General features: G+C 41.6%; 13 protein-coding genes across 21 annotated transcripts; 9 read left to right on the plus strand and 4 right to left on the minus strand.

Moving 5' to 3' along the window:
* Positions 1-16,217: 16,217 nt before the first annotated feature.
* On the plus strand, positions 16,218-17,661 carry LOC117150465 (fork head domain transcription factor slp1). The gene has a single exon (XM_033317360.1). It carries the CDS (start codon positions 16,335-16,337, stop codon positions 17,301-17,303), a length of 969 nt encoding a protein of 322 aa, XP_033173251.1. The 5' UTR covers positions 16,218-16,334; the 3' UTR covers positions 17,304-17,661.
* A 9,673-nt stretch (positions 17,662-27,334) lies between these two features.
* LOC117150344 (fork head domain transcription factor slp2) lies at positions 27,335-29,654 on the plus strand. Its single transcript, XM_033317191.1, has one exon. The coding sequence runs from the start codon at positions 27,668-27,670 to the stop codon at positions 29,021-29,023; it is 1,356 nt and encodes a 451-aa protein (XP_033173082.1). The 5' UTR covers positions 27,335-27,667; the 3' UTR covers positions 29,024-29,654.
* Positions 29,655-52,742: 23,088 nt separating this feature from the next.
* On the plus strand, positions 52,743-57,526 carry LOC117135444 (tubulin polyglutamylase TTLL4). Of its 2 annotated transcripts, none has more exons than XM_033295634.1 (8): positions 52,743-52,871; positions 53,574-54,214; positions 54,569-55,016; positions 55,076-55,447; positions 55,510-55,696; positions 55,759-55,929; positions 55,992-57,000; positions 57,083-57,526. In XM_033295634.1, exons 2-8 carry the CDS (start codon positions 53,600-53,602, stop codon positions 57,236-57,238), a joined length of 2,958 nt encoding a protein of 985 aa, XP_033151525.1. In that variant the 5' UTR covers positions 52,743-52,871; positions 53,574-53,599; the 3' UTR covers positions 57,239-57,526. The 2 variants fall into 2 exon arrangements, with proteins under 2 accessions (XP_033151525.1, XP_033151516.1); XM_033295625.1 differs by having other exon boundaries at positions 52,744-52,871; positions 54,557-55,016.
* A 175-nt stretch (positions 57,527-57,701) lies between these two features.
* On the plus strand, positions 57,702-61,398 carry LOC117135457 (centrosomal protein of 97 kDa). Of its 2 annotated transcripts, none has more exons than XM_033295647.1 (8): positions 57,702-57,991; positions 58,349-58,524; positions 58,576-59,033; positions 59,090-59,448; positions 59,515-59,775; positions 59,844-60,020; positions 60,092-60,521; positions 60,589-61,398. In XM_033295647.1, the coding sequence occupies exons 1-8, from the start codon at positions 57,985-57,987 to the stop codon at positions 61,154-61,156; spliced, it is 2,436 nt and encodes an 811-aa protein (XP_033151538.1). In that variant the 5' UTR covers positions 57,702-57,984; the 3' UTR covers positions 61,157-61,398. The 2 variants fall into 2 exon arrangements, with proteins under 2 accessions (XP_033151538.1, XP_033151547.1); XM_033295656.1 differs by having other exon boundaries at positions 58,364-58,524.
* A 43-nt stretch (positions 61,399-61,441) lies between these two features.
* LOC117135469 (probable RNA-binding protein EIF1AD) lies at positions 61,442-63,275 on the minus strand. 2 transcript variants are annotated; one of them, XM_033295669.1, is made up of 3 exons: positions 63,241-63,275; positions 63,000-63,180; positions 61,442-61,832 (listed from the first exon to the last, which is right to left on the minus strand). In XM_033295669.1, the coding sequence occupies exons 2-3, from the start codon at positions 63,160-63,162 to the stop codon at positions 61,516-61,518; spliced, it is 480 nt and encodes a 159-aa protein (XP_033151560.1). In that variant the 5' UTR covers positions 63,163-63,180; positions 63,241-63,275; the 3' UTR covers positions 61,442-61,515. The 2 variants fall into 2 exon arrangements, with proteins under 2 accessions (XP_033151560.1, XP_033151571.1); XM_033295680.1 differs by lacking the exons at positions 63,000-63,180; positions 63,241-63,275 and adding an exon at positions 62,894-62,992.
* A 198-nt stretch (positions 63,276-63,473) lies between these two features.
* Positions 63,474-93,620, minus strand: LOC117139028 (protein cappuccino). Of its 5 annotated transcripts, XM_033301162.1 has the most exons (10): positions 93,422-93,620; positions 83,940-84,282; positions 80,176-80,532; positions 77,721-78,293; positions 74,765-75,247; positions 69,764-69,936; positions 65,271-66,117; positions 64,206-65,216; positions 63,844-64,147; positions 63,474-63,781 (listed from the first exon to the last, which is right to left on the minus strand). In XM_033301162.1, the coding sequence occupies exons 1-10, from the start codon at positions 93,599-93,601 to the stop codon at positions 63,664-63,666; spliced, it is 4,389 nt and encodes a 1,462-aa protein (XP_033157053.1). In that variant the 5' UTR covers positions 93,602-93,620; the 3' UTR covers positions 63,474-63,663. The 5 variants fall into 5 exon arrangements, with proteins under 5 accessions (XP_033157053.1, XP_033157022.1, XP_033157036.1 ...); XM_033301131.1 differs by lacking the exon at positions 80,176-80,532 and having other exon boundaries at positions 77,721-78,536; positions 93,422-93,618; XM_033301145.1 differs by lacking the exon at positions 80,176-80,532 and having other exon boundaries at positions 93,422-93,614.
* A 2,394-nt stretch (positions 93,621-96,014) lies between these two features.
* LOC117150209 (hemicentin-2) lies at positions 96,015-182,703 on the minus strand. 2 transcript variants are annotated; one of them, XM_033317005.1, is made up of 10 exons: positions 182,536-182,703; positions 180,408-180,816; positions 137,301-137,502; positions 120,629-120,889; positions 120,191-120,387; positions 108,487-110,718; positions 107,699-108,373; positions 105,624-106,004; positions 101,844-102,191; positions 96,015-96,461 (listed from the first exon to the last, which is right to left on the minus strand). In XM_033317005.1, exons 2-10 carry the CDS (start codon positions 180,433-180,435, stop codon positions 96,433-96,435), a joined length of 4,353 nt encoding a protein of 1,450 aa, XP_033172896.1. In that variant the 5' UTR covers positions 180,436-180,816; positions 182,536-182,703; the 3' UTR covers positions 96,015-96,432. The 2 variants fall into 2 exon arrangements, with proteins under 2 accessions (XP_033172896.1, XP_033172895.1); XM_033317004.1 differs by lacking the exons at positions 96,015-96,461; positions 101,844-102,191 and having other exon boundaries at positions 105,921-106,001.
* On the minus strand, positions 102,678-105,191 carry LOC117150210 (folylpolyglutamate synthase, mitochondrial). The gene has a single exon (XM_033317006.1). It carries the CDS (start codon positions 105,050-105,052, stop codon positions 102,776-102,778), a length of 2,277 nt encoding a protein of 758 aa, XP_033172897.1. The 5' UTR covers positions 105,053-105,191; the 3' UTR covers positions 102,678-102,775.
* An 11,981-nt stretch (positions 182,704-194,684) lies between the features above and the next one.
* On the plus strand, positions 194,685-195,101 carry LOC117150094 (leucine-rich repeat extensin-like protein 3). Its single transcript, XM_033316936.1, has one exon. It carries the CDS (start codon positions 194,759-194,761, stop codon positions 195,005-195,007), a length of 249 nt encoding a protein of 82 aa, XP_033172827.1. The 5' UTR covers positions 194,685-194,758; the 3' UTR covers positions 195,008-195,101.
* Positions 195,102-195,579: 478 nt separating this feature from the next.
* On the plus strand, positions 195,580-196,274 carry LOC117148084. The gene has a single exon (XM_033315296.1). It carries the CDS (start codon positions 195,662-195,664, stop codon positions 195,971-195,973), a length of 312 nt encoding a protein of 103 aa, XP_033171187.1. The 5' UTR covers positions 195,580-195,661; the 3' UTR covers positions 195,974-196,274.
* Positions 196,275-196,622: 348 nt separating this feature from the next.
* On the plus strand, positions 196,623-197,141 carry LOC117148407 (leucine-rich repeat extensin-like protein 3). Its single transcript, XM_033315778.1, has one exon. The coding sequence runs from the start codon at positions 196,688-196,690 to the stop codon at positions 197,009-197,011; it is 324 nt and encodes a 107-aa protein (XP_033171669.1). The 5' UTR covers positions 196,623-196,687; the 3' UTR covers positions 197,012-197,141.
* A 2,239-nt stretch (positions 197,142-199,380) lies between these two features.
* On the plus strand, positions 199,381-199,655 carry LOC117150829. The gene has a single exon (XM_033317896.1). It carries the CDS (start codon positions 199,387-199,389, stop codon positions 199,609-199,611), a length of 225 nt encoding a protein of 74 aa, XP_033173787.1. The 5' UTR covers positions 199,381-199,386; the 3' UTR covers positions 199,612-199,655.
* A 732-nt stretch (positions 199,656-200,387) lies between these two features.
* Positions 200,388-200,776, plus strand: LOC117150828. The gene has a single exon (XM_033317895.1). The coding sequence runs from the start codon at positions 200,388-200,390 to the stop codon at positions 200,673-200,675; it is 288 nt and encodes a 95-aa protein (XP_033173786.1). The 3' UTR covers positions 200,676-200,776.
* The last annotated feature ends 8,995 nt before the right edge of the window (positions 200,777-209,771 follow it).

Raw genomic sequence — 209,771 nt, forward strand, 5'->3', positions numbered from 1 at the left:
ACAATACATAATGCCATTATTATCATAAGCGTGCTTTTTTGTGGATACAACAAAAGCAGCGGCAAGTAAGTTTGTGGACAAAAAAAAAACACGGCACAAGCGTAAGGACCTCCACCATCCTGCGCGACTAGAGGCAGGAAACATGCAAGTGCCCAAGTGCCTTCTTTTGTTCTTCGTCACGTACTGCGGTGCCATGGACCCTCCTCGCCGTCCGCCCATCGGAAATAACCGAAGCCCCATCCTCGGAAACAAGCAAACAAGTGTAGTAGTAGCACAACCACCTTGCAACAACCACACGGATCCGGCGCGGAGGACCACGGACCAAGAGGAGGACCAAACCTACCGCAGACTCGAGTTTGCGCTGCTGCTAAAAGGAAGCGGAAAGGAGCCTCATCAAGAGCGGTTCGATCACTGAAGGGAGCTTCAGACACCCTGGAACATGAAGGGTATATAGGGTTCACCAAAATCTCACCCCATTAACTAAACTTTAAAGAAGTTTCCTTTTGATTTAACATAATAATTTTTTTAAATAAATTACGTAATTATTACGTAAATTACGTAATAATTTTAAATAAAATACGTAGATTTAATTTAATCATAAATGGTTTGAGATCACAGTACTTTTGGTCAAAAATTATTTTAAAGAAGATATTTCCTAGTCCAAACAAATTATTTTATTTATTTTTTACGCTCGTTGTTTTTTTGTTGCCCCCTCTAGTTTGTTGCCTTGCGGCTGCAAATTATAAAACAAAAGCTGTAAAATGTAGCAAAATGCAAAAACAAACAGAGGAATGACAAGCACCACAATTTTGCCCTTGGGGTCTGGAAATCCCCCACAATATTCAGCAAACCACCCACTTTCTGCCCCGCTTTTCCATATTGCTGTTGGTGCTGCTGCTGCATAAATATTGTCAATAGCAACAACTACAGACGACAACAACAACAGCAGGGTTTTGGTATTTTGTCTGGTCGGGGGTTGGGAAATCCAACCCCTCTGCAGCCCCTGGCTCCACCGCCCCTGTTTCCTGTCGCATTCCCATTCTTAGCTCACGTTTTTTGTTGCTAACAATTTTGTGCTCATCTCAGCGAAAAATCTGTTGACGCAATTGTCACGTGCTGTTCTCTGGCAGTTTTTTACTTGCATCTCCGTTCGTGTCCTGCCAAAAGGAGGTTTTCCCTGTAGTTTTCCAGCACATGTTAGCGGGGCATGGGGGCTTTCTTGTCTCGTGCTATTTTTTTACCCCGAATCCGAGTTTTTAGCTCCTCGTTAAGTGCGATGCGGCGACGTACAAGTGGCGATAGCAATCTGATTTCCGTAACCCCTCGTAAAAAGGACATTTTGTACAGGATAATGAGGCATAATGATAAAAATAATTATAGATTATTGATTAGTGATACTAAGAGAAGCACAAATATTATTATTCCTGGGGCCTCTAGTGTTCTGGATTAATATCTAATTCATTTTAGATCCTTAAAAGGTATGCTTAGGTTTTTAGAAAAGCACAGGTGCACAGAAAACAATATCACACTCCAACCACCGAACTAATTACTGAATTCTCCCGCTTTATTGGGGTTTGCAAATATATTTCCCCTTCTTGCAAATACTTTTTATTCAGGGTATCGACTCATGTGCTACCCGCTAGGCTTGCACACGCCCTACTCTACCTTTTTGCCAAACTCGATATTCCGACATTTGTGCGCCACGAAATTTCGAATTCAAAATCGAAAGGAAATATATATACATATATTTACTTGAAGCGAAATGCTTCCCCGCCTCGCCAAAATGCATTTGAATCGAGTGGTGAGCGATAGTTTTCACATGTTTTGTTCGAGCATTAATTCCGTTTAAATGATTTCCGCAACAGATTTGAGCTTTGCACGTAATCAAGTGGAAATGAATTTGACCAACACAAGAGGTTTATACACACATCAGTTTTCCTGCCTTTATGTTTGCGGTGTCCCATTAGTTTGATTGTTTCGAAGGCCACTGAGCCGTGAAAAATATCAGACAAATAAAAATCGAAATACCGAAATGAGCTGGTTTTTTTGTTAGCGAAAGTGCAGATTTTTGATAGCCGTTTTCAGGACTCGCAAAGGATGTCATTGACCCAGTTACTTTTCAACTATATTCAATTCATATATTTATGTATTTACCATACAAGGCCATGCTCAAAATCAACTCCCAAACCAAAATCCCACTTTAATCGAGGACAATCCCTCAGTTCGACCTTGTAGTGGCAACCAAAAAACCAAAGATTACAAACACCAAACTTGAGATTTGCTAACATATCGTGACTGTGACTGTGACCAAATATCGCGACAGGATCTTCGAAGGACTCCAGTCGAAGGTCAATGTATGGCCACAGTTTTGCGTTAGATCCCAAAGTTTCAAGCAATACTGCGTACGGTTAACCAGGAGAGGCCAAAATATGCCATTTACTTTGGCCACATATCGTTCTACGGCTCAAGGACGAATCTCGGCCGGTCCAAGGACGTTTCTCGGGCAACTGAAGGAAACACGAGATACGAGGACCAGCAGCAGCAGCTGAGTTTGGCCTGCTTGCTGTCGTCGGGATGTCAATGTCAGCGGGTGCCGTTCGAGTCCTTTATTCCGGCATCCTTACTCGAGGCTCATCATCACGCAGGCAGGCGCATCCTGCCGCGTGGATGCCCCCTGGCTCTGGATTCCCGTTCCCATTCCCATTCCTATTCCCGATTTCCAATTCCGATTCCTGGTGCCTCCTCCGGTGCACCGCTGGTGCAAATCGCCGGCATTTAACACTAACCTTCCGATCTCTGCTGCCGTCCAAGGAATTTGCCAGCGGGCTAAGAGGACAAAAGACGGAACTGCAAGACGCTTTCCAAAACCAAAACAGCACCTGAGTTTTGGGCTGCTCCTTTAGGCAAAAAACACCTTTGACTTGTGTCAATTGTAAAATCCTAACACTGCGACGAAGTCTAAAGGATGCACGTGGAAATATACTTTAAAATGTTGTAAAGATAAAATTTTGAAATAAAATAAGAATTTTTCCAAGTGCAAGGACCAATTATACCCTGTATTTACTCTAGCGTGTTCCCAAGTTCCTCCTTCTGGACGCACTGCATTCTATTTCTAACCGTTCTCCTTGTTGCTCCTCACATATTTACCCAATGATAACCAAATATTTTCGATGCGAAGACATTTTCCAATTTGAAGCAATGAAAACATACAAGTCGCTGGCGGCCTTTGATGTTGCACGTTCATCTGCGACTTGCCTCGCTCGACTCCTTGCCGCATGAAATTTGAGTGAGTCAGTCAGGCTCAAGTGCGTGTCTGCCCTTCCATTTTGAATGCGTGTGGATGTTTCGATTCTTTTTTTGTAATTAACCGACTTTCGAACACATCGGCGGCACTGCCTACTTTTTGTTTCCTTTTCCGTACGCGATGTTGCCACGTCCACGCCTAAACACTTCACGTGCCGCATGTGTTTCTTGTCCCCAATCTTCAATGCACTGAAAGAAATCTATATATATGTAATGGAATTAGATAATCATTAGATATTTTTATGTTATGCAAAACCCACTTTATTGACTGATTATAACTAGTACTTGAGTCAGTTAGCCATGTGATTTGAACTTATTAACTCGCCAATTTTTTTCTAGTGTACTCTGCATATTTTCCACTGCTGTATCGGATTTCCCCGATTCAAAAGACATTAGCTCGAAGTTAGGCAGGCGCCTCGAAACGTCAGCGAATTTTGACCGCCTGCGCCTGTTTGTGTTAATGAGAAAGTGTCATCGAATTGACGTGGCGGCAAAAGACCAAACGCATTTCCCCATCTTGTCATTATGTCAACGAGGTGTGATCTGACTCGTTTTTGTGGCCATAACTTGGGCAAGTTGTTCCGCAGTTGGAGATGTGGGCCATGAATGGAGCTGACACACTTTTACGTGGCCACGGAAGGAAGTCGTTTAATTGGAAGTGGGAAATTCGATCTGGTAAATAGCCAATTGTTAAATAAATTACATCTTGTGTTTGTCCAGCTATAGAAAAGCTGATGAAGTAAAACGAAATTTTATTAATAATCCAGAAATAATACTGTTCATAAATAAAACCGCCAGTGTTACTGTTTAGTTTGATTTATTGGTTACTTCAGACACTTAATAGTAATTAATTCGACACCGATGCGTACGTTTTCTCGACGATCAAAAATGTGACTAACTTAAGCTTTGGCTGTACTCACGCCATACGATTAAACTAGCATAAGACGTAAACAAGTTACAGTTAGAAGAGAGTTAGAAGTTTGGAAAAGTACTGGGCAAGCTCGCGGACAATTACAGCAGTGCGATGCTTACATTGATTCCGCTGATAAGCTCCGCTGAAGCTGCAGACAAATGTAAACAAAGATAAAGGGTGACTTGTTCGCGTAGACAGGCTGTCTCGTTCCCAAACATACCGGCCCCCCTGAACGGTTGTTCAGCAGAGAGGCAGTACAGCGATTTTGGCAATTGGGCGTTTGTATAATCCGTGAGCAGTCTTCACTGTAACGACTCGGACCTTGTTGTCGATTCCTGCGTGCACTGCGGTGATGCGGCCAAGAATCCATTTAGAGGGCGGTAGATTGGGCTCCTTGAGTACTACCAGTGTGTCGATCTTCAGATTCTCGGTTTCCAGATGCCACTTTGTCCGCTCATGAAGAGAGGTCAGATATTCCATATGCCACCTTTTCCAAAAGCCTTGAACCATGGCTTGCAGCTGATTCCACCTCTCCAATCGATTGACTTGCATATCCAGACGACAGGGTTCAGGCAATGCAGTATACGGAGATCCAGTCAAAAAGTGAGCAGGCGTCAGTGGATCCAAAGAATTATCCCCAGTTGGGCACAGCGGGCGTGAATTCAGGATGGCTTCAATTTGGGTCAGGACAGTAGAGAGCTCCTCAAACGTTAAAGCCTTTGATCCAAGTATCCGTTTCATATGGAGTTTAATTGAGCGAATTCCAGCTTCCCACATCCCTCCAAAATGGGGAGCAGACGGGGGTATAAAGTGCCAAGAAATCCCTTCATTGGCAAAGAATCCTGCTAGTTCCTCATCTTTGGCTTGTTGAATGGCCAGACGTCTCATGTCATCCAAAGTTTGCTTGCCTCCATGAAATGTAGTTCCATTGTCCGAATACAGGTCAGTAGGCTTCGCTCGGCGGGCAATGAATCGTTGAAAGGCTGCGATGAAAGCCTGTGTAGTTAGATCACTAACAACCTCGATGTGAAGTGCCTTTGTAGTGAGGCACACGAAAATCGAAAACCATGCCTTTCCGATGCGTGGAGTTCTTCCCTTTGATTCCTTGATTGCGATCGGTCCAGCGTAGTCCAGCCCTGTGTGTTGAAAGCAGCGGCTAGCTTGAACTCGAGGAATTGGTAGCTCTCCCATGATCTGGTTGCTTGTGCCCTTTCGTTGAAGAAAACAGGATTTGCATTGGAAGACTGCCTTTCTGACGAGATTGCGGGCTCCCAGAATCCAGTACTGCTGACGAAGATTGGTGAACGTTGCATCAACTCCAGTGTGCAGATAGGAGACATGAAAATGTCGAACCAGCAGTCCAGCTAGTGGTGTATCTTTAGGTATCAGAATCGGGTGCTTGGCGTTGTAGTTGAGTGTAGATTGCTCGATTCTCCCACCGACTCGCATTACTCCATAATCATCCAGAAACGGAGAAAACCGGATAAGATGCGATTTAGCGTTAAGCTGGCGTCGATTCTCTAGCTGCGCATATTCTCTGGCAAAGGATTTTTGTTGCACATGTCGAAGAAGTCGGCGCTGTGCGTCCAGCAACTCTTCAGACGTAAGGAATGGTGCCGAATTCCTATGATGGGATCGAAGAGTGTGAATAAAGCGATGACAGTAGCTAGATACCCTTATAAGACGCGTCCAGGTTGAGAATTTGTGGATGAGTAACTCGTGTATACTTTCATCAGGAAAGTTATGTAGAGTCGTGGGCTTTATGGCTCGTTCTTCGGTGTTGACATCGAAACTTGAAGATACGCTGAACTTGCTTGTAGAAGGTGGCCACTCAGAGGTGGGTGTGGCCAGCCAGGTCGGACCTTTCCACCACAGTCGATGCTCCAGAAGCTTTGACGGATGAAGTCCTCGGGAAGCACAATCTGCAGGATTGTCTTCCGTGCGAACATGGTTCCAGCAGCTACGGGGAAAGTCGCTCAATATCTCAGAAGTTCGGTTGCAGACGTAGGTGTTCCACCGTCGAGGGGGAGCTGAAAGCCAATGTAGCACAATTTCTGAATCTGTCCAGCAGCTCGTGCTGAAAAGAGGAATTGTTAATGATGTTTTGACAATAGAAAGCAATCGAGATAGAAGTAACGCAGCGTTTAGCTCCAAACGTGGAATTGATACGGGCTTGATCGGGGCCACTCGTGTTTTGGCGGCAACCAGAGTTACTTGAAAGCTGCATCCAACTGCAACTCGAGCGTAAACTACCGCACCGTAGGCGTGCGAGGATGCGTCGGCGAATCCGTGTAGTTGAACATCTTGAAATGGTGACGCAATATACCGTGGTACTTGGCATTGCGTAAGTGCTGGCAAATCCTCTACTAAGGCTCTCCAGCGCGTACGTAGACTTTCAGGAATGGGGTCGTCCCACTGCAGGACACTTGTCCAGCTTTCTTGGAAGATTAGCTTGAGTAGAACTGTGACCGGCGCTACCAGTCCAAGCGGATCATAAATTCTTGATAGCTGAGACAAGAGTTCTCTTTTCGTCGGAGAAATGGTCGCATCGCATCCCTTTAGGTTGAGATACAGAACGTCCTTCCCAGGGTTCCATTGGATACCAAGAACTTTGACAGGTGAATCCGCAGCTGATTTGTTGAGGAGCTGGATAGGTTCAAAACATCTATCTTCATCTGGTAATGATTTCAGAAGACGCCAACTATTAGAACTCCATTTGCGTAGCTTGAATTTTCCCTTATCCAAGAGGGCTATAAGCTCGTCCTTGAGAATCATAAGCTCCTCGAATGTGTTGGCGCCTGTAGGGATATCGTCCACATAGGCATCGTGCAGAAGAGCGTGAGCTGCTGCAGGGTATTCATGGCCATGATCGTCGGCAAGTTGCTTTAGAACTCGAACAGCCAGAAATGGTGACGGTGCCAATCCGTAGGTAACCGTCAGCAGGCGAAAATGAAGCAGAGGTTCATTCTCAGTCGTGCGCCAAACAATGCGCTGAAAATTGGCGTGTGGCTTAAAGATTTTAATGCCTCTAAACATCTTTTCGACATCTGCGCATAAAACATATTGGTGCTGCCGGAAGCGTAGACAAACGCCAAAAAGATCGCGTTGAATCGGTGGACCAATATGTAGTCTGTCATTGAGCGATACTCCAGAGCTGTCCTTTCCTGATCCATCAAAAACTACACGACATTTGGTAGTCAGACTGTCCAGTTTGATGACAGCGTGGTGCGGCAAATAGAAGCAGGTGTCTGGGGACTCCTCAACCTGAGCCGAGGTCAGTTGTTCCATATGTCCACGTTGCAAGTAGTCGTCCAGGAAAGCTTCGTACTGCTGCTTCAATTCTGGATACCGACGAAATTTGCGTTCCAGCGAGAAGAAGCGATTGATGGCCTGTGGCAAGGTTGAATCAATAGGCGGTGCCTTCTCCTTGAAGGGATACTCGACGACGTACACCCCGTCCGTCGAGCGCTTGTGTGTGGCAGCAAAATGACGCTCTGTGGGATCGCTGGCGTCCAGGAGAGCCTGGTTAGGCTGAATGCTGTCCATCTCCATGAATGAACGAACCATCGTGTCTAGGTCCGCGTGATGAGTAACCGCAGAAGGAGGGTGATCATCGAATGCAGAGTAAGAGCCTGCAAGAATCCAACCAAATACAGTATTGAGAGCGATAGGAAAGTCGTTACCAAAGTGTTTCCGATCTCCTGTGTATAGAGACCAAAGCTGATCCGATCCAACAATGACATCGATTGCTCCAGGTGTGCAGAACGTTGGGTCTGCCAAAGGAAGCTCGCAGATTTGCCTCCACGTAGAGGATGAGGTGTCAATAACTTGGGCAGGAAGTGATGACGTCAGCGAGTTGAGAATGAACGAGACCAATTCGACAGTTTGGCCCGAATGTCGAGAGCGCAGCTTGATATGTGCGCGTCCTCGGGTAACGCCCGCGCTGTTGGCGGCGAGACCGAGAATAGAAATCCGTGCGTGCGTTCGACGCACGCCTATTCGCTGAACAAATGATTCCGATGCCAAGGTTATTGTAGATCCAGTGTCCAGGAGCAGCCTGCAGGTTGTAGTGTTTCCCCAGGCGTCGATGACGTCAGCAAGGATGGTTGGCAACAGAGTCTGAGAACCAGCCGCCGGAATATTCTCCAGAGTATGATGCGTAAAGTTGTTTTCCGCGGGAGGCTCGCTTCCCAAGCGATGACCTTCTCGAGCTAGCGGTTGATTGTGGCCAATTGTAGATCCCGCATGTGAGACTGCTGGTCGATCGCGGCTGTCAACACTTGCGGTGTCAATGTTGTTGCCATTTTGAATTGGCTGCGACGAGCCATGAACCAAAGTATGATGCTTGCGGCGGCAGATCCGACAAGTATGCCTCGATGTACAGTTGGCCATCATATGAGCCGGGCTGAGGCAATTGAAACAGAGCTTTCTTGATTTGAGGAAGTCTCGGCGAGATGCAATGTCGAGTGCGATGAATTGAGGACACTTAAACAGATGGTGATTCTGCTGGCACGATGTGCACTTCGGCTCTTCCCGTCTTGGATGCGTGTCTGCGTGGTGCGTGGTAGCTGCGCGTCGAGCTTGGGTTGATCGAGTTAATTCAAAAGCCTCCAACGTATCGCAGCGTGATGTGAGAAATTTCAAGAATCGGTTGATGGTCACACCTTTTTCCTCGGATTCTGCGCACTGAGCCCAGGCTTGGCGGGTATCGCTATCTAATTTTGAAAGTAAAATGAAAATTAGCCAGGGATCCCTCTCTTCGCAATTAAGAGCTCGTAGACCACGAATAACTTCGTCTGCACCATCGGCAATTTTCCGCACTGTGCCGATATTTGAATTTATAGCACTCGGAAGGCTCATGAAACTGTTTAAGAACGATCGAATAATTAGCGATTGTTTGTTATATCGCTGTTCCAGCCGATCCCATGCTTCCCGATAGTTGTCATTAGTAACTGGAATATGTTTAACTAATGCAAGCGCGTCTCCGGCAAGGTACGATTTTAAATAATGAAATCGTTGGCAATCCGTCAGGCTCGAATTGGAAGCAATCGATCCAATAAACATGTCCGAAAAATGTTTCCAGTCCTCATAATTTCCAGAAAAAGTCGGAAGTTTAATTCGCTCGAACTGAAAATCGACATGACTTCTCTGGGATGTGTCTGCGGCTTGAACTGTGGCATCAATACTGTTTGAGGTGACATCCCGTCTCAACTCCTCCAAAGTATTGCTGAGAATAGCGTGTGTAGCATAATGTTTGTCCTCATATGCGTCAAAATCCTCGTCAGGGTTCTCCCAATCGGCTTCCGATTTAAATGCATACAGCTCTTCCGAGAGCCGTACGAACCGCAAATAATTTTCCTGTAGTTGCGCCAGGCGGACAACTATTGTTTGCACTGAATGAATGTCATCAACAAATTTTAAGGCATTATTATGCGCACGAGTAATTTGGCTTTTGCAGAAGCCCCGTTGTTGAATCACACTCCGCATGATGGTCGAAAGAAGGGAACGATTCTATACGATGTAGGAATCTATAGATTATCGTTTGCCAAAAGGCCAATAATCAAAATCAAATGCCCGAAAGAAACGCAGTTCCGGTAATCCGGCTCGAAGGACCAATTTTTATGTTCATAAATAAAACCGCCAGTGTTACTGTTTAGTTTGATTTATTGGTTACTTCAGACACTTAATAGTAATTAATTCGACACCGATGCGTACGTTTTCTCGACGATCAAAAATGTGACTAACTTAAGCTTTGGCTGTACTCACGCCATACGATTAAACTAGCATAAGACGTAAACAAGTTACAGTTAGAAGAGAGTTAGAAGTTTGGAAAAGTACTGGGCAAGCTCGCGGACAATTACAGCAGTGCGATGCTTACATTGATTCCGCTGATAAGCTCCGCTGAAGCTGCAGACAAATGTAAACAAAGATAAAGGGTGACTTGTTCGCGTAGACAGGCTGTCTCGTTCCCAAACAAATACATTAATCATATCTTTAATGTGGTATTCTTATTTCTCAAGGTGTTTTTTTCTTAACCTGGAGAGCCCCACTCCATCCACCAACTGCCATTTTGATCTTCACACCTGAATTCGAGGCACATTCCGAACTGTCCATAAACCGATCATCTCCAGATCCTTCTCAGCCATTGGTCATCAAATTTGCCAGCTGTTAGATCTTGTTTTTCGTCCTTTCATATCCTGTTGCTGCATAAATCGAACATAAATTCCTGCTCCTTAGCAGCCCTTGTAAAAGTTAATTGCTATGTTAACACGTCCAGGCCAAAACACAAAGAGCCGTCTGCTGCTCATTTCAATAAGGCTCAGAAAGGAATCGATTTTTAAGACTATTAAACTCCGAATCCGCTTAGCGGAGCGTCTCCTTTGCTGACTTTTTAATTGTGTTTTTGGTTTGCTGGATTTTTCGTAGGGGTTGGGGCGGTACTAACGATTCCTCAAACATTCTGCACGCGCTGCGATCATTTGTGGTGATTATATATTGTTTGAATTTCTCCTTTGATTGCGTCCACAGTCCGCAGGATCGAGGATCAAGGATCGCCGAGGCATAAATCAAGGACTCCCGCTGCGGGGCATTCCCAGTCCAGGGTATATTTTCCAAAAGGCGTGGCCCAAAGTCGGTCGAACAGAATTAAAGTCAAAGCCAAAGGCCGAAAACAAGAAATAATTGAGACATTTGCTGGCAGCGGCGGCGGCTGTTTCTTTTTGGTATACTTTTGGTCTACCCGCAATGACAATGTGATAAAATGTACCTAAAACAATGACATCAAAGTCGGTTTCCGAATTTCTTTTATTTCGTCCATGGGCGACAGCTCCTTGCATTTTTCAGGTGACATCTTATTTCCACCTTTCGGCACGTTTCGAACAATGAGTGTCCTTTTGGTCCTGCTGCTCCCCCCGCTCATTAAAGGATATATGCAGCCACTCTGATCTCTGCCGATCTCGCCTTGATTATGTTGTCACACAAGAATCACAAGATTAGACGAAAATCACGGCGACGATGATAAGGCGATATAGATCAAAGGATCATCGAGGTCGGCTCCTTTTGGCTACTTTATGTGGATTATGTTGTCACATTTGGCACAATCGGTTCAATGCGTTTTCGGGGAACTTGCTAAGCGCAAAAGGATATTGTAATCGATATGGGAAGATCAGTGCCGAGATCAGCGGGATAATATTTTATTATCGTGGAGGTGAGAAATTCCTCAAAGGTGTCAACCGAACTGTGAATAAACAATGCAATTGGATCATATAAAATTGTATAAGCTGGTAATGAGGTCCTAAAATAGGTAATAAGATTTATACTTGATTGAAGAAGAAAGAAAGGAGCTAGCTGGGAGATTGATCTACAAATTCGCAACAGAAGTAGATACCAGATAAATACAAAAGTATTTGTTCATTGGGAGCATATAGATGTAATCAATATAGATATATTTTAAGCTTTATATTTATTTATGTAAAACATATCCGTGCCAAATATTTGGCATAATCAATTTCCCCAAAATCCAACGATCGCTTTGTACAGTCATCCCCAGATCCTGACAACCTAATCCAAACGGATTGAAAGCCGACGTGGACATGGTGCAGCTACTAACGAGCAATTATCGCCAGCTCCCAGGCGTTGTTTCCCGATTTCACACGCCCAGAAAGGCAGAGATATGGTGAAGGTATGGAGGGCCTAACCCCTGAGATATCCTCTATAGGGCATCCTCATCACGCATTTGCTACGCTTTGGGGGGGAGTCCGATTGGTGTGGAAACCTGCAAAGGATATCTCTCGGATACTGATGTATCATGTGTGGTGTATACCAAGGCATCCAGCGCACACACACAGCCGCATCGTATGCTAGTTGTTAGGACACAATGGATGAAAATATTTTCGTCCTGTTGTCAAATGATTGCATTTAATGTATCGAAATCTGCGTGACGAATCAATTCGGTTCTGGCTGGCAAGCTGCAATGGGAAAAATGAAGGCAAATGGTGGTTGGCAACCAGTTGCCCTTTATAATTCGATCAACTCCAGCGGACGAGATCCTTCCAGGTTTTTTGTGCATCCTGTCTGGCAATCCCGATGCCAACCGCATGGACAACTTAATCAATAAGTCGCAGTCGCGCCCGAAGGATGCGAAATATTTTTTTATGTGCCTCGGTGTGGAACTGATCAATTATAGTGGGTGTTGACTGTACGCTTGGAGATCCTTTCGGCTCGTTAGGCTATAAAGTTGTCAAAGGCGGTTGCTTACGACCTCCAGCTGTTTCCATATGGGGGAGGCGACTCTACTTAAGTGGAACTTTGACACACATATGGTTAGGAAATAAAATCAAATTTAGATGCCTTTGAAGAGGAGAACATTGGAGGTGGTGGCTCTTGAGAGCGGGGATCTTAATCGCTGGAAATATTAGTTCTGACAACCATATTTATGTTTGAAGTCTTTCAGGGGAATCGCTTTCGAGATGCTCAAAGAGTTCTCATTCAATGTTTTGCATATAGAGATTTTCAAATTTCTCGTACCTGGAGGCCAATAAAGATTTCCCCCACTACCTGAAGTGCAGATTTGGCTGCAGTAAAAGTGAAACCAGATCGTAAAGGCAATATAAACTTAAGTCCGGTTTTGTACCTAAGCCAAGTAGCTGGATTCATTCAAAATCTGGGATTGACACCGGACTTATCAATAAACTGAGCCTTATGCAGAAATACCCGAGTGAAAGGACCTGATTAGTGACAGAACTCAGCGTTTCGGATGCATAAAAAATCACTGCACATTTTTTCCTCGGGTGTGCAACGATAGATCGATCATGGCCATTGTTGGGACCATAAAATCCAGTACATGCTGAATATCCTGTCGACAGGACAATGACTGAAAGGCAAAGTGCGAGGATGAGGATGAGGGCGAAAAGACGACTCGCTGAGCGCGACAAATGCCGAAGACATCCTGCTGATGTCGCAGCCATGTGACAGTCTCCGAGGATAGGATCGAAGAGGATGGGTTCGCAGCGAGTCCTGTTGACAGCGAGGTTCCTCAAAAGGAATATCGCACATTACGATCAATTATGAGACTCAATGCTCACCCACAGTGGAACGAAAATGGGCGAAAGTCCTGAAGGAGGGAAATCTTGTGGCGTTAATTGAAAATTACATGCACATTGTCTGTGGCCACGGTGTCTACTTGGAATTCGCTTATGCATCTCCTTAGTTTTCCATAGTTTTCCATAGTTTTCTATAGTTTCCCTACGTTTTTGTGAGCTAATGAGGCAGGCGTAGCGTTGCCTCGAAGCGTGAAGCTCGCCAAGGAAACGCCTAAGTGTGGTTTTGGCAATGAAACCATAATGTCAAACAGCGTGGTCCTGATCGTGTCCTGATCACCCAATCAGCGACCACATGCTCTCGGTCTGCTCCACGCTCGATTATGCCCAAGGTGTGCCCTCAAGGATCTCGAATCGCTAATCAATTCGTTTTACCACGATATCCTCCCGGCAGAGACACATTAAAGTCAAACGAAAAGTCAGGCAAGGGGATCTATAATTTGCAAAGGTCTTACGACCAGAAACTTTAACAAAGATGAAATATGTTGAGCTGTTTTTTTATAATTCTCTTCATCTTTTCATTTTTTATGCCTAAAAAACTCCATAGCGTGCTATATTTAGAACCCCTAAAATACTAGACACACCTTGCAGCTGATAATCTAATACATTTTCCGCAATGTGTGTGTCCAGGATCTGTGGACTTTTTGGAGGGATTAGGGATTTCACAAATCAATTAGTTTTGTCGCGGCTGTCAAAATTATGCACTCACCAGGGAAAAGTCGGAGTCAAAGTCGGCGAAATGCCTTTCATCTGTACGTCCGACTTGCAAAAAAACTACACAAATTTCCAACTCAATTAGTGGCCCAGAGCAAAAGAATAAAAATAGAGAAAAAAAGGGAAGCCGCAAAGGAAAATCGAGGCGTTCAAATCTTCATTTATCCCTCGCTTAGAAAAGAAAGAAACGCTCTGCAGAAGAAAGAATAGTAACTGAACCTGCCGCCTCGGCAATTGTTAACCGCCTACTTTTTTCGACCGCTATACCTTTCTTTCTCTATCGCCGCAGTGCCGTCTCTTTCGGGCACTTTTAACTTTGCCGACTTCTCTGAGTGCATCATTATCATCGGCAATTGGACTACTGCGTTAAAAGTGCGCTGCCTACTTTTTTCCCAACTCCTCCATTGTTTTGTTCACTTATTTTTTTTTTGGTTTTGGGCAAAAAATAAAATATGAGAAGGGAGCAAATTAATAGACAGTCATTTGGAACATGTGTTGTTGCTGCTTTGATTGTTTTGTCAAGTTGTCTAAGATATCAAACGCACAGTGCCGCCGACAAGTATTCGCCCCCATCCATTCATCCAGCCATCCATCTGTAATAACCCACAGCGCTGACGTCTTCATTGTGTCTACTTGACTTTCGCCCGATTTATCTGCCTGTATATTTGTTCAATTGTTCTAACAAAACATGCCATAAAAACATAAAACACTATGGACACAAAAACCACTTGTACTTCCATGTTTTTGTAGCCGGGGTCCAGTCTCGGTCCGTTGCCAACCCACTCGCAAACGAAAAGTCCGGACTTCAAAGTCCATTTCGGTAGCAAAGTAGAGTCGGCGACACTTCGTTTGATCCCAAAGGATGTTTGTCCATGTGAGTTGCATGTGTCCTTGAGATCCTCGGCACTGCAATCATCTCATAATTTCCTCAAAGTGTCTCCAAGTATAGAAACCTTAGCCTACAAGTATTATCGCATTCGTTATCATAGAACAAATTGATTTCCATTCAAATTTAAGCTATCTTAAAATCTTGAACTCATTCTTAAACTCCCGAACAAATCACCCAAATATGACTTAACTTTCGTGCAACCAATTTTAAACTCCACTGCCAGCTAACACTGAGCACAAATATATGCCAGAGTCCATGCTTATAATTTTCCAAACCTATTAATCTCCAAAAGGATTGACAGAGATCCACATTGATTCTGGCGAAGCGCGCCCAGAACTAATTCGCAAATCTGTCGCGAAACTAGAACAAATCCCGGTGCTCGAAGGTTTAACCCCTTCGGATTACCTGAGTCCTGAGTCCTGCGTCCTGAGCTCCATTGAGCTGTTGAAAATCGTGCCGTAAGCCAAGGCAGGATCTGCCTCAGATAATCCCCGGACCACAGAAGCGACCCTTGAACTAGTTTGGGCGGGATTAGGAGCAACTCAAGGAGTCTGGTCTGTGTCGCAGATTGCTAGTGAACTGATTCGCAGAATTCAATGTCAAATGATAAGTGGATCAAAGCACCAATCCAATATTCTAGAACATTGTAAATATCTTTACTTCTATCTATATGATAAATGCATATTTAATATCTCTGAGATAATAATGACTGAATGTAGGTCATTGGCAGAACACTCTGGCCATTTCAGGAATATCTGGCAAAGTGTAAACGTCATTCCCATTGAAGTGATTAGAAATGGCCCACTTCGTCAATTACTCTCGGATCCCAATCAAAAATCATTATCGAATTATAAACATCCTGATTAAATTGCGACTCCCCGAAACTGGTGTTTTTGTTTTTATTGCCGCTTGTTAGTGCAATTAATAGTCAAAACAGCGAGCGGAAGCGAGACGCACTGAGAGCAACCCCAAAATACCGACCCTGTTTGGATTGGATGTAATGGATATTTTGACGCCGAAGCAGCAAAAGACTGCAAATAAACATCCACAAGTTCCCAAACAACGTCTACAAACGTATAGCCAACATAAGTTTCGTGTGGAAGGCGAGTGGAACAAAATGGTCACAAAATGGAGGGCGGAGTCTTGTGAAGAGGGTTTAACTGCCCAACTACCTGCTGCCCATCTCTTTCGCACACCCTGTGCGCACAAGCTACCCATCTCTTTCGGCCTGTGGGCTCTCTTCGTGTAGACTTCGTTCGAGCGACCGGGGGTTGGACTATAAATAGCCCGATCCGGGGCTGTAGAGAATCAGTTCAGAGCTAGCATCTCAAGCGCAAACATCTCAAGCGATCCCAAGTCGTGTGTGAGAATCAGAAACCAAAGAAAACAAAAAGATAAATATATCAGAATCAGAAAAATGGTGAAAAGTGAAATGGAATTCAAAAGCAACTTCTCCATCGATGCCATCTTGGCCAAGAAACCCATCAACCCCGCAACCCCACCCATCAAAACCGAACCGGTGCATCATCATCATCAGTACGTTCATCCGTACTCCAATTCCGATGGCGAGCTCTCGGCTTCGGAGGATTTCGACAGCCCCAGCAGGACCAGCACACCCATGAGCAGTGCCGCCGAAAGTCTATCGTCGCAAAACAATGACAAGCTCGACGTAGAGTTCGACGATGAGCTGGAGGATCAGCTGGACGAGGACCAGGAGAGCGAGGATGGCAATCCCAGCAAGAAACAGAAAATGACCGCCGGCAGCGACACCAAGAAACCGCCCTACAGCTACAACGCCCTCATCATGATGGCCATCCAGGATAGTCCCGAGCAGCGGCTGACTTTGAATGGCATCTATCAGTATCTGATCAATAGATTCCCCTACTTCAAGGCCAACAAGCGCGGCTGGCAGAACTCCATTCGCCACAATCTGAGCCTGAACAAGTGCTTCACCAAGATTCCCCGCAGCTACGATGATCCCGGCAAGGGCAACTACTGGATCCTGGACCCCTCGGCCGAGGAGGTATTCATTGGCGAGACCACCGGCAAGTTGAGGCGCAAGAATCCCGGCGCCAGTCGCACTCGCCTGGCCGCCTATCGCCAGGCCATATTCTCGCCCATGATGGCTGCTTCCCCCTACGGAGCTCCAGCGCCCAGCTACGGATACTCGGCTGTTCCATTCGCCGCCGCTGCTGCCGCCGCCCTGTACCAGCGCATGAATCCCGCCGCCTATCAGGCTGCCTATCAGCAGATGCAGTACCAGCAGGCACCCCAGACCCATCATCATCAGGCGCCCCATCCCGCCCAGATGCAGGGCTATCCGCCGCAATTGAACGCCGAGCTGTTCCAGCGCATGCAGTTCTTTGGCAAGTTCCCATCCAGCTAAATCTTGGCAGTCGGCGCAGAACCAAGCCCAGCGCTTTGGATCGACAAAAACCCAGGGACAAAAGGGTCGCTTGGGGACGAGCCAGGACTAGTAGGACTTCCTGCTCGCTTGCCCCGTGGAAAAACCCGTGACGTCTAAATGCTGCATTTAGCAAATTCCTTTGGTCATCATCGCATTGACCGCTTCGCTTCTTCAGCGGCTCCTTCGAATCGACTTGGAAAGTCGATGGTTACGGCAAAGGAAGGCGCAGCCAAATCTTCAGGACTGCTGATCTCGAAATTGAGAAGAATTCCTGCCAGCCGAGGACCCTTGTAGTTTGCTCACCAACTTTTGTACATATGTAATTAGGAAATATAAAGAAAAATTAAAAAAAAAATAAACAACTTTAAAAAGAAACATTTCAAGCGTCTTTCTTATTTTTAAAACTTTTTCAAAATATTACAATTTTTTGGATCGAGTTATTCCAAATATAATTCACTTAATTCCAGTTTTTCGTTATTATTTAACTGCCTTTCTCTGAGAACCGAGCAGCTTCTTTTCCGTTGACCATCAGCTGCTGTCCAGCTCACAGTCACATCCCGTAAATATTTACCCAGCTTCCTCCAGCGACTTGCTTTCATCCTGATGACTTAATTAGTTGTTTGCTAGCTAGAGCGGCAAACATGAAAATGATTCCCGAAAAAGGCAGAAAAATGCCAGAGGATGAGGTTCAAAATGAGCCATCACCCATTGACTCGATTTTGTTTGGCTCTTTACATGCCCAGTGACAACTCCAGCTGTGCGAGATGTGCTGGGCACCGCAGGTACGATCCGGTCCGATCCGATCCGATATGATATCCCATGTACCCCGGCTCGGTTCCTGGTCCCCTGAATCCATGAACCCCAGCCAGGCCATTGTCTAGATCTCTCTGTCCAGCGGGCACACTTTGCTCCCCTGCCTTTTCGCCCAGTCGCAGGCTATTTTTCTTAACTTTTGTTATACAATTTCTTAACTAATATGTGCGCTACACTGGGAAAAAACCTGTAGAATTATAACAAGCATATATATATAAACATAAACTAAATTGGTTATACAAGTTTTATTTGTGTTTATCAATGAAAGGCGGGCTATAAAGCTCGGAAAATTTAAAATTTGTTTGAAAAAAATCATCTTTAAAAACGAACTAAACACTTATTTTTCACAGCGTAAGCCAGGGACTTTCCTAGTCCTCAATTTGAAAGATGAGAACGTTAAGGAAATTGTGGAGAGAAATAGTAAAAAGGGCACCGACTTGGGCGTTGTTTCTGAAATTTCTCAAACAGTGTGTTTTCGGGTTCTCAGTGGACTTCTTCATTTTCGAAAATTTCACTTGGTGCGGCGGCTTCTGGTTCTTTGATCACTTGACATGTGTTTGTGTGTGCGTGGCTTAAGTGCGCGTTGGAGTAAAAGATGTGAGAAAAAGGGAGCATCATCAGCATCAACAAGTTTTCCCCTCAGTTTTCCCTCCAAACCGATTGACAGGGAAAAATTCGAATAACAAGCCCAGTCGATATCATAAATACGGCGCTTTTCACTCTTTTTCCCCCTATTCCCTCCTGCTCTTTCACCATCGATTTGTAAACGAAATGATAATTAATATCATCGTTACTAGATTAATCTCCCCACTCCCCATTCATATCGCCCCTTTTTATCTCCGGCGAGAAGCGATCGGTAGCAATTATCATATTTTGTGTGCCCATTTTTCTTCGATTCAATAATAATTGTAAATTATTGTGTGTGTGTTGGTAAATCATGTTATCGAAGCGATTAGCTGGCAGTTTTATAAGGTGTCAGTTAGAAATTGGGGATGCTTAAGCGGCGGAAAAGGGTTGGGGATCGCTTGGGTTATTAGTTGTGCAATAACTCAGTAACAGGTTGGGGTTACCTCATCTGTTTGTAATGAAATGCTTAGCTATTCAGATCATGAGGTTATGATTATTCATATGTTTTACATAAGGTGAAAATTCAGATTGTTTGGTTCATTGTTTAGAAAATCTGAGTACACATATTTCTGCTCATTTTAGCAGCTCCTAGAGAAAAGCACTTTTCTTATAGAAAACCTCCACCCATTCCACAGGGTGTATGTACATATTTGGGGCTTATGCTCGGCTTAGGCCAGTGCAAGAGTTAAATCGGTTTTGGCCCACGCCTTAAGCCATCGATTCAAATATTTTGCATATCCATATATACTTATGCCCATATACATATCTGCCGAACTGAACTGTTTTGCTGAATCCGCAGATCAGGCGAATAGAACAATTTGCTGGCCGCATTGTTTTATTGGGCAGCCCGGCTTAAGTTGGCCTGGTTTGTTATTGAAATAGATCGGATGAGCGCATTATATACTTAACACATCTCATGTGCCCTGGATTCGGATTGAATTCAGAAATCCACTTACCTAAGCCCGGACTAGCTCTAAGCTCTAAGTCGCTAAATCAGTCCGAGGGTCTCGGGGTTTCTTAAACTACATATCACTTTAGAATAGAATTGGGTATACCGAATAGCCGAATGGTAATAGTGAGTAGCACGCGCTCGACCAAAAGGGAAATGGATGGGAAATTGAAAATGAAAATGTCTTAGCCAAGTCTGCTTTCTATTGGCTTAAGTGCTCGACATGCAATTTACAAAGATAACAAGCAGAAGCAAAGCGAAACCTCGGATCTGCCTTACTTATCTTATTACCCGGGTTAAGTGCAGGGATTACGATGTCGAAAGAGCAACCTTGTGGGTCCTTGTGGTCCTCTGAAAATATAGTATACAGTGTGCGGAAGGGCTCAACCAGCAGATGCCGAGCACTGATTACCCAGCATGCGTGCTCGCATCCTTCGGATCCTGGCATATAGACCATGCATAGTGGCCAGGATGCGTGTGCCGTTTGTTACACTTTTTGTCCATTTAGACTGCTCCTGGGTGCTCCTTCCCAGCTCTAATGATTCAAACCCATCGGCTTAATTCCTGGCCGGGTCTATTTCATAAATATTTTATACATAATCGGCTAGTTTCTCAGCCGCTTTGTTTGCGCAAAGGCTTAAGATCAGCAGTGGTTTTTTCGATCGGGTTTAGGGCTACAAGGATTGTGTACTTTTGAAGTTCAATAGAGCAGATACTATGGATAGGAGTTGTCTGGAAAATATTTCTTTGTGAGGTGTCTAACTGATTGCAAAGGTGTGGAAAATGGTTTCAGGATCAGGTATCTGATATTTTGTTTAATTTTACCATATTATAGTTATTATATATAGAAAGGTATACAATTTGTTCACCCAAATTGCGTAATTGGATCAGCTGAAACTAGCGATGAGAACCTCAACATCTGCTAACCCAGTTTGTTGACAGTAAGCATTTTAGACCAGCAGCCAAGTTGCCAAGCAGAAATATTGACATTATCGATTGGTTTTAAAATCCAACCCGATGAGCCACCACATGGGTGCACCACTAGTCTTGTATACTAATGCCCACATCAGCAGAAACGGAATCAAAGAGCCACATACAGAAGCCCCTCAAGAATTGGGTGTGTCATCTAGGAGTAATGCAAACTGAACTGTGTAGAACCCGAGCTTAAGTCGAGCCCAACCCATGGAGAACCCAAGTGGCGACCACACAGTGACCACAAAATGTGTTTTTAATTGAAAGTGATGTGGCTCTGGCCAGTAGGCAGTATAAAAGGCTGATGGGTTCAGATGAGGGCAGGGCATTCAAATATTTATTAATACAATAATTGTTAACCCATGGGTCGCGAGTGCTCGCTCAATAATCAAATAATGGCAATACAAATACGGCGAGTGGGAAAATATTTGAAAATATTTGAGCGACAAATGCGCAAAGTAACGAACACACATGTGGGCAGTTCGGTGGTGCTCCTTAATTAGTTTCTTTCATTATCTTGGCCTCTCTGTTGACCCGAATTTCAATTAAGTTAATTTACGCCGTCAGTTCTCTGCCCCTCACCCCTTGGGAGGAACCAATAAACAAATAAATGTATGAATGAACCTAGTACGATGCGTAGTTCTTTTCCTTCAATTGGGAATGGGGCATACACTCACAATTAAGCAGAAATTATGAATGAGTAATTACGAATTGCACTTGAACGATCATTCGACCCGTCCAGTTAACACTACTTGATATCAAGAAATCCCCCACTCGCATCCAACGGAAGTGAGTTCATTCCGGGTTGGGGTTAAGTTAGCTCCTCATGTTTTGCTCGATCTGGATGTTGGGTCCATCTGTGCCAAAGAGGCAGAGATATTGGGGAAGACGACAGCTTGCATGATCAGTTGGCATCTGAACTTTTCAATCCTGCAGTTGAAAAGCGGAATTGCCCTTTAAATTGCGAGTGCAGATGTCTTGGGGAGCACAGATGCGCTAGAGGAAGTGACCCCACATCCGGACCAGTGCTGGAAAAGATCTTTCAAAGTATACAAGTTAACTTCTTACTACACAACTGATTTGGATTTCCCAGAACTGGCAGATCTATATTTATCAAAAATAAATCTGACTTCTTCAGCAGTTTCTTTGAAATAATTAACTCATAATCCTGGCTGGAAATTTCAAGCTTTTAACTGCCATTTTTGCGATCTATATTTTAAAAATCCTGCTGATTTTGATTTCTAGCCCTTCTCCACTGAGCCTAACTAATTGCTGACTGCTCTAAAGATCTGGCTGATGGAATCCCCACTCACTCTGCCTCAGATTTCACACTGATACACACTGTTAATGGTTTCAACACAACACAACTCGGCAGACAATCAACAAATTAAGCCAGGCCAAGGGCCACCACTTGGACCTCAATTAAATTGATTTAGATCGGGAGGGGGGATGGTAGCTCTAGTTCCCCAGAAGTTTGCCCGATCGAATGAATGAACTATTCCGAACTGACCGATGTTCTGAAGGAAGTTGAGGAAGCACCAGCATAATCAGGCCATCAAACAACTTCTAAGCACTCTGACCGATCATGTGTAGCAATCCGCAAAAGTACCCGCAAGTTTTCGACCATAATGTTCGAGTCTTACGCGTGACCGCTGACTTTCTATACCCTTGCATGGGGGTATATTGAATAGCAGAAAGTGTATTTGAAAAAGGTATTAATTCACCAACAAAAGGTTCAATAAGTTTATTGATTAAATAAAGGTGGAACTCTATCTGAAAAACAAGTTTGAAGTTAATGATCACAAAATTGCTCAAAGCATGCCTTTTAAATGAGAATAAGTCTTTTCCGTTTTCAATATTGTAAGCATCAAATATTATCAAGAGTAATCCCAGTTTCGGTTTAAAAAATAGTTTTATTTATGTGATCTGCGGTTGCTTGTTGACGCTTGTTGTTGCTGCCGTTAATTGTTACGCAGTTCATTAACACACATCACAGGGCAGCACAGCGCAACACGCCATATAACACCATACCACAAACGGTCCGGGTTCGGCTCCCCTCGATATGAAACGTATTCATGTGTGTGTGAGTGAGTGTGCCACCCTCGCGTGGCACACGCGACATTTCCCCCCTCCCGCACACACCGCCCACGGCCACACCACCCCCACCCACTGACCTTTCCACCAGCGCTAACGATGACATCTAAGCGGTGGCTGCTGTGCCTCGTAGTGTTGCTACACTGAGGGAAAAAAATCGATGAAATTGTAGTTTAAATTTATACTTTATATTTTTAAACAATGTAATAATGGTGTTTACCTTATCTTGTGAGTACTAATCTGATTTGGTCACTCTGCGCAGTTAGGAGAAAATATGTGATGCGTTCACACTGTTCGCACTGTCTGATTTTGTGCTTCATATACAATATTTTTCTCAGTGTACTGCTGCTGGTTGCTTGGTTGCCCTTAACGATGACGCTGACGAGTGTTGCGTTGCCGCCGCCTCAATTTAGTCAGCGTTTGTGGGCTGTTAATGTTAGTTATTGGTGTTGGCTCTGCGTGAGTTTTGGCAGTGTTTCTCTTTTTTTTTTCGTTAAATGCGTGTAAATCAGTTTATAACACATTGTCAACAATTATCAAGTGTTAGCCACTGGGAAGGGGTGAGCTTTGGTCTTTTTTTGGATTTTTTTTTGCGGGTTTGTTCGACCGACTTGCTGCGCTACGTTTTTAAGGTTTGCTGATTTTCAAGAAAACTATTTTAACTTGGAATTCCTGAGAGAAACAGGAAACTCATATGAGAATTTTAAAACTTCGTTCTAAACCCGTTCGGTTAATCATTCACTTTACCATATGGTCACACTCTGGCCTTAGATGATCGCACATAGATAACCTTCATCAGATATTCCTTTAAATCATTTTCCCTGCTCTAGCGCACTTATCAACCATCGTGGCTGATAGTATCCTTTTTGTAAGTCCTGGTTTCCGGCTCATCACCCCGATGTTTGGGCAAGCCATATGCTCTGGCAGCATGGACCAGTGTGTCCACGGTTCATGGAGCAACCCCCAAAAAAGGACACCCCTTGCCCAATTTCACCCTTCGCCGTACTCAAGGCAACCTCTAGGACACTCATTTGGCTGTTTATTTGCAAAACGAGGCACACGATAACAGCAACAGCAACAAAAGTAACAAGTGTGTCCGAATCCCGGAGCTGTCCAAAGACCCGTAAACGTGATTTCAACAAAATTTGGCCAATTTGTCCGTGCCCGTTCCCCGTCGGGAAAATCCCCTTGAAAACGCGTCAGAGCGAAAATCGAGAAGAAAACTCTTTTTAAACGCCGTGAACTATTTTCTAAAATGTGTAACATATTTTGGATAGTAAGTCAATGAAAGTAGTGCACACTAAAATGAAAGATAGGGTAAATACAAATCAATATTCTGAAAGTAGATATATATTTTTAGCAGTGCAGCCTATTTTGTCAACTGTCTAGGAAGCTTCAAGCGAAATCAGATGTCACCATGCCGGTTTAACCCTTTCCCTTTAATCGAGCCAAGGGCCGAACTGAAAATATTTGCATGGCTAAGCGACGGCGATTAGGGCAAGGCGAGCAAGGACATCGAGGAGGACACAGCTTGAGGTCCACGAAATGAGATTAATACGCGCTAAGCTAAGTCCTCGTTCCGAGCGAGGATCGATCTAATCCTTGCTTAACTCTTTCGAAACGGTAGCTGGCATGGGTGTTTGGGCGTAGGTAGGACATTGTAGGATTCCCATTGCCGACTGCGACCATGTAAACAGACCATATAAACAGCGGAAGCGACGGGCTGTCCTCTAAAACCCCGCTATCCCATCCTTAACCCCTTCAGAAACACCAATCTCGCAGGTAGCCATAGCCTTGTTTGCATGGACCGCGCTGATCCGTTGGACAAACAAGCTAATCCTGCGGTTAAACTGCCATTGAGTCTATCAAAATAAGGCATATACTCGTACATATACCCGGAAGGACTTGCGCGTAGGCGTTTCTCCACGGGGCGTGGCAACTTTACGGCCGAGAACGGGTTGGGCACCGCCGAATTCCCTAAAGGGTTAAGCGTCGCGGATTTATTTCTGCCAAAATATCAAAAACTTCGTTCTGGAACAAAACTAAATGCCTGCTATAAATCTGGCTGATTAGTAAAGTACTCTCGCCCCCAAAAATTTGGAATGGGTGTATATGCATAGATCCGATCCCAAATCCTGAAATATAAATCCCCTTTGATGCCGCCATATGAATCTGTCTCCTTTTCGGCGTTTTGATCAATGACAAGTTGGTTTTTTTCGTGGGTCGTTTTTCATGGGTTTTTGTTTGTCCGGGGTAATTACACTCCGTAGTTTCCGGACTACCGATTGTCGGGAAGTTCTAAGTCGGTTCTATGGTCGGTTTGTTTGTTTTGAGTTGTTGATATTTTGAATATTTTCGAAAAGGATTTGGCTGCTATTTAGCTTCTGAGTTCTTAAACGGCATTTCGGAAAGATAAATCGGCGATAAATAAACATTTTTTATTTATTTGTTTAATCAAAGGGAATGGGATGATTGATCGTCTGTGTCAAATGAAGCGCTATAAATGCCAATGTCTAGTCTTCTTATATTGATATATACTCCCTTTTAATATAATGCTCATTATTATTTTGTGTGGGATCAATTGAATTTGTGTACAAATATTCAGTTCATTTCCATAACAGAGTAAAAAGTGCCTTGATATTAAATAATTAATACTGAATACCACCCTAATGTCGCTTAAACATGTTTAACAGAACACGCTTGGTTTTTATTTGTGCGTATATCATAATATAATAACATAATTAATAAAATATTGGAAAGTCTCTTCCTTTTTTCCTAATATCTCTATTACGTCTTTATAGCAAACATACAATTTCAAAAAGAAACCCACAATTACCATTCTATGGTATCCCCTATTATTAAGTTGCCCATCCATTTAGATTTGAAACGCTGTCAATGAAGTATGCAAAGCAGCCAAAACAATTACCCAACGCAGAAAATACAATGATAAATACTTTAATTGAAATACTGAGAAAACAATGGGGCTACGAAAAATCAATTGAAGACTGTCGGGCGCCATTTTGTATTGAATGGGGGGCTATTTGCTCGAGGGGGGCATCCCATTCTCCAACTAAGAGAGCGCATGTCTCCACTCGGCTATCCAATAAGTTGTGGCCACACTCACACAACCGCAAGCTCGTGTGGAGACCACACACACGGAGATACAAAGATACAGATACACCCAAAATGAGATACCGATGCAAACATGGCGTCGTCGCCGTGGTCTTCGGCTTTTTTTATGGTTTTCGCTCAGGTAAAACATGTTTTCCCCTCACCTCATACAGAGAGAGATACAGTCGTGGTCGTGTGTGTCTTTTGGGATCCAATCGCACGACCGACGAGTGCACGCCCCCAATTTGTGAAAACAATTATTATGATTACAGCAATGATTTCGATTTTGAGTTCGGTTCGCTTCGGTTAGGGAGGGGTCACCATATAGGTATATGGATACAGCCATGGGGTCTTTGTGGCATGTGTTTCGTGGCTCATGCGAATGCCAGCAGCTGCTATTCCACTTTTGCAGGCGTTCTGGAAAATTCCTTCGTGGAAATTGATTGCACCAAATTACATTTAATTGTCAGATTGTTTTTGATTTGCTAGGCTGTAGAACAGCATTTTATTGGGTCGAAAGTTTTCAAATCTGTGCCAGATGGACTAAACTATAATTGGAATAGATATTAAGCCTAAAATATGTCGGGAAACTTGGGAGTAAAAATAATAAGCATATGTGTATTATATTTTGCAACCCTTTCTATGTAACTGTGTTTCTTTTTAATTGTTATACCGTCTGTATTACTATCATTTCGCCAGATAAAAAACCCATTATAAGTAGTCTTAATAGACTGCAGCTGGCAAAAAGTAATACCTTTAACTGAAAAGATCATAAAACTACCTCCAACTCATTGCGGATTTGTAACAAATGATCTTAATGTTTGCTATATCGGAAAATAAATCCAAAGTCTGAACACACAAATCTCTGTCCATATCTAACGGAATCGCAACCCCCTTTTGCTATCCATAAGTTTGCAAACTCGCCGAAAAATTAACGGGGGCAAATGGCAACTGAAACGATAACAACAACAACGGTCCGGGACACAATTAATAATGGCAACTGTGTGTAAAAACAAGAAACACATTAACAGCTGCCGATTCAAAAGAGCAAGGGGAAAAAAACCATAATAATAAGTATACGAAAGACCTAGCGTATCAAAATGCAACCCACAATCCGGAAAAGGGTGACCCACTCCATGAGAAATGGGGTGTACCATATAGCTCTATATATATGTGTGAGTTTATGTTTATTTGTGTGCGTGGCGTCGGCGTTTTTCGTGTTTCATGTCGGCGGCAATTAGTAAAACGAATGGGAAAATAAATCTGAGCGGGAGAGAGTGCGCCGAGTGAGAGGGAGACGACTTTTCATTCGTTCCACAGCGCTGATTGGTCGGCGCGAGAACCACCCCCGACAACACCGCTGAAGAGCCTGCTCGAAAAAGAAGAAAGAAAACCGGACCGACTGCGATTGGGAATTATTGGGAATTCTCGTTTTTAGTCTACACTGAAAGCCCCTGAGCAACGGACGTGAAATCGTGTATTTTTGTGGGCTGTGTATTATCGTCGAGCGTCGGTAAAACTGAACGTAAAGCGAGAGAACTGAACGAATGAGCCAATTTGAATAGCTAGTGAATTTGAAGCGGCCAAATAAATCAGTTAGAAGTTAATCAAATAAAGCCTTTTTGCAAAGCCTTTTAAAAAAATGAACTTAAGGTTTTGGCTGTATAAAGAATAAAGAATTTTATGAAAGCACATTGCTAAATCAAGCTAAAATCAAAACTAATTAAGCGAACTTCCAAGGCAATGTGGAGTTATTAAACCATCTGACCTAAGAATCATGGTGAAGATCGAGGAAGGTCTGCCGTCCAGCGAGATTAGCGCTCACAGTCACCACTTTCAGCACCACCACCACCCACTGCCGCCCACCACCCACCATTCCGCGCTCCAAAGTCCCCATCCCGTCGGGCTGAATCTCACCAATCTAATGAAAATGGCCAGGACACCCCATTTGAAGTCCAGCTTTTCCATTAATTCCATTCTACCCGAGACTGTGGAGCATCACGACGAGGATGAGGAAGAGGATGTGGAGAAGAAGGCCCCAGCGAAATTTCCGCCCAACCATAATAATAACAATCTGAATCCCACGAACTGGGGATCGCCGGAGGATCATGAGGCGGAAAGCGATCCCGAATCGGATCTCGATGTGACCTCCATGTCACCGGCTCCCGTTGCGAATCCCAACGAAAGCGATCCGGATGAAGTCGACGAGGAGTTCGTGGAGGAAGACATCGAATGTGATGGGGAGACAACCGATGGGGATGCGGAAAATAAATCGAACGATGGCAAGCCGGTGAAGGATAAGAAAGGCAACGAAAAGCCGCCTTACAGCTACAATGCCCTGATCATGATGGCCATTCGTCAGAGTTCCGAGAAGCGTCTAACCCTGAATGGCATCTACGAGTACATAATGACCAATCATCCATACTACCGGGACAACAAACAGGGCTGGCAGAACTCCATAAGACACAACTTGAGCCTGAATAAGTGCTTCGTCAAGGTGCCAAGGCATTATGATGATCCTGGCAAGGGCAACTACTGGATGTTGGATCCCTCGGCGGAAGACGTATTCATTGGCGGATCAACGGGGAAGTTGAGGAGAAGAACCACAGCCGCCTCTCGCTCCCGACTGGCCGCCTTCAAGAGATCCCTGATAGGACCCATGTTCCCGGGACTGGCTGCCTATCCGCAGTTTGGCCAATTTCTTACCTATCCCCCGACGGCGCCCAGCTTGCTGGCCAGCATGTATCAGCGTTACAATCCCTTTGCCCCGAAAGGCGGGCCAGGACATCCGGGCTTGCCACCGGGCTTGCCGGGACTACCCGGACCACCGGGACCTCAAGGACCGCCAGGACCGCCACCTCCGCCCTTCGTTGCACCACCCACGAGCAGTGAACTCTACCAGCGATTGCAGTACCAACAGCTGTTGCATCAACATGCGGCAGCCGCCGCTCTGGCGGCTCATCAAAGGCAACTCTCGGTGGCGGCAGCATCGGCGGCGTCCCAACCACCGCCCACCCATCACCACCCACACCTGGCGGTGGGTCAGGCGCCCCTTTCGCCCGGCGGCGATTCCCCGGGACCCTCGCCACAGCCCCTCATCAAACCCGTCACCGTAGTCTCCCGCAATAGCTGAAGATTCTGGCGAGAAGAATCGGAGGATTCATTGGCTTGAGGAGCAGCATATGTAGCTCATAAGTATTCACTGTACATAGATATAGCCGCGACTGAGGCGCTAGACGCTTGTAAATAGTTGAGAACTGGGTTAAATATACGAAAACTAAAGAAAGAACTTAAACTAACAGCATATTCGGTTGACCGGATTTAATAAAAGCCTTTGCAGAGTTTGTTAAAATTTTGCGGCCATTAAAATAAGAAAATGCCATCCCTACTCTTTCGTCTAAATGAGCATATAATTTATAATGAAACTTTCTATTTATACAACTAACTTTAAATAACAATTTGTTATGTTATAATCTTATAATCATATAACCCCGTCCAATATTGATATATAACACCTTGATAATCTTATAAAAATCCCCTTGAAAACCAGATTTCAAATAACTTTGCAAAGGCTTTTCCCAGCGAGTGTTTCAGAGTTGGTAACTTGTTGTCACATATCCGCGATATATGTAATATGATTAACGATACTTAAGCGCTGCAGCAAAGAACTAAGCACCATTTAATTTATATATTATTGTATATTTAGACACCGAACGGAGCGATGAAAACAGAAACCAATTAAAATTATACTGAAATAAAAATTCAAAAACAAAAAGGCAAAAACTAATGAGATCTGCGGGGGGCTTGGGAATTGTTTGTGTCGGCGGGTGTTAAATTGAACTGCAGCCACCGCTAAATGAATCTGTTGTCGCGACAAACTTGTCGGCAATCCGACAACAGGAAGTCCTTAATAACCGAGTGGCACAATCATAAATTTATGGTAGATGTATAAGAATTTCTATGGGTTCGTTGTAAAAGTAGCATATAACATCAAATTTGGAAGGCAGCCGCACAGACGTCAGCAAATTAATAGATGACTAAATGCCTTTAAAATATAGTATAATTGAAAGGAATTCGATGGAAGAATAAACAAATTCGTTTAGTACACATTTTAAGATTATGGCGCCATTCGAGGCTAGAAAGCCCACTTGTATTTATTAGATGAAATTAAAAGCACGTTCTTTGGCTGGCCGTTAATAACCACTCATTTTTCTTAGTCGCTGTCTGGCGCACCTTGACTGCAGTTCGATCTTTGGTGCCGATTCACTTGCTCACTCCCATGATCTCAAGGTGGTGGTGATTCATCGCTTAGGACTGGGGGTTAACAAACTGCGGTTGTGCAACTGCAGATTACGGGGCGTATGCGTGATATTCGCATCCATCTAGACGACAATTGGCGGCTGACATTTCTCAGTTGCACATTTCAATTGAGGCGAAAATCTTAGACATCAGTTGTTGAGTGAATGGGATTGGGAATGCGAATGCGAATGAGATTATCCAATTCACTTAGTTAATATACTCGTACTCGTATTCCTGCCAACTGCATTTGTTGTTACAGTTTTCAATTGCGTTTTGCCTGCTACTCAATTCCATTCAAGTTGCCAATTATGCGACCATTATTCAATCAAAGTAAATTTATTTGTTTGTCTCTTTTCCACGTAAATCTCTCATTCGCAGGAGGCCTCTAGAATTTCCCCATTTCTTTCAATTTATTCGCCTTGCGCGACGGATTATTGTCTGTATAAACATCTTGAGCGAATTATCCCCACATATATACATATATATTCAGCCGATTCTCGCTCACATTCACATGATGTCACAGGCGGTTGACTCAATTAACTTGGGTTTGTGTGTCTGAGGCCTAAGTTCAAGAAACTTTATGTCGCTAAGTGCGCCGAGAATCGCGCTAACTCTGATTTAGATTGAATGTGGCGCCAGTTTGTTGTGGGTTTTGTAATACTCTTGATTAGCCCATTAGAGACGAGTAGGAGTGTTGCAATGTATAGAGGCTGCAACTCAGTCAGAGTTTCTGCGCTTTTAGATATATTAGAAAAGTCTGCCATACTTTTATTTTAATCCCTTGTTAGAGAAAAGGTCCGTTGGCAACCCACTTATTAACACCTCGGGTCCTCGGGCAACCACCGCGAGCTACCCACTCAACCCCAAAATTTTGGGTAACTTTTAAAAAGCGGCAAGAGGAAGAGAACATCTGACGGAACCGTGACAGGCCTGGGATCTTTTGTTTGACTTGTGGCATGGCTAAACTGTAATAATTGGATGAGGCGCGACCGATGATCATCAGCATAATGACGAAGGCGATGGCGTTGGGCTCTGCGGCATGAATGTTGATTATGATGTGTGTGTGTGACTGGCATGAAGAAATCATTTTATTATTTTCAAAATTATAGCATGCAACATCGATACACAACAAGCCGCAACTAAAGCGGCAAACGTCAGAGGAACAATGCTGGATCAAAGGAGGCGAGCACTGGGGGACTAATGACGATAATTGCACACCTCATATATTGGAGTCGGCTCTATTCACCTGGGCCATAAACACAGGCATTAACACCTGACCAAGGCAGCGACAAAAGTTTTTCTTCACTGCAAATGCACAGCAAGAAAAAGTAGTGCTGATTCCAATTGAAAATTATTATAAAATATGACTACTACATTTAATAGCACAAAGTTAAGGCTAGAGTGTATATAATTTTTGTATATATATTAATTCCTTTTTCCCGCGCATGCTTTCACCCATTTTTCCCAGTGTACTCAAAGGTGTTTTCCCTGCAGCCAGCTCATTGTTATGGTAAACAGTTGCCCATTCCCTCCCGTTTTCCACTCCTTTGCTGACCCGTTCCGCTCTTAATTATAGTCGCAGCTTAATCTGGAGCGGGACAGCTGAAGCTGAGCCCTAACAATTGGACAATGGCATTGGAAATGGCTTTATAGGGGGGGAGTACAGTACTTTGTAATGCCGCCAGGTGTTGGCCATAATGGGGCATACGTTGTTGGCCAAAAAGCGCACAAGAGTTGCCAAACAAATTCTTTTGTTATTTAATTGTAACCAAATTATTTCCACACGCTCTTTCTTCGCCCGCCTCTATTTTTACCATCGGCATTGTTCGCGTTAGCCATGTCTGACTGTCGCTGCTTTCGAGCAGATCTTTATCGCCTTAAGTTTACAAATTTTAGTTCCTAATGAGCGATTTTAAGCATTGTAATTCATGACTTTGGCGGCTGCCGCTTTTTATGTGGTTTTATCTTGGCATTTTCTGCACTTCGTATTTTTTGTTGTACATTTTTTCCATGCTCATGATGTTAAGTTGAGTTTTTTTTGGGGGTGTGGTCGCTTTGAGGGCGTGACTTGATGTTTAAGCTCAGTCTGGAAATTGGAATGGCATTAATACTCCTCCATTTTGTGCATTTAAGTTGTGAAGTGGGTGAAAAAAATACCTCATTATATTAATTACAGGTCGTAAATGGTATGATGATATTCAATAAATTCAGACCGAGTTATGGGATTAAATATAAAAAAAATAATATAATAATAATGTGACATAATATTTTCTTATTCAATATATGTATATAATGATAATATTTTAAAAAGTAGCTTTTGTTTATTTCTCTATTGAATTTTACCCTTGGAATCGCATAGTACCATAATAGCCACTTCAGCGTTATTAACCCAGATGTAACATGTAATGCCATCTATTCATTGCAGGAATTTAACCCAACACTTGAAGATCTTGTAGATCTTATGATCTACTTTTCTATTGAAGGGCAGACATATTAGACAACAATTGGATCGCTTGATAATCTGCTTTTTGCAACCACAGCAATTTTACCCGCAAAATATCACTGACTGAATAGCCTCTTCCATTCGAAGGATAACTCACTCCTCGAGGATTAGGCCAAAAAATTGCAACCAGTATCTGAGGCAGTTGCTCAATGTTTCCCAACATTTATCTAGGACATCTGCAGCAGAAAAGGTCAAGGTATCTGAAAGCCTACACCTCGCATTTTCAATGGTCTTTTACGTTAATCTGGGCAGCTGGCCATAAGTTGGCCAATAAGTCCTTGGGTAATACGAGGAGAACAAAAACAAGTAAGGATAATATTTTCATAGGCAAAACAATTGTGGTTGTGCAAGGAAGTGACTTTTCGGAACGGGAGGCACTTGCAGCTGCCCAAGTATATCCACAATCCCATATCCTTTTTCCGAGTCCCTAATTTCCTGGGAAAGCTTTCGGTGCAATTCGCCAGCCAAAACACTTGAGCACTTAAAAAGGCGCATTAACTCGACTCTGGTTTCCGATTCCGATTTCGATTCCTCCTGCCAACCTATTTCTATATCTTCTCCCTTTGTGCCGTGTGTGTGAAACAAAAACGTTTGTTTCAATACGCTGGCTCCGTGCATTTTACGGTGTTGGGAAACAGACGAAATGGACTCATTGATTCCAATTGACTGATTTCAATTGAAGTTAAGTGTCTGCCACAGTCGCAGCCGCAAATTCAGTGGCACAACGCCGTCCCAGCCAAATGCCGTTTGCTTTTCACATCCAGGTCGAACGGCGTTGCCTTGTTGACTTTGTTTTTGCTACTCATTGCCGCGATTTGGGTTAGGCATGGGGTATGTGCGCACTGTGGGAACTTTGGCTTACTCAGATGAAACAACATTTGCAGTAAGTTGATAACTAGTTGCAGCATGTATCAATTATTATTTGTCCTCAAAGATAAATAAATTTTTAGACCCACTACTCATTTAAAGCATTATTAAAAACTTCAAGCTACACAACCAAAAACTAATGGGTATTTTATAGTCCTATTTAACCCCTTAAACGAATGCATCCTTGTACCTTTTTTTGGTCACGGCAGCTGAACTCTGGCCTTTCGTTGGGGGTGACTCCTCCCTCCCCTACTCCCTCCCTCCCCATCCGCGCCACAGTCGACCTTGTCAAGTACCTTGTTAGCTGTTGGGCAAATGTGCCACACAAGTGGCTCACATCAGCGGGATCGAAAATAAGAAGCGAAACGCATCGAGAGCTTCCCAAGAAAACGGCGAGTCAAAGTTGAGAAAACGCTGCTTCCGTTTAATTGACAATTGAACCCGAACCCGGACCGAACTCCTGGAGAATATGTGTGCGCTGCTATCCGGCAAAGTCGAGTCATCCCAAGTCATGCGCTTAATTTCCCGTTTAAAACGCCATTCATTCAATTAAGCGAATGAATTTGTGGCACGGCAGACGACAGCAGAAGTTTTGCCTGCAAGAAGACTATCATCATTGAGGCCCCGAGATCTCTCGGCTGGAGCTCCAGATCCGATGCGATCCGATCGGATGAGTTGAGATCAGATGAGATGAGATCGCATGGGATAGGATGGAGCATGCGGGTCTCTGGGGTCTCTGGTCTTCCGATCTTTTGTCTGCCCCCGGGGGCTTTCTTCAGTAATCAGACGCGGGTCAAAATATTTACCACTTGACCCTATTGATTTAATTAAATAGTTGCAAGACATTCAACTGTTTGTTGGCCGCGCAAAACGAATTTCGTGTGCGAGAGAACTCAGATACAGTAGCTGCAGTAGCTGATCAACTATCTTTCAGATATGCGCACATTTCTCTCGTTTTGTCTCCGAGCTGTCAACACAGATTCCAAACTGCAGACGTGTTAATTAACGACAGAGTTAACTAATTGTTGTTAGCAAAATATTTTCGTAATTCGATACTAAATTCGAGTTCCGCTCAACTTGCTTGCTTGTGGGCTTTTGTGTTGAACAGCACAAGACCTCAAGGCGTGGAACAGTGCTGCAAAGCGGGAAAAACATCTTATAATCTAGTTTATTTTTAAATTTAATAAAGTCTTGAATGAAATAATACGATTAAAAGAGGCAACTTCGTATTATTACTATGGAAAGATACAAAGGTTTTACATTATTTAAAATAGTTAGAATATTTAAAACCAATGCCGATCGATACATCTTCAAATTTGTATCTAATTCATTACTAGCCTTTTAGTTTATATTTAGGTCTTGAACCACTGTTCGTGCTGTTTTCGCTGTTGACTGCCCATGTCGAAACGCTTAACTGCGAGTGGCAATTGGATACCTGGCTGAATCCAAATACAAATCTTAATCTGAATCTGCGAGTCTTTGTGGCCAATGAACACGGCAGCGGCACAACACAAAAACTTAGCAGATACTCATGTTTTATTTGTGCATTTCGCGCGCGCGTTCCAGTTTTAAATGCTCTTTGGTAACCTTTAAAAAAAAATAAAAAAAGAAGCCACTGATGTCCAAAATCAAAATGGTTTCAGTTCGCCTGGGCAACGCCTAAAATGTTTCTTTGTTTTTGTGTTTGCTGTTGGCAAGCGGCGCTTCAACAGATACAGATAGATGTGAAATTTGTTGCCCAAAAAAGTAAGTCCATAAATCAAATGCCATAACGTTTAAATATTCATGATTCAGGACAATGTGTGAACAAGGGAAAGGAGCTGCGGGTTTGAAAAGGAGGAGGAATGCAATGCGTAATGTATTAATTTCATTTATGGCCATATTTATTCTCATGACAAGGATGCGACGGGACGGGATGCAGTGAAAAAAATTAAATCTAGCTCACACAATTTTTATATTTTATGACATGCAAATCAATACAACTGGTATATGAAGTTATGATACAAGTTCAAATATATTTTGTTATTAATAATCAAAGAATCATACTACAGCTATAAAATTATGAAGTAAGCATATACATACTATTTTTAAATGATTTTTTCCGGTGCACAAAGCGCAGAATCTGGAGCGGGCGACATTGCGACATATAAATGACAAGGACACTCCCATATTTAGCACGTCTTAACATATGGGTGAACAATGGCAACTGTGGCCAGGGTGGTGCAAAGGTGGTGCAAAGGTGGTGGTTTCCAATGGATCCGATGGCCGAGCACCCTGAAAATCACAATTGCGCGGGTTAAATGAAATGGAGAATGCCATTCCTAATTACGCGTCTGTGTGAGGGTATCCTGCGCGTCCTGTGCATCCCGGGCACCCTTTAAATATATTTCCGAGCCCGGCATTTAGGCTGGGCTGTCATCGCAGCCATTGTTGGAAGCCAGCCGCCGCAGCCGCAGGATGAAGGATGAAGGACGATTTCGTGTTTCTGCCTCGTTTGCCTCATTCGCGATCGCACATCCTGCCCAACAGCCGTCGCGTCCTTTATTTATTTGTGTTTATAATACAACAAAATCAGCTACGCTTTCGTTACCCCCGGAATATGTATTTATACGCATATTCCTCCCCGTTCCGAAAACTGGTCTTCTGGGCTTTCGATTATGACTGTGACTGCCATGTCGACGTGATGTTTACATTTATGCATTATTGTTTCCGTATGTCCTGGGCCCTTTCACTCATAAGTTCCGCACAATCACGTTCATCAGCATTTTGTATATATTTTTAGATTTTTCAGTTCCTATTTTATATTGGAATATTGGGATTTGCGAAAGGGTCAAGTGGGTCATGCATATAAGTTAGGATAAGTATTCAGTTACCTACCATTTGACATCTGAAATAAGTGACTTTGGGTTATAAGCTTCAGGCTTAATAAATATGAAACAATTTCTAGGAAAATTACTATAATATTATTATAGTATAGTTAGTTAGTAGTAATATTAATTAGTTCTGCCCCACTGTCCAATATCCGATTGCCCACAATCGAATACGCGAACTTGCGAGCTTATCAACTCAAGTGAATGCCCTACCTTTTGGCTTTGCGTTTTCCACTTGAGTTGCATTCGAGTCGGTAGCTCGTTCTCTTTCACACCTGTTCTACCTCTCTCTTTCCGTTGGCTTTAAAGTTTTCTTTGATTTCACACAATTGGGAATTACTACGACGGGCCCAGTGTTTTTGTTTCAGTTGCTGCGAAGCATTGAGATTCGAATAAATAAAATAATATTTGGAATTTCGCACCCCAAGCAAAGGGAAATGGATTCAAAAGGAGGGTTCGTGGCATTAGTTCGGCTTTATAACTGTTAAGGAGATGCTTTTTTTATATTTTTTATGACTGTTGTTGCTGTTGTGATTCGCTACGACATTGCAGGGGTACAAAAACAGCCGGGCAGAGAAGTACAAATTGAAATGGAAACCAGACGCCTCGGGCCTCCAGTTGAGGTCTTAATCTAACCGAAAAGGCAACCCCGAGGGACCAAATCCGAATCGGAATCGGAATCCCGGGCAAATGCAAGTCCCTGTCCATATGTCCTGCTGCAAAATTCATCCCCTGCTCTTTGGAGTATTACACGGATTTGTATTACGCTCTATTGACTTCTGTTGCAGCCAAGTGGCCTTATATATTCGCCCAATGGAAGTGGGCTTTTCGTTCCCGCTCAGGGTGTTTACTGTAGTTCCGGGGTGTTTGCCGTAAACGCAGATTAAGACATTAATTTAATTGCCCATCCCGGGTGCAAAGATAAAAAGAAAAAACAGAGCGAAAGTTGGGCGGAAAATGTTTGCCGCCCATTTAAGCATTTGATTTGAGCTGGTAGCCCGGGTAGCTTGTCTTTGATTTATTCACTGCCACTTCGTGTGGATTTTCCCATGGAAAAGCGAAGGCCAAAGGAGTGGCACTTGATTGGCTTACGCTGCTGTTGACTGGGCTTTTCAAACAGGTTCCCAAGGAGTTCTACAACAAGTTGACAGAAAAGAACTTTTGGCGAAAAGAACTTTTCAACTGTGAGTGGATGAGTGCAAGTCCGGCTTGAATGGATCATAAGCTTATAATGAGAATGCATATTATAGCTACATATTGTATCCTATTAACAAACTTAACAATCTTCCGTTTTCCAGTGACAATCAAAGCTGAGCTCTGTTCAAATTATGTTTTTCCCTGTCGCTCTGCATATATCAACAACGATTTTCCACTATTTTTCAAGAAACCACGGCAATGGTCTTGATTTTGCTCGCGCAAAAAGTCACAAACAAATGCGGGAAAAAACCTTTGAAAAAAAAAACGACTTGGCTAAAAAGCGGCTTAAAACCGCTTCTCGTAAATCGCAAGCGTGGAAAAGGGGTGTAGGGGAGTGGCTGGGTTGCAGTCGCCGAGCTTTTGGCTGGGCAAAAATGTTAATTAACTTTTCAATCCTTAAATAATGAATGATCAACGCATCCGCGGCGACACGCTGGGTTCCTTTTTATCACTGGCAAAACTGCCGGGAACTCTGGGCCCCTCGAAAGTGGAAAGGAGCTGCTCTCGGCTGATATTGGCTCGCATATAATTTATATTCGATTCGATAAATTTATGCGCTGTGTGAGCATGCGCATGCGCCCGCGATCGCGATCCCGATCGCCACTTGGACTACCGACGGTGGAAACGGCAGTCTAGTTTACCTGTCCAGGCCGCGCTGGATTGCTCCCAGCTCCAGCTCCCAGCTCCACAGCTCCTTGGTTCCTCTATCGAGTGTCAGCGGGTGACCCGAGTGTTTACACGCAAATTTACACTCTCATTTGTTGCGCGGAAAATTGTGCTCTGGCCAAATGAAGATACAAGTAAGGATACACTGCAAAGAAAGCGGCTTAAGTTTACAAGCTTACAAAATTAGCATCTCTGAACTTATACAGTAGTACGCTCCCAAAACATCTAAAAGTTGCTGCTTTCAAACTCAAGAAAATCCTTTACAACAAGTAAAAGTATCTTTATCTTGCATTCGACTGTGATTTTTGCAGTGCACTGAGCTACAGATACAGGCAGCTTGTTGCCTGCCACTGCGTTGCCATAAATAAAGTTTGGATTATGCGGCACCAGCATTTGGCAGTGCATCCCACAACAGTCGGGGGCAAAATCGGTGGAATCCGCTCGTAGTTGCTTGCAATTATCGCGCACTGTGCTGAGAAATTGGTTTTTGCCACTTCGCACTTTCATCATTTTCAATCACGTTCAATTTTAATTGAAAATTTTCAAATGCATCCAGCGTACACAAAAACACGCTTCGCACATGCAACATTGTATGAGGTATTTGTTTGGATTGGCAAAGGGTCTCTATGGGGTTTTTTGAAGCTACTGTTGGGGCAGGGGAGAAATACTACAGGTAGATCGATCATAAATCATATAACATTGTATGGACTAACTAGGGGAACTAGGTGAAACGATTATTTCTGGGCACATGTTGAAAGCATAATTTCAAGCAGTGAATATATTGCATTTATATAGTTAAGAAATCAAACAGTTAAATAGCTTACCATTAGCCGATTTTGTACCCTAACAATTCAATTGCAACAATTCGTGTTCAACTCACAAATATTTACTCGTCGATCAAGCCAAAAAGGATCTGCCTGTGTTTACTTTTCGGATTGCACAATTCAACATAAATCACTTTCCATTCTCGCAAAACTATTTGCTTTCAAAGAACTCAATATATCTTGTCATATCGCAGCACAAGATCTCTTGATATACCTTCCATATCCATAGCCCTTGGTAATTTGCATAGTTGTGCCTACAAAAATTAAGCTCGCTGACCGCATTTTTCGCAATGGCCACAGTTCGCTCCCCTCAAAAGTTGCAAGTTGGGAACGGGTATAGGGTATATGAATCAGGCGGATTATAAAACATAATACCCCAGGGAGTAGGGTGTTGTTTTCCAACCTAACGACATGGCTAGCTCTTGTTTTCCTGCCGTTTGCCGCCATCCTTGGGTAATATGTAAAAATGTATCGAGTTACGATCGGAGATAAGCTGATGGGCAAATACGTATATAATATTTATACGCAAACTTGTTCAAACAAGCCCAGCAGGAAAACAGCAGCAGACAAATGTGCAAAATAACAATAAAAGAAAATCACACACACAGTCGGAAATTTGTAACGATTTTCTAATTTCGAGGCGAACAACCCTCTGATCTCGGATTCGCATTCGGCACAGAACTCCGGATTCAGATACAGATTTCGATTCTGATGGCCTGATTATGTTTTTTCATTCAAGGATATCTGTTGAAAATCGCTACAACAAACAGAGCGACAGAGACGGACACACACCATTAGAAAGAGAGAGAGAGGGGCTGAGGCCGTAAATTGTAACAAAATGCGGATTACTAGTTCCAATCGATGATGATTCCCGCCCCTTTGCCGTGTTCGCATTAATGAGAATATTGTTAAATTAGTAGGCTTTGAAATGTGATATATTTGTATGCCCAACCACAGTGAGCGGGATGGCGATATGCGACGGTGGTGCGCGTGGAAGCGAGAAGGATCTAGTGGTCAGAACCCTCTGCTTGACTTTGCTCAAAAATCGAGCAGCTGTGTCACCCGATCAAAAGGGGTTCACAGATGCACTGCAAGAAAATAAGCAAAGTTTCTGCATTTAACAGGTTCGCTTTGGTATCATATATTTATTAGTAATTCCAAAAATATAGATACGTTATTTGTTTATATGTCGTATGTTTTTTCCAGTGTTGCAAGTGCCATTCTGGCATTTGTGACTGTAAATGTCATAAAAACATGTGAAAACTTCGATTTCTGTTACTTTTTATAGCTTCTTTGGAAACGGGAAGATGGCTTAGCATACGCCAGCATAATAAAGAGGCCAGAAAGCTGCTGTAATAGGCTTATGATAAACATGACACTTGACTTTTGAGCCAGCTCTTCGGGGGCGAAATCCAGTGTGTCGTGCGGTGCCCAAATTGCCAGTTGACACTCAATTTGACACATGAGCCCGCAAAGCGCTCGCTACTCGTTCTTCAGGCCTTCTTCAGCCATCAGCCTTCGACCTCAAGTGCGCTCCATGGTTACTAACTTGGCTAATGATGTGCTCCTTTTGGCCCCTTGGGCGATATCCTTACGTTACACGACTCGCTGCGGGAAATCTGGATGGGCAGACATATGAATGGCTGGGCATTCGTCATTATGGCAATTCAGAGGCAGTTACATTTACATGGTTACACTTCCAGCTAAGGTTACACTCACAATTGCCATTGGTGACCTCAAGGGGGTGGTGGTGACCTCAGCGCCCGAAGGAGTAAGCTCAACTGTCTGTGGCCAAAGTTTTAGTTGAAGATTAGTTAAGGAATCGCAAGGATGTGAGTAATTAGTGTGGGATGTCTCAGGTAGTTTATGAACTTGAAGGCAGCTAATAAACTTCAAGCCGCATTTAATCAAATAACTATAAAGGACATGAGTGCGCATCCTAATAATGTTATTGATATACCAAGCAAATAAAAAATTAGCGCTTGATTTTGAACTTAATGTGCAACCAAAATCCGTTCATAAACTCTTTATGGCCAGCAGTTTTAAGCCCTTCTTGGATCTGTCAACGGGCAAAACCACGCTCCACATTACTTATGCTGGAGATCGAAGACCAAACGGCACCTCATCAACACATCAGCATTATCATTATGATTCGGTTCAGGGCAATATAATTTGGGCAGAATGCACATGGAGCCCTAATACCAATAATAACAATAAAAATCTCAAACCTTTGGGACATAAAAAGGAGTTGGTCAAACGACCAAACAAAAGTGAGGCACTGACTCCGTATGGAAAAGAGACGATCTTATGGTTCCATCTGTTAGGGGGCACAAAAATATTTATGATTATGAGAAATACACGGCTGGCTTATTATAAAATACAGCAACTTTTCCGAAATCAAAAGAAAAATCAAGCCAATGCCGCGCTGCCCGGGACACGTTTATTTAAATGCGACTGTGCCATGATGATGATGATGATGTCGATGACTATTGGGGCCTGGCTTGGGGCCACATACCCCGGCTAGAGGGGATCTCTTAAGTAGCCTCTGCAGCGGAGTTCGATCGGGCCATATCGACAGGTAGCCCAAATATTTATAGTGTTCCATAATTGAGATACACATTAATGAGTTGCCGCGCTGGAGTTGAGGTTGACTCAGAATAGTAGTAGCTCCCATTATTTCATATTGAATAGAGTATACTGTAGCTGAAAGGAAGATGGCAAGCACTTCTGAATACCCTTTAAAATGTTATTACTTTGATTTAAAACCTTTCTCCTTGCTCTAAAGTATCTTCTTAAGTAGATACTGTGTAAGTCGTTCATGCAATGTGAGTGTATCATATATAATATTTTTTAGTTAAAGGGAACTTACCCATTCGTTGTGTTTCCCGATCCAAACCCCCTTTCTGTATTATTTTCTTATCGATTCCCGGTTGTCACTGCCAGTTGTTGTCGCTGTAAATTTAAATAATAATTTCCGATATTTTACAGGCTTTTTCCCCGCGCACGTTTGTTGTATCTTTTTGGCTGCTTTTCTCACTTGGCCCAAACGTGGGATGCAGTCGCTCGGTGGATCGGTTGGTCGGCAGCCTTTTGTCGGCATTGATCAGCTTTGATTGCTATGCAACTTATTAGTTGTTGTTATTTGTTTGACTAGACGCAGTCATATATATGTGCATATATATATATATACATACACAAGGAGCTGGGGCATTGAAAAGCAGTTGGAAGCCGCTGCTGTCCGTGGTGATAATGGGACAAATGTCGGTGGAGAAATAACCCGGCTTAATCCCCCAGCCGGCGATCTCCCAACTCCGGTGTGTAATCATTTGTGCCCTTTTCTTCGGCCGTTGTCAACATATCTGGCTTATGTGAGTCAGAATTATGTGACGATCGCTGCGGCGGCGAACGGCAAAAGGTTTTCGAGCCTGAGGTTCCAGAACTGCGGCATCTGCATCTCTTTTTTAGCCACATGTTGTTGCAGCTTTAATAAAGACATCAGCCGCGCATAATTATGGATTTGTACTACACTGACAAAGAAAATTTAAAGCGATCTTATGGTAATATTTCTAGAGCAAAGAGACACTTAATACCATTTCATGGGAGAATATAATCAGGGCTGATATTATTAGATACTATTGGTCAATATGGGTCACATGCATTTCTCTCTCTGTAGTTTCCGACTCCTTTTTCTTTGGCCTCACAAATGCCATTCGTTCTGCTTCGTTTTTCAACTCGGAGCTGTCTTTCTGGCCGTAAGTCGTAGATTGGCATTATTGTCATGGCCAACAACGCGGCAATCTTCTCTCGGCCATATCTTAATTCTATTGGCCCGGCTGGGCTTACTCTTTATTTTTTTCCAGCACATGCAAATGAGCTCAATTAAATTGATATCAAAATGTTTTCCATTTATTTTTGTTTAGTTTTTATATTGGGCTTAGTTCGTTTTTGGCTACTGCGTGACTCTGTCTGGGCGTGAGTTGCAGTTAGTGAAAAGCTTTTAAAAACGTATTAAAACGTATGGCTGTTTGCTGTTACAGTTAGGGAAAATAAAGCATTTGGATAAGCGCTGCAGAGATTTTTCAGCTGGGTTATTATGCTTGATTTTATGGGTTCCAGATGATTTTCTAAGGAATCTCCAATCAGTGGGATTAATGCACTGAATTTGATGTCAATAAATTGGATTTCTTTCTCATAACTTCACAATTTAATTTAATATTTCATATACCAGCTACATTTTGTTTACTGTGCACCCACAATAATCCTTTCGGAACCGTTGACAATCCCCAAAACGACATAGCTGTCACAAATGGCAAGCCAATCAAGCTCTAATCCCACATCTAATGGCAACGTAAACAGCAACACCTCCTCAGATAAAGATCGTCCGATCGAGGGTGTATATACGGATATATGTGGACACACATACCTTTAAATTGCCCGTGGGGCAGGGACACAATTTGTGCAACGATGTTGAAACCTATTCAAATTAACAAATGTGTTTTAATCTCCGACAACAAATTTGAATTGTATTTTGGTGGAATTTCGTCTTCACCTCCGTCAGTTTGATCACCCGCTGCTAGGGGACAGGTAGTGTGTACTGTACAGGGATCCCTCCTGCGAGTGCGACTGCCACTGCCGTTGTTTTTGCTGGCATTGTTGGAACAGGTCGATCGATCTATGACAGATGAGATCATGTTGACTTGCCACAAAAAGGCGCACAGTCAGTCGTCGCAGTTGGACTGAAAGTGCTCTGGCTCTCGAGTCCTGTTGCTTTCGATGATGTATCGTTTTCGGTACCGGCTGCCACACAACTCAAGCTCCAAGCCGTGATCGTTGGTACACTGAGCGAAAGTGGCATCTCTCCCAAAAAACTTAATTATAATTAACTCCAAAGATATAAATATACATGCAAAATGATTAGTAAGATGATGGATTATTGGGGAATCTGAACTAAAAATTGGTGAGCTAGCAACTAGAATTTTTCACTGTGCATTTGTGGACCCCGGTTCGTTTGTTGGCATTACCATTACCATCACCATTACCATTTGGCTTCACGCTACGCCGTCGTCATCTCGTGGGCAAATTCATATGCGAAGTGACATTTATGCCATGCTCTACACATTCCAGGCGATATGATTTGACTGCCTTCATGCGAAAACCTTTTCGTGGCTCTTTTTCTGGGTTTCCTCGTTTTCTTTTTTTCTGTTTTTTTTTTTTTGGTTTTTGTGTGAGAGTTAAGTTGAGTGGACTCCCTTCCTGATGAGGATGATCGCCACTCCCCCCGCCCCTTGGCCAAACGCCTAAGCCTCTTCATTTCTGGCTGACAATGGACGTTTATTATTGGCGATTTGTGTTTTATTTGTTGACAGTTTAGTTTTTGGCCTACGAATTGTTTGACATAATCCTACTGTTTGTGTAGCAAATGTGCACTGAAAGAAATAATAAGATCTAAAATGGAAAATATGGCTACAAGATGATGAAATATATATGCATTGGTTTATTGCTTGATTTTTTTATAGATCTAAAAATTGAAAAGTGTGTTTTCCTCAGTGTACATGTAATTTGCATGTGTGCAAATTCTCTGGCCAGGATTATCACACACACACACACTCGCCAACAAATGCAAGGATACTAACAGAAATACAGATGTACAAATTGGGTGCAAAGTGTGGGCATTTCTTGTGCCATTTAGTAGGACAAGCCCTCTCCATTGTTGCTTCCGCAGTAGCTGCAATTTTTACAACAGCACCCAGGACGTCTCCAGCTGACAGAGGTTCCTTTTGAGATATCCTACCTATTCTACCCTCGCTGCCAACTCCATTTGACTCTACGTTTTGGCTGCAATTGTGGGCCAGTTTGCAGTCGTGTCTTCTTGTTTTGGCCAAACCGTGTTGACAGCCTGGAGGCCTGGTGATCAGATCCTGCAATCAATCATCGGTCAGCAGGATTCCTTGTAACTGGAATGACTTTGTATGGTACCCATGGGGAATTTGGCATCCAGCTATTGCTGATACTCCGCCAGGCGGGGGGCTCGTGGCTAAATGGATAAAGTCATCCGGTAAACGCATTCGGCGCAATCAATTGTTTGGGCTACCGGCCACTCACTCATCCAATTCCACAGAGATCGGCACGCTTTCCCAAACAAAGGATACAAGATCCTAACGGTCAGCAGCTGTCGATGACGATGCTTGCAACTCGTGGCACATTCCTTTGAAATGGAAGCAGCTCCATCTAAAGATACATTTTAAATGCAATCGCATCTTGGCAGAAAAAGATCAAATTGATTTTTCAATATTATTCAAATAATCTGTTTTTTGATTTAGATAAACGATGGGTTTTTTCTACCGAATTTCCCTCGCAGCCCGTGAGTAATTACAATTCAATGTGGAAAAACAACTGACTTCCCCCAGAACTCCCGCTTTTGTGAAATAAAATGAACAACTCATATGTGAGACGCGAGAAGCCGCTTTGATCACAACAACAATGCTTGCCACAACAAAACAACTTCTTTGGCTTTGTTGCTGGCCCAAAAGAAAAATATGTTTGTGGAGAGAAGAAACCCCAAGAAAGAAAGAAAGAAATCCATCTTCATGGCTGCTTTGACGCTGATCACAGATACAAAACGCGCACCACTACCACTTCAATGCATATGTACATATATCTCGCGGATCCACAATGGAAACCCAGAGTTCCATGGAGAATCATTTCGTATTGACGCTACTACTTGAATCTGAATCACGATTTGTAAACAAATACAACCAACCAAGATCGGGAAAAACAACGCAAGTGCGCGTAATGGTAATGGTATGCAGTACGGTGGGAGAAATTAGGATAAAAACCTTTGGATTGTATCTAAATTTGGCATAAAATCAAAGATACCATAATCGTATCTGAAACGAAAGGAGGTAACCATTTTGACATCTTAACATTAAGTCATTTATTTAGTATCTTAGCTATGTTTTCTTTTAATTCTATAAATGCATCTTTATACACCAAAAAATGTATCTTTACATACTAAATAAATATATCTTTATATACCAAATGTATCTTTACATACCAAACAAATGTATCTTTATACACCAAATGCCATTCTTAGGATTCCCCAAACATTTTCTTCAACTCCAAGCCCACTGTAACCATGGCTATGTGGCTCCCAAGTGCTCTGGCCCAAACAATTCAATAATACAATAACAACAATCATAATAATAACACAAAAACACACGGCAACACTCGCGCATTACAACAACCAAAAGCGCAACAACCCGCACACCCTCTGCACCCCCGCCAAGTGCCCAACCAGCCCATCATACCCCATCTTATAAACATACATCATAACGCGCCGACCGATTTCGAAGAGCACTGACGACTGACGAACGACCTTATTCCACTCACAATCAGTCAAAATTGAAAATTTATTGAATAACCGGCGAGGGAAAAAGTTTAAATATCACGAGTCCGTGTATGTTTGTGGCTGTGTTAAGATCAACAAAGGATTTCTTACCAAAATAGCTCGTGTCAAAAGACTTTGATCCATTAATCAATATGCCGCTGCCTCAGCGACGCAGCCACCGAAGGTTTTATTTTCTCTTTGGCTGCCTGGAACTTCATCTTGTGCTGTTTGTTGTAAGGTGCACTGTAAGAAATAAGGATAAGTTGTTATTAACTAAAAGAAAAAGAGACTTTGCTCTCACTTGTTCTTGATTGAGATCGTTTTCTTCTCGAAATCAAGCAAGCTTCTTTTCATGAAAAGGATTGATCTTCTTCTCGTTCTCAATTTTTCTGGTTGCAGCTTGCTGTGAAGTATTTTTTCCAGTGAGCGATGAGATGATGATGATGATGGGAGGACGTCCCCCGGCTCCCAGGTTCCATAATATCGGAGTTCTCCATCTCGAAGATCTGAGATTCCAGCACCGTACAAAAGAGGCAACCACAGCTGGACCGCGTTTTGTGCCCAGTCAAGATCATGATGAGGCTTTTATTTGGGTCCGCAGATGATGTGGCACAGTGAAAAGGGGGAGGCCCACCGCCCCCCGTGTTCGTTTTCAGTTTTCAGTTTTTATTGTCTTCCGTAATGCCCCGACGAGCATGTGACATGTGTAAGTGATAGCGTTAATGCCGCTTTTAAGTAGTAATTATGTCTTCAATTGGGCATTGAACACGGCGTACCGAGCTTTGTTATGGCCCAAAACGAAAGAGTTGGTCATCTAGTGGTGGGAAGGGGGTTCAGTTAGCGCGTGTTTCCCAGGTGGGGGGTACAACCAGCAACCAAATAATGGAAAGCGTTAAGCGTTTGTAATTTCGGCAGGGAGTTAATGGCTTGTAGGTAAGTCAGCTATTTCCAAATAATAGCAGTTGGCCTAAGTTGCTGGCTGTTTCATTTACTAATCACTCTACCAATCGATGATCCTCGCCACGTGGTTAACCCAATACCCATAGCTCGTCGGAAACTTTTCCTACTCAAATCCAATTCCACGTAGAGACACTCTATACCGGCGCTTAGTGGAGCTCGACCAATTTCCGACCCGGTCGCTTTTGTCAAAACATCTCCGGCTTCAGTCGGTCGTGTGAAGCAGTAATTGCCCCCTAATCTCCAGCTTGGCAGAATCCCCCAAGTTCCACTCGCAGTTGGCTATTGCGGAATGGCGGCTTTGTTTTAGCTTTGCAGCGGGAGTAAATTAAAGAGGTCTGCTCGCCTTTATTGTTGTCATAATTATTGTTTAGTGGCGCATCCTTGTTGTCCTTGCAGCCGGATGGGTATACCGATGCCCCCACCACGTCGCTGTGCCCCAAAGCCAAGGTACAAATGTACTACATAAATCGCGCGCACAAACGAATGGCTGGGGATTAAGCAGCAAAGATATCGAATTACACACCTGACGACGGACCAGAAAATCTCAAAAGAACAAAATCAAAAAATAAAACTTTGAAAAAAGCGAAAAATAAGGGGGAGCCAGACAAAAGCTAAGCCAGCGTATTTTATGTGAACTTTCTTCTTCGGGAGTTCCTCCGAGTTCGATTCCCATTCTGGAACTGGCTGCAGTGCATCCTCGTCCTCTGCAGCCTCCACTGCATACTTTATGGGCATTAAAAATTCAAGTGGCAGCAATTTTTCGTTGCCAACTTCAAATGGAAGCCGCAGAAATCAGGCTCGCTCTTGGCATCTCGGCGGACTTGGCTCCTTCGCATCCATAATCCCCCGCGCTGCCGCCGATCCTCCTACTGCCAATTTAATGTGTCGGCGTGTTTATCGGCTAATGAAGTTGACAACACGCGGATTAGCGCATTTAGTTGGCCAACTGTTGGCAACTGCCAGGCGAACTGCTGGCCAGCAGAGTGCTGCTGCAAAGGAAGCAAAATGGGAGAGGAACCCGTCTGGGCAGCACACTGAAAACATTCAGGAGTGACTTCTTCAGTTCCAACTAAATGCTGAATGTTTCTTTATCATCATATCACACAAGTAACCAAATATAAATTACCATTATTTATATTCTAAGTTTTTATAAACAATAAATTCATTTACATCCCTTTTTTTTGCTGTGTAAAATTGCTATTTCAACTTTATAACGATAACGATGAATATTATTTTTATGCACAAATTGCAAACCGAATCCACAGACTTCGGCTCAGTTTTCCCACTTTTCAGTTAGCGGTAGATTCAGGATTCTGGCCATCCAAGCCACCTGGTAATTTGTTGCTATTGGCCAGGTTGTGACATTGCGAGTTATACGATGTGATAAGAAAATGAATATTTTAGCCATCTACAGTTCAATTAGGCATTCGCAAGTCCGTCCTTATCGGCCACTTCAATTTGGCCAAGTTAAGAACTCGCTTTCGCATCACCATCAACTCCTGGTTGTGACTATTCCATGGTCAACTAATTATGTTTCTGATAACTTTTGAATGAGTAGTGATCTGTGGTGTGTTAAGTTCTCTGACATAGATTTTATAAGTGGCGGAAAATCGTAAAACTTGGCAGAGCTTTCTAGAAAAGTGAACTAATAAAAAAACAGTAGTTAAGTTATAAAAATCATAAAATGAGGATGAAGCGAATTAGTTAAAATAAATTAACAAAAATTCCTTCTGTCACACTGCTTTTTACTCTAACAAAATTTTCAAGAAAACTGCAAACTTTTTGTCTATTTGGCGGTAAATATTTATGATAATTATAGACATTCGCTGCAGGAAAATAAAATCATTTCATGGCATTTAAATGCTGGCTTTGCTTTAGACGAGCGGAAATCGAATCGAAACTTGTGTACAAACATGCGACAATGAAAGCCAACATTGTGGAAAACAAATCGAATGCATATGGATGGCCTATAATTACAGCTTTCCCGCTTCCTGTTTGCCCCACCGCCAGGATGAGTGTCCATGCGTTGAAGAAGCTACCCCACTTTATAATTCATGGTTTCCCAACCTCAAATTAAACACAAATTGCGCGGGAACCGAACAAACGGCTGGTGGAAACATGGGGTTGGGTCCTGGAGCAACTGGCAGGTCCTTTTTTTTGTGGGGGGATGTGTGCGGGCGTGCAGGACTATGTAATTTGAGCAAAGTTTTCAAAATTGTTAAGTGCCCAATTGTGCGTGTGAATGTGTGTGTAATAGAGCGTCACCAAGTCGCGAAGGACGAGCCAGAACACAGGCACACCTGTTCCAGTTCGCATTGTCCTGGACAAGAAGGATGGGTCGTGGGAGTGAGGGTGTCCTCGTCTCAGGTGCTTTGGCTTGTTGAATAATTTGTGCAACGAAGCGTTTAAATCACAGCCAGGATTACAAGGGTCGTCCTGGCAGCCACTTCCTTTGGTCATACAAACATTTAAATGTCACATTTTTGGCTTTGATTATAAATATATATTATACAATACCACAGAATATTCTATCTCAAACCGGCTGAGTGGCAAATTAATTCTGTTCTATAACTCAACACACAACGCTGTCAAAATATTGAAGTTTTTCGGTTCCCTTTTGCTAAATTATCAGCCTCAAACGAGAAATCCAAGTGGAAAAAAAGAGAAGAATCCGCAGAAGACGGCAAAATGTCAGAGAAGCGTCGGCAAAATTCTCATCTTCTTCAACGGGGGGCTTTCTGACTTTTTTTTTTTGCAGAAGCCAAAGGTTGTCGCTGATGGGCAAACTGAAATGAAATGCCATATAGACAATAAATTTTCCACTTTATTTTCGCCGCTGAGCGGGCTTTATGGCATTTTTACTGCGAATGGGTGAAAACAAAATAAGCAGTAAAATTAATCGTCGACTTAGCTGGCGATTAACAGAAATATCAAAGACGGCATCCATTTTGGCTGCCCACAGTTGAAAACTAAAAATCGAAATGACAGCGGAAACTTTTCAGAGTACGAGAAATGGTTTTCAAACTAGGATGATGACTGGGTTGAAATGGGCAGGTCCAATTAGTTGAAACCAAAGTGGTTCGATAAAGAGAGCGCCATAAAAATTGGTTAACAATTATGCTAATTGGGAAAATTAAATAGATTTTAACAAATATATGCTGAAACATGGAACCAAAAGCAAAAAAGAGAGTGTGAATGAAGATTTACACTGGCGAACTTTAATTGTAATGGATTTTTACACATCTTTTCAAATCAAATCAGCTGGGATTAAACTCCATTATCTGAGGGCTACTCCCCACTTTTCCCCGTGGAAAAGTGATCTGGGAAACCCTTTTGGCAGGATCATTTTTGGCAGGATTAGATGGCGTAACCATATGTGCATCGTCTCGATTTCTTCGATTTCATCTCGGCACACACACCTTTTCGGGCTGGGCGTGTGTGTAAATTGAGCTCTAATCACGGCGAGCCGATCGCAAATCCTTTTCAAGCCATCTCATGTTTACCAAAAGGTGCCGAAAGCAAACATCTAGTGAAAGGATTAGGGTCCCCAAAGCACACACATGCCTCGCCGTTCCCAAATTAGTTGGATTGGAATCCTGCGGATCCTCTATTCGCGCATTGTGTGCATTGTGCAGCGGCAAATTAATTGCATTTACTTCGGAAACCCGAGACTTTTTCTTTCGCCAGCGAGCGGGGGCGATGATGTAACCCAAAACTTGAGCAGCCGGCACCGCCTTGATTAAATAATTAATAATATTTTATAAACAAGCGGCGTACTTATCGCACAACAGAAATATGTGGGCAAACTTTGATGATTTACGAGCTGAAGTTAGAAACACAAATTAGCACACATCATATTTTTGCTTAAATAGATAATCTTACCTAATCTCCCGATTTGCACAAAGTATTTATTTTCTTTCCGTGTAAGCTACTTTGGAAATGGCCCACACAAGTGCATTTGGGCCATATCTGCGATCTGATCGGGCCATCGAAAGTGCCACTGTATCGAGTCCTGGCAACGAAGACCGACCAATGACAAAACACAGGCCCAAAACAACAAACACGTTAATGTCCCGAGATGTAGATAAGTTCATCAGCGGCGCAGTGCAGACATTCTTCTCGAGTCTCACAACCCATTGTGTAGGTACACTGGGAGAAAAGAAACATTCTCTTACCACAATAATATAAAGAAAATAAATTGTGATTCTCTGTTTAATTTTAAGCCAATCTTATGAACAGAGCCCACAAATACCTATAATTGTAGTAAGTATTTAATATCATTCTGCCTTATTTTCCTCCCACCATTTTTTCGCAGTGCAGTCTCCGTTTCCTTCGCTTGTCTGCTGACCACTGGGTGTTGACGTCTTGTAGGCGGTAACGATGATGGCGATGAAGTCGCCTCGAGGGCCGTTTAAAGGCCGCCACAACTTATCGACGGTTTCGTATCTTGTGGATGCGCTCCTCGCTGTGTGTGAGTTTCTTCCCCATTTGCCGCAGGATCTGCGATAAATCACTTTGTACTGCTGCGCAGCCATCAAAATCAATAAGGGCCGCTCGCTCACCGGAAAAGGAGGTGTATATAAACTGAAACGTTGATGGCTTCATCATTGGCCAACTGCGGCATTTGATCACAGCATTCGTTCCGCTCATGTAGGTCTCCTTCTTTGTTCGACTTTAGTTCGTTCGTAATTTAGGTAGATCGACCGCCGCCACCAGATGCCTGATTTATGTCAAACTGTTTGATGGCCAGTTAATCGCCATGAACTTCTTAACTTGATTTTATCGCCTACTAATTAATCACTACCAATTATTCAATTTTAGGCAGCTTTATTTATGTTCTGGAATACTAAACTCATGGGTTTATGTTATGTAATTACCTTAATAGCTGACTATTATTATTGAGATTATCCTGTGGAATTTTATAATGTTATTTATTGCATCCATATTATAACAAACTTTAAAACTGTTATTCTAAAAAATATATATTTTGTTTTATTTTATAAGATAGAAAATTTCTAGTATAATATATGGAATTCCTGGATATTAACAGTTTTTAAAGGGAAACAGAATTTACTAGCCAAATCCCATTGTTGTAATGATTATATTCAAATTGCGCGCCATAAAAAGCGTTGCCACCAGATAAGATATATCGATATTTACAAACTGCGACCTGTGACTTGTCACGTTGCAAATATTCTTTCAAATATTATCGATTGGTATCGAGACCTGGCTCGTAAATTTTTCCCATCCCTGCTTGAAACACAAACAAAAATTCCGAGTGGAACATGTATATATGGATTACTTTTCAAATCGACTACTCGAGTCGATAGCTGTCTTATAGTTCTCGGTTTGTTTGTGTAATTAAACTAAATTTGTTGTGCGTATGTAAATAATAAATAAATATTACGGTAAGTCTGCACACGCACACGCGCGCAAGGCCGCTCTTGCACACACACACACTCACCAACACAAGTGCAGCAAAAGCCGGCTGTCGGAAACAACAACAAGAACGATAACGATATCGCGTTGTTCGCGCCAACTGAAGTTTTTGAATATTGCAGTGCGTGTTGCATTGAAGGCGAAAGTCTTGTTTATTTTTGTCTGCTCCTCTTTTTTTGGCACGCATCTCGTTGCTATTGATCGATTTGCAATCGATGAACGAAGTGTGCCCCGCATTCTGTATTTTTTTCGCTCTTTTTTTGTTTTTCTATTTTCCTTGGATGATCTTGGCTGTGCCATGAGTTTTCGAAAATAGCCATCCATTGACACGCAGCCGCGCACACAAACACCGCCCGAGTGGTGAAGTAATAACCTGAACCACCATCAATTAAATAAAGACAAAATCAGCCACCTTGAACCCATTCGAAAACCCACTTTTCAAATTCGACCAGCACGAGACCGAAATAGTTCTCCCTATTTTTGGGAATTCGGAGCAGGTGCAGTCAACAGCATTGCAGGTGTTCAACAACTTGAAGCTAAAGAAAAAGCAATGTTTAAAAAATGGCAGTACCTAAAAAAGTGAAAATTGAAACATTTCGAATTATTAATTCCAACCGACAAATATTCAAAAAAATAAATCCCGTTTTTAAACCTGTTTTAATCACTTGCAGTTATCCAAATTACCTGTGAACTCAATATGGCTCAGATGACCGAGAAGAGGACAACGTCGACCCGATCTGGTACTGCCGCCAAGGAGAACCACAGCCTGTCGGGACGGCAGAACCAGCAGAACCACCACAATCAGGGACACCAGCGCAGCGGCAAGGGCATCGAGATACTCGACTTCCACGAGTCGTGGCTGGAGGAGGTGGAGCTGTACAAGGACAAGATGGTCATGAGCAAGAAGCTGGCCCACCACAATCACGTGCCCGCCTCATCGCACCACCTGCAGCCGCACCTGGCCGCCCCGAATCGAAATCAGGGCAGGATCGTCCAGTCCAGCACCCCGCAGCACCGCAGCTCAGCCGGCGGAGGATCCGCGGCTGGAGCCACAGCATCCGATTCCGTCTCGGCTCGCTTCTCGCCGCCTGGTCAAAAGCAAAGATCACCGCCCTCGCCGCGCAAACGGCTGACGCCGGAGAAGGTGGCCAACCTTGGAGGAGGAGGCGGTGGCTCCAAGGCGGGTGCGCAGCGCATCATCATCCGTGGATCCCCGGCCAACAGCTTCACACCCAAGGTAGCCACCACGCCCTCAAATGCTCCCGTCGTGGCCAACAGTGTGCTCCAATCGGAGCCGTACAAGAAAGTCCAGGTGAGCGCGACTCCTAACTATTTGTTTGTATCTTTGTAACCATCGGGGGAAATCACTTTCTGTGTCTTTATTTATTTTTTTAGTGTTGCCTCTTTGAAACTAATAGAATTGTTATTCCCACGTTTGCCATCTTATTAATTTAACATCTCTATGCTTAATAATACGATTTGCATTGTCATAAATTAAAATTTAGTCCTTATATTTATCAACCACATAATTTGACATCTCTCCGTTTATAAAACCCCACTAACGAGCATGTCTGAAAATCACCTATGTCGCTTCCGTCCCTTCCTTTCCATGTTGTGTGTTTCCGTTTCCGCATCCGCTCCACTAACCGATCAGATGCTATTGAAGCGCGCAAGGGAGGAGGCGTTCGCCAAGCACACGGCGGGCAACTCAGCCGGGAATGGCAACGGACCCAAGCGCTCCCCCCACAGTCCGCCCATCCAGGCCAAGGTACCGCCGTCGAACATGTCCTGCCCAAGCACCCAGACGCTAAAGCCGTCGCCGCCCAACAAGATCGTGGTGAACTCGTTCCACGGCAGCAGCATGCTGAGCACGCAGCAGCAGGAGGAGAAGAGCAGACTCCTCACCCAAAACGGGCTGACCAAGTCGGCGGCCACCGCTTTGGAAACGAGTCTGTACGCCTCGCTGTACGCCAATGCGCCGCAGAACAGCCAGCCGCAGTTCCATAGCCCGCGGATATCCGGAGGCGATCACGTCGCGTCCTATGTGGGCGTCTCCCTGAACAAGGGAGCCGGACACGATAACGACCGGAAGCACGAAGACGATCCGTGCGCAGGCAAGAAAATATAATCGATTTATTCAATAGGAGTATTCTTATGTTCATTACATTTGCAGCCATCGACGACATCAACTACTACGACGATTCGGACTCGGAGGAGGAGTATGTGGGCACGCCTTTCTTTCTGGAGGAGGACAACACGGAAACGCGCCAGAGCAAGCACACTCGCCTGCTGCCGCAAAAGACCCCATCGAAGGAATCTGTGCGCACCACGGACTCGGAGGCGTCTGTCTATTTCCGTCCGGAGGCCATACTCTCGCCCAGTCTCTTCCCGCACGTTCCGCCGTACCTGAACTTCACGTCCCACGCGGACAAGGGTCCTCCAATGCCGGCAGCATTGCATCGCGTGCTCAAATGGAAACTCAGTCCCGTGATGCCCAAGATAGTCAAGCGGGTGGTGCTCAATTCGGGCTTCCGCATCATCAAGAGTGGGTTACGAATGCTTACTGTGGTATAAACCCAATTTAATTGTTTCAAATCTTTGTTGCAGACACCACCGACTGGATGGCCGTGTGGGAGAAGCACATGAAGAGCCCCGGCTTCAGGACCATTCGATCGCACCAGAAGTACAACCACATACCCGGATCGTTCCGCATCGGTAGAAAAGACACCATGTGGCGCAGCATCTACAACAATATGAAGAAGTTCGGCAAGAAGGAGTTTGGCTTTATGCAAAAGTGAGCACTGTGAAAATGTATCTTTGACATTATTTTATCTTTTTTACTATTTTCTTTAACAGATCCTACATTATGCCAGACGATCTGGAGAGCCTGCGCCAGGTGTGGCCCAAAAACGCCTCGAAGCTGACGAAGTGGATTGTTAAGCCGCCGGCGAGTGCCCGAGGAACGGGTATACGCATTGTGAACAAGTGGAGCCAATTTCCCAAAGATCGTCCCCTGGTGGTTCAGAAGTGGGTGCACAAAACTTCTTCTTCGTTAAGAATCTTTCCTAACCCACTTCCATCCATTTCAGATACATTGAACGTCCGCTGTTGATCAACGACAATAAGTTCGATATGCGTCTGTATGTGGTACTGACCTCGATCAACCCACTCCGCATCTATATGTACAAGGATGGACTGGCGCGTTTCGCGTCCGTTAAGTACAGCTCGGAGCTGAGCAATCTGGACGAGCGCTGCATGCACCTGACCAACTACAGCATCAACAAGTTCTCGCAGAATTACGCGAAGAACGAGGACTTCAATGCCTGCCAGGGCCACAAGTGGACCCTTCAATCGCTGTGGTCCTGCCTGGAGAACCGTGGCGTGAACACTAAGCGCCTGTGGGCCACGCTGCGGAATCTGGTCATCAAGGGCATCGTGAGCGGGGAATCGGGATTGAATCGCATGTACCGCCAGAATGTGAACTTTCGCTACAATTGCTTCGAGTTGTTTGGCTTCGATGTGCTCCTGGATGAGAATCTAGTGCCCTGGCTGCTGGAGATCAATATATCGCCGTCTTTGCATTCGGAATTGCCACTGGATCTGCACGTGAAGGGTCCGCTCATTCAGGCCGTGCTGAATACGGCTCTATATCAGGTGCCGCCTAAGCTGAACGAACGCCAGCAGGCGGACATCCTGGAGGAGCTTAATCTGACCGGTCCGTTGTGCCATGACAAACGCATCTTCACCACCTGCCTGACTGCAGAGGAGGTCCGCAAGCACAACCAGTACACCAACCGGAGCATCGAATTCCGGGAGGAGTACGTCGATACCATACTGGACAATCTACTGCCGGACGATGTGCGTTGCCTGATCGTCGCCGAGGACGAGCTGGCCAGGTGTCAGCCGCTGGAACGGATCTTCCCCACCTCCGGCACTCATGTATATCTGCGCTATGTCGAGAATGCCCGGTACTACAATCGCCTGCTGGACGCCTGGGAGACGAAGTACGCCAAGAACAGGGAAATGGGCATTGCCTTGCTGTCGCGCTATTGCCGGGACAAATACCATTTGCAGGTGTCGGACGCCGCTATGGAAAAGGTGAACGATCAATTCAATTCAATTGAATTCCCCCTTCCGTACCGCTTCTGTAGTCCGTTTTCAAGTCATATTTCTTATCTAGGAACCAAATGTTGCACTTACCGAGATCGATATGCTACACGTGCGCAAGGATGAGGTCTTGGACGGTGCCACCACGCTGGCCATACTAAAGCCCGTCGTCCAGGAGGGCTGCGAGGTGGCGCCGATTCCGGATGCCTGCATCGAGATCAAGTCCTGAAATCGAACCGAACTATCAGCACTATCACCATTGCTTCTTCCATTGCCATTGCCATTTCCATTCCCGTTTCCGTTCCCAGCTCACAGCTGCGAAAGCATCCCGTGCAGATGTGCTCCGGAATTGTCTCCACTCAGTAAATTCACTTAACTTCGATCGTCTTTATGCTCACTTGGTGGCAATAGCCTGTTTTGGCATCCAGCTATAAATTGGATCACACGTCATTTCAGTAAAGAACAAACACCACGGGGTGTTCAAAAAATATGAAAATATATATTTTAATTAAATTTAGTTCCTATTTTTTATTGCTTATGCGAACAGTATCGGTTTTCTTATTGGGTAAGTGCTGAGCATAGTACTAAACTTTTTGAACTACGCGGGCTTTGCCACTTGCGATAAGCATAACGAAGTGCAATCGATAATTAGCGGCGCAGTCTTGAGTTTTCAAGCTGCCGATAACGGCATCACGCCTCCAATTATCGATAGACGTAGTATAATAACAATAAACAAAATTTCACTGCATTGCTCGGCGCTAAAATAAAAACTAAATTTGCAAACCATGACGTGGACTGAACTATAAGCCCTGCTTGCAACCAAAGGATTGCAAGCGGAACAGCTGAACTGCACAATTCGGAAATTGCCAATCTGAAACGGCGTCGAAAAAAGTGGCCCATTGATTTTTCGCTAAGTATCTGCTGATTACAAAAAATTGGCCGCAGCGTTGAAATTTTGGCCTGCCAATCAGCAAAATGAGTGGTAAGCAGCCAGTTCTATGCAAGAATGGCCACTATATATTGGTAACTATTAATATGATTTGGGGGGAATGTGATTTGCGTGCTGATGACTATGGGAATTTGCAGTCTGCTTTTGGGGAGTTGGGGTTAATGTTCAGCGGGCCGGGGGCTTCGAGGTCCTGGCTGAAAAGGACGCACCTGCGCCCTGACCTCCTCTCCAACTTCTTGAAAAGTGCGGACCCCCGATGAAGTCATCAATTTTGTAACATGTACACGTATACAGTGAAGCTTTTTGTATGTGTTTCCCTTTGGGCTTTTTGTTTTACATAATTCTGATATTTTGTTTAAAATATAAAAAGTATGGAGTCGTAAACTTTAGTTTCTATCCAAACAGGCGACGAAAGTGGCGAGGAGAAGCACGTCCTGAACTTGTCCAAGCAGAAGCTGAAGAAGGTGCCCAAGCAGGACGATGCGCACAGCATACGGCAGCTCATCCTGGACGAGAACGAGCTGCAGAAGATCGACAACATAGACTCGTACCTAAAAATTGAAACGGTGAGTTGCAACGCTCTGCGAAAAGAAGTTCTTAATTAACAGAAATCTTAGCTCTCCTTGGCCAGGAATCAATTGCTGCGCATGTATGGCGTCTGTCGGCTGCATTGCCTCCGTGAACTGAACCTGTCCTTCAATGGCATACTCTCTATCGAGGCCCTGAAGGAGTGCATCCACCTGCGCGTGCTGAATCTGGAGGGGAATAACATCAAAACCATAGAGCATCTGAACACGAATGTCAATCTGGAGTGCCTGAATCTGGCGGATAATAGCATTGGCAGCATTTCGGACATGTCCTATTTGCGCAATCTCAAGGAGCTGTATTTGCACGGAAATCGCTTGACGCATCTGAGGCAGTGCGACAAGAATCTGCCCACCTCCCTGGAAACCCTAACGTTGGCCAAGAATAGCATCAACGATCTCAACGAGATTTGTACGCTGTCGCATCTGAGCAACTTGCTGAGCATTTCCATTGCTGATAATCCTTGTGTGACCATGACCAACAGTTTGGAGTGAGTTAGCTTTGTGGATCATATGGATTGACCCTAAAATGTATCATCTTTTGCAGTGGCTTTGATTACCGACCTTTTGTTTTGAACTGGTGCATGAGCCTCAAGTACATCGATGGCTTTGTGGTCGATCCTATTGAGAGTCTTAAGGCGGAATGGCTGTATAGCCAGGGTCGTGGTCGCCAGTTTCGTGTGGGCGAGCAGCAGGGATTGGCAAAATACCTGAGTTCTGTGTGTCCGCTGGTGGGCAAGGCGCTGGAAAATGAAAACGATAGGAAACTCCGGCTGATCCTCAGCAAGGCGCAACACCATCAGCGTCAGCTGCAGGAAGAGATCATGGATAACGCAAATAGTTCTGCCAGCACTTCGCCCTCATCCCATCGCAAGAAGCCCACGAGTCGCATTCAGTCGCCCAGATGTAAGTTATTAATATTTAATCTACCATTTTTCATATAACTAATGTTTTTCTCTCTTCGATTTAAAGTCTCCCGCTTGAGTGGCCGCCAGGGATCACCGGAGTCCATGGTGAATAGCTATCACGGGAACAGCAGCAACAATAGCATTGTTAGCGACAATGGATCTACGAATCATTCGCTGCAAATGAGCATTTCGCTTATTGAGAACATTAAAAACGATGGCGAAGGCTTTAGTTTGGCCGGCAGCGGAATGTCCAGCAGCGTGACCACCAAGACCTACAATTCCACGGAGTCCACGCCACGGAATATAACACCCAATCCGTACAATGGTATGACAATTAAAAAATATGCCATGCAAGAGTGGAAAATAATATTAAAAGTAACCAATAATTCACAGATCAAACGTTCATCAGTCAAACTCCATCTGGAGGTCCATTGGCGGCTGCCTCGAAAATGGTTCCAGTTCCGGAGACTCTGATGAGTCCGGATGTCTGTCCCGCCGCTGTGGCACAAAGAGTTACGGTTACGGCTCTGAATCCTCAGCTGCACAAGACCAAGGTCAACAAAAATAAAGGTAGCCAGCAGTTGTTACTCTAGACTTTTAAAACGACACAGATTTCTAAAACATACACATTTACACTACAGACAACAAACTGAACTTGCCAAGAGTGCGAAGTCCACAACTGAAGAGGAACCAAAGCCCCACGAGCAGTCCACGGAGGATGGCCAACAAGTGCAGCGGGGACAACATGCAGGCACAGGAGAAACTCCAGCAATCGGTAGTTTTGGCCGATAGCGGTGGCTTCAGCACAGACGACGACGGCGAGCAGATCAACATAGAGAAACTGAGAGCAATCCGGAAGATGGCCGCTCAGAAGCAGCAGCAGATGCATCAGGAGCAGCTAAAGCAGCAGGTGGACAACAACCTGAACTGCCAGGATCGACTGATCGAGCACGTGACAGAGTCCTCGGCCGTTACCATTCAAAAGATGTGGCGAGGCTATCACACACGCAAGAAGACCAACAAGGACATAGCCGAGCGATTGCAGCGACGACGCACACAGGAGTATATCGAGTAGGTGGTCTCTTTTTAGGTTACATAGATCGCCATTTTCTGATGCTCTATCTATCGCATTCCTCAGACAACTCGGCAAGGATATGCTGCTTACGAAGGCCCAGCTCGAGAACGAGCGAAAGATTCAGCAGCTGCAGATGCAGGCCATCAATGCGCTGTGGAAGAAGGTGTCCACCATGGAGGTGGATCCCAAGGGTATACCTGCTGCTGCGGAACAGGGCGAGGACTCCAATGGCGGAGGGTCTGGCCACCTGAGTCTCGATCAAAATTCAGCCGCCGTGGTGAATGATTTGGCGAAAAGATGCACCATGCTCACCGATCAGGTTCAAATGCTGCAAAGCTCGATTGGAACCATCGTCAACTGCCTCACAATGGTGTGCAATCTGCCGCAGGACGCTATTAGGAAGCAGGCCGAGATCATTGATTGCAGCTCCACTCAGACGGACCTCATTGCCGTACACACGCCGCAGATCGAGGATCTCACCAACTTTCCCTTCACCAAAACAAGGCCCTCAACCTTGGCCCTGGAATCCAAGCACGAAGCTGCTCTGGCTTGTCCCAAAATCGATGAATTGACTGATGTCGACCTGAAGGAGACCGAAGGAGACTCGGCTAATCTCGACAAAGATCCATGAATAAATCCCAGTTAATAAATGAGGAGTATAAACGCTTTAAGGGTCGATCTCAGCGCTTATTAATTCTTTTCGTAGGCTTTTGTGTAGGTTTTTCAACAATATTAGATCGGTTACGAGAACTTAGAAGTAGCACCAGCATTCACAAACCCACTACTTTGTTACATTCCTGAGATGCAGAGATTGTGGAAGACTTAACAATAGTATGAACAAATCGTAAATACAAATTTTTGTAAAGCACAAAAGGTGTTCTGGATTGCGGGCAGATTGTTCAAAAACAACACTTGCATTAACCAACAGTTTTTGTTTAATTAAGTTTGACAAATTTGTAAATAACCTAACTATGTGTGTTTGTACGTCGTTCAGTCCTCTTCGCTGGATGTTTCCTCATCTTTCTCTTCGTCGGAGGAATCCCGATTTACAGGACGATTTGTATTGGGCAGGAGATCATCCTCGAAATCGGAGTCGTCTTTGTTTTGGCTGGTGGCTTCCTGCTCCGCAGGTTTCTTAGTGAATTTATCCGGCCAAATTGCAGCTTTTGTGTATTCCTTTATATGTTCGGGTGTGAGTATTTTGCAGATCTCAGCTTTGACCTTATCGCCCTCTTCAATCGGTTCGACCAGCAGAAAGTCGCCACGTTTCACCCACATGCTCTTGCGGAATTTGTTGGGCATCGAAACTAAAAAGGTCAGAAGGATACAAATGCATTATTAACTATCAACATGAAATGCGTTGTGAAGGTATATCTTAATATTAACACCAAAGATGCCCACTGTTTAGTGAGAACGCACAACATTTTCTGGTAAATATAATATTACTTTTCTAATGAAACTATTACCAAGCGGAATATTAATTTTAATGTTTAAAGATTAAGTGTCTTTCTTCCACACGTTTCATAAATTCCAACTAAAAGTCAGTTGATAAGACGCCTACAAAAGATAGCGTCTTCTCCTTGAGGCTTCAGTACCATCTCAAAGCTATTGGCTATCGCAATCGCCTCTTAAAACTACAGCAAATATGTACAAGCTGGCAGTATTTTTGTTCTTCGTTCTGATTGTTGGCGATCGTATTGGATCTCTGGCAGGAGATCCGATTCCTGTGGGCACTGCAGAGAGCACTCGACCTACTGTGCAGGATTCCTTGGAAACTATCTTGCTGGACATCAAGGAGCGACTGGTCAGGATAGAAAATCGTCAGGCAGCCGGGGAAAACCAATTGGTCGCCATCAAGGAAAGTGTTGACAGCATTAAGAGCTCTCTGGCACCGAAGACCCACACCATGAAGCCCTTTAAAATGCCCGACTTTTCCCCAAATGGACCTTTTGCTAATGAAAATATAGGTGCCTTTTATGAATGGAAAAAGAAGCTTTTTGAAGACAATTAATAAAAAACAAGAGGGTAAGCTATAGTCGAGTTACTCGACTATCACATACCCGTTGTTACACAGCTAGTAAAAGTGTGAACGAGAAATTTAAATTTTTTCTGGCATACTGGTACAAATTGGGAAACGAATAATTATAAAATGAAACGGAACTTTGTTCAATAGTGTGGGCGGGACAGTAATGAGTGGTTTGTGGGCGTGGCACTGCGTCTATGTCTGTGGAATCGAAAGCATAATTTCAATATTGTTGCTTTTCGTTTATACGGACGGACATGTCCAGTTAGATTCGGATATTGATCCTGATCAGGATAATATATATTCTCGGTATGGTTCCATCGCTTCCTTCTGCCTGTGACATACTTTACAAGGAATCTAGTAAAAATCGGGTTTAGCTCCAAAAGTTCCAAAATAAATCAAACTTTGCCTGACAACCATGATGTTTTCCTCCACTTTATTCTCCACTCACCAAGGAATGTTTCGTCCACGGTCTCCACCTCGTGGAGATTGTTGCCCCGGCTGCTGATGACCCGCGCAATCTGCTGAGTTTCCGTGGGCAGCGCGTAGTCGTCCTCCATCATCTCCTTCATGAGGTGCTTGCGACGACTGATACTCGGGTGGGATCGGTGCATTGTGTAGCTTTCAATAATCTGTGCAAATTGCAAATTGAATTAAACTTGTTTAACTTTTGACTTGTTTTGTGTACAAACAGCTGTTTGTTGGGCTAGTGATGTGAGGCAGCACAAGTCGTGTCACTATCGATAGCACTCAAATCAAAATGTTTAGCGATAGGTCTACAAGGGATGCCACACGCAGCACTAGCGAGCAGTGTTGTACAATCCCGAGGCAAAGTGATAAATCTTATTTTGAATAAAGTGCCAAAAGTTTGTGAATTATTAACCGTCGCGACACGATTTGAAATAATAAAAAACAGACGCCCAAGTAAACGCACAATGCTAAGAGCAAGAGCACATTTTATTTGTAGAGCCACAGCGCCTGCATTCAAAGAGTTTATACAATTTGGTAACTTAACAATTAGTGGAGACTACATCCATGTAACGAGAAGTTTGCTGAGCAATGGTGTAATAAAAAGCAACTATAAATACAAAATATATTCAATCGAGGCTAGTGAACTAGTTCTTGCTGCGCCTCATCAGCATGCGCTCCTTCAGCGAAATCCGTCCGGACTTCTCCACCTTGGTGGACACGTTGCGACGTGATTCGATTTGGGCCTGCTTCGATTTCTTCATTCTGAAAATGTGGAAGGAAAGCTGATCAATCCCGCTGGTAAGTAGACTGCTGCGGTTGCTTACAATTCATTCAGGAGACTGGTGATCTCCTTCTTCCAAATGTCCTTGAAATCATTGGTGAAATTCGTCCAGTACTCGAAGAACTGGTCGGGCGTGCACTGGGCCAACGTTAGGGTGCAGGCTTTGGGTGAGAAGTGGTAGAAGCGCATGGTCTCCAGGAAGAGATCGCGACACTCGTCGAGGGACTGATGCAACTTGGCCATCGACTTGTCCGCCCCCTCCACGAACTCCTCCATTTTGGACTTGAAGGGCTCCATGATCTCGGGTCGCGAGGCGGCCAGAACTTTGGCCGTCGTCCTCTTGCAACCTAAAGGAGAATACCATTGATTAAGTGTTTGCAAAGAAAATGAGCGCTCTAGACTGACCCAAGAACTTCTTGTTGAGATCGAAGATCTGCTGCTGCACCTCCTCGAAGTCCATTTGTGCGGCTCTCTCCACGTCGGCTGGCTCTGGGATGGGCAAGCGGATCTCCAGGGGGTGCACTCCCTCCTTTCGCCGCTGCGCAATGTAGGTGCGCACAATGAAATGGAGCAAGGTGGTGTGCGATTCCTTGGACTTGACGTCCTTCAGCTTGCCCAGAATATCCAGATTAAAGCCATCCGCTTGTCCGCGCTGCCGGTTGCCTCCGTTCATATAGTTGCCCAGCGTAAGGATGATGGAGAAGACCAGCTTCAAATCCTCGCTCTCGATCAATTGCTGCGATAGCTGGGACACCGTTTCCAGCTTTCGAACCAACAGCGTTACGGACTCCTCGAATTCCGCCTGGAAGACAATGCAGGAAATCCTCTCGCTGGCCATGGAAATCAGGGATATGTCCAGCAGGAACTGTTCGGGATGATCGAGCGGAATGTCGCCGCCCGCTGCCTCCTTGATCCTCTGCAGCTCATCCTCTGTCGCCTGAATGTTGCTCATGTGCTGCAGGGCCTCCAAACTGACCACCGATGTGTCTATGTGGTAGATAGCATGCTCGATTTCGCTGGACGGCACATGCAAACTCCGCCAGATAATGCCCACATTTCGCGATCTCTCGGGATCGAGTACCTTGATAGACTTGGCTCGCTTGACCTTCAGCTCCTTGGGCTTGCTAACGGGCGCAATGGCTTGGCGGGAAAAGAGCTCCGTGAACTCATCGATATTATCCAGTGGCGTTTCCTCGATCTCCGTCCAGATCTCCTTGGTGGCCGGTGGCGCTGTGGGCGGAGCATCTGTACCATTCGCAGACGGAGGCTCATCGGGTGAGCTCCCGCTGTTCTCCGTGCTGTCCGTGGAATTGGCCACCGATGGGGGGCGTGGCGCAGGCGGCGCACTCGTCACTATCCGTGTCCAATATAAAGGACGCATTGGCTTCGGCGGGTTAACTGCACTCTTGCGCATGGCTGGAAAAATAATAGTTATTATTTGATTGTAGTTATATTTGGGGGCTCACTCACTATTTGTGCGATGGAACCAATTGCCCTCGGCGGGATCGGGCAGTGGAGCGGGTGAGATCGTCGTCTTGGAGGGGGATGCACCCAGGGGTGGTGGTGGAGGCGGTATGCCGCCGCCTCCTTGAATGGGTGCGGGTGGAGGCGGTGGCGGGGCACTACCACTGCCCGGAGGCGGTGGTGGCGGTGGTGGTGGTGCTCCATAGTTGGCCAGTGGCGGAGGAGGTGGTGGTGGTGGAGGAGGAGGAGGCGCATCAAAGGCAGGCGGCGGCGGAGGAGGTGGCGGAGGCGGCGGGGCTACGGCATGTGGCTTATCCCCATCTTCCTTTGAACTTTCGTTATCGGACACTTTCGCCGAGAATTGGGCGCACTTGCAGGTGCCCTCGCAATCTTCGCTTTCCGTTTGAGTTTCCACATCCGTGAAGCTCTTCACACCGCCCTCCGCTCCGGTCTTGTTGTACTCATAAACTGTCGCCTCACTGGCATTCAGCAGCTCCGTGAGATTCACACATCTCTTCGATGGACGACGCGGTGGTTCATCCACGCTGCTCAGCAGCTCGTTTACCACCGCATGAACTTCGGCCAACGTCGAGCAGTTGAGGAGACGCTTCTTGAGGATCTGCTGCAGGGTTTTCTGATTGTCCGAGGAGGCTGTGGATGAGGTGGCAATGGTTGCCAAAGAACCTGCCAACCCACCTGCTCCCACGGACGCCAGGGATGCGGACTCCAGCGCTCGAATGCCGGATGGTGTGCTGGAAAATGGCCAGGCCGCCACCTTGTCCAGCTTGCCGGGGGTCAGGGGCAACGAGGTGGTCGGCTGCTCCGTGTGCGTCCATTGGTACATTTCATAGGGCTGAAGATTGAAGAAGAAAACACTTTATTAATACTAAGCAACCCAAATGAGACCCTTTTGATTTAGACAATATCAATTTGATATTGTACTTCCACAGTCCACCTATTCCCCACATATACAGAGGTGGTCAAAAGTATTTACACAACGAGCTTTTTTTTCAATTAGTTGACAATTGAAAAAAAAGCTCGTTGTGTAAATACTTTTGACCACCTCTGTACATCCAATAATTCCTAATTGCCAGTCAAGGGGGGCAGCAAGTAAGGCGAAAGAGACAGCTGGTAGCGCGGAGAAAGAGACGGCAAGTGGTCTCGAGTGTGCGACAAGCGAGTAAACTTAAAAGCACCTAAGTTGGCCTAAGTTCGCTTTATTTTCTGCCATCTTCCTGTACTTTCTGTGCATGGAAAACTCCTTTGATTTTGATGGCGACTTTTCAGTCCCACAGTGGGAATTGTCTTTTCTTGTTGTCAAGTTTTGATGGAAAATGGTGTCAACATTAGTATAGCAACTCGTAATACATTGCACAACGGGTAAAATATATATGGAAAGTGCATTTTGAAATTATCTTTTAATAATCTCAGAATGGCTCCCAACTCCATTGGAAATGAGTAAAATGAAAAAAGCAATTTAATTATGCTTAATCAAACTCATAGATACGCACTTACACTTTCAGGCAGTCACGTTGTGCTAATCAATCAGAGATCTGAGAACTTGACAAATGCAAATGATGTGCAACATCCTGTCCCGACACCATATCCAATATACCCAGCAAGGAGTTTATCCTTAAGTAGTGGGTGGGCCAGAGTCAAGTTTATCGCACTTTACACCATTTGTGCCCAAGTGTTTGCCAGCGATTTGCATGTTGTTTGCACATTTTAAAGAACCGAGTTGCCCAAGGAACCCACAAGCAGCTGGAGGAGTGCAACCCAACATTTCCAAAAACTAAAAAATGAAAAATAAAACAAAACCTAACCATAAGAACCCACATGAAGGTGCGGAAAAGTACGCAAAGTGCTGAGTGCAAGGATATTTTTTTGTATTTTATATTAGCAGTTGGTCGAGAACTAAAAAAGTGTGCCCATGTGACCCAATAGCTAAAGGTTTTGCTCTGTTGGCCACATGAAATAAGCAACAAAAGCATGCTACAGTTTGAAGAGGATTACGTCGAATAATAATAGGAAATTATTTATTTTGTTTTACCACTTAATAAGAGATTAAAACACAATTTCGGCCTGCGCTACAGTTTGGTTGTTTCCCAATTCCCACTTAATTACCAGCAACATCATCATCGATTCCATTCACTCTAATCCCAAACAGCCACTCCATACATCTGGCATATATACACATGTTCTATATAGATATATCTATTTTATATGTATAAACAATCCCACACGCGTACGCACACACGCAAACTAGCAAAGCAATAGACACAAACTCTTAGTAGTTACATTGCACATTCAAATCCAGTTTGCTCATTTCTGCATCAAAGTTTGGTTTGTTCCGGCTGAACCTAAAGAATAATACCAGTCGATTGGAATGGGAAAAACTTTCGACTGCCAGTAATAAAAACGCACAAACTTTCAATGAGCTGCAGCAACAATAATACGGAAAAACAGAAGGGACTGTGGTAAAAAAATTGTATCTAAGGGTACAGTAATCACAGGGAAAAGATCCAATCCACTGGGTTTAGGAAAATGTTGAAAAATGGGTAAAGGATTAGGAAACTATTTAAAAATGTATCTAAAAGTATGCAGCAGCAGTCGATTCTCTGAGTTACGAACGTTCTAATTCTTTTTAAGCCCACATAGCGACTAAGTACTGTACAAGTGAGACCCCAGCCAAAGTTAAAGTCGAACACCGAAGCTTTGACATAGCCTTTCCCCCACTTTTGCTCCCTGGTGAGCTGGCCTATTGCCCAAAAAGTTCGAACAAATTCCAGAGACGTCTCCGATGTCGTTGGACATACAAATATACTAAAGATATATAAATATATCTACTTGGCAGCCAGTTGAAGAAAATTCGTGATATCATAATCTTGAGCTCAAGTATCATCACATAGAAAATCACTTAACGGTGTCGTCTGCCGCCCCCATCTCCGATTTTCCCGCCCACATTTTTGGCTATATGTGTTTGTGTGCCATCTCTGTGTGTTTGGGCCTCTCTGGGATTTGAGGTTAAGCTGCTGTGGCTAAAACTTTTGGCCTAAACTAATTTGAGGGCTATATCTAGTGCTTCATTATTTGCGGTGGCTTTTGGTTGTTGTACGTTCCTGGTTGTTGCTTGCTTGTTCGCCGGTTGTTGTCGTTGTTTCTGTCGCTTGTGTTGTTCCTGCTGTCGCCTGTCTAATAACACTTAACTGGGTCTCGGTTTACAGCCCTCGAAATGGAAATGGGGCCAGCTTCTTGGGCCTCTTTCTGCTGGGCAATTAAAGCCTTCCGCCTTTTTCCCAAACTGCTTGTTTATTTAGCTTTCTGGTCAAGAGCAGTGCTAAATGCTAAATGCTAAATGGTAAATGGCCGGCTAAACTGTGCCCGATGATATAGCCAACTATTATGGAGTCCATTAGGCCCGGCAGATGAAGATGACCATCGCCAGATGGTTGCCAAAGAGTTGGACAAAGAAGGAGTGGATAAAAAGGAAGCTGGTATTCCAGCAGCGTGATATTATTGGGCTCGCATTTCACAATGCACTGCGAAAAATGTCGCGAATATTTTAAACTTTATACTAAACTATTTCCATTCTACTACGCAGCTTTCTCTCGCAGTGTCCCGTTTTGGTTTCATAATTTCGCATGCAGCAAAACAACAAAATCAACAGCGAAAGCGTAAAATTGTTAATGCTGGCAAAGAGAACTTGGCTTTTGATAGTTGACGGCTGCCGACTGTAAAGTTTTAACAAGTTCTGACACTTGCAGGCGGGGGCGCATTGGGGGCGTGGCCGGCCAGGGTTAGATGGACAACCGCTGTAGCTCGGTTAAATGAAAGTGCACCGAAGGCCTGCTCTTGCCTTTTATTTTATTTCTTTCCCCCCTTTTTTTTTTTTTGCAATGGAATTGCTAATTTCCGGGCACAACTTTGCGGTTCAGTTTAGCACAACTTTTCGCAGTAACTTCGACGAGCCAACGACGAGTTGGACAACGCTGCGTATGAGTAACATTATGCAGAAAGGCCATAAGTTGAAGGGCTCCAGCGCTCAACAGGCCTCGGGCCAAATCCGGACCAGCAGAGCACTGAATTCTGCCAGTTCAGCCACTGTTAGATTGCAAAAAAAAACTTTAAATTCGTGTTGAAGTATACTGTCCAAATAAACCATTTATCAAGCATAAATGGGATGGAGCATTCTAGCATTTTAACTATCTGTTTTGGCTGCTTTTTCTTACAGTGTCGCAGCGACAGTCATTATCAATAGTTTTTCCTGAAACGCTAATGACTTGAAAGTTAGTTTAGCCGCCCCCTTGATCTGCAAACCCTTCAACCAGATTATCCATCCCTTTGGCCCCGTTCAAACCCGCCGTCCAACGCGCAGTCATCATTTCCGGCCAAGCCGTGGCAACTTCCGCCCTGTTAGCACCCTTTAGTTAGGAACTAGGTGCCCCCCCTTCCCGGGAGAGATGACCAATTTCCGGGGAATGAAAGTGCATTGAACTCACGCTAAATCCGCAATCCAAGTGCTCATTGGAGATCTGCTTAAGGACGCCGACATATTTGAGATTATTGCAGAACTGCAGCGCCAGAGTATTAAATAATTCCTGATTAGCATCACCGCTCGAACTCTTCGGGTTGCTCTGCATCGTTGAGATTAGCCATTTTATTAGCATTTGACCTGAAAAGTAGAGAAAAAACAGTTGTAACTGAATGAAATAACTTTGAACACAGCTGGTCCACTTACTCACTCGTTTTCTCTTATAAAAGAAAACTCGGAGCCCCTAACCGATGAGATTTATGGGTAGGCGACGCTTTGGGGTAAAGTAACTCCCAAGCGGAGAAACCCAAAAAATGTGGAATAAATAATTTTCTGGCGAAAAGGCCAGACAGCCAACTGGCCGGAAAATAATCCCTATCGACGTGGACAAACAAACAGATACTCTACGAATTTGCTTGCCAAAAAATATATTATTTTGTAACTTTGATATCTCAAAAATCAATTTAATCATCTGTCTTTCTTGACCGAAAGTCATAAAGTCGTGTGACTAACGCCGCGATAAGATAAGAGTTGCCTTTCAAATGATGCATTTGTTTATTGCTTAATAACAGCTAGTTACCAATTGTTCGTTCAGCTGTTAAGAACATAAGATGTGTAAAATATTTAAGTGCCTTATAGATTTTGGCATAACAAAGGGACCCCGACCCCTTCCTCTCAACCAAACAAACTTTCTGAGGCCAAACAACAAAATAAAACTTACGCTGGCTGTCAGCGTGTGAGTGGGTAACGGTTTGCAGGAGCAGCAGGAGCAGATGTTTTGGGTCAGAGGTCGGGATCTCGAGCAGGTCAACGCGCATCCGTTGGATGCGTAGGCTAATTCCTGCGACATCAGGTGCGACATCCTCGCACTCCGCTTTGCCCCGGGAAAATCGAGTTTTCTGCGCCCGCCGGGCGGCCAACGACATTAGCTGAAGATAATACGGCGGTAGATTGGCAACATCCTCCTGGGAATGCCATATTGTTTCCGAGGCAAATTCACACTCTTCCGATGGCTGCCTGGCCAGCAGGGAACACCAAACGTTGCTCAAAGCACTGGACATATATGCACATGTATATTATCTTCCAGAACAAAATAGCTAGCACAACTTTCTTCGTCTAAAATCAAACCTAAACTGCCTGCGCGAATTCAACGCTGTGCTTTGTGTGATTAGCGCAAAAAATTGAAAGGTTGTTAAAACTTATCAACATTATCAACGCCTTGAACATGACAACTGCGGCACTCTCAGCAATCAGCACACTGAACACAAGCTATAAATATACATTGCAGATCAAACTAAAAATAGCAATTACCAGTGATATCAACATTAATTTTTTTTTTATAAATTTTACTATAATTTTGAGGTAAATAAATAAGTGAAGCTATTGATTATTATATACATATTTTTGGCAAAAGTAAATTGACTTCTTAAGTCTACTTCAATACTTTCAGTGTATCGATAAGAATGCAGACAAATAAAGTGAGACTATTTGGCCTTGAGAAGGTCGCTGCTTTAATCAGTCATGGTTAATTTTTTGATAGGGTGTCTTTCTTTACAAAGTTAGTACGATTTCGATTGAATCATTGTGTCTAAATTTACGCATTTTGCAAACTGAGAAGCACCTCACTTTGCAGCAATTCAACGCAGTCATTATTTTGGTTAATCATCGGGTTCAATTTCCACAAAAACTAACCTGATTCAAACAAGTACTTCACATTTCTATAAATGTTTTGGTTTTTCAAGGGCTTTATCTTTTAATAGCTCTTACCGCTTGTTCAAGTGCTGCTTTAGTCGAGCCAGCAGATAACAAATAAAAGGCGACTGATAAGGTCTGCGAACCTGATGGAACAGTTAAAAATTAAATCGATTTGACGCATTGATAGAATTGTGTGACGCACAAATGCACTGTGTTTACTTGGACAATTAGATCCATATGAATTAAAATGGTCATAGGACCTTATTTACAAGTTAAGATACACCACATGCCAAGTTGATGCAGGGGATTGTCATTTAGATGCCGATGATGGGATGTCATCGTCCTGTGGGGCAAAGCAGGAGGAAGTGCCAGATCACCGGAGCTGGATCTGCTCCACCACATCCTCATCCTCATCCTCATCAGCAGGAGGTATCTCTGTGTGTGGTGGCCGTTTTTGTTGCTCCTGCTCTAAATGTCGTTGTTTTCTATTGTTGTTGAGCTTGGCCTTTATTGCTGGCACCATGGTGGCGTTGTGGCAAACGGGTTTCGAGTTTTGATGAAAACTGCGCCACCGACGATGCACAACAAATTTGCATAACTGCTTGCCAGGCGAATGCAACAAACGTACACCGAAAAAAAAGAACTTAGTTGCTACTTTTTAAACCATTTTTGCGAAAAATACTGCTTAGTTGCACGAGAACTACTACTTTGTTTTAGAAGCATAATTGCTTAATTATGTATTCCTTGTTCGTTTTCTGAAATAGACTTGCATTTCTTTCGGTGTAAGGTGGTGGTGGTAGCTTGGGGGCGGGTTAGAAGTGGGTGGCACGTTGGGTAGCAGCGGTTTTTGGCGCCTCACGCATGCATGCGTTGCATTCATCAACGGCAGAGTGGCGCTCGCTTCTTCATTCCGACAAACAAAACGGATGAGAACGTAACGATGCCAGGAAACCAAAGGGCAGAACGCGAAATGAAGCATTGAGGATGCCGCATGGAGTGGGTTAAAGCGACTCCAAAGATACCCAGGTATAGCATTAGTTAGGGCATGGTTAAAAATTCAAATTAATAGTTAGAACTAAAGCAGAGGTTAACCATCAAAGCAACGTCTGTCTTAAGTTCCGTCCTTCAGCTAGTAAATTCTCAAGTTCAAAAGTAGTAGCTGCCTTGAACTATTTGTGGAAATTAAAGCTAGTACAAAAGTAAAGTTAATATTAATAGTTTTTAAAATGCTCACTACAATATTCCGGTTATTACAAGGTTTTTAGCGTAAAGGAAGTGAGCTATGATATGGGCGAAAACTTTGTTGTCCATACTAGGTGGCAAGAAAGCTCCTTAAAGTCGCCCCTTTTGCCATCCTAGTGATGGCCCCCATCCCGGCCAGAATCACTTCATCCGAGCGAAGCTGGCGAACGTGATGTTGTCGGGCATATAAATCAGATTTTTCGACCAAGAGCGGCGACGGACGTTGCCTGATGAAAAGTCGCGACAAACAGCTTCTGCAGTTATCTCCCGTCCATCCCGAATTTTCCCAGTCCATCCCATCTTCCCGAAAAGCCACGAAGAATTGATGGCCACTTCAGAGACAATGACGTCGACGCTGAAAACGCGAAAAAGCAAGAGGTGCACAGAGAAAAATTTGTGAAGCTTGCAAAGGGATAAAGTCAGCTTTAAAAGAAACAAGTGTCTGCATTCAAAGAAAAGATTTAGTTTAGGCATACAGTCGTGGGAAATATGAATCAAGCTAAGTATTTTGAGATGAAGTATTTTCTCTCTGTGCAGCAAATTGCGTGACCAGCCCCACTCGTTTTTTCCTAGCCCCCTGATGCTGCAGCTTCACTTCTTCTTCGCTTGTTTGCCCAGCGAGGCGTTAAAATGTTTGTTTGCATTAATTTGCAGCAGACGACAACGGGCGTTGTGGATGTGGATGAGGATGATGATGATGGCGGAGGATCAGGATCCCCGGGTGCCGAAAAGCGGGAGGCTGACAACGATGAGCTTACCAATTAGCGCCTCTTGTGCCGCAAAACACCCAGCGACGCCCCGCGCGCACATCGATGGGCGTGGCATGTGTCAAAAACTGCGCCTCCAAAATGCCCGCGATGTGTTTGAAGCGAAAGTTTGCAGGCTTTTCACTTTGCCATGTTTGGGTGTGCGGATGATTTTTGGAAATAGTTTCGACTGAAAATTTGCAGTCGGAATTCTCAAACTCGCAACAATGTGCGCCAGGAGGAATATTATTCACAGTAAATATACGAAATTAGGAACTTTTCGACTAGAGTTAATTACAGTATGCATTCGATGGGAATGACTTATATTTTGCACAGTCCACATAACAATATCTAGATAATAGTTTAATAACTGAGCGACTACTGTATAGACACATTTCCTTACATGAGCTAAAATTCCACAGATTTTCAGTCTTGGGAGACCAATTTAAAGCCATTCCCCGAAAATATGCCACACATTTTCGGGTGAAACTAGAATGGAATATAGAATCTATATGCGTAGGCACTTCAAACACTTGCGAAAATGTTAACCTGGCAAGTTTCGCCCTCTCCTCTATTTACATACAAAATTTCCCAATTATGCAATCATTCAACTTGATTTGGCTTGCTTTTCTTGACTGATTTTCAGAGGGAAAATTGCAAGCGGTGCGGGCGGAAAAGTCTGCTGGAGCTGAAGCAGGCAAATTAATTGTTAACTTTAAGCAAACAACAAACGCAATCAAACGTGGAGCACCGGCAGAAAAAAAATTTGCTGAAAGGAAAGAAAAACGGAAAGGGAAATAAAATTAAATGTTTCCCGAGAAACGACACAAAAGGCAAACAGTAAATGCGCAGAAATCGCTGGGGTTACCTTTATATTTCCCCCGCCGAAATCCGTTTCCCACCCTTTATTTTTAGTTTTCCTCGATATTCCTGCCTTTGGCATCGCTTCACTGAAGTCGCAGATTGAAGCATAAAGCTCAGCTCAAAAATCGAGAGTACTGGGTTAATACTCTTAAAGATTTTCCGCGAACTAAATGAAAAGCAGCATCAACTAAAATTGAATTGCGAAAATTGAAGGAGGTTCTGGCTATGAAAAAAAACTTATATTTCTGCCATGGAGCCGACTATTTCAAGCATTTATATTAATATCTTCAGTTATATCTGATTGTAGGCATGGTTTTCACTCTCACAAAATTACAGTATATGTTTAAAAATCTTTGGAACTTCTGATCTTAACCAACTTTCAACTTCAGCGTATTTAAGCACGAATATTTTGGCAAACTTACCTTCGAACTTTTCATATGCAGCGAAGCTTAACTTTTCCGGTACATAAGATGAGCCGCGTCGCGAACCAGCTCCCCCGGCCACGCCCCCCGCCGCACCGCCCACGGCGATTTCGGGCGGCAGGGTTGCCAACGTCAGCGATGAAGAACATGGAGTGGCCAAGAGGGTGGTCTCGTCACTGGTGGGGCACAAATTCGGGGGATTCGAGCTATTATTGCCCGCCGAAGACTTCTCGACCGTGAAGCTGGCGACCTTCTTTAGCACATTGCTTGACAAAAGGGGCGTGGTGGGCGTGCCGAAGCCGGGCGGCGGCGGTGGGAGCGGCAGGGGCGCTGTGTCATCCTCAACATTTTCGGAGGCTGCAGAATTCGTTTGAGACTGCACAGGTGTTTGAGATGATTTAAACGAAATTATAACAGTTGATTGCGTTTCCAGCGACGGCGAGGATGTTGTAGCCCCCAAAGGTCCTGCAGGTCCTGTGACTCCTGCCAAACGAAAGAACGAACGAATGAATGAATGAATGAATGACGAGGCAACGGCATTAGCTGGATAAATTTGTATAGAAATTCCCGTGCTGCTTAAATCAGTGAAAAATTGAGGATAAATGTATTCCTGCCAGCGCATAAGTCACTTCCCATAATTACTGGTTAAATTATAGAATGTTCGGCAAACATTTGCCAAACATTTATCATTCTCGCTGGCGGTGCGGGTAAATCGATGAAAACGCGGAATGATTTGGAAGAATGCAAAGCTTAAAGAGTGAATGTATTCATTTTAAATTTAAGTGCTCTCAACACTTATTGTAATGAAATTTATGTAAGCTGTGCTAGGCGAACTCAACCCATTGGAAATTAAATTTAATCTGGGACACTTAATACCTAATTACTAATTAAGCCTTTTCTAATGAGTTATGTATATAAGGGTTTTCTGTTTCTTGCTCATTAACAATCCTCCAGCTCTGAAATATGCTCAACATCATGCCAATCTACAAATGATTTACATTCATTAAATCGAAATTCATGTTTGTAGCTTCATAAAAAATTGCGTTCACCCCCGAAAAGTAAACATATAATTTTTCTAGTGCATTAAATCTTCGCCGGTATCCTTGATTTTGTGTAGCAATTTTTATGGTCCCTCCACTCCGATTGAGTAGACCCTGTGGAGCCTTTATCACGGCCCATCATCATTGACTGTGCACCCAAGTGGGTTGGGCCGTCCGCCTCCATTTGCCGTCCGCTCTTCGATTTGGCGGATAAGTCCCGCGTGCATCATTCTATATAACATGATTTAATTAAAATTTAAACTTTCTTTTTTTTTGGGATTTTCGGTGCCTCCCTGCGGAGCCACAATGGGGAATCAAAAAAAATAAAAAAAAAAGTAAAGAAGTAGGGGAAAAGGAAACTGAAGCTGAGCCTGAAGCGCCAGCTTCCGGCCAACATTTTGTAAACAATGAAGACGTGTTTGAAATTTTTAAGTTTTTACAAATGTTTTTTTCGTGTTGGTACGTAGTGTTTTTTTCCGGGCTATATGGAGTATATGGGTACGATGTGGCAGAGGGCCGGAAAAAGCAGCGAACCATGCGCGCTTTTGTTTATTTTTTGTTTATCGAGCTGAGCGAGTTGGGCCAACGCAATTAGGTGAATTTGGTGGGCAGGGGCGGTGAGTTCTGGGAGTTTCGGGGGCAATTATGTATTTAAAATATCATGTGGGGGGGCAGAGGAAAACGAGTCCTTGCATAAATGTGCCAATAATTACTTTCGGGTCCCTGCTTGTTTTTATTCAATCTTTTTTCTACAAGCATTCTCTCGCGCTTTTTTTTTGTGTTTTCAAAAGCGTCGCTGATCGGATCAGTTCGGAAAACAAAGAGTTGGTTGCGGAAAAGGGGAAAATGGACTGGCTGCTACATGAGTTAATTAAAAAACTTTGCATTCATGTCCAAGGGCAACACCTTTTCTTCCTGCGGTTGTCTTTGCTCAAAGGAGCTTTCTGAAGAAGTAAGAGTCGCATTTCACACAATTACTTTATATTTTATTTAGTTGTGCAAATCAAACAATTTATTTAAATTTGAAAATTTTTTTTTTTATTCTAAAGAAGTATTTAGGTGTAGGCTCTTTTTCATTTGCTATCACCTCCCAAGGGGCAAAGGGTACTTCAATTTCGAGAGGAGCAACAAACACTCTAAACTACAGTTTGACAAGCACTTATGTGCGACTCGTGTTTACCTTTGAAATTGGCGCAGAGCCGGAATAAGCAACAATCTGCACAAAAAAAGGGACAAGCTTTTAGACAGGTCTCCCTCTTCCTTTTTTTCTCTTCTTTTTTTGGGGCTGAAGGACCACTTTCTGGAGCACACATATGGCTACAAGTGGTGGCCAACAAAACGGGTAGATTGGCAATTTTAAAGGGCACAAGTGTAGGACTTTATTTAAACTTAATTTTGAATTCCTATTCCCTTTGCAGCGCGATTATTGCATTTAGTTAATTAATGCGTAAGTGCTTTATGCCAACTCGTTGCACTATTGTTTTATCAGATTTTACAAAACAATGGTCATTATCCGCAATCTTTAAATGGCTTTAAACACTTTGCATATTCTATCAATAGTTTAAATTGACATCTTTTGTCTGAAATAGTTTTTATTTGCCTGCTGCGAGATCGTTAAAATTTAATTATCTGATATCCTCGGGCCAAAAAACACATGACAAACAAGAAGCTTTAATAAGAGCTTAATTTAAAGTAATTAGTTTAACTTGTTATTTACTCATCGTCACTGTTTTGTTTCAATAGGAATATTAAATTAGAATAATTTCATTTTCGGTTTTTTTTTCGTTTACTAATCAAAAATGAACACCTAGTACGCATTGTATTATACCAGCTTCCTGCTATTTGAATAGATTAAAAGCGCTATGAAAATTATCCATAGTTTCCCTTGAGCATAGGTTGACTTGACCAATCCTTACCTGATTCATTGGGAGTGGATGATGTGACACCTGGCGGTGTTTGGCTGACAGCGGCTGTGAATCGAGACGAAAGGTTCTGTAGCTCTACCTTCTTGGCCTTGGACACATTGAAGAGCTCTCCATTTCCCAGCGGTGAGCCCGAACCCGCTGCACAAGGCTCCATTGTGCCAGGGGTCAAGGGTGAGCCCGCTCCACTGCCCAAAACCTGGGCCAACTTCTTGCCCAGCTGCAAGGCCATGAGCTCCTCGTCCGGCGAACTTTCCGCCGGGCTATTGGGTGCTACCAAAAGTTTCGTATCGTGCAATATGGTGGCCCGATCCGCCTCCTCGACTTCCTGCAGATCATTGGCTATGCTGAGGTAGGTGACGCGAGTAAGGCTCAGGCAGGCCAACTTATCAGCTCGGCAGCGTTTCTGCAGCTCGAGCACGGCTTTTGCGGTATTCGGTGATAGGGTGTCCACCGACGTCACACTGATTTCGCTCAGTGGACGATCGCGTTTGGCTTTCGGATTACGATGCTCCTTCGCCGCTGTATTTAGATAGTGCTTCGATATGATCAGTTCGTCCACGGGATCTGTGAATAGGGAATCATTGCTTGAACAACTCGTGCACAAGGATCTCCGATCGTAGGGATAATGGCGATGGCTTTCGTGGGCATTGTGAATATGATGGTGATGATAATGATGTTGCCTTTGACGCTGCTGCAACTCCCGATTTTGGCGCTGGGTTAGGGTATCATTCGAGGCATAACAGCACTCGTCGCTGCTGCAGTTGTGGTATTCTAGCGAGTCGGTGCAATCCAAACTGACCACGTCGTCTTTACGTTCGTGTTCGGTTAGCAATTAAAAGTGTTATGGCAAAGTAGAGAAATAGACAATCGAGATAGAGAAACAGACAGTTGTAGGGAAATAGATATGGTCTGCAGGAAAATCAACTGAAGTTAAAAACTTAAGATAAACAAATTATTTACTTCTTTAATTGGTTATTAAAATGTCTTTCGATGACTTGCGATGAGCTCGCTGCATAAATATTTGCAATTAAATAAAACAGACCGCCAACTGCGGCGCCAAATGATTTATGTGCCATTAATCCGCGACGGCGATGGCTCATTCACAAAAATGCGACATGTGTAAGAAATAATAATTAAACAAAAGTAAATAAACACAAGGCGCCACTGGAAGCCGAAAGAGAGCGTTTGGAACAGAAGAGAGAAAAAACTGGAAAGCCGCAAAATTATGAAAATCTATATGGGAAATGGTCAAATACAAAAAGAAAGAAATAAACAAAAAAATAGGGGGAAAAGGTGTGTGTCTGCTGCGGGGCAAATGAAAATGAAAATGAGAAAGGTTCGAGAAAATACCCCAAAAGGTAAACAAAGAAAATTGTACACAGCAGAACCCAAAAACTGGTTTCTCGCTCGCGGAGAGATGGGGGTTTCACAAACAAAAAAGTAAAATAAAAAGCGTTGGCGTCAGTTGCCGTCTCCCTTTCAAAAGTAAATTGTTTAATTTGTTGTCCATGAGCAATTGAGGCAAATTGAAAACAAAACAAAAGCCGAACTGCCAAGATGAGCCCCGATAACAAAGGAAAAGGTACTCCCCTTTGCCCAGATAATAAAAGAGCAGGAAAGAACACCATGTAAACACCTGTAGATTGCTAATCCGGTCATTGGCAGGGCACTTTTCCTCAAAAACAGGCACTTTTCCACACTTTTCCACACTGCACTCGCAATTGCCCTTCTGTTCTGTGTGTTTTACATTCAACTTTTCTATTTTCCAGAGCGTTTTTCGATTTCAACATGGACCGATCTGCGCGGAAGCGAGTTCAAAGCGTTACTAACAACCAACTGGTTTGGAATTAAAACCCACTGGAAAGTCAAAAGCCGCACACCAAGCGGAGAAAGAGAGTGAGCATATAGAGAGAGAGAACCGACAGAGAAATATATATATATGTATATGCATTTATGTATGCTTTTTGTTGGCGGTCTTAAGCTCGAGTTACATGAAACGAAAGCAGAGCAGAAACGTGAAAAAGATCACACGAGCTATGATCGACGACTTAAATACCTTCGATAATAAAACAAATAACAATTAACTTGGAAATCAACTAACTTGGAAATCAACTATTTAAGGTATGTATTTTAAATACTTTCCCTACTATAATTATTCAATGCGAATTGAGATCAGTAGCATTCTTCTACATTGAGAAAATTTATTTGATCTTCAAATAAATTACCTAAATTCTTCGATTTATAGTAATATTATTTATTTTTATCTAAAATGCATTTACGCAAATGAAGAACTCATTTTATTATTTGCCCATTCAGAATAGGGTTTCCCCTTTTCGTACCCTCCATAAACCCAGCATACCCAGTATTTAAAATATTGAGGGTATTAATTAGCAAAGCAGCGACGTCGAGGGCAAAAATCGCGTGTTTTTTCCGGCACTGAGCTTACCCGCAACCACTGTAGCCGATGGATTTGCCTCAGTTGTTTCGGAAAAGAGCTGCTCAATGAACGCACAGTGGTCATCGTTGGTGGTTTTTTCAGTACGAATTTTTCTCGGTTTCGGTGGGGGTATCGGTGGAGGTTGTGGGGCTATTCGTCTCTTTCGCGGCTGCTTGGTTAGTGGGGGAGGCGTGTTCTGAACCCTTTCCTTCTCTCGCGTTAATATCCTTTGGGATTCCTCCTCATTGCGCTTATTATCGCACTGAAGCTGTAGCTGACAAAGTTGGCCCAAACTCAAGCTGCAGCGATCCTCACTTTCGACTGCAGTTTGGAGCTGCCTTCTTAGCCTCGGTGGTTTCGCAGGCGCTTTACAAAAAACAATGTCAGTTTGCATACTTTTGGTCTGCATTGTTGAATTCTAGTATGATTCGTTGACATACATATGTGGCTGCTAAACTCTCTTCAAATGAATTATATCATTTTCTAACTCTATGTTTAATGCCTAAAGTTAATGAGTTCTAAAATCATTTTACATCACATTCATGGCTCTAATGGAGATATAGAAATTTCGAAGAATTTTGAATGGTTTTACACAAATTTTCAAACAGCCTGACAAATCTGATAAATGCTACTAGGGTTGGGCTACGTTTTAGCTTTAGTCAGACGTTTAATTAAAGGCACAGAAATGTACTTATTAATCCAATGGCATATTGACTAATTTTACCAAACTAATTGACCCTACACATTCGACATGCAGCTCAACAAAATGTCATTTGGAGCTCCCAAAAGTATGCAAACGATTTTCGCTTTGAATGCTGGGTACTTAAAACGCTCAATTATTGCAACATTATAAACAAATTGTAAACAACATTAAGCAGTTGTTAAAACTACACACATAGACAGGCAGGCAGGAAGGCATGGTGGATGAGTTAGTTTACAACTTTACATGGAAATGTACAAGCGAAACTAATAAAACTAATTGCCATAAATATTAGCGGCCAGCCACGTGCCATGCCATACCAAACTTTTCCACCATAATGCGAACGGCCATACATGTGTGTGGGTGTGTGTGTGTGTTGGTATTATTGTTGTGTTTGTGTTGGTGGGTGTGGCAGTTTAATTGAGCACGTTGCCAAAACTCCGCCAAAGGCTGCACTTTTCCCCACCCAAAAAAAAAAGAGTACTAAGCTAAAATTCAGCGAATAGATGGCATACCCGCCCACATCCCCAAAATTTTCATGGCTTTTCACATCTGCTCTGGGGTATTTGATTTCGTTTGTAGAGTTTTTGGATTTGATTTCTTTAAACGGGGAAAAATCGTACTTATGTCACAAGCAAATTAATTTCATACATTACATTAGTTTAGCTAAGCTAAACATATGTTTTTGTTGCTAAAAAGATTCGCCAGTCTCTGAGAAACCATTAAAAATGATTCGTTTTGAACTTAGAACCACTTGGAATCATCTTGGTAGGTGTGTTACAGGGTACACATTGTGGTCGAAAGGGAAGCTTTGGCAGCACTTTATTTCTTGAGCCTTATGCGATTTTCGAGGGGCTTCCTGCCCCAATCTGCACCACCTTCGGGCGCTCTTTCTTGGCCCCATGAATTATGAATTTATGCATTGAAAAAGGCCCCAAAAACAGATGGGTGCGTGGGTGCGAGTGAATGAAAGGGAGAATCACCAGAGCTATAGCTGTATCGTGGCTCCTCGCTGAAAGGGAATTTTTGATATAGAGAGCTCCTCCGCGGATCCTGATCCCCCCCTCACTTCACCCGCGGCGCGGCACGTTTAGGATTTTTCGTTGATTTGATTTTAGGCTTTGCCCCGCTGCAATGCCAAAAAGCTTCTTGCATTCGGGTGGGCTGAAGGAGGTGGTTTCGTTGGAGGAGCATCTTTTTTCCACTCTGAATTGCTTTTTGATATGCGCCTCAGCCTTGAACGCGATTTTCGCATTTTTGTAAATGCGCTCGAAAAACACAAGGAAACAAAATAGTCCATCAAAAACGGTAGCCTCAAATTTGAATGCATTTTAAAAACAAATGGTTTTCAAGATACGACAAAAGTTGTAAGACTACTTAAGGATTATCTAGGAAGAGGTAACTATCTCTTGCTACTAACTTCCAAACCGCTCTATTCAGCTTAACAATAATTTCATAAATATATTCCATAATTTGATAAGCCAATATATCATTTAATATAATTTATATCAAGTTATTGGCGTCCTGCCATTCGAAACTATTGTCTTCGCTAACAAGAGCATTAGGAGTTCAGCTTTTCCCAACCCTTTTCCACCCATCGAAATATTTTCCCAGCTTTGAGTGATTTTATTTGGCGTTTGTTTTTCCTCCGTTTTTTTTCCATTTTTTTACGAGACGCCTGCAGCTTTTGAACTCGACGCGTTTTTCTTATGGCTGTTAATAGACAGCAGTGAGTTTTTGAAGTGGGTCTCTGTTTCTTCGTCCTGTTTTTGGGTTCTGTTTTGTGTTTCCCGATGCTTTTTTCGGTTTATTTTCTCGCTTTTCCAGCTTTCCCAGTTGCTGAGTTATGATGGCAAACGTGCTTCTGAGCTTCTGTTTATGTTTTTGTGAGTGTGTGTTGCTTGGCCTAATATTTTTAAAGGGGGCTTCTTAAAGATTTCACATGAATAACTAAAATCTATAAATTTTTGATTTCACTTTGGCAAAGAAACAAAAAAAGGAGCCAGAAAACAAGAGCGCACTAAGTAAAAAATATTATTTTGCCAAGGCGAAATGCCAATAAGTTACAAGCTGCCCAAAAACTTGAGAGTTTTCGGCTTCGATGAGGGATGATAAACGTATACAAGGGCGGGAAAATCGGGGGGAAGGCGGCGGAGTTGAGCAACATACAAAGGTGCCACAGCAACAACAAAAACATCTGAGGAAAGCTGGAAAATTCGGAGGAGTCAAGTGGAGAGGGGGGAGAAAAATGTAGGAAGTGCAGGGTGTAGAAAATTTCATAAAAAACTTCTATGAAAAGTTTATTTTTTGTTCGCTATTTTGTTGTTGTAAAAGTTTTTCGGAAAATTCTTATTTAAACTCCGCTTCAAGTGCAATAAAGTCGAGTTGAAACGAGTTTGATATACAGTCTGTTTTAATAATTTAATACCCACTGATAGAGGTACGAAATATTGTCTAAAACCGAAATTTAATTGGGATCAAAATAGAGAATTAAGTATTTTTTACAGTCAACTATTTTCTTTTGACATTTGTAACGAATGTTGTGGTCCGATTTTGTACTCAAAAGGTGTCAAAATCGCGATGGGCCAGTTTTGCTTTGGCGTCAGTTGGCAATTGACCTATGGATCCGAGACAGACTGTACCCTGAAGCTGTGGAGTTTCATTTTAAAACAAAAGTCCCCCAACAAAAAGTTGAAAATAAAAGAAGAGAACATTCGTAGCAACAATGGTGAAAAATAAAGTTGGCTTATTGAAAAATGCTAGGAGGAAATAAGGGGGAATAACAGTTTTTTTTACAAATAGAAAAAAACTATCAAACTTGATGCACACCGACAATGACATCCAGAATTACAACAACAAATAAAGTTGGGTTATACACCGGGGGAGTCAACTATATAAATAACAACAAAGAAAAATGGCTGCACAGAGAAAAAATTATGTTTGTTAATTTGTTATATGCATAGTCATAAAGTTATTTAAGTAGTGTTTTATATATTTGTTAGAATATAGTCTCGCCAAATTTAGGTGATTTTTTCTCTGTGCATTGCTAGGGGATATTTCTGAATTAACTTACGAAAATCTGCTGGCTCGGCGCTGCAATCCAGTTGTCCATGCTCCACTTCCGTTTCCGCTGCGATCCAATCGCTACTTCCGTTGCCAGCGCCCTCCAAATTGACCTCGAGACTCGATCCCATTTTCGGCGAGTGTAGGAATGCCTCGCGAATGCGCTTCTGACCCATCAAACGGCTGAGCACGCGAACTCGACTGCTCCGCCTTTCCGCGAGGGCCACGCCCACTCCGCCAGCGCCACCGCCCCCTGCGATTCCCATTCGCACTAGACTGGCGCCACCTGGCGGTGACTTCTCATCGGCGTTCGCAGCCCGATTTTGCGAATTCCCCATGTTGATGCGGTCGTGCTGCGAAGGGAGTTTAAAAATCAATTAAAAAACTTTTCAATCAGTCGCATTGTTTGCTCCGGGCTTCCAACAATTTTTTCCATTCATTTTGATCAGAAATACTCCATGAACTTTTGAAGGATTGCAAAGTGCAAATTTAAGAGAAGGAAAAAATCGCGATTTAAAATAAGTTTATGAAATAAATTAAAGGCAAATATAGGTTATATTTGAAATCTCTTGGAAATAATTACGCAAATAAAGAAAAAATAAAATTTAATTCCAAAAACTTATATAAATGAATTGTTTTAAAGTATTTAATATTCGCCTAGTCAAACAGCTAAAATTCGTACTTTTTGTCTACTTTCGAGCGGTAGAAACTTTTTGTTGCGAAAATGTTGCAGAAATATGAAATGAATTAGTTGCACAGGTAGCTGAAGGGGTCTGTGACGGTTGACAAAAAGTTCCTACTTTATTTGTTTGATTTCTAAAGCCAAGTTTATTTCCCGGGAATGGGGAAAAGTGGCGGTGAGATGCTTTTGCGGCCGATTTCTGTTGCTGTGTGTCAATAGTCGAAAGGCACCCGAGGCCATCGAAATTGCAGGTGCATCTGAATGGGAAATCGTTGTTCTGCTCCTCATTTTCCTGCTCAACTGAAAATTGAACTTTTACTTTTTGGCAAGTTTGGACAGCAGTTGGAGAAATTTCGCACCGATAATGATCATTAAAGACAGATTTGGGCTTCTTTCACAAAAGGTAGGGGTAAAACCTTTGTTGGTCACCTTTCAGGCGATCGATTTGGTGAGATGTTCTGGCTGAATTTCATTTGTATGTTGCAAAAGTTTTCAGTTTCAAGGTTTTCAAAAATGACAAATTTCATTTAATTACAATATAACTTATATATAATGAATTAGTTGACCTTTTTGTTTTGTAAAAAAGAAAATATTCCAACAATAACTGCTCCATATAATTTCAATTGTTTGCCTCACGCCCCACTTGTTATCAATATATAGGCTTTCTTATCTCTCATTGAATATATATGTAGGTAAATTTGCAGGTTTGTCCACGGTTAACACCCGATAAAGTCGCCTTGATCTTGGTAGCTATCATAAAATTCAAGTTCAATGACATAATATTTCGCACTTCTATTAAAATATTCGTCTTTTATGAATCGCATAGAGTGAGAAACATAATATCAAGAGCAAAACGGAGGTAGTAAAATCTTGGTGCTCACGGATCTCTCATAAATCACAATAAAAGCAAATTAGGAAATTTTTTATCGGATGGGCCAAGAGAAGCCACCTTGGTTTTATTAGGCCTCGAAAAATGGTCGACTAATTGAAATACTCCAAGGGAAAAAAGGGAGAGGTGTTAAAAATTGTTCGCTAAAATTAATTGGCTGCAATAAATTGCTGCCTGTTGTCCGCCCACGTGACTCATTTTCAGCACCTTGTTCCTTACTTGTTGTTCTTTCTTCCTCTAAGGATAATATCTACCGGCAGGACCTGAATTTAAATACCCTTTTTGTTAGGGATAATTGTGGAATGCAGAATTTTTGAAATATCTGTTATACTTAGCTGGTCTGTACTTTTTTATTAAAATGTAATAAATTTATTCAACATTCTATTTCAAATAATTGTATATTTAATTAATGTAATAATGATAAGCTAAGCCGTTTAATCATCATATTAATCATCAAATTCAATTCTGATATGAAATCCAAAATTCTAAGATTTCTAACACCCGAAACTAATTCGTTTTCTAGGGTGTTTAGGATGTTTTTTTTTCTTTCACAGCTTTTCAATGCTTGTTGTCCTTCACAAAAATCAGGATTCAATTATAAGGAAAATAAAAGCATAAAGTGTAATGAGGGGATAAGCTGAGGGGGAAGTGAAACGAGGCTTCTACAAAGGAAAAGCACGTGAAACACATTTTCTTAATTGTGTCAAAAGCGCAATTTTGTGCAATTTGTGGGAAATGAAAACGAAAGTAAGGCGCACAAAAGTCCATATATACATATACATATATATATGAAGGCAAGGCACTAGCTTACGCATCTAAAACTCACACCCACCAGTTGAAAAGGGAGGGCTACAGCAGCGATTCTCGCTCTCTTTCTTCCGGTGCAATTTGTTGGACAAATCTGGTTTCCTTCTATTTTTTCACGGGCGCGGCAAACTTAAATTTCTCTCTTTCACTCGTTTTTTCCCTATTTTTATTTTGATTGTGTTGCGGGGGTTTTGCGCCCCTCTGTTTCTGCTAATGCGTCAGGTTCGTGAGGTTTTCTATTTCCGGTTGTTTTCACTGGGGTTTCACTCGAAATACGGTTGATTAGTTCTACAATCCAACAATATCCGTTTCCGCAGCGCGTTTATGGCTTTTCTTTGGCGCATTATACCGCGTTATTCACTATTTAATTGCAAAGCGCAGGAAAAGCTGAAAATGCAACTGCAGCTGTCAGATGAAGTGTCACAACAAATCGGCAGCCGAAGGGAAAACCGAGTGCCAACCAGCTGACTCACGGTCCTAGGACAACAAATACACGCTGTGGCAACACGAGGCTCCAGCGGGAAAAATCGATGGCACACTGACTGAAGACCCCGCGAAATACGAGAGCCTGTCTCACCGAGAGAGAAAACTCGGAGAACCCATTGAGTTTTCGGTTTTTCGGAGAGAGAAATAGAGAACTCGGCCTGATAACAGCTGAGCGACGGTGTTATGGTTTCGTTTATTACTGGGCTATGATTGTCAGCTTACCAGACTTGTCAATACCCTGCTTTAAGTGAGGATATAGAGGATTTATATATATTATTTAAAAAGAAAGGTATTACAGAATATGAAGCAATATAATAAATATAAATATTAGGAGAAATATTCAAAAGCTACGTGTCATGAAATCTAAACCATGATATTGAAATGTTTCTTTATGCAAAGAAACATATAAAAAAGCCGCACCCAAAGACACTGAATAATTTTCATTACATCACATAGTGATATTGTATTTATATATATGGGAGCGTCACTCACTCCCTCAATTAGTCACTGGTTATATCGGTTTTGGGGGAATACCGGTGTAGATCGTCTTTAAAGTAGACCAATCAAATCCATCGGCTCATTAGCATTGCAGGGAATTGGGGATTTTATTTTGGGGTTACGATATCAGCCTGCCATGAGTCATTGTCTGGCACAATCAACGGACACTGAAATCGCACACGGATATAAAACAGTGGAGCTCCACAAACACAAATGCGACTGGTCCCCGAGCAATTGCAATTGTGATTTTATGAGACTTTCCGGGCAGGCTACTGTGGGGAATTTGAGCATCGACTACACGGAGAAAAACTGCTGCGTCATTATTTTATAACAATTTAAAAAATATTGACAACTCTTTTTTAACAGATATAATTCTCATTATATTTTTTTACTTATTACTTATTTTTTTATCATTACTTATTAAAAATAATAAGTTATAATTAGATTGAAATACATAAATGTCTTGCAGTGTAGCCCTGCTTATCGAGCCCACCTCTCCCATTTTCGGTTCGTTTTCTCTTTTCAACCTTTGGGCAGTGCGAATAAACGGACTTTGCGTACATAAAAATACAATTCTATTAATGCGACAATAAAATGTTTCAACTTGAATGAATGATTAAGGAGGGGATTTAACGATTAAGAGTTTATTTTTCTCTGACGATGATGTAACATTTCGAACGATATTTCCCTGTATCTTTAGAGCTTAAAAAATGTATCTAAAGCGATACAAAACATGTTATACCAACTATAGGTATAATAAACAAAGCTAACTTTGTTTAGCGCATTTAAGTAGTTTTTTTTCTTGGAACGTTATTTTTGCGACTTTTCGCAAATTTTTGTTGGTTTCTTTTTTTTTTGGGTCATGAGCATGTGTGCGAATTGAATTGATTGATGATGCACGAGTAGCTGCACTAGAAAAAATGCTATAGTTAAAACTATACATACATATAGCAAAATTTTGTTTATTATTTGAAAAAAGTAATTGAACAAAAAAAAAATTTTTTTTTTTTGAAGGACAAATATAAAACCTTTAAAATATCTTTATTGGTATCTAGGGTTTTGTTTTGTGCCATCCAATTCCTTTGTACGTTTCACATAGCTGATAAGCCGTTTATTGCTCTGATAAGAAGCCGACTTTCGGATGGACAAACGGACAAATGGACAGAATGACAACTGGACACTCTTTGTAGGGGTCACGTTCTCGCAATCGGATTAGATTTATGCATTTCGTAACTCATTAGCCGACTCAGATGCGATTTGCTCCACTAACGTAGAGAATCGCAGCTATGGAACAGCCTTTTTAATTAGCTCCTGAAAGATTTCCCAATTTAATTGGACCTAATGCATGTTGGGGAATGGGAAATGTGCCGCGCAAAGTTCGCTCCTCGCAATGTTGCAACTTGGATCTGGGGTTTTGGGACTGGCTTGGATTTTAATTAATTTTACACGACATCTTCGCTGTGCGGAGGCCCTGGGAATGCATTTTGACACATTGTTTGACAAATTGCCAGACGCCGGGGACACACAGATACACTCGCACACGCCGACAACAAAAGATACACCCTGAAGGATCCGGAAAAAGTCGGCAAAGACAGGAGTTGCAGGTAGGAGAATCATCAAAGCTAAACTTGACGGCAACTTGTGCCACTGACGCACAAGTTTAATGCCAAAGGGCAACGTAAAGCTTCTGGCGAAGCAGCCCACAAATTCAAAAGACAAAAGGGCGGCGGTTAAAAGGGGTTCGATAGGGAAACATACAAATTGCCTTAGCCTGCATAAATATGTTTTCATTTAAGAAGAAAATGCATTTCGGAGCCCAAGATAGATTGTATGTTCGAAAGCCTGGATTTTCTAATCTAGACTTCTTATAAGACTCGATTAGTACTATATGTTCTTCTTTTGAAGAACCCCCTTTCGTGCGCCACTGGCACCCATTCGCAGGTGCAGTGAACACAACTATGTTGCACTAACTGCGCTTTCTGGCAGTGCGCAAAATGTCGCCGCAACAGGGCGTATGAACAACGTCTGATCCAAGCACAAATAGATTCAATGGCAGCAACAACCATCAGCTGGCCGGAGCATGCAGCACGCTAGAGGGGCACCTAAAACGCCCCCCGCTTGCCCAGTCTTAACCCAGATGCTACGACAAAGTCAGTTATGGTCAATAAAAAGCAATGCGACTATGAGAAAGCGCCAGCAATAGGGATCCGGCTGCTGTGATGAGGGTACACCGGAAAAAATAGGTGGCATTTTAGATTGCTACAACATATCAACTTCATTCGTACCATTGACATGTTTTAAGATTTCCGATATAATCATCAATTGTTAAAGTGAATAAGGTATTTTACTTTATTCTAGGATTAAATATCGTTTTTGATTTGCATTCAAGAATCTTAATTGTATACACTTTTTGCGTTATATCTATTTTCGGGATTGGCAAGTGGGGGATACGATTGGTGCCTCGGCCTACGGACAGCAGATGGCGCTCGTGTGCATCAGCGGCTGTTGCCCCAAAGATGACAGCGGTTAGCAACGTTGGTTGTTAACCAGAACAGGCGTTGTTTTCAGGATGGATAGGAAATTTGAACAATGCATATTCAGTACTAAAAGAACAAGATGAATATTTATGAATAAATAACCATTCATTGAAGAATAAGTTGCTACAACCTAGGTCAAAAATGTACACTGAAACTCTAAGCGCAGGAATGCCAAATGGAGCAGATACCCTCGGCACTTCAAAATTGACTTCCAAACATAATTTGTATGTATCTCGAAAAGTGAGCAATGCAACCTCAATTTTGCACAAACCACTTTTGGGTCGCTCGAAAAATTATTTTTGACCAAAAAAATGTGCGTGCTGCGACGAAATGAAAATTATTTTAAATTATAGCCATGCCACCCAATCCAGCAGCCACCACAACCACATATTACCCCAAAAATGCCAGAGACAGGTACCCCAAATGAATTCTGGTTGCAGCGACAACACATTTTGCACGTTTTTTAGATACAAATGGGTATAATTTTTATTTGCCTCCAGTTAATTTCAACTGTGAAAACCATTTTCAAAACGGTGAGAGTGGTGTGGGTTAAAAATCAGAATAAGTTTCAAAAAACATTTCTAAAAGTACTTATTTCCAAAACAATCTTAACTTACTGGTTCTGTTAAAGCGCATAATGGTCAAAAGTGTGATATTTTCTGGATTGCTATGGCGATTCCTTTAGCAGTGACACCTCACCGACACAGGGACTCACCCACACCGATACCTCCGCGCACACACAAACACACACACACACACACGTGCGCCGGGGGAAAGACAGAGACAGACAGACAGTTGGGGAACATTCGCATCGGACACCGTTTGCAGAGCTGCAACTTTAATTGCTTTGGTGGTTTGTGCCAAATTAGATTCTGCGGTTTTGTCGCGTCGCCATTCCGGTAATCGAGGGTGTACTGTACGAGGGGGTCAGAGTGTGCTGGGCAAAGAGGTGTGCGGCGGGGTGGTGTCTTGGCCATGGCCTTTTCCCCAAACTCCGACGAACTGAAGCCAAAAGCTGACGCTGACGCCCATCAATTAAACTTGTCAATGAGAATGCGATGCAACAGCAGGAACAGCAGAAATAGCGACAAGAACCCGGGGAATAAGAACTAATCGTAAGGGTGTGGGGCCTTGGAGCTTAGAACAAGGGTTATTGAAGGGAGCTTGAAACCAAACTAAATCGACTGAAAGTTAACTACATTTCACCCGCTTCGCTGGCATTCAAATTAGGTTTCTGTTCGAGACGTGTATATGGGTAATTTGATTGGAGTTTTAGAAATTGAATTCTTGCATGTTTCAAGAAATAATTATCGGGGCTGTCACGGAAACTTTAAAATCTGTATAGGAGTTGTGCTAAACTTATTTTTGCACATCTAATTCTTAATAATATGGCCAGGGTTACCATGATGAAATTACCCAAGAAGAAATGTTTAAATTGTTTTTGTTTATAAGAACTTTTTCCTAATATTTAGATTTGCCACAGGCACCTGAGAATACTTCTTAATGCAATCAGCATGGTCCCAGGTATAAGTGGCTTCACATACGCAAGTCGTGCAAATATTATTCCACTCTCCGTTGAATTTTGAATATTTGCAAAAGAATCTAAGGAAAAATGCCAGCCGTCTACCGAAATTTCCATTTCTCGAAAGCCGCCGGCCATTGACATGACTCTGCGGACTTATCCTGTTGTTCGGTCCTGTCGTTATGGACTCTGTCCTATCTACTATCTTAACAATTGTGCGCACCAAGAAATTGATTTATTTTTGTTTACGCCAAAACAGCAAAAAGTTTACCACATTTTCCGCTCCTTCTCCACAACTTGCCGTTGGCCAAGTTTTAGTTGGCTTATTGCGTCTGCACTGAAAATCAGATGTATGTGTCTCTTGATTTTCCAATATTTTTTTTAACAACTACTTGGCATTTCCTTTTGACTTTTCCATGATATAACTAAAATATTTCTTTAATGCACTTAAAGAAGCATATTTAATATTATAAATTAGACCTAATTATCTTCTCGCTGTGTAGAGCTTTGTTATCCGCTCCTTGGGAACAGTCGGTCTAATCCTAATGCTCCCTAATTACATTGGCCAGCAAGTCAACACAGTCTAGGCCAAGTTCCCCCTCTGCCTATTTGAGTTGGTCATGTCGCTATCTGCTTTCCAGCCCTCTTATCATTTTTTAGCCCCATCTTAAGGACACTCCTAATTATTGGCCCTCTGGCGCACAATTCGGCCAGTGAACTGTGTGTTCTGGATTTCTTCTTTTTTTTTTTTGCCGTTGAGCCGTGTTTATGTGGTGCGACAACACCTGGCGACATCAATTAGGGAATCTGGAATGAGTTTACCGAACTAGTAAATGGGGGGGAAAGTGGCGCCACTCATACTGACCCACAAATGACAAGATGGGTGCAAATCTCATTTGCTCTAAAAATCTCTGGTGTTAACAGTGGTGCGATTAAAAAGTTTGATAATTTTATCAATGATACTATTTAAAATTAAAAAGGTTTTCTTGTTATATATATTTAGAAAGCAATTTTTCCCAATTCTTTTTATTTAGTTTTTAATCTCTTACAGTGCCTGCATAATTTTTCTGCTTTTCATGCGCAAACATACAGCGCCGCAGCTTAACAAGCATTTTTATTTATTTCCCTCATATAAAGAATAATTTTTTCCTTCTTCCGCACTGTGGAAATTTATGAAGGGCCCTCGAAATGGCCTACGACCTCTATTCTGCACCCCAAATCCCCCCCGGGTGGCAGGCTGCTGGGGGGTAAAAAAAAAAGTGGAAAACATCAGACGAGCAAAATGGCGAGCAATAAAAATAATTGCAAATTTCGAAATTTAAGTGGGGGCATGCGGCACGCTTAAAGTGGCACCTCAGCACCTCCCTTAGCCACGCCCCCAAGTCGCCAAAACCCCTCGCCCCTATTCGACACTTGGTGAACAATGGTGAACAGAGAAACAAAATGTTCATTGCAGTGTAAAATCTGCGAATCGCGGTTTTCTTTTTTCACTTTACCCTCGGTTTGTGTGTGTGTTTTCGCGTTTTACAATCTGTTTCGCAACTCACGTAAAATATAAGGTAATTTGTGGAAATTTGATGTTTATCGTAAATTGTTTTTTATTTGCACAATGTCACCATTTTGCGGTTTGCCAGCAGCGCAAACCCACACACACGCAGACTGACAAGCAACACACACACACAGGCACGCATTGGTGGTCAGAGTTGCCAAGCAGTCAAAAAATTAAATTGCACAAAAATTGAGTTTAAAGGTTGTGAAATAATTTAATACACTTCTTAAAATCATAACAAAAATCTATTAAGTGGAAGGTTTCTTGAAATTACCGTTTTGGTGTTAAATAAAAAAAATATATATTAATAATATAAAATATATATTATACATATATACTGGTCTTTTAAGTTGATATTGCTTTTCATATATGGTACATTGTTGTTTAATGCTCAGATAGGCAAAATATATTCTCTGTAAGAACATCTGACAGTCGATCTGAGTTTTTTCCACCTTAATTGTGCGCGCCGAAAAAAGAGCATAGATAGATGGTAAAAACAATTGCAAACATTTTTCAATTTACCTGCATGGCGGACAGGCCTTTCCTCCTTTTGTTGTTTACTCCATTTTTTATTGCGTTTTTCTGTGGGCCCGCTATTTTGGGCTTAATTGTAGCACGAATACCCCATTGCAGAATGGCTAACAATGTGATGGCTATGACCATCATAGCCGGATTGAGCTCTTCCATTGGGTACATAATCATCTTACCAAAACGATATATAACAAAAAATAAAACGAAAAATTACACAAATGTTGACAGAATTTTGTATGCCTACCCCAGTTGAACGGTGTAGACGAACTGCTTGTTTTAAATTTCATTTTATTTACTTTATAATTATCGTATATTCTGATTTACATTGTATAATATCGTATATCATTACTGTCTAGGTTTACAATTAAAATTAGTTTAAACTTTTGGTTTCGCACTAAAAAGGTCAGTAAAATGTTTCAATCGCCTGGCGTGAACATTTCTGTTCTCTCGACTTTTTTTTTTTTTTTTGAGAGCAGATTTAATAGTTTACATTTAGTTTGAGGGGAAATTATAGAACGAACTTTGAAAAAATGGACAGTTTAACATAGTCGCAGACTTAGACTACAGTTATTGGCTATTTTGATCATATTTGGTTTTGGATTACAAGTACATCTTTGTTTATATCTAGGTGGATATTTGAAAAATGCGTGGGTGGTCTGAGTTTGTTTGGGGACTAAAGTAAAATTCTTAACTATTTTAAAAACTAATTTTTTTTTATACATAGTTAAAAGTAAGATCATTAATTAAACAAGCAATACCATTTATAGATATATCTTACTCAACGCCACACAAATCCATTCATAAAAATCCAGATATAATTCACTATTCTAATAAATATTTTAGATTATGCTTTAAACACATTTATTTCAAATTAAATATCTAAACTCTTTGGTTTACTCTGTTTATCTATTTACAATGTCCTTAAGTCTTAAATATCCATTAAGTAGTTTTTATTGCTAAGAGAATTTTATGTAACTTTCATTCAAAATCTAAATTATTTTATTTTACTAAATTCCGTGCTTCCGCTTTCAAATCTTTACACAAAATACTGATACATTTTTCGTTTTCAATGTTCACATATTACGTTTTTATTTTGTTTGTTAAATGTATCAATTATGTGGATTTATTACTGAAATATTTCATAACGGAGCTAAACAAGTATTGGATTAAAGATATTTCCCCCATCTTTTATATTTTGCTGTGCAATTGAATATTTTGTGTTTTTTTTACTATATCACTGAGTGCTCAAGGGTTTTACTAACAATTGAAAGCAAGCAAAGAATCTGTACAACTGATTGGTTTTACAACCCATTTCGATTTTTTAATTTTAGAGCGAAAAAAGAAAGGAAAACGAACCAATATCTGTATTATTTTTGTTTCATTCGCAAGTCTGGTGAAAGTTTTGCTATAGTTGGCTGATGATTTTTCGGTAATCACCTTCCCCAAATGAAGGTGAAAAGAAAACAAAAGTATCTGTAATAAACTTTTCAGCCAGTTGTAGTTTACAAAATCAGTTTTAAGCTTCCCGCAGTTTAAAATTTAATTCAAATTCGTTTTGTTGTCTGTTGATTATTCCATTTGCCGGCTATTATGATTTTATTTTAAAGATTTTCTCTTTTTCTCTAAAAGATACTGTTTCTATTTGAATTTCCATATTTTTGCGGTCTTGTATGGTGCTGTGTAGATATTTTTTTTAGCCTATTTATATGTAAATGCAACTCACTTGGACTTTTGACTGGCAGTATTAAATTTTAAAGTTTTTTGCAGTTGCAATTTAATGACTCCATGTCTACTATTTACAGATTGCACAGTAAATAAATTGATATTGTGTGCTCTGATTTTGCCGAGCTGAATTGCACGGAGCTCTTTGTGCAATGGCAAATTAATTTGCAAATTTACACAATCTAATTTTAGGTCACCGGGGGACCCAGACGACCAATTGTTAATTTGTAATTACAATTTTTGCATTATTATTGCTTGCCGACAATGCGAACAATTGAAATTAGCAGCGCAATTAGTCGAACCGAGCAAACAAATATTCGTTCCAATTTAATGCCCCAATGGAGACAAAAGCTAATGAGGAGTCGAAAACTTTTGCCAACCTTTCCCCTTTTTCGCATTGTGTCGAAGTTTGATTTTTATTGGTCATGTTTATTTTGCATTTTGGGCTGACTGGGCGGAAAAGCAATTAAATGGACATTTTGTCTCTTTTATTTGATTTAAACGAGAACAATTTCCATATTTAAAAAAAAAAGGCATAGAAACCTCAAAGGTGGCTTTTGTGTTTGGCTGTCGGTTTAACAATGATTTGACCAGAATATTATGGCGGTAGTTTTGCAGTTTGTCGCCACGAACCTCAATATTTTGGCCACAGTTTTGAAAAAGTATGTATGACATTATTATTTTAAAATAAATAGAATAAGCGGTGAGCAAAATAGGGTGGGCTTAATCAGAAAACTGCATTCGATTTTCGCTTGAACACTATCTATTACAAATGCACCCATCTATTAACATAAAAAGATTGAATTCTCTAAATTTGTAAAAATCAATACTCATATTTGATAATAATCATAATTATGCTCACTTGAAATTAAGAAAGGAAGAAATTAATTTTTACGATAACTTGTCTTCCTAAACAACTTAAATTTCCTTCGGGAATTATTAGGTTTGTGAATTTCTTTTTTAATTCTTATCTTACTTGGAGTTGTAGTTACTATTCTTTTTTGTATTTCTGTCGGTTCTTCACATTTACAGAACTCTTTCTTGATTTTTGGTCGAAATAGGCAAGGATTTTTTATTTTGCATGTTATTTTTGCATTGCAAGCAATTTTCACGCCACTTAAACAGCTAAAAATTTCATTTTATTTTATGATTATTTGCTTGTGTTTTTATCTATATATTTTTTGTTATGTTTACTTACTCAAATGCTTATGTCGAAATGTATTTGGTTGCCTTTTTTTTTGTTTTCTCTTGTTCTTGTTGTCTCTCAACTGGCAATTAGTTTAATTTGCCAAATCCTGTATTATATCCGCTGCAACGAGAGAGGCAAAAATCGATTTGCGTTTAGTGCGATTTAAGCTCATTAATAAATAATGGTGAAATATGCAATTTAAATTAATTAATGCGTGTGTGAGCGGGGGCTGTTCCACTAAGCTATTAATTTGCGCAAAAAATAAGAGAGATGGGCTTAGTTTTTATGCAGCTATTTCATTTGGATTTTTAGATTGGGGTCAAACGAATGCTTGCATTATATTTTTATTTATATGTATATTTATAGAAATTCGCTGCAATTGCATTTGCATTCAATCAGCATAATGCGCTGCTGAATGGACCGAATGCAGTTGTATTTATTTTATTTCTATGTATCCTCCATCATATTTCAACCGCATTCTATTCTATGCATTTATATCCCATCCATCCATATTATGTGTGACTTGAGGCGTGTTGAACGTTGCCATCTCGAAAACTTGGCTCAAATGCCAAAACACTTCACATCCGCCGAGGTGCGAGACTTTTGGGAAAATATTTCCCCCTGTTCGCCGATTCGAGGCGACACTTTATGCACTTTGACTTGCCTCTGACAATTGCGACTTTTGCATAAATACATTTTCTGAATTTTCCGAGTCAAGTGGTTGTGGAAAATCTCGTTGGCGCGTCTCGCACACAATAAAATACTTTCGAATGCGTTTCTGATGCATTCTGAATGCGTGGCGTTGCGCGGAGCGAAAATATATCTGATCGCAAAAGCCGCAATGCATTTTCCGCACAGATTTTCCCGGCTTTCAGTGTGTCTCGCTGCAGCCCCCACAAAACTCAATTAACGCTTCACGGTTTCCTTTCACAGAATGTGACACAGTCGTTTGAGCTTTATGTTTGACCGCTTGTTGTTATGTTTGATTACCTAATAAACATTTTATGAGCCAGGCCAGTTGGTCACACGGCAAATTGGTAAATTGTTTGAAAAGATGCATTACACGCGGTGAGTCCTGCCCTTTTTTTCCCTTTTATGTCTGCTCCTCCTCGCGATTTAACAACCCCTATCCACCGTTTGGCCCGCCTTTCAGCCAACCATTTTGGCCAGGCCATAATTAACAAGCTGCAAAGCGGCTCCAATGGGCTGGCAATGAGTTTCCTGTTTTAATATCTTACTTTTTCGAGAGAAAATGTGAAGCTACGTGCTTGTTAAAACGCATGTAAGCCGTTAAATATTTAAATAAAATTTGATAAAGCCGTCGTTCTATAGCAAATTAATAATTTTTACCTATAATCTCGTATTTTCATTTGTCTTGCGTTTTTATTTGTTTATGTCTTGTTAATTGAATACCGGTTGACTTATAGCAGCTAGGGTATTCTGCGATCGTTGTAATTGAATTGCGAGTCCGCCCACCATAAAGTCGGTTAATGTTGACCCCATTACAGCCCAGAAACTGTGTTCTCCGTACTCCTCCTGCCCATCTGCAGGACCACCATGATGATAGTCCAATGGCTTTTGTTGGCCCATAAAACATGTTTGCCGGCTATAAGATGCGTTCAGTTGGTGGGATGCTGTAGTCCGTGGTGCTACCTGAACTTTCCTTGACTCCCTTTCCCAACCAGACCCGAATGCTTTTGGACTGCTCTTGTATTTATGCCTATGAATATTTCATTTAATTGAAGAGCATTCATTACCAACCACACAGAGCAAACAACAACCGCCCTTGCGCCCCTTGCGACGGCACACTTTTGGCGTTGTAATTAAAATAAATTTATTACGTAAAATGTTTTGCCAAAAAATTTGTCGAAAGTTGTGGCTTTCGCCCCGTGGCGTAATAAATAATGTGGAAGGTGTGTGCGTGGTAGTATCTGTGTGAATGTATGTTTAATGATCTGTGTACTCGCTGGTTTTTGCCACCGTCGCCGTACGGAAATTGATGCGGTTAATATGCTTCCAATTGTTAATTTTTGCATTTCGTTTTGTATTTCCGAAAGCCACAAAATCATACAAATAAAGATACGCACAGGGAAAATCTAATCAACAACAACAACAATCTAATCAACAGGAATAACAAACCGACCGAGCGAGCAACCAACAAATTTAATGGATAACCCAAAATTTATGATTTTCCCCGCTCTGATTTGTCTGACCGGATTTTTCAATATTCATGTAATTAATTTGTTCGAAAATGTGCTCGTGTTGAATGAATTTTCGAAAGGGAAAAGAGACTATTGATTTTTCGGTACTAAATAAATAAATTACAGCTTAAATGGTATTTATTTTGTTTTTTACCTAAAGTTTAGTTACTAATACGGTTAATTGACGGTGGGCATATGTTCCTAAATGTAGTGCTCTTCCATTTCACAATCCAATCGAATCAACTTCAGCTCCGTAGAAATTCAATCACTCAAACGCCAACTGAAATTCACGGAATTTCGAACCGGATATCAACACCTTAACTAAGAGAAAATGATATCAGGAACAGCACTAATTGAAATTCACGCTAAAAGCCAATCCGAAAACAACCTGAATTGAATCAAACGCACTGTACTGCAACTCGATATGGCGAATAGAGTAAAGCACTTGAAATAAAAATGTTTGGCATTGCGTAACGCTCTGCGTCATTTGTATTGTTTGGAACGGAGTCTCATGGTTTCCGCACTTTCAACTACACAGAAAGAAGATATAATGTTAAATTATATAATAATGAGTTTAAATAACAAGGTGCTTGGAAATGGGACGAGACATTTGTGAATATGCTTAATACATGTTATTATTTAACTAAGATTGTTACATCACCGATACCGTTTTCTTCTTAATCTTATTTTTTTCTATCTGTATATGGGCTTCTAGTAGATCCCGCAAATCGCCAATTGGATTGTGCAAATCGAGAAAACTCGCCAGCTCGAAAGCATTGCATACTTTGCAGCGCAATTTCGGGCATAGAAACAACAGCGAAATACTTGGCTTTTTCGCTGTTTTGTTTGATTCTTTTGTTGTTTCCAGCTGCACGCTCATCAAAGTCGGCAACGAGAAGGCATTATAGAGTGGTCGGAAGGATGGAGAGCGGGTTAACAAAAGTCTGCAGGAACCAGAGCTTTTATTGCTTTAAACTGGCACTCCAGCTCCACTTGCAATTCAACTTGAGTCCTGCCAACAAAAAAGGTGCAGGGACAAAAGAAAAGTGAAGCAACTGTCGGGCTCCCGAGCTCGTCTTCATCTGAAATCCGTTGCTGACACTGCGACAACCCTTTTTGGGTCCCAACTGCACCGATTTTGGTTGCGTTTGTAGGGCATACAAGGGGTACTTACTTTTGATTTCACATTTGCTAGCCCCTGCTTAATAGAAATGCATCTACAATTTGGCACTTAATCCTTGGGCTTAAATATCTTAATTATAGTAAGAGGAAAGCAATATATTTTGACCGTCAATTTAGAAATATATTTAAAATAGTTAATAGTTATCTTAAAAACATAAAGTTAGAAAAGCGACCTCAATGCCAAAAATGACTAGCCGAATCAAGAAACATTTTACTTGTATTGTGCTCAACCAAAATGCTGTAAAGGCTGCAAAGTTTCTTTATCAATGATCATTAAGGGTATTTGTGGCTTCGTTTGGACCGCAGCTGTTCATCCTAGCCACTTTTTCTTTTCGCCCATCTTGAGTTGGCATATTTTCGTTTTTTTCGGCTCTGCTTTTGTTGCTTTGTGGCCAAAAATGCGGCAAAAAGGGGATCTGGCCGAGAGTGGGGGGAAGTCGAGTCTTCGGCCATGGCTTTTGTTTTAATTGAAATGTTTTTGCTTCTCCGCTGGCTGCTGTGCGGCAGTAAACTGCAGCTGCTTCTCTCTTCTAAGCCGATTAGAAGCAGTTCATAATGTATGGGGCTAAATATGAATGCTGGCCAGGAAGTTTTCCCCTCACGTTTTCCTCTATCAGAGGTTGAAAAACAATTGTTTTGGTCCATCCTGTGGAGTGGACCGCAATCGCAGTCTCTCCCCTTCTCTCTTTCAGCCTTTGTCTGTCTGTCTAATTGAAGCAGCATTTACTAGATCCCACGACGTATGCGGAATATGCGCTGGCATACGGGGCGTATGCGGAACGGATATCTTATGCATAACAACACAAAAGTCACGCATACGCCGTGTGTTCTTTGGTGTGTATGTGTGCGCAAGAGAGAACGTACTAAAAACCGCAGCCATTGCTGAGCGTAAATGCATAGACCATCTAGAGAACTCGCAATTGCAATCGCAATCCTTTTTATGCATTCCATGTGGCATTGCGGCCGACAATGGTGAAAATCAATCGGTTTCTGGTTCGTCGGCGTCGTGCTGGAAAATATTCTATTAGGGGTCGATTTTTGATTAGGATACATGGAAATTGTTTTAAAACTGATATTTTAAATTCAGTTAGGAAAACTAAAGCTGCTGTGCTTTTACGCCTTTTAAATGTTTCAGTAGATTTTAGCTTTTAATGCTCTGTTACTCCCACCAGTGCTGTGTTTTTTTCTCAGTGTACGCCAGCTTCTGATGTTATTTATTTCACTTTGCTTACAGCTTGCAGCGTTGTTTGATTTTGATTTTGTGAAATATTTTCAGCTCAGCATTTTACATTTTAAATAGCACTCTCCCTTTCTACCCAGTAAGTCCTTTTCCTTCGCCTTCATCGCAGTTTGTTTTTGGAATATTTTCAGTATTTTTAACCCACCCCTCGAACATTTTCCAACATCATTTTTTCAAAAAAGAAGCGGCGATAGTTGTCGCTGCAAGCGATTTGTTGTTCTTGATAGAAGGCGGAGCACTTTCCAGGCGTTTTCGCAAGGAGGGGCGAACCATGTATTTTATGTGCATTTATCTGTGTGAGCTGCTGTATCCTTCTTCTCTGGCTGCTGCTGCATAAAAGGATGTACAAATGCAAATGCTGTACAGAAATTTAGATGGGTTTCGGTGAAAGCATGCTGCACTGTGTTTGAAGAGGGGTAAATGTTCGTGTGTGTGTGTGTGCTGTCCCTGCCTTCCATTGTGAAAACTCTATTTTGTTTATCCGAACAGCTTCAGCTCGAAGCATCAGCAAAACTCTTGGCCAAACATTTCCCAACACTTAAGTGCATAATCAATCAAACTGATTTCTTAGTCGCCTCAACCGATTTCGGATTTTCAGGCATTGGATTTGTGTCCGGATTGGGTTTGTGGATGGATTATTTTCCCAATGAGATTTTATTGTTGCTCGTCGAGCAGCTTGTGCGGCAATAATCTAGTTTTGGGTACGAGATTTTGGAAACCCCATCTCGCATAAATCTCGTATTCTCTGCTCAAAATCAGTGCCAGCATCTATTATAAAATGCAACACGTGTCCTAGATACATGTTATACTGCTATTTGCTTATTACTACCTTGCTAGCGGCAGCCCATTTTGATTTCCAATAAATAATAATAAACTCACCCATTTGCTGAGGTGGCTTCGCCTGCTGCTGCATATCCTTTCGCTGCGGGGGGAGAGGCGGTTGTTTTCCGGATTTCCTCAAAGTTCCGTAACGCTGGGCGGCCTGCAGCATTTCGTGTGGCGCTAGTTGCTGCGTGGGACTGAAACTCTGCTGGCTGAGCGAACTGGTCACCGTGGGGATGTGCGGCGAATAGCCACTGTAGTCGACCAGGCCACTGAATGCCGACGGTGGTCGCTCCACGTAAATCTGCTGCGACTGGGCGGTGGCCATTTGGAGGCGCCACAATGCCTCCTGCGACAGATCCCTGGCGTTACTGTAGTTATTCTCGTTCGAATTGCTGCTTGACCCTGCAAATTACCACATTTCCTTGGATTATTACGGGTCATTTTAGTTGGCGACTACAGCTAGTATATAGCTATATATAGTTGTGCAGATGTACCAAAAAAAAGGTGTCGAAAGTGGGTGCAAAGTGCTTCAGGTGCTTTGCGGTAAGTGGGAAAACTTGAGAGTCACAGTGGCTAATTGGAAAAACACGCACTAACATAAACACATCTATATATATGGCAATAATGCCGGGTCATTCTCATCAGACAGCTGTCCAAAGGATTATTATAACACGGGTTGAATAGCAAAGTGTAATGTTAAATTAGTTTCAGCCAGGCTTAATCATACACGAGCTAATATAATGCCAAATAAAAAGGTTTCAACTTCCTCTGACAATTAAGAACATATTAGTTCTTAATTATAAAGATTGTCAGTTAATGCAAATGTTTTTGGGGTGCGTCAATTAAAATTCTTAGTAAAACTGCATCAAAAAACATTTTACATACGTGACAATTGTATTTATATACAAAAAAAAAGACAAGTAAACTTAAACCACGACGAAATTTAAGGCGAATAAAACGTAGGAAAATTCTCTAAGCCTATATTTTCATTGCCAAGGATTCGATGACTTCATTTTCCGTAGACACGATATGGTGGCGGCCACCAATTGCCGGGAGCCGGTGACCAGGATATCCAGTTCGTTCTTCATTCCGTACTTCTGTTTGCCGTACTTGTTGGTCAGGTACTCGAAGAAGGCATTGATGGATATGGAAAGCTGCGAGTTGTCCCTTTTGCCGTTCTCCTCACAGAGAGCTCTCCAATTTCCGGCATTCCTCTTGGCCCTTTGCAGCTCCTCCATGCCGTGCCACACCATGGCCTTTCCATCCTCCTCGGCCAGAAATTCGCCCTCGAAGTAGTTGGGACTGGGCACAAAGCAGGCCTCTTCGAAGCGCAAATTACTGCTTATGATAGTCAGAAGATCCTTGGCATTGAACTCGTTGACCTTGTTAAACAGCAGGATTTTTGGCTGTCGATTCGCGCGTGTTCTGGTGTAAAACCAATCCCGGCAGGCCATCATCGACTCAAAGGTATCGGCGCTATCCAGATAGACGTTAAACATGTCGTGTCGCATGAAGTCAAAGTGTCCGGGCTGTTCAAAGATCTCGATTCCGCGACTTGCTCCCGGTGTTAACAGAGTAGAATTATGTTCCAATCCCACCACATATTCCGGCTTGTGTCGCTTCAAGAAATCGTAGGCCAATTGTACGGCCAGGGATCCATTCAATCTCATAGAGTAGTTTGCCTTATTCATCAACAGCTTGTTGTTCATGTCACCCTCGATATAGTCGTTAAATGTTGGCACTCGGCGGAGTTCGACGCCAATTTGTTTGGCCTTTTGGGCTAGGACCTCACAGCATTCGGTTTGGGTGACATTCGTATAAATATTGGCCTCCGGCTTCATGATGGACGCCTTGGCCCAGGCTATATCCCTTAAAGAATTTCCCAAATTCGAGCTCTGCTCCCATCCCAGGGTCGTTATCCCTATGGTCTGGGCATGCGATGCTATGTTGGTGGCATCACTGGCGCCCGCATTTCCCACCTCTAAAATGGCCACCTCAACGCCGGCTTGATGGAAAGCGTGGAAGGCCATGACCGTCATGATTTTGTTATAGGAAGGTGTGGGTTGCATATTCGCTAGATCAGTGTTGATTTTCCAAAAGAGCTCCGTAAACTGAACATCGCTTAGGGGTTCACCGTCGATCCTTATCCTTTCGCTGGTTACAAACAGGTGGGGCGAGGAGAGAACACCAGTTTTCACCCCATGACAACGAAGGACACTCTCCACTATGGCACACGTTGAGCCCCGGCCCTTGGAACCGGCTACCTGTATCACGGGTATGGCCTTTAGATCCTTTTTCGTAAGTCCCGACTTTTCCAGACACTCCAACGTTTGCTCGATAACCGGATCCTGCTCCTTTCTACTGCTCTTGGTGGTGGCTCTGCCGGAAGTGGGTTCCAAAACCTGATAGCTATTCAGTTGCCTAATCGCATCTAAGTATGCCAAATGTTCCGGACTCTTTTCTTCGGGCTTTTCTGCCGGTTGTGGAGTAGATGAAGACGCTTCTTTAAGTGGTGCAGCTGGACTCGTCGTGGTCTTTTGAGACTCCATTTTCTGCATCTTCTGAGCCTGAATATCCTTGCCAGCCTGCTGTTTGGCCTGCATCTCTTTCAGCCACTGATTCTGTTTCCTTTGTTGCGATCCCTGCATGCGGTTCATCCAGTTTTTTCGTTGGGACTCAGAAGAGGCACCCTTGAATGCACCAGAATCTTCATTTTCCGCAGATTTTTCCACCTTTTGCTGCCAAGAGCCTTGAGCTTTAGGTGCAGCACCAAAGTTTGCAGGCGAACTTTGACCGGGCATCGCGAAACTGGGATTATTTGCTTGGCTGAACTGGTTCTTTGGAGGACCGGAAGGCGGAGAACCTCCTGCAGCTGCCAATTTGGCTTTTCTCTGCGATTCCGGTGAGACCTTGGCCATCCACTTGGCCCGCTGATCTGGGATTTTTGGTTGAACTGAGGGTTTTGGGCTAATGGGAGTGGGTGGTGCGGGGCTTATGGCGCCCATCGTCAAAGGATTCTTCTTGATTTCCGCTGGCTGAGGCGGTTTAGTTGGTTGTGTTGCCGAAGACTGCGATTGCGAGGGCTGGGACTGGGGTTGCGTTGGCTTATTGGCCAATTCCTTAATGGCGGCAGCCTTAGGCAGTTTTATCGATGGCGCCTTGAAGCTCATCTTGAAGAAGTTCTGGCTCGACTGGATCGTCCATTGGAGGGCCTTCAGATGGGAACTCCTTCTACGATACATCAACGGCAACACTGAATGCATTTTTGCAAAGAAGTTTAAATAAAATGCCAACGAAATGTGTGAATTTTGATCATGGAAATTTGTTGACGGAATTTCCGGTATATGTATCTGTATCTGAGAATTTTTATTATTTTGTTGGCTGTTAAAATAATGTAGTGTCTATCGATTGGACACATAGGGGAAAGGTAGGCATATTTATGTTATTCTCTTAATATTATATAAGTTTAATAATATTATGGACCGGTTCTTTGTTTAAATTTCTTCTGCTTAAATTTTCCAGTTAAATTTAGTTTCACCAATACCGCCCTTTCCAACAAACTTCCACTGTCAGAACTTATAGTATAGTTTAGTGCATTTCTAGAAAAAGTCTTACACCAAGAGAAACGATTTGGAAACATTAAAAACCATTTAAGTGTGCAACAACAGTTAGTAACATAACATCAGCTACAATATTGTGTGAGGTGCTCTTCTATACTGATTTTTTAAAGTGCATTTTGTGCAGACGACGGTTGCGTTTTTATTTATTTGCTCGTATGGTGCGATAGTTGCTCCTGTTTCGCTGTTTCAATTTGTCGCCCATAGCTGGAGTTACCTGTAATGGCTAGTGTTGTTGTTGTAGTTGCTGCCTTGGCATTGCGAGATGTTGTTGTTATGGTGGTTGCCAGTGCCGTTGTTGTTGCCGCCGTGGCTGCGGTTACCTGGCATCTTTCCCGCTCTCTCTCCCTATTTCCCAAGTGGCCGCGTTTCAGGGTGGTGCAGTTGTTGGTGTTGTTGGTGGTGTGGGGGGTGTTGGTGTTGTTCAAGTGGTTGTTGTTGTTGTAGTTGTTGGTGGAGCTGGCAGTGGCGATGGTGGGTTGGTTCGTTAGATTGGCGCGTGCTGAATGTTGCTGCTGCATTGGGTTAATGCCGCTGCTGCTGCTGCTGCCGCCGCCGCTGATGTTGCATGTTGGTGGTGTCGCCTCAAGTGGTCCTGCTTCGGTTGCATCCGCACACCAACGACGATGAGTATGTGTGTGTGGGTGAGTGTGTGGCGGTTTGCAAGTGTGGGAAGGGGGGCAGAGAAATAGTAATTAAGTTGACGCTTGCCAAAAGGGGAACGCAAAGAAGGAGCAACAAAAGCCCGCGACCGGTCGCAACCCCCACAATTAAAATGCATTCCTGAGGGCAACACTCAGAGAAAATGCGAATCTATACAGAAACTAGCAAAAATACTAAATAGTTTACAGATTCGTACTCACATTTTGAACCTATGTTTTTAAACATACATATGTGCTACAATATATAGCTTATTTTGCAACTTTTTACTTTATTGCATTTCTTTCCTTTAGTTCAACTAATTTGCTCAGTGCTGCTTACCCATCTACTCGTTTTCAAACTTGTAGCTTCCATTTAGGTGTGAATAGAGTTCTTTTCTTTATTGTTCAACGCCCCTTTTGCCGAGAAGCTCAAGTGGGCAGGGGTAAAAAATAAAGCGCAGAAGTTCTTTTGGGGTTGGGTTAAGTTTTCCGGCCTAATAGGATTAAAGACTAAGAGGCGACCTCTTTAATGGGATTACTCGAGGGGAGAATTCGAGAATTCAAGTTGTCTAATTGCGTTAAATTTGTTTATTACACTTTTGGACTACTCATCGCAGCCATCTTTTCGCCTTCTTTGCGGCTCATTGAATTTTTTTATCAGCGTATTTCGACGTGGAAAAAAAAAACACTAAATATCATATCATATCAGTTCGTTTCATTCAATTAAACGGAATATTAAACTAAGGCAAGCTATTAAGTAACCAAATCAATTAAGTGAGCAAATGAACAATGCTTAGTCAATCCCATTTGATTTCTCAAATCCCTTAAGCTGCCTTGTAACCAATTAAAAACAGGGCAATAATACCGAACTTGAACCGTACAGTGGACATTCGATTGGGGGAACAAAGCCAGCTGAAGGATAACGCCTTAATTCTCACATAATTGGAATTACGATGGCAGCTCCACATTTTCAGCCGCTCCCGTTTCCGTTTCCGGCGGCGCTTTGCGTTGCCGATTGGTGTCATTTCGGTTGCCAAGGGGAGCTGCTTATGCCCGACACCAAACACCATGGAAAATGTGTGGGCAAGCTCGGGGGAAAAGCGTGGGAAATCCGTGGAAAGGGCCAACGCTGTCCACGTTGCATTTGCATGAGTAGCTCGGTAAGTGGAGGAGGAGCTGCTCTAGATTGACATGAAATGCAATTACGGCCAAAAACTCAGGCCAGGGAACAGGGACACCCATCGAAATGGCCGCCATAAATCTGCGCCGAAAAATGTGTCGCTTAATCAAGACACACACGCCCACCAAAAAACCCCCTTAATCCTCCAGAGCCCCCGAAAACGCAATCCTCCGCAACCCACTTTTCTCGCCACAGAGTCACGTCTCTTTATAAGTTGTCGCCGGGCTGAAGCGAAATTTGTCCGGCCCTGCACAGTCAACGCAAAAATTAGTGTCAACTGTGTGAACTTATGGGGAAAAGTAAACAAAACTCGCAGTTCAATAGATGGAACATCAATGGATACACCAACGAATCAGTGTGTAGTAAAAATGTAGTTTTTTTCTGAGGGTTTCTAGTATCCTACGGACCCTTTCGCCATCACTTCTGTATAATTTTAAACTATTGCACAACATTTTCTCTGCCTGTACTCACACTCTACGGCTCCTAGTCCGTGTCCGTGTCCACTGCCATGTCCGTGGGATCCGGCTGCTGAGTTGGCAACGGAGGGCAGCACTTGATAGCTGTCGCTGTCCACGCCGATGGCACTTGTCACATGATAGCCGTAGCCGTTCGAATGTGGATGCTGTCCGCCGGAATTGTTGCCCCCAGAGCCAGCCACTCCGCCGTAGATACCCAGTATGGCTTTGGGCTGTTGGTACTGGCCGTGGTTGCTGTGGTGCTGCTGCTGTTGCATATTCAGCTGCTCATCAGGATCGTGTAGGGCGGTGAGGGTGAGCTCCATACCGCCGTTCCCATTGCCGATGTCCTTGGAGTCCAGAGTTCCAGTGGGGTAGTAGGGAGGTGGTGGCGGTGGCTGCTGCTGCGATTGCTGTGGATCCTGACTTAGCGACGGTCTTCGGCTGGCGTCCAAGTCGAGGTCGTACTCTTTGGCTCCCGTAGATCCTGGATTAGTCGTGGCATTAGCGTTGCCTCCTCCAACTCCTCCTCCTACTGAGCTACTCTCCTTTTTGGCGGCGTGTTTCCTACGGCAGTGACAAAAAGCGTAGAGAAGACCAAGGAAGACGACGAAAGAAAGCGAGGCGATGATGATGGCCACTAATGCAGATGTCGTCATGGAGGATTTGTGCGGCATGTAGGACTTGCCAACTAAGAGGGGAATCAATCGATTAGTTTTGGTATTATGGGAACTCTTAATAGTTAGTTTCAGATTCATAATTGAATTTGCATAGTTAGTTATTTTTGCAAACACTAATACTCACTTTCTGCATTGGCATATGCGCCGCAGTGCTCGTGGTTAGATCTCAGACAGAGTTTGACCCGCACCACTGGACCGGGTCCCGCGGTCTCGGCCAAGGCCATGGTGCGATCCTCGCCCAGGTGGGACCCACCGCCCACTCCAAGGCTCCTTCCGGATGTGGTGGCGGTGGTGTAGTGGGCTGGACGCGACACATGATTGATGATGGCCTCCTTGAAGGTTGTTTCGCTGCCCGACGGTAGCAATGTCAGGGTTTCCACAATCTCCCACATGGGCACCGTGGCATCCCTGGTTACCAGTGATTCCACCACCGCAATGAGGGACAGGCAAGTAGCGGCCACGTTGATGCCCAGAACATGTGAATTGGGATCATAGCTCACATGCAATGGCGGAGGAATTTTACTAACTTTGGTGGTGGCCAATATCTCATTCGAATAACCAGAGGTGCCCTTCGAATTCAGGGCATAAACCTTAAACATGTAACTCTGATGCTGATCCAAGGGCGCGAGTTTACAGGGGTTCTCCTTAAAGCAATTGAATTCGATCCATTCGTGGTTGGAATTACTGGACGAACTGCTGATCTGGTAGCTGGGTATATAGCCATTACCCGAACAATCGGATAGGGTTTGTTCCCTGGGTGTTGTCACTCTCCTGTAGCTCACCAGATATTTGGTGCTCATAAAGCCGCCATTGAATCCCGGTATCCAGTTCAGGACGGCATAGTTGTGACCAACTTCGAGGATCTTTAAATTGGTGGGCTTCTCTGGCGATCCTTTGGGTTGCAGTCTTATTGGTGCTCTTATGCTGTCCAAAGGATTTACAGCTCTACAAATATATTCTCCGTAATCAGAGTGCTGCAAGTGTGCTATCCTCAAAATGGAGGTGTACACGTCATTATTCTCCATTCTCGTACTGATTTCATAGTGACCATCCGAAGACATGGTCAATGGCGAGGGATTGTTGCCGTACTGCCATTGAAATTCCGGTTTCGGATAGGCCTGAACCCTGCAGACAACCTCAGCGGATTCCCGAAGATCGTAGGCCACTTTGTTGTACTGATGAATAACTATCGGTTCATGCTCGATCCTCAGATGCATTGAAGAATTGGCCGAATTCACGTCGTTTTCGTAAAGGCAAGTATACAGACCTCTATCGTTCGGAAGTAGTTGGTTTCCATTGGGTCTGGCCTTACCCCTGAATCTCAGGATACTTTGCACCGCCACCACTCCGCCGCCGGCATCCGTGGGTGTAGTTCTTATATCAAACATCTTGCGAGTGGGCAGAATCTCGGTACCATCTTTGATCCATCGAATTTGCGGTGTGGGCTTTCCCTTGGCACTGCAGGTGACTGCATAGTCCACATCGCCCACCCGACGAGTCATATGCTGCTGTAGTTTGGCCAGAAACTGGGGTGGCTGATGTACCTCTAAGATTATGGTGGCTATTTTACCAATTCCCAACTCGTTGACCGCATGACAGTGGTACTTGCCCTCGCTTCCCAAATGAGCTTTCGGTATAGAGTACTGGGGACCTTGAGCTAGAATTTTCTGGGTATTACCGATCTCACCATCCATATCTCGGAACCATCGGTACTGGGGAACAGGCCATCCTGGCGGATTCGCCGAACAGGTCAGAGTCACACCATTGCCCACATGAACGACTGGCTTATTCGGGGTTATATAAGCCTGTCCCGGCCGATGTCGAACCAATAGAGCTACCGTGGAATTGCCCACACCCTCTACTCGTTTCGAACTGAACGGTTGCATTATGTTCACCGATCTGCAGATATAGTTTCCGGCATGCTCAGCCCTCACTGAACCGAGGGTTAAGAGCTCGCCAGTGTATCGGAAATCCGGAGCTCCCTCTTTTAGCCATTCGACATTGATGGGCGCTGGATTTGCGGTGACATTGCAACGAATCAAAACCGTTTCACCTTCCTCCGCCTCGTGGGTTTTCGATTCGATAAACACAATCGGCGGATATAGAACATCCAAGACTATATCTTTTTCGCCCGTTTTGCCCAAGCCGTTATCCGCACTGCAGGTGTATTTCCCGGCATGATGGCGGTTTACTCTATATATGGTGTGGGTGGGCGTGGCACTCACATATTGACCATTTCGGGACCATCGCACGTTGCTAACCATCGGTTTGGCATCCACTCTGCAGTCCAGTTTCGCCACATGATCCCGTTCTACTTTCAAAGGATTCTGTGGTCCGACCTCCACTCGGGGATAGTCTATAAAAAATGGAGGAAATAAGAGTAGTTTTAATAAAAAGTTAAATATTATTCTAATAAACCAAATATGAGAGGTATATCAATTTGAATTTAATATTCATTGGTCTTTTTATGCATGCACTAGAGGATTGGTTTCATCATTAAATAATGTCAAATTGATATGAAAAACTAGTATCGTATTCATTTTAATTAAATCAGTATCAACTCATCAATAAAAAGGCAAATATTTTTGAAATTGTGCGCAGTCCAGTTTATAATTTATTCACTCTATTTTTTCGGTTCATTTGGGTTAGCATACAAATAGGCAATTACAGTAGTTAGCTTAGATCCTCTTCTTTGTTGGCTGGTTGTTCGGGCCATTAACTTGTCAATAACCGTTTTCAATTACACGAGGACGGCAACATTTTTCCTGGGAGCCCAAAAAAAAAAAAAAGCTTATACCTCTGAAGGACGTTGACGAGTTCAGCGTGACCCATCGACATTTTTAAATAATGCCATTTTGCGAAACAAAAAAGCAATATGTTTTTACTAGGATGTATATTGGGGAAATGGCCCTAGAAATTGCCGCAAGTACTTCAGTGGGCATTTTACAGTGGTAGCAGTTGAGTTTTTGTGTAGTTTATTTTTTATGAAAATTATTATAAAAATGAATTGTATGAGTATTTAAATATATCTTTGAACTGATTTTATTAGATTTTTGTTTCTGATATACATACAATTTTGATGATTATTGACTCACCAATTTAGATCAGTTATTTCATTGTACCAAAACAATCAAGACGCTTAATTTGAGGTCATTGAAATGTCTACAATAACACCTTATTCGAGCACCACTTATAGCTGACTTTATCTGTCATTTATCTGCCAACCTTTCCCATTTCCAAATGTCAATTCGGGAAATCCTTCACCTTACCCTGATCTCCTCGGTGCTCGAACATTTCACTGACTTTTAGTCGTTTAGCTCACCATTGTGCGCGCTGGTCATTTGGTTTAAGTGCCGTTAGTTTCATTCCGTATCGAATCGTTGGCATTACCCTCCATTTTCCCGTTTTCGCACTTTCCCACCCACTTATCAGCGCTCCGCGGAAAGCGCGTTCAGTCAAGCGTGAGGCATAATAGTGGCTAAGTATAATTGTAGCTGTTGCTGCTGTTGTTGTTGCGCCAATTAACTTTCGAACACTTTAGTTTAATCACCGTCTGCCCAAACTGAACTGAGTCTGACCTCCCAGTCCGGACCTTCACGCCCCCTTTTCAACCATTTCCCAGCGATAATAGCTGATATGGCCCATTGTTGTTGTCGGCCCAGCATTTTGGCCAATTGTTTTTGTTGGCTCTAATTCGTGAAGCGATGTAAATGTGCCTGCGTCATGCTCTAAGCTACCAGGACTATTTAAATGGTCACACAAAAATCAAGGAATATATTTAAGGTGCCAAATATTAAGAAAAGAAAAAATTTATATTTTTTGAAAAGAATAAACTGAATTGGGGTAATGTAAAAAAAGGGCATAAATATTAAATATATTAAATTTAAAATAAAATAATATAATAACCATTTCAATTGCGTGTGCCAGGCCCGCTTTTCCAGAAGATTTATCTTGCATGAAATTTTAAGTCAAGTGTTGATATTTTCCTTAGCCCAAAAACACACTTTCCCCTACACAAATACCCTGCACAAAAAAATCGTAGAAAAATGCTGCGTTATCCGGAACCCAATTACGCGTCGCCCGAAAACATTAAAGCCTAACTCCTAAATGAGGGGCACACTGTGTGTGTGTGTGTGAGTGTGCGTGTACGTACGCCGGTAGTTGTGTGTGTTTGCTGGTGTGTGTAATTATAAAATAAAATTTAATGAGCAGAGCTCCCGACCAGAAAAACAGAAGCCACCGCGGAGGAGGATGGAAAAAATCAAGTTTGCATTTCAACACATGCTGTTGCCACCATTCCTCCCCTGGAAAAAAAACCCCATTTGCGGAGGAAGAGGAACCCTGGGGGCATTTTCATGCCCAGCCATCCATGTAGTTTCACGCTGATGTCGGGGTGTTGCTGCCACGCCCATTTCTCCCATTCCCGCCCCAATAGTAGTAGCCTAGTCCAGGACTCTCGCTGTCCTGACATTTGCTATAGTCGCTCTTTTTTGCACAGTCTTATAACAGCAAAAATATATAAGAAAGGAGAAAAAATTAATTATATTCCTTGAGACGGAAGTAATGATTGGGGAATGGTCTCTGCTGAGTTCATCCCAAATAACATGAAATATTTCGGTTTTTCTAGCACAATAATTCGAGAGACATAAAAACTTTATGTTTATTGAGGGAGAAATAAATTTTAAATATATAATTTGCTGTCAGAAAAACTAATTCCCATGGAAATGCAAGTACTATATCTTAAATTTAAAGAAATTTGTAGTGAGAAAGTATTTGAAAATCCGTATTTCCGTAAATAAAGCTTTTTAAACAACATTTTTTTAAATGAGTTGCCTGGGTTGGACCTTGTTCACATGTATGCTGGCACGCCTACCGCTACGCCTAGAATCCACACCCTTCCCGTGCCCCTTCCATATTTCGACACTCCTTCGCCTTGCACATTGTGATTTTATGACCGGCTACATTAGTGCCATGAAATATGCTCCTCCTGCACCTGCAGCTCCACCTGCGCAGCCAAACCGCCCCGAACATAACCTGCCCATCGCAAAACGCAAGCCAACGCAATCCCAATCCACAACCAAAACCCAAGCCGCCTCGACGAGATCCCGGCTTCCGGCAAGGCAGCGTTAAATAAAAATGAAACGTTGCGCATACGCCGCGTTGGCCGTGGCGTAACTTATGCCCGCTGGCCATTTTTGCAGCGAAATTTAATTATTTAACCCGGAACTGGGCCGAACTCGGGTTTTTTTGTTTACAGCTGGTTGCTGGTTGCTGGTTTCGCGTTTGCTGTTTCAGGATGTATCACACACACCTGCTCGGAGTGATTTTAATGAGTCGAGTTTGCAGTTTGGCTTTAAGCTTTTCTCTGGTTATTACTCGACTGCATGACACCGAAAAAAAATATAACACAATACAAGGAAGCGCGACAAGTGCTGTACTTTACTTTTAAATAACGTTTTAAGGAACAGTTCAATTAATGAGCAACCTTCTTCCATTATAAGAAATCAAACATTCAATACATATACAAAAATTAGTTTGTTTTTATCACTGTATTTCAAAAGGACAGTTATAATTACATATTAACGCTTATTAAAAGTTATGTAAACATGTATATTATGCGTAAAGAAAAGCTTGGATTGCTAATGGAACTGATATGGCTTAGACTTTTTGGCAGTGCCTTTATGACTCCACCTGCAGTTTCTCCCTTTGTTGAACTGACATTTTCCGACCCCCTGCTTTCCATCTTGTTCAAATTGAAAAGTTACTCCCGTCAAAGGCGGCAAACCCAAGGAGTCGTCGTTTGGGGGGATGTTGAATTAAAGGTAGGGATGCAGCTGCCTCCGATCCTTCTGCTCCTTCGTCCTTTGCCTGCTGTCGCGTACGTGTCACAGTGAACACATCACGTGACTTCCGGCGCGCGTGCTTGCAACACCTAACCACCACCCGATTTCCCAATTTTCGCCGCACATTTTCAGCACATTTCTCCGGCCTTTCAGAGGCCAAAAAAAATAAATATCGAAATGCCAGGGGAAAATGCGTTCAAATTAAGAAACCAGGCGTGAGCAGACATTTTTCCTGACTAATACTGGGTGGAGAACTATTTGCAGTCAGGCATCAGATTCGTTAATTGCGTTTTGAACATCAAATATGTGTTCGTGCCATAAATAAATTTCACATAAATAGGTACGCTTTTATCCTCGGATTGCCCGTTAATACATTTCAAATACGTCTGATTTTAGATTTATCTGTGCATTTTTTATTCATTGATAGACATAAAATGCCGGCCACTCATTCGATATTCAACGAAAGGCCACTAAAAATGCCACATCATTGAAATGACCAATATATACAAACGGATTTAAAATAAATCAAGCGATGCTCGCACAAGAGGGTAATCATTATGCTGCGAATATATCGCAACCACTCTTTTGGCCCACTTTTGTGGGCCCACAATCGATGGCTTATAAAAACTATAGCGCACTTTTTTGGCCTGCAAAAATGGGGGTCAGTCCTGCAAAATGGGGTGGCCACTTCATTGTGCACTTGATTGCGCTTTGTGCACTGGTCCATAGGTGTCATATGGCTGCTGGAAATTAATTGAATTGGCTTTGTAGCCGGTGTAGCGGGTGCAGCGGGTACAGTGAGTACTGCGAAAACAAAAACAAGTGGCCAAGTCCTTTGGAGCACTTGCGGTTGAGTCGATGATGAAGTTGCCGTGCCGGGCGAACCAAAAAGTGTAGTGCAGTTAATTGAAATTGGGCAAAGCAATTAATTTGCTTTTGTCACAAAAGCTGTTAAGCTGAAGCACAGGACACCCGAAAAACACTCGACCAGAAGAATCCTTTGACGCAACATTTGTTTCTATAATTTGTGCTTAAAGCGGCTTAAAGTTTTTTATTTCCAGCTACATACCTTTGCCCGACCCACTCGAGAAGTCTCAAGTAGAGAGTTCTTCCGCCGGAGTGGAGCACTCGAAAGTCCGAAGTCTAGCTGGGTCCACTACAACAATGCCGCATTCATTAAAATGCTGTTAAAAGCCAGAAATTTTAAACTTGCCCAAAAGAAGTCGGCTAAACTTGAAATCGGCTTAGGAAAGCTGAGGAGGAGTCTCTAAAAAAAAAACGCCAGCAAGCAGAAATCTTCAAGCGTACACAGAAAACACAGTTTTCAAGCTAGCTTGTATTTTTCTAACCTTCAAATTATTTTGTTGGAAATATGTTTGATTTCATTGAAAATATATAACATCTCGAAGAGCGCAGAAAACAAACGAGGAGTGATAATGTACTTCAAAATATTTAAATCTATACTTAATATTTCGTGAGTGTAACAGAATTGCTAGGCACAATTTTCGGCTCGTATTCGTCGCCAGAGCCGCATTCCTTTTGTGGTTATGCAAATGGCCAAGGAGCAGGCCAATAACCAAGGCCCAGACCAAAAACAGTTGGCTGACATTGCCCGGCAATGACACTAATTGCAATTGTGTGCAGCATTAGCCCGACTTTCTGCTCCTGTCCTGAAGTAAAAAGGTTTTCGTGTAGCCAAGTCAGCAGACGTCGCTTACTTGATTTTTCTAGCCCCCCCCCCCCCCCCCCCCTACGAGTTTTCCTCCTTTCCTTCCTATATTTTTTTTTTTTGTTCCTGGCACTTTTGTGGCTCGGCAGTGGCATAATCAAAAAGGACAAGGCACCAGTCTCCTGCTATTCCAATGATATTGGCAAGACTCGAATCTCGAGACGTGCTGACTTTACCGGGATGTGATTGTGATTGGGATTTGGGAATCGGATTGGTATTGGTACTGGTACTGGTACTGGTCTGTTCTCGTGGCTCGCTTCCAGCGAATGTTTGGCTGTGTCAAGGTGTCGACGGTGGTGCGATGTGGTTTGCTGCAGCTGCACCACAATTACCGATGGATGGGGAATTCGGTGTCGTGCAAGGTGCTAATGTCTTTCCTCAAACACGATTCGATAGCGATTCATTTTAAATTGTTTATAAAAGCAGATACCACAAATTTAACACAAATATTTGCCAATAAAGAAACAATTTGCAGGCGTTTCCGACTGCCATTGCTGGTTCTGTTTGTTCGGGCAATCTTCTGGCTAATGCGCATTATTGTCATTCGGCATTTGCATGCCGCACACCTGAGCCCTACTGCACCACCCAAAATCGCCGTGCACCACCGTGGTCCACCCGCACTCACACACACACATGGCGAGAGCATCTTTTTATTCAAATTGAAATGTCTTTTCAACGGGTTTGCTTTCCACTTCAGCGGCCCGCGACACATGAGTGCTGTTTGTCTTCGTCGCCGGCGACTTTTTCGCCAAGGATCCCGCAAGAAAGCACAAAAGGAATGCACGTACATAAAGGCATAGGCAGCTGGAAACACTAGGAGAATTTTTAACACCCTTACTCAATAAAAATTTGATCTATACAATCAAGTATAAATATACCAAATAATAATTATCTTTAGGATAATACATGATTTTTATCATTTATTAGACAATATATATTCTTTAAAAACGTATATTTCTGTAAGTTTTGAATACCCTGAACAAAATTACACTCTTGGCGCGCATGAAAAGTGAGGTGGGATTTATTTGGGTGGTGGAGGCTTGGCAGGGCTTTATTACGTGCGGCGTATGCAACTGAACAAAAGTCACGTGCAGGACGACACACCTGTGCGGTGGGGGCTGGGGGTTTGGCTTCTCAGGTGGGAGATTGCATTTGCCGAGGACGAGGGGACAACAAGATGGAACGTGCCTCTCACGTGTGCACCAAACTGTGCCAAGTTGACAAGGCGGTGCTGGTGGCGCCCTCCTAGTTTGTCTATGCGTGGCCACGTTGCGTATGCGCAATTTGATGGCCTTGCCGCTCACTCGACGAGCACCCTGCTGCACCCACACACTTTGAAACCATATTTTTCCGAGCCCGAATCCCATCTAGGAAAAACGCAAAAAGTGCGAGCTAGAGACATATTCAATAATTTCATTTTGGGGATTTTCGCACGTTATAAAACACTCAACGGCCAAAGAGAAGTCATCGCCTCGCTGACAACATGAAGCATTGGGAGTTTATTTTTCCAAAAAATATACGTATATATTTTTTCAATTTTTTCTGTATCAAATTTTTTGGTGTCTCTCGCTTCCTTTTTTCGAATTTTTTCCTTTGTAGCTGCTGGCATAAATCAATCAAATGCAGGCACAACACGCAATGCACGCACACAAACAGCTGGAACAGTGAAATAAACAAATGGAGTCGGCAAACTGAGATATATGTTGCTATAAATACAGCAGCAATCAAAATAATAGCACTTTTTATCTTTTCAACAATTGCGGGAGGTTAAATTATGAAATTTTCATTATTGGTAAAAAATGCTAAAAATTGACATTTAATTTAAAATTTATTATCCTTTATCACACACTACATCATTACACTTTAAGCCCAAAAACTTTAAACTTTTAAGTTAAGAACTAATTTGCGTTGCACAAGTGTATAAACGAAGAAAGTGATGGCAATGGGACTCGCATGAATCGAATGACATTGGCAGCGCTTTCAAGAATCCTTGCAAACATTTTCAATTAAAAAGCTACTGTGCCATTTGTCAGCTGCTGCTTCCCTGCTGTTCGTTTTCCTCTTTTTTTTATTATCTACGTTCCACTTCATCCATTCTTCGGTTGGTGCTATCAATTGCTTATCAATCACAATCAAGGGACAACGCCGTCTCCGCCTCGCATTCATATCTGTCTCAATGCAGCTGTCGCCCAGTGAATGTCAAACTGGGGTTTTGGTACAAAAAAATAGCGGGCAAATTAGTTTGTTGTTTCTGATTTTTCACTGACGAAATTTTTAGGTTCATAGAGAATCGAAAAATTGTTAAAATTTAAGAGGTATTTCTAATAGTTAGAGGATACAAATTTAATCACCAGCTAACGTTTTCTAGTTTTATAACAAACCAAAATTAATGAAAAATTATTATACTTAAGAATATGCCTTAATATACCCTGAACTGAACACAGCTCTCAAAATTATCCAGCGAATACGAAACACACATTCGAAGGACTGAAATTACCGTTGGTCCCCAGGCACTCATTCCACAATGACTTTCAAACTGTATTCGATTGGCTGTCTGCCATCGAACTTGGACTTTGGATTTTGGTCTTTATGGATCGCCTGCAGGCGCTTCAGAAGCCATGGAAAAGCCAAAATGCCGCTGCAAATTCAATTGTTCTTGTCGAACGTTTCGCAAATCGCAGGCCAAAGTTTGTTGATGTGGCTGCTGCTGTTGGAACTAGCAAAACCCGGAGGCTCCTTCGGCATAAATGCACCTTGGAGGCCCACTTTTGACCCGGGACAGAGGACTCGGGGGCGCTGTGTGTGTTGGGCAAACAAAGGGGCCGACTGGCTGCTAATGGATTTTAAATGAGCCCCATAAATAGCAGCAAGTCGTCCTGGCACACGCCGAAAAATTGCATTTGCCACGCCTGCCGCAACCATAAAAGGAGTTCCACTGGCCGGATTCCCCCTATTGCCCTTTTCTTAACCACTTGGCTGTTGTCATTTATTCTTGTTCTGTTTGGTGTCTGTTTTGGCCCGGTTAGTGCTCCTTTGGCTATGTGTTACCTTTTGTTTGCAGGTTCAAGTTATACATTTCTTGAATCGGGTGTTAGCTGTCTTATAAAAATACTTTTATTTGCAAGATTTACTTATGTTTTTTAAAAATTAATGAATTAATTTTACAGAAATCTTATGGCTCTGAAATCTCTTAAAAACTGTTTTAATGAGTATCTGTTAGGCAATCATTCCCGTTTCTTCGGCTCTTTCTTTTCCTCCAAACAGAAAGACTATAAATATTTGTTACGCTGACGACGCTGGGGGAGAATCACACACAGAGAACACATATTTATAGGAGACATTTATATATATAAACATATATGAGTTCTTCTTGTTGTCTACTTTTGCGGCTCCAAATCCGGCGTGTATAAAAATGGCTGCAATTTATGTTTTCCTATGAATATATTTGTGGCAAACTCGGCTCTACTCCAGTTTGCACAATCCAACCCAAACCACGCACTGTACATATATACGTATGTATTTTTTCTCTGCCTTTTATTGCTAGTTTGTTACTTTATTTGATTGCATAAATTTTATGCAGATTCCGTAACATGTCATTTCTAGTGATTTTTATTAAATGCAGCGCGCGGTGACAAGTATATTGCGCATACGCCGCGTTGTCCCCGAAAATTTAATATCCGCCCCAAATGTGTTATGATGTTTTGGGGGCTAAAGTTGCCAACTAATATGACAAGTTGATGCCCCGGTCATTCTGCAGCAGATTTCAGTTGTTGTGGTCCAATAACTAACAATCAAGTGGTCATGTGTGGGGGATTTTTGGGGGAGTAGTTTTGGGTGGCAGACACTTTATGTGTCTCGTGTCATCTGCTTGGGTTTTTGGTCACGTTGATCATGCGACAACAGCATGTGTTCCCATAACGCAGTTGCCAAACTTTAATTACAAAAGAAATGGCCAAAATGAAGAATGAGAATCGGAAAACAAGTTTGTCGGGTTTTCTATGAAAAATACTCGGTTTACCTCTGGCCAAGTTTTTGAGGTAAAGAAATTTATTTGCTTTAAATGAAGTGAAGTATAATTTGGTTGAGAATTTTCTTCTATTTTATGAAGAGCTTTCTTTTCTAGCCAGAAAGTACGCTGAGCTACAATTTATCTATGATGCAATAAACTAAGACTGTAATAATTTAAAAAGCATGTTCTATATCGATAATAGTTCATTCTGTTTCTTGGAGTGCAACTCCGAAACCCAACTACTCACAGTTGACATTCAGCGTGACGCTGGTCTCCAGCATATGACCCTCGGGCATGGCACGATTCCAGACGACGCATTTGTACTTGGCGCCATCGTCGGCCCGTCGGGGAACAATTTGGAGTGTGGCGTTGGTATAGTGGTTCTTCGATCCGCCCTTCAGAGCATACGACTGCAGTGGCACGGTGCTGCCCTCTCGGTACCAGCTGCAAAAAATACACGAGTGATAGCCACGATTTAGTGCCAAAAAATAAGAGAAGCAAGGCGGGATGTGCAACCATGTGCCCTAGAAGGATTATTAATGAAGGCGACCGCCCGTTAAGTGATTTACTTTGCCACATAGCCAAAAGGGAGATGGGAAGGGAAAATATGACTTTAAAATCACTTCCTTATACGTGATATTAAAACGAAGTTAAATGGGATATTTAAACTTTGGAATTCCCTTACGTTATCATTGGATCTGGTGAGCCACCAATACTGCTGCAGGTCAACTCCAATGGCTTCTCCTCGGTGGCCACTGCCAAGTTGCCGGGAGTGACCATCGGCGGATGTGGAGCCGTCAGCACGGTCAGATTGTAGAACTCCTGATGGACATCCGCGCCCGTTCCCTTCGCCTTGATGCGGCACTCAAAGCGTCCATTATCCCGATTATAAGATGTGTTTTTGATTTGCAAATCGTAAATACCGCGACTCGGTCGGAAGTCCAAGCTGAAAGCAAAAGGAATCAGAAAGAAAATAAGCAATGAGTTCCGAATAAACCTGAAAGCGATTTATTAACTATGGGTATGGCCGGGGAAAACTTTTTCCTTATGTAAATTAACTACGCTTTTTGTTGAATTTCGGCAACAGCACACATTTCTTAAATTTATTTATTTCTATATTTGTTTATCTTTTTATAAACCACTGTACGCTTATATTTAGGTTTTCTTTCAAATTAAGTTAATGCGCTGCTGGCCAATTTGTTAATACAGAAAATTAGAAATATTTCTAAAAATTATGAAAGTTTTTGTTTCTATAATATAATAATTGAGTACTGAATGAAAGTCCTTGATTAATGAAAAAATATGAATGTCTTATCCTTACTAAATACTTCTCAAAAACATGTCCCATATAAAGTAGAGCATCCTGCAGTCCTTGCTCTTGAGATCCTGGAAAATAAATTTCTCCTCACTTGTTTTCGTTAAGTAGCTTCCCCCTCCGCTGCCCCAACCTACATTTTCCTCCACTCACTTCAGCTTGTTGTTCATTTTCATTTTCGTTCGCCTTCTGTTTTCCATGTTTTCACCGCTCTGCGTGTGTGTGTGTGCATGTCGTTGAGGTTTCCCTCGCTTTTCCCTCGATTTCATTTTGGTGGGGCTTAAAAGCCATGTTCCGAGGCCGGTGCGAAATAAAATGAAAAATGCTCATGGCAAATTAAGCGTCGAACTCATTTTTGTAAATTTATTAGCCCAATTCTTGTGCCGGACTCTCAGATGCCCGCAGGTCCTGTCTTGGGCATTACATTTTTATTAATTTAACATGGCTGGCGTTACCTAGCTGATGGGATAAGAAGGCAAAAAGCCGGATTGACTGGCCAAAACCAAATGGAAAAACTCAATCAAGCGTAATAGCCATGGAGTTGCTGAATACATTCGCGATACATTTCGTTTTCTATTCCCTAAATGTTCCCAAAAAATTACCAAAAATTATGTTAGTAAGCCTTAAATTATATAATTTTTATAAAGTTTCTGTTTTTTAATGTTGAAGCTTAACTCTTTTCATCATCTTCCTGTGCGAAACGTGTCAAATTTTTCATCTATCGTAATGCTCTTCGTTCCGCTAAATAATATATGTATGACAAAAAGCTCATTGCAGAAAATTGCTTTCTAGACGTGGATTTTTTGTTTTAGTTTTAATTTCTTATGATGAAAACGGGGGCGTGTGCTGGGGCTGAGCCGTGCCAGAAATCGAGCACTCGACATTATTAAAGTGGATCTTATAAACTTCTTCAGGGGCAGCGCAACGGGATGCAAATTTTACTCGTTGCTCAAAAAAAGAAATATATAAAAAAAATTTTCAATTTTGATAACTCTTCAAGAGGAACGTGTATATGTGTGCGGTGAAAAAAAATGGGAAACTCGAGAAGAAATGGTTGCATTTTGTAGTTCGGGCTGAGATTTCTTTTCGGGGTTTCCTCCTATTTTAGCCGCAGCTTTTGCCATTGCATTTCCGGCAGCGACTTTTACGAGGCAGCAGGCTGTCTTGAAAGTATCCTTAAAGCGGGTGGAAGCTGCGAGGAAAGTGGATGGCTGTGGAGTGTGGGTGTGTGGAGCTGGGAAAGGAGTCGTCGTCGTCGTCGTGCATGTGAAGCACATAATTGCCTCTGCCAGGAGGCCTCTGATGTCCTTGCAGGCTCGAAAAGAAGGAATTTCTAATGTGTACGTAAGTGCTGTACTTCTGCGCTGCCTCAGCATCCACATCCTTTGCCCCCCTGCCATTGGTTATTATGTTGCAACGTCGCAGGACTTATGCAAAACAGTCGCTGAATTGTTATGCAAATTGTTGCCAATTACATGGCAATGCCTCTGTTCGCCTCGATAAGCACAACAAGAAGGACCACCCACATGCACGTACCACTTCACGGAAAGTATTGAACAATTACACTGACCTACATGTCTTTTGCAATTGGATATGCGACGACGCCTGTCGTTGATTCGAAATCTAAGAAAATACGTATCTAAAACAAATGTATTTTTCTTACTTTTTCCAAGTAATAACTTTTTTAAGTTTAAAGAATAATATTAATAAGCCAGACTAGCATTTTTTATAGTAGAGGCTCTTTCCGCAATATTGCATAACAGTGTAGTTTCTTCTGCAGGACTAAAGACACCGGAAAAGTCGGCTGGCCAGCTTAACTCACAAAGTTTTCCCCACTATCAATCGAGCGAAAGAGATGGAGTGCAAGAGTGATGAAGCGGAGGAAATTGGGGCGAAAACCTGAGGCAAGCCACTTGGCTTGTTAACGGTAACTAAAGCTCACTTTATAGTTGGTCATGGGCGGCGGCAAATCGGGCAGGCAACGGGGGCGTGGGCTGATTATGTTATTATCGGTTTAGTATCGAAGTCTTATGGCTCGTTTTCTTCGTTACCCGTCTCATGTCTCATGTAATTCAATTTACCAGGACATCCTCCGCCGCCCTGGCTCCATTTTCTCTCCGACAATTTCGCATGCCAAGGAGTCATCTCCGGAAAGTAATAAACTTTTTTCCTCGCTTTCTCTCAATAAGAAAGTTTGCGCACTTGGAAAAAAATTTAACTCTGGACTAGGGAAATTTTCGATTATAACGAAATTTTGCATTGAGATTACCAAAATTTATAAAATGATATAGACTTAACAGACCAAAGATTACTTAATCATACTAAAGTATGTCGAACAGCAAATATTTTGTTTATATTAAACAAAATGCATTTTAAAAACTATCAGAAACTTTTAAATAAACAATCCTTTTTCCAAATTAGTGTACGTTTTTTTTTAAGTGCAAAGCGAAAGGGAGCCGATGAGGGCAAAAAATGTAAACGCGCCAAATTTGACGCGTGGCAAGGACGATGGCCCGCCACACCCGCGATCGTCCTTTCACGCCCCCTCAACGATGTGCGTTATGTGCGGATAATTGACTTTTAAAATGTGTGTGCGATATCGCCACAACAGCAACAGAAACCAAAGATGTGGGCCAGAGAAGAAGGGTCCTGGCGTATAATTAAACGGCATATTGTCACGCTTCCCTGAAACGCTGAAGTGTGAGAAAGTGAAGAAAGGATGTGCCAGGATCTCCAGTGAAAGGGACACGGAGAGCGAATAAAAGGCAGGATATTTCTCTGCTTTTGTTTGCTTTTGTGTGGACTTAAACTTTGTTGTTGTCCCCACGGAGAGTAAATAATATGGTTGTAAGTAGCTGGAATTGTAGTAAGCAGCATTTTGTTCAAATGTGAACCTAAGGGGACAGCATGGAACACAAAATAATCTGAAGATTAATTAACTGCGTTTCAGTGTACGCCTAATCACTTTCTAAGCTCTACTGCAAAGTCAAAGAAGATGCAGAAAAGTAGTAATTAAGGATAATACGATATTTATGATGAAGTGCTTACGCTTACTTTTAAACCAATCCATTGCCTTTGCTCCGAGTTTTTTTCAACAACTTTTTTATTAATATTCGTGGTGTGCCAACTTCTGTTTCCTGTACCACTTAAATAATCTGATAGTCCCTTAAGAGCACTATAACTTTCGAAATTTGTCAACTTTTTAGCAAGTAGCAGTAAAAAGCAGGACGAATAAATGCAAACAGCCCAACAAATCAGCGAACAACAGAATTCACTCCTCCGGCGTAGCGTTCATCAAGTTATTCACACAATCTCCGTCCACTGACGAACCTTATCCCCCTCAGCCTCTCCGCCCACCGAATCCCTACAACCCCCTTCCATGCCCCTTTGTCACCCTGTCCATCCAAAACCGGTCCCAACTGGCAGTGCCAGTGACTTATTTATGCAAATGGCCATAACAAATGAGGCGCATACACTCGACGCTCCAAGGGGGGCCAAACGTTGGTAGGTGGGAGGGTGGCATGGGCTGTTTTTGGGGGACAATGGGTGAGGCGACATTCTAACCGCACAGTGGAAACGATTAATTTGGTTCCCAGCTCAGATCCCAAACTCAAACGCTGTCCAAGCATTCCGAAAGCGAGAGCCCGAGGTCGGTTTGGGAAATTCAGTGGCCTGGGGTGCGGTAATGGAGGGGGGTCTAACTGGTCTGCAATGCATGTCTCAATCGCGCAACATGGCAGCTCATCAGTGGCTGCCAGGGGGGGATTACTGTACAGTGGGACGGCCTCATTATTGAAACATGTTGCTAGCATTTGTTATGCAAAGGCAACATTCATGCTAAATGTGACTGGGTGGGTGGTTGCCCGAGGGGGGGAGGTTGCAGAGACGCATCTCTGTATCTATCATGCTTATTGGCCCAATCTCATGTGAACCCAGCCTGTTCTGCATGGGAAAAACTATTATATGGTTGCTCCTCCATAAGAGCCACAATAGTTAAATATACTTATAGTAGCCTGTTTACTGTACTCATCGTACCGCAAAAAATAAAAACTATTTTAGAGCTCGTTAACTTACATTACTTAGTACCTCAAAGTAGTTACTCGACTTTATAGTGCACTTTTTTGTGCAATGTGGCTGGGTATTTTTCTATAAATGCTAACCTCTCAATGTTTTTAGTCGCGCCTTTAACGAGACTACGATGTAATGTCCTTAAAACTCCGTTCCTGCTCCTTTTTTCAATCGTATCTGTGCTGACTTTGCTTGCTGTCCAGGCGACGGAAGTCGGATTGGTAAAACGACGTAGATGCTACACTTGGAAAAATTTATATTTGGTGCAGCTTGACTTGATCCTAGCTTGGCTAATGTCTAACTGCGCAGAACTTTATAAATAATAAATATTTTTCTGCGTGTAGAACAGGTGGCTTAGGGTTGCTTCTTTGTGCCTTTTGAGTTCAATGCAATCTTCCGACATCCCGAAATGGCGAGGGTCTGAGTATTGCCAGTGTGGCACTGCCAGCTAAACTATTTACCTCATGTGATGTTTGTTGTCGCCTTGGCTACACTTGTCCCCGCCCCACCCCCACCCCCCTTCACAACGTGCCACCCCACGTCATTTGATGTCGCTGCTCGCTGTGAATCGCACTTTGTGCATGTGTGTGTTAGCGTTCGCTCTTTAACGTTAACGGTAAATGTGTGCAAATGACAGCGATATGACAGGTCAAGGCAGTCAGGCGGACACACACACGTTCACAAAGAAGAGAGACATTCCAGTGCTACACTGAGCGAAATTCAAGTCATTCAATGAATACTTAATATAATGAACATTCAATGACGATTTTTGAATTTATACAATAATAGCATGAAGTACAAATAGAAGATTCAATGTAGATTTTTTTTACAATGAAAACATTATTAGTATTTTTTTATTTACGGTGCACTCCGAACCGTTTCCGTAGTAGCTGTGATCTGGCAACAGCAGGGCTTCCAGTCACACATATTATCCTTGGCAAAGGTTTTAGTGTCATTGTCACCAGGTGTTGATAAGGGCTACGTGAAAAAGGCTCCCACCGAAGGTCAAATTTATGGCTTATATATCTGTCAGTTCTCAGACAATTTTTTGAAATTAAAGTTGGGTGTTGTTAGGCTTGATAAGGGATCTCAAAGAATCTTTCGTGAACGCATAAAATATTGATAATTTCAAATTTTTCCACCTAACCATTAAAAAGTAAGGATTATGTATTTATAATGATTTTGCTATATTTTCAAACCCTTTTAAGGTAGAGATCATTATCGTCTTTAAGGCCTTTATGCCGATAATAGCCGTTAATGGCTGGGAACTTGCACATTTTCCCTCATGCCATCGGAGCAGAAATCGGAATCAAAGTCAATTACACGACAAATGTGCCCTGAATTGTGTGTTGAGAATGTCAAAGAAAAGTGTCTATGGGAAACATTCCCATTGCACTCCGTGGGCATAATCCTGTTGAGTGGCTAAGTGAGATTGCATTTGTTTTGTTCTCCTTTTTCAAGGGACCATCTCTGGTTATTTGTTTGTTTGCATTTGCTTGTGGCTTCGATGTTTATTCATGGCAAAAAGCTGAAAAAACAGAGAAAGACACTCTTAAAAGCCGCAATGACTCTTCATACTGACGGCATTAAGTGCGAACGGTAGAGAGATGGGCAGTGAGGGAGATCGCTATATATATGGCCATATATGTAGCTATGCATCATCGTGTCCAGAACCCAGAACCCAGAATCCAGAATCCCCACAAGCAGCTGCCATCTGCTGTCCAGCTTCGCATATTTCTCCACTGTCACTGATTTCTCAATAGATTTCACAGAGCAATGTGCATAAATCATAACTCGGTTGAGGATGTTCCTAACCCTGCACTCTTGAAAGGGGGCGGAACAGGGGGCGGAACAGGGGGCGGAACAGGGGGCATGGTGTGTTAAGCAAAAGTCAGACCACTGAAATGTGGGTGGGGATTTGTCCGAAGGGGCTGTGGATTTTTTCGGTGGTTTCAAAACTGAAACTGCAGCTGTGCTTGCGGCTTCGTTTGTTTTTTGAGATATGTCCGTATACGCTTTATTCCACTTTTTATGGTCAACAACCAACGGTAAGAAGTTTTCTATTTTTAAAACAGAGTCATCAAAACTAGATTTAATAACAAGACTTTTTGAGATTAGTAAAATTAAAAGACTCACTTTAGATCTATAAGTAGTGCTACAAATCCTTATCATAAATTATCTTTAATTATATAAAAAATGCTTTCACTTGGTGGCACTGCAGTTTTTTATGTTGGTTGTTAAAGCCACGTTCCTTCTTCTATTGCTGCGTTTTCATTCGGCTCGTACCCACAGATTTTATTTATCTGGCATCCGGGAAAAATGCAATAACAACACCAGCAGCGATGGCAGTAAAAATTACTGCTGCGTTGTCGCCTTGCTCGAAATGGGTGTGAAAAATAAATGTTAATATGACAGAGGTTTTTGGTCAGCAATGCGGATTTGCCCTTATTGAAAGGGAACCAGTACCAGTCTTATGTTAACTTCGAATCTAGGCGAAAATTGCAGAGCAGAATTTATGAGTCTTTCGGGCTGCTTTCTCCGCCCTATCTGCTGCTTTCTCCATTTCTCTTCAGCCTTGAACTCGGTTAATATATTTCTTATTTACGACCCTCGAGGATATAAGGAACATGCTGCTAAAACACATCTTGTGTGCGTCTCCTGCGACACTTTGCGTTGCTTTGCATAATTTGTGTGTTGCTACATGTTCAAAGGATTCTATTAGTGTTGCAAGTGACTTAAAAATCCTACAATTTAAATTATTTTAACAGAAATTAGAGAGAAGCTTTCTAATGAAGGTTAACTGGTTTTTAGAAATAAAAAAAATATTTTTTAATTTATAGTACCAAAGGTATAGCTCATAAAATATCAATTAAAAGTTGTGCTGTTCCTTCTTTAACTTTTAAGTCTAACCGATCCCAAAAGTATTTAAATTTCACGATCTCATTTATGTTCTCTTGTTTATGCGCTTTCCCATTTTTCCTCTTTTCGCCTCTCCCTTTTATTTTCCTTGGTCGCATTTTATTTTGCATATTTCGCTTTTTGCAGCAGCAATTTTTGGCTTTTGTCTGTCTGACAGTCCGATGTTTTGTTGCCCGCTTTATATGCATAAATATGATGTTGATTTTTATGATTTCTATAATGTTTCATTATGCTGCGTTTTACGACACAAGCGGGAGTGTGTGCCCCCTTTTTTCGTGGTTTTAGGGGGTGGGGTACATACCAGCGTACACACACACACACACACACATATGTATGTGGTACATATAGGCGGGGCTATATTCCCGAATACGAGTATATCTCGGTTCGTTTCTGCCTTAATTTATGGGCCTTTTGTTTACCGTTGTGTGTATATTGTTTGAACAATTCGCCTATCTGGTCTCCCGGTTCTGCTATTTTGCTCCACAGTGTAAAACACTCGCCACCGCTCGCCCCGCATTTCACATTTTATGTGCGCTCAAAAGCCAATTTCGTAGAGATTTGGCCGGGTCCAAAAACTTGCGGACCCATTATAAGCGCATAATCTTTTCCTAACACACATATTCGCCCGCACAACAGGCCAAAAATGAAATGGCTAAGCTTCCCCAAGTCAACTTCTCCCTTCCTTTCCCTGTTGTTAGATAATTTTTGACTTTGGCAGACCAGAAAAATACTGAACCACTCACACACACACACACACACACACACTCTCTTCAGTTGGCCATTGAAACCCCCAATTTTCCCCAGTTTGTTCTGCAAATTTTAAAGCTCACTTCTAGGCGCAGTCTTAAATGACAGTTGAAGAAGTTCGCAGGCTAATGGCAAACATTCAGGATAACTCAGAGAAAATTATTCGAAATATGCCAGGAAATCAACAAGGTCTGTATTTTATTAGACAGAACTCGGGCATGAATTCGTTGGAAATTTAGGAAACCTAATAAATCATATAGGAATTTTAAAATGAAGAATTACGAACACGTATTTCGTAAATATTTATGAATATTTATTTGTAACAGTATTCTCTTTAAATAGAAATAGAGTTGACATGATATCAAAAAATGTATTTTATTAAAAACAAGAGAAATCATAATTTAATCATTGTTAAAAAGTCGAAGAGCCAACTACTTCATTAATATTTCTCCGTGTAAAAGCGCACCCTCTGTCTAATTTCTTTAGACCGATTTTTTGTTCGCCTTCTGCTTTTTATGAGCAACGCCTTACAAATGAGTTTTAGCCAACTGACAAGGCCAACTGGGAGGCGGTTTTGCCTCTTTTTTTTGCTATTTCGTGGGGGCGTGGCAAGTTGGAGAGCAGAGACCCCACGCCGGTCGTTCGGTTCTATTGCCTGCTTTATGACAGTTTCATAGACTTTTTATGTTTATGCCAGAGCGTTTAGTGAGCGCAGCTGTTGCGTCCGCCCGGCAAGGCCAACTGCCACTTTGAGTTGTGCCACCCATTTAACGCCTACTTTCCCCTCCCCCGCCGAGCAACGCAGAACCCCGCAACTTTCTCGTTTCGAAGGGCGTACAGTGAAGGGTGAATTTGAAGAAACTTAAAGTAAATTGGCAACTGAGATCTTTTGTTGTTTAATGAAATATAAATTAGATTAATGTTGCTTATTTCATTTTAGCTAAGGGCGTTTCTCTATTTGCTAACATTTGATAAATCAGTGCGCCGAGTGACCACTGTACCTGTGAGGCGGTGCTATATTTATATTTGCGTTTCTTATCTCCACGTAATTAAGGCAATGGCCACAGGACCCAACTGCGTGCGGAATCCTCGGAGGCCGTTCGTTCTAATCATCATCGCCATAGTCATCATCGACAAGCGCTGTCATCCAGGGGGTGGGTCCTTAACCCTTGGCAGCCAGCCTTAACCCCCGCTTACAGTTTCTGGGGCCCGTCACGAAACTATGTATTTTTCCTTGCCTCGCGGGAGCAATAACGTCTGGAATGAGGGTTACTGGGCAACAGCTGCTGGTGCTGCTGGGAAAGTCCCCCATGAATTCACCGCCCTTTGTTTTATTTTCGGACAGCTCTTGGTGGGGAAAACTTCTTGGATACACCTGCTCATCTCGGAATCCTGATTGGTAACAGGTTACGGGATAGCAGTTAACAGATTTCTCCTGTTGATTTTTGAACGTTGAATTTTTAATTACCGCGCCACGCGAAAAGCTCAAGTACTCGCATCGAAAATTATGCTACGACTTAAGATGTCTGCGAAAAGTTGAGCGCCTTCTTACACTTCCATTAAAGTTTGATTTTTATGCGCCAGCGAAGAAGAGCTCAAATTGGTATAATCGCAAAAGAAAGCTGCATTTATTATTGATAGTCGTTTGCCAAGTGGAAGTTTTAACTGATTTGATTTTGGGTTTTCTGTGGTGTTCGTCTTAATTGAATCTTGCCAAGTAACTGTGAGTAAATACGTGCATCTTTAATTTTCCCGAAGAGCAGCGTGAAACATGCCCCGCCGGATACATATATATATTTTTAAGCTCCGTAATTTGTTACTTGCAGCCCTTTGATAGCACGAAATCCGTGCCGAGCTTCAGAGCCTTAGATTTTAATGAGCACCCGGACTGCAGCTCTATATAGATGTTAGTACCCGATATTCGCACTTAATGAGCTTCACCCCTCATAAAGTTCGGCCATAAACTATACGCTGCGTGGACTTTAAGTTGCCGTGGATGGGGCATTAAAACGCCGGAACGGATCCCCGCCTCGGGTCAGGCCCATTAAATTATAGGGGAGCGGGAAGAGGACAGGACACACATCCTTAAGCCAATTTTCGATAAGCTTTTCAAAGACCCTCTTCATTGTCTGTCAATGCTCGAGCATGGGTGAAAAATATTTCTACATTAAAGGTGACGGCGACAGACGTTGCCACTGACTCCTCATCGGGAACCTGAATGCTGGCGCAGGTCCTTGGTCCTGGGAGCCGAGTCCTGGTTCCTGGTTCCTGGATCCTGGTTGCCGGTGCCTGTGACAGCGCCAGCAGGAAACAAACAAACAACGCAGCAATGCAAACACCGGGCAGATGGGATACTGGGATCCAGGGGTTTTTTGGGCGTTGGGGGGTAGAATTCCAGGACAGTGCGTGTGTTTATTTTGTCGTAAATTGATTTTAACGGCGAATGACAAACAGCAGTAGCGAAAGCATCAAAAGCAGCAGAGTGACGGCACGAACGCCATTTTGCGGCGTTTAAAAATGTATTTAAAAATTGTGAGATTGCACTTGATGAGCTGCTAAAAGCTGAGGTACTAGGTTGTTACATTGTTGAGTCCTTAGATTAAAAATTAAATTATCTTTTAAACTGAACAGTACAAGAAACTACAAAAGAGCAAGAAACCCTTCTTCACCTCTAAAAATATTTATAATTTTATTTTGCTTAAAGATATTTTTCCTGAATTTTAAAATTTAAGTTACAACACCTTGCCGTGGCGTCGCACGTTCACTTTCTGATTAGAAAAATTATTACATCAAATTTATGTTAGTTGACAAAGTTTATGGGTTTATGCAGCGGCTGCCGAGGAAGCAAAGCGAGGTGTTCGGGAAGATGGAGACAAGACATGGCAAGGATGTTAATGGCTTCCCTTCTGGGTTGTCGCTCACCATCTAAACTGTATTATGGCAGCCACAAAACAACCTTAATAAATGTCGACACAAAAGTGGGTGGCTGGAACTGCTGGGGGAAGGTGTAGTCGTCTACCTGGCAACATGTAAAGCAGGTGTTTCCAAATCACTTACGTCGAAACATCGCCGAAACAACAGCGCCACAGACAGGGCCATCCAAAGGATGCTCGCTACTGGTTCTGATTCAGATTCTGATTCTGCCTCCGGCGACATTGTCGACGAGTTGGCAACAATAACAGCGAGCAAATAATAAACAACAAATTTAGCAACATCAACTTTACCCACTGTCTTTTCCCACGCCATCACCCAGTGGAATACGCGGCGTATGCGTAATGCGACGCACAAGGCTTTTTACTACGTATTCTGTCACACTATTTGGCAATTGTAGGTAAATATTTACAATATTAATTGCTCTGACTTAAGGTCTATTTAGATGTTTGTACGATAAATCGGAATTTAAATAGGAAACTAGGCACAACAATGCTTTCTCTAACTCAACAAATTTTAAGTTTTCTGCATACACTTGAGAGTTACCAATGTAGCAAATTCCACAATTTAATTAAATAAGTGGCACTTGTGAGTCTTTAAACTCGATCCGGCCAAGTGTGAGCTAGCGAATGACAACAATGCTGGCAATAAAAAAAGGCCTTTTAATTGAATTATTCATAAAGTTTGGCGACTCAGACGGAAGCGAAGAGCGGGCCAACTGCTTCCTGTGTGTCATGGCCACGGCTCCTGCGTTTCTGCCCCCAGCGCCTCATCCACCCCATCCCATCACCCTACATTTGTGCGGTTATTGCGGCGAAGAATGGCGGCCGGAAGTACACGTTGACAAGTCGCACTTCGTACGGCGGACAACTTCCGGCGGCGGCTCTCTCGCCCCGGTTTCTCTTTTCGGTTTTCGGTTTGCCCCGTAGCTTTATGAACTTCACATGGCCGGCGGGCGGTCGGACACCTTCTGTTCCGCCGTCCAGACCACCCTTCACATTTTCCCCCCGCTTTCCACGGTTTTCCTTTGGCCTTGTCCTGCCCGGCCATTCCTTTCCTTTTCCAGGTTTCCCAGAACTTCTCCCTTTTGGCCGGGCGGCCACAGCATGTGCGTATTTGCATGGGGCGGCGACGAGTTTAAGACCGTTTGCTGTGAGTCTTGTTTATGCTGCGAACGTGTGTGCGTACACTGTGAAAAATTTCAAGCAAGGAGTGCTAATATTTCTATCGTCGAAGGCACCTATGCACAATAAGTGTTGGTTATGGATTCTTCTATTAAACTAACTTACCTACAAACAATTTTTTAGAATTAAACATAAAGTTTCTCTGCGTGTACAAGTGTGTGTGGTATGTATATGTCTGCCGGCTTAAGCTAACTTTAAATTACGCTTAGCGACTGAAATTAATTTACGCAACGCCACGAGCACCGAAACAACAAAACATTGCTGGCAAATGTGCAAATGTGTCGGGTGAACGGGGGGCCAAAACCGCTTCTGGATCAACGGGGGCATGGCAAAATGGAGCGGACTAAGCCCCTTTTGGGGTTTGCGCATTCCATAGGGCAAATGTGCGAAATCTGTGTCCTAGGTCGTAAAGTCATTTAATGCGCCGCGCAAAGTGGAAATCATTAAATGGCCTCGTTGAAAGGGGGCTTTTGATATATCGAAATCAAGTTGGTCGAAGTTTGGTCAGTTTTTGGACAGCTCTTGACGGCTGCGAACCGCACTTGGGTCGCAGATTAATTGGGGATTGTTTGGGAACTGATATGTTGGCGTTTCGAAAGAGATTGCTATCAGCCTATATTTATTTTGACAAGGAAGTAGAATATGAACGTAAAATACGTAAAATCCTGTTTCAAGAACTTTCTTCCTTGTGCCAGACTAAATTCTCATCAATAATGTATTGACAAATGAGGCTGTTAGTCTTGCAGTGAAACATATAAACGTATATTGAAAAGTCAAGTCAGCCTCTTCTTAGCCAACTAACCGCTTGACCAGCTAATTTCCAATAAGTTTGGCGTATCAATCAAATTTAACAATTGCCCTGCTCCATCAGAGAGACTCGGTGATGGATTGTTTGAATCGGAATCGGGCTTGTGTTTGGGATTGTTTCGTTTTCCGACGCTTTGACCATCGTCCGATACATCGCTCTTATCTTTTGCGGTTCCCCCCACCGAAAATTGTCATTTTGATGACCTTAACAACCTCGGATGTTGCCCAAACCCGCATTTTATTTGCCCAGATGCCTGTTTGTTGAATGATATTGGAATTTTGCGTGATGGCCGCCCCTTGTTGTTCAAGTGCCGCAAACATTTCGCTGGTGGAGCGTGCAAAACAATCAAAAAATTTGCTTTTCACTGAGCAGATAGCAAAATACACAGCACAGAACAAAATACAAAATACGGAATAAAAATAAAAAAATAAAAGCGGTGAACATGAAGAATGAAAAAAGAATGGAAACATCCGGAACATCAGTAGGAGGCATTTTTCAATTGTGCTAAAAGAAATTTAATATGAAACTCATGCTGTCTATCGATTTTTAATTTTGATTTGCCACAGCACCATGAGTCTTTGTTGTGGTCCCTGTGCCGTTGCAAAAATTTTGATACTCCCACGGGTTAAAAGGAGTCGAGGGTCTGAAATGGCTTAAAATGTTTTTGGTATTGTGGTATTGATTTAAAAAGCTTATAGGCTTTTGCCCCTTGCACTCAGTAGTTGTATTATATTTTCGAGCTACGCAGAAGTAAATTTACTTGGCTAATGAAAGCAAGGGGGTATATAAACACCAGCATGAATTTAAATACATAATCATTAGTAAAAATAATTGAAGAAATTATATAGCATATCTGGAAATATTTCATACATTCGGATATTCCCAGCCAACTTGTGCCATTATTTGTTTGTATATGTATATCTTGTATTTATTAATGTGGGCTGCGACTCAGCTGACACATTTCGCATTTTGGGTGATGGATGTGGGGCAATAATTTCTGCTATTTATGCAAACGTAGCTTGTTGTTATCAATGGATGGTCCTAGGCTACCCAGTTTTCCCGGGATGTTTGCCTTTTTATGCGGGTCAACGTTTAACCTTTACCTTGGCAGCAGACATACATCAAAATGCGCAGATCAAATGCTGACTTTTGGGCTCTGGAAACGGCAACACGTGTGTTGTTTCCAGCCCATTGCGACATATATCGGAGATATGGAAATATATATATTTCTATACATATATGTATGGGTATGTTGGAGCTCTCTCCACTTATGCAAATTGAAATGCAAATAAGCCATGCCGACTGTATAGGCGTTTTATGTTCAAATCTCCCGAAAGTCGACAGCCTTTTGTGTTTCGTATTTCGTATTTGGTATTTTGTTATGGCACGCTTTATTGAATTCATTTAAAAAACAATTTATCTTTTTGGCTGCCACTGCTGCTGTTGTGTTCGGAAAGGCATTTTTTTCTTCTTTTATTTTTGAGAGAAGGGAAAACCTTGGAAAAAATCGGCCAGAGTTGCAGCGCCTTTTGTCTAACATCCCAATTAGCCTTTTGTTTCGATGTCAATGAAAAACAGGCAAACCTTCTTTTTCACTACTTTTTACCCATTCATCTCCAGTGCAAGCTGTGGGCATAAAAAATTGTAAGGATTTCTGCTCCTGCCGGTCACGCCTTTTAAGGATCACAATTGCCTTTTGTGCACCGCCTCCTGTCAATGACTAAATGTATGGCTGTACAAAAAAAAAGCAGCAGGGAAGAAAGAAATCTGATGGCCTTTTAACAACTAGAACTTGAGTTGAAAACCCGAGAATTTTCCTTTGCTTTTGAGTGAGGATATAGTATAATGGGCAGTTTTGGAAGGATTTCCCTTAAATCGGCGGCACTTTACTGAAGAATACTGCTTTAAAACTTGCAAAATATTGTGAATTTTTGTATACAATGTTTTACTTACAATTTATTTAATAATTAATGCTTTATGGGACTTTGCAGATTTCTAGGTAATGTACCCATTCTTTGATTTCTCTGAAAGATATAGCCACTTTTCAAATTCACCCCCACCTTTATTTAAGATATTTGTCTGCTACATCCTGTTTTGCGCCATTAGTCGAAATCCCAGGGCCACATAAATCAAGCAAATGGTTTAACGGGCGATTAGCAAAATTGTGTTATAATAATTCTTATTTCATTTTCGGCTCTTCTGCTCTGTTCTGTTTCATTTTGCTGCTTACACGTTTTTGGCATTTGCATGTTTCTGTGGCTGCTGCTACTTAGCGGAAACATGCAGTACATGTATCTGCTGGATCATTTATTTATTATGCTTGTCGTCTGGTGGTCTCCGCCCCTCGGCCCCGCCTACTACCACGCCCCTGCCTCTGGCCCGCCCCGCTGCTCTTAACCTTGTGATGGGCTCTTTGTCTGGCATGTATTTTGAATGGCCTGTTGAAATTTTCCAAACGATTTGCAGCATACGCCGCATTGAATGTTCTTTTCCCACTCCCTTCATCTTTTATTATTATTTTTGTTGTGTTTTTGCCTCTGTTTTGTTGTTGTTTATTCACGCTCAAAATGCTATGGAAAATGATTATTATGATTAATAAATAAATATGCCTGCAGGTCCCTGAGAAATATTCAACTTATTTTATATGAACGGTTCGAAAAGTTTCTGACGCTCTTTCTGCTTTTCAGATTTGTATTTATATTTCATAGATTGCGTATACGCAATGTGTTACCAGTACCCAACATATTTTATGCGTATTTTCTTTCAAAACACAATATAATATTTATAATCAGTATAAGTATTTGTGTTATTATTTTGAAAATAAAACAGAATTGTTCACAGTACTTCAGTAAACGTTTAATGATTTTCCATGTTGCCCATTAGCAAAGTTACCAACTTTCGTAATCAGCTTTCATCTTCTGACTCCGATATCCTGCCATTGTATAGCAACAATTTTCCCAACCAGCCTAGATCATGGGTCAACAGATGCGCCAGATGGCTTAAAGGCACGAAAAGGATACACGAAGGGGGCCAAAAGGGAAGCCATCAACTTGTTGGCAATGAATTATCGCCAGCCAGATGAACATTTAATGATGTACAATGGCATCGATGACGTTGTCGCTGGCAATTTTAATAAATTTAACAGTCGAAGGCCCGAGACTTGGGTGGCGCATCCTTCATCTTTTATCGCGAGGGAAAACAATCCTGCCCTGGACGGCAATTAAATAAATGTCCTTAGCCCTCGACGTCCCCGGCTGCCTCATTGACAGCCATCAGCCATCGGGCATCAGGCATCAGGCAGCAGCAATCAGCCATCAGCCATCAGCGCGGAATTTATGAGGCCAGGCCTGTGTCCGTGATTTATCGGCCCATTGCACAAACTTACCGATAATTCGAGTTGAGCTGCACATCGCCAATGGCCACGTTCTCGAACAATGTGGGGCAGCAGGTCCATCGCGCCCAGTAGAAGGTGAAGTCGGTCGAGTCGTAATGCTCGGTGAAGCGGCACTTGAGCACCAGATCGACGCCCTCACGCGTGTCCAGCGAATCGTCCCCGGAGATCAGGCCAATCGAGAGCCATAGTTGACCTGCAACGACACAGAATGACACACAAGCTTGAATACACCACGCAAAATAGCTAAATAAAAATTCAAAAGTGTGCAACAATATATGCTAAGACCTTAAGTCGAATGATTTCACGGTACTTTTATACTGTTAAAATATGCTTGGTTATTAAGTATTAAATGGCACATCTGAATATTTAAAAACTTCAAATCCTAAATGTTTTCGAAACATTACGAATATTTTTGACACTGGTTTCTCCCAGTCTAGACATACAACATTTATTTCCGGATAACTGGCAGCGGCAATTCAATTACCTTGTGCAAATTTCAGCCTGCGTACATTTAATTACGAGCGAACCCGTCGAAAACCAACACACATTCATATAACAACATTGATATATCCTTGCTGCTAAACTGATTTGATTTATTTTGTTTCACTATTATTAACGCAGCAGAGCAAAAACGAAAATCAATACCGTCAGAGAGCAGAAGCATTGCTATATGCACCAAAAATAAAAGAATCAACAATGCCAGAAAAAAATAAAAACAAAGAAAATAGAATGGTATTGTAGGAGCTCGTAGAAATTGTAAATCTATACCACAAAAATGAATAATTCACATGCCACGCCAACCATAACACAATGGACAGGCGGTGGAAGAACTGCATCCAAATTGGTTTGTGTTCCCGAAAAGAATTTCCACACAAATTGGGGGATTATTTACCCATAAAGTCCGCTTAGGAATTCTATTTTATTCATTTGATAGCAGAAAAAGTTATTTTTAACTTTAACTTCATCAATCGGAAATTAAATTATTTTAATAGTTCCAAATATTGCATATTTTAATCTTATATTTCATTCATAAAAATGTGCCATTAATGTACAAATATTTAATTCGCATCCATGGCATATTATTCCAAAAATTTGTATCGCTGGCTGAAAGTAAGGAAAAACTTTCAGAGAACCAAATTAACCGGAAATAATCGAGATAAAATTTATTGCAGGCATATAGTACCCAAAAAATAATTTATATTGCATACGAAGACTTTTTGTGGGCGTTCAATAAAATTTCAACATGAGAATTTCCGCGTTTTTCATAAGCTCGAAAGTATTTTCACATAATTGATGGTGCAAAATTTCCAAAATAAGTTTTCTGAAAACAATTCCAATCAAATTTCGCCGGCTGCAATTCGTTGTTCGTTTCTTTATTTTTTTACACATTTTTGTTACGCGGGAAGTGAAACTTTGGAGCTTTTACTTGTGGTCGCTTTACAGTTTTAGCAGCACCGGTCAAATAAAACTAAGCACGCAGTTTAGTTTGGGCAGTTTTCCCTCTTTTTTTCGAGTGTGTATTCAGCTAAATGGAGCAAATGGTCGAGTGGACGCCATTGGGTCGAGTGCTGGTCGGAAAATGGGGTTGGGAAAAATGCTGGGTTTGTGGGGCGGTTGTTTGCACATGCAGCGCTTAGTTTTAATTTGTCTGCCTGAATTTTAGTTTTTTGTGTGCTCCTGCTTTTTATATTCTCCGCTTTCCTTGTTTTTCCACTCCGCTCAATTTTCATGTATTTTGTTGAAGCAAATCTGTTTTTTGTGCATCTGCCCATCCATACATTGTTGCACTGGGTTTCTACTATAAAGCTATATATTTAAGCGAAGCAACAGCTTTATTGTGTTCAGATTTTTGGTGTATAAAACGCATAGTACAAAATGCAAACAACTCAATGCACTGCGGCTGCATTTTCGATTGCCCCGAACGCTCAAATGTATGCTACGTTTTTTTTCGCCAGCTGCTGCTTCGCTTTCCTCCTCTTTTCTTTTTTAGCTCGATCATGTAGAAACTTTTGCTCCCTTCCTGCTATTGTAATTAACAGTTGGCAACACAAAAAGTTTGCAATATTCAGGAAAACAGGGATGTCGGCATTTGTTTGCTTTAAGTTGGAATTTTTCACAAAATTCCTATCTGATATGTGATGGGGTATATTTAACTCGTGTTATTTATGACGCAGATTATGTAATTGAGTTGCACATTCCCTTGCATTAAAGGTTTAACTTAAGCTTTTCTCACTTTTTGGTTATGAAAACAGTGCATCTACCAACTAAAAATGTGAGTAGAGTGATTTTCATCAATTTGGCCTTGGGGACATTTTAATCCAGTGAACAACGGAAATGCAGCATTTATAGTATATCAATTTTCTAATCAGTGTTAGTTGCAAGCGATATCAAATTAAACTGAGTGAAAAAAACGTGTTGGATCAACGCAGGTAATTTGAAAGCTCAGCAAAATAAACAGAATATCGAGGAGTGGACTGAAAAGCTGACTGGGTATCGTGTTTAACATTTGTTTTGGCTACCGATTTACATATTTCCCAGCAAATAATTATGAATGAGCGCAGAGCTTTTCCCTCGAGGGCGTTCAATTAGCATGACCACGCCCACTCCGCCCCCTTGAACATACAAAAGCATGAAATGCATATGCATATAGATTCCATTTACTGCATATAAGTTGATTTCGGATCTGGAAGCGGGGGAGGTGGTTAAATTACCATGAGTGAGTCGAAAGAAAAATACAATTTTTTTGGCCAGAGCTCGAGGAAAAACTCTCTATAAAATGTGTTGAAGTTTTTTCAAGCTTTTCCTTCAGCTGGCTTTTTTTTTTTTGCTTTAAGGCTGGAATGTATTTTGCAATTATTTAAACAAGCTTTTGCAATCTGATGGATTTTAAAATGTAAATTAACTTTGTTTGCATACGAAAGTTTTCACTCGCAACGGAAAAACTTATGTGTGTGTGTGTGTATTTTGTAATAATTAGCCATCATTAGAGTTTCGGTAAAGTTTTCCATCGTCTCACTTTTCCTACTCGCTTTATGAATTTTTCAATTGTTCGCTGGAGAACTGAGGACCGAAAACTTTATCTCCATTCAGTTCAAATGGGTTCAGTCGGACTCAAAATGCTTAAACATTCATAAATGCAAGTGCACTTAGAAACAATGCATTTAAAATGATTTTCTTATGCTTGATTAATTACTTAGTAGATTAAGTACATTTTTGTTAAGGTTTAATTGGTTTCTGTTAAATGCTTCAAGGAATTTAACTCAATTTCCATGATTATTTTTTGTTTTGAAAAGTGCTTTTTGCGGCGCATGTAAAGGCCGAGTTCGTTTGGGCCAAAACGATGCCAGAGCAGAAGTCAAGTCTGGCCAAATGCAACCCAAACAAACGCAAAGCAAACAACAAAAACTTTTCACATACTCGTAAAAAAATGAAACTTTTTCACTTTACACTATAGTTTTTTTTGTTTAGTTGTTTAGTTTTTGTGGCTGTGGTTTTCCCTCCGTTTTGCTTACGTCTAGTTGGACTTTGTTTGGGGTCGACGACGCGTCATCTTTATAAACACAAATGGCATCAGAGGGCCAAAGAAGTGTCTATTGGAAACGAAGCTGAAATGCTCTAAAGTTAGCAATTATATGATATATACTTTAAGACCAGTTCTTATTTCCTATCACATAGCAAAGTATTTTATTTCATATCGCGGAATGAGGCATCATGGTTCTATTTAATGCACTTATGGCTTTCAGTGGGTGGCATAATCAACCGAAGTGTTGCACTTTGGCTACAACTTCCCCAGCAGCAATTTGAGTATCCTGCACATACATACCCTTCCCTCAACATTTTCCCCCGCGTCCCCTTTTTTAAGCCATGAAACCTCTAACACTTGTACATCATTTTCTGGCGGTGTCTGCTTGACTTGTTTGTAATTATTTATTTCGCACAAAGTGAGGCAGACTGTTGTGCGTAGACAAGAATTATGGCATTTCGGGCACTGTGTGTGATGTCTGGAGTTTTTAAAACAGATGTCATGCTACAACGCCGACAAAATGAAAAGCGTTGGGATGAGGTGGAGCAACGTTTTTCCCCAGCAAAGTGCAACTAATGTGGGAGCGTGTGTTACACTTAAAACAAGCTGTTTTCTTCTTGGCTCGTTTACTTGTGGCTTTGCCATGGTTGCTGTTGAGACAACGCTAGGATTTTCCTATTCCCAACCCTCTCTTCAATTTTCCCTGACCAGTTGTTGCTTTTCTTTAAGCTTAATGTGAATTTCTGCTCTTAACATCAGCCATTGTTGTTTTTCTTATGTGTTTTGTGAGTCTGTGTGTGGCATATAAATATAATATGTAGTCTCGCCTCCTGCCATTGTTGTTGTAAAATATATTACTTTTTAACCTAGGAGTTGCTGAACAGCCCCATATCCCCCACCCTGCCCCTTATTCTTACTCATAACAATTACAACAATAGCAATTGCTGGCTGAAAATCAACTGCACGTATATGTGAGAGATTCCTGGGTCAGTGGCGTAGCTTTGGACTTGAAGGGGGATTAACTTTGGCCTAACTTATTTGGAAGCTGGGCAACTTTGGACTTACAATTGCAGGGCCAAGACACTTAAAGGGTTTCCTTAGATTTAAGGTGCACTTTTCTAATGCATTTGGGAAAAATCATGTCTTACACTTACTAAAAAACCAATTACTCTAGTAACCTAGTAAGCTGTGGTTTCTATCTAAAAAATTGAAACATAAATGATTTTCCAATATTTTTCATTTTTAATATTTCCAAATAGTCGTTGCTTTCTTGGACAAACGCAACTGATACAGTTTGAGGTGCCCTTTGAATTGTTATAGACGTACTTTGCGTTATCCCCCCTTGCAAAGCAACTTGCTTCCTCCAACTCTGGCCATAAACTCAAGTTTATGGCTCTGTGTTCCGTGTAATGTGTTGCTGACATGCGCTAAGTTGTTGCGGTTGCTTTTGCTACTGTGCTCTAATGCCATAAGTCTTTAGTGGTGCTCTCAAAGCAACTGGGAGGATCCTTTGTCGGCTGGGATAAGAACTCGCATAAGGGATATGCCATCCCATATCCAGAGTGTTTGCCTTTGCTGCACCATATGTGGCAGTTCATACGCTTAACAAGACATTGCAGCTGCAAGTGCAACACGAACTGCCTGCAAAGCGCATACACTTGAAAAAATGAGTTAGTAAGCTGCATTATCTTAGCTTTTGCAAGGTAAAATCACTTAGAACTTGAGTGCAATGAAAACTAACTATTTTACGATTGAAAAATAAAAGGTATTAATTTCAAATTCTTGTTTTCTTCAGTGCTCTCGCAACAAGGCGGCATTCTTTTGTGACAAATATTTGCCGCACATAATGCATAACAAGCGATTGCAATCCGTTCGTTCGATGAACAATCGTCAGTCAATCGGAAGGCAAACAAGCAACTGAAGATCCGTAATGAATTCTTTTACCCCTTCGGCCTCGTTTGCGAGCCATTTGATGGCCACAGCCGGTGAGACAACTCATTAAGAAGTCGGCATGTGAAACATTTGCAAATTAACTGCAAACGTTGCGTATGCGTAATGTAGCCAGTGCCAAGTATTTGCTTAGCCGTCGCCGAGTCTGGGGGAAATTGTTGGAAACTGGAACTACTCGGGAGTGGGAAATGCGGGAAATCTGGCTGATGACTAAGCGATGGACGACGTTGAGTGGAAAACCGGAAATGGGCGGTGGAAGAGTGGAGGCTGAGTAGAGGCAATTACATCAACCGCCGGGGATCTGGAATTATAAAACCAGCGATGCTTTTAGCGGGATTATGTGCAGGGATTACGGTCGGAGGATCTATACTGAAAATTCTCAGGGCTACTTATACATATATAGGTAGGTCTCGAAAGCTTCCCAAAATTCTTTGTAAAAAAATTATTATATCCTTATTATCCAATATTTTTATTACTTAAATGTCGATTATATAGTAATGTACGCAGAAATAGTATTCACTGTGCCACTTGAATATTTTTGCGCAGCTAATGTGCCCGAAATGGAAATATGGTTTCCTCATCTTCATGGCTTATGGCTGGTGGGCATGGGAAAAGTTTTACGCTGCGTATGCGTAACATCTGGCTAAATCGCTGCCAGTTGGGATTGCAGCGGATTTGTTTGGAAAATGGGGACGGGGGCGGAAAAAGGGTAGCCTGGAAAACGGCAAGCTGAGAGGTGAAGCGGGGCAGGGAAGGAAAGATGTAAGGACTTGTGTGCCACTCAGAATACCCAATTTCACTTTAATTAAAACATTTGCAGCTAGTAATGTTGGCAAAAGTTGCCTATCCACTTAAAATGAGACGCATGGGGAGTGGGTAAAAAGCCGCGGCAGCCAGGGCACGTATATTACATAATATGCCATTAATAAAAGTGTTTAAAGTTCACTTAAGTGCCGCACGGAGCTTTAGACAAACGGAAACCGTATCAACAACAGTTAAAGCCAACCGAGCAAACTAAAACCCACACATATACATATATATAAAGAGCAGGAGGGGTCTTTGCGATGACATATCCCCATACCAATACTAAAACACTCGGATCCCATGACTGACTGTCAAGCAGTCGGGTCCCCGTTTTATATGCGACCAGTGCAAAGTAAACATTTTCAGAATGGGGATGACAATGAACGGGGGGGTCGAAAATGGGGGACTGGGAAAATAGGAAGGAGGAGCGGTCGTGGAGAACTCGAATGGCAAGAAAATTGAAATGAAAAATCAACGTCACATTGCGACTAGAACTTCATTTATGCTGCAAGCTATGAGGAGGCCTACGCCCCTGACTTGCACTGCAAAAATATCTGAACTCACTTATTTATTTGAGATGATAGTATAGTATACTAATAATTAAAATAAAGGCTCAAGTTGAATTGATAACTAAATCTTAAACAGCCTTAGAATTAATTCAAAAGTTTTCACCAAGCTACAAACTTATTAAAAAACTAATTTCTAAATTTCTAAATAATTTTTGCAAGTGTACAAGTCCCCGTTTTGTGTCTCCTTGTCCATCTTCATATCCGCTGGCTAAGAGACTGTGGATTCATTCACAGAATTGACTTTGCGGCTCAGTTGCGTTGAAAGCCAAGCCGAGTCAATAAGGCACGCACAGATGGACCGAACTGTGTGTCCGAGTGTTATGCGGACTCAGGGGGTTAACGGGCCCAACAGAAACCAAGAATCTGCTCGAGAATATGCCTGTGGTGACCACACATCCTTCTCGTGTGAGTGTCTGTGGACCAAAGTGGTCCGCTTGGGTAGCTCAGAATGCAAATGCAGTTTGCTGGGCAAAGATATCGGAGTACAGATACGGAACACGGAATTCCGAGGTGTCGCAAATTAATGAGGTCGGTGAGCAGAGATGCAATGGGCTTAGATAGACAGGCGACCTTATCGGGATTATTTTCCTGGAGATACCGATCGATAGCTTATTTGAAAGTTAACTTAAAGATATTATATGAATACATTCAAGAGTATATATTGATTGACTGAAAATAATGTATCACTTAAATGTGGGCTTATATATTTTTGTATTTTTTGATATTTATTTATTTAAAAAGTATCTAAGCATCTCCGACGACTATCTACTTGCTTTTGCCGACTCTTGACCTCAATTCCCTGCATAATGCAATTTCGAGAGTCCATTTCAATTGTCCTTTGCCTCTGCCAGCACTTACTTCTCTGCACTTTCTACAACATTTTCAGCATTTTCCCGGGCATTTAATTTGGCATAATTTGTTCGACAATTGTCAAAGGCTGCCGTGATTGAGTGGGGCGAACTGCATAAATCATGCGGTTAAGTTGTAAAACGTTAAACTTAATTTGCTGTAAATTAAATAATGCTAAATATTCGGCATGCTGCATGCAGAGGCACTCATGCCGAATGTTTGTCATGTTTTGTGCAGCGCAATATTCGAACATGAACCTGCAGCTGTAGCTGCACTTGCCGCAAAATTTATGATTGCATTTACACGCGGGCGAAAGAGAAAGGACGATGCGCAAAGAAAGAGAGGGTCATACAATGGCGTCAGGCAAAATAGCACATTTTAAATAGTTTAGGCTGGTTATATATAACAAATTCATAGAATTTTTATGTTTAAATTCCTTCATCTTGCTTGCTATTTTCTTGACCTCTGCTGTGCGGATTTTGAGTCCTTGTTTTGTGGCATTTGGCAGAAGTTTTGGCCTGCACTCGGCGCCGCTTTCTGTTTTTGTCAAGCACCAGCAAACTCGGCCAGCTGACGCCTCTTAATTAAATTATGCTTTTTAATTAGGCCATTTTGCATGTGTATGTGTGTGTGCTGTGCATTTCCGTAGCTGGAAAATTCTTATTTTGGTGGAGAGAGCGCGACTAATTGAGCATTTTCTTTGTTGCATTTTGTTTGACAACCTCGAGTGCCCTAAAAATCAAAGCAGCACTTTTACGTTGCTAAATTAGTTGGTTTCAAATATGTTAAGTTAATTAAAATCGCAATAAAATGACAAACTATCAACCAGAAATATTGTGCTTAAATACTTAAGTCTGAGTATAATTCGCGGGGAATTTAAAATAAAACCATATTATTTTCTTTTTCCATTATCACCTAGTTTGAAAATAATTATTTTAAGCAATAATCCTATATTCTTTAAATGCTTTGTAAGCCCTTACCGAATTCCACTTTTAATTAGCTTGCCCTTCTTCAATTTCATTTACCTATTCAAGTGAATATTTTTCTTTTAATTTGCACTTTATTGCTTTTGAAAACATTCAACCATTTAGCATTTAACTCCGTTGCATTTAATCCCAAAGAAATCTCCACTTCTCATCCCCATTTGGCTCACTCCCCCGGTATTTATTATGAGTTTTCCATTAGAATAATCTCTTAACAGATTCACTTTACAAGCGAGCATTTCAGTTAGCTCCCTCGACCCTTGTCTTTATTTTCATATTTTCCGTTTTCTGCATAATTTGCCCTGTTCCATATTTTTGAGCGACCCGGACAGACAAGGACTCTTATCTGGGCAAAGATAGAAACGCATATTCACACAAATTTGTTGTCATGTTTTTGTTGGTCAGAGGATAATTTAAAAACAGAAGCACCTTTGACACTTGCAACTGACACTTGGGCCGAGGACACCCAGAAAAAAAGGGACAACGACCAGACGCTTTAATTTAATATGCCGTTGACCAGAAAAAAGGATGGGAAAACACAAGGGCAGCCCAGGCGGGCAAAAACCAAATCCCGAAAGTGTACCCAAATCACTTTTGAAACTATCTTGCGCCTTGACACAGCCCCAGAGGGATAGAAAACGAGACCGAGAGACTGGGTTAGCACAAGTTTAAATGTGGCTAAACATTTTTGACCACACGAAAAGGGCTCGAATTTTATTCACACATCTGTGCACAGAGCGTAACAATGCCATTCAGAATTATTTGTATTTTTGTTTTTCATATTTTATATTTGAAATAAAAATATTCCAATGTTTAGTAGTACAGTTTTTGCTTGTATACAAAACATTCAGGTCAATTATCCTGCTATTTAAAATCGGTTTTAGAATCAAGGCTGGTTTCTCACTGTGTAAATATTTATGAGGTCCTTAAGGATTTTCATTCAGATAAGCGTTGAGCATTTAGAACCCGAAACCTTTTCTTGTACTCGCATTTTTTCGCTGGCTCCAGCAAATTTAATTTGAATGCATGCATTATAATGAACCCCATTGAAGGAAAAAACAAAAGGTACGCCCCAGTTTGAGAGTCATTGCCAGCGGGGATTTAGTGATATTAGCCTCGGGGGCAGTGGGGCAATCAATGTAGAACACAAATCAATTGCCCGATGCCAGCCAAGCGTGAATTACGTGACACGTCACGATGCGTATACGTAATGAGATCCATTTTTTCCTCTGCAGCAGCAAGAGCAAAAAATCCAATAGAAAGCGCAGACTAACAGAACAGATAAATACAAGAAAACCCACACATGACGAGGGGAAAACTAACGAACTGCGAGGGGTAAGATTTCCGTGAAGGAAAAACTGACAACAGCATGAAAAATTGTCACTGGCTGAGAGTGGCCCACTCTACGCTTCCAGCCCCCACTTTCCTCCGCCAGCTCCTTCGAGGCTACAGTGCAGCCAAAACGCTCCAGAGAAACCGGAAATGTTGCTTAATAAAAACGGATATACCAATTTAGTTGTGTGCAGAAGTAAACAACAACGGGGAAAATAGGGAAAAAGCAAGAAATACAGCCAAGCTGAGCAATGAGTGCCAGAATAAAACAGCTGCAGACGAGGCTAAGAACAGGAATCCCGAGTTGCAGAGGAAAAATGTGGGGGAAAACCGAGTAAATCTCGAAACAGGGAGTGCCAGCAACTACAAAGCTCAAATAAACACAAAAATAATAGAAATTCATTTAAAGTCAAACCGAAGACAAAAAAAGGCCAGCAAAGAGGCGAACAAGGTCGACAAGGGGCTTTTAAAATGACGGTACTAAGTAATATACTTAATAGGTGACTTTATATATATTTCAGAAGGGACATTTAATATACATGCTATTTTATAAACCTCTAGCTTTAATACTCATTTCTTTAAGGTATTGCAACCACTAGATTTCTGTATTTAACTCCGTTTAGAAACAGTAACCATATCTTTCCCAACTTTATTTTCATTCAAAGTTTCTTCGAACTCCCCCAAAATCCACCATGAATAAACAGGAATTAATTCCTCTGCCCCCAACTGTCGCAAGCCCATTCAAATTCCCGCATACCCCGACCAAAAAAAAAAGAGGAGCAAAGCCGCAAAAAAGCGAAGCCAGCGTTAAAATGCACAGCGCAGTGATCAGGATCAGAAACACAATGGGGCAGCACCAAGCTCTGGCATGTTGAACATATTTGTTGACTGAATGGACGGTGGGGAGGGAGTCTAACAGGGGGCTAGAAAGCGACTGGAAAGGGGGGTTTTTTGGGCGGAGTGTTGCTAAAGTTTAGCACACAGCTTGAGTGGAGTTTTGGGTTCGGTTTGCTGCACGGGGGAAAATAATATAAGAATGTCAGTTGCACGCTAATCGCAGGAATAGATTATATCAAAATTTAATACTATCTTTAAGGCAAAATTTCGACTTTTCCAGTTTAAAAAAGTTGAAAAAACACATAAAGTAATGCACAAATAATTAATATAAATAACAAGGCCACAGCTTTTTTCCTTTTTTTTCTCACAAGATAAATAATTATGTGTGACAAAACAAACCAATTATTTTTTTCGGTATACTTTTTTTGCCGCTTTTTCTCCGGCCGCAATTTTAGTGTTTTAGGTTTTAAAGCCTTTTAGTTTTTTTTTTTTTTTGGCTAGAAACTCTGCCGTTCTCCCCCATATTTTTTTGGTTGTTGCCCGCTTTGTTTTGCGGCCAATGCAGCCCGTTTACGTCTGAATGCACTTCACTGCAGATGGTAGTCAGGGGGAAGGGGGCGGGGAAGGGTTATTCGGCTGGGAGCTTGTCTAAAACAAATGACCAAAATGACACATGACCACACGGCCGTTTCGAAAAAATATATAGGCCAAAAGACTTAATACAAACGGGGCGCAGAAAAAAGTGCAACTGGGAATGCTGCAGCGTAATGAAATTGCTGGGTAGAGAAACAAAAAATCCATCAATATTTCTTACAAAATCCGTATAAATACAATTTTATCTTAATATAATATTTGTACATGGTATCAAATTCAACTGGTTCCCTTTCATAATTAGAAATGTTAATGGTTGGCAGCCATAACGACTTGAAATCGTGCGGAAAATCTTCTCGGCCTAAGTTCAAGAACCCGAACCCTGTAGCCTCTTGGAAGCAGGAAGTGCGTTGTCCCCCGGAAAATGCTCAAGAACAAGAACCGAAAGCCCACACAAAACCCAAACTAATGGTAGGGAAGGAAAATGTTGTTTCAAGCTGTGTGCACGAGCGGACTCAAACGGTATTTTCTCATTTTTTTGTCTAGATTTTTTCAACAATTTCTTCCATACTTGTTTTCATTTTTTTTTTTTTTTGTGCTGGGGTGCTCAACTGTTTTTCGCGTAGCTGTCATAAAAACTCGCCATAGGAAGCGGAAAGGAAATTTGTGCCAAAAATATACACAACAACTGTGGGGATCTGGAAAAAATAAAAAAAATACGAAAGCAACATGCCGAGTTGAAAGTGGGAAGTGGGTAAAACGCAGAGGCTTCCTCAAAAGGAGTAAAGATAAATAATGGCCAACATGATGCGTGTGTACATCTATATATGGTATATATACCTTGGATGAGTGTGTGTGTGGCATAGGCTCATTTCCCGGGACATGATTGAAGGCATGGCCATAACCCGCAGTTCCAGCAGCGATATTACTCAAACGATATTCAGCGGAAGGCGCTGGCCAAATTGCCCACACAAATAAGATGATAGATAAGCCACTGCCAGATGACTCAATTAGCGAAAGATAATGAATGACGGTGGTCGGGGGCAGATTGTCAAACAGATGCTGCCATAAATGATGATTTTGGCTTGTCGAGCGCGCAATTGCAACTATTTATTCGGTGGGGTTTCAATTGGAAAGGGGTACGGTAATTAGTGTGAACATGCCTAATTTAATGTGCAGATAGTTTCGCTTCAAGATAACAAGTAAGTTTTAAATATGGAACAAGTTAGTTGGTGAAACATATATTCATAATCCTTTCGCTTGCATAACTTTTGCTAAATCGAAAAAACACTTTTGATCAGTTTTATTGCATTTGTTCGTTCAATTACCCAACTCCCTTTTCAACAAGTCAAATATTTGTTAGATTGATTGCTTGATTACTTGTGGCTATTTGGCCAGCAAGGGAATTTTTTGCGCTCAATCAGCTAAAGTTTGGCAATCAGAGAGTTCGCCCCCAAAAAACCACAAAACTGCCTGCAAAACTCCAGCTCCTTTTGTTCCCTGTTTACTCTCCCTGAACTGATTAAGGTGCTTCTTTTGGCCATTTTTGTGCTGTTTTTTTGTTCTTGTTAACCGTTAACGGCGTTCAACTGTGACAAATGCTTTTGTCGGTTCACCCCACACGGGCACACACAAACATTCAGATATATGACCGTTCCATAGATACTCCGCAGCACGAGAAACACGGCCAAAACTCATAACATATGTTGCTGTGCATGTTGGGGCGGCTTAGAAAAATTATTTATGAACAAGGCGCTCAGACAATGCCCAGGATCTTACGACATAGCCATAGTATCCGCATTTTATACACGTGGAAAAAAACCAATACAAATTAAGCCATGTATCGATATAATCCAAAATGTTGCAGAGATCCATTTGCTATATAAATTGTTTCAGGCTTTTTAATATTTAAAAGATTTAATACTTCATCAGTTTATTTTTACCTTTTCATTTGCCCTTTTTTAACAGTGTATCCCTTCGTGGCACTTGTAATTTCTGCTGAGGTTTTTTTCGCCTTGTTGCACGTTTAGTAAATAAATCACGCGTTACGTGGCTTGGCCATTTTTTATATAAATAATTCGAGCCAAGTTTGCTGTTTTAGTTTTCCAAGTGGGTGGGGTGTTGGGTGTGTAGCATTGATATACTGATACAGTGACCTGTGAACCGCTGACCATCGCACCGCCGCCCCCTTTCAGGTTCCTTTAATGATTTATGGCGTGTGGCCTATTAACGTGTGTGTTGCGTGTTCAGCCACGCCCCCTTTTTTAGGCAGAACTTGTGTATCATAAATAAACGCAAATCTATAAACTAAACAAAACTAACAAGTGGCAAGAGGGGCAGTGCGGCGGTGCGATGTGGGGCAAATCGGGAAACAAACTAAAACATGACGCGCTGGTTGTTTATGTCTTGGCTAATGAGCACGAACTTGTCAATGTGTCAATTTAATTAGACAAGCAAACTCACACTTACCAATTGACATCGAATATTGAATTATGCGACAGCAACACCATCCGTTGCAGGAGCCTCTATTTGACCATGTCGCATGTTTACTTACATTTTGCTACGAGATGTTAACATTACAACAATCGAAACACGCACACACACTCATGAATACAGCCCCTTCTCATTCGACGACACACTATTCGAAGTGAGGTGCAAAAGTATTACGCATACGCCATGTGTGCTTGTCAGGAAAGCAATAAGCAACCAACAGAAATCCTTGCATAAGTTAAGTTATGATAATTAATTGGTGACTATTGAGCTTCCATTTATTTATTATTAAGTTTTAGTTACCTAATAATGCTATTATATCTGGAATCAGCTTAGAAATCAAACATATACAAGAGTGCCTTCTACAAGGACATTTTTAAAAAATTCTTTTTGTAGCCAAATTAAAAGCTTTAAAGGGCTAGCTATGTAGTACGTTAGTTAAATAGAATTAAATGTTAATCTATTCCTTTTTCTTTAAATGTCATAGAAAACTGCTTTGAAAACGAAAGTATTGGTACTAAATCAATTTGTTTCAATGCAGCAGCAGCTGGATTGACAGCCCCAGCCAGAGTCCAAATCAAATCATTTATGCCCGACTTGTCCTGTCCTCGGCCCCATCAATAATGTTCCTCTGACAGGAGTCCTCCTCGGTGGCCATCCCTCTCCTTCCCCGTCCCCATGGATTACCTTTCGATTCTCGGGCCCGGACTTTGGTCAAACAATTAACGCCACAGCCGCCCTAATGATTTATGTGTGTCCCCAGAAGGTGGGCGATTGATTGGGAAATGGGAAGGGTAAGCTGAAAATGGCTGTCTCAGCTTTGAGGGCTTTGCATACGGGAGTTGGTCAGACAATTTGTGCTTAGAAGGAATCAGGAAATCATTGGGAGGGAAGAGGCGATGATTATACCCACAATTATAAGTGCACTGTTAGGTTAGTTATAATTATTGAGCTTTTTTTTTGATATTTTTCTTAATCTTTTTAAATATTTGTTTAAAAAATTATATTCCGCTTCATTGTCAGCTCGTTAAAGTCTTTGAGGGCTATTTAGTTTATTTCTTCCATCTTTTTTTGCTTTTGAAGAAGCTCCTTGGAAAACTTGCTCAAGAGAATCTTCGCAAGTTATTAAATTCTCTTGTCGGGCAAGATTTCGTTATATAATCCACTTCAAACTGAAGCTCCTACTTCCTGAAATGCTGCATCTCTTTCTTCTAAGCTGCTGCCGTCTCTTTCGCTTGCTTAGCATGCAAATTTGATGGCGCTGGCCATAAAATGCAACTCTCTTTTGTATTTCGTCCCTTTCTGCCGGCTACATTTTCGGTTTTCAAATTTCACTTGGAAAAATTTTAACTACTTTGCAGGCGAAAATCCTTCCCGTCTCAATCCTCTTCGCCATTGTTTGTCTATTTACACGAGCTCATTAACATTTGAAATGACTTTTTCCCTCGCTTGTCGGAATGGTGAAAGGGGGGTTGTAAATGACTGCGGAGGGGGTCGAGTTATTTTAATGTTTTGCTTTTCGGCTCGGCAAACACTTGGCACTCCCTTGCAACTTACTTCGACGCCAGTTTTAATTTCTTTTTTTGCATCGAATAAAATTTGCAAAAATAATTTATAACCAAGGAATAAAAAAGTCTTTTAGGCATTTCCTCAGTCAGCAGGTCCCTAAAAATGCACTGCAATTGGTAAGCTGTTAATCACTTAAACAAATTGTTTTGAAAAATTAAAATAAAATATATATATTTTTTATATTTATTGTTTGGCTTCTACTGCCTAATATATTTTTTAACTTTTATGCTAAAGAAGAAACAATATCAGGTCTTAGAAACATCATATTTTCTAATTTTTTTTCTTACAAATTATCAATTTCAGTCGAGATGTGGCAAGTGGATGGAAGTTGTACAAGGAGTTTCTTTGGCACTCATTTATGCTAATTTGCGTAATTATGCGCTCCATGAAATCACTTGGCAAATGCAAGCTAAAGTTGAAAAATGTTCTCCAACTTTAGGCATTCTTTCACTTCCACTCCTGTTGATGATTCTTGTTTTTGTTGCCACAATTAACAAACAAGCCCAAAGGCAATACAAATAACACATCAAAACATTGAATAAGTTTTTAACCCCTTTCATTTGCTCAGATGGAAATGATGAAAATTTATAAATGAGCTGAGAAGTGAAAGGCCCTCTAACATTCATCTCTTCTAATCGAATACTTCTATTATGGGGCTTTCCATTTCGCAACTAGTGATGCTGAGTTCCGAATGAAAAAAGTGGACAAAAAACGTGAATTAATTATTGTGCGATTTTACAAAAAAATACAAATTTCATTAACGCTATTTGTATTAATTTGTACGTATCATTGGACACAAATTTATGATCCTTTTTTGCCGCTTTTGCGTGCAAATGATTTACAATGTTTAAGATCGTAATTTATTTTGTGTTCTGAAATTATTTAATACCTATAAATAATGGTTTCATTGTTGACTGGAACACGTTATCTCTTGCAAAAGTTTAACTCATTTCTAAATAAGGATTCACATCTTCGCGCCTTCTACTTTCCTCTTTCTGCCACACCGCTTCATTAAGCCTTAACCCCCTAATGCCCGCGAAACACTCAGCAAGCCGAGCTGTTGAATGAATAATTGAAGAGAGATTTGTAAGCGTGTTTTGGGGGCTTAATTATTTATCAACCACTCGTCCAGTGGCTGCCAAACTGCGCATAAATTATGCGACCAGCAACCGGAAAAAAGTCGAATAAAATCCAGTTTGCGCCTCTATTGTGTAATTTTCCATTTAGTCTAACGAGTTTACCCCTTATCTTCATTGCTCCCCTCAATTTAAAATTGCCCATCTGACCGTTTTGATACATATAAACATATACTGCCACGAGTGTGGCAAATCCATTGACAAATAAAGTGTTTTTCCCAAAAGTTTAATGCATAAAAAATGCATTGTTCGTTCAATTCGCATCTATCAATAATCGAATTCGAGTACTGTGTTCTGTTCTATTTACATATTTTATTTGAAGTGCGGCCTAAATGCTGATCAGTTTAACTTTATGGGCATGTATTTTCGATTTCAATAAACGCTTTTGTTCTGCTTTATTTTAAATGGAGAAAAACTTTAACTACTGAGATGAGAGAACACACACTTTTCCTTAAAGTAAGGGCTAAATTGCAGAAGGTTTTCTCATAAAATCAAGACTATGAAAGTACATTTATATTGAAATATTGCACACGCTTCATGGATTCCTTTCGCATTAATTTACTCAGACAACTCAGTAAAAATGTCATTTAAATTTGGCTTGTCAAAAGGAAATTCGTTTTATTTTTTTTTATGTCTTGCATTGCATCACTTATGTTCAATTTAAATGCTTTCACATTCTTTTGCCTGCAATTTTTGTAGTGTTAAATAAATTTCGCTTGCAACAAAAGCTCCACTTTTCGCCCATTTTCCGCCTCGCCCGTTCCAATTGGCCACGCCCACTTTGGTGGATGAGGCTCGACTTGCCAGGCACATTTTGCCATTGAAATGCAAATGAAATTGAATTGTTAATTTCAAATAGAAAATCCACGCGGGCCATTCGTTCAATATTGAATGTGCTCGCAATAAATGTAATGACTGGCACAGTTTTTCTCCGCATTCCCGCGATTTTTGCAATTTTCCCCCAGATTGTTCTTTTTGCTTTTCTTTGGCTCTGGCAACTTGCAGCCAAAAATTGGCACGCAAACAAATTTGGTAGGAAACGTGGTCCATTATTTTTGGTCATGACAGTACGCGAAAGTGCAGGAATAAATATGAAAAGCACATATACTTTTTATATATTCCCTATATGCAGATAGAATGTGACATTTCCGCTTCCGCTTGTCGGAAAATGTTCGCAAATCAATTTTTGTGGTGAATAATAATCACTTGCTGCATTCGAAGAATATTTCTAAATTCTGCCAGCACTTCAAAACTTATTTAAGTAGTAAAATAATTGGTTAAGAAGTTCTGGTAAATATTTTTTAATCTAATTATTTGCCCTTACCCTTACCCTTTTTTTTTATTTACTCGTAGAGTAAAAGGGTATACTCGATTTGTTAAAAAGTATGTAACAGGCAAAAGTAAGCTGACCAAAACTGAGTAACGGGTATCTGATAGTCGGGAAATCGACTGATGCGTACTCTCTTCTTTCATTTATAGTTCTTCGCGTCGCCTCTGAATGACACATTTATGGAAATTATTTCCCATTTTCAATTGCTTTTACGCGCAAATATAAAAATACTCTTGAGTTGACCCAAAAACCCTTAACCCTATTAACCCCGTGTCCGCGCCCCATTGCAACCCCTTAACCCGTCGGCCATCTCAACACACAACTAAACTCCGTCTGAGCGTCGTTGAACACGTTGACAAAGGTCGAGAAGGTGTCCTCACTCTTTCTGCCATATCCCCCAACTTCCCCAACCCCCAGGCCAGCCAAGGGTTAAAACAGTCTCTGCCAAAAGGCAGGTGACACCTCTGCCACATATATGAGTTTATGTTTCTGCTCTTGTGTGTGTGCGGTCAGAATGCTGGAACCCAAAAAGGTGTTGTGGCAAAATATTGTGTAGCTGATTTTTCCTGGCTTTCCATAGCTTTCCCTTTTTATATATATATTTACACATAGAAACTGAATTGCCTGAAAAAACAATAATTTTATTCTTGTTTATTTTAGAGCCAATACTTGAAGTTCAACGCGCACGGTGAGTACTTTTCTTGAATTACTTTTATTTTATATGTACTATTTAATTTGAACCTTTTTGAAATGTTGTGAAGTGGTTTTAATTTAAAACATTACATATTACCATACTCTCTAAAGTGCCCAGACTTTTCTGCAAGTGCATGTTTATTTATATGCGTGGGGATATTTTTTTTGGGGAGAACCCTTTTAGCACATGTCAAAGCTTTTTGAACTTGTTGGCATTTCGTAACACTCTTCGTGCACTTTTCTATGACTTCCCAATAGGTGACGAAGGGTGTTGGGGGGGGGCGAAGGTGAAAGGGCAGCCTTCGGCCCTCCATTTGTTTGTTTGTTTTTCCTCGATTTTCTTCTGCCCGCTGTTGTTTGGCTGCTTTCAAAATGCCATTTAGTAGAAAATTCAATAGGGCTTTGATTTTGTTTCGTTGATTTTCACAAAGTGCTACCCCAAACTGGTAACCCCTGCCAAAACAGAGCCCCATCTTAACCCACCGTTGCCCGATTTTCCTCGTTGCCTCTGAAATCGATTTGGCCGGCGCTGGTTGTGTTGATTTTTCGCTGCGTTTTTGTTTAGCGCGGGAGGATGATGGTGAAAATCAAACTGTTAATTTGCGCTTTTGTCTGACTCTCCCACGAGTTTCCCGCTTTTCCTCACCTGCTGAATAGCACTTTCCCACGCCCCTCGCCCCACTCGCTTGTTTGCTTGTTTTCGGGGTTAGCTTGGCGCTTTTTGTTTCTGTGGCTGGAAATTAATGTTTGCCTAAAGGATTTAATAAGTAAATGATTTTCATTTTCCATTTGCGCCTAACGTTTTCCTCTAAAGTGCGTATGTGTGTGTGTGGAGTGGAGTGGAGCCAGCATCAACATCAACATCATCAATTTAAATTGGAAATCCGAAAAAGGAAATGGACCAAGCTTAGTTTAGATTCCGAATATATTCTTGCACACACGAATAGAATGTAAATGTTTTACTCGAATTTTTAAGCGGCCAAAACGGAATTAAAATTTTTTAATCAATGCTGAAAATCTTATGATTGATATTAAATTATCCAAGCCTCGAAACCAGATCATATAAATTACCTTTATCATCAATCTTCCGTTGGAAAATTTGTTTTCTTTTGATTGGCTTAGTTTCAGGCGAAAAAAATGCTTCGTTCAACTATTAAAACATCTTATTAGATTTCTTTGATGGCAAAGTTTCAGATGGAGTCCCTGATTTTAACCCTCCAACGCCCCCAATTCGCCGGCAGACAACACACGAGGCCAGTTCCTTTACTTTTTAATTACTTTTGTGCAAAATTCATTTATCACTTTTATCCCAGCTCAAACTCAGACTCTCAGACTTTCCACTAGAAGATCTATGCGAAGGACCATTTTTCACCAGCAAACTTTTCACCCATATAGAAGGAAAAGGGGGCAAAGAAAGAGGCATTTCCCACTTTCCAAGGATATAAAATTGAACTCCCTTTGGCCAGTCATCGTCCAGTTTGGCAGCTACAAAATAAAATCCAAAAAATATATGTGTGTGAGGTGGGCGGGATTTTGAGGGGCAAAAAGAAAAAGTCAAGTGGAAATTCAATGATGCCATTAATTGGCCAAAGTTTTCACTTATGTTCTGATTTTTCGCCAGCCACCCCACTCAATTTTCCATTCCCTAGAAAACTGGAAAAACTGTGCCAGGAAGTACGAATGTTGGTAGCGAACAATTTACGATTGCCAGTTGCAACTTTTGGCCAACGCTGCGAGCCAAATTGCATGAAATCAGTTTAGTCAGTAGTGCTATACCCCCTACCCTTTTTCCACTCCTCTGCTTTTCATTCCCGCTTACCACCTAACACGTGCCACGCCCCCTTCATCCAGCTGGCTGGGTAATTTATCTTGCAACTAAACGTTTCCTGCCCCATCCATATGTGAGTGCAAGTGTTAGGATGGTTCAAACTTGGAGTTCCGAAAGAGCAGAGCTGCGGAAAAGGGGGCGGAATGATAGCTGACCCATCTAGGCCTTTTTCAAAAAATTGTGCATGAAAAATAGCGGCGTCATTAGGCGTTGACATGCCATAAACAAAAATAGTTTGAGGATAAAAATGGCACAAAAATGCAGTGGTAAAAAATCTTGATAAATTCCAATGAACTTCCTTCAAAAACGTCTCACGTTGGCATAGCAACTATCATTGCATTATCATTTATTATAAAGTATAAAACTATGGCACACTACTTTATGAGTTCTATAAAACGCAACCTTTGGAGATTAATTGCAATTATTTTATCACAACATTTCCCCAGTGCAGCTGTGAAGAAAACAGACACAAACTGAGTCAAACTTTTGGCCCCCAGATTGATGACAGACACTCAGCAAAAGGGGGCGAAAAAGAAGTAAGAAAAAAGAGTTGCAACATTCACTGCAATGTCAATCGATGCTGCTTTTGTTTCCCCCCAGTTTTCCCGCATTTTTCCAGGTTCTACTACATTTTTCCTTTCTTTTTGCGCTACTTTTACTGTTGAAACTTTGGCCAACTTGAAACTATTTTCAGGCGGCAGCCTCCATTTGCTTCCGCCCTCCAGTTGCCCCGCCTAATAGCCAAAACTTTAAATTGTTCCTACCGCGGCCATATGAAAAGTCAACGGCAGCACCTCCCCCATTTCCCTGCCACCCAATTTTCCCGCCCGGCAGACACGGAAAAAGAAAAATTTGCCAGAGAGTCGTTTATCTTCGAGCCCATAATGACAGTTTGGCAAAAGAGGTGGCTGCTGTGACAGCTTGGGGCGTTAAGGGGCTGGAAAATCGGGGGGAGCGTTGGAAAAATAGGGGGCGGCGGTGGGAGTGAGCTGGCTTAGACCAGGAATAGTTGGACATCAGAGCTAATGTTGATTGCGGCTTGACAGTTACCTGTGAAACAGTTTTGAGCGGTAGTTTTGCTGGCAGTAGGAAATGGAGATAACTGTTGCAGTTGATGGTACAATCTAAATACATTAGACCTGAAGGAACCTTAGAGTTTTTAAAAAGTTCAAAAACACCAGTTTGAGTTTTTCATTTTAATATATATCACAGTTTAAGTGCAAAGCAATTAAAATAGGTAAATCCATCTGAAATCCAGTGATTGAAATTCAATCAGCTTTTACGGCAATTCTGCGGAACACGAATAAAATTTGTGCTTCTCTGTGCAATTTCAAATTATAAACCCAATTGCAATGATTGATTTACGACTTTTTTAGCCCCTCAGTCCAAATCGTTGATCGCCAGTTAGCCCCATCAAACTTTTATCTGTGTTTCCTTAGACTTATGTGGCTATTTGCTCTGGACCCCCATGGCCATTAAACTTTTTATAGGCATTACTCTGATTCCACGGAGCGAGAAACACTTGACCTACAGTTTTATGGCCACTGGCAATGGTTTGACATGCAGTTTCGGGCAATCAAATTGTCCAAGGCTGGCGCTCATAAATAACATGCAACACTTCAAAAGGCCAACACACCACCCACACATCGCATTTCACACATCACAGTGTATCCGACAGGCTGTTCCTAATTCGGAGTCCTCTTTCTTGCCGTACACTGGGGGAAATTGGGTGCAGAAGATTGCTGTTAAAAAATTAAAACAAATATTTATTGTTACATAACGTAATGTTCTTAAAACTATCCGTATTTAGTCATTTATATTTTCCCAGAGTGGCTTGTACTTTCCTGTCTAACCTTCTCATCGGCAACAAAGTTTCAGTTCTTGTCATAAATTATACGACAAATGCGTTTGTCCTGAGTGGGGACCGTTTCCTTCCTACTTCACCCGCCTTCCCCCACAAAATATCCTTTCTGCTCCTGCCAACTGCAATCATATTGCTCTGGCGTGTTGCATACTTTTGGGCAAAAGGGGCGGAGGTCATATAGACTATGCAGCTAATATTATTTTATTGCTTGCGACTTAAGAAGCCGCAAAATTTATGCGACAACAACATGGAAGGCGTCATGAGGGCGTTCTACAGCACAAACTCGTGTGTTACATATTATTAAATTACTTATAAGAATAATAATAATATTAAAATATAGTAATATAATTCAACTTTTAAAAATGTATGTTAATTTGTTTGGCAACTCCGTAATATTTTTCAATCATTGCAAAATTTCAATCCAAGTAAATTTTGAATGAATGCAGGGGCATGCAGGATTAAATTAGATAATATTTGATTTTGGACAGATCCTCCTTCCGAGTGTTACCTGTACCTGTAATAATAAAAGCCCAGCCAGCAGGTTGCCGTTTGCCATTTTCGCTGCCAATGCCGCATTGTTCTTGTTCGGGTTCTGGTTCTTCCCGGGCGAATGCAAACAAATTTGCATGCCGTCAGTTACTATTTTACTGCCAGCTGGGCGAACTTCTCGGGTGACGAGGGGTGTGGTGACCATGGGGAATATGTTGGGAGAAGTGCCGTAGAAGTAGTAAATCTTTTTGGGTGTGTGTGGGTGGGTTTTCCACCTTCTACACGCCGCCATTGCGGTTATTTCGCTTCGCTTCGCAGCAGGTGGAATTGGAATGAAAGGCCTGGCGAACTTCTTGCGAGCGTTGCCACATGGTGTGAAATATGCACCAAGAAGAACTAGAAGCGAAAGAAGCCCAAGAGCTACGGAAAACAGTGAGAAAACGATATCGGTGCTACTTTGAAATTATATATCAGATATCAAATATATCATATCATAATACTGAACCAACCTATGTATTTGTAAGGGCACAAATATAATTCATACCAGTTGTAATTTTCAAAAAATTGGTAAAAGGACTTTTTCCAGGTGCATCGAGAACCTAAAGATTCCAAAACGGCGAAGTTGGCAGGTGGAAACAAAAGCAGCGCCGGTTACGAGTGCCACATAAACGTCTGCAGGTGATACCCCTTTTCCACCGCATTTCCTCATTTCCACCAGCCCAGCCCCGCAACCCGGATTTTCCCCACTCGATTCATTTCGCTGCACTTCGCACACGTTGCACACACGTGACTTGTTTATGTAGTTGAACTTTTCGGCTGCGTCAGTGGCTCTCAAACCCTCATAACCCATTCAACATCCCAGATCCTTTGCTGCATTTTCTGTTTCGTTAACTGCACACAGATACTCCATATACATGCACACGCAAACACAATGCGGCACACAGATACACCAGCGCACGAACACAATGAAGCAGGTGCACCTGAGTTTCGAGTTTGCAACTTTCTGTACTACTTTTTATTGATATTTAAACATTTTTTATTGTGCCCGCATAAATTTTGTGCTCATTTGTTAAGGAAGATTTTTGGATGGCAAGAAAATTGCGCGAAACACTGCGATTGGCAGTGGATACGAAATGCAAGACGTCTTCCTAATTTCATGTTTTTTAAAAGTATTCTTTTGTGTGAGCATTAAAATGCAATTGTTACAACTTCATTATTAAATAAAAAAATTTGTTTAAAAGCATGAACTCATGGACTTAAAATCAAACTCTCACTGTTTTCTTTTACCTTCGGAGAAAAGATACTGCAGAACTTTTCCACTCATTATGCGCGGAAAAACTTATCGTCATTTCAGCAGTTGCAGCTGCTCTGCTTAAAAAGATTTCCCTTAAAGTTTGCCCAACAAGTTCGAGTCAATCTTTAAGCCAACAAACTAATCTTGGGCCAAAACAAATACCCTCCACACAAAATGACGGCTAATTTGGCATTTAAACGTCAAATGTCAATCACAACAACAACAGAAAAACTACAAGCCATAAGGGAACTGAAACGGAAAAATGAAATAAAAATAGAAGACTTGAAGCAGAGGAAAAAAAGCAGAGAAAGAAAAGCAGAAAAACATAATTGGCCACAAAACCCACTGGGAGAGGGAAAAACGGCAGCAGATGAGGAAAAAAAGCAGAAACCAAAGAAAATTTGCTTAATGCAAACGAAGAAAAATACAACTAAAAGAGAAAACCCAATGCAATGTGATAGTTAAACAAAAAAAAGAACACAGCTGAAACTTCTGAAAAAAGCGGGATTGAAATAGCAGAGCATAAGTAAAGTTGTAAACGCAGCGCAGCCAAAAAATCTACATTCCCTTTTTTGTGCAAATAAAAAACCATATATGTCCGCTACAAGGGAATCGCATTTTCAGAAGTGGAAAATAGTGGCGAAAATCCGCAAAGTATGAGAAAAATCACATGCAGCACATTGCGTTGAAAAGCAGGGACAGATAAACCGAAATCAGACTTTGAGTTATGGCGATTTAAAGGGAGTTTTGAGGTGTGTTTTCCTTACTAAAACTTAAATAAACACCACCGTCCAAAACTTGTGAATCGTTCTGGTCCCCCAAACAAAAAATGCAGCTATCCTTTGCTGTCGTTAAGTTGAGAGAGCGAACAAAAGCTCAAGTCCTAGATACTTTTGTATGCATCCTTCTACCCCACTAGTTCAATATACTGCTAAAAAAAAGGTGGTCGGGATACTTATCGCAGAAATGTAAGAAGAAATTTGTCAAAAAATAAACAAATCGAATAGATAACTAATTGAATAATAAATAGAAATTTTTATGACAGCATTGGTCAATTTTTACAAGATATTATTTAAGAGATATCATAATTTTCTTGCTGCTATATTTTTTAAGATTTTTTCGCTTGCCTGACAAATTTATCATTTCATTTTAACTACATGGTGAAAAAAGGATTTCGTTTTAGAGTGCATTCTACTTGCACTCCTCTTAAAACAGCTTTATCAATTCTTTTTTTTGTACTTGGCGATACTGGCAGCATTTGGGCTCTGTATTTCTGACTTTTTGTTGGTATCCAAGTATCTATGCACAGAAACAAAAAATATGATATTATACAAGTATCATCTAAAATTTATATCTCAAAATGTGCAAAGAAAGATTTAAAAGATATAGAAAATCTTACAAAAGTGGATCAAGAGCAATCAATACCAGGATTGGGAACGTGGAACTTTGGGATTCGTTTGGTCAGCATATCAAGCAGTTTTTTTTATTTGTGTATCTGCATCCCTATCCAGAAGCTGGGGCATGCATAAAACATGCAAGCCGTGGCACACCGTAAAAAAATGAGTGCTGCAGATAATGCCGCCAGTAGCCGAAGGACCAAAAGGACCAAAGAGCCAAAGGACCAAGAGCAGCAGGATCGGCCGCGTCAAAATTCAATTGAGGCTGTCGGAGGCGCTGGGAAATGCAGAAATGCAAATTAGAATGCCAAGGCAGCGGGTAGCCGTAGAGCAGAAACACAAAGGATACAAATTCAGAAGAAGGAGTTCGGTGTGCTGTTAATTGTATGCAGTTTCCTAGGTGTTGCTGTCCGTTTCCACCTGACAGCCGAGTGTTCAGCCTCAGACAGACAGGTGAGGGACATGAAAAACAAAAATGGAAAAAAAATGCCCAGGCATTCTCCATCGTTCCTCTCTCGCAAAACGAATCCCCGGCGGAGATTCATTTTACTGAGGTAATTTTTGTGTGAAATTCTAGGGGGTGCAGATACAGCAGATGTATTCATACATTAATCGGATTGCTTCCACTGAAGTGGGTCAAAAATTAAACGGATTAAGGTGATATTTCTGTAGAGATTCCTTGATATGTTTGACGTCTAGGCTCTATTCGAAATATGCGTTTTATTGCAGGATTCGTGTAGCTAGGTGTAGAAGACATTAGTTAATAGAGCTCATTTAATTGTTGAATACGTATTCATCTATATTCTGTCATATTTAATGTTGACCCTATGCAGGCCAGTCATTTTCCCATTTTTTGTTTAATTTATTAGTATGGCTTCGTAGAAATGCAAAATTTGATTTTGTTGATATTTTATACCTATTGTGTATCTCCGATTTCTACGAAATTGTTTTGGCACAGTTCCCGTAGCTTTGTTGTGTACCCTCATAAATTCAGCACCTGAGTTGAATGAAACCGTTTAATAATACACTTAATAATATTTACTAATTAAAAACAGAATGTAAAATATTAAATAGTTCTCTTTTTTATATGCATTACTTGGTAAATTACTAATATTTAAAAATCTTATGCTGGCATTTCCATAATTCTAGTTCGTAGGGCATTGAAAGTTCGTGAATAGCTGCATTTCAAGTGGCTCTCATTTCTGCAGAACTCACGTAATTTGCTTGTTTATCTGTGCGAGTTTTGTGTGGCTCGTGTGTCTGATTTAATTATTTCTGACACAGACAGATACTTTAGCCACATGCCAACAGTCAGGGGATGCAAAAGCAAGAACGGAAGGCACACACATGGCTGACAAATATTTGGCAAGGATCACTTTCAATTTTTACCGATGAAGACGGAGAATTCCGGCCGTGACTGGAAGTGGAAAAAAGTGCTTAACTTTTTGTGAAATTCAAGCAGGCAATATTAAATTTTCAGCACCGAGTCGTTCGGTTGTAACTTTAAAGTCAATTAAACTGCCATTTCCCCTGATACGAAAACGTTTTGGGCTTAGTCAAAAATTATAAGGAAATTGAACACAAACAAAAGGCAGCCAAATCCGATCCGATTTGATTTTTCGCAGTGCCTGAGGCATAAAAATAATTAACAATTGATATAGTAGAGAGTGTAAGAGCCAATTTGTCTGCCTGCCGGATATGAGGAAAGGCCTTAAGTCCCCGAAAGCCATAATTTATGTGATCCACACATGCGAATAAAATTCCGGAAATTCAAAGAAAACAAGCCATATTTTCCAGCCGAAAATTGCAAATAAATGAGAATGGGAATGACACTCGACCAAAACCCCATCCACTTATTGTTGTTGTCTAGACTTCCGTCGAGACGCTTGTCCTCGCAATTAAAAAGGAATGGGTAGTCGGCGCAGTTACAGATACTTAAAAGCATCCGGCAGATGCAGGGCAATATGGAGAACGGTAAGTCGGAAAAGCCGCTTATTGCGACCAACATTCAAGCCAAATGTTAATAAACATTAATTGCACTACATTTGCAACGATGGCGACTGGGAAATACTTTGCACTGATTTTCATTTCGGCCATTTAATTCCGAACAATGTGAATTCCAAACAATGCCCTTTCAAAAGGTTCACAACTACTATTAACACATATTGGCTTATTCATAATATAGGATGCTACAAAATTGCTACATGCTTAAAATTTCATTTATTGTGGCATATCAAATGAATCTAGCAATTTATCCCAATTAGTCATCTTCGAATTCTTAACAAATTCCTTGTTTGGTTATTTTGAACTTAGGAAACGCAGTTAAAGACGTCTGAATTGCCATTTTTCATAACCTTTCTAGCTATGCAATTTCATCCATTAATTTCATAGTTCGTTCCCATGCCATTCAATGTTTCGAGAGCATTCAAACTTCGATCCTTGCAGGAGCTACCTTAAAAAAATATGCGGAAACACGAGAAAAATCCTTCAATTTTTATTTCTTTCCCCTTACCTCATTCACTTTTTTTTCTGTTCTTTTGTCTTTTCGTTTTACAGTTGAGCGAATTTTCTTTTAATTAATTTTAAATGAATGTCGTCCGTTTTGGCGCGCTGCAAACTTTCGCAGGACTTATAGTCAAGGGGTCAAGGGTGTGGTGAGCGGAACTTCGGTGGACAGCGTTGACTTTTAGCTTAATTAGCTTTTGGACGAGCAGCGTTTTTCGGAGTTCGCAGCTCAGTCAGGCTAGCTGTCGATTCTCGAGGAGCAGGTCCTTTGGACCACCGCCACCCTCCCACTCCTTCGACAGCAGTGCGCGGCAATTAAATGCTGCATTCTGTGGCAAGAAGGCAAGAGTAGCCCAACAATACCGCCACTGATGATTTCAGAGTGCATTTTTTTTCGGAATGAGGAACTGCACAGATAAAAAGCATTTTCATATTAAAATACTTCCTTTGAGGAATGGTCATTGATACTCCCAACTTTCAAGCATTTTCACAATTTGTTTTCGATTTGTTTTAATACTCTTACAACTGTCCTTTGGAAATATTCAATTGACACTCAAAGAACATCTTACACATAATTTTCTCTCTGTGTGGTTGCTGCACAGACAGACAGACGGAGGCTGAGACAAACAGATGATGATGTCCTGTTTTTGTGCACTGCCTGTTGTCCTTTTGTGTGCGTTGCCTTTGCGCTTTTATGCAACTTTGTTGTTGCCCCTCAGTTATTGTTGCTATTGTTGCCGGTTGATGTGCCGTTGTTGTTGTTGGTGTGTGTGTTTGCTGTTGCAGCAATTGTTATTGCTGCTTGTTGCTGGCGTCGCAGCATGTGGCAAGGCTTTTGTTGCCGCTGTCGCTGCTGGCAAAAATGTTTACTTGTTCTGCTTGTTTTTACATTTTTATGTGAGGTATGCATAAGGAATGGGGCATATTGTCTGTGCAGACACCAAAACAATAGGGAATGTATGATTCTTGAGATGGGGCAAAACAAATGATGCTTTCTAAGTTCATCTAAATATTTAGGAGTGTTAGAACTAATCAATTATAAAGATAAAATGGAAATAAACTAGGAGTAATACAGTATAATTGCGTATAGTTTGCTCTCTCATTTTCCAGTTGTATTACTAATTAAACCAATAATATGGGGTATCCCCAATTCGAGTTATATCTTCACCGACTAATTTCTTTTTGCTGTCTGCTCCTGTTGTTGCTTCCGCTGTTTTTGTTATGTTTGTCGACGCCGCTCGTTTGTTTCTGTTTTGAGGCCCCAGTGCCCCCGACGAATCCCCCCCTCGACAAGTACGAGACCCCCCGCCCGCCAGTGGTATTTAACATTCATTTGAAATTGTCATGGCCCGCCGTTGTTGGTGGACGGGTCTTTCCTGCTCGACGATTATGTTGATTGCAGCCGAGTTCCTGCCCAGTCCCCCGCATCCTGGCTCCTTATTGTTTGGCTAACTGAATGATGAAACGCTCACCACTCCGAGATTCTAACTTCATCCTCCCCCGGGCATTTTATCCACTCATTTAGCTATTGTGCATTGACTTTTGGGGGGGAGCGTAATGTTCATTATATCCTGTTGATCTGCTCCGAAAAGGAAGTGGACCTAGAGTTTTAAAAGCAGACAGCCTGTCAATTGCATGCTTATGTCGGCTATAAACCGGCAGATTCAGATTCAAAATCAGTTTTCCGTTGCAGCCATAAATTGCTAAACTTTTGGCAGCCTTTCGAGTGCATCTCTGTCCCGTCAACGTATTTCGCTCGTTTTTTCAGGGATTTCCCAACCCAACCAATAACTGGACCCCAATTCGAGCCTGCCTCGGGCGAAAAATTTGCATTTTGGGCATAGAGTCGTAATTTGATTTTTGACAAAACGCCAAAAACTTGTTTAGTTGTTGTCCTCACAGAACTTTTGGGTATATGTATTTTTTGGACAGGTGCAAGTGGAGTGGAATGGAGTGTGTTAATTGTGGATGCGAAAAATATTACAAATAAATAAAATAAATTAAGAGAAAACAAACCTGTTTCGATTTCATAACAAAATTGTTTGGCAAAAAAAAAAAGGAATTAAATGCTAGAAAACGAATTATTTTTGGATATAAAAATGGGATATGCTTTTAGAATACTTTGAGTGGGTTTTATTTCAAATTTGAATATTTTTTTAACTTTAAATTATTTTAGTGTTGCATATTTCAAAGCATCACTGCTTACACATAGGTTCCTCGACAGGATATATATTTGTATATATGGCAACAGTCACAAGTTCATCCGCTCGTCCGCTGCTCTTTCGCTTTTCAGGCTTTCTCTTTTTGATGGCCCAAAATTTATATTGCGAATTTTTGGCTCGCTTTTGGAAAACTCGCCAGCGTTTTGCGCGCTGAATTTTCCCCCTTTTCGGCTGCGCAAAATGGTGCTTCATTTATATTTCAATTTTGACTCGTTTCTTGTCAATCAGATAGACAAGCGCATACCCCGCTCCGCTAAAATGTAGCTGTCTGTGGCTTTTCGGGAAAGCTGAGATGTTTCAACGTTAATTGAAAATTTATTGAGACAAATTGTGTTTTATTTACGCCGTATTGACGTTTTTCCCCTCTCCGAAAGAATTGTTTTTTTTTTGCGATGATGATGAGGGAAATAAAAATGAAAACGAAATGGAATTCGAGCTGGTTCAATTTTTACTTAATAAAGCTTTAATGTGATTGAAGGGGGGCGTTCGGCTCAGTTTTTCACCTTTGTTTTCCATAAATTGCATGGTAAACATGCCAAAGTCATTACCGCAAATACAGTTCGTCAACATCAACTGTAGTCTTTACGCGGTGCTTTTAATTAATGCAAACAGATTTAACTCATAAAGCCCCGTGTGCGCTTAATCATGCGCGTTACACGTTACATAAGTGAAATGCTTCATGGAAATTGATATAAATCAGTTGTCGCACAAACAAAAGTGACGAACGAATCGCAATCGGAATTGGCTAGGTGGGTGGACAAATAAAAGTGAAATGGTACCGAATCCATACAAAAAATGGAGCTTATGTCACTTCATACGAGGCCCTATTCCCATGACAACTTCATGAATAAATCCCAGCATCGATGGAAAAACGGGAATTAATTTATATGAGATGTAAATTAATATGGAATATAAAATTTGTGCAATTAGCCGCCTGAATTGATTGACACGAGATGCCACTTTTTGCACGCTCCGAAAATGATCAACAAATTATTTGGTTGAACTTGATTACGTTATAATTTAATCAATTCATGTTTGCGTTCCGGCAATATAAATGAATATTTGCATTTAATGTCATTTCGAGTAAAATACATCTTTACGAATTACATTTTTGTGCAACTATATTAAAAGATTATATAAACTTAAGTCTCAGTAAATATGAGACATATTTGAATGTTGTTGTTCTGCTATAATCTCCAAAAATCCTAAGCTCCTTGTAAATATTCTCGAGGTCCCTGCAGATAAATACCCATACACTTAACTGATCCCACGAGCTGGTTGGTTATGCTTTGTAATCAATCAATTCCCACTGCGAACTGGATATTTCATTTGAATTTCAGCTGCTCAGTCAGTCGAGGGGGCTGTTTCCACTTGATTGCGCACCACAATCAATTTGTTGGGGATACGCACCCACCCACACGCACGCACCGCCACTCACACAAGTTATTTAATTATTTATGCAAATAAATAACTTTATATTGCACTTAATTTTATTTTTTGCTTTGCGACCACGTGCGACGTGCCAAAGTGAAGGAAAAAAGATTTTCATGCCAACAAAAGGTGTCAAATGGACTTAATTCATATTATCATTTTTGCTGCTATGCTTTTTTCTCTGTCTGTGGCATTCATTATTTATTAGTTGCACTTTAATATTTTATGCACACATTCTGTTAGTTTTTTCATAATTTATAAATTGGCCAATTGTGCGTGAGGGCTTAAAAGGCGTTCATTTTGCCGTAATTGTCGAGCTGGAGAAAAATTGGGTAGCTATGTACACATGAATGTGTATGTACGTTTTATGTATGTATATGTATGTGAATGTTCACTGGATCCGACAATCAATGAGCGTCGAGAGGCATAATGAAGCTGATGCGCCATTGTTCCACACTCCTGTCAATAAAGTGTCAATAATTTATAAAGCAAACAGAAGTTGTCCCTGGCATAATACCATAAACAGTGTTGGATAGCGGCGATGAGGGGTGATGGGCTGGCATAGAGACCCAACTCAAAGTGAAAAAGTATCGCATCTAATGCAAATATTTACCTTCTGTTCGCGACTCGCTGTTTATTTAAAATTTATTAAAAAAAATGTTTACATCACTTCGATTGCAATTCATGTTGACACACTTATAGCTCATCAATGTCTGTCTGATGGGATTGATTCAATTCAGCTCGAGTGTTTGCGTCGGGTAAAGACTGGCATTTTAAATAATTAATCCATAAATATTGTATTTATTTAAGCGAGTGAATTCATTATGAAGAAGACAAGACACACAAGCTGCTGCTCAGGTATTTGAATAATTCAATTCCATTGTAATTATAATATTTGAGTTATTAAGCAATGGACACTAGGCATTCAATTCAGGCGTTATTAAATGAGTGTTGGGAACAACAATTTGCAAATTAAAATCTATTGCAATTTCGTTTCAATTGCTCGATTGTGGTTTCAAACGTACGAAATCAAATTGATTTGAATCGAAAGAAATGTTTGTGCTAAAGTGATTAGAAGAATTTTCAAGTGCTTAGCTATGAAATCAATAAATTTTCGTGAGTATATTACATAAGTAATTTTGTAATTATTCTAAGAAATAATCTCCAAAAGCTTCGTTATTTCCTCTCCAGCAGCAAGAAAATAGCTCTTTTGCCTTACTTTCCATTATACTAGTTTCCCAGCTCCTCTTCAAAGCGAACTTTATCTCAAATATTCAATAACGAACCGCAAATCGCACACATTTCGCTGTGGAATGCCCTCTGAGCTCCGGCAAACCACCCGTTGAACCCTAAAATCTTGAAACTGAACGCTGAACATTGAACGCCACAAAGTGGAAAGCTGGGAAAAGGGGTCGTAAAGTGTTGTAAAGCGCAGCGAGGCGCAACTCATGCGACTGATTAAAAACGCGCGCCTTCTAAAACTGTCAAAGGGCCTTTGGCGCGGTATGGTATTTTATGATGAGAAAAACTTTTGAAGCGAAAGTGCGAAGGCTGCCGTTGTCATCGGCGCAGGATATCCTGCGTCCTGAGAAATTAAAAGGGGAAGTCCCTGAAAGGAAGTAGTATAAAAGCCAGGTGCAAGTGCACGAGACGCCCTGTAACCGCTGCATTCAGTTCGTTTATAATCAAAGTTAGCTGAAGATTACGAGACTGCAAAGGAGACTCAGCTGAGGTGCCAGGCAGACAGTCCCACATCTTGGACCACAAGCTGGTAAACAACAGGCAAACAAACAATGCAGGTGTCAGGAAAAGCCTTTCTTTAATTTCCAGCTTATGGCAGAACAATAAATGCTGAATAAAATAAAAAAACGCGACGACTCTATGAATATACTATATTAATGTAAAGTATCATATGAAATTATTTCCATAACATGCCTCCATAACATAACCATAAGTCACACAAATTAAAAATATTTAAAGCAAGTTTAAAGATTAACCTCATACTGCATGTTTTCTGAATTTAATGCCTTTTGATGTTATATGTTACTGTATGACTAAGAATTGAAACAAGTAATTGGAAAAAGCAGAAAAACGGTGATATACCCTCTAAAAGAGCATAACAATTAGAGACTCAAAAGATCCATATATCAGTGTGTACAATGCCAAAAGTGCCACTCGAGTGGCGGTGGGAAAACAACAATAGAGGCGGGAATTCAAAATGGAACGGCGAGTGCAAAAGGCGGAGTGCACGGTGAAAAATGCTGGAAAACGTGAAGAAAAACCTGCAGGAAAGAGCAGCAGCGCCGAGTGTCTTATTTTAGTTATGGCAGGGAGCATCCGTCTGGGCCTTGGGGCCAAAAACTGTAGAGTGTCGTGGCTCAGCGACTCGAAACAAAAGTGCAGCTGGGCCTGGGTTTTCCCTTGGTTTTCTCCGAGTTTTCCCCATACCCAATCTTTGCGCACACCTTTCCTTGCATAAAATGCGAAGAAGTTGCCGCAGATTTAGCATCCCACTTACAACAGAAAGACAATTGCCGGCGGCTTTGAGATGAAAAAGGTTGAGGACAAACTGTTGCCTCGCTCATTCTAATTGAAAGCAGAACAACAACTGGAACGCTGAAAAAGCGAGGGAAATAAGAAAACTAAGCTCCGCAATTTGCACAACAAGAAATTATGCACACAGCTCCGTCCGTTGGGTAACAATTCTCTGCAGGTGGCAGTGAAACACTGGGAAAATGTCCCAGGAGAGATGGGCACTCAGAGATACCCTGGAAATTAGAAAGTGCTAAAGGAAGCAATTAACTGTAGGGAAAACAATGAGAAAGGTGCGAAGAGTATCATCATCCGTCCTTTGAATTCAATACGAGTTGTCATATTAATGTTATAAAGTAACTAGAAATCATTTTAATAAGACAATGACAAACGTATTATATTATAATTAATTTAAAAACTTTTTTTCTGTGAAATTTACCCTTCGCACAGCTTTGCTTGAAATAAATTACAAGTAGCCAAAATATTATTTCGAGTGAAGGGGAATAAGGCATCACAAAAAGTGCAACCAGCACCTGCAAAGGGCCAAATTCCCCTCCTTAACCCGCACTCCACACAAATGTTAACCCCTGACAGCCCCCACAAGAAAAGAGCTGCAGAAGTGCGAAATTGTAATAAAAAATGCAACGCCACGTGGCAAGAGGGCGAATTTCCAGTTAGGAAGGAGAAGGGGAAGAAAAAGGAGGCATCCTTGGGGCGACTTCTGCTGAGCTAAGGTTACGGGGATTCCCCTGATCCACACTTCAATGGAGTTGCTTAAATCTAATTTGGGTTGGCTCCATCTTTCTGCCTTTTGTGGCATTAGCTTGCCCGGCACGTGCTTAAGAAATTATCCTTCGCCGCCAAAAAAAGAGAAATATATAATTTCAATTGCTGGAAGTTTCTTTGGCAACTCGCGCTGCCTTTGGTCCTTTTTATTTAATTTTTAGCTGCTACTGCTGTTGCTCCTGCTCCTGCTTCTGCTCCTGCCGCTGCTGTGCTCCTCCGTTTATGAAAAATTCATAAAGGATAATGAGCGACAAGAGCGTGTCAACGAAAGGAAAGCAGATAAACGGGGGCCAAAACGTTTTGCCGAACCAGCGAGCAGCTAAAACGGTGTGAAGCAAGGACATGCAGGAAACTCTGCACTGGACATCCCCCGCTTTTGTGGGGCGCCAGAGCAGCCGGAGGAGAAGCTCCTGTTGCATCTCCAGTGCTAATTAAAATCCCGACAAGCCAAGCTCGGGATGGGTTGCCATGACAGGTAAGCCTGCTGCCGCAGGAAGCGACGTAATGGAGTCAAAGGTGTTAGATAAGTAGCTGGCAAAAATATAGTAAAAGGCGGAGAACGTGGCTTCCCTGTGCAGCAGTAGCACCTGCTGCAGTTGACAAGTGGAGCGTACACACACAAAACAAAAGACAAGGCACCCGCATTCCACTCATTTGGACCCTGGCTTTTTGCCTACGGCTGACGCGCGCGTAAAAAGAGAATGGAATGAGGCGCTTAAAAGGGGCACTCGCCATTTAGTTATTGGGTTAATAAAACAACAGAGCGAGGGCGAAAGCAAAGGCAAAACAAAGCTCACCTAGTTGTGAACGAAATGCACTCGGATAACGAAATGTTGGAATTCCCAGCAAGTCCTACCCAACACTATGCGCAAAAAGGGAAAACTCTTTCTCTGACCAAAATGACTGACTAACTGGAAAAAGAGGACAGATCTACGATCTACCGACACAAATTTATATTACGCTTCAGTGAGTTTTGCAGGTAAATAGTTAGCTTAACAATTCTATAAATCTTTATTTGCCAAGCAGATGTCAGCTTATGCAGGAGTTTAATCTAGTGGAAAGAAAATGCATAGCATATACAAATTTCCAACGAATTATTTTTTAGCAATATTTCTTTTAAATATTTCTCTGCTATTTCTCTGAGTGTGTAGTTTAGTTTTTGCTTTCAGCTTCACGGGGCGTATGCGCAATATTTGTATGTGGATTAACAACCTGCCGCCGCCAAAGAGGAGCATGCAAGGCGGAAAATAGGGGCGGACCAGTGGCGAATGCGTAGCGAAGACATGCCCAAGTGTACAGTTGACAGTTGTGAGAGTGGGAAGGGGGTAAATGTGGGGAAAATACCTGACACAAAATGAGAACGGACAAAGAACGGATAAAGAGTGGACAAAGGTAACCAAGGTGCTGCAAGTCGGTTCCGCTGAAAGTCCGAATTCTTCGCTTTTCGTTTTTGTCCGGTGCTTTCCTTTTCGCTTTGGCAATAGTTTACCACATAATTTATGTTCTCTGTTCAGCAAAAGTTGTGCGATATGTGTGTTATCTAGCAGAATATTTATAGTTGGCTTTCGTTTGTGCACATATGTTTGGTTTAGTCCTTTCATGAAAGAAAAACTGAATTAAAAGCCACAACCAGCATTCAGTTTCTATGGCAAGCTGCTTTTCGCTGGAAATCTGATAGATATGGTTTAACATCATTAATACAACCAGATGCAACATTTTATCATAATTAGAATTCTTTTATATTGAAATCCTATATTTTTAACTAAAATCAATTGCATTGTTGATGGTCTAAACATAACATACCCTAAATCCATCTCCACACTTTGAACACCATGCATCGTTTTACTTCTTGGCTTGGCATAGCACTTTAATCAACCGCCCGAGGCTTTCCATATACATATATCACTGGTTTTCACCAGATTCATGTATCTAATTGATTTGCCTTTCAAGGGGAGAACGCCCAGGGCGCGGAATGGAATGCCACGAGCAGTCGTAATAACTCGAGTGCTTCGGGGGCACATCCTTCATCAGCATCCTTGGGCAACGTTGCAATCAAAGCGAGATGGAGATGCTGATGGCTGCGACATCTTAAATGATTCAACACCTTGAGCTTGAGCGGATAAGATCCTTCGAGCAGGACGACGGACATATCAATCAGGAAAAAAGCAGTCATTGTCGGAACTCTCGCGTGAGAAAAATTGCGTTGCATTATTTACATGTGCGCGAAGAGCGCCTGAAAGCTCGCTTTAATTTATTTTAATTCATTCTCCAGCCCCGCCCTTCTCCGCGCTCCTCATCGAGTTGATGTCCTTGTCGCCGAGTGATATGTAAATATGCAGTTACGCGCTTACTTTGTCGTGCAATTACAGTAAACCAAGCATGTACACCAAACAGGAGACCGCCCACTCCATCACCCTTCATCATCGTGTCTGTCTTCCCAGGATTCCCCTGCTCCACATCCAGCTCCCTGCCAGCTCTGTCGTCGCGGCAAACACGAGGGAAATTCTTTTGCTAATGCCAAACACATCCGTTCCTTATTTGATACCCTTATTAAGGGAGCGTAACAAGTTGTAGTGAAAATATGCGAAGGCAATATATGCTACATATATCTTGCAAATGAAGTAAGGAATGCAAAGTTAAGTTCTATTACATTAAAGTGTGGGAATTGCCCACAAAATCATAAAGTATCAAGCCCGTGCTCGGTATCTTGTAGTCGTTATGCTAACAACTAAATCTTTATCCATTCCCCAAGTATTAATGTCGCCGGCACAAAGACCGAGATGGGATCTTCGAGATGTCGATGGCTTATTAGCCAGGCACTTTCGCATGCCTTCACACACCTGTAATGCCGAGCATGTGTAATTCCCTGATGTCTGGGGAGCAGTGATATTTCCCAGCCCGCTGATTGACTTCCGTTCTTCCGCACTTGTCGCCCATCCCCAAGAAGCCTTAATCGATTTTACACCCAAAGGACATTTTCTGGTGATTGTGTCTGCGGTTTATTCGCTGCCTTTGATTTCCAGCGACTTCCCACTCCAGCTTCTATATATTCTTTTTCCTCTTTTTTTTTTGCAGACTGGTGTAAGCGTCTGTGTAAAATGTGGTTCACATTTCTGGGTTGGAGGTATGGGTGTTATGGAACGGCTTCAATTAGATATGCGTATGCTGTTTGTTTTTAGGACTTCTGCCACGTTTTTATTGCCCAGCAAAGCAGACGTGTTCTGTGTGTCAGGTGGAAAAATCTTATAAATTTTGGAATAACTTTCATAACTTATGGTGGCTATACCATATACCGTATACCATACAGAAGGCAGCCGAGCTCGGTGCAACTAATGCCATTGTCTTGTCACACATGTCGGATGCTGACTGCGTTCGCTATTTGAGTTCCTCTGGCGCTTAAAACGATGCCGGGGCATAAAGATCCATCCCAACCCGGCCACATTCTCTATATTTTCAGGGCGGAAAGTGGGCTATATCTGCGCTCCTCTTAATGTGGTTTAGTGCTCGGTTGACATGTTTGTACGGCGTGGACTTATGGCTGAAGGTACACAAGGAACTTGTGTCTCCGGTCTTTTTTGCGGCAATGTGTGTGGGTTGATTCCACGGTTGGTTTCTCTCATACTGAGCAAACAGGAATTTGTCTAAATTGGTTGTATAAGCTTTACGTCGAAGGGGAAGGCTTTCAGGCGGTGGCAGAAATTGATTGGGGTAAACTAAGTTACGCGGAATTTAATAAAATTGTAGAAAAGCCAAGAAGCCTCACTTTAATTTCATCTCATTGCCCGAGAATGTACGTTACTAATTAATGTGTTAGTATTCATTGGTTGGTATCTTCTTAGTTTTCTGGCCAGCAGTACCATATAGAGAACCAGCTTATAAAATTCCATAACTATTCGCTTGAAATACCAAAACTTTGTCGAGCAACTTCCTAAATACGACCAAAAATCGCACAAGCAGGAAAGGAGCTTGAAATGTTCCAAAGTTTCTTTAAAGCGATATTTTGGCATGCTGTCAGAAGCAGCTCCAAGTCGTTGACACTCACCTTTGTCCGGGAAAATGTGGTGAATTTTGAGCCAGCCTTACTTGGAAACACATTTTTAAACCCGATTCCTTTGGCTTGTTTTGCTTTATTTTTTAATGATTTGTGTGCTTGCCACGGGCGGTTTGTTTGTCTGTTTGTCTTGTTTGCTGCAGTGTGTTTGAGCAAATTTGCTCGCCAAACTCACTTTCATGTTTAATTAAAAGATAACACACAGAGAGACCGCACACACACACACACACACGTGTGTGGCAATGATATGACAAGTCTTTAAGCATTTGCAGCAGCGTTTATCGGGCCAACTGTGGCCACGCCCACCTCCCCGCTAGCTCTTGCGAAATTTATGCAATTCGAGTTTGTTCGTTGGTTTGGGCGTGTGTTTTTGAGCTTTGCAGTGGATTGTGCAATGTGCCGGAAAATATATTTCCCAAACTCCGGCGAAACTTATCTCTGCGGAGGTGGAGAGGTGCCATTGCTACGTGACGCTTATCGTCATTATAATTGAAAGCTTTAAAAATTTATAGCCGACTTTTCGGCTATTTAGCATATCAAATCGTAAAATGGAAAACTCGCCAAGCACGCAAATAATTATTTCCCGACTCTTGCAAAAAAAAAAACAGCAATTTCAATTGGCTTTTACGATCCGTATTTCAGTTAAATATGCACTCGGAAAAAAACAGGAATACTAAATTCGAAAAATAAATCGAGCGGAATATTTATTAATTGCGAATGATTTCATTGGTGTTAAACACAGTTCATTTTTTTGCTCTTTCTTGGAATAGATTAGCAATAAACTTTTGTAATTAGACTGGACTTGAGCTTAGGCTTAGGCTAATTACCAGTTTACAAACTTATAGCTTTCTTTATTTTCCGAGTGCCAGCATTTTGTAACACCAGTACGGCTGGCTATCAATTAATGTCGTGCCATAAAAAGTTGTACAAAGTGATTGACTGTCCAGTTCGCCGATTGGAGTTGAGTGACCCTTGACACCGGGCCCCTTCCATTTCCATTTGCGGGCTCGATTGGCAAGTTGGCATGTTGAAATATTTAAAGCCGCTTAAACAAATTGTGGTCTGGTCGTGCGGTGACTTGTCAGACAGTAAAACATTGCCAACGCAGACGGAGCGATTTCAATGCGAGGAAAATCAATAAGTGTGGGGAAGGCGGGCAGGCGTCTACGCCTTCGTAATCTCCTCATAAAACTCCCTCGTTAGGCGCATTAAATTACAAATTCCATTAAACTGATTATTAAAGCAAGTATTTGCTAATTAATTTACTTGCTACGCACAATGCCAGGACGCAATTAATAAATCCAAATGAGTAGCTACATTACAATCTAGACACTAGCCAACGGGCCTGAACGCACCCCACACCCTGTAAACGTCGTTTCGAGCGGATTAGGCATTGAAATGCTTTTTATCGACGGCTGTGAGTGTCTCCCTCTAGGGGTCATTAAGCTGGTGGGATGTTGGGCTGACGCCCCCTGCCGGCAACAAAGTTAATTACACTTGGTTTTAAGGAATTATCCAGATTCTAGGGACTTACCAAATTTTATGGCGAGGTGAGTGAAAAAATCTCTAGCTAGTTAGTTAATTGGAATATTTCTAAGATATTTATTTTAATTTCCAAGCAATATTATAATTAAATATTACATAAATTCAACTGATTTCAAATTTTACTTTCCAAAACGAACGACTATGGACTATGCACTTTGTTCAGAAGTTAAACAAAAAAATGAAGTTCATTTCTATTAACGTAAATTGCTCTAAAGAAAGCGCAGCTCCTTTTTATTCGTCTAACCAGAAGCACTCATCCATTTCAATTCCACTGCAATTGCAATTCCATTTCGGCACAACTGAACTCTCATTGTGATGGAATCGTAACAATCTACCCTTTGTTACCCCCTGAAACACAATGAATTACAGCAGTGCCTCATGACCCCCAGCTCGCTGTAGTTCTTATGAATAATAAAGCAAATAATCTGTCAGCGTCGCAGCCGCCTAACCAAAAACCAAAAGCCAGAGGCCACCCGAAGCCAAACCCAATCCCAAAGCCCGGAGAAATGGAAAGAGATGGCGGCATGCGGTGCGAAAGAGATGGCCAAACAACCGGGAAATGTCAGTGAGAAGTCCACAGCGGCAAACGACTCAATTCGTGGGCGAAATTCGAGAACTCTCAGTCGACATTTGCTCTGTCTCACAAATAAAAAAAAAAAGGAGGTATACAGAGGAAAAATAACTCTAATTTGGCCACCTCCAAGGATACAACGTTCCGCACTCGCATTAAATATAAAAAGTGTACAGTTTGATTAAAGTTTTATAAAGAAAAGATGCTGTTTTATATGCCAACAACACGTATTTAATGAATATTTTCCTCTGTGCATGGAAATTCGTATAGGAAAACGCGGAAAAGCGTGTGGGAAATGGGAAATGGGGAGCGGTGAGTCCAGTGCTAATAACACGAAATCCGATTTGAACGTCGGACCTGCGTGTGATAAAAGCAACAACATCACGCAGTCTGCGGTTGCCTTTTTCCGTTTCGTTTGGCTTGGACTCGTGCCACACGGCGTATGCGTAACGTGCGTTTTAATGAAATATTGAATTTTATTGCCTGCGTGCCCAGGACGCGCTGTCAACAACTTGGTCCAAACCAAAAGCTGACCCTGACTGGGCCGCTTCACAACTTGTCACTGCCTCGAGGGCTGGTTTACACTGAAAACAATAATGATTTTTCTCGCTTTGTCAGGCTTGCGAATAAACATAAATATATTATGCACAACTTTTGTGTTTCAAATATTGTTGCCTTTGCATTCGTTTATACACCAAATTTAACAATGCAAATTTTAAAGTTTATGTACGTTTATTTCTTTAAACTTTGCCTTTGGGTAATATCAAATTATACAAAAATATGCGAAATTCATCGTCCCTATAAAAACCTACGTTCATAAACAGCCAACATTAATGCAAATTCATTGTGCGACATATATCATCATATATGCTTTTATAATTTATTCATATCGCCCATTCATCGCTAGAAATTTGCCGGTTTTGTTTGATTATTGGTTATTGCCATTTATTAATTTTTTATATATATGTATTATACCAATTTTTTCCGTGCACGAGAACCATTACACCCGCGCTCCTGCATAACCTCTTAATTTGTTTCGTTTTATTTGTTATGCAAAAACTTGAAGTATATTATTATTACCCATATATACGAACTCCGCACTTTTCGTTGCGCCTGCCTAATAAAAGCAATTTATGGAGCCCAAAGCGCGGAAATGAATTGTTAACCGAATTTTTTTTTCGGAATTGGGCTTGGAAGAAGGATGATGTCCATAATGTTGTTGATGAGTGGGTGGTGGTGTCTTTTGTTTATGGTCACTCGGCCCACTTCGCCCCTTCACGTAAACGCCTTTTGCGGCATTGTGAAATTTCCCAGAGCGCACATAAAAATGAAAACCGCCAGAAGGGCCAGATAACAAGTGGCAGGGAAAACGGGGGCGTGACATGGTGGAACAAAAAATGGAGACTGAAAATGCAGGAGGGGCCAAAGTGGAAGTCAGTCAGGCAGGGAAAATGCAATTGACTGGGTTGCAAAAGAGGTGCATATGGCGATGGCTTCTAACAGCACGGTTTGTGCATCTCTTAAAAGAATTTCTTAATAAAACCGAGAAAAGCTGCTTTCCATAAGGAAGTAATAGTATTTTGTAGAAAGGTTATATGGCACTATATGAAATTACTATTATTTAACTATATTCTTGTATTTCAATTTTGATATGCTAGTGCTTGGATTATTCCAAATAGTACTATAATTAAAAAGCTTTCAGATGCATTTTATTTAAATATAAACAAACAGTTTTAACTACTTTGAATGGCCTAATTTTGTTTCCTTTCAACCACTTTAAAGCTCGTGATGAGGGGTCATGGAAATGAAATTGAAACAGAAAAATAAAATAAACCACAGCAGCCGCTGCTTCGGTCAGATTTCGAGTTCGTGCCTCCATTAATGGTTTTTCCCTTTTGTTTCTGTTTAATTGTGAGATAAAACTTACCGATAATGAGCAGCTTTATGGTCGACATGTTTGACTGTGCTGTTGCTGATGAATTTTCCGTTTTTCCGCCTGTTTTTCTTGTGCGTTTTTTTTTTATTTCGTTATTTCGTTCAGCTCTTTGGGTGGTATTTACAGAAATATTAATCCGCTAAAGAGGCAACAGTTTGACAATAACTGGAGTCGGCGACCCGCCCAAATTGCATTTTAATGTCGCAATGGAAATGCAATTTGGCTGACGATTATCCCGAGACACATTTCGGTTTTTGTTACTGCGGCTTTGCGTTTTTTCTCTCTATTTCGGTTTCAATTTGCTGTTTTTAAAGGCTCACCCGAGAATTGATTTTGCAGCGATGCTGAAATGCTCGTTCAAATATTCACGCACTCGAGATGCCGATACTACGGCTGGACACTGTAATTAAATGTTTCAATTAAATTAAATGCGACACACACACACTCGTGCTCATGTTAAATGCATGTGGAAGGCGCCTAGAAGTAGGCAATGAATATTTAAAGGCTCAGACATTTCAATTTGGGCTTGCAAAACGTACCGAGGCCGAAAGGTCCAATTGAAGCCATGCCCAGGCATTAAATTAACATATTTCCCAAATAATAATAATTTGCAGGAGCACCGACTAGAGATGGATCCCCCAAATGGAATTGTGCCCACTCAGTTGGCCTACCCGCACATGTAAACTGTGCTGCTAATGTCTTATTCATGTTTACAATGCCCGGCAAAAAGCGACTTATGAGCGGACAGCATGTCAGTCAAATAGCTTGAAAATGGCCCATCGCTTGCGTGCTCCAAACTTATTAGGTTTCATCCTAACGAAAATCCCACACCCTCCACATCCGCATCCACATCCCAGCCCCAGGTGAGTTGGTTCCGCCGGAATGGTTGATGGGCCTCCTTTTGACCAAGCCTCGGCAATTGCCGGGCTATTTATTTAAACCGGAGCCGAGGGGACACACAGCCGGAACGTTTTACTGCCCAATTGTTAATGGAAATCTCCTGCGTTACTCGGCACTAATCACTAAGTAATTATGAGTTATTAATGGCGACTGCTTTTTTTTTATTTTAAGCCAGAGCTTTGGAAAGATAATCCGTACTTAGAATAAAACACCTTTAATTTTATGCATTTACACTGCTTGAGTTTATAGCAAGTTTTTTTAGTCACTAACTTACAATTTAATCATCTATTTTTTCACAAAATCTAATTTTTGAATATTAAAAAGTTTTTATTAGGTCACTTGCATATTTTCCCAAACTTTCCTCGTTTATTTAACTTGACGCTAGCCTGAATATTTATTGTTAGTTTTTCTTCAGCAGATTTATGTGTTTTAAGCAATAAATACATGTATTGTCACAAAACGCTTTAGCTTACACTTATATGTATTGTCTTTGCTGTATTTTCAGAATCGAATATTAATGAGAACATATATCTTTTACAATTTGTCATCCAAGTCAACATTTTATTGAAGAAACTCTCGGCAACTCACAACGCAGCGAACTAAACATAGCTCCTAATTCACTTATGCACTGCCAGGAACTTTAAGCTAAACCACTTTCAACGACATCAAAATAACCAGCCGTCATAACAATGGGCAAAAAAGCAAGAGAAATCCTAAAGAAAGCTCCCAAATCAGCTGTCACAGTGGAATAATAAAAATAATTTATTTGCATTTTATTTGCCCAGCCTGGGAGTCTGGGTCGGACTTGTTCTCTAGGACCAAAGACCAAGGACCAAGGACAACAAGTTGCTGACACACAAACGGAAAGGACGCACAAAAAAAGGCGGAAATTATACGGATTTGACAGATGAGCGAAGGTAAGTGGATCACAACTTTCGCAGCGGCTTTAAATTGAGCATAAATTGTTTGTCACTGTGTTGCTGGCCCCTTTTGGGCTTTGCTCGTATTTTATTTCATTTCATTTCTTTTTCCCGTTTTCTATTTCTGTTGCACTAGTTTTGGCCCAGTTTCTGTTTCTGGCTTTTTGGCGGCATAAATATGCATGGCGGGGGGCAGCTGGAGCGGGGGGCAAGGTCACGGGGAAAAGCGGGGCAACAGTTGCACTTGAGTGCCATTTGTCGAAAGAGTTGCCCGGCAATTTGCATAATTACAAACGCACATGTAAGCGAAACGCGGTTTCCGCCTGTCCGCAATTTCCACTGCAACGCTTTTCCGCACTCGCGTTTCTTCGGTTTCTACATATACTTGGGGTCCTGCTCTTGGGGACTTTTCCACTCGGCCCTTCCAGTTCTTCCCGAATTTTCCGCTTTGCCGCCCGTGGCCGCAGAATGCTTCTTACCAACTAAGTGCAATTTCGGTTTTGTTCCAGCTTAAGAACGAAGTTCGATATGACGAGCGGCGATACACGAGTACAGTGAACTTCGGCTGTCGCGTACGAGTGTACGAAATCCATAGACGAAGTCGCCAATTTCGGTTGTTGAATATTATTCGAAGCGACTGCGCTGAGAGAAAGGCTTGGCAACATGTTGCCAAGGGAGAGAAAGTTTTCTGCTAAAAAAAGAGAGAGCGGCTAAGGACTTTTGTGGTAGGTTAGGAACTCTAGTGAAAGGACTCAAAACAACGAACCGCAAATTGTCCTAGGCCCGTAATTGTTCCATAGATTAACGGAAATTTTGTTAAATATAACTCTTAGTCTTATAAAATAGTTAATCAATTATTATTTCAAGTCAAACATCACATACTTTGGATAATGTCTTAGTTCCCATTCATGTTGATACTAAAAAGACCATTTCAGTTCGTATATTTTATCATTATTCGAATTAAATTACCATAAATGGCTTTATAGTTGTCTTGTTAACTTTTTAACATTATTTTACAATTCAATGCCACATTTATTAGTTTTATTTGCTGTGGCCCTTTTCCTGCTCTTTGGTTTATTTATGTTTTGGGGTCAGACGAAGTTTGTTGTTTATGGCCATAAACACACACGAAGCTTAGTCCACGAAATTTTGTTTTGGACCATAATCGTTGGGACTCGGTTTTAGACAAGTTTTTTGCCCCAATCCTGGCTAACTTTTCCAGAGAGCAACTGTTTCCTGTCTCACTCGTTCCCATCTCTCTTTTCCGTGCGCCTTGCTCTCTCATTTTCTTGCCGAAACTTTCTCTTTTGGCAACATGTTGATTTGTTGCACTTGCAAGTGCATTCGTTTTTATTAATCAAGGCAATCAACAGTTGGTCCTGACTAGTGCAGACAGAATGTCGGGAAGCTCTGCATTTTGTTTTATATTTTCACATGAATTATATGTTCCTGAAATCTTTTTATTTTACGGAAACTTACATATTTGGAAGGTCCTTCTGAATATTTTGAGCAATCAACAAAAGTGTCTGCCATTTTACATCAGCTATGTTTCTGGATAAACCTTTTCGGGCCCTTAGGCTGTTGTTTTGCATCCCTAACTCCCCTTTTGAGCATGTCGTGGCACATAAAAAATATTTGCAAACTAAATGTGGCAAGTTTGGGGAGAAAAAAAATAAAAAGAGGAGACCGCCACAAAGGTTGAGCCAACACCTTGGCACTCAAATACACACAGATATGTACAAAAGTTGTTAAAAAGTCCGAATAAATAAATTTTCTCTTTCAGCGAGAGAGAAATTTGTAGTGGGAGTAAGTGAGAGGTCGGAAGTGGAGGCGCCTCACAAATGTTTGACATAAATTTATGCGTTTTGTGTGTTGCCCACGAAAACTCCTCAACTTTGCTTGTAGATCAGGTTAGATGGTACAATTTCATTTTGGGGCGGAGGGCTTGGAAACTTTAGGGAAGGGGCTGGAAAATCAGGGGGTGGATGAGTTCGGTCATGGTTGAGGATGCCAAACTAAAGTGTGTTCCGAAATTGAGTTGTCATAAAAGCATTTGACAGGAGTCGCATTGAAGGGTTGAGGTAGCAACAGTGAAAGTCCTTTAAAAATTAAAAATGTATATACCAAAGGAAATAAATAAAAGAAGTACAAAATTTTTTGTAATATTTGTTGAAACTTATATTAAATCTTAGCGACAAGCTTAATTTGAAAGAAATAAGATAATGGAATAATTAAAATAGCAAAAAATATAAAAATATTTTGACAAACACTAATTAGGATACCATTTGTATAAAAATCTAACAACTAAACGACAAAAAAAAATTTGTAAATTCACTATTTTTATTTTTTACTGTATCTTACTTGTTACAGTAAAGCTTGTAGACATTCTTTTATTTGCATGTGAATGCCAAACATTTCGACCTCCCCAAGAGGGGAGTTTGCAACTTGTCTACAACTTCAGACTTAACCCCAACTACCCCAATACTTTCACTATACTACACAAACCCATTCGCAGTGTAAACTTTTTTCGATTTAAATAAAGAGCCAGCAATGCGACACACTTTGAACTTTGATAGAGGACTATAAAAAATTCTAGGAAAATACTTTTGGAACCGGTCTTTACAATAGTCAAAGGTAGACAACAGCTTCTTAGCAGCATATATTTTTACAACAATTTTATGATCTCAAATTTATGTATATAACCAAAAAAGCTAGAATTTTAGCTTTGGAAATAAATTTACAAATTTTATGGCGGAATCTCTGGCGGGGCCTGATGGGCTCTAGCGGGATCTGGTTGCATCTGGCGGGATTTGGCAAGCTCTGGGATCTGTGCGTCTGTCCGTCTAAGCTCGACGTTGAGATCTTAGGAAAAGCTGCCACACCTATGGTCGGGTAAAGGGTATCTGATAGTCGGGGAACTCGACTATAGCATTCTCTCTTGTTTTTTTACTTCACTCCTGAAAATGTTGCAGGAAAAGCAGCTGCCAAACCGGCGGCGGTTTAAACATTTTTAATTAATTTACATGACAGCAGCTGCTTGGCATGTGATGCACGTAAGATGCGTGGGCGCATTTCCCAGCCGGAAAAGCGGTGGAGGGCGGGCGTGGCAGCCGGGGAAATTAAGCGATGGGGAAACTGATGAGAGGTGCAGATTGAATTAAAATTGTAGCGAAATACTTTTGGTTGCAGCTGCAACAGCAACTACAGTTAATCAAATGTGAAATGACATGAGCACTACGCTGGGAAATGGGGCCCAAAAGGGGGTGTGGCACATAAATCAGAGCAGACGCGCCCACTTTCACCCCCGGATACCAATTCGCACTTAATTGCTTAAACAAAAGCGACGCCTTTTCCTTTTGCCAACGCACTATTGAGCAATTATGCAGTCGGAAAAACGGAAACGGTGTGCTATTCAGGAAAAAAGAAGCAACGATTCACGCAATCACTTTAAGAACTATACATAGGTCTTTGAAATAAAGTTTAAAAATAATTGTTGTTCTGTATACTTTTCTAACCATTTTCAATTTGAAATAACAATGGCCGCTTGCTGCCAAGATTATCCAAATTCGTTCTCTGTAAGCCGAATTAACCGAACTTTTAAGACAGCTTCTCAGAAAAGGCAGAAATAAGATTGGAAATCCAAACGAAACGTGGCAAATGCGTTAATATATTCAGGGAGGCCTCATCATCGACGTCGTCAACGTTTTGTGTTAGCCATATAATTTATGCGCGTTTTAATTTCATTTGGTGCCTAACAAGTGCCACGCCCACCTCAGCAGCTCAGACGGCAAAGGGCGGTGGGAATTGAGTAATGAAATCGGTAAAAGGGGCGAATATGTTATTTTGACACCTTCAAGGTTGCGCCCATCTCAGCCAACTTCCGACAATTGGCCTGGTGTTGAAGTTTCGGGGCGTGGAGGAAAATGTCAAGGAATCAGCGAATGAAATTGACTCACCAACATGGAGACTTAAAGAGAGTTGAAAATATAAATGATAAAATATAAAATATAAATATAAAAAAATAACAATTGAATTAGGAATAAAATACACTAGGTATACAGCTTGAAGGGTTTTTTATACTTTTGAGAAGTAGTATAAATTATTTAATTTTAATGACTGACCAAACCAAAGAAAAACTTATATAGTTTATAAAATGCTCTTCCTTCTCATGGGGTAATTTATATATTTTTTTTTATAAAGAGTATTTCCTTTTCGCTCCTTGAGTCGGCTATGACCTCGATTTGTTATTCCTGACACCAAATCCTTTTTGCATATTGTTTTGTTATTCTTGCACCCCTGTTTCCATTATTTAACACATTTCAAAATTCACAATTCAAAACGTGTTAATTAGCAGGCGGCGAAAAGGGGCGGAAGTTTGGGTTGGAATTTCTTTCTCCGCAAATGTGTTAATGACTGCGTGGGCGGGGCCACGCCTCCACGTCCTCAACCCGACGAGACTTTAATTTCCGCGCCGCCTTCTTGAGTTTTGGATGTCAATAAAATTAGCATTCGCCTTTGTTTTTGTTTTGCTGCCGCACAAATTAAACTGTTTCGAGGGCGTGGCCACATTACGCAACTAAATATTCATGCGAACGAATTTCCAGAGGCCCCGTTTCCTGAGTTTTCCTTTCAGGCCTTTCCTCAATTGACAGCTTGAGCAAAAGGAAACCCCATTTTCCCCCGTGGGAGCACTCATAACTATCACATTACCCAAGGATATGCGTTTTCGCGGAGCAGTCATAAAAGCTTCAGTTCGTGAAGAAGTATAGTATTGTAGTATAAGTATAGTCCTCCTCTGAGTCTAGGTTTTAAATATTTTATTCGTAATTATGCCGCGAAATTTCTCCCCAAGCGAACTGTGTGAAATTAAGCGGCAGATGGTTAGGCAGAAAATATTAAGGGAGCAAAAAATCAATAAAAAAAACCTATTAAATTACAAATAAATACTTCTATTAAGAGTTTTTAGACAATAACAGAAAAATTAATTAAATTTTATTAGATTAAATAAAATTATTATATCACAGTCTACAACCTTTTTAGAGCAAATTCCGCTCATTTTGCTGTTTTCGCCTTTTTTTAGTACCAACAATTGTGCATTTCCCCATTTTCATTGTGGGAATGCAGCTTGAAAAAAAGAAAAATGCCTTTTGTTCTCTCGGGCTGATTTACAGCCGCAAGTTTTGCTCTCTCCTTAACCCTTGTGCTGCCCCCAGTGCTCCTTTTGCCCCCTTGTTGGGCAGTTAACATTTGCTTGATGCACTCCTTAACACTTTGTTGCCGTTAATTATGCAACAGCCCTCGTCTGCTGACGCTTCCTCCTGCTCGGATTTTCCTCCGGCCTTGCCGGACTTTCCTGCCATCTGCAGGCTGTCAAACTGGCAAAACTAAATGGAAACTGTCAAATGAACCGCAATTGTAATTGTGTTCACTGAGTTTGCTCTTCGGGTTGTTTTGCCTAAAAACTCTCTCGGCTTCGAAATGATGTGTGCCATGGCGAAAACTTTCACCTTTCACCTGTTAATGACGTGGCACACGACACGTAGAAATGCACAGCAAAAAAATGCTACAGCGGGGATACAGCTGGAGTATTTACCCAGCCAATTTTTGAAGGTTATCTTTTTATAGCAAATATATAGATATATAGTGATTTATCACAAGTTTCAGATAAGTATTCATTTTAATATTCACTGCTGTTTTTACCTGTGTACAGATAGAGACGACAAATGCAACAAACTGCGAGACACCAAATCTGCAGCCAAATCCTCAGCCAACTGCTTTTGGTCGTGTGCTGCTGTTTGTTTTTGTGCGAAACTTTCTCAAAAAATTGGTGAACAACTAAAACTTTAATTAAAAGTGGAAAATGTATTATTAAAACCAGAAATAAGGATAGAACCAAATGCTGAACTAACAAAAAAACTGGCAAGGCAAAAATAGGAGTTCTCCAAATCTAGGTAATAAATAAAAATATATTTCGTGATTGTTTTATAAGAAGTTCCGATAAATATCCCTAGTAGCCAGTCTCCTTAAAAAGCAGCTTAAAGTCGATTCCATTCGGTGAGAGACATCGCCATTTGTGAACCGCGCTACAGATGCAATGTGCACTTATTCAACTGTAAATCAATAAATTTTAATTAAAATTGCAGCCATACGCAGTGACCCAACGACCCAATCAGCCAGGCCAATTGTCCAGCCCTCTCTTTCTGTTAGCCTCGCCCCGTCCCTTTTCACTCGCCGGATGCATCTGTCTCACTCGCTGATAAATGAAACATCCAAAATTTCGGGTACGGTGATTTAAACTACAATGTTCTCGTGCTGGCGGCCATAACCAAGAGCTCGTAATGTGAATTTCCGTTGCCGCTAAGCGTCGTTCAGCATATAATTTGACATTTGACAAGGTCAACCCCCCTTTACGCCCTTGTGGTGCCCATCCCTTGATAAGTTCGTTATGCATTTCGATTTTGGCAATTGCCAAATTGTGATTTTCGATTTATAGATGGCGAGTTTTGATTCGGCATTCGTGATTTGTGCGTTTGGCGTTTCTCTTGTTCGGGGAAACAATATTACGCATACGCCATGATGGTCTTGACAAGAGCAGCCCCACTTTCTGCCGCTTTTTCAATTGCGCCAGCGATGCAACCACTCATCCTCATACGCATTTCCTCATCAACATTTTGAGATTATGATGCGTCATATGAAACTTTATTATATGCGGATTTATGGGTCGGTTTTGAGGTGCGGAAAGCATATCGGTTGCAAAATAATGTTCTTACTATTAATTTGTAAAGAAAAACGTGCAGAAGTGATATCCAGAGTAGTGGAATTGTAATTATCCAAGAATATGGATAAACCAAAGTAACCAATCGTAACATTCTTAGAAAGTGGGTATCTACTCGTCGTTCTGAAATTCTCTGTGCGTTTCCACGGTTGAATTGTTCCTTGGCTCTGTTTAATGCTAGTTGCTTTTTATTTGCCATTTCTGATCAATGTTTTTGGTTTCCGCCAAATTTATCGCCAAATTATTAAGCTAATTAAGTGAGCTTTTCGTGCCGTTCGCTTTTTGCTTATTTAGTGTTGGGTTTCGAGATTATTTCGAATTTATGCAGAAATGCAGTGCATGCATGGAAAGCAGTTCCCTTCCTCAACTTGCCCATAAATCTTGCCACGAATAGCGTTATAACATATACATATATCGAAACACCCTTAAGCTGGCAACAAATCATCTGAATTCGAGGAGGTTGCTCAAGGTGTTTCGATTGCGATTTGAGTGGAGATTGAGGGTGTGGTTGGGAAATGTAAATGGGTGTTTGATTGAGGGATCTTGAGCTGAGGATAATGTAGCGGCGGCCCTTGAGTTTCGAGGTGGAACTCCGAAAGTACAACCAGTTTTCAGGATGTAAGTTCAAATTTATAGTAAATTCGTTGACTATTTAATTGCAGTTTATTATAAATATGTACGTAAAGGAAATTCTTTACAAATTGATCACATTCTCTTGTTGTTTCAAGTTTTAATAAAGTTTCAAAGTTATTACAAATTCTATTTGTTATTATCAACATAATTATATTTAATGTGTAAATTAAGTGAGCGGCGCATTGCAATAACTTTAAACTCCCATCTCGTTAACTTAAAGAAATCTTTTAGAAAAGGCACCGCTGCTCATAAACTTTCCCGGAGCCACATACCCACACACACACTAACATTTCACTGACGAATTGTAATACAAATGAGCCAAAGCAGGGGGCGCCCAATCCCCCCGATTTTCCGCCGCCCATGGTTTCCCTGTTTCCCGGCACGTCGTTTAGTGCAACAACTTAATTTGCATATCAGCGCCGCCAAATTGCAAGCGGCATGCAATGAAAATGGAAAATTGTTTTGCAGGCTGTGGAAAACTCATGCGCATGCAAAGGCGAACACACTTCATCAATTTGCCAATAAACTTGTGAGTACTTGGCGCAATAGTTGCCAACATTTCAATCAGGCCAAACACTCCATACGGCGCTGCTAGGGTTTTGGTTTTCCTCACTGCCATTTACCCGAAAATTTTCCTAGCGCTTTCCGCCCACCCACACATACATACATACATACATATACTACTTGTACTTGTGCGAACTTTTTGAGTCAGCGCAAAAATTTTATGCACATGGCATAAAATCGAAATCAAAGTTGTTGCTGATTTGGCGCAAAATTAACAGGCAAAGCAGGCGCTTAGCTGTCAGCTCCTCAGAATTTTCCTCTATTTCCCCACCACCCACTTCCTGGTTTTCCCAGCAGGACCTTCGTCCTTTTCATTGGGGCAATTAAAGCGAGGAACCACTGGTCTTGAGGAGGCCTTCAGTCGCGCGTCTTGTCTCAAATTAAATTTGCATTTCAAATTCCGTTTTTGTTGACATCCGGGAAACGAATGGCAGTTTCCTTGGCGGGGAGTTTCGCAAATCAAAGCGTTTAGTTTAGACAAATCCCAGGGCGGGAAAATATCAGGGCAAAAAAAGGAAAACACGGAACTTGAATGAGCAGGTGCTTGCCTGCATATAAATCAAAATAATTTCGTTTGGTGGCCGTAATTTCACGAGGGGAGCAATGGGCTCAGAAAATGTGTACACTTAAAAAAAATATGGTTGAGCTGCAATATTTCTTTCGTACAAATGATCGTCTTTAAATGTATATTGACTGTTGATTTTTGATTGTATAAACAAAAACTGTGTGTAAAAATTTACACTGTTTATATATTTTTAGAAATATCATATATACAAATGCATGGCGAATGTGTGTGCTTTCCGAAAGATTGAAACTGAATTAAAAATCAGTGTTTTGGCAACTTTCGCCGATCGCAGTTCAACGCCTTAAGAAAATGTTCAAGTTGGGAACATATTATTTCAGATAAATCAGATAAATCAAATTACTACACTAATTCAAAGTATCGAAAACGAATTTAAAAACAAACTTGGCGACTTACAAATCGAACAAGAGGAATGTAAGCAAAGAATTAATGAAAATGACGAAAAAATTAAGAAACTCCAAATGAAGCGAAAGTGTCAATATAATTCAAAACGGTTTCATGTATGACATTTTGTGAGATTTAAGCTATAGCTTTATGTGCAGATATTGTTGGTTATTTATTCGTTGACAGCAAATGTAGAATGCTATTGCTTGTTCAATAAAACTTAATTAAATTCCAAAGCATAATTTAGAATTTCATTTTCAGTGTAGGCAAGTCCATCAAAGGGAGGGCCAAATCATGAAAAGGACAAATGAAGTGAAATTTAAATGATTGCATACTCGGAGGCGTTTGTTGAACCACTTATTTTCACCTAATTGCACACTCGAGTGGACAGACGATGCTTTTTCCACTTGGTTGCCTGGCCAAAAAATGCGGGCGGCTGGGGAGTTCCACAAGTGGGGGCGTGGCAGGGAGTTGGTCACTTACTGTTACGCAACAAAGTCACAAAAATATTAGCCAAGCATTTTGCGTGCAACATTTTATCCTTCCGATTTCTTGGATGGCCCTTTCCCTCGGAAATGTTTACCCAATATCTGGATTTGCCATTATATTGAAAAGCGCAAAATCGTTTATGAATTTCGTGGGCTTTTGTTTTGATTGCGACAATACGTGAAAAGCAATTATACGGCGGCACATGAAAGTGAGAGCCGGAAATTGCCTTGAGTGTGAAAAGCGAAATGTGAAACGGAATATATGTATGTACATGTTTATACACATAAGAAGACCTTGGTTTTCCTGGAGTTCTGGGAGTGCAAACCGCAGGCATTAAAGGGACAACTTTGTACTCCCTTCAACTTTTGCCTCATTTTTGTTTCTTTCGCCGGTTAATTTTTGCGCCTCGCGAACAGAAACAAATTTTCATGCAAATGGAAATGGAAAATGCAAATTAACAAGTTCCTTAATGGCCTTGTGGGCGTAAGGGGGAGTGGCGGTGGCTGGTGTACTCCTATGGCTGTAAAACTGTGAGCTGATTTCAATTAAAAGTTGAGAAGAACGCAAGCGTCAGTGCTTTGAAAACACTTTTATGCATAAGATTCCGCGTTAATTTACAAAATGTGTGGACCTTTGGAATGCAATAATATTTTTAAAAATATTTGAATTATTAAATATGTTGAGCTATTGCTCAATTGTAAAAAGATTCGGCAAGATTTTGGTAGTTACGCTCCAAGACTTCAAGAGTTTAGTAAAACTGTCGACTCATCCCTCACCTCTGGCAGCATTTTGCCTTTCCGTCTTCAGTTTTACAACTCTATCAATCATCAACTTGCAGCGAGTGCCTGAAAACGGTAGCTCAATAAAATGTTCTTGAAAATGTTCGGAAAACATCTCAGCCCAACCCCGAAAACACTTTTCAGATACGAGTATTGCCATGACATGTCGACAAAAGCAATGATTCCTTTTGGCTAACCCATTTCTTCACCACCCGATTTTCCAACTTTCCCGATTTTCTTGCCAACTCTTGCTGCGTTACGCGATTTCCCAGCCACACTTGCATGTCATGACATGAGCAGGAAATGCGTTTTCTGACGCCGCTGCTAAAGAAGCCTCGTAAAGGTGGTATGCACTGAACAAAAATTCATATAATCAATTTTAAAATAAATCCTTTATACATAATTCAAGGTACATGGTGTCATTCTGTATAAAACCCTTTAAAAATAATAATTTGCACTTTTGTGCGACGCTGAGTTTGCAGATGCTTTCATAATTTTCTCTCAGTAAACGGGTTGCGAAATTTCGGATAGCTGCTTTTCCTGGTTTCTTGGTTAGGCTTACGGTTACGGTTTTTTGGCTATGCCGTGTGCCTGGTTCCGTTTCTTGTGCACCAAGCGGAGCGCCATAAATATTTAAATTGTGCGACGCCGCCGCCACCGCGAAAAACCAGGAGAACCACCAGCCCCAACCCCATTCCCTTCCTTTTGCACCACCCCCTTTGCCACGCCCCCTTATGCGCCTGTCTTGCATGTTGCTTGCCGGCTTATTTTTTGACAGTTATCGATTCGAGGGCGCTGCCTCTGTTTCAGCTTCAGATTCAGATCCAGATTCAACTCCCGATTCCCAGCCCCAATTTTCTGATTTTGATTCTTCACTCGGGACGGAGACATTTTATCTTGCCAGGACGCAATTCATTTCCTAAAATATGCACAAGGAGTTAAAAAATACATGTGGAAAAAGCAGAAGCTTCAAAGGTGACGCACTTAATACACTATTTCGAGTACATTCGCTTGAGAAATTTTCTTCGTCTTCAGAGGTCTTGAAAATTGACATTATATTTTATCCTCAAAGTGAATTGGCTACTTTTAAACAATCGTTTTTGTTATGGACAGTGATTTCATTACAGCCAGTTGGGATTTCCTTTTAAAGGCTATAATAACTAAAGTGAGTGGCTGTCATGCGGCCTGCCACGCCCCATCAACGCAGACCGCCCACAAAAGCTCAGTCGATATGTTGCGCGTTATGCGGCACTCATTTCCTTCCTTCTTTTGCGGCAGTTGAAAACTTTGCCCGAAACTCGTTTGCCACTTTGTGCATGTTTAACTTTTTAGGCCAAGCACCCTTAACCCTTAAGCCGTAACCCTTAACCCCATGGCTAACACCCCAGTTCCTTGATCGAAGTGACAATTCAAAGAGCGAATGAAATGCGAAATGCAGCACGAACCACTCAATTAAGTACAGCCAAAAAGGCATCGCTCTCCGGGTTGTCAAATCGAAAATTCCGAATTTGTTTGATCAAGTGATTGAGATTCAGAGAGTCCCGAGAGACTTTTCTTGATTGACCGTCAGAAATTACCATGTTTTTCTATCCATGCATTTAATATTTGCCCACGTCGCCCCTGGAGGCAAAATCGTGTCTGCAAACTTTGCATAATAGACGTGCAAATGTTTGCCAAATATTTGCCGGCCAAGGAAAATGTGTAAAGAATTATTGGGAATTTTTCGGGGCTGAAAATTGGATAAATATTTGAGGTTTGACAACATTTTCTCAAGCTAAAGTTTGTTTTCAGTAGAGTTAAGGAATTTAATCGCATTTAACCAGACACAAATATTTGCACTTTGGTTCATTTCCTTTCTTCGTGACAACGAAATGTTGTTAATAGCAAATACTTTATTTCTTTTTAAAACTTTAAACAAGTATTTACACAACTATAAGAAGGTAAAGGAAAAAATCCCCTAAAGTTAGGGTACCAAAACCATACATGACTCATTAAAGAAACTGAGAAAATCTATGGATAGGCTCAAATTATAATTGTAAAGCTTATTCGAAAAAAGCTTTACGATTGGCCATTTTTCAGTTGATTTATCGATAACTTTGCTCTAGAATCAATACTTTCGGCAATAAAAGTTAATAAGAGTACCTACCCACCTATTCGCTATCAGCAAACGCTGATATTGAGCTTTTTTATGAGGGCAAATATTTTGGCGTTTGTTTAGTTAGTCAGTCCCATGAGCTGGGCATTCGGTTAGTTCAGTTACCAGCGACAAGTCGACACATTTGGACGGACTTTCTGCAGAAGATTACAGCACCACTATGCCACCACCACCCCACGATCATTGCGGAGGACCGCCTCCTCGCCGTGGACCCGTGATTAAGGTACAGATTGCACCGCCATGGCCACGCCGCCATCACCGCCCACCACCCCAAGTTGTGGTGGTGCAGCAGCAGGCTCCGCCGCCGCCACCAGTCATGGTGGTGCAACAGGCGCCTCCACCACCGTACTACCAAAATCCACCACCACCTCCGCCCGGCAGCAACCACTACCACAATCCACAGTATTGAGAAGGAACTTTGATGTGCAAAGTCCTTCACAATGAATTTATACTACGTAGCCTTACTTAACAACTATATGTCTTCAATAAAGTATAACCTTATAAACAAACTTTTAGCAAACGGATTTTGCATATTTGTCACGAGTAATGGTTGAGATTCAATCGAGTTCCTTCTTTTTATTATCAAAATCTCTAATCCGTGTTTTTTTGTTAAATCTTTATCGGAACACCTGGTTAATTAAGACGGTAACCACTTGTTGTTGTAGCAAAACTTAAATTCATTTTCACCAATGCTTTGTGTGTATGTTTCGCCTTTTCCTCGCATTTTCTCCTATCTCCGAAATAATAACGCGTTACCCATAGATAAGCCAGAATCAGTTAATATAGTAAACAAAATGCGAGTAAAATAGCGAAACCCGATCACCTGTAAATGCACAACTGTCCGCTGGCTGTTATCAGACCTTTTCGGATGACTAAGCCATCTTATCTTTGCCACTAACCACTGGAATAATTCCCACAAACCCTGATTGATGGAGCTTCGCAGTTCCAGTTTGTTTCGAGCGAGACGTGCTGTGCCGCGGACTTTCCAGTACACAACGCGTTGCTGGGTGGTGAAGTTGGTTCGGTTGGCTGGTTGATTATTTGGCTAGTTAGTTAATCAACTATGCGGTACTATGAAGATCCATGTGGCTATCCTGCTCGCCATCACCATGGTCGTCCAAATATCGAGATTGATGTGGTTCCCGGTTGGGGTGGCGGCTACTATCCGCCGCCGCCTCCGCCTCGGCCCGCCGAGGTAGTCTACATGACCCCGGCGGCCACATATGTGCCCGGCACCCAGGTGATAATGCCGCAGCCCTACGGCGGCGTCACGGTGGCCACCACCAATGGATACTATCCGCAGCAGCAGCAGGCCTACGAGTACCAGTACCAGTATCAGCAGCCCTACAACAATCCACCGTATCCGCAGTGGTGAACGAGGTCGGACTGGAAACTAAGACACAACCACCACCAACAAATAAAATTTACTATCGATGGAGTGAAGGGAGCGATAGATAACGAGAAATCAAAACAAATATCACTTTGTCCTAATCTTAAGTTGAAGTGACAACGCAAATGGTGCAGTGGTGTTGTCATTACGTACCACTAAGGTAACAAGTTAATAACCAAAGGAAGGTGCAAAGATCAAAAATGGAATTTAACTTTAAAGGTTCCTATCAACTAAATACTAATTGTGCTGTATAAACTTAAAACGAAATAAATAAAATATCTTACTCTTCAACAAAACATACCCGTCTTTAATTCTAAAAAGATTCTAAATACTGCATTATCCATTTTAATAATTTGATATGAGTCACCAATCAGAAGTATCGAATTATGTCCTTCCCCTTAAATCGCAAATTGTGATTCATGGAAACCTTGAACTCTCGTAATGAAATTCAATTCGGAATTTTGTGTTTATCAATTTTATTTTTTTATCGAAAAACACATTAATTCCACCTGACAAGATAACCAACTAAGCTACTGTGCGAAACGCACATAACAAAATTAGAAAAAATTCCCCCTCATTAGCGATAAAAATTGACTTAAATAGTTAAGCAGGTGAAGAAGCAAGTTCAGTTCGAAAAAGCAGCCAAAGGCATTCACTTCCCCCACTGAGGATACAATACTTGGATAGTTTCTGAAGAAAATGCCGTACTACGAGGAGGAGCGTCGCCATCACCATCATCACCATCACCATGGCAGGCCAATTGTGGAGGTGGACATTGTGCCGCCTAGGATTCCGCGCCCAGTGATTGAGATCGGACTGGGCGGGCGCTATCCACCACCACCGCCCAGGGTGGAGGTCATCACACCAGCTGCCGTCTATCAGCCGCCGCCACCGCGACCCATTATCGAGGTGGATGTGGTGCCACCAAGAGCCCCCTTCATCGAGTTCAACATCGGCGGTCGGCGCCCCCCTCCCAGGGAAGAGGTCATCATTGTCCAGCAGCCCCCACCGCCCAGGTGGTAGGCGTGGTCTCAATCTGACCGTCGAACAACAACGAAGTGAACAACTCTAAAAATATTTATTAAACTTCCTGTATTTCTGCAAATCGAAACTATAAACTTACCTTTTACAAAACATAAGCCCTTGTATAATAAAAAAAAAAAATAAAAAACAGTTCACTTCTTCATGTTTCAATTTAATTTTTACTTAAATTCGTTGCAACAAAGAATTTACTATATTATATTGGCAAAAAGTCCACCAAAACGTTTACGCACATATTTCCTCATGTAAACTGGCGTTTTAATTTGCCTCAATCTTATTGCCAATGCAATTGTAAATCCGCTCGAAATATTTGCTTTAATAACTTAAATGCACTTTACCTTAATTGAAATATACTTGATTGGTTTTCAATGTCGGTACTTGCTGTGACACATTTTCATATTGTGAATATATATGCCTGCATTTATTTGCAATGTTAATGGTACAAATATGAAAATTGAACTACAGGCGAACGCCATAAACAATGGTCATGGTCATGATTCCGTTTCCTCTCTCTCTATTTTCTGTACGGGTAATTGCTTTCGTGGATTTTTTGGTTTTTGTATATATTATTTGGATTCGGTTGCTATCTGACTGGTGGGAAATGATTGATGTCCTCTGGTCGGATCCAGCTTATCAATTATTGTACAACTAGTGCTGTCAGTACATAATCATATTTTAAGCTTTATTAAAACGAAAAATGGGCAATAGTTTTCCCTATTTAAAAGGCGTAATAAATATAAAAGATCTTGCTGGACTCAAAGTAAAATTTGAATTATGGTTTTATATGGGAATTTATACCATTCTTCCCGTATTTAAGTTGGAATTGTATTTTATATGCAATTATGGCTTAAAAAGTATATATGTATACAAATTTAAAATATTTTTCATTATAAAAATTCGGGGATTTACAACTAATAAAGGACTGTAATAAACTTCCTGACGAAGAGAAGAATCACACCAAGCAAACCATTTAAGAGGACTACGATGAGTCACTCATGAACGACAAGTTCAACATCCCTAGAATATATGAGTCATAGCAAAGTGAGGGATTGAGGGCTTTCCCTGGCAAATAGATAGGGGGCCTTCTTATCAAAATCGAAATTTCTCCATATAAATAGAGCTAAAACCTGGCGAAATGCATACTAATAGTAAGTTCAGCCTGAACTTTCAACGAAGGAAGAACCCAAAAATCAAAAAACTATGTCTGACTGCAACATCAGCATCCAGTGCGAGTGCTACCATCGCCGAGGACTCCTCTACGCAGCGCGTCCTTGGGCTTGGGGACGTCCTTGCCGTCGATGCTGCAGGATGATGAGACGAAATGTGGTGGTGGTGCCCACGCGATTGGCTGCTCCTGTTGTGACCACCACTGTTGTGCCGGCTTATGTCCGCTCCTACTAATTACTAATATCAATTCAAATTTGCTCTATATTGTTGGGCGCAAGTGAATAAAGAAATCGTATAAAAAAAAAATATAAACCTATTATTTCTATTATTTATTTGATATTAATACATTTGGGTTCATCATAACATGTGTTCATGAGTCGTTCTTGCCTGTTTTGCGGAGCTGCTTGTTACTTTTTTATTATTTATTTGAATTGAAACATATTTAAAAAAAATTTTTTTGAGAAAATGTAAAATATATTTTTGAAATAGTTTAAGCGCTTGATGAGAGCTGAATATCCAAACATTTCTTTGCTTCTCATTTTTAAATTTACAGATTAAAAGTTCTTAAATGCTAAGTTATAAGCTGTGAGAGATTTATTTATGTAGTTTTATTTTGTTATTTAGATCTTCAAAATATACTAAGTATATTTTATAAATTTGTTTGCAGCTTTGTGTTTACTTAGTTACTTTTACCGAACTATCTTATTTATATATTGTTAAAATTTTTAAGTTAAATAAAATTTTTTAAGTCAAGCTTATTAAAATTGAAGCATTGAAATGCTTATAACTCTGATGTGCAGTTGCCACCAAACACATCACCAAATTTGAATGCGTCCATTTAATATTATATTATTTTAGAAAGTGATTTATTGGCCAGAAAAATTGGGAAAGTTTCCCATAGTGCACTGACTCTTAACCTAGAAAATGTCATTGAAATAATTAAATTTATTTCCATAATGAAATATGAAGTATGAGTCATAGGCAGTGCACTACCATTTCTAAATGAATCACGACTGCTGCAGCAAAATTACGAGTTTGATCCATCACTGTTGTGATAAGCAAGTCATCAATTCCTCTTATCGCAATGGAACTAGCTGTATAAAAAGGTTATAAGTTAAAGTTAAAAGCCAAATTGAAGTGCAGTCGAGCAGAGACAACCTATAGAAGGAGAGCCAAGACAAAACAGAGCCATGTCCGACATCAATATCAACCTCCAGTGCGCCGAGTGCAACCATCCTCGAGGAGTCCTGTACTACGCAAATCCCCTGGCTTGGGGACGTCCTTGTCGCCAGTGCCGCAGGATGATGTCCCGAAATGTTGTGGTTGTCCCCACTCAGGTTGCAGTTCCAGTTGCCACCAACAACATCACCACCACTACTACATTTGTACCAGTACCAGCTGTGTCTACCCAATAACTGGAAAAATAAGCTCTTCGAAATATAATAAAACTTTTGAGAAAACGAAACAGTATATTCCGTTGTTTTATATTTGAAGAATAGTAATTTAAAATTCTTATAGTTATAGTTTTTTGATTCAACTTAAGTACAATTGTATCATCTCTAAGATTTTTGGAGATACTACTAATGTTGGGAAATGGCTATTGAATTCTGTGGGAAACACGCTAACTTTTCCTATCTCTCAACTTTTTTTATGTAATGTTAATAAAAATTTAAAGGATCAAGGTATATGTAACAACAGTTGGACTAGTTGTACTATAGATAATAATATGTTCAGGATGATAAAGAACTATTTGCGCAGCAGTTAGTAAAAATCGAACATATAATGCCAGTTACTTCTACGTATTTATCCTTATCAGTTTGCCTGTAAAATCAAGTGCATCAATCTCAATAGCTTATTTAAATAAGCCTATGATTCTGATCTACCCTAACACTTTTCAAGTGCCCAGTTACCCAAGATGACTCACGATCTTATCCCAATCCCAAGGCAACCCCAAGTTGACGAGCACCCATGAATCAGTGAGTATAATGCATTGAGCCAGCCCTGGAAAAAATTGAATCACTAAAGGGTGCCAAAAACGTTGATCGATCAATGTGCTGATAAAAGGCTAAGAGGATTTCCTTATCGCAACGAATGTCGAACCACTAACCAAATAAAATATATAAAGTGGAGACCAGTAAGAAAACGGACAGTTTGCGCTCCGAAGTCATAGAAAGAAGACTAACGTGGAAAAATGAATAACGTTAATAATGTTAATATCAACGTCCAGTGCGAATGCTACCATCGTCGTGGCCTTCTCTACTACGCGAATCCTTTGGCTTGGGGTCGTCCTTGCCGCAGATGTCGTCGCATGATGTCCAGAAACAACATTGTGGTGTCCGTGCCAGCAAACCAGATGGCTGTGCCAGTGCAGACCACCACCACCACAGTGATGCCTGCCCAGTGTGCAACCCAATGGCAGGAGCCACAGACTATGTCCGCTCTGCCGCCCAAGTACGATCAGGCTGTGGCAGCTCACTAAACGACAACCTATGGATCTTTTATGAAACTTAATAAAAACCAAAATAAATTTCAATCAAGAACATTGCAAAACTGCATTAGTGATCAATTTGGATGTTTTAAACATAAGACGAATCATATTTATAAGAGCTGTTATACGGTTATTATTTACCAAAAATACAAAAAATCGCTTGACAGTGTGACACTGGGCGAAAATCTCAGCTGACACCTAGTTAAATAGAAATTAATTGGCGCGCTGCTGCTGCAAGCCAGGGTTGCCAACTTGTGCAATTAAAACAAATTGTATCTAACAGATACACGGGGCATGTTAAGACCTAACTTAAATGTTGGCCAGGTGAGCCCATGCATTCGTGCAGTTTGTATACTCTAGTTAAAATTTCTTTGAGATACAAGTAACTTATAATGCACATGATCTTAAATGTTGAATCAATTAAGTGATTGTTGTTCACTTCTATAGCAACTATATTGTATATGTTGTAAAATATTTCATCTCACTATTATTATTCTTTAGAAGGGTATTAAAACAACAGACTCGATAACTCATTTGGTTTGCTGTGTGTGCTTTGTTGGCACCTTAACAAAGGTCTGTAGCCAGATTTAGCAGCATCATACAACTTTTCTGCACGTAATAATTCATATTAAACTTGCTCCGGCTACCCCTCTTTCCCTTTCTTCCCAGACGCCTCTGTATTTTTATATAATTTCTCAGCTAGGGTCACCCCGACTCCTTTATTCATTCATTTCAAAAACAATGGCTGCATTACCAGTGGACTAAATATATTTTGTTGGGATCGTCTGTGGTAATCCGAAAAATAAGACTATGTTTCGCGTGAAATGCATTCTTCTAGTAAATTTTATATACAAGCTAATTAAATGTTGATTTTCTCTTCAATTGTTATTAGTCAGGATCAATAGTACTCTAAAGGTGTCTGAGGAGTTCAAAAAATATTGTTTTGCTCTTACAATAATGTAAACTAGTTCTCTGTACTCTCAAATATACTATAAGTTTAATGCCACCTCTTTTAAAATCCTTACCCACTTTTCACCGCTAACTTAATGTTTTCCTTTAAACATTCGCTTCATCAGACGCCGGCGACCTGTGTTCGCTGTTGTTATAAACAAAGAACATATTATGTATGGGGCAACACAATAGCCGTGGGTGGAAAAGCATTTAGGCGGGGTTGGAAAACAAGTTGGAAAATATATGGAAGCCGCTGCCGCTCGGAGGTAGTCAAAGAACAAGGTGTTTCCGACAATTTTTGCCTGCCCTAGGCCAACGCCAACGTCATTGTCGACCGTTTAGCGTCTTGGAAAATTCCGAAAACGATTAAGGGGGTGGATTTTAGAGGGTGTTAAGTAGCTGGAGTCCTTAACCCCTTATTTGCCTCGTTTTCTTGACGATTGAGAAACCTGCAGTTAGCCCCAAATGATTTCCCCAGCCTTAAACCATTAATTAAACTCAACCCTTTGCTTTTACTCATGCCCATAAACCTTTGGCGTTCTCATTTTGATTTTAGCCTTTGTTATGGTTAGCTTTTGTCTACTCGTTCTCAGATATTTTTGAGCCTGGAACATTTTAATTGTGCTTCCGGTAATTTACACTCTATTAAAAAATTTACTTCTCCCCAAAGTGAGCCTAAACCCTTCACTGGCTGCTCTTTTGCTATGTCAACTCATCAAAAGTATCGTCATTATCATCGAAATTTAGAGCAGCCAGTGCCTAAACATCATTGGCTTTTGTCTGCTTCAGCTTCTGTTGCCAAAATCAAATTACATTAATAACTCGAGTTGGGCTTAAATCAAGCCCACAAAGGTAGCTGCTCTTCCCGTAGTCGCCTTCGCTTTTCCCCCTTTTCACTTAGCCAATCATGATCCCTTCCCTTACCACTCTCAACTCATCAAATCTGCTGGGAAAAATTGTTTCGAAATTTTAAACAAAAGCCAAAAGACCAAAAACAGCAGGTGGAGAAAAAGAAGCCGATGGGGGAAAGCCGCACATTTTCGAACATTTTACTAGCCACGCCCACCAGTTGCCGCCTCCTTGCCACACACATGCAAACCCTTTTGTTGTGATTGTTCATTGAGGCATTGAGGAATCTGAAAAGAAGAAGCTTCAATGAGTAGAGCACTTAAAGAAAATTCTAATACTTGCATTGTGCCAGCGGAAAATCATGCAACTAGCTGAATTCTAGCTCAAAATCAGTTTATTACAACCTTGTTTATACTATTAGAATCTTTTGCAAATATGAGATCATTTTTTTCAGTGTCTGTGAGCAGTGAATCTGGGAAATTAAACGCTGAGGGAGGGAAAAGTGGGCGAAATCCAGGCAAGACGAACAGTGAGTCCAGTGCATTACCCCTTCCTCTGTACAGCATGCATGAAATGTCTATTCTAATCCGGAAATTAAATTCCATTTAGAAATTGTCCTATACAAAATGTTTGGTCAGACATGCAGCTCCCTGCCCAACGATAGTTGGTCTATATGTACGGGGGATAACTATAGTTGAGCACATGTCTATATGCTTAATTTATGGTGAGCTCATCGGCCAACTGCAGCAGCAGCATGAGTTTCACATTGACCAGAACTTAACCCAACAAAATACTTGGAAATTCCCCCAGGAACAGCATTTGCCCCAAATCGAGTGCAAATTAGTAATTGCCTGTGAATTGGTCAGTGCGGTTAATTAGTTGTTACAGACACTTGGTGGATTTAGGTATTCTCTTTTCATTTATTTAGCTGCTTCCTAGAATTGGTGTATCCCAACTTACAATAAGCAAATAGAGCAAGTAGTTTATTTATGTTTAGGTAGTTCATAATATTTGGTCATTTTTTAATGGGTTAAATGAATATGTATCACCAGGACAAGGTTAAGTCACGTGTAAGTCAATATGCAATTGAAATCTGGCCCAAAGAGATCGAACCCCAAAAATCAACGGATGTAACCCGCAAGGTGAATGTTCAAAAAATGTATTTATAGCTAAACCAAACAGCTTTGTCAGTCACTTTTATATTCAGCCAACAGTTTGAGATGTGGCACTCACTACTGGATTTAAATATCCCTTTTTCCTGGCAATGACACATAAAATGTGTCAACTAATCAAAGGCCCACAAATGCTGAAAATACCTGAGGCAGGCAAACAATCAAAATATCAAACTGTCGGCCATTTGTAGTAAAGTAGAGGGATTGCATCCTAATGCGAGAAAGCCATTTGCTTTATTTGTTTGCTTGTGCACTGCAAGAAAAAATAATAATACCATTGATTTAAATTGAAGAAATTCGCAGATGTTTAATTTCAATTTCAAGCTGATGACTACAACAAAGTTCTTAATTTCTTATTGAGAAATTGTTATTTTTAATTAGCGCATTTTTTTCGGTGCACATTGCGTGTGTGCAATAAAATTCTTTATCATTCTTTATTTGTTACTCCCGTCCTTTTGTCTTTTTAAAAAGCTCGCGCGCGAAAATGGGCAAATGGCAACGGCAAATGTTTATGGCTTGTTATTTTGGCATAAAAGCGTTGCCGCCACGCCCCCTTTTTTGTTGTCGCATGACGTGACTGCCCCCTCACACGCGCCAAAAAATTATCATTCAAAATAAAAGGCAGGCGAGGAACAATGAAATTGTCAAAAAATGTAAAACGAGACACGCATCAAAGTGGCGCGGTAGATGGGGCTAAATTGTTTTGCCAAACAAATAAATTTATGTTGGCAATTTGGAAATGAGCGCGGCGTTTTCCAAGATAAATAGAGCGCCACTCGAGATGCTCATTCAGAGCTAATAAAAATTACGCAGCAATTGCAGATGTGGGGGGCAATTGCAAATAAAGGAAGATAAAAACATGGAGCAGCAAAAGTTCGAAAGTGTCGACACTTCCAAGTGTCTCCTCCTTGGCGTTCTTTTATTCGCCCTTAACCCTTGTGCGTCGTGGCACGTAGCATCTAGGATCGCTGAGGTCTCAATAGCCTGCCCCCAAGAGGGGAAATGGGCGAAAAGCGGAAAACGCGGGTCAGAGCGAAGCGTGACGCAAATGGCAAATGAAAAGCAAATGAAAACCAAAGCGAAAACTGCTCGAATATAATAAGAAATGTAATCAGAGTGAGGCGGGGAGGGGGGGGAGGTCAGGTCAACACTTGAAGTAATTGTATGAACTACACATTTTAAAAGTTAACCTAACCCATACACTAACAAATATTCAAGGAACCGGAAATAACATATATGTACAAGCTGCAAGTATAAGTAAACATTGACCGCATTGGATTATTATGTTACAAAAAGGCAAAGCACATTCATTAAATATAAACTTAGCACTCATAATTAGTTATATTAACACTGTTTTTTTGCCTGCAGTGCTGGAAACTAAGTCCCGAAGATTTCGTGAGGTTAGCGCCATTGACCGGAAATGTAAAATGCACTTAGCACACATTTCCCGCTACCCCGCATTCCCGAATCCCCACACAAAATATCGCTATCAATAAATTCGCACGTAGCCGAGAAAAGCGGGCAGCGAGTTTTCCAGGGGGCGTGGATTTTCCGTGGGGGGAGGGGAGAGGGCATTCGGTGCGCTGGATAATTGCGAAAAGTCAGTGCCAGAGTCAGCTGTAATTCCTTTTCTTTGGGCCACCGGTCCGGATTTTGTTCCTGGCACTAGCAATTTGAGCTTTTTGAAACAAACACGCGCCGAAGCAACTAAAAATGTTGAAAACGAATCCGCACACACTTGATGGTGCTGGAAAAGTGAAAGGGGTGGGAGGGAATCGGGAAATAGAAAGAAAAGCTGCTGTGGTGACTGCTTTTAACGAAAATTGCTTCATTAGAACTGCGGCAAAGGATTGAGTTGCACTTTTTGCACCGAATTGCAACAAAGGTTCTACATTTAATCTGGTTTCAGATGAAACTATCTAGTTATCCTGTAATTGGATTCTATAATAATCACTAGCTGCTGCAACTAAAAAATTCTAATAAATATATAGTGCAACCATGGAAAAGGAGTTGTACATTATGAGAAGTGAACCTTATTATACAATATATGCAAACTGATACCATCTTACAATTATATGATATACAGGGTATTTTAGCCGAGAAACTCAGCGGAACTTTCGCACTGCCTTTTTATTTTTTTGCCTTGGCCTAATGAAATTAAAGGTGGAACACTTTTAGACTAATTGCTTTAAATGCGTGTGGCCAAACAGGAAAAACGATTTCTATTTCAATGGAGATTTCTGTGTTGGCCCGTGCTGATTGTGTTGCTTTTATTGGTGTTCTGTAGCTCGTTTGCATTCATAAATCAAAAGAGCATGTGTCTATCATGGTACCGCCTCCCTGCCCCCCTCCCCCTGCTCCCATCAAACTTTTCTCCCAAAAAGCAAACAATAGAAGACCGTAGAGATTATATAGAAATGGCCACAACACAATAAATAGGCGAAAATTGTGAAAGTAAAGCAACAAGAGAGGCGGCCAGCAAATGGAGCATAAATTACACATGGCCCATAGAAAAATGATACGCCGCGAACATAACGCAGATGCCTGGCATTTTTCGATGCGAAAAATTTAGCTAAGGCATGCTACACTGCGAAAAAAAGATGCTCTTGCTTATTGAAATATAACATTAGAAAAAAAGAAACAAGATACAAGTTGTATAAACTTTCCCTCGACATGTTTCCTTCAAAATACCACATTTAATGAATGTAATGCTGGTATTGCAATCAATGTCCTTTTTTTCCAGTGTACTCATCATTTATAAAATCCCTGGCTGGGCGATTGCTCTGCTGCTTTTGGCATTTATGGTCATCAGCGTTTTCGGTCGGAAAAATGAAGTTAGCCTCGCTGTCTCATATCCGTTTGCACTGTCCAGCAAACTAATCGCGTTACAATGAAAATTGATGATGCCTTGGCCAAAATAAAAAAAAAAATAGCAGCGAAAATCTAAACCTAAATACGAAATGCGAGAAGTACGGACCCAAAAGCGTTAGTTGAGTTGGCCAATAACTATGCAACATATTTGAGGACCGCAAAAGTGGCCGAGCAATGTCATTGACTTCGTTGCCGTTGCAGCCACTTAAATTCAATTGACTCGATCCGCCAGCAGCAACAACAAAAGTTTTGGCAAATATTGTCAACCAAGTTGAGTGGGTTAAGGGGGTGACGGAGTGGGTGGAGTGGGCGGAGGATGTGGGCCAGTCAAATATGGGCGGGGTCAGTGCAAAGTTAACAAAGTTTTCGCAACGAACCAAACCAGAAAACCAAACAACAACGACGGCAGCAGCTGTAGGGTTGTACACTGAAAAATATATAAATAAAGCTTTTATTTAAATACAAAAATGCAGATGTGTAACTACACTTGGAAATGTTTTTCATCATTTTATTAAATTTTGAAATCATTTTATCAGATTTTTTGAAAGGGGCTTGACATCTTGAGTTCGTATTCATTAAAGGCGTGCACTTGTTTTAAATAGTCAATTTTTATTAATGGCTTACAAGGTAAAGCTAGTTTTTTTCCAGCGTATTTCCGTTTCGTGTCCATCGCTTTGGCTACTTAACTGTGCAGTCGACCAGGCCCAAATGTGTGGGCTATAAAAATGCAACGAGACTCGCGAATTTTCTGGGCCTTGTTCATGCCTGCAAACAACAATTGGGCCCAAAATGTGGAATGCATTTGATTGAATTGAAAGGCTAAACAGGCAACTGAACGAAGCGACTGGAAATGCGATTAAAATACACTAGAAATTTAGGAAGAACTTTGAAGATTTTTAAAACAGTCTTAAAATTTATAAAACTTTAGGCAGTTAGTAGCTTAAAAATTTTAGCAGCTTTGCAAACTCTTTCATCAGAGTTTAGGCATTAATATCTCTTCTAAAAGCAGTACAGTACTTTAAACAAATACTAATATTGCAATTATGCAAACAAGAGAAACAAATAAAGCTATTTTTATAATCGATTATCGATTTCATGAGCATGTGTTAGTAAGTGTGACTGTGTGCGTTTATCGGTTTTGTTTTTGGCGGTTATATGATGACGCTTAAACATGGCTAAAAAGCATTATGGCATGCAAAGTCAATTAGAGTACAGCGACTACCGTTGCCAGGGCAATGATCCGTGCATCCCCCGTTTAACCCCCCCTTTTCCACGCCCCTGGGCAGGCAATTTGTGGGGGCGTCTGAAGGGGTTTATAGGTCGATTCCCTGTAAGTGAATCCAATCCATATTTGTTGGGAATTGCGTTTGGCTTTGGCAATTCGCTCCACCTTAAATGCTATTCCCCAAAACACGCGCACTTGATGAGCCCAATTTTGGTTGCACTCGAAACAAAAGGTTGCATTTTAAAATTACTCACTTTATTCATTTGAAATTTCAAGCCAACTTATGGTGTACCTATAAGGTGTTGGTTCTAATCGTTTGATTAAGGAAAACAGATAATTGCATTGAAACATAACTAAGTTTTTGGCCAGTGCAGCCAGGCAAAGGGTTTTTGTTTGTCAATTTGGCTGAATTTAGGAACGTGCCTGGCAAACGATTGAAACGATGTCTCCACGGTGATCCTTTCGGCTTTTGAATCCTTTACCTTCGCCCCCGAAAATCCATTGATGACGGAGCCCCAAGAAGCCGAAACATAAGTTTATTTCTAAACGGATTTCTCGATGCCTGGAGACCTGAAAACCTCTCCTTGGGGCAAAGCCAAAAGAAAATATTTAGAGCGCATTAGAGCTCCAACGACGGATACACTGGCATTTATCGTAAACTTCAACTGCCACAACGGCATGTCAAGGATGTCCCGAGTTCCCCGGGCATTTAAACCAACATGACACCTCACAGATTTTGCGCAAAAGCCAAAGGGGAAGGCTTCTGTAAGGGGTATGGCTTAAATAATACCCAAAGACCATATCAATATCGGCCTAATGGCAACGACAATAATAGCCATAAAAACCAATGACAACTCCTCTCAGAAAAGAAGAACAAAAACTCCAGACAGACTACAATGCGAAATGGTGAATGCAAAATGCTAATCCAATTGAGTGGCAGACTGTAATAGTCATAAACAGATATTAGTTATTTACGGTCCTCAGCCGAGTATTAATCCTGTGCCCGAAAATTTCGTAATTGCCTCAATGGTCCATGACCGAATTTCTGGCCAAGATTTTGGGCCTCACCTAATTGCAGTAAACGCTTGGCCGAATATTCTCGTAATGGCTCGCAACGAGTTCAAAGCCGACTTGGCCCAATAGTTTTTCATTAGTCGGGGCGAAAGTATAAGCCCTTTGATGGCCCCCCTTTTAAGTCTAATTAACTGCTAATAGGCAATGAATCATTATTACTCAAATTCGGAGGCGGAACGGCTGACGAGCGACATAAATGGACTGGGAATCCGTTGAAAGTGTCGTGTGCTGACCACTGAAAGACATGCGAGTAAATTCTGAAGTAGGTTGAAAGGTTTAAGGGTAGTACGAACTGAAAGTACCCTATTCTTTAGACAAAATAATAATGAAACCGAAAATTGTGTAACTATATAATATATGCAGGAAAAACAAATTCGACCCCTTTTATATTGTGTATCTTTTTAACAAGATGTTCAGCTGACTCAACGAATTCTGCTTCCATTTATAAAGTCTAGAGTCTTATCAGTCGTATTATACCCAACAAATTTTCAATAAGAAGCTCCAATCCCTTCACTAATTCAATATGCCGTCCGCAAGCCATTTAACCCGAAAAGCGTATCATAATTCATAAATAAAGTGTGACTAATGCCAATGAAAGAGGACCCTGGGCAGAACTCCAACTCCACCGAGTGTAACTGCAATCCATTAAGCAATAAAATTCATTCATTTATTATTTATTATGATTACAGCCCCATTGTTCTTCCTTATTTTTTCGCCCCTCCATGGATTTTCCCGCCTTTGTGGGTGGACTTTAAGTGGTAATTACAGGCCGCCACGCCCACACATGAAATGGAAATGGAAATCATAAACATAAAGCTAAGAGGCGGCTGGCAAATGAGCCAGATCCGAAAGGAGTACATATAGAAGGGGCGGCCGTTCAGGGGGCGGGGCCGGTCAGGCTAAGCAGATCATAAGCGCAAAGTGCTCTCAATGGCTGGAGAAGGG

The sequence above is a fragment of the Drosophila mauritiana genome, chromosome 2L (assembly GCF_004382145.1).
Source record: "Drosophila mauritiana strain mau12 chromosome 2L, ASM438214v1, whole genome shotgun sequence".
NCBI classification, from domain to species: domain Eukaryota; kingdom Metazoa; phylum Arthropoda; class Insecta; order Diptera; family Drosophilidae; genus Drosophila; species Drosophila mauritiana.

Bases quoted from the DNA above. Each gene is read 5' to 3' on its own strand.
- LOC117150465 (XM_033317360.1), top strand. From the start codon at position 16,335: ATGGTGAAAAGTGAAATGGAATTCAAAAGCAACTTCTCCATCGATGCC.
- LOC117150344 (XM_033317191.1), top strand. From the start codon at position 27,668: ATGGTGAAGATCGAGGAAGGTCTGCCGTCCAGCGAGATTAGCGCTCAC.
- LOC117135444 (XM_033295625.1), top strand. From the start codon at position 53,600: ATGGCTCAGATGACCGAGAAGAGGACAACGTCGACCCGATCTGGTACT. The intron at 55,448-55,509 runs GTGGGTTACGAA...TCTTTGTTGCAG, and splicing joins GGGCTTCCGCATCATCAAGA to ACACCACCGACTGGATGGCC. The intron at 57,001-57,082 runs GTGAACGATCAA...TTTCTTATCTAG, and splicing joins CGGACGCCGCTATGGAAAAG to GAACCAAATGTTGCACTTAC.
- LOC117135457 (XM_033295647.1), top strand. The intron at 58,525-58,575 runs GTGAGTTGCAAC...CAGAAATCTTAG, and splicing joins CGTACCTAAAAATTGAAACG to CTCTCCTTGGCCAGGAATCA. The intron at 59,034-59,089 runs GTGAGTTAGCTT...CATCTTTTGCAG, and splicing joins ACCATGACCAACAGTTTGGA to TGGCTTTGATTACCGACCTT.
- LOC117135469 (XM_033295669.1), bottom strand. From the start codon at position 63,162: ATGCACCGATCCCACCCGAGTATCAGTCGTCGCAAGCACCTCATGAAG. The intron at 61,833-62,999 runs GTGAGTGGAGAA...TGACCTTTTTAG, and splicing joins CGTGGACGAAACATTCCTTG to TTTCGATGCCCAACAAATTC.
- LOC117139028 (XM_033301162.1), bottom strand. From the start codon at position 93,601: ATGATTATGTACCCAATGGAAGAGCTCAATCCGGCTATGATGGTCATA. The intron at 65,217-65,270 runs GTGAGTGAGCCC...TTATTTTTCCAG, and splicing joins TTGGTTCCATCGCACAAATA to CCATGCGCAAGAGTGCAGTT. The intron at 63,782-63,843 runs GTAAGCAACCGC...CCACATTTTCAG, and splicing joins ACCAGTCTCCTGAATGAATT to AATGAAGAAATCGAAGCAGG.
- LOC117150210 (XM_033317006.1), bottom strand. From the start codon at position 105,052: ATGCATTCAGTGTTGCCGTTGATGTATCGTAGAAGGAGTTCCCATCTG.
- LOC117150209 (XM_033317005.1), bottom strand. From the start codon at position 180,435: ATGTCGACCATAAAGCTGCTCATTATCG. The intron at 120,388-120,628 runs GTAAGGGAATTC...TATTTTTTGCAG, and splicing joins TCACCAGATCCAATGATAAC to CTGGTACCGAGAGGGCAGCA. The intron at 108,374-108,486 runs GTGAGTATTAGT...TTCCCCTCTTAG, and splicing joins CGCATATGCCAATGCAGAAA to TTGGCAAGTCCTACATGCCG.
- LOC117150094 (XM_033316936.1), top strand. From the start codon at position 194,759: ATGCCACCACCACCCCACGATCATTGCGGAGGACCGCCTCCTCGCCGT.
- LOC117148084 (XM_033315296.1), top strand. From the start codon at position 195,662: ATGCGGTACTATGAAGATCCATGTGGCTATCCTGCTCGCCATCACCAT.
- LOC117148407 (XM_033315778.1), top strand. From the start codon at position 196,688: ATGCCGTACTACGAGGAGGAGCGTCGCCATCACCATCATCACCATCAC.
- LOC117150829 (XM_033317896.1), top strand. From the start codon at position 199,387: ATGTCCGACATCAATATCAACCTCCAGTGCGCCGAGTGCAACCATCCT.
- LOC117150828 (XM_033317895.1), top strand. From the start codon at position 200,388: ATGAATAACGTTAATAATGTTAATATCAACGTCCAGTGCGAATGCTAC.